The 264,438-nt window shown below is 42.9% G+C and overlaps 13 protein-coding genes across 40 annotated transcripts; 7 read left to right on the top strand and 6 right to left on the bottom strand.

The window, feature by feature from the left end:
- Positions 1-2,191: 2,191 nt before the first annotated feature.
- Positions 2,192-19,149, bottom strand: LOC129824256 (sal-like protein 2). 4 transcript variants are annotated; one of them, XM_055883763.1, is made up of 4 exons: positions 18,979-19,149; positions 12,849-12,996; positions 4,013-7,767; positions 2,192-3,626 (listed from the first exon to the last, which is right to left on the bottom strand). In XM_055883763.1, the coding sequence occupies exons 2-4, from the start codon at positions 12,922-12,924 to the stop codon at positions 3,279-3,281; spliced, it is 4,179 nt and encodes a 1,392-aa protein (XP_055739738.1). In that variant the 5' UTR covers positions 12,925-12,996; positions 18,979-19,149; the 3' UTR covers positions 2,192-3,278. The 4 variants fall into 4 exon arrangements, with proteins under 4 accessions (XP_055739738.1, XP_055739736.1, XP_055739739.1 ...); XM_055883761.1 differs by lacking the exon at positions 18,979-19,149 and adding an exon at positions 18,738-18,969; XM_055883764.1 differs by lacking the exon at positions 12,849-12,996.
- Positions 19,150-38,988: 19,839 nt separating this feature from the next.
- Positions 38,989-49,799, top strand: LOC129824255 (E3 ubiquitin/ISG15 ligase TRIM25-like). 2 transcript variants are annotated; one of them, XM_055883758.1, is made up of 8 exons: positions 38,989-39,077; positions 40,213-40,755; positions 40,835-40,930; positions 41,077-41,310; positions 43,496-43,518; positions 43,653-43,798; positions 43,911-44,182; positions 48,806-49,799. In XM_055883758.1, the coding sequence occupies exons 2-8, from the start codon at positions 40,258-40,260 to the stop codon at positions 49,073-49,075; spliced, it is 1,539 nt and encodes a 512-aa protein (XP_055739733.1). In that variant the 5' UTR covers positions 38,989-39,077; positions 40,213-40,257; the 3' UTR covers positions 49,076-49,799. The 2 variants fall into 2 exon arrangements, with proteins under 2 accessions (XP_055739733.1, XP_055739734.1); XM_055883759.1 differs by lacking the exon at positions 38,989-39,077 and having other exon boundaries at positions 40,106-40,755.
- A 299-nt stretch (positions 49,800-50,098) lies between these two features.
- cbln12 (cerebellin 12) lies at positions 50,099-53,152 on the top strand. Its single transcript, XM_055883757.1, has 4 exons — positions 50,099-50,270; positions 51,123-51,950; positions 52,153-52,272; positions 52,387-53,152. The coding sequence occupies exons 2-4, from the start codon at positions 51,660-51,662 to the stop codon at positions 52,582-52,584; spliced, it is 609 nt and encodes a 202-aa protein (XP_055739732.1). The 5' UTR covers positions 50,099-50,270; positions 51,123-51,659; the 3' UTR covers positions 52,585-53,152.
- Positions 53,153-57,906: 4,754 nt separating this feature from the next.
- On the top strand, positions 57,907-62,329 carry LOC129824252 (uncharacterized). 5 transcript variants are annotated; one of them, XM_055883752.1, is made up of 3 exons: positions 57,907-58,363; positions 59,055-59,074; positions 59,802-62,329. In XM_055883752.1, exons 1-3 carry the CDS (start codon positions 58,294-58,296, stop codon positions 61,497-61,499), a joined length of 1,788 nt encoding a protein of 595 aa, XP_055739727.1. In that variant the 5' UTR covers positions 57,907-58,293; the 3' UTR covers positions 61,500-62,329. The 5 variants fall into 5 exon arrangements, with proteins under 5 accessions (XP_055739727.1, XP_055739730.1, XP_055739731.1 ...); XM_055883755.1 differs by having other exon boundaries at positions 59,055-59,154; XM_055883756.1 differs by having other exon boundaries at positions 59,050-59,074.
- A 1,053-nt stretch (positions 62,330-63,382) lies between these two features.
- Positions 63,383-97,048, top strand: LOC129824251 (chromodomain-helicase-DNA-binding protein 8-like). 5 transcript variants are annotated; one of them, XM_055883749.1, is made up of 39 exons: positions 63,383-63,486; positions 64,182-64,341; positions 64,539-65,571; positions 65,731-66,000; positions 66,122-66,232; positions 66,348-66,847; positions 66,948-67,062; positions 67,326-67,547; positions 67,634-67,702; positions 67,822-67,877; positions 68,034-68,151; positions 68,296-68,379; positions 68,570-68,707; positions 68,798-68,919; positions 72,838-73,081; positions 73,265-73,441; positions 74,144-74,386; positions 74,503-74,662; positions 74,889-75,099; positions 79,820-80,015; positions 80,145-80,315; positions 80,426-80,719; positions 80,807-81,027; positions 81,190-81,392; positions 89,359-89,515; positions 89,594-89,683; positions 89,765-89,868; positions 90,001-90,124; positions 90,260-90,335; positions 90,434-90,765; positions 90,899-91,128; positions 91,274-91,936; positions 92,037-92,149; positions 92,568-92,795; positions 93,002-93,091; positions 93,801-93,944; positions 94,080-94,184; positions 94,292-94,396; positions 95,995-97,048. In XM_055883749.1, exons 3-39 carry the CDS (start codon positions 64,642-64,644, stop codon positions 96,337-96,339), a joined length of 7,761 nt encoding a protein of 2,586 aa, XP_055739724.1. In that variant the 5' UTR covers positions 63,383-63,486; positions 64,182-64,341; positions 64,539-64,641; the 3' UTR covers positions 96,340-97,048. The 5 variants fall into 5 exon arrangements, with proteins under 5 accessions (XP_055739724.1, XP_055739723.1, XP_055739725.1 ...); XM_055883748.1 differs by having other exon boundaries at positions 64,182-64,451; positions 64,542-65,571; XM_055883750.1 differs by having other exon boundaries at positions 64,182-64,451; positions 90,434-90,708.
- A 2,352-nt stretch (positions 97,049-99,400) lies between these two features.
- On the top strand, positions 99,401-109,405 carry tox4a (TOX high mobility group box family member 4 a). 4 transcript variants are annotated; one of them, XM_055883745.1, is made up of 9 exons: positions 99,401-99,477; positions 101,116-101,181; positions 101,322-101,615; positions 101,750-102,004; positions 104,227-104,631; positions 106,492-106,572; positions 106,692-107,444; positions 107,532-107,686; positions 107,862-109,405. In XM_055883745.1, the coding sequence occupies exons 1-9, from the start codon at positions 99,472-99,474 to the stop codon at positions 107,917-107,919; spliced, it is 2,073 nt and encodes a 690-aa protein (XP_055739720.1). In that variant the 5' UTR covers positions 99,401-99,471; the 3' UTR covers positions 107,920-109,405. The 4 variants fall into 4 exon arrangements, with proteins under 4 accessions (XP_055739720.1, XP_055739717.1, XP_055739716.1 ...); XM_055883742.1 differs by lacking the exon at positions 99,401-99,477 and adding an exon at positions 99,506-100,923; XM_055883741.1 differs by lacking the exon at positions 99,401-99,477 and adding an exon at positions 99,506-100,923 and having other exon boundaries at positions 101,319-101,615.
- Positions 109,406-110,535: 1,130 nt separating this feature from the next.
- LOC129824249 (E3 ubiquitin/ISG15 ligase TRIM25-like) lies at positions 110,536-122,230 on the bottom strand. Its single transcript, XM_055883740.1, has 8 exons — positions 122,128-122,230; positions 121,654-121,938; positions 114,870-115,184; positions 113,784-113,876; positions 113,611-113,695; positions 111,659-111,748; positions 111,363-111,422; positions 110,536-111,256 (listed from the first exon to the last, which is right to left on the bottom strand). Exons 2-8 carry the CDS (start codon positions 121,921-121,923, stop codon positions 110,724-110,726), a joined length of 1,446 nt encoding a protein of 481 aa, XP_055739715.1. The 5' UTR covers positions 121,924-121,938; positions 122,128-122,230; the 3' UTR covers positions 110,536-110,723.
- A 202-nt stretch (positions 122,231-122,432) lies between these two features.
- LOC129824247 (zinc finger protein 773-like) lies at positions 122,433-127,556 on the bottom strand. The gene is made up of 4 exons (XM_055883738.1): positions 127,165-127,556; positions 126,697-126,836; positions 126,448-126,532; positions 122,433-124,717 (listed from the first exon to the last, which is right to left on the bottom strand). The coding sequence occupies exons 1-4, from the start codon at positions 127,544-127,546 to the stop codon at positions 123,732-123,734; spliced, it is 1,593 nt and encodes a 530-aa protein (XP_055739713.1). The 5' UTR covers positions 127,547-127,556; the 3' UTR covers positions 122,433-123,731.
- Positions 127,557-127,712: 156 nt separating this feature from the next.
- On the bottom strand, positions 127,713-143,932 carry LOC129824248 (calsequestrin-1-like). The gene is made up of 11 exons (XM_055883739.1): positions 143,542-143,932; positions 132,807-132,900; positions 132,225-132,325; positions 131,952-132,063; positions 131,692-131,765; positions 131,455-131,585; positions 130,147-130,192; positions 129,392-129,446; positions 129,167-129,267; positions 128,978-129,052; positions 127,713-128,856 (listed from the first exon to the last, which is right to left on the bottom strand). The coding sequence occupies exons 1-11, from the start codon at positions 143,776-143,778 to the stop codon at positions 128,584-128,586; spliced, it is 1,299 nt and encodes a 432-aa protein (XP_055739714.1). The 5' UTR covers positions 143,779-143,932; the 3' UTR covers positions 127,713-128,583.
- Positions 143,933-148,162: 4,230 nt separating this feature from the next.
- On the top strand, positions 148,163-172,543 carry LOC129824246 (DDB1- and CUL4-associated factor 8-like). Of its 6 annotated transcripts, none has more exons than XM_055883737.1 (13): positions 148,163-148,406; positions 149,681-149,711; positions 165,207-165,308; positions 165,499-166,136; positions 166,302-166,442; positions 167,257-167,351; positions 167,520-167,630; positions 167,757-167,887; positions 168,014-168,121; positions 168,390-168,520; positions 168,708-168,827; positions 170,206-170,322; positions 170,426-172,543. In XM_055883737.1, exons 2-13 carry the CDS (start codon positions 149,696-149,698, stop codon positions 170,531-170,533), a joined length of 1,818 nt encoding a protein of 605 aa, XP_055739712.1. In that variant the 5' UTR covers positions 148,163-148,406; positions 149,681-149,695; the 3' UTR covers positions 170,534-172,543. The 6 variants fall into 6 exon arrangements, with proteins under 6 accessions (XP_055739712.1, XP_055739707.1, XP_055739710.1 ...); XM_055883732.1 differs by having other exon boundaries at positions 149,681-149,732; XM_055883735.1 differs by having other exon boundaries at positions 148,164-148,406; positions 149,681-149,732; positions 165,219-165,308.
- Positions 172,544-187,179: 14,636 nt separating this feature from the next.
- LOC129824245 (heterogeneous nuclear ribonucleoprotein C-like) lies at positions 187,180-207,568 on the top strand. 6 transcript variants are annotated; one of them, XM_055883727.1, is made up of 9 exons: positions 187,180-187,267; positions 196,980-197,139; positions 198,432-198,697; positions 198,869-198,953; positions 199,082-199,132; positions 203,580-203,746; positions 204,746-204,859; positions 205,197-205,333; positions 206,886-207,568. In XM_055883727.1, the coding sequence occupies exons 2-9, from the start codon at positions 197,135-197,137 to the stop codon at positions 206,991-206,993; spliced, it is 933 nt and encodes a 310-aa protein (XP_055739702.1). In that variant the 5' UTR covers positions 187,180-187,267; positions 196,980-197,134; the 3' UTR covers positions 206,994-207,568. The 6 variants fall into 6 exon arrangements, with proteins under 6 accessions (XP_055739702.1, XP_055739701.1, XP_055739704.1 ...); XM_055883726.1 differs by lacking the exon at positions 187,180-187,267 and adding an exon at positions 187,287-187,578; XM_055883729.1 differs by lacking the exon at positions 187,180-187,267 and adding an exon at positions 187,287-187,764 and having other exon boundaries at positions 198,869-198,941.
- Positions 207,569-213,673: 6,105 nt separating this feature from the next.
- LOC129824243 (uncharacterized) lies at positions 213,674-239,611 on the bottom strand. 2 transcript variants are annotated; one of them, XM_055883720.1, is made up of 34 exons: positions 239,142-239,611; positions 238,267-238,353; positions 238,042-238,101; positions 237,868-237,939; positions 237,632-237,697; positions 237,409-237,504; positions 237,211-237,282; positions 236,697-236,765; positions 236,527-236,601; positions 233,139-233,210; positions 232,935-232,991; positions 232,776-232,847; positions 232,476-232,544; positions 232,281-232,352; positions 232,111-232,179; positions 231,895-231,966; positions 231,741-231,809; positions 231,550-231,624; positions 231,230-231,301; positions 231,070-231,138; positions 230,921-230,989; positions 220,457-220,504; positions 220,277-220,366; positions 220,114-220,182; positions 219,953-220,024; positions 219,792-219,851; positions 219,583-219,657; positions 219,339-219,398; positions 219,149-219,211; positions 218,984-219,061; positions 218,835-218,874; positions 218,649-218,700; positions 218,116-218,530; positions 213,674-217,988 (listed from the first exon to the last, which is right to left on the bottom strand). In XM_055883720.1, the coding sequence occupies exons 1-34, from the start codon at positions 239,325-239,327 to the stop codon at positions 216,243-216,245; spliced, it is 4,488 nt and encodes a 1,495-aa protein (XP_055739695.1). In that variant the 5' UTR covers positions 239,328-239,611; the 3' UTR covers positions 213,674-216,242. The 2 variants fall into 2 exon arrangements, with proteins under 2 accessions (XP_055739695.1, XP_055739696.1); XM_055883721.1 differs by lacking the exon at positions 239,142-239,611 and having other exon boundaries at positions 238,034-238,101; positions 238,267-238,286.
- Positions 239,612-252,115: 12,504 nt separating this feature from the next.
- LOC129824244 (apolipoprotein L5-like) lies at positions 252,116-263,062 on the bottom strand. 2 transcript variants are annotated; one of them, XM_055883722.1, is made up of 12 exons: positions 261,024-263,062; positions 260,829-260,906; positions 260,496-260,573; positions 260,350-260,409; positions 260,141-260,230; positions 258,288-258,362; positions 258,013-258,072; positions 255,983-256,045; positions 255,238-255,312; positions 255,008-255,050; positions 254,745-254,796; positions 252,116-254,604 (listed from the first exon to the last, which is right to left on the bottom strand). In XM_055883722.1, exons 1-12 carry the CDS (start codon positions 261,063-261,065, stop codon positions 253,656-253,658), a joined length of 1,665 nt encoding a protein of 554 aa, XP_055739697.1. In that variant the 5' UTR covers positions 261,066-263,062; the 3' UTR covers positions 252,116-253,655. The 2 variants fall into 2 exon arrangements, with proteins under 2 accessions (XP_055739697.1, XP_055739698.1); XM_055883723.1 differs by having other exon boundaries at positions 255,008-255,047.
- Between the last annotated feature and the right edge of the window lie 1,376 nt (positions 263,063-264,438).

Raw genomic sequence — 264,438 nt, 5'->3', positions numbered from 1 at the left:
TTTCCTCCGTCCCTCCAGCTAATTGGGCAACTTTTGCTAAATGTTTGTTGTCTGAGTGAGGGAAATGCTGTAAAATTAAGAGGACTATGTGTTTTGAAAGATGATATGTTGAGGATTATAATAAATACCGCTTTGATGTCATACGAGCAAGCCAAACACCTGTGAGTCCAAATGTACACTTCACATTTCCACATCATAAAACTCATGTCATATACAGCGTCAACGTTCATGATCACTGTGTTTGATGTACAATTCCAAGATGACATTGCGTCATACCCTGGGTTGTTCTAAACAGAATGAGCCTATGTTTGTTTATTGAAAAGAACATTCGCAGCAGCTGACGCGCCTGACTCCTTTCTATGCGCACAACATTTTTATAACTTAGCTAGTCATGTTGGCAATAGAACAAGCTTTCAAATCATGCCAACCTTTATAACGGGTTGTTTTTGGATTGCGTAAACAACAAGAGTAATTGTTCGATGGCGGGGATGCAGGGTTGTGTTCCAAACAAAACATCTACAAGTGTGTACTTGCTGTAGTTCCTGAAACAGCACAGCTAGGAGATTTTTTTTAAAGTACCTTATAATAAAAAACTCTTGTTTGAGTCATAAAAGTGCATTGAACTTGCTTAGGAACTGTGCACACTTTTGAGAGGTGTGTGGCCACTTAGATACACTAGTTTTTTGTCTTATGTTGCACCTACCCCACTTTTCCAGGAATAGTCTTATCATGTTACTGAATGTATGCAGAGTACTTTCAGATTTCGTTATCAACAAATGCGGCGAAAAGTACAGTAAATGTAAAATGCAAATAAAATCAACAGTGTAGGTTTTTGGATTCAGTCTTGTGTCAGGTGAACTGTTGTGTCCTCACCTTTGGTCTAATAATTGTCCCACTATCTCCCAACTGTTCCCTTTCAATTTCTATAAAGGTTATGCATTTTCCTATTTCATCTGTAAGAAACATTTAAATTTAGCCCTATCCAAATAGGCCAATTCCCATGAGTGTAAAGGGTTAACAAGGCAACACGCCATGTTAACTCCTCCTCCACATTTACTGGATTGGTTCAACAATTCAGAAGAAAACCTTCCCAGACAGTTTTTTTGTCGTCAGGACCAGAAAGAGAGAAAAGCTGTTAGTTAGGTTACCTCAGCCCAAATGGGTCAGTTAGTTCTCATGTTGAAGGCCTAACACTGTCACCTGGTGGCTTTAACCAGTACTATATTATTTAACGTATCTAACTACATTTAAAAAATCCTGAAGGTTGTGTACAGCACTGTATATCAAGTCTTTTTTTTTCTTCGCCCAAACTCTCGAAGTTAAGTGACACATTACAATAATGCCTTGACAGTCATACTTGAGGGTATTCTATGGGCTGTTCTGTCCACCACTTCCACTCCTCCTTTCACCTCTTTGTCTGGAGTCTGGACCTGCATCTGAAACTGTGCACACTGCCACCTGCTGTACAGACATACTAATCTTTCCTACTTAGTATATTTGTAATGCATGTGGTGATAAGTTGTATGTCACATGCACCAATGTTCTTTTGTAAGTGGTTAGATGAATTGGCACTAGCTAAATAGATCCACACAGACACCAAACCCACAGAATACTCAGTAACTGGTGCATCTGTGTGTGTTTAGTTGCACTCACACTCTCGAACTGTAATGCTTACACCTTGGCTATCCTTGCAACCCTCAATAGCCTGTGATCACTGTCTGAGCCGTCAGCCCCCTCCTGACCTTTCACACAGAGATTCAGGTTTCATTCACAATGCACGTGCAGCATACACACACACACACACACACACACACACACACACACACACACACACACACACACACACACACACACACACACACACACACACACACACACACACACACACACACACACACACACACACACACAGGGACTCTGCATGGCTGCTCTGGTTGTCATGGCTGAAGAGATTAGGGGCTGAAGTTGGGACAGCTGGCCTCTTTCCCCTCTCTTCCTTTCGGTTGATGTGACAGACACAGAAGAAGGCAGAGGAGTTGAATTGTGTTGAAAGAGAGCAGGAATTAGTGACGCCTGTGTGTCAGGAAACCTGCCAAGATGAAGGCAGTTAGGGTCTACTACACAGTGCTGTGCCAACACGCACGCACGGTCACACACTTGCACAAAGAAATGCCCACACGCACACACTATGTTCTTGCGTGCATGTAGCCATTTATTTGATGTCACTAACGGCAGTGTGTGCCGCACACATATGTATGTCACAAATCAACAAAACACACAGCTCTACGGCAGAATGTAGAACAGGCATGATAGGCGTCCAAAACACAGGGACATCGTCATCCGTCCCAGTTGTTGTTTCTTTATCTGTTTCTTTTTTTTAATCAATCTTAATTCTCTGGCATACACTGAAAGTACAACTCACAACAATATCAGACGTACACCTCTGATTCTTTTCTTTTTTTGTAGTAAAGACACAACACGAACCGAAGACAACGAGTTACAGAAAACGGACATCACTGTGGGACCAAACAACAATCAGCTTACTCATAAGATCCAAAGGAAAGGGTCACACAGGAAACTGTCTCGTTCTCTACCTGGCAGACCACAACCTCCTCTACTCTGCGCTTCTCTGCCCATCAGTTGGAAGAAGAGTCTGGAGTAATCTAGAGTTATTCACCATGACATAAAAGATTAGGTTTTGTACATTAGTAGGTTGAGGAGGAGAGACTGCATCTCCATAGACTGTCAGGGTTGAAGCTACTGTACAAGTTTAGTTTAGTGACCCCTCCCAATATGTTCCACCTACCTTACCCTTTTATGTTTGAATGAAGGAATTGTTTATGTGTGAACAGTGTTACTTCCTCTCTACCTTGCCTCATTTTCATTAGAGATTCTATCTATCAAATAAACATTGAGTCAGACTCTGTTCAGGAAAATGACCTTTAAAACTTGCTAAAGAAGAGCTCTGTCTAACAGAACTCTCATTCTAGAAACCAGCTCCAACTCTCATCATCTTGACAGTGACTTCTGGCCTCCTCAAGCTCTCAATCCTGGAGTCATGTCATCTGTTTGCATCCTTCAGCTTCCTCCTCGTTTAAAACAAAAGGCCAGGATGGCCAACTTACAGTTTTCACAAACTAACTAAGCAATTTACTCAGGCACTACCAAACCGACAGACTACTCAAATTATTTTGGAAGCAATACAATACAAAAGCCCATGATTTGACCCTAAGGAACAGTGAATGTCCATTGAGAGCACCAGAGCATCACAGAGCCAATCACATTGACTCTAGAGTAGGCCCTTCATCAGACCCCTCCCCTGAGCCCCTCCCAGTGGTCGGCTCTTTTGACAGTTGGGATCTAACAGGAGATTCAGCCAATCGGGGCATCTCCCCATCCTCTCCTTGGCTGCCACTGGTCGGGCCTTGTGCTGGGTCGTCTGCCGGGTCGTTGCTGGTGTTGAGGAAGGCTTGGTACTGGTTCCAGAAGCCCACGTTGCTCCTGGTGGCTGGCGGGGTGGAGGACGTTGTAGGTGTGTTAGCAGGAAGTCGCTCAGACGCTGAGCGCCCGCTCCGTACAGGGGGACGTATTGCCTTGACAACCCCTCCATGATGCTTCATGTGTCCCTGTGGATGAACATGAAAATAACAGATTTAATAAGTGCCACTCCGACCAACCACTGAGTCACCCTGGCTGGATATAGCATTTATATCACAAACATTTAGCTTGACTGATTCACCTCAGTCTGGACGGAGCCTTCTCATCAGTGAATGTTTCAGTTCAATGTAACCTGAAAACCAACTATCGGATCAAACTAGTTTTAGAAGTAATGTCAGGTTCATAGGTTGCAATGTTTTGGACATCGAATGTACAATTCCACAGATGAATAAACCACTTCAAAGCAGCTATAAACATGTAGTCCATTAAACATGTAGTCCATAAGAGAGGGCCAAGTTTTTTACCAACCCCACACCAATCTATACCCACATCATTCTCTCCCCCATTCTCTTACCTTCAGTCCACTGCGGCTGGCATACTCTTTCCCACACTCGACACAGCTGTAGGTCTTCTTCTCAGGGCGAGAAATGGGAGGGGGGAGAGTGGGAGCCAGACTGATCGGAACAGGGCCTTCCAGTCGGTCTCTGACACCACCCATCCCATCCTCCTTCCCATGGGAGCTGAGGTACGCCCCCAGCCTCGTCTCCCTGGTGTAGGCGACAGCTTTCTGGGGAACATCCCCAGCCTCAGTGTTGCCTGTCTCTGTAGTCTCTGACAGTGGTGCCATTCTGTGGTCCATATCAAGCACAGGGGCTTGCTTTGGTGCTGCAGGTGGGGAGGTTTCAACCCTGTCTTCCTCTGTGGGCTCTGGGGTGTTGGGTTTAGTAGGCTGTTCAGGGTCTAGTGTGGGTGCTAGGTAGGTTTTAGGGTACTCTGGGCTAAGGACAGAGGTAAAGGAGGGGGCTGGGCTAGGGTGTGCTACTGGGGCACCAAGTGTTGGAGTGCTCAGTAGATCTTCCAGGTTTGATCTTGGGCCAGGGAAGAAGACATCGAGAGGAAGGGAATTCTCACCCAATAGACAGTCTGACATCATGAGACTGGACAAAGGGGTGGTTTTGAGAACACTGGAGGAAGTGTGAGCAGGGCTTGTCTTACTGGCTGGAGTATCAATGGTTGTATCAAGGAGTTCCGCATGTTTGCCATCACTGACTGGGGAGCTTGAGTCGCCCAGGGCTGGAGGTGGGGAGGGCACGCTGACACACAAGACCGGGGGGTCGGCGCTGCCAGGCGGAGGGGTATGTGAGGTGGGGTTTAGGAAAGGGTCAGGGCTGAGGTCAGAGGGCGGGATCAGGTCGGGGCTGGAGGAGTGAGATCTGCTTGGCTCCCCGACACACGCTGGTGATGCCACACTGACGGATATGGGGGCAGAGCCTCCTACTAGGGTTTGAATGTGGGTGGACGCTGCTGAGCTCTTTGACTGGCTGCCTGAGGCTGCAGTGAAGCTCTCAGTAGAGACATTGAAGGTGTCATTGGGCTGGGGCTGGGGCTGGGACTGGAATATAGCGTCTGGCTCTGCCATTGGCTCTGACAGAGACTCCGGAGCGCCCTCCGGTGGCAGCTGCCCTCCCAGGTGCATGCGGATGTGGTGTTGCAGCACCAGTGCGTTGGTGAACTTGCGCTGGCACAGTGGGCAGGAGTTTTGGGCACGGGAGTTGGGCGGGCGGGCACGGTGGGTGGCCAGGTGGGACCGCAGGCTGCCCTTGGTGGAGAAGGAGCGTCCACACAGTTTACAGGGGAAGGGGCGCTCACCCAGGTGGGTGGCCTGGTGCAGACGCAGTGCCCTGGGGCAGCTCAGCACACGTAGACACACCCCACACTGGTTGGAGGCCAGGGAGCCAGTGTTCATGATGCCCAGGCCGGGGAGAATGGCGCCTGCCAGAGCGCTGCCCCCGTTGGCACTCATGCCCAGAGCGGCCACCATCTCTCTGGTGAAGTTGGAGACAGAGGTGGGGACGTGGGTGGAGGATGATGGTGAGGCCATCACGTAGGTGCTGGAGGTACTAGCACCCATGAGGCCGCTGCTGAACAACCCAGCGGAGGCCATGCTGCTGTGAGAGGTCTCCCCTGAGGAGGAGGCCCAGGAAGCGGAGGTGGGAGGCTCCTTCTCCAGCTTTTCCACCAGTCGCTGCAGCTTGGAGGTGTCTGAGGAAGGAGTGGAGGAGGAGGTGGAGGTGGTGAAGGCCTGGGCTTTGGGGTAGTGGGAGAAGGGGAAGGAGAGCTGAGAGTGGGTGGAGGAGAGGTGGGAAGAGCCTGGAGCAGGGGGTGGAGGGCGGAGTAGGCCCAAGGCAGGGTGATGGTGGGGGGAACCAGAGGGGAAGAGGAGTTTAGGGAGGTGGGCCAGCTGGGAGTAAGCAGAGTGAGACATCATGGGAAGGTGAGGGGGCGTGTTCTCATCAAAGCACTGCTGCTTGGCCCCTTTAAAGAACCCAGCAATGGCGGAGGCGGCCGAGGAGGGAACAGAGAGGTGAGAGGAGGCGAGGGAGGAGGACGCAGAGGAGGAAGAAGAGGATGTGAGTGAGGAAGCAGCAGAGGATATGGAGGCAGCGGCAGCTGCAGCAGCGGCTTGGTTGAGCCGCAGGAGGGAGTGGGCGGTGGAGATGAGGGCCAGGTCCACACTGGGGGGCAGGGGAAGTGAAGAGGGGGGAGCACTGGTGGACACCCCCAGAGAAAAGCCCCCTCCGGCACCATCCACCTCCATACCGTCTCCATACGGGTCATCCTCAGCTCGCCGTTTACGACGCCTCTGAGCCTGCGCTGCGCTTACGCTCAGACCAGTGCTGCTCATTGGCTGACCCTGGGGCTCAGACCCCCCCACTGGTCCCATACCCATTCCAAATAGGGAGGGGGGGAGGAGGGAGAGCGAGAGCTCTGGGTTCTGCTCGCGGTGGCGGAGGAAGTGCACCTTGAGGTTGCCGCGGGTGGTGAAGCGGCTGAGGCAGACAGGGCACTGGTAGGGCCTCTCACCCGTGTGGGAGCGCAGGTGGATCTGCAGGGACGAGTCACTGCTGAACAGCTTCCCACAGAACCGACAGGCATGCTGCAGACGCCCCAGGGAGGAGGACGAGGACCCCGCTGAGGAGACAGACAGGTGGGGCTCCTGAGAGGAGGGGGGTGCCATAGAGGCAGTGGTGGGCAGGGGCGGGGTGAGGAAGGACAGACCACTGTGGCCACTGGTTAAGGTGGTGTTGGGGGATTTCTCATGGAGGAAACGAGTGGGCAAGGCCAGGGAGAGGGCCAGGGGGTAGTTGGAGGAAGCCATGGTGGAGATGGCAGACGAGGCAGAGGAGGAAGAGGAGGAGGAGGAAGGGCGGACACTGGTCCCAGGGTAAAGATAAGACCCAGTAGCCCCTCCTGCACCCTCCATCTGAGGCTTGTGTGGACGCAGGACATGGGACAGGCTGTGGCTGGGCTTGGAGGGCTTGGAGGCCGGCTGGGGAGGGAGCAGGGTGGAGAAGCAGGCCAAGAGAGGGGCTACAGTGTTAGGAGGCTGAGTGGGTGTAGGCTGGGGAGGACTGGAGGTCCTCTCACTGCCCTCTAGACAGAGCTGGGGCAGAGGAGGCAGGAGGATCTGGGGCACCTCCAGGGCACAGGAGGCCCCACCCAGCCGCAGCACCTGCCTGCAGATCTCCTCCGTCATCTGCATCTGGTGGATTTGCCTCTGCTGCAGCACCCGCAGCTCTTCCAGGATCACTGCGATGCTAAGGTGGGCACGGGGTGGAGGGGCAGAGGCAGTGCTCGGGCTTGGGGAGGGCGTCACGGGGCTGGGGGGGCCCTCTGGAACGGGGCTAGGGCTGCCAGGGTGGGGCGGGGGGCAGAGGGAGGCTGATGAAGAGGAGGAGGAGGTGGTAGTGGCTGACACGCCTAGCTTGGGAGAGGCCATGAGAGAGCGGGGAGGGTGGGTCTGACTGGAAGGTGACGTGGAGGTGAGGTCGGGGAGGCTCAGGACTGTCTGGGAGGAGAGGGAGGGATCGGGGAAGTCAGGGGAGAGGGAGGACTGGGGGTCTGCAAAGGAGATGGGGCAGGGAGTGGGCTGGCAGGGGGAGCGGGAGAGGGGGGAGCCCTCGCTTGGTAGAGAGGGGGTGTGAAGCCCCCTGAAGTTGGGACCTTGAGCCAGTGGGGGGTGGTAGCTCTGAGGAGAGAAGGAAGATGAAGAGGAGGAGGAGTCTGTGGTCAAAGGAAAGGAAAATGACTTCACTGCCAACTGGTCATCTGAAAAAAGTAGAGAAAGAAGACAAGAGAGAAAGTTGACTTAGTTATTGGAATATTGAGCAAGACAGAGCTTTGAATCTACTTAACACACTTTTACTACTTTCAGTTCATAAAACTCAGTGAAATCTATTTGAGCACTGCTCAGAACGCTCTCTTGAGAGTGTTTTCCACCAGTCAACCTTATCTGACAGTGAGTGTTGACACGCAAATGATGATCAGTGGGTAGCAAAGAATAGCAACTGACGCAAATCCATCATACAGGTAACAACTACGAGTAAATGAAATGCCTCTGTCCCTCTGAGAATTGTGATTTTGCAAGTAGTAGCAGATAGGACTGAAGCCCTCAGATAACATCTATACATTCGGAGACCATGCTGTCAGGTGAACATCAGATCAAGGCCCAGTTTGCCTCTTTATTCTCTTCTCCACCACCTCATCATCCAAACTCCCCCTCTCTTCCCTCTTTACTTCACTCTTTATTGTCTCTGTCCTTGTCAACTCTGCCCCCCCACACCCAAATTCCCCTGGCTTGCAAGACTACACCAGCCACACTGAGCAGCCTACCTTGTTTCCACGGCAACACAGGACAGAGGACAATGGTCCCTAAAACCTCTTACAACCCTGACCTCTGAAAAAGACACGCATATATAGACATGCACTCTATCACACTCTCTCTCTCTCTCTCTCTCTCTCTCTCCATTTGTTCTGTCTTTCATCTCTTGGTGCACCCTTCCCCCATAACCCAATAGGGTGTCAGGGACAGGCAGTCTGTGGGTACTGGACAGTGGCTGTGTTTGGCAGGCAGACTTGACCTTAAGAACACTGGGGTCACACATTCCTTCTAGTTCTGGGCAGGCAGAGGAAGAGGTGGGGTCAAAAGAAAACAAACAGGCTACCAGACTCGATGACTCACAGACCATCAACGACCACACTTCACTACCAAAACACACACACACAAATACATACACACACCCACATCTACAATAACAAACACAATATTACTACACCATATCACTACAATGTTACTACACTATTAGACCCAACTATACTGGTTGCAGACCTACAAATGCACATAAACACATACAGTGCATTCAGAAAGCATTCAGACCCCTTGACTTTTTCCACATTTTGTTACGTTATAGCCTTATTCTAAAATGGATTAAATATTTTTTTTCTCATCAATCTACACACAATAACCCACAATGACAAAGCAAAAACAGGTTTTTATACATTTCTGCAAATGTATAAAACATCTAAAAGTGAAATATCACATTTAGATAAGTATTCAGACCCTTCACTCAGTATTTTGTTGAAGTACCTTTGGCAGCAATTATAGCCTTGAGTCTTTTTGGGTAGGACACTACAAGCTTGGCACACCTGTATTTGGGGAGTTTCTCCCATTCTTCTCTACAGATCCTTTCAAGCTCTGTCAGGTTGGATAGGGAACAAGTATTTTCAGAGATGTTTGATTGGTTTCATGTCCGGGCTCTGGCTGGGTCACTCAAGGACATTCAGAGTCTTGTCCAGAAGCCACTCCTGCATTGTCTTGGCTGTGTGCTTAGGGTGGTTGTCCTATTGGAAGGTGAACCTTCGCCCCCAGTCTGAGGACGTGAGCGCTAGGGAGCAGATTTTCATCAAGGATCTCGCTGTACATTGCTCCGTTCATCATTCCCTCGATCCTGATTAGTCTCCCAGTCCTTGCCGGTGAAAAACATCCCCACAGCATGATGTTGCCACCACCATGCTTCACCGTATGGATGGTACCAGGTTTCCTCCAGACGTGACGCTTGGCATTCAGTCCAAAGAGTTCAATCTTGGTTTCATCAGACCAGAGAATCTTGTTTTTCATGGTCTGAGAGTCCTTTAGTTGCCTTTTGGCAAACTCAAAGCGAGCTGTCATGAGCCTTTTACTGAGGAGTGGCTTCCGTCTGGTCACTCTACCTAGGCCTGATTGGTGGAGTGTTGCAGAGATGGTTGTCCTTCTGGAAGGTTCTTCCATCTCCACAGAGGAACTCTGGAGCTCTGTCAGAGTGACCATCAGGTTCTTGGTCACCTCCTTGACCAAGGCCCTTGACCCCAATTGCTCAGTTTGGCCAGGCAGCAAGCTCTAGGAAGAGTCTTGGTGATTCCAAACTTCTTCCATTTAAGAATGATGGAGGCCACTGTGTTCTTGGGGACCTTCAATGCTGCAAACATGTTTTGGTACGCTTCCCCAGATCTGTGCCTCGACACAATGCTGTCTTGGAACTCTTCGGACAATTCCTTTGACATCATGGCTTGGTTTTTGCTCTGACATGCACTGTCAACTGTGGAACCTTATAAAGACAGGTGTGTGCCTTTCCACATCATGTCCAATCAATTGAATTTACCACAGGTGGACTCAATCAAGTTGTAGAAAAATCTAAAGGATGATCAATGGAAACAGGATGCACCTGAGCTCAATTTCGAATCTCATAGCAAAGGGTCTGAATATTTATGTAAATAAGGTATTTCTGTTTTTTATTTTTAATACATTTGCAAATATTTCTAAAAACCTGTTTTCACTTTGTCATTATGGGGTATTGTGTGTAGATTGATGATGATTTTTAAAAATTGAATCCATTTTAGAATAAGGCTGTAACGTAACTAAATGTGGAAAAAGTAAAGGGGTCTGAATACTTTCTGAACGCACTGTATAGCAAGGATCATCAACTAGATTCACCAACCAGCCAATTTATTTATTGAGTGGCTGGTCAGAGGGCATAATAAAACAAATATTTTTAGATTGCAAATTGACTGCAAGAAGCCTAAACACATATAATATTTTACTAAAATAGAATATTTTCAAAACTTGATTACATTTGGGGACATTGCCTGGCGTAGTGTGCCGTCTTTCGGATGGGACGATAAAATTAGTGTCCTGACTCTCTGTGGTCATTCAAAATCCAATGGAACATATTGTAAAAGTAGGGGTGTTCACCCCGATGTGATGGCTAAATTCCCAACCTGGCTACATTCCATCATGGCCACCTAATCAACCTCCTCATTCCTAATTGGCATATATCACTCTTCACCTCTCTACCTGATAGCTGATGCGTGGTGAGCTTTCTGGCACAAAAATGGTCGCCGTGCATCACTGAGGTGGGTGCTACACATTGATGGTGAATGAGGTGAGTTTCCCCATACTATGTAAACAGTGGTGTAAAGTACGTAAGTAAAAATACTTGAAAGTAAGTCATTTTTTGCGGTATCTGTACTTTACTTTACTATTTATATTTTTGCCAACTTTGAATTTTACCTCACTACATTCCTAAAGAAAATAATGTACCTTTCACTCCATACATTTTCCATGACACCCAAAAGTACTTGTTGCATTTTGAATGCTTAGTAGGACAGGAAAATTGTCCAATTCACTCACTTATCAAGAGAACATCCCTGGTCATCCCTACTGCCTCTGATCTGGCAGACTCACTAAACACATGCTTCATTTGTAAATTGTGTCAGTGTTGGATTTGAAATATTTTTTGGGGGAAAATGGTGCCGTCTAGTTTGCTTAATATAAGGAATTTGAAATGATTTATACTTTTACTTTTAAAACATAAGTATATTTTAGCAATTACATTTACTTATGATACGTAAGTATATTTAAAACCAAATAGTTTTAGATTTTTACTCAAGTAGTATTTAACTGGGTGACTTGTACTTTTACTTGAGTAATTTTCTATTAAGGTATTTTTACTTTTACTCAAGTTTGACAATTGGGTACTTTTCCCACCACTGTATGTAAAATGCTTTGAGTACCTCAGTTGGTAGAAAAGCGCTATATAAATCCAATCAATTATCATTTATTATTTGTATACGATCATGTCTCTCTATTATTCGTGGCAATACTTGTGAACATATTTCCAAAATTATAATCGCTTGGATCTGATTTCCTGGTGTTTTTACAGTCTCATGTCAAACAATAAAAATTCAACAACAACAAAAAAATATTAATATACACCCTATATATATTATTTTTTTTTTGCTCAGAAAACTTGGTGGCCAAATAAAACCGCCGTGGGCCGGCAGTTGGGGAATCCTGACACACACACACACACACACACACACACACACACACACACACACACACACACACACACACACACACACACACACACACACACACACACACACAATATTACTAAAACCTACCACCACAATGTTACTAGACTATTACACCTAATTAGCCCTCTGTGACTGGTCGTAGACCTGCAAACACATATAAACACATATAGACACACACACACTAGTTCTTAGGTATGTTCATGCCTCACTGCTCAACGACAAAGCCCTAGAGGGACAATGGGATTGCATGTTATTGCAGTTACAACACCTTATAAAGCACCACTTCATCAGTTCCTCTACCATCTCCCTCTCATCTCCTAAATGGCGTTCCAAAATCGAAAAAAACATGCATATTTGGAATGATAGAGTTTTCAGTGTAACACTGTAACATCTTCTCTATACTCTATTGCCTCTACGTTTTCATCTTTCCTCCTCTTTATATGCCCACCAACTGGGTGGTCTGTGTCTTTCAATCTGGCAATACAAGGAGGGTTGGTGAAGGCAGTGAGAAGGAAAAAAACACATACACTAATACCTAGGATCAGAAAGAAGAAAACAAGACTCCTAAGACACAATAATTGCAATAATATCACACCCTTGCTGACATATTAAAAGGAGCATCATAGCATCCCCACAACTTTAGATTCTGAACTGACAGAGATAGGGTCAACGTTTTCAATAAAACTCTCGCCAAAACTTTCCAGGTGACAGGTACTATATACTGTCTCTTTAAGTCTCGTTAAACATGTGCCACTACACAAGCACTGTTCTGTGGAGGAAATCAAGTTATTAACTGCCCAGAAAAATATATTTCCAAAAAACAATATAACAACTTGGCCTATTTATTTGAAAAATCGTGTCAAGCTATATTTAGAAAAACACAAATGGAGAAAAACAAACATTTGACAACACAACATAAAAAGTTGATTATTTCCATACTAATAGCTACTGTATTCAGGTGTTGACTTGCATATCAATAATAGTCCATTTCTCACCATGCTCTAGTATTGGAGAGGCGGCAGGGAGCGGGCTCATGAGCTGCTGGGGTCGTTTCTGTTTCCGACGAGACATGCTTCAGCAGGACGCGACTGATGCAGCGGTACATGGGCCAACAGAATGCTTAGATTTTTTTCTCCCTGCACACTGAAAAAGTGGTTAACTAAATTACGCGAATTAGAAGAGAAGCACAGGTGAATTTTCCGCCACAAATGTCCAACTCCGTTGGTGGCATCGTGGTGCAAAAGTGAAAAACTTGTGAAGACTACAGGCATGTGTTTCAATTTTTTCTCTCAACAAGTCTTCTTTTCTCAAACTCACCGTTAGACCCCCCCCTTCTCTCACAAAACACACACACACACACATAGTCCTCTTGTTCAACCACTACATTTGCATTCAAATGGCGAATGAACACCACTTCTTTTGAGCCATGACTCCCTCCTCACTCCTCTTGCCTCCACCTCACCCACAAAAACCCATCACGTTCTGTCATTCAGACAAACACAATCATGTGGACCCAAAAAAGTGCTGTCCATTGATTTAAATACTAAATCATCCCCATGACGCAAATAAAACTTCAAAACTGCACTACATTTCATCTTAGTCCATATAGCCTACATTTGATGAAGAACAGTAGGTCAATTCATTTACACCTCTCACTTGATTTGATTTGTCTCTTTGTATCAGTGTACACGTTTTACTATACTTGTGAGTACCAAAAGTCCTCAAAAGAATAGTAAACCAACTAAAATTCAGAGAAGTGAGGACATTTTTCCGGTCCTCACTTTTAAAAAGGCTATTTTAGGGGTTAGGTTTAGGGTTGAGGTTAGAATTAGGGGTTAGTGGTTAGGGTTAGGTTTAGGGTTAAGGATTAGGGAAAATAGGATTTTGAATCGGAATCAATTGTTGGTCCCCAAAAAGTCCTCACAAGTATAGTAAGACATAGCTGTGTGTGTGTGTGTGTGTGTGTGGGGGGGGGGGGGGGGGGGGGTAGATCCAGTAAAAAAAAACACATTTAAAAAAATCTCTCACTCTGGCTGCCCCTCATTTTCATTAGCTCTCCACGTGGTAAGCAGTAGAGCCGGATGTTGAAAAGGAAGCATTGTGCTTCGCGTCAGTGGTCCTGTGTATTCGAGAGGCTCACGGAGGGTGATGCTCACTCAGCTGTGTCCTAGCGCCATTGTCGCAAATTCCTGTTCATTCAGTGGCCTGTTAATGGAGCTTTTGCATCGGGAACGCTGGAAGGGAGGTAGATGGAATTCCAAGTTGGGGTTCCACCAATAGATTGGTTGGACACTGCTGCTCACCGTCCGTCAATCATCCATTACAAAGAGTTGACTGGACTCACCTCTTTGAATAGTATATCTATAATCAAGGGAGGATGCTATTTTGTGGGTAGGCCAACCTGTACCCAAACATGCACGCACATGCTCACACAACCACACAGACATACACACACACACACACACACACACAAACACACATGTTTGTTTTACTATCCTTGTGGGGACCAAACAATTGATTCCCACTCAAAATCTTATTTTCCCTAACCCCTAACCCTTAACCCTAAACCTTTAACTGAACCCTAGCCTTAACCCTAACCCCCTAACACTCAACCTAACCTTAACTCCTAACCCTAAACCTAACCCTAAACCTAAACCCTAACCCTAAACCTGACCCCTAAGCCTAAAATAGCCTTTTTCCTTGTGGGGACAGGCGAAATGCCCCCACTCGTCCGAATTGTCCTTGTTTTACTATCCTTGTGAGGACTTCTGGTCCCCACAAGGATAGTAAAACTAAAAACACACACACACAAATACACCTTGTCTTATTTTTCCAATGGGGTTTACAAGCTTCTGAACCTGGCAGGTAAATGGTGCCAGGAGATGGAGATGTTTCAAAGCACTATCACTAGCTATCTAGTCTAGACGGGTTGCCTCCCACAATGTAACAATGTTCCAGCCTTAGAGATGTATAGAGTTCGCAATGTTGTATCTGTCCCATTATGGTGTTTATTTCCTCGTCCCCAGGCCCAAATTGCTGGTGCATAGAGCCTGGTAACAGTGTGGGACTGTTCGGGACTGTTTGGGGTGTGGACTTACTGGGTGACATGATAATCAATTCAAATATTGCTGTTCATGCGAATACATAGCTAGCCAGCGTAACTCTGCTAGCCGTCCTGTAACATGATTGAATCCATTCAGTTGTGCAACTGACTAGGTATCCTCTTTTCCTTCCCTTCAAATAGAAAAGGCGGCGTAGTTGTGCGGAACACTATCCCCAGTAAAAAGTACAAACACGATCTTTTCCGTACCAATGGCAATGATGCATAACGCCAAGACTACTTTAAAGCACTGGAGGAAATTGTTGGACACATCTCTGTGGGAGATGGCTTGCCACAGACAGTTTGCGAAGTGTCAAACTCTTCTTAAAACTCTTCTTAGAGGATACTACAAACGTATCTTTGAATTGGCGAGAATAGGCAGTTTATTTTGAGAAAAAGAATATCCATATTGCGCGAACTAACCAAGTTCTCTTTGTTGCACACAAACACAAAAACAATACTGGCCCCTGGATGCAGCACACTTTAGGGGAGGTTCTAAGGGTTGCACTAGATGATGATGGACTGAGAGATTAAAACCAGTGTTTTTTTTGTCCGCTCCCGCCATAGGCTACAAGGTTACTCCCGATCTGAGGCGCTTGGAAACCAGATGGTTCAACAGAGGCTGGTGGGCGAGATTATGGTGTCTGTGAGCGCATGGGCAGCACCATTGAGGCCATCTCCATTTTGAAGTGGTCTATTTTCTTCTTCTACTACTTCTATAAGTTGGTAAACAAACTGAAACGGTGCATACTACCACCTGGAGTGTGTTGTTTGAACAAGTATAAAGACAAGGTTGGCAATTTACTGCCACCTGCCGTTATGGAATGTTTGCTCACAAGTATAATTCATTGGTTGATCCCTTCAGGGCCCGCCATTGAGGTTATCTCCATTTTAAAGTAGTCCAATTTCTTCTTGTTTTTATGTTTGAAAATAGTGTCAAGCTAATTTTGGTGATTAACCTCCACCTGCAGTGCTGGAGTCTGCGTAATTTATTTATTGTGCCCACTAGATGGCGGTCATGTAGCTTAAAGCCATTTACAAACTAGGCAAACCAATTTGAAGAAGAAGACAATGCTCTGATCACTGGCTGATCAATCCAACCCATAGGAATCCCCACCCAGTTGCCTACTTTAAAATTGTGGAAGAACGTGTTATTTCCATGTAATGGTCTCTATACATCTCTATGGAACAGCGAAGCACGTCACTGGCTTATCTAGTGACATCACAGCCTTATCAACTTGTTGCCCTAGCATCAACATCCCCATCGGACACAAATTAGTAGCTAGCTAGTTAGCGAAATGGAAAAAGATGAGCTTATTTTTAATGAGTGCATTTTGCAAGTGGCTAGTTTGCATCATCGACCATCACTAAAACCACTGCAAAGGTTTTGCCCCTTCCCAGATTTTTCTTCGAAATGTCCAAGAGAATCTGATATCTTCCACATACCTAGAGCTGTTGCTCTAGACCTGGGATTTCCGAGACTACTAGCTATCACTGGCTAACAGGGGAGAAATACAACCTACACCACATAAATGGTTCCTAGCCTCCCATGCATATGCTTCTTTCTGTCCCTAAGTGTTAGGAACTCCACTCTCCATCCCCCACGACCAGACCCTGAGAGTCTAGGAGGTAACCTAAACCTGCCTCTCAAACTGTCTCTGACCTGTGTCGTGATAGGTTGCTAGGGAGTTTACTAGGGGGCCAGACATCTGCCCATCCTCTTGATTATACAGGTCACAAAATACTTGGAAGTCTCCCTCAGGCATTGGCAGAGAGCAACATCTCTGTCTCTGCCCATCAACAACTGCACTCATTTATATCTCTGGACTTGTTGGATGGTGTGTGCCCAAAGTGAGTTGTGTGACATTTGTATATTGTTCTTCATAGTTAGTTACTACTATTGCCTATTGTATGTTGCCCCTCTGAGTTTACTGTGTTGTGTAATACTCTGCAGGTGGCATATGCAATCTATACAGTCCTTACTGCTATATTCTGTAAGATTCAGTATCTGTGCCCTGGTGTATTCATGTTGTATGTGTGTATTCATTACCTTTGTTTCTGTCCATTACAGAACCACTACCTTTCCTACTTTTCATCCCCATTTACATCTCAAGCGTGTGTAAATAAAGTTATTGTGTGTATCAACTCTGGGCATGTCTTATTCCCCTCTAACCAGGGGCAGGATAAGTGGGTCACAAACCAGTAGAATACTCTCTTTTACTAACACTAAAACGGAAACTAAATAATGTAAACACGAAATAGGAGTGTTTTTATCAAACTAAAACCTAATAAAAAATAGTAAATCAAGTCGGGAAACTAAGTGAAACTAAACTGAATTTAAAATAAAATCGAAAAACGAATAGAAATAAAAACGAATATAAAAACTGCAAACTATAATAAACTTTAATCACATACTAATCCACCTAGTCGTGTTTTCAACTATTTTACGATTATAAACCTTGAGTTGCTACTGCTGGGTGGAGAGCCCTTACCTTACCACACACACATTTTACATTAAGGCCACAATTGCATACGCACAGCTACATTGCAGGCCTACCACACAATCGATTTGCATGACAAGTTAACACAAAACAAACAGAGAACGCTACAGAAGGCTTAAAGAAATGAAAGGCCTTATGACGCACGTTTAGCCTCCTATATAGCTGTAGCCGGGCAGCTTGCTCTTCATTTATTTTATAGGATACTTAGTTCCCTGTGTTGCACTTGCATCACATTATGGCCAACATGAAACCCTTTCAGAAATGTACAGTATGCTATAGTGCATCATATCATGTGTGTACATGATTGTGCACAATTGTGTATTTTTTTGCGCAAAATGCACATTTCTTTGCCCTGATTTTGACCGTATCCTCCTGTTCTACATAGGCCCGCACATCTGGTACGCACATCACCACCCCAAACACACACACACACACACACACACATACACTTAACCCTCTGCTGTTTCCCCCAAACCTGTTTTAAAGAACCATTAAAAATCGATTGATATAAACATAAATCTTGTAAATATCAAGCAATTTAAATATAATTTGGTATTGTGGATTGTAGGCCTACAAATATCTGAACATTAAAATAAAAAAGACAGTTATTCACCAAGCCTATTTTGGGTTACCTCTAAAATAGGTTTCCCATTCACAGTTGGCACCATGGGTAGGACTATTCTATTTGGGGGCTATGCTTTGAGTCAATAACAATGTATGCGTCATAATACAGTTGTCATCCTTGCCTCCCATAATTTGGACATTGAATGTATAGCTTAATGTGTTGGGATCAACGTGTCTGCTGCCAGACAGTGATGTATAGGCCTATCCTGATTTGACTGTTTGATGTGGCCTACACGTATACATTTTAGAATTCGCTTTTCAGAGACGTACGATATATTTATACAACCTTTCATCACTAGAAACAGTGTTTTATAGTTGGAAAAAAACGAAGAATAAATCAAAAACGTTGTTCGTGTATCGCAAACTATTTAATTATATTTAAGCATAGCCTATTGTGCCAACAAAGCATTTGTGTTTTTCGTAGCATCGCACAATGACATTTAAATCGACGATCTAACATTTTAAAAACGCTTGAGAACAGCGCTATAACTTCTGCTGTCCCGCTACTGTACCGGCGACCTGTTGCATGCGTGCGCGCGCACTGATCATAACAAGTTATGATTTCATAAATTATTATGACTGCCCTAAAATATCGCTAGAAATTGCTCATGTCCCTCGTTTGCGTCGTCGACATAAATAAAATAACGGAAATTACTCACCATGTTAGAATCGATGATATTTGACAGTGGTTTACAAAATTATAAAATATGTTGGGCAATAGGCTAAGTCTCCCAGTCGGGACATCGACATAGCCTTTTCCGGCATTCAGCCACAAAGATGCGCAGTCGTCCCTTAGACAGACGGGCGGAACACCGCATTGGCAAATTATTTATTTATATCGTCGCAGTGTAGAGGGACTATTTGGTATCTTAAATGTATCAATTCATTGTTTTTACTGACCCAGAGAAAGAGGCGGGGGAGGGTGAAGATAGGCTAGCATACTATGCGGTAATGAAAGGGAATTGGATTAGTATTCCTGTCATCCTCCTCCCCTTCCCCTTTCAATCCTCTTTGTAGGCTATTTGGCGAGGGCGGCCTGTTTCTCGCTCTGTGTCTGTGGTTTCTGCAGCAGTGGCGGCTGTCTGTTCATCGGTCTGTTCGTCCTATCCGGACACTGTCCCACTATAATTAATGACATTCATCGCCACCATGACTTGTCCTATAGGACACAGCCTGACCACGACTAGACTAGTCTACCAATTGATTTTTTTTTTTTACCGACTCGCATATCTTCCCCGTATTAAATCCATGGGGGCATTGTGCAAATCTCGTGTAGGCCTAACACCTAGGAACTATTTGAATAGCTCCTAACCTAGAAGTTCCAATGCAGGACTTATTTTTCCACCTGGCTATCATTTTTGTCAACTACTAGACTATAACATTATAATGTCTCTTAGAACAAACCCCATTCTATTCCTATTCTATTCATAGAGGAAATTCATTAGGGACCATGGAAAGAATGCATAGGCCTTTAGCAAAATATACAGCACATAAATGGCACATGACATGAAGAATGTTTACAACAGTCAGTAAAACATTTTAGCAGTCAAAATGTCACCCCAAATATCACACACAGGTCTATAAAAATGATAATGCTCATCATCACTCTTTTGTCCAGCGTGTAGGCCTACTGAACTCCCCACCAATGCAATTGTTATCAGGCTGTGTATGTGTTCTTATCAGACCCAGCGTATATAGTCTCTCATTGTGTTTTAGACAGTAGTCACACTTCAAGGCACATAAGAGATAGCAAGGGTATGTTTTAGGTGAGTGTATATTGGTCTGACCCAGCCAGCACTGATGACAACCAACGGCCTCGTGCAACAAGTTATAAAATCTGACATACTGTACCTTCGTGAAGATGTAGAGGAATGAGTCCACTAGGGGGCTCACTAATACCAAAAACAAGGTTGTGTGGTAGGCCAGTGAATGCATTTGCTTTAGCTCGCCAGGTTGCCGACTCTAGTTGGGCATATACAATGAGTGTACAAAACATTAAGAACACCTTCCTAATATTGAGTTGCTCTCAGAACAGCCTCAATTCGTCTGGGCATGGCCTCTACAAGGTGTCGAAAGCATTGACTCCAATGCTTCCCACAGTTGTGTCAAGTTGGCTGGATGTCCTTTGGGTGGTGGACCATTCTTGGTACGCATGGGAAACTGTTGAGAGTGAAAAACCCAGCCGCGTTTCAGTTCTTGAAACAAACCGGTGCGCCTGGCAGCTACTACCATACCCTGTTCAAAGGCACCTTGTGAATGCCATGCATACACAATCCATGTCTCAATTGTTTCAAGTCTAAAAAGTCCCTCTTTAACCTGTCTCCTCCTTTCATCTACACTGATTGAAGTGGATTTAACAAGTGAAATCAATAAGGGATCATATTTTTCACCTGGATTCACCTGGTCAGTCTGTGTCATGGAAAGAGCAGATGTTCTTAATGTTTTGTACACTCAGTGTATACATTTTCAAAACATTTGGAAATCAGTTCATCCACCATCACTAACACAATGGAAAAATCGAATGATTTGTTATTGAAATAGCATGGGTGAGTGAGAAAAACAAATTAGTAAAATATAAGGCCATGTGGCTATTTATAATGCAGGCACTAGGGATGGGGGTGTGAGCATGCGGTTCTGGGCAAAGGAGATGTAGTCGTTGTTTGTGTGCATCTGTAAGTTGTTGTTAGTATGTTTATGTTTGTATTTGGTGTGAAGAAAAAGGGAGAAAAAAAATCAGAAAAAAAATACACAATGCAGTGATGGAGAACCATACAGACACTTTGCATTAACAACTTTATCTATCTATAGCCTACTATACAGTACTTGAGTATGCCAATACTTTCTGTTTCAACTCAGTCTATGTTATTAATATCAATATCTCTACAATGCTCAACAAATGATGTGCATCTTCCCACATAAAATTGTTGTAAATTATTCATGGCACCGACCCTGTTATATAGCTCACAATCTCATGTTTCTCTTATTTCTCATGTGTTTATTTACATTATATTATTTTCAAGAAGATTTAAGTCAAAACTGTAATTCGGCTACTTAGGAACATTCACTGTCTTCTTGGTAAGCAACTCCAGTGTATATTTGGCCTTGTGATTTAGGTTATTGTCCTGCTGAAAGGTGAATTAATCTCCCAGTGTCCGTTGGAAAGCCGACTGAACCAGGTTTTCCTCTAGGATTTTGCCTGTGCTTAGCTCCATTCCGTTTATTTTTTATCCTGAAAATCTCCCCAGTCCTTAATGATTACAAGCATACCCATAACATGATGCAGCCACCACTATGCTTAAAAAAAAGTGGTGGTACTCAGTAATGGGCTGTATTGAATTAGCCCCAAACATAACAATTTGTATTCAGGACAAAAAGTGAATTGCTTTGACAAATTTTTTGCAGTATTTCTTTAGTGCCTCGTTGCAAACAGAATGCATGTTTTGGAATATTTGTATTTTGTACAGGCTTCCTTCTTTTCCCTCTGTCAATTAGGTTCCTTTTGTGGAGTAACTACAATGTTGTTGATCCATCCTCAGTTTTCTCTTATCATAGCCATTTTAAAGTCACCATTGGCCTCATGGTGAAATCCCTGAGCGGTTTCCTTCCTCTCTGGCAACTGAGTTAGGAAGGACACCTGTATCTTTGTAGTGACTGGGTGCATTGATACACCATCTAAAGTGTAATTAATAACTTGACCATGCTCAAAATGATATTCAATGTCTGCTTTGTTTTACCCATCTACAAATACCTTATTTGCAAGGCATTAGAAAACCTCCCTTGTCTTTGTTGTTTAATCTGTGTTTGAAATTCACTTCTCGACTGTGGGACCTTACAGAGAATTGTATGTGTGAGGTACAAAGATGAGGTAGTCATTCAAAATTCATGTTAAACACTATTAATATAAGTCCATGCAACTTATTATGTGACCATTTTTGCTCCTGAACTTAAATAGGCTTACCATAACAAAGGGGTTGAATCACTAGCGGTTCTGGGGGGGGGGGGGCAGTGCCGCTGTGACAACAATTTTGGACCCCCTTGTGGGCCCCCTAATTGTGGAGTATGAAATAATTTTTACATGACTAATTTTTGCTATCGTTCTTTTTTACATCTGTTATTAGACAGTGGCAACGCGGAACATTAATTTAACTCACACATTTTCTAGAGGGACGGCTTTAGGCGGAACACAACTGTATCGCACCACATGCATCTGCAAGTTTGCCTGCAATGCAGTGAAGAAAACGATATGACAACAATAACGTCTAATGTAACTAGCCCCTCTAACAGTACAACTGGCCCCAGCTTGGCCCCACCAGTTGAAATGGTCTAATACCGCCACTGGGTTGAATACTTAAGACATTTCAGCATTTCATTTGTAATTCATTTGTGAAAATTTCAATAAGGATAATTCCACTTTGACATTAAGGGGTATTTTGTGTAGGCCAGTGACACAAATCTATATTTAATCCATTTTAAATTCAGGCTGTAACACACAAAAAAGTAGAAAAATGGTCAAAGGGTGTGAATACTTTATAAAGGCACAGTACACTTTCAAACTTGAAACAAGTATAATGGGAATTTTAATGTTTGTGCTTTTCTTATTACTAATTTCTGTGTTCAATTCATGTGCTGTTCTAATAAACCAATTTCTGTGTTGATGCAAGTGGCTGACTGAACGAATCCTCACTATCAGTAGCTGCAATTTGGCAGTCCGCCCAGACCTTGTTTTGAGAACGAAGGATATCTCAGTTTCAAGGTCTCAGCTTAGAGAGAAGAACCCTCATTGGTCTGTCACATATTATAAACGAGTATTGGTCAGTCACATGAATGAAACAAAACGGTAATGATGAATGAATTATGTTAAATCATGCAAATATAACTTGTCTGTGTTTAGCCGTATATAAGACAACTGCTGGGACTGCCTAGGGAGAGCTCCTAATTGACATGTGTACTATAGTGCATTGAGTTGGTTGGAACCTCTCCAGCGGCCTGACAAATAAAGGATGATTCATTAAAGATTGACTTCGAGTGTCCCTGTGTAAGAATTTCCACGACACGACACAAGCAAGCCACGTCATCTCAGTACATGTAGAAACAACATTGGGCAATTTCACACACAAAAATAGGCCTACATTACACACAGTCAGCTTTTGTTTTTTGTCAAACTAGCTAAATAAATGTACATGGTCTGATCATGTGGATACCAAGTTTCACTTTCAAGATTTAAAACGTTTATTTTCCCCTAGTAAAATGTTACTTGTTGTCCTAGTTCTCTTGTTCACTGGACTCGCTGGTCTCATATTCACTGGTCTCATATCCACTGGTCTCATATTCACTGGTCTCATATCCACTGGTCTCATATCCACTGGTCTCATATTCACTGGTCTCATATCCACTGGTCTCATATTCACTGGTCTCATATCCACTGGTCTCATATTCACTGGTCTCATATTCACTGGTCTCATATCCACTGGTCTCATATCCACTGGTCTCATATTCACTGGTCTCATATCCACTGGTCTCATATTCACTGGTCTCATATCCACTGGTCTCATATTCACTGGTCTCATATCCACTGGTCTCATATTCGGAAACATCTTCAGCATTCCTAGACGTCCCCGCTCTCAGCCAGTCAGACACCCTCTCGTGTTCAGCCGAGCTCACTGGTAACACAGCACAAGAGAATTCACTCATTGAGAATTCACACAGAAAATGTTTGCGTTTACATTTGGCCATTCACTCAACATGACACATTCTATAAATGTAATAAGGAATGTATAATTGGACATATATTTTGTTTAGAATTATAATATATGGATACTCACTGTATGACGGTTCAGTTAAGCTGTTTACTTTCTTTGGCTTGAACAGCAACCTCCTGATGTCTTCAAGAAACTTTCTCTCTCTCCCACAGCACACCTCGTCAAACATCTCAACAAGTGAATCCCTAGTCCCTCCGCGAATCCTCCATGGTCTCATCCCCCTCCCATTTCTCTGCTTCACCAGACTGCTCCTCTGTGGTCCTAGCACTCCATTCGCTTTTACCATCAGCTCAATCCTCTCCAAAAGCTCTGTGACCTGAGTGACATCACTCCTGTTTTTGATGTTGAGGATCTGGTATCTGTTGTCACACTTCTTGAGGAGCTACTGGAGGGCTCTCCCCTCTCTCAATTAACTGCCCTATGGTGGTGTCCCCCAGCGAGTAACACCAGCTAAATATCACCAGGGCATGTCTCCACGCATCAGTACCCAGAAGCTTGATGTGCTCCTTTACCAACCTCAGGTGGACTTTTGAAGGCAATAACAGCAGAAATGACCAGGAAGACAGCATGGTGTCCAGGGGGACACAATAACATGGATTTCACTATCCCTTGCTTTACCATCTCTGGGGTGTCACGAAGTGAGGCGTATTGCCACCAGGCTGGTTTGTCCACCACCATGACCTTCCATTCGTCTACCTGGCCACGACTCTTCACACTCAGACTGGTTCTCCTCCTCTCCTCTGTGTCTCCATCGCTACCCATGATGAAGTCTGCCACCTTCGTCTACCAAGTCAGCATCCAACCCAGTAGCACAATTCTCAGTTCTGATAGGTGATGGGCCTCGCCTATCAAACAGATAGTGAGCAACAGATAGTCCTCTAGACAGGCAGACAGACAGACAGATTGACCTGCTGGCACGTAAATTACCGGCACGTAAATTACCTATAAAGCGTTCTCCGACATAAGCAGCAGACACACCCACATCCATTTTTGATATTGCTTTCTGTAGACTAGCACAAGGAACTGAATCCCATGTGGTTATTAGCCATAGTTCAACCTAATAATCTGTTCCAGGACAGGGGGCCCCTCAAGGGGATATTGAGACAGACACAGCTAGCTGTACATTGCTTAATAAAATAAGCAACACCAGCTCAGACCAATTGCAGGATTTACTGAAATCATATTATATATCAAATTATATACACATTTTGCCATGTTTTATAGTCTTAAATAATGTTTTTTCTTTGGTTTTTGGTACATCATCATTGAAAATATATTTTTTTAATCACACTCTATCTCCGCTTTTGCCCTGAGGTGATGCAACCGGTTTGTTCCCATTCCATACTCCCTTAGATGAACATTCCAGCCACTAACGCTCAGAATTCAAAAGTATTACTGCATTACAACTTGGATATTACTGTATCTCAAAATCTAAAAGTGCAGGTAGATACCACTGAATAACTTACCACACACATGTTCATACCTTCCTGTGTCCATCACTTTCTTTCCCAATGCCTGTCTGAAAATGCACAACGTGGAGCTATTCTGAAAAACAAATCCTTTTGTTCACAGTAACCGTACACTTCCAATAAAAAGGTAGCTTGTTTTGTGACTGATTGTAGTCTCCAGTGAATTATTCCAATGATGGTGTCTCAGTGTAAGGTTATGCTTTTCTTTTCTTAGTCAACCTTGTGTTATTTTTCTTTGTTCTTGAACGTAGCCCTGTTTCTTTGTGTTCTGGAACGTAGCCAAGTCTCATTTTTGTTCATTGATTTCACCTGTGTTCATTTCTCACCTGGTCTCATCAGCTCCCTATTTAGTTCTTTCTTTCTGTTTGTATGGTTGTGAGGTATTGTTTGTTTTTGACTGCCTACCTGTGTTTGACCACTGCCTGCCTGTGACCATGATTCCTGGTATAATGCATAATGCATAATGCAGTCTGTTCACAAAAATTTGATCAGCGGGTTTCTTTTCAAATGAAGAGTGTACAGCACAGGGTGAATAACAGACTCCTCCCTCAGATGTTTCTGTGTCAAGACTCAGATGCATGCAGGTACACTGTGTCATTCAAAACAGCGGCTGGCATTTTGTTTCCCAAGCTGTAGTTATTGGATACCACAATGGTATACACTGTAGGTTACATGTGACATAGCCTATTTTATACTAGATTTTCTGTAAAATAATCAGAAGAAAATAGCTGTGTACCCATACTGTATACTACATACTTAATAATTATATACTACATACTATATACTATTAGTTCATTTTAGTATATTGTAAACAAACGGTATCCTTTCAGTTGAGTGTACTAGCTCTTCGCCTGTCTACCGGAAGTTGATGCTGTTATTATGCAACTTCTTGTTAGCATAACAAATGATTAGCTAGACATCTTACGACTTCATTAACAATGTCGATTGAGAATGCATAACGAATTACGTGAATAATCAAGTCAATAAACGTTGGGTAGTTAGAATATAGTTAATATACTGGCAAGTTCAATGTTAGGCAGCTAGCTAACATACCGGTACATAAAAGCAACTGTGGTATGTGGTATGCTATGCAGTTAGTAAGGCTAGCGTAACTAATAAATTGTCAGCCAACATTACGTGTAACGTAACTTATTTGAAAAGTCATGACTTTTTAATTTCTTAACATTTGTCATAATTAGTTAAAGCAATTAATTTTTTGTTTTTGCACTTACATTTGTATCCGCTCTCGTCAGACTTTGACTGCGTATATTTCGCCATTTTCTTCAAATCTGAAAACGTTGTGAAGCCACGCCCATTTCTGTAGAATTGCATTATGGCCCTAAAAAGCACGGAAATAGTGTCCACTGCATGTATACTTTGAATTTTGACGAAAGTAGTTCGACATCCGGGAACTTTTGGCATACTAACTACTAACACCACCGCGACCTGTATGCCCTAGTCGGCTGGCCCTCGCTACATGTTCGTCGTCAGACCCACTGGCTCCAGGTCATCTACAAGGCTATGCTAGGTAAAGTGCCGCCTTATCTCAGTTCACTGGTCACGATGGCTACACCCACCCGTAGCACGCGCTCCAGCAGGTGTATCTCACTGATCATCCCTAAAGCCAAAACCTCATTTGGACGCCTTTCCTTACAGTTCTCTGCTGCCTGCGACTGGAACGAATTGCAAAAATCTCTGAAGTTGGAGACTTTTATCTCCCTCAACAACTTTAAAAATCTGCTATCCGAGCAGCTAACCGATCGCTGCAGCTGTACATAGTCCATCTGTAAACTACCCACCCAACTTACCTACCTCACCCCCATACTGCTTTTATTTATTTACTTTTCTGCTCTTTTGCACACCAGTATCTCTTCTTGCACATGATCATCTGATGATTTATCACTCCAGTGTTAATCTGCTAAATTGTAATTATTCGATTTATTGCCTACCTCATGCCTTTTGCACACATTGTATATAGATTCTCTTTTTTCTACCATGTTATTGACTTGTCTATTGTTTACTCCATGTGTAACTCTGTGTTGTTGTCTGTTCACACTGCTATGCTTTATCTTGGCCAGGTCGCAGTTGCAAATGAGAACTTGTTCTCAACTAGCCTACCTGGTTAAATAAAGGTGAAAATAAAAAATAAAAATATCCATACTATGACCAATAAGCATACTACATACTCAATTCACATCACAAATAGTATGGTTAGTCTGAGTATTCGAACACAGCTACTGTCAATATTGTTGCAAAGTTGCAAATCTATATGAGGTTGAAGATAAACTACTATGTGGTAACGAAAGGGAATTGTATAACTGAAAAGGTCTGGATGACCTCTAATAAACACAATGTACTGATTCAGGGATGTGTGAAGGATCACAGAGATGTATGACAAGAAGAGAGCCAAAGGATGTCAGGCCAAAGAGTTTTTATTGTCACCACACAACGCACTCCAGTTAACTTTGGGTACATATACAACAGGGTGTGTGGTTTATTTTGTATCAACACACACACTACCATAGCAAACACTTATTTGTAGCTAGCTCTGCTCCCATGTGTCAATTTCCCCCTCTTTATCAGATTAGCCACGTCCAGTAGGCGGGAGCCAACAAGGTAATTGGAGGACATACCTTGTAGCGATTGGTTCGTTGGCATGTCAATCGTGGTCTCTAAGGGCCTTTTTAACAGTTCCTGTCATCCCTCTCCCCTTCCCTGTTAAACTCATTGTTGTCTACTTTGCAAGGGTGACCTGCTTCTCGGCCTGTGTCTTATGGGTCTGCGGCAATGACGACTGTCAGTTCTTCACTTTCAGTTAGGCTTTCCAACACATCAGAGACAGCAAGTCTTACAAAAGTGCCTTTGATTTGTCCCTGCCAAACAGCAGAACTGAGATACCTCCAGCAACAAGTTATGAAATCTGAGATCCCTTCATGAACATGTAAAGGAATGAGTCCACAAGGGGGATCACTAACACCGAAAACAAGGTTGTGTTGCAGTAGACTGATAGATCCCCACAGTAGACTAGTCATAATACCCATAAAATCTAGCGGTCAAACATGGTAATGATTCCAACCGTTTTTTCAACATACATTTTTCCCATAGGGGATTTTATAACCACTTCTAACAAGGTATGTCTTTCATGTAGGATTTCCCTGGCATGATGTTTTGATAACTGTGTAAATCTCTCTCGGACAAGGTGACTTACAGTACCAATCAAAAGTTTGGACACACCTACTCATTCAAGGGCTTTTCTTTATTTTAATTATTTTCTACATTGTAGAATAGTAGTGAAGAGATAAAAACTATGCAATAACACATATGGAATCATGTAGTAACCAAAAAAGTGAAACAAATCAAAATATATTTTATATTTGAGATTCTTCAAAGTAGCCACCCTTTGCCTTGACAGCTTTGCACAGTCTTAGCATTCTCTCAACCAGCTTCACCTGGAATGTTTTTCCAATAGTCTTGAAGGAGTTCCCACATGCTGAGCACTTGCTGCTGCTTTTGCTTCAATCTGCGGTCCAACTCATCTCAATTGGGTTGAAGTCGGGTGTCTGTGGAGGCCAGGTCATCTGATGTGGCACTCCATCACTCTCCTTCATGGTCAATTAGCCCTTACACAGCCTGGAGGTGTGTTGTGGTTCATTGTCCTGGTGAAAAACAAATGATAGTCCAACTAAGCGCAAACCAGATGGGATGGCGTGTCGCTGCAGAATGCTGTGGTAGCCATGCTGGTTAAGTGTGTCTTGAATTCTAAATACATCACTGACAGTGTCACCCGCAAAACACCCCCACACTATCACACTTCCTCCTCCATCCTTCACGGTGGGAACCACATATGCAGAGATCATCCGTTCACCTACTCTGTCTCACTAAGACACGGTGGTTGGAACCAAAAATCTCAGATTTTGACAGATTTCCAATGGTCTAATGTCCATTGCTCGTGTTTCTTGGCCCAAGCAAGTCTCTTCTTCTTATTGGTGTCCTTTAGTAGTGGTTTCTTTGCAGAAATTCGACCATGAAGGCCTGGTTCACGCAGGCTCATCTGAACAGATGATGTTGAGATGTGTCGATTACTTGAACTCTGTGAAGCATATATTTGGGCTGTAATCTGAGGTGCAATTAACTCTAATTAACTTATCCTCTGCAGCAGAGGTAACTCTGGGTCTTCTTTTCCTGTGGCGTTCCTCATGAGAGCCAGTTACACAACACAACTGATTGGCTCAAATGCATTAAGAAGGAAAAAAATTCCACAAATTAACTTTTAACAAGGCACACCTGTTAATTGAAATGCATTCCAGGTGACTACCGCATGAAGCTGGTTGAGAGAATGCCAAAAGTGTGCAAAGTTGTCATTGTAAGGACTGATGCCGGGGATGAAAAGCAGGTACGGGGAGTCAAACATTTCATAGGAACAGAGAGGTAACAGGACAGAAACAGCATCAGCACATGGGTATACAAGGACATATGAACATTAATGCAGAAGCAGGGAACAGAGCGGGTAACCAGACAGATATAGGGAAGGTAATGACAGAGGTGATTGAGTTTAGGTGAGTCCAATAATCGCTGATGCGCGTGACGGGGGGGGAGGCAGGTGTGCGTAGTGATGATGGCAGGAGTACGCATTGGGGGGAAGGCAGGAGCAGGCGTGACAGTCATCAAGGCAAAGGATGGCTACTTTGAAGAATCTCAAATATAAAATTAATGTTGATTTGTTTAACACTCTTTTTGTTACTACATGATTCCATATGTGTTATTTCATAGTTTTGATGTCTTCACTATTATTCTACAATGTAAAAATAAAGATAAACCCTTGAATGAGTATGTGTTCTAAACATTTGACTGGTACTGTATATATATGGCTCTATTTAATCTCAGATTCAAACATTCTGATTAGCATCAAAGTAGACATCATGCAAGACTACAAATCCCTGTAAGCTCCTACACGCCATCTCTAGCTGACACATTTCCCACTGGGCACAGACATCAATTCAATGTCTTTTCCACTTTGGTTCAACGTTATTCCGTTGAAATGACGTGAAAACGACGTTGATTCAACCAGTGTGTGCCCAGTGCGTTGATGTCAGCTAGCTAGCTACTAGCTACCTTGATCCAAAACAAAATATATATAGAACATTTTAATTTACTGTTCCATATTTTATTTAACTAATATTTGTTGGCTTATTTATGCATTTGATCTTGTGTCTTGTACTGATTTCTAATAGTGGTCACATATTTACAATGGTCTGTGCTATCCGCGATCCTTGGGACGTCCCAACCCTAAACCCTAACCTTAACCTTAACCCCTACCCTTACCCTAACCATAACCCTTACCTAACTCTAACCCTTAGCTTAACTATTTTACATTTTAACTTCAATGGTGTAAGGACGTCCCAAGGATCCCGGATAGCACAACGCTATTTACAACGTGCCATGAATACTAGGCTAGTTTTTTGTAAAGAAGCTATCTAGCTAGCTCCCTACATACTATAGAAGATATTAGCAACATAGCCTTATTTTGCCAGAACTTCTTCTCCTTCACCCATTGGAGGTCTATATTTAATCCCTTCTCATTTCTGCCAACTATATGAACGAGGTGAAATCTATTTCAATTTGAGGTGTCAGAATGCCCTGCTGTATTAAAGCAATTCTGTTCTGTTGCAGATTCAAAGCCAGATTAACTCATTGCAGAATGTATCCATAATCATTCATGAATAAACATATACACTGAATGTACAAAACATTTCCATGACATAGACTGACCAGGTGAATCCAGGTGAAAGCTATCAATCAATTAAATGTATTTCTAAAGCCCTTTTAACATCAGCCGATGTCACAAAGTGCTATACAGAAACCCAGCCTAAACCCCCAAACAGCAATCAATGCAGATGTAGCACGGTGGCTAGGAAAAACTCCATAGAAAGGCAGGAACCTAGATAGAAACCTAGAGAGGAACCAGGCTCTGAGGGGTGGCCAGTCCTCTTCTGTCTGGGCCGGATGGAGATTATAACAGTACATGGCAAAGATGTTCAAACATTCATAGATGACCAGCAGGGTCAAATAATAATAATCACAGTGGTTGTAGAGGTTGCAACAGGTCAGCACCTCAGGAGTAAATGTCAGTTGGATTTTCATAGCCGAGCATTCAACAATTAGAGACAGCAAGTGCGGTAGAGAGAGAGAGTCGAAAACAGCAGGTCCGGGACAAGAGGGCACGCCCGGTGAACAGGTCAGGGTTCCATAGACGCAGGCAGAACTGTTGAAACTGGAGCAGCAGCACAACCAGGTGGACTGGGGTCAGCAAGGTGTCAGTCATCAGGCCAGGTAGTCCTGAGGCATGGTCCCATGGCTTAGGTCCTCCGGTAGGAGAGGGAGAGGGAGAGGGAGAGAGAATTAGAGGGAGCATACTTAAATTCACACAGGATAAGACAGGAGAAATACTACAGATATAACAGACTGACCCTAGCCCCCCGACACATAAACTACTGCAGCATAAATACTGGAGGCTGAGACAGGAGGGGTCGGGAGACACCGTGACCGACGATACCTCCGGACAGGGCCAACCAGGCAGGATACAACCCCACCCACTTTGCCAAAGCATAGTCCTCACACCACTAGAGGGATAACGTCAAACCACCAACTTGCTACCCTGAGACAAGGCTGAGTATAGCCCACGAAGACGGCACGAACCCGAGGGGTGCGCCAACTTGGACAGGAAGATCACGTTAGTGACTCAACCCACTTAAGTGATGCACCCCTCCTAGTGACTGCACGGAAGACCACCAGTAAGCCAGTGACTCACCCCCGTAATAGGGTTAGAGGCAGAGAATCCCAATCAGTGTAGATGAAGGAGAGGAGACAAGTTAAAGAAGGACTTTTAAGCCTTGAAACAATTGAAACATGGATTGTGTATGTGTGCCATTCAGAGGGTGAATGGGCAAGACAAATGTTTCAAGTGCCTTAAAACAAGGTATGGCAGTAGGTGACAGGCTCACTGGTTTTAGTGTGTCAAGAACTGCAACGCTGCTGGGTTTTTCCACGCTCAACAGTTTCCTGTGTGTATCAAGAATGGTCCACCATCCAAAGGACATTCAGCCAACTTGACACAACTGTGGGAAGCATTGGAGTCAACATGGGCCAGCATCCCTGTGGAACACTTTCAACACCTTGAGTCCATGCCCCCAAAGAACTGAGGCTGTTCTGAGGGCTAAAGGGGGTGCAACTCAATATTAGGAAGGTGTTTCTAATGTTTTGTACACTCTGTATATATTTAAGAATGCACCCAGTCACCCATCAATCAAGTCAAACACCAGAACTACAACAATTGTTTTTTTTTAAAGAAATCTAGTAGTAAACAATGCATAAAGATGCTTTTTATACAATGAACCAAAATATAAACGCAAGATGCAACAATTTCAAAGTTTTTACTAAGTTAAAGTTCATATAAGGAAATCAGTCAATTGAAATAAATAAATTAGACCCAATTCTATGGATTTCACATGACTGGGAATACAGATATGCATCTGTTGGTCACAGATACATTAAAAAAGGTAGGGCCGTGGATCAGAAAACCAGTCAGTATCTGGTGTGACCACCATTTGCCTCATGCAGCTCGACACATCTCCTTCGCATAGAGTTGATCAGGCTGTTGATTGTGGCCTGTGGAATGTTGTCCCACTCCTCTTCAATGGCTGTGCGAAGTTACTGAATATTGGTGGGAACTGGAACAAGCTGACGTACATGTCGATCCAGAGCATCCCAAACTTGCTGAATGGGTGACATGTCTAGTGAGTATGCGGGCCATGGAAGGACTGGGACATTTCAGCTTCCAGGAATTGTGTACAGATCCTTGAGACATGGGGCCGTACATTATCATGCTGAAACATGAGGTGATTGGCATAACAATGGGCTTCAGGATCTCATCATCGCATTCAAATTGCAATTGATAAAATGCAATTGTGTTCGTTGTCCGTAGCTTATGCCTGCCCATACCATAACCCCACAACCACCATGGGTCACTCTGTTCACAACGTTGACATCAGCAAACTGCTCGCCCACACAACGCCATACACATCTGCCATCTTCCCGTTACAGTTGAAATAAGGATTAATTTGTGAAGAGCACACTTCTCCAGTGTACCAGTGGCCATCGAAGGTGAGCATTTGCCCACTGAAGTCAGTTACAACGCCGAACTGAAGTCAGTTCAAGACCCTGGTGAGGACGATGAACAAGCAGATGAGCTTCCCTGAGATGGTTTCTGACAGTTTATGCAGAAATACCTTATACTTTGGTTGTCTCAGACGATCCCACAGTTGAATAAGCCAGATGCGGAGGTCCTGGGCTGGCGTGGTTACACGTGATCTGGGTTTGTGAGGCTGGTTGGATGTACTGCCAAATTCTCTAAAACTATGTTTGAGGCAGCTTATGAACATTCAATTCTCTGGCAACAGCTCTGGTGGACTTTCCTGCAGCCAGCATGCCAATTGCACGCTCTCTCAAAACTTGAGACATCTGTGGCATTGGGTTGTGTGACAAAACTGCACATTTTAAAGTGGCCTTTTATTGTTCCCAGCACAATGTGCACCTGTGTAATGATCATGCTGTTTATTCAGCTTCTTGATATGCCACACCTGTCAGGTGAATGGATTATCTTGGCAAAGGAGAAATGCTCACTAATAAGGATGTAAACAAATGTGTGCAAATAATAGGAGAGAAATAAGCTTTTTGTGCATATCGAACATTTCTGGGATCTTCTATTTCAGCTCATGAAACATGGGACCAAGACTTTACATGTTGCGTTTATATTTTTGTTCAGTGTACATAACATACACTACATGTCCAAAAGTATGCTCGTCAAACACCTCATTCCAAAATCATGGGCATTAATATGGAGTTGGTCCCCCTTTTGCTGCTATTTCAGCCTCCACTCTTCTGGGAAGGCTTTCCACTAGATGTTGGAACATTGCTGCTGGGACTTGCTTCCATTCAGCCACAAGAGCATTAGTGAGAACGGGCACTGATGTTGGGCGATTAGGCCTGGCTCGCAGTCAGCGTTCCAATTCATCCCAAAGGTGTTCGATTGGCTTGAGGTCAGGGCTCTGGGCAGGCCAGTTAAGTTCTTCCACACCAATCTCAACAAACCATTTCTATATGGATCCCGCTTGTGCACGGGGGCATTGTCATGCTGAAACAGGAAAGCACCTTCCCCAAACTGTTGCCAGAAAGTTAGAAGCACAGAATCTTCTAGAACTGTATGTCACTGTATGCTGTAGCTGTCACGTTCTGACCTTAGTTCCTTTTTTATGTCTTTATTTTAGTTTGGTCAGGACGTGAGTTGGGGTGGGCATTCTATGTTGTTTTTCTATGTTTTGTTCTATATGTTATATTTCTATGTGTTTGGCCTAGTATGGTTCTCAATCAGAGGCAGGTGTCGATCGTTGTCTCTGATTGAGAATCATACTTAGGTAGCCTGTTTTCCCACTATGGGTTGTGGGTAGTTGTTTTCCGTTTAAGTGTTTTCACCATTCGGGACTGTTTCGGTTTTCATTTTGATTCTCTTCTTTTTGTATTTTGTATTCATTCTCATTAAAAGTTATTATGGATACGTACCACGCTGCATTTTGGTCCTCCTCTCCTTCCACCAACGAAAGTTGTTACAGTAGCGTTAAGATTTCCCTTCACTGGAACTAAGGGGCCTAGCCCAAACATTGAAAAACAGCCCCAGACCATTATTCCTCCTCCAACAAACTTTACAGTTGGCACTATGCATTCGGGCAGGTTGCATTCTCCAGGCATCCGCCATACTTTTGGTCATGTAGTGTGTGACTGGGGGTCTGACATCACTCTGTCTGCTGCACTTCCTTCCTATTCATCTCTCTCAGCCAATAGGCTACCAGGTTAGATTTAGTTTTTCATATTCAATTTGTGTGTCGTGTAAAACATTGACACCAATTCACATTGTCAGTCTAACAAAATGATAACGTGTATAATGATGCCATAAAGCAGGAGCCATAACACGGATGATGAGCATATGGAAATGAATAAACAAACAAAGCCTAAATAATGACCGCATGCTCACCCCTACTGTTAAACATGTCACACCATGGCCACAAGGCACAGCTAAGCTGAATGGTGAGCTTTGAAAAACAGCAGGGAGTCTCAGGCTGTAATTGTAAAGCGCCACAAATACTGTGACTTAGGGCAGCCGTCACGGACACACCCTCTCAATTTCAATTTCAATTCAATTTAAGGGCTTTATTGGCATGGGAAACATATGTTTACATTGACAAAGCAAGTGAAATAGATAAACACTTAAATTTTAAAAAACATATATTTTAAAAATATTACAGTAAACATTACACTTACAAAATTTCCAAAAGAATAAAGACATTTCAAATGTCATATTATGTTTATATACAGTGTTGTAATGATGTGCAAATAGTTCAAGTACAAAAGGGAAAATAAATAAACAGAAATATAGGTTGTATTTACAATGGTGTTTGTTCTTCACTGGTTGCCCTTTTCTTATGGCAACAGGTCACACATCTTGCTGCTGTGATGGCACACTGTGGTATTTCAACCAATAGATATGGGAGTTTATCAAAATTTGATTGTTTTCAAATTCTTTGTGGGTCTGTGTAATCTGAGGGAAATATGTCTCTCTAATATGGTTATACACTTGGCAGGAGGTTAGGAAGTGCAGCTCAGTTTCCACCTCATTTTGTGGGCAGTGTGCACATAGCCTGTCTTCTCTTGAGAGCCAGGTCTGCTGTCGGCAGCCTTTCTCAATAGCAAGGCTATGCTCACTGAGTCTGTACATAGTCAAAGATTTCCTTAATTTTGGGTCAGTCACAGTGGTCAGGTATTCTGCCACTGTGTACTCTCTGTTTAGGGCCAAATAGTATTCTAGTATGCTACGTTTTTTTGTAAATTCTTTCCAATGTGTCAAGTAATTCTCTTTTTTTTCTCATGATTTGGTTGGGTCTAATTGTGTTGCTGTCCTGGGGCTCTGTTCGTGAACCAGCTTGCTTAGGGGGCTCTTCTCCAGGTTTATTTCTCTGTAGGTGAAATGGCTTTGTCATGGAAGGTTTGGGAATTGCTTTTAGGTGGTTGTAGAATGCAATCTTTCGCTCTCTCTCTGTCTCTGTAACGTTCATCATATTCCTCCTCCTCGGATGAGGAGGAGCATGGATCGGACCAACACGCAGCGAGGTATGCAGACATAAAGAATTTATTTAACAAGACGAACACTGACACGAAATACACTTGAATAGAATACAAAACAACAAAACGACGTAGACAGACCTGAACTTGAGAACTTACATAGACACGAAGAACGCACGAACAGGGAAAGACTAGCCAAACGAACGAACAAACGAAACAGTCCCGTGTGGTAGACATAGACACAGGAACAATCACCCACAAACAAACAGTGTGAACACCCTACCTTAAAACCTCTAACGCCTCACAAACCCAGATCCGGGAGCACCCCCATCACAAAAGCTGACTAGCATAGCCTAGCCTAAAGCCACAGGGATATCATATAATAAAATGTTCATGAAATCACAAGTCCAAGACACCAAATGAAAGATACAGATCTTGTGAATAAAGCCATCATTTCTGATTTTTAAAATGTTTTACAGGGAAGACAAAATATGTAAATCTATTAGCTAACCACGTTAGCAAAAGACACCACTCCCATACTCCACCATTTTGTACTCCATCAGCAGCTCTCACAAATTCGACCAAATAAAGATATAAATAGCCACTAACCAAGAAACAACCTCATCAGATGACAGTCTGATAACATATTTATTGTATAGCATAGGTTTTGTTAGAAAAATGTGCATATTTCAGGTATAAGTCATAGTTTACAATTGCAGCCCCATCACAACTCTCACTAAAATGACTAGAATAACTACAGAGACCATCGTGTATTAGCTAATTACTCATCATAAAACATTTCTTAAAAATACACAGCGTACAGCAATTGAAAGACACAGATCTTGTGAATCAAGACAATATTTCAGATTTTCTAAGTGTTTTACAGCGAAAACACAATATATCGTTATATTAGCTTACCACAATAGCAAATCAGATTGATTCCAGCCAAACATAGCGATAACGTATTCACCACCAAAATAAATTCATTTTTCACTAACCTTCTCAGAATTCTTCAGATGACAGTCCTGTAACATCATATTACACAATCCATATAGGTTTTGTTCGAAAATGTGCATATTTAGCAGCACAAATCGTGGTTATACAATGTGATCAGTGGCAACAGGTCATGCATTCTGGCCGGCCCCATCTTGGAAAGGCACCTAATCTAATCAATAAATAATCGTAAACTTGACTAAAAAATACAGGTTGGACATCAAATGAAAGATGCAGTAGTTATTAATGCAACCGCTGAGTTAGATTTTTTAAATTAACGTTACTAGACATACAGTGTGCGTTACAGCCAGACTAGTGCTGCAATAATGGCGGACAAATCCGTTTACATTTTTCCACATAAATACGGAATAACATCATAAATAGCTCTTACTTTTGGACGAGCTTCCATCAGAATCTTGGCCAAGTGGTCCTTTGTCCAAAAGAATCGTTGCTTGGTTGTAAAACGTCGTCTTCAACTTCGGAATTAGCCGCTAACAATAGCTATGTGGCCACAACATGCCCAAATCCTCAAAACGCAATACAATGGAAATTCCGAAAAAAGCAATATACTCGCATAAACTGATATAACTCGGTTTAAAATAACTTCATTATGATGTTTCTAACACCTATATCGAATTAAATTACAGACGGATATATCTAAGGTCGATAACTGAGCGTTTCAAAATGCCATCCTGAGGTCTTGCTTTGCGTAATGACGAACGTCAAAAAGAGAGCTCCCCTCGTTCCTTGGCCTTTTATAAACTCTGAGAACTACGTAGAAACTCCATTCCACTTCTCATTGGTTACTGACATCCAGGGGAAGGCGGGTGCAGTTCATGTCGACCCATAGGATACATACAGAGCTTTAAACTGATCTGAGAACAGAGCCTCGTTTTCAGACCTTCGCAGTTCCTGTCATGGATTTCGCTGCAGAAAGAGTTCTGTTTCACCCACAGACATAATTCAAACGGTTTTAGAAACTAGAGAGTGTTTTCTATCCAATAGTAATAATAATATGCATATTGTACGAGCAAGAATTGAGTACGAGGCAGTTTAATTTGGATACGAATTTGTGCTATGTCGAAATGGCACCCCCCTAGTGGCAAGAAGTTTTAATATGGTTCTCAATCAGAGGAAACGTCAAACACCTGCCCCTAATTGAGAACCATATCAGGCAACACATTGAACCCAACATAGAAACACATAACATAGAATGCCCACCCCAACTCACGCCCTGACCAACTAAACACATACAAAAACAACAGAAAACAGGTCAGGAACGTGACAGTCTCTCTCTGAGTGTGTGTGTTTCAGCTCTCACCCGAAAACCCAAGATAGGTAATATGATAGTTGCCTACTGGAGAGTTGCTTTCACTCCTACACTTCCTTCATAGCAGCGCAGGTGAAGGAAAGGAGATAAGGAGAGGAATCCTCCTTAGTGTCTTGAGATGCACCCTCGCTCTCTGAGTAGGTCATGTGACTATGTGCTATGAGAGGTCAGTCCCTCTGCTTAAAGCAGACATTTTTATGGGATTAGCCGGTTTCTACACACACTGACAGCACGACACCCAACGATGGCCACACTGTGACAGACCTGGGACACAATCAGGTAAGGGGAATCTATACTATATTGTGTACCTTTGAATAACCTGAAAAAATACACAAGAAAGTCATATCAGAATGTGTATAGGACAGTTGTAAACAAGATAGGAAGAGCACATGTAGACAGGCAGGCGGAAAGGGAGGATGATGTCTTGATCCCGCCATAGCAACAGGCAGGGATTGGGATGCGCTATAGGTACAAAGATCAGGTCAAGCAGTGTTGCAACTCCTCCGTATGCATGAGAAGAAACGCAGTGATGCAGATTATACCAGTTAACTAGAGAAGAAGTAGTCATGTCTGACACTTAGGACAATGGGAAGACCTTGAGGTGTTCTAATAATAATGGACAATGGCCGAAAACCTTATAAACAGGCTTAATGGTTGATAAGTAGGAAGATAAATAGAGGAGTTGGCGTCGGTGAAGTGGACTGACCTAGCCCTGTTCCTAAAACCTTCTTCCTAGTTTTTACATAAGTGACTTTGGCGTGAACTATGAGTAAACAGTGTCACTAACCAGTGTTGGGGAGTAGCGAACTACATGTAGGTCAACTACTAATTTTACTACCTTTTGCAGTAGCTTGGTGGTAGTTGAACTAAATTCAGATTTAGGGAGTGTTTTCATTAGTTAATTACTTTCTTTTGCCATCTAGTGATGTATCTAGCTGCTGGAACTACACGCTATGTTGGCAAAAATAAAATATGGTTAACTAGGCAATAATTACACATTGTGTTAAAATAAGACCCCAAAGTAATATGTTCTTGCAATTTGTCGTCTATGACATTTCAGATTTTTAACGAAGTAGTTTGGATGTAGTGAACTACTTTTTCAAAGTTAACTTTAGTGAAGTAAACTATATTTTTCTATAAAGGGTAGATTTAGTGTAGCTTAACTTCTTACAGTTTGAAGTAATTGGATGCTTGGTAAACTATATCTTCAGAGTAGCTTCCCCAACACTGTCACTAACTCTGTGACCACTGTACTGTAAACCTGACCCCAGGACTCAGCTTATAGCGGTCATGAAGTGGCTAGAAAATAAGACATTGGGCACTAAGACTGGGAATTAAAGATGATTTCAACTGCTCATTATTTGGACAAATTGACAATGATTTTGACATTATTTCCCAAATCAATTGTGCAAAGGTGCCTTTTCCCTTTTTGTGTTCCCTGGTGACAAAATCGGTTGCCATGGCGTCCCTGGAGGAAGAGTTGACCTGTTCGTTGTGCCGCGACGTCTTCAGCCAGGCCCAGTCCCTGCTGTGTGGCCACAGCTTCTGCCCGGCCTGCGTACGGGACACCTGGGGGCACAGGAAGGCTGGGGTCAGGGGTCGCTTCACCTGCGCACAGTGCCAGGAGGAACAAGGGGTGGTGGCATGTGACTGCTGCCCACCTGTGGGGGAAAAGGACCAGGCGGGGACCACCGTGGCGGTGAAGACCTGCCTGCGCTGCGAGGTGTCTCTGTGTGCAGAGCACCTGCAGCCCCACCTGGAGCGGCCCGCCTTCAAGACACACCTGCTGGTGGAACCCCTGGGAGATCTGACTCACCGCAGGTGTCCCGCCCACAAGGAGATATTCCTCTACTACTGTGCAGACGAGCAGGTGTACGTGTGTTCAGAGTGCCTATTGGAAGGTGGCCATGCACAGCACCGCATTAAAGGACTGAGGAAGGTGGAGGAGGACCTCAAGGTCAGTAAACAACCTGTAGTTCCCTACAACTGGTGTTATAGTGTGGCTATAACAGTTCTAGATCCGTGTGTTTCCACAGGTCATCCTCAAGAGCCTTCTCCAGAAAGCAGATGAAAAGCTGAATGAAGGTGAACGGATCCTCCAAGAGCACCAGAACACTGACCTCACTATAACAGTGAGTAACCACACACACATGCTTATAGCGGTCCATCAATTTCCTGTTCATGCTTATAATAATCTATCCAAGCTTCTATTCTGCCTGAAAGCTGAGTCCTGTTATGACCTTAAAAATCGATAGTGATGGTTGTTGTCCCCCTGCAGGACATGTCTGTGGCAAATGACTCCCAGGTGGAACGTATGGGTGTAGACCTGCAGCTGCAGGTGGAGAGGCTAGTGCTGGCCCTGAGGGAGAGCACCTTGAGGGAGAGGCAGAAGGTCATGGAGCGCCTGCAGAACGACTGCAGCAGGGTGAGGGTGGACCTGAGTAAGACCCAGGACATTCACCACTACCTGGCATCCTTGCTGGAGGAGACAGACCCCTTCCTGCTCATCTGGGTGAGATGTTTATTATTACCGGGAACCAAGATGACTAGAGAGAGGAGAGGGTTTGAAGAAGCCAATTGGAATCTGGGGATGATTTGGATACCATGGAAGTAAGAGCAAACAGGTTGGATATTCCGCCAGGGTAGTGGAGTTTACAGCCTACTTTTGGGACAAGTGCCATTGTGTCATTAGTGACCACGCAAGAGTTAGGACCTCAGTATTGCAATAAAACAATAGATATCCAACTTCACAGTAACCATTTCAGGCAGTTAGCCACAACCTTTGAGTATCCTCAAACAAACCAACTTGATCAAAGCCATCCTCTCAAATCATTTGATGGCATAGGTCACTATTCTGGTAATCATTCTGAATCTGAACATTCACTTCTGTACTGTACTGCAATGTTTAAACAACCTATTTATTTACAAGACAGCATATGTTGTACACTGCATAGCAGAGGATTTCAACTAATCTGTTTACCTCCCTGTCCATCTGGGGATCGATTCACAGTGCCATTCATGCAGGATTTGTACTATGGCATTGAAGGCTTTCTGCTTTTATTGATTAGCCGTCAATGAATGTCTCTTTTTTAAAGATAGTACATTTGAATAACTTTATTGACAGTTTTGTATTATTGTCTTATAACCATGTATAATGGTGAATTACAGTGCGTAAAATTGTCAATTTATACACAATACCCATAATGACAAAGCAAAAACAGGTTTTTTGAATTTTTAGCAAATGTATAAAAAGAAATCAATGGAAATATAACAGTTACATAAGTATTCAGACCGTTTCCTCAAAACTTTGTTGAAGCACCTTTGGCAGCGATTACAGTCTTGAGTATTCTTGGGTATGACGCTACAAGTTTGGCACCACAGTATTTTGGGAGTTTCTCCCATTCTTCTCTACAGATCCTCTCAAGCTCTGTCAGGTTGGATTGGGAACGTCGATGCACAGCTATTTTCAGGTCTCTCCAGAGATGTTCGATCAGGTTCAAGTCCGTGCTCTGGCTGGGCCACTCAAGGACATTCTGAGACTTGTCCCAAAGCCACTCCTGCGTTGTCTTGGCTGTGTGCTTAGGGTCGTTGTCCTGTTGGAAGGTAAACCTTCACCCCAGTCGAAAGTCCTGAGTGCTCTGGAGCAGGTTTTCATCAAGGACCTCTCTGTACTTTTCTCCATTCATATTTCCCTCGATCCTGACTATTCTCCCAGTACCTGCTGCTGAAAAACATCCCCGCAGCATGATGCTGCCACCACCATGCTTCACCGTAGGGATGGTGCCAGGTTTCCTCCAGACGTGACACTTGGTATTCAGTCCAAAGAGGTCAATCTTGGTTTCATCAGACCAGAGTATCTTGTTTCTCATGGTCTGAGAGTCTTTAGTTGCCTTTTGGCAAACTCCAAGCGGGCTGTCATGTGCCTTTTACTGAGGAGTGGCTTCCATCTGGCCACTACCATAAGGCCTGATTGGTGGAGTGCTGCAGAGATGGTTGTCCTCCTGGAAGGTTCTCCCATCTCCAGAGAGGAACCATCGTGACCATCGGGTTTTTGGCCGGGTGACCAGCTCTAGGAAGAGTCTTGGTGGTTCCAAACGTCTTCCATTTAAGAATGATGGAGGCCACTGTGTTCTTGGGGACCTTCAATGCTGCAGTAATGTTTTGGTACCCTTCCCCAGATCTGTGCCTCAACACAATCCTTTCTCGGAGCTCTACGGACAATTCCTTCGACCTCATGGCTTGGTTTTTACTCTGACATGCACTGTCAACTATGGGACCTTATATGGACAGATGTTTGCCTTTCCAAATCATGTCCAATCAATTCAATTGACCACAGATGGACTCCAGTCAAGTTGTAGAAACATCTCAAGGATGATCAATGGAAACAGGGTGAACCTGAGCTCAATTTCAAGTCTCATAGCAAAGGGTCTGAATACTTATGCAAATAAGGTATTTCTGTTTTTTCTTTTTTATAAATTGGCAAAAATCTCTAACAACCTGTTTTTGCTTTGTCATTATGAGGTATTGTCTGTAGATTATTATTCTTTTTTTTTTTTTTAAATCAATTTTAAAATAAGGCTGAAACGTAACAAAATGTGGAAAAACTCAAGGGGTCTGAATACTTTCCGAATGCACTGTATAATTATTATTACAGTCTTATAACAGTCCTTGGCTCATTTTCTTTGTTCTGTCCACAGGCATTTCATTCTGATGACTCAAGGTAAATAAGGAATAGGTATTCATCGGTATGATATTGTTTGTGTCTGTTTGTGTGCGTGCGTGCTTGTGTATGTGCATATGTTTGAGTATAACATGATTTGTGTCTAACCTGATACCTGCTGTGCTCTATAACAGGCTGCTTGTGGAACTGAACTGCCCCCTGTTCACCCCTGACCCTGTCAACCTGGACAGGAAGTACATTGTGGAGGACATTGAGAGCAAGCACAGACAGTTCATCACCGAGACTCTGCACTGTCTCACCGTACTCAAGAGAGAGCTCTGTGAGTGTACAGGCTGAACCTTCAACCCTTATATCTGAGATGGGATGAATTCAGGTTTATTCATTCATATTTACTTTGTCTCTGTGCTTTCTGTCTCTCTCTATTTCTATAGCGACAAGTCCGTTGACTCTGGACACTAACTCTGCACATCCTCTCCTGAGCATTTCTGATGGCCTGCGGTCAGCCATGCGGGTCAAACACCGCCTTCCATGTGCCACTCACCCCGACCGCTTCGATCACTGGGCTCAAGTCCTTACCGTCCAGACATTCTCCTCTGGAACCCATTACTGGGAGCTGGAGGCAGAAGGCTTCTGGGACATTGCGGTGTCCTACCGGAGCATCGGGCGGAAGGGGAAGGTGGGCAATGCCTTTGGAATTAACAAGGTACATTGTCATCACTCTTCTTCCCCTTGTTCTTCTTCATGTGGTCTTTAATAATAGCAAGAACTGTGGTAATAAGACTAACATGACATGTTAGTTGTCATCTCTGTAAACTGATCTGGAAGTTGATCAATAGCTAGCTTTCCATCCAATTGGCGACCGATTTTAATTGAAATTGTCACATCCTGATCTGTTTCACTTGTTTTTGTGCTTGTCTCAACCCCCCTCCAGGTGTCGCTCATCTTCCCCATAATCCCCAGTGTATTTATACCTCTGTTCTCTGTTTGTCTGTTGCCAGTTGGTCTTGTTTTCCTAGTCTCTGTTTTCTAGCCCTCCCGGCTCCGACCTGTTCTACCTGCCCTGACACTGAGCCCGCCTGCCTGACCATTCAGCCTGCCTGTCCTCGACCTGCCTATTGCCTGCCCCTTGTATTTTAATAAATATCAGAGACTCGAACCATCTGCCTCCTGTGTCTGCATCTGGGTCTCGCCCTGTGTCGTTATAGTAGGAACTGGCCATGACTGACCCAGCAGACTCGGACCGGCTCTGTAACGCTGTCTCCCTGCAGGGAGGCACCATTGAAAAACATGAGGAGCTACTTCAGAGCCTTATGGAAGGTCTCCATATGCTGTCGGGACTCCATAACCAGGGTTTCAAAATGTTACTAGAGCAATTCCATGGACCATCTATCAGGCAGCATGCCACAATGGAGACCTCCTGGACGCTCAGTAATTCCCCTGCCAGTGATGATTTTGTACAGCCTACCCCGCCTTCCCGAGAACCCAGATTACATCAAGAACCCTGTAGTGTGGCAGACTACGCAGTAGTCTGTCACACGTTAGCCACCGAGAGTGCCTGCAAACCGGAGACTCTGTTTGATACCTTTCTTCATGGACTATCCAAGGACATTAAAGACGACCTCGCAGCTCGGGAGTTACTCCTGGACCTCGACTCCCTCATAGCCTTAACAATAAGGATGATGGACGTCTATGAGAGCGCAGGAGGGAGAGGTCTGTTTTCAGCCCCACTCGTTTGTCCACGGCTGCCGGCTCGCCCCCGAAGAACCCCGGGAGTCCACGACGCCTGCATTTTCGAGAGGATCTGAAGTCAACCGAGTCCCGTCGGGATCATCGAGAACGAGCGACTCGTTTTCTACGCAACGGGGCAGATCTAGATTGTTGCCTCAGAATTGACTACAGATGCTTAACTCCAACAGTTGCCTGTATTGTGGTGCTACAGGGCATGACAGTACCAGTAAAAGACCAGACTCATCAGCTAGGTAAGAGTGCCATGGTGGACCATACTGGGAGTTTTCTATCACATTACTCGTACTCTCTTCTGTGTTATCCTGCTGTGGGGTGACTGGTCTAAATCTCTCCGGGTGCTCATTGACTCTGGAGCTGATGAGAGTTTTATGAACACTACTCTGGTATCGGAGCTGGGTATCTCCACACAACCCCTCGCCGTTCCCATGGACGCCAGAGCACTGGACGGAAACACCATAGGCAGGGTCACTCATAGTACAGTGCCCATTAACCTGCGTGTGTCGGGCAATCACAGTGAGTCCATACAACTTCTTCTCATTGAATCTCCCAATGTTCCTGTTGTTTCTGGATTTTCATGACTCCAGAGGCACAACCCCGTTATTGACTGGACCACTAGTTCTATCCTGGGTTGGAGCCCGTTCTGCCACACATTGCCTGAAGGAGGCGCATCCTACACCGGGACGACCTTCTGCGGGCTCTGGTAAAGCCTCAGATTTCTCAGCTGTTCCTGCGGAATACCAGGACCTCCTGGAGGTGTTCAGCAAGACTCGCGCCACCTCCCTCCCTCTGCATTGTCCCTACAATTGCGCTATTGATCTCCTCCCGGGCACAACACCGCCTCGTGGGCGGCTATATTCCCTGTCTGGCAATGAGACCAAGGCCATGGAGGAGTACATTGAGGACTCTCTGGCTGCTGGGAGCATTTGTCCTTCTGCCTCCCCTGCTGGCGCAGGGTTCTTCTTTGTGGAAAAAAAGGACAAGACCCTGTGTCCATGTATCGACTACCGGGGCCTCAATGACATCAAGGTGAAGAATCGTTACCCTCTACCACTCCTCTCCCTGGCCCGGCTTACCAAATGTTTGTCCCTGATTCGGCCCAAGCTCAGGTCCGTGAATGGGCTCATTCCTCCAAGCCCACCTGCCATCCCGGCTCCCATCGAACCCTGGCCTTCATCCGACAACACTTTTGGTGGCCCACTATGGTTCCTGACGCCTCAGCCTTCGTCGCCGCATGCACGGTGTGTGCTCAGAATAAGACTCCGTGGGAAGCTCCGGCTGGCCTCCTTCAGCCACTCCCTGTTCCTCATCGTCCCTGGTCCCATATATCCTTGGAAATTGTCACTGAGCTTCCTCCATCTGATGGCAACATCACTATCCTGACAGTAATGGATAGGTTCTCTAAAGCTGACAATTTCATCCCTCTCCCTAAGTTACCTCCAGCCAAGGAGAAGGCCCAGCTCATGGTGCAGCACGTCTTCTGAATCCATGGACTCCCTGTTGACATTGTCTCTGATCGTGATCCTCAATTCTCGTCCCGATTCTGGAAGGCGTTCTGCACCCTGATTGGGTTGTCGGCCAGCCTGTCCTGCGGATTTCATCCCCAGTCAAACGGCCAGTAGGAGCATGCCAATCAAGACCTGGAGACTGTGCTTAGGTGCCTCGCCTCAACCAACCCCACCACCTGGAGGCGGCAACTAATATGGGTGGAGTATGCCCAGAACACTCTTCTCTGCTCGGCCACTGGGCTTTCGCCCTTTGGGATATCAGGCCCCGCTCTTCCCAGAGCAAGAAGAAGAGGTCAACATACCCTCGGCCCAGATGTTCGTCCTCCCCGTCTCATCGACGGCCAACCGGCCTCCTGTGTCTGCATCTGGGTCTCGTCATGTGTCGTTATAACAAATATAAAAAATATGCATAAATAAAATATGCATTTTCCCACCAGTGGTGTGTTTCCACCAAACAGACTTGTTGGGGATAAAAATCAGTGCGTGATGATGTAGTGCACAGAAAATGTACTTCTACGCTTAAGGTTTCATGTACAGAATAAAAATCTTAAATCAATCGTATTTTAAACTTGTCACAAAAACTGTTGCTTTAAATGTGCCTACTCTGCCACGTCGGCTCCCGAGTGGCGCAAGGCACTGCATCTCAGTGCTAGAGGTGTCACTACAGACACCTCTAGCATAATATTTATTGGAAAGGAGCATCAAGCTCATCCCCGTGCACTTTCACCACCCTGTGAAGTTCATCATAATGTATTTAACGTGTAGCCTAATAAACTGCATGGTTTCCCGAGTCATAGTGGGAGGACCACCACCATATCATAGTGTGACCTGCTGGAGGTCATTTTGCAGGGCTCTGGCAGTGCCCCTCCTTGCACAAAGGCGGAGGTAGCGGTCCTGCTGCTGGGTTGTTGCCCTCCTACGGCCTCCTCCACGTCTCCTGATGTACTGGCCTGTCTACTGGTAGCGCCTCCATGCTCTGGACACTACGCTGACAGACACAGCAAACCTTGTTGCCACAGCTCGCATTGATGTGCCATCCTGGATGAACTGCACTACCTGAGCCACTTGTGTGGGTTGTAGACTCCGTCTCATGCTACCACTAGAGTGAGAGCACCGCCAGCATTCAAAAGTGACCAAAACATCAGCCAGGAAGCGTAGGAACTGAGGAGTGGTCTGTGGTCACCACCTGCAGAATCACTCCTTTATTGGGGGTGTCTTGCTAATTGCCTATAATTTCCACCTTTTGTCTATTCCATTTGCACAACAGCATGTGACATTTATTGTCAATCAGTGTTGCTTCCTAAGTGGACAGTTTGATTTCACAGAAGTGTGATTGACTTGGAGTTACATTGTGTTGTTTAAGTGTTCCCTTTATTTTTTGGAGCAGTGTATATATTTTTTTATATGATATGACTTTACTCCAGGGGCGTAGGCACCCCCTGGGGAGCCAGGCCCACCCAATCAGATTGAGGAAAATCTGCTCTTTTACTTGTGTTCCAAACGGGACATTATTTGTCGTTTACCTAAACACCATCAGATAGAAATCATAGCAAGCAGTGCACTGGGTTAGCCAGATTTGATGAAATATAACAGAACAGATTACCTGGAAATGACATTCACTCTCACGGGATGGGTTGCCCAAAATATCTAACTGAAAGTCACACCACCCAATAGGTCAGGAATATGACTTCATTGAGGCATATGTCACTGTGCTTCTATGGCTATATGCACCATGCAATTTTAGTTTTAATTAGCTTTTTAAAAAATCTATCTTTTCTCTCTACCCCATGGCAAAATGTGTGGAATAGCATGAGATTAGGTATAAAACTGCACATTTTTCTCCTTGCCCCATGGCAAAGAAAATTCACCCACATTTCTGCAGGCCCACCCACCAACGAATTTCTCGCTATGCCATTTCTTTAGTCGCATAAAAACTGTGGATAGAAACATCGTTATTTTCTTTAATTGGTCTCTTTGAATATAACTTTTATCACGAGAAACAAATGGTGATAAAAAATGAAATGGTTAGTTTTCTATATTGACTGCTAGATGATGGATGATGTTTTGACTTGCAGATGTCTTGGAGCTTGACACAGCAGCATGATAGAAAGCTGGCCGCCTGGCACAACCGCAGGAAGACACGCATCTCCAGTCGAATGTCAGGCAACCGTGTTGGCGTAGCCCTGGACTATGGCGCAGGCACCATCACCTTCTCCGAGGTGGGGCCATCCAACACCCTGACCTACCTGCACAACTTCACCACCTCCTTCAGCCAGCCCGTGTGCCTGGGCTTTGGCCTCTACAAAGCTGAGCTCCATAGCAGAATCTCCATTGTGAGGCTTTGAGAGATCATCAGGAACCAGAGAATTAGAATGGGGTGGGAGCTCAAGGATAGAGACTTTGTGGGAGGTTTCCTTCTGGAACATCTCCCAGGACCTCATGAGGGATTGGACGATGAACAATAGAGCTTGTGTGAGCATGACGAATGGTAAGACTACATTCTTACAGAGCTCAGGACTCAAAGTACTATGAACTATGACTTTGAATCAGTAAGGAATGGATGTGTATGTCCTACTTTTGTCACAGTTTGGGGGAATTTGAAAGACCCAAGCAACTTGGACCCAAGGGAGAGTTTTAATCAAATACATCCAATCTACAGGACAATATTCTAAAGAAAATGTAACATTCAGTGGATAGTTCTAGATTCTTGTGATGCAACATAGATATGGGGTCCCTTTTCCTATTCTGAGTGTGTTTAGACAATTTTTTATGCATATAATAAAATGGGTTCTATGGGGCACTCATGTACCAAGCTAAATAACCCAAATAATGTTGAGAAAAAAGAGATGGAAGGTGTGTGGACTGAACCATATTGTAGTATAGATAACAAAATCATCAGACATTAGAATCTTTCACAAAAGTGAAATTATGTAAGCCATTATATTGAAAGGGATTCGCTTGAAGATGCTCAAGGCAGATTCATATGCTTTAAATCAATGTCATAGTTCGTGTCGGACTAAACGATGTCACAAAATTACCTTCAACATTAAAACATCTCAGATGCAATACTTTCACTGTCACTTTTCATTGTTAGAGAGAAAATGAGTAGGTGGGTGAGTGACAGAGAATTAAAGAATGTGTGTGAGAGAACGAGAGAGAGAGAGAGAGAGAGAGAGAGAGAGAGAGAGAGAGAGAGAGAGAGAGAGAGAGAGAGAGAGAGAGAGAGAGAGAGAGAGAGAGAGAGAGAGAGAGAGAGAGAGAGAGAGAGAGAGAGAGAGAGAGAGAGAGAGAGAGAGAGAGAGAGAGAGAGAGAGAGAGAGAGAGAGAGAGAGAGAGAGAGAGATTATAACACAGTGGGTCCTCTGGCATGGCCATTTAGATGCCTGTTTCAAAGGGAGGTCTCTGTGATCCTGTAGAATGTGAGAGAACAGAGTAGAAAGTGGTTATGAGGAATATGTGACTATCACTCCATCTCCGAGGAGCAAAAATGTACTTCACCCGATATGGAAAATAAGGACGACACCTTTCAAACTGAAACAGGTGATACCCTCAACTATTTATTTATGAACTTAAACTTAGACTTCAGGATTGCCTGACAGTACTCAGTGGATAAATGCCTAGTCCTGCAATTTCCTTGTGTTAACATCTTGAATTGTTCAGGAAAACTGCTAATCTTCTGACTGTTGAATATTGGGGACCAACTCCCTAAAAAAACTATTTTGGGTTGGTGTGAGAAAGTGCATCTGTGTGTGTTCGAAGAAAGAGTGAGTGGTGGTTTTATAAGGTGGTTGATAACAGTGTTAATCACTAATGTCATAGAGAATGTGATCATCAGAGATGTGTCAGAGTGTCTTTTTGCACTTGAATTGACGACATGTAGAGATTATTTTAGAAGGAAAGAGAAAATCACATACAAAAGAGGGGGTACAGTCTAAAATGTTGTTCTATCTATAATATCAATATAGGATGAAGTGCTTTCTTCTCCGTGTGATATACAGTAACCATTTATGTAGTTGTGAAAAGATAAACACCTAAGGAATTTGTATGAAAATACAAGAGGATGATGGAGAAACTAAGTGCGAACATGGTGGGTACGAGGAAGGGGGGGGGGGGCATGTTATGGAACGTCAGGAGGTAGAGAGTGCGAGTGAAAGACAGATGGTCTCTCAGTGGAGTTGTTCCCCCACTCCCTCTTTCTTTCTCACTCCCTCCTGGATTCTACATCCTCCCCTGACACCGGTCCAGAACGTTACCTCATTCCCTCTCCCTCCCCCTAACAATATCCTCCTCTTCATCCTCCTCTTCATCCGCTTCTATGGTAGCCGAGATTCCTCACAAGTGCTCTACCTTTCTTCATCTATCCTACTCACCATTTTTCCTTCCTTCTCTCAGGTCCTGGAACACACTCAAACGTCTATTTGCCCATGCTATCCTGCCACCTACTGCCACTGTTGCAAACCAGCCCAGAATCACAGGAGAGATATCCATGAGAACAGAGTGAGAGAGATAGAGGGCGGGAAGGACAGACAGATAGTGTGGGGTAAATAGGGGGAGAGACTGTATGTTCTGACTTCGTTGACTTCTGCTGAACACTGACAACTCCAAACCCTCCTGGTTGTCAGTCTGAGTCCTACCTGTTGACAAACCTCTATATTTATTACTGGGAGACTTCCTACATAGCGTCTCCACTAGGAGGTGGGATAGGAGACTGCTGTCATAGAACAGGGTGGTAGACCAAGTTCAACCAATTGAGGACACTAATGATCCTGCTGAATATCAGCTACAACATCAATTGTGAGACATTTTAGGACCTGAGTGACATCGATTTAGCCTGGGCATATTTATCTATGTCTGTAATCTTTCAAAGTGACTCTCCTCTATACTAGAATTAATAACAGATATACAATCAAAACAAAGCAAGTTAAAAGCATGTATCCCAGGGTGGTTCGTTCATCCACCTTAGAGCCCACAGTGTTGCTGGGGCTGCTGCTCCTATGGGGGCCTCTAGGGGCCCAGACCCAGAATGACACAGAGCCTATCGTCCTGGAAGGAAAGTGTTTGGTGATCTGTGACTCCACTCCCAACTCTGAGCCAGCGGGAAATGCCCTGGGCATGTCAGTACGCTCAGGCACCGGCCGGGTGGCCTTCTCTGCCACCCGCCAGACAAACCACGAGCCCACAGACATGAGCAACCGCACCATGATCATCTATTTCGACCAGGTGAGCAAATTCAAATAAATATTGACCATATAAAGTAATACATCAACAGGTGAGGTTGACCAATGCCTTATACATTAATTATCTTTGACTGATTAGTTTCTCTTTGATTGATCATTGATGAATGATTGATTTCTATACCCCATCACTCCCTATCTCTCTTATCATCCTGTGTTCATTCTCTCCCTTTCTCTTCTTACCTCAGATCCTGGTGAATGTGGGCAATCACTTTGACCAGGAGAGCAGTGTCTTCCTAGCCCCCAGGAGGGGAGTCTACAGCTTCAACTTCCATGTAGTGAAGGCCTACAACAGACAAACTATCCAGGTGAGAGAGACATACTGTACATGCCATAAACATAGAGCATGTAGCATAGCACCATGCATGTCCCACAAATAGTTAGTTGTTTGACATTGAGACTAACCGTGTGGTTGTTTCTAGGTTAGTCTGATGTTGAATGGGTGGCCAATGATCTCAGCCTTCGCTGGGGACATGGATGTGACGCGAGAGGCAGCCACCAACGCAGGCCTAGTGATCATGGAGAGGGGAGACAAGGCCTACCTCAAACTAGAGAGGGGAAACCTGATGGGTGGCTGGAAGTATTCCACCTTCTCCGGCTTCTTGGTTTTCCCCCTATAGGGAGACAGCCTGCAGGATGGAGAGAGGAGGACAGAGTGAAAAGATGGAGAGATAGAGGAATGGGGAGGGAAAAGGGTGAGACTGAAAAATATACATAATTTAATGTCTGAGAGAAACAATAAAAGATGAGGGGTGGAGGGAAACACAAAGACAGAATTTGCATGGTAGATATGTGAATTGTCTCATGTGTTCAGTTTGTGTGTCCTTTAGGGTAGAGGAGAGACTATTTTTGTTCAGACACCAGAGTTGATGCGCACTATGGCACAAAAATGGCAATGTGCAATCAATTTGTAGTATCTTTTTCATTTACACTTTTAAACATAACAAGAAAAGTAAATCCTATAGCCCCTTAAAATATGGCAAGACCTGATTACAACATTTCAGTGACTTTGAATCTCTGGCATTTTTGCCTAACTTTCTGGCTAGCCACCCTGGCTTACTGCTTTATTTAACCTGCTTGTCCCGTAACTAATTATATTCCCTATTTGCCAGTATGTGTTTTGCAGTGTGCACACCTCTTAGGAAGATTTATATAAACAGGTCATATTAAAGTGAATATATACATTAACCCTTTGTCTCTTTTTGGTGAGTATTTCGAAGTCTATAGTGGTACAATGTGAATTAGATTTGTTTTTTTTATTGTTGGTAGTTTCATACTTCGACAATTACATTAGGCTACAAGGTATCAATATTTTACTCTTACTTTTCATTGAACCAGTGTCATGACAACTGTTTGTAAATATAGCTCTCACCACCAGAGTTGGCATGGTGGCAGGGCATTGGCAAGGGGGGAGAGCATAAGGATAGTGAATAACGGACACTCCTCATAGGGCTACCAGTCGAGCACAAACAGATGGAAGCTTTGGCGAGCACACAAGCACGTCTTTGCCGGACTCCTGTGGATCAAGTGTGGTGTGCTGTCACAACCAGTCATTCACGCTTCCTTAATTCATGACAGACAGACAGACAGTAAGACACAGAGTTAGAAAAGCTAGAGGGCGCACTTGAAAAATACTGATTAGCGTGCATATAAAGTAAATTGGGTGGGACTGACCTTATTCAAGACAATGTGGAAGAGTCTTGCGAAGTAGGCCTATCACCTCCTCTGTAGGTAGCAAACATTTGCATTACAGCTTATGCTTTGCCATTCCCGACAAGAAATTGTTTGTAGAGCAGTGGCGATTTCGGATGAAAATGATCAATGACATTGTACTGATACTAGGCCTACATTATATTTCCCTAAAATCAAATATCATCTTTAAATTATGACATTTGGTCACATTTGGCTACAGAGGGTAGTGCGCACGGCCCAGTACATCCCTCGGGCTGAGCTTCCTGCCATCCAGGACCTCTATACCAGGCGGTGTCAGAGGAAGGCCCTAAAAATTGTTAAAGAGTCCAAACAACCAAGTCATAGACCGTTCTCTCTGCTACTGCATGGTAAGCGATACCGGAGCACCAAGTTTGGGACCAAAAGGCTTCTTAACAGCTTCCACCCCCAAGCCATAAGACTGCTGAAAAGTTAATCAAATGGCTATCAGGACTATTTGTATTGACCCCCTTATTTTTTTGCACTGACTCTCTTGCACAAGCTCGATGTACACTTACTGGACTCTAACCACACATTCTACACTGACGGATACACACACACAAATACACACACACACGCATATTGACGTCACACACACACACAGTACATTCTTGAAAGTATTCAGACCTCTTGACTTTTTCCACATTCTGTTATGTTACAGCCTCATCCTAAAATTGATTAAATTGTTTCCCCCCTCATCAATCTACACAAAATACCCGATAATGACAAAGCAAAAACAGTTTTTTAGACATTTTAGCAAATTTATTAAAAAATAAAAACCTAAAATATCACATTTACATTTAAGTATTCAGACTGTTTCCTCATAACTTTGTTGAAGCACCATTGGCAGTGATTACAGCCTCAAATATTCTTGGGTATAACACTACAAGCTTGGCACAGCTGAATTTGGGGAGTTTCTCCCATTCTTCTCTGCAGATCCTCTCAAGCTCTGTCAGGTTGGAAGGGGAGCGTCGCTGCACAGCTATTTTCAGGTCTCTCCAGAGATGTTCAGTGCTCTGGCTGGGCCACTCAAGGACATTCTGAGACTTGTCCCAAAGCCACTCCTGCGTTGTCTTGGCTGTGTGCTTAGGGTCGTTGTCCTGTTGGAAGGTGAACCTTCGCCCCAGTCTGAGGTCCTGAGCACTCTGGAGCAGGTTGTCATCAAGGATCTCTCTGCACTTTGCTCCGTTCATCTTTCCCTCGATCCTGACTAGTCTCCCAGTCCCTGCCGCTGAAAAACATCCACACAGCATGATGCTGGCACTACCATGCTTCACCGTAGGGATGGTATTGGCCAGGTGATGAGCGGTGCCTGGTTTCTTCCAGACGTGACACTTGGAATTCAAAACAAAGAATTCAATCTTGGTTTCATCAGACCAGAGAATATTGTTTACCATGATCAGAGTCCTTTAGGGGCCTTTTGGCGAACTCCAAGCGGGCTGTCATGTGCCTTTTACTGAGGAGTGGCTTCCGTCTGGCCACTCTACCATAAATGCTTGATTGGTGAATTGCGGCAGAGATGGTTGTCCTTCTGGAAGGTTCTCCCATCTCCACAGAGGAGCTCTGTCAGAGTGACCATTGGGTTCTTGGTCACCTCCCAGACCAAGGCCCTTCTCCCCCGATTGCTCAGTTTGGCTGGGCAGCCAGCTCTAGGAAGAGTCTTGGTGGTTCCAAACTTATTTTATTTAAGAATGATGGAGGCCACTGTGTTCTTGGGGACCTTCAATGCTGCAGTAATGTTTTGGTACCCTTCCCTTTTTTGGTACCCTTCCCCAGGTCAGTATGGAACGCCGTTTGGGTCTTTGCGTGTCAAAAAATACATCAAATAACACTATTAACGGTTAAATAAGCTTTTAATTTGACATGTCAAATAACACAATTCTATTATACAATGTTTTGTGTGCTGAATTTGCACGTGCAAGCCAAGCGCCACCCCTACTATCAGTAGCACTGTCAAAGCTGTAAAACAAAATCTGCAAACAAGCACACACTGGCCACGAACAATGTGTTTACGTTGGTAATAAAGCATAATTTCTTGGACCGCTACTTCTGGGATAGCTAGGTAGCTTTAGCTTGGTACCTAGCTAGCACCAATACAACCTGCCTGAAAACAGTGACCAGTAGAAAATGCAGTCATTTTTATTATTCTTAGCAATGATTTAGGAATCCTTGTAAGTATTAGCTAGGTAGCCACTTGTTGTTTGCCTATTGACATTTAACTCTAGTTCATGAAAATAAATAGCTAGCCAACTACTTAATCCTGTTGGCCAAAACTAACATTATAAACAGCCAGCTAGCTTCATCTGGCTAGTGAGGCTCAACCGGACCGGATTATGTGTTGTGAAGTGTGAGGATCCGTGTTTATTGCGCTATAATTTAATATTAGCAACTGTTGGTCTAGGTTCCTGTGTGTGTGCTGGAAGTAACATTTTGCCCCAGATAAGTGAGCTGAGAAGCTGTGGGCAACCTTGAGCAAGAACAGTATGCTTTCTGTGCAGGTGCAAATAGCTCAAACAATGTAACAGAACTGTCTGAACTCAGTCTCTAGGGTGTGGGAGCGTAATCTACACAGCAACAGCGCCGGACACCAAGGAGCGCCAAGAGGCTGGGACCAGCCTGAGCGCTGGCGATAGGCTGAGCAAGTTTAAACCCCACTCAGCCTCTACTGTGATAGGCCAACAGACGGGTTGGAACTACGTCTATCACAGTATAAGAACAGCTGTTTACTTACATCCTGCCAGTTCTCTGTTCTACCCTGATAGGTGTTACAGTGAACCTGTATATACGAAAATTGAATTTACCATTTATCGCTTGAGTTTAATAAAAATACTTAAAGTATATTCGGTGACTCTGAATCGCATTTTGTCCTGATACCAGATTTGAATTGATGCAAATCCCTTATAGAAGCTAGCCACAATAAGGATTAGGCACAATAGTGGAATTTCTGGTTTGCCTTCAAAATAAACGTACCTCTTTGAAAGTGATGCAGAAGGTTAAAATTGGCGGAGTCATGCCATATTTAGAATAGATAATGTAAAACAATGTTTGAATGTGAAGCAATTAAATGGGGTATCAGTCTACTCGGTGACACCCACAGAACACAACTGTGAACTCTTTACGCAAATATTAGCGTTGTAGCTCTTATCGCGTGTGTGAAATCACCTCCCCAGTCAGCCTATTGTGTGTATTGACATTCATATCGCACTGTACAGCTTTACCTAAGGATTGGGGATCAATTAACTGATTGGTCAACAAGCTTATTTGACACGTCGTATCTTTTTTGACACGGGAAGACCCAAACGGCGTTCCATAGGGCTGTTCCTCAACACAATCCTGTCACGGAGCTCTTTGCTCTGACATGCACTGTCAACTGTAGGACTTTATATAGAGAGGTGTGTGCCTTACCAAATCATGTCCAATCAATTGAATTTACCACAGGTAATCCAATCAAGTTGTAGAAACATCTCAAGGATGATCAATGGAAACAGGATGCACCTGAGCTCAATTTCGAGTCTCATAGCAAAGGGTCTGAATACATATATAAAAAAGGTATTTTTTATACTTTGGCAAAAATATCTAAAAACCTATTTTCTCTGTCTTAGTATGGGGTATTGTGTGTAGATTGAGGATTTTTTATATTTAATGCATTTTAGATTAAGGCTGTAACATAACAAAATGTGGAAAAGGTGAAGGGGGCTGTATACTTTCTGAATGCACTGTATATTCACATTCCTTACTGTATATTCACATTCACACACACTCTTCACATTGCTGCTTTTTTTGTTGTTGCTATTTTACTATTTTCCTTTAGTTTATTTAGCACATTTGTATTACTTTTTATAAACTCTGCATTGTTGGTTAAGGGCTCATAAGTAAGCAGTTCACGGTAAGGTGGGGTAACATGATGTATTTGGCGCAAATCTCTATGATATATGCCACAAGATCAAAATATAATATTTTTATGGTGACAATTTGGTCAAATTATTGCCATTCAGTTCCTTTTAAAATATAATTAGGGACACTCTATTGGGAGAATAATAAAGGAGCCACATCAATATCTCCTGAGATGCGATCATACCGACTGCAATAAAGACAACTTGGAACATGTCCACAAACACACAGGGGGCTAGGTTACTTGGTTAAAAAGCAACCAATCGTAGTAACGCATTACAAGTAATCCAGATTACGTCGTTACGTAATCAGGCCGTTGCAGTGCGCTTTGTCTGGGGTGTATTCATTACGTCTTGCAACGGAAACTGTTTACAGTTTAAAAGAACCAAACAGCACCAGATTAGACTACATCGGGTGCAAACGGAACAAACAGGGGGGGACCTACCTGAATCTGTCAAATAGAAAGTCTCGTTTTCGATAATAAAAACTTCCGTTTGGAGTAAACTGTTTCTGTTTTAACAAACGAAACGTTTTGCAACAGAATTGCCGAAATGAATACACCCCTGTTTGAACGCTTGCAGTCTCGCACTAAATACGACACATTGCGCGGATAATTTCTTAAAAATGGATGCCGGTGCTCTTGCCACATCTTTCCATGTCTGGCAATATAGACAACATTTCATTTTCAAGGAATTAAGAGACAAAAATATGACCGTCCAGTGTGTTCTATGCAAACCCAAAATCCGCATGTTGTCTACCTCCAAGAACTCGACATCAAATCTGAAGAAACATTTGGAGGTGAGTTGAATGCTTTCAATTAACATGTTCTATGGTGGGTAAAAAAAAAGCAGGTCGTTTGTAAAACATGTGGCCCGTACCAACTTTATAAACCACCTCCGGCCTAGCTACTAACGTTCTTTCACAATAAAATAATGACGGATTTACTGTGTTTTGATTGGGTGCTGGTACATTTCATCGAGCCTATACGGACATTTCATTGGTTCCCTCATGGGTCGCCATATTCTTACCACACTAAACCTTACCATAACCATTTTACAGTTCAACGTCAATTGAATCCCAAGGATACTGTATAGCAAGTACCAAAAAAAGTCACTTGGAAATGAAATTCTAACATTTTAATTGAAATTATATTCAAACATTGCAATGCATCGTAATTTTCACCTACTCGAAAACTGCAACAACAAAAAACACAAAAACAGCAACAACAAATACATTTTTTGGGGGGGGAGGGGGCAGTGTCTCAATACAGAGGCATGTATTCATCACGCCAATTATGTTGCAAAATGTTTCTTAAATGTAAGCGAACGAAACGGGGATGGACCTACCTGAATTTGTCCAATAGAAACTCACGTTCCGTTTTGCAATGGTTTTGTCTAATGATTAAACCTCTGTATTTTGTGACTAGAAAAAGTTGAAAGTAAAGGGATCAACCAAGTTTCACCTGACCTGTTGTTTCCTATTAGTAAAGACGAAGGAGATGGAGATGAGGTGAGGAAGCCACATAAGGCGATTGAGATGCACCCATAATGAAATGTATATCATGGACATATGAGGTACTACTACTGCAGGTCAGTGTAACTGCCCTCTCAGCCTTGTAGTTTTTTGAATGGGCTTCGAGCGCCAACAAATTATGAAAATGTTCTTGATAAAAATAATCGCCGTAAAAGGTACAAGTAAATTAATCTACAAATATATCTTAAAGGAGCAGTTGCCACATCAATTTTTTGATTTTTAAATGAATGATATGTACCCATTGATTCTTGAAGAATATAACTTATAAATGCCTCATAAGCCTAGTTCAAATGTTATACTCCATCAGAACCTGAAATATAAGCTTGTTTTACGCCAATGTTTGTAATCAAAGTCAATGTAAACAAACACTACATAGCCTCAACTTGGTTAAAACTATAATGGATGGCCAGTCCTCACATTCATAGCTCTGTCTATGAATTTGAGAGTGGTTACATTTCTCCAGCCCTGTCTCTCAGATTTTTACAGAAACAGGGATGGGGAGTTTGCTTTGCTGTAGTTTCAACTGCTGATTGCCCCTTTAAATGAAATTTGATGATATAATCTTAAAGCACATTCAAAAGATTATGAGACAGTATCTGACTCTGGTACATATGACAATAAATAAATTGGGTGTTCTAGGGATGTTCTGATATACTGTAAATGAAGGTGTATTAATACATTATTTTTTTAAATTGTATTTCAGAGAAAGCATGCAATCGTGTATCTGAAGTCGCCTAAAGGTGAGATGGATGGACCCAATGGATCACCCACAGACTCTCCTAAGGAGCCACGCTACAAGAAATCCAAGCTGGAAAACCTTGTCAATCAAATGGCGTCACAGCCAAAAGTGAACACCCTGGTCTTCAACTTTATGGTGGAAAATGTCCAGTCGCTGTCTGTCTTGGAACAGCCTGCTTTCAGGAAGTTGATTGAGGGCTTAAGTGGAGGGAAGATGTCCATGACCCGAAATACTTTTATCAATGGAATTATGATGGCATACTCCAAAATGAAGGAGGAGCTAAAGGAAAAGCTGAACAGTGTACAATCTGTGTGCACTACAGCTGATATCTGGTCAGCTCACAACAGAAGCTACATTGGGATGACATGTCATTGGATTGAGAAGAATGAGCTGGAGAGGAAGTCTGCTGCACTTGCCTGTGCCAGAATACGGGGCTCGCACACATTTGAAACAATTGCAGCCAAAATACACGAGATTCATTTGGCTTACAATATTGAAAACAAACTTCAGGCTACAGTCACTGATAATGGCAGCAACTTCGTCAAAGTCTTCAAAGAGTTTTCAAAGGGGGACAATGAAAACTATGAAGATGACATTGTTGAATTTCAGGACGTGGGCACCATACTTGACGGAGCAGATGAGGCCATGCACCTCTTTCTGCTGCCGCACCAGAGATGTGCATCGCACGCATTGAATCTGATTGCCTCCCACGATCTAGCGCAAGTTCTATCACAGGGAGAAACTGCCCAAGTGTACTGCAGCGCAATGGCCAAATGTTTTGCCATATGGAACAGCGTCCACCAATCCCCATTGGCTATAGCAGCAGTGGAGGACATAGAGAAAATGAAATTGACTGCTCCTTCTGTGAGTCGCTGGATTTCTGAATACTCTGCAGTGGAAAAGATGGTCTCTCTCCCTGAAACAAAACTAATGGATGTTTGTGACAGCTTTGGGGTCCCAAGACTGCTATCTTATGAGATAGCATTTTTAAAAGAATACATAAATGTCTTCAAGCCACTTGCTTTTGCACTGGAACTCTTCCAAGGAGAGCAAAAATGTTTTCTTGGATTGGTCATACCTACGGTACTCACATTGAAGAAAAAGCTATGTGAGAAGAAAACTCTTGCACTTTATCTCTTGGACGTCATCAACCCTGTTCTAGACGCGATAGATTCCCGTTTCAAACAGCTCTTTGCCAGTCTGGATGCAAAAATGGCGACAGCAACTACACCACAATTCCGTTTGTGGTGGCTACCAGAAGCTGAGAGGGAAGACATGCATTTGATGCTGGTGGCTGAGGCAACCCGTTTGGAGCTGACTGATGGTGCGCCAATCAGCAGCGACAGCGTGCAGTCAGAAGATGAATTCTTTAGTTTCGGACCTGGGACTGGCAACAATGATGCAGAAGAGGAAGTCCGGAAGTACCTCGAGGGAACCAGCAAAAATCTCAGTTGCCTGAAATACTTCCAGAGAGTGAGAAAGCTGTTCCTCAAATTCAATGCCATCCTACCCTCAAGTGCTCTTGTGGAGCGCCTCTTCAGTCATAACGGGAACATTCTCACCCCTAAAAGGAATGGTTTGACTGATGATCAGTTTGAGCAAGTTCTCCTTTTGCGGTACAACAGCAAAATATGCACTCTGGACAAAATATTCCCTGGGTAAAAATTTAAAGGGATTTTTTCACAGATCATTTATCAGACAAAAGAGGGTGGTTGGAGGAGCTATAGGAGGACGGGCTCATTGTAATGGCTTGAATGGATTTAATGGAACCGTATCAAACACATCAAACATGAGCAAACCACGTTTGACTCCGTTCCATTCATTTAATTCCAGCCATTACAAAATCACTCAGTTTATAAATATATTATACCACGGGTATGACAAAAGATTACTTTTTACTCTTCTAGTTACGTTGGTCACCAGTTTATAATAGCAACAAGGCACCTCGGATTTGTGGTATATGGCTGTATCCAGGCACTCTGCGTTGCGTCATGCATGAAAACAGCCCTTAGCTGTGGTATATTGGCCATATACTACACCCCCTCGGGCGTTGCTTAAATATACTTATTCAAAATATTGAGTTATGTACTAGTTAAATGCAAATGTCTACTTTTCTATTTTATTTTTAAAAATTACACAATGCTGCTAGCCTACTTTTTACACGTGATTACATAGAAAATGAGTCTAACGTAAATAAAATGGAACAGGTTAAAATAATTCTAAATATGCTTCTTTGTGATTTTATTAAACATGAGGTTCAAGTTTTTATTTTAAAAGAAGTCAAGTAATGTGTATCCAGTAATGGATTTTGTGTTTTCCTACTGTACAGTACATGACATTGGAGACCTCCAAAACAGAGGAACAGGCTCACACTCACAGTTCACCCACACAATCACCTCTAGGCGGCAATGTTGAGTTGTTAAATCTAGTTTGTGTGATTATATTTACTCTGTTGTCCACCTATCTTTAAATAAAGGTAAAATATATATGTTTATCATGGATGCAGTATGTTTTAATAACATTGTATCCTCTTCATCTCTATAAGGTGCCTCACTGGCAGCATAGGAGTAAATGACCCCTCACAATTACCTTTCAAATGCCACGTTGTCCAGTAACTGCCTCCTGAGGAGATGATGTCCATACCAGAAAGACTCAGGCCTTCATCTCACTTTAGCCCAATTAGAAGAGTTTGTGTATGGCGCTCTCTTTTTAACTTTACACTGGGTATTGTCTTGTGTGTTTATTTTTGGGGTACACACAAACTGAACTGGCACACTACCTACTAAAAGAGGCCTCCTACTTTAAACTAGGCAAGTCAGTTAAGGACAAATTATTATTTTACAATGACGGCCTACCTCGGCCAAACCCTAGCCGGACGATGCTGGGCCAATTGTGCACCGCCCTATGGTACTCCCAATCACGGCCGGTTGTGATACAGCCCGGGATCAAACCAGGGTCTGTAGTGACGCCTCTAGCACTGAGATGCAGTGCCTTAGAACGCTGTGCCACTCGGGAGCCCCATAAGCCATGGTGCATTTCAGTTTTGATTTAGCCTGTAAAAATGTCTATGAAAATAAAATGTTTTTTTAAAATAAGTATCTCTGGTCTGGGTATAGCTACAATTTTAAAGATGGGTTAAACAATGTGTGAGTGAGCAAACATGGTCTCCTTTTTGTAGAGTCTGAAAATGTAAGACTATGAGGTCACATTGTTTGATGGTTTGCAAAAAAAACACCATAGATAGAGAAATGATTTATGGAATATATGACTTATCTTAAAATCGTACTCAAGTTTAACATGCGGCAAACTCAGCTGCTGGTTTGACAGCAACATCCAACGTGTAGGACTGCTGAGCCAAATTGTCCCAACTAGGCCGCATTTATTGTTTTCTCAACCTAACTATGTCCATTACTGTCTTCCGCCCAGGATTTCGTTCATTGGATGATGGACAATCCATTTTAGCCAATGGCTTGTAGGGATGATGCCGGCTAGTGTACATTCAGACCAATGATAGTCAAGTGGGTGGTATCCGAGGGGTACACTTTCAACGTTTTCGCTGGCAAGAACGTTAGTTCCTGCTCTTTCCTGGCCGTTTCCTGTAATCGTACAGTGTTGTGAGACGGAGAAAGCCATGTGTGTCGATGCAAAGGTAAATGTAGCACCCCGAAATGATAACTGTGAGAGTCGAGGCAGTGGATGGTTATTATGCGGTATTTTTTTTAAATGAATAACAGACGTAGTCCATCCCAAATGCCATTGCGGCCTTACCCGTGTCTGATCGTAGACAGGCTAGTATGGTTATTGTGGCACGTTGCTTTGGTTTGGTCCGGTTTGTTGATGAGATTGAAAGAGTGGATGGTATGCAGTAAATTATGAAGATGTTAGCTATTGACTGACATATTGCAGTAGTTATTTATATACCTTTTGAAATAGATGTTAATCCTAACCTCGCTTTATGTGGGTTATGCAATGCCAATAGCCATTCAATGCTAACGTTGTCTCTAACCGTTTTGCCGAGAACAACACAGTCAGAAACGTCTGACCATGTATAGACAGATGGGTTTCTCCCACTGCCATTTAAACTATTAATTTCCATACAAATACTGCTTTTAAAATGGTCTATGCTCATAATGAAGGCATGTTTGATTCAAGAAAAAACAGAAACCACAAGTTTGTTGTTATAGGTAGCTAGATGGCTAACTAGTTAACCAACTAGTTAGCTAACGTTACTAGCTAGCTACCACATGACAATTCAGACCATTTCACCTCACCAAGAGAGCAGTTTTAGCTTAACCACTTTTTCCTGGTTAAGCTAAGTCTTTATCTTCTCCTTTTCTGCTTTAGGAAAGAGACCTCAGCGAATGATCTCGCAGATGGGAATCCATCCCATCATTACACACAGCGCAGAGGACAGAAATAGGCACTGAAAACAAGGAAGAGGAAAGGGGTGAGGAAGAAGTGGAGAAACAGGGGGACTCTCCTCTTCCCCGAGCGTCTTTCTCTGGTATCTAGCTCATTTTCCCCACCATCTACACCACCACTCCAATATTTGTCATTGGAGGATACAATTCAATTCTCTGCACTGGACTGAAACCACAGAATTAGTCAATTTTAGTAAGTGAATTATATGTTATTGATATGCGTTCTCAGAATAATATTGATGAACTTGGATTAATAAAAAATAATTTTTTGTTTTTCCAGTAGTTTTTTTAAGTGCACATTCTGGGCAGATTTACGGATTCCCTGTCTTTCTGACTGAGAGCAAGGCTGTTTTGTTCTCTAAATCTTCTGTGGACTGGGCAACATGGCAGACCCCATCATGGACCTCTTTGATGACACGCCGCTGTTCAACCTGGATGCTCTGCCAGGCGATGCCTTCGCCCAGGGTTCCTCAGACCCTGTGGAGGAAGCTCTGAAGCTGGCTCTGGGGCAGATTGAACCCCCCTATGAACCCACCCCAGCTCTCAGCATACCAGTGGCAGCTCCATCCATCCCAGACCCGGTCCCTGTGCAGCAGCTGGCCCCAGTCCCATTCGCCCTCCCTCAGACTGTTTCAATCGCTTCAACAGTACCTCAGACAACACTCTCTGTAGCCAGTAACACTAGTCGGGCTGCCACAGTCCTGCTGGGCTCACCTCTGACTGTCAATAGCTCTGCTGGCACCACACAACAGATCACAACACAACAATTCACCACACAGCAGCTCACACAGATTGCACAGCAGCTTACTCCTCAGCAGCTAGCTGCCATCACCCAGCAGGCGGGAGGGCAGGGAGGCTCCAAGATCGTTATCCTGAAGGGACCTGGGGGGCATGCACAGGTGCTGCAGACTGTTCCTGGGACAGGCTCCCAAGCGGGGAAGGTCACCTTTGCCAGGGTACTGTCTGGAACCCAACTTAGGCCTGGCATGCAGATATTGTCTGGAGGAACGGTCCTGAACCAAGCGTCTCCTGGGCAGGGACAGGTGAAGGTGGGGACTGGGATACAGAGGCTAGTTCAGTCGCCCAACAGACCCCTGAAGCAGGTGCAGTTGATCTCCATGCCCCAGGGCCAGACGCAAACTGTCCAGATGCAAATACCGCAGGCCCAGCTTGCCCAAGCGCAGCAAATCCAGCTACAGCCCCAGACACAGGTGCAGCTACAGTCTACCATGCAAACACAGGTTACTGCCACTGCTACAGGCACCACTTCAGTCCGACCACAAGGGGTTACCCTCACTACAGTGCCACAGCAGGTAAGACTGCCCTTTGACCTGACCATCAGAATGATCAAATGCTTTGTGTTGAGTAGTCAGGAATACAGTGACCTGGTCTCCACCTCAGGTCTCAAGATTGTACATTTGTAATTTAATCAACATCTTCTCATTTCTAATTGATAATTGCTCTCACCTCAGGGTGAAGCTAAGAGGATCACCCTGGTGCTGCAGCAGCCCCATGGTGGCACGACCCAGGGGGGTGCTGTGACGGTGGGTGGGTCAGGTCAGCTGCAGCAGGGCCAGCAGCAGAGGCTGGTGTTGGGTAACCTCCCAGGGAAGCTGGTCCTCCAAGGGGGTCAGCTGGCTGCTCTCACCCAGGCCAGGGCAGGGCAGACGGGGGCGCAGCCTAAAGTACTTACCATCCAGCTGCAAGTGCAGCAGCAACCCAACCAACAGGGGGTACCCAAGGTAAGGAGGAGTGGCCTGAATTAGTAATTATAAAATGATCCTCAATCATTTAACTAATCAGAAATACTGACCTGCTCTATGAAGACTTTGATCTGTAACTTGAACTGTCTCTGTTTTGCAGTTTCAGCTGGTGTCTGGAGGGCAAGGTAGCAGCCCACAGGTGGTTCAGATCTCCCAGGGGCAAGGTGGACAGAGACTGGCCATGCCCCTCAAACTGCTGCTGCAACCACAGGTATACACACACATGCCTCATGTATGTGTAGTTGTCCTGAATTGCACATCTCACTAGTTAGTGTTTTTTTTTTTTTTTTCTTACTCTTAACTCGTCCATCTCATCTCTTCCCCAGATGAGCTCCACCTCCACAGCAGGCGGTACTGTCTCCGTAGTGAAGGTCATCAACACCTCGGCTGCCGGCTCTGCCCCTTCCACCACCACCACCATGGCATCAACAGGGATACGGCTAGCCAAGGCCCAGGAGCCTGTACGGCGTGTGGAGACCCTGGGCAAGCAGGAGAAGGCCAACCGCATTGTGGCCGAGGCCATCGCCAGAGCAAAGGCCCGGGGAGAGAGGAACATTCCACGAGTCCTCAACCAGGACGAACTGCCTGCTGGACAGAAGGCTGCTGACAAAGGGGCTGCTGCGACGACCACTGGCACACCTGGAGCTAAGAAGAAGGGGGGAGGAGGCGGGAGTAAGAAGAAAAGCCCACCAGGGATAGGGGGGAAGAGCATAGCTTGTGCTGAGAAGAAAGGCAAGTCCAAGGCAGCAGGTGGAGCTGCTGTAGGGACACCTGTAGGGGTGGCTGGAACCAGCGGCTGCAAAAGCAAAAGCAAGGCAAAGATCAAGTAAGTTTGTTAGGAGCAGTTCTGTCATTTAACTTTGAGTGTAATATCTATTTTTCCGAAACTAACCATCTTTCTCGTCCTCCTCTCTCTCTCGCCCCAGTACGATCACTCTAGTGGGGGGTAAGAAGAGGAAGAGGAATGCCTCCTCAGACCACTCTGATGGGGAGTTGAGCCCTGCCTCTCCCTCTAAGGCCCTGGAGGAGGACATGCTAGCGGTGAGACACATCCCTCCTACTGACAAACCTACATACAACACAACCACTTTCCCCCCCCACACACAAGCATGACGCTACATTACACTACTGTATAGTATGATCTCTTTTTCTATCACCACTTTGTAAATGGCACTTCAATAAACGCACATCCCTGATTTGACGTTTATGAACATAATACGTTCAGTGTTGTACTGGCTGTTTGTGTTAGACTTCCTGACTGATGTCTGACTTGTTTGTATGTCCCCCACCACCACCACCACCAGAAGAGGCGCTCTAACCGTCAGGTGAAGAGGAAGAAGTACACGGAGGACTTGGACATCAAAATCACCGACGACGAGGATGAGCCGGAGGAGGACGTGGACGTAACCACGACGGCAGCGGTGGCGTCCATTACCGGAGGGGCAGCGGGGCAGCTGATGGGAGAGCAGCTCAAACAGGAGCTGCAGTTGGACGGGGACGGCCTTTCCAGCATGCAGTTCTTTGTGGTGAGTGGGAGATCTCATCAAGTTTGGGCTGTTCTGTTTTGTTTATCACATACATGTGTGTTATACAGCTGTCATTTGCATCACAGGAAAACCCCAACGAGGAAGATGCAGCAATTGTAGACAAAGTCTTGTCCATGAGGCTAACTAAAAAGGAGGTGAGTGTGCTTACTGTGCTATTTATTTCTTATTTTAATTGTTAGTATTTATCGACTTTGCTGATTTTAAGAAGTTGCAAATCATTATGTATCTTTGTTCCTCTCTCCATATTTTAAAGGTGTCTCCAGGACATTATATAAATGCTGAGGAATTCTTTGTCAAATATAAGAACTAGTAAGTGTCACTCCTTTTGTTCGTTGTTCCTGTCACTCCTTTTGTTCGTTGTTCGTCCCTGATTACGGTCTATTGACTAAAATACTGGTGTGAGATCCATTAAATTGTTTGGGGTATCCATAGCTAACTCCTAAACCCTCCTGTTCTCTCTCTCAGCTCTTACATGCACTGTGAGTGGGCCACTCTGGAGCAGCTGGAGAGAGACAAGAGGATCCATCAGAAGCTGAAGAGATTCAAGATCAAACACGCACAAATGAGACTCCTCTTACAGGAGGTAAGGGAATGCCCATGGCCTCTTTCACAGAAAAGCAGTAGCCCTCCAATTGACAAGTAGATGAGAATGTGTATAGAGATGAACTCCGGGGATCGTAGTCAGTGTCTATTTTGTGTCTTCTCCTTTCTGTGCCCCTGTCCCCAGGAGGAGGAGGCCTTCAACCCAGACTATGTGGAGGTGGACCGTATCTTGGATGAATCCAACAGTGTGGACAAGGACAATGGAGAGGTGAGAGAAGTCCATACCATGCCTCTGATATCTGTGAGGATGCAGCACTCCTGCCTGACTAAATTCTGATTTCTAAAGGACAAATCTTGAAATCTGTTCTTGTAAACCATGAATTTAAACTACGAATTGATCTCATTGTGAAAATTCAGAGTCAGGATTATTTCTCTAAAAGTGTATTGTATCTCCTCAGCCGGTGGTGTATTACTTGGTGAAGTGGTGCTCTCTGCCCTATGAAGACGCCACCTGGGAGCTGAGGGAGGACGTGGATGAGGACAAGGTGGAGGAGTTTAGGAAGATCCAGGACCGCCAACCTCAGCTCAAGAGAACGGTGAGTGTCAGATGCGTTCCATGTGAGTGCCACTGCTCTAGTCTCCTATGTCATCATTCCTCAGTCTAAACCATTCACTCCTCTCATTAGCCCCGACCCCAAGCGGCTGCATGGAAGAAGCTGGAGGAATTCAGAGAGTACAAGAGTGGGAACGTACTTCGAGAATACCAGCTAGAGGGAGTCAACTGGCTGCTCTTCAACTGGTACAACAGGTACTGATTTCTTCGTGCTTTTGAATGCATTTCATATCCCATTATTTACATACATACACACATGCATACATACAGTACCATTCAAAAGTTCAGACACACCAGAGTTTTTTATTTATTTATTTTTTACTATTTTCTACATTGTAGAAAAATAACATGTGGAATCATGTAGTAACATAAAAAGTGTTAAGCAAATCCAAAATATATTTGATATTCTTCAAAATAGCCACCCTTTGCCTTGATGACAGCTTTGCACACTCTTGGCATTCTCTCAACCAGCTTCACGAGGTAGTCACCTGGAATGCATTTCAGTTAACAGGTGTGCCTTGTTAAAAGTTAATTTGTGGAATTTCTTTCTTCTTTAATGTGTTAGAGCCAATCAGTTGTGTTGTGACAAGGTAGGGGTGGTATACAGAAGATAGCCCTATTTGGTATAAGACCAAGTCCATATTATGGCAAGAACAGCTCAAATAAGCAAAGAGAAATGACAGTCAATCATTACGTTAAGACATGTAGGTCAGTCAATGCGGAAAATTTAAAGAACTTCTTTCTTCAAGTGCAGTCGCAAAAGCTATCTAGCGCTATGATGAAACTGGCTTTTATGAGGACCACCACAGGAATGGTACACCCAGAGTTACCTCTGCTGCAGAGGATAAGTTCATTAGTTACAAGCCTCAGAAATTGCAGCCCAAATAAGTGCAAGTAACAGACACATCAACATCAACTGTTCAGAGAAGACTGTGTGAATCAGGCCTTCATGGTCGAATTGCTGCAAAGAAACCACTACTAAAGAACACCAATAAGAAGAAGAGACTTGCTTGGGCCAAGAAACACGAGCAGTGGAAATTTGTCCTTTTTGTCTGAGTCCAAATTTGATATTTTTGGTTCCAACCGCCATGTCTTTGTGAGATGCAGAGTAGGTGAACAGATGATCTCTGCATGTGTGGTTCCCACCGTATTTAGAATTCAAGGCACATTTAACCAGCATGGCTACCACAGCATTCCTCAGCGATACGCCATCCCATCTGGTTTGCGCTTAGTGGGACTATCATTTGTTTTTCAACAGGACAATGACCCAAAACACACCTCCAGGCTGTGTAAGGGCTATTTGACCAAGAAGGAGAGTGATGGAGTGCTGCATCAGATGACCTGGCCTCCACAATCACCCAACCTCAACCCAATTTGGGATGAGTTGGACTGCAGTGAAGGAAAAGCAGCCAACAAGCGCTCAGCATATGTGGGAACTCCTTCAAGACTGTTTGAGAGAATGCCAAGAGTGTGTAAAGCTGTCAAGGCAAAGGGTGACTACTTTGAAGAAGATTATCAAATGATGTAAAACTTTCTTGGTTATTACATGATTCCATATGTGTTATTTCATAGTTTTGATGTCTTCACTAATATTCTACAATGTAAAAATTAAGAAAAGTTCTTGAATGAGTAGTTGTCCAAACTTTGACTGGTCTGTCTACTCAGCAAAAAAAGAAGCGTCCCTTTCTCAGGACCCTGTCTTTCAAAGATAATTAGTAAAAATCCAAATACCTTAACAGATCTTAATTGTAAAGGGTTTAAACACGGTTTCCCACGCTTCTTCAATGAACCATAAACAATTAATGAACATGCATCTGTGGAACAGTTGTTTTAATAAATAGGGCTAGGCCCATTTTTTTCTCAATTTCCGCCTGAATGACTAGCCCAAAGCCTGTTGCTCAGGCCCCGAAGCCAGGATATGCATGTAATTGGTACCATTGGAAAGAAAACACTTTTGAAGTTTGTAGAAATGTTAAAATAATGTAGGAGAATATAACACAATAGATATGGTAGGAGAAAAAACAAACATACTTATTTATTTTGAGGGACCATCCTCTTACAAATGGCAAGTATAAGGTCACACTGAAAATTAGCTCCCTGGATGCAATTCCTATGGCTTCCATAGGTTGTCAGCGGTCTATGTTCAAGGTTTCAGGCTTGTAACGTAAGAAGCGAATAAGAAATAACAGTTTTAGTAGAAGGACACAGTCTTGGAAATTCGTGTTTGCGCGCGCCATAAAGACACGACACACCTGCTAAAATCGGTTTCCTATTGAACATACTTCTTTCCGTAAGAAATATTATAGTTTAATTACATTTAGGGTATCTGAGGAGTGAATAGAAATGTATTTTGACTTGTTGAAACAAAGTTTAGGGGTAGATTTTCGGATTCCTTTCTCTGCATGTTGAACGAGTGGATTACTCAAATCGATGGCGCTAACTAAACTGACTTTTTGGGATATAAAGAAGGATTTTATCTAACAAAACAACACTACATGTTATAGCTGGGACCCTTTGGATGACAAATCAGAGGAAGATTTTCATAAAGTAAGGGAATATTTAATCGCTATTTGTGAATTTATGAAACCTGTGCGGGTGGAAAAATATTTTGTGGTGCACCGTCCTCAAACAATCGCATGGCATGTTTCCGCTGTAATAGCTACTGTAAATCGGACAGTGCAGTTAGATTAACAAGAATTTAAGCTTTCAACTGATATAAGACACTTGTATGTACATAAAAGTTTATGTCTAGCGGGACGCCTAGCCCTAAAAAGTTTTAAGACATTAACAGCTTATAGACGGTAGGCAATTAAGGTCACAGTTATGAAAACATAGGACACTAAAGAGGCCCTTCTACTGACTCTGAAAAACACCAAAAGAAAGATGCCCAGGGTCCCTGCTCATCTGCGTGAATGTGCCTTAGGCGTGCTGCAAGGAGGCATGAGGACTGCAGATGTGGCCAGGGCAATAAATTGCAATGTCCGAACTGTGAGACGCCTAAGACAGCGCTACAGGGAGACAGGACGGACAGCTGATCGTCCTCGCAGTGGCAGACCACATTTAACAACAGCATCGGTACATCTGAACATCACACCTGTGGGACAGGTACAGGCTGGCAACATCAACTGCTCGACTTATACCAGGGAACGCACAATCCCTTTATCAGTGCTCAGACTATCCGCAATAGGCTGAGAGAGGCTGGACTGAGGGCTTGTAGGCCTGTTGTAAGGCAGGTCCTCACCAGACCTCACTGGCAACAACGTCGCCTATGGGCACAAACCCAACGTCGCTGGACCAGACGGGACTGTCTAAAAGTGCTCTTTACCGACGAGTCGCGGTTTTGTCTCACCAGGGGTGATGGTCGGATTCGCGATTATCGTCAAAGGAATGAGCGTTACACCGAGACATGTACTCTGGAGCGGGATCGATTTTGAGGTGGACGTCATGGTCTGAGGCGGTGTGTCACAGCATCATCGGACTGAGCTTGTTGTCATTGCAGGCAATCTTAACGCTGCGCATTACAGGGAAGACATCCTCCTCCCTCATGTGGTACCCTTCCTGCAGGCTCATCCTGACATGACACTCCAGCATGACAATGCCACCAGCCATACTGCTCGTTCTGTGCGTGACTTCCTACAAGACAGGAATGTCAGTGTTGGAATGCCATGGCCAGCGAAGAGCCTGGATCTCAATCCCATTGAGCACGTCTGGGACCTGTTGGATCGCAGGGTGAGGGCCAGAAATGTCCGGGAACTTGCAGGTGCCTTTTTGGAAGAGTGAGGTAACATCTCACAGTAAGAACTGGTGCAGTCCATGAGGAGGAGATGCACTGCAGTACTTAATGCAGCTGGTGGCCACACCAGATACTGACTGTTACTTTTGATTTTGACCCCCCCCCCCACCTTTGTTTAGGAACACATTATTCCATTAATGTTAGTCACATGTCTGTGGAACTTGTTCAGTTTGTCTCAGTTGTTGAATCTTGTTATGTTCATACAAAAATGTACACATGTTAAGTTTGCTGAAAATAAATGCAGTTGACAGAGGATATTTCTTTTTTTTTGCTGAGTGTGTGTGTGTGGCAATGTATTGACAAATCTTCTCACCCTACAGGCAGAACTGTATCCTGGCCGATGAGATGGGTCTAGGGAAGACCATCCAGTCTATCTCTCTGCTGTCTGAGGTGTCTGGTGCCGGGGTCCAGGGCCCCTTCCTGGTCATCGCCCCCCTCTCCACCATCACCAACTGGGAGAGGGAGTTCGCCACCTGGACCGACATGAATGCCATCGTCTACCATGGCAGCCTGGCCAGCAGGCAGATGATCCAGCAGTATGAGATGTACTGCAAGGACGACAAGGTGTGTGTCTGTCTTGAATTCTGTTTGTGGAACAGAAGAATGGATTACAGTGGTTGAGTCCTAGTGTTGTCCTGCTGTAGGACCTGTCGGAAGACATTGATTCTCTCATGTTCAGATTATACGATTCTTGGTACATCGTCATCTAGCTCCTCTAACTAGTGTTGTATTACATTTTCTCTGTAGGACCATCTGATCCCAGGGGCATATAAGTTTGATGCCCTGATCACCACGTTTGAGATGATTCTGTCCGACTGCCCTGAGCTGAGGGAGATCTCCTGGCGCTGTGTGATCATTGACGAAGCCCACCGCCTCAAGAACCGCAACTGCAAGCTGCTGGACAGCCTCAAGATGCTGGACCTGGTGAGTAATCATGGGTTAGAATCTAGCCCATAGTCTATCAAATCCATGCTAGCCGACATCTGCGTATCGGTTGTTTTGGCGTGTCGGAGGTGGAATTGCATTAGATCTGTCAAATCCACAAGCAGCTCCTTGTGTTACCTTATTGCGAACACTGCTATTGGATGCAGCCAAACCACCCTCAACCTTAATATCCAACAAATCCCGTGCAGAAGTTAATGCAGCCGCGTAACAAGTTCAAACACTCAAATGTGTGATGTTCTATTGCCTACTACACCTCGATTAGACTGATAGGCTTTAAATCCCCCCCCATCCAAATTGACAAGAAAACAAGCGTGAGCTTGTTATTTCCGCCATCGATAGAAAGTGTTGACTATCGGCGTATTAAACTTTTAACGCAGTAGGGATAATAAGGAAGGGAGTGGTTGGTGATGCACGAGCAGCCGCTTACCGATTTGTCAGCTCTTACCGCGGTGGCACCACCAAAACGTCCGCTATGCAGATGTCCGCCAATGCGGGTTAACGCTCGATCTGATTTAAATTGAGGCCTAGGGGACAGGGTGACAAATGTATTACTTGTGATGTGACAACATTGATTTTGTGTTAAGGAAGCGACAAAATAACTGCCTCTCCTGTTTTGCCCCTCACCCCTTCTTCATTCTCTCTCCTCCTCCCCACTCTGTTCCTGTCCTCCTTGGTTCTCAGGAGCATAAGGTGCTTCTGACAGGCACTCCCCTCCAGAACACAGTGGAGGAGCTCTTCAGTCTGCTGCACTTTCTTGAGCCAGCTCAGTTCTCCTCAGAGTTCGAGTTCTTACGTGACTTTGGAGACCTCAAAACAGAGGAGCAGGTCCAGAAGCTCCAAGCTATTCTGAAGCCTATGATGCTGCGCAGACTCAAAGAGGATGTGGAGAAGAACTTGGCACCAAAACAGGAGACCATCATTGAGGTAGGGTTTTATGCATAATATTGCACCATATAACCAAAGCGACCTTGTATATGAGCATGATATTATTTTTCGTAATGGAACATAACCATCAAGCTCAATACACTCTATCTACACAGGTGGAGCTGACAGATGTGCAGAAGAAATACTACCGGGCCATCCTAGAAAGGAACTTTAGTTTCCTCAGCATGGGGGCAACCAGCAACAGCAACGTCCCCAATCTGCTCAATACCATGATGGAGCTACGCAAGTGCTGCAACCACCCTTACCTCATCACAGGTACCTCACACCAACACTACACGTCAATACCCTTCCTCCTCCAAAAACACAACCCCAATTAGCATCTCCTCTTAATGCAGCTAGCCTGCTATCACCTGAGACTTACCACAGGTTCTGTTGAACTAACATCAGTACAACCCATCACGGAAAATTCCTGTCTTCATACCTTTCCCAGGATGGTACGGTATGCCATGTTATAATAACCCCCGTCCTCTATTCTGTCCAGGGGCGGAGGAGTCTATTGTGGCTGAGCTGAGGGAGGTGTACGACCCCATGGTCCCAGACTTCCACCTGCAGGCCCTGGTGAGATCTGCAGGCAAGCTGGTCCTGCTGGACAAACTGCTGCCTCGCCTGAAGGCCGGGGGACACAAGGTGCTCATCTTCTCCCAGATGGTGCGCTGCCTGGACATCCTGGAGGACTACCTCATCAACAAGAGGTATGAAGGTCTAGATTGACTGCCTCATCAACAAGAGGTACAGTCGGGTTAGCTGACAATGTCAAGAAAACGATGCCTGCAATTCAATGGGGCAGATATCTTAGTGTTGTGATTCTGGCTAGCCAGATAGCTAGCAACAATGACAAGAAGCTGCCATGTTGTGAATCATAAGTGGCTCGTTTCAGCTAGTTTCTAGGTTGTTCTTGATACCATGTCTTGTTTTGACTGATGTTTATGCTAATAGGGCTAGAATTCACTAGCTAGCTAACCAACTGTAATGATGTGTTTGAGACAAATATGCATCACATGCGCTGAATACAACAGGTGTAGACATTTACATTTGAGTAATTTAGCAGACGCTTTTATCCAGAGTGACTTAGTTAGTGCATTCATCTTAAGATACCTAGGTGGGACATCCTGAGAAATGCTTACTTATTAGGCCTTAAACAACAATGCAGTTTAAAAATAATAATTACGTAAAACGTGCTAAATAAACGAAAGGAAAAATGGTAACACAAATAACGAGGCTATATACAAGGGGTACTGGTGCAGAGTCAATATGCGGGGTACGGAGTATACGATGTAATATGTACATGTAGGTAGAGGTAAAGTGATAATAAACAGAGTAGCAGCGGTGTGTGTGAAGGATTGTGTGGTGTCAATATGCGTGTGTGTGAGTTGGAATGTCAATGTATTGTGTGAGTGTACATCGAGTCAGTGCAAAATAATAAAATACAAGTAGTCCGGGTAGTCATTTAATTAACTGTTCAGGAGTCATGGCTTGGGGGTGGAAGCTGTTTAGGAGCCTTTTGGTTCCAGACTTGGCGCTCCGGATTCACTTGTCATGCGGTAGCAGAGAGAATAGTATGACTTGGGTGGCTGGAGTCTTTGACAATTTTTAGGGTCTTCCTCTGACACCGCCTGGTATAGAGGTCCTGGATGGAAGGAAGCTTGGCCCCAGTGATGTACTGGGCCGTACGCACTACCCTCTAGCGCCTTGAGGTCAGATGCCAAGCAGTTGCCATACCAGGCTGTGACACAACAGTCAGGATGCTCTCGATTGTGCAGCTGTAGAACTTTTTGAGGAAATGAGGTCCCATGCTAAATCTATTCAGCCGCCTGAGGGGGAAGAAGTGTTGTCGTGCCCTCTTCACAACTGCGTTGGTGTGTTTAGACCCTGAAAGGTTATTAGTGATGTGGATTCCAACAAACTTGAAGCTCTCGACCCGCTCCACTGCCACAGCCCCGTTTATGTGAATGGGGGGTGTCCTCAGCCCTCATTTTCCTCTAATCCGCGATCCGTTCCTTTGTCATGCTCACATTGAGGGAGAGGTTATTGTCCTGACACCACACGGCAAGGTCTCTGACCTCTTCCCTGTCTCATCATCGTTGATGATCAGGCCTACCACAGTCTTGTCGACAGCAAACTTAAGGATGGTATTGGAGTCGTGAATAGCCACGCAGTCGTAGGAGTACAGGAGGGGACCCGGTGTTGAGGGTCAGCGTGACTGATGTGGTGTTGTCTACCCTCCACCTTGGGGTGGCCTGTCAGGAAGTCCAGGATCCAGTTGCAGAGGGAGGTGTTCAGTCCCAGGGTCCTTAACTTAGTGATGAGCTTGGAGGGCGCTATGGTGTTGAACGCTGAGCTGTAGTCAATGAACAGCATTCTCACGTAGGTGTTCCTTTTCTCTAGGTGGGAAAAGGCAGTGTGGAGTGCATTTGAGATTGCGTCATCTGTAGATCTGTTGGGGCGGTATGCGATTTGGAGTGGGTCTAGGGTATCTGGGATGATGGTGTTGATGTGAGCCATGACTAGCCTTTCATGGCTACAGATGTGCGTACTACGTGGTGTAGTCATTTAGCCGGTTTACCATGGCGTTCTTGGGAACAGGGTTGAGCGATGTCTGGAATGACACATCGTACCATCGACCTGTCCAAACATTGTTGATATACTATTGTATCGTCTTTATTTATCCGGGGCAGGGGGGAGCGTGTCGTTCCGTTGCCTAGCAACACATTAAACAAGCTGTAATGCAGCCTGTCATACACAAACCACAAAAATAAAATATTTTTTAATTGTTTTAAAGTTTAATCATTAGACAAAGAGGTGGAAATAATTTTACCAATGGTGTATTTTGTGTGCAAATAAATATACTGAACAAAAATATAAATTCAACATGTAAAGTGTTTCCTGAGCTGAAATAAACAACAATTTTTTTCCCCCCCATATGCACAAAAAGCTTATTTCTCCTATGCCAAGATAATCCATCACTCTGCCAGGTGTGGCATATCAAGAATCTGATTAAACGGCATGATCATTACACCTTGTGCTGGGGGCAATGAAAGGCCATTCATGTGCAGATCTGTCACAAAACACAATGCCACAGATGCCTCAAGTTTTGAGAAAGCGTGCAATTGGCCTGCTGACTGCAGGAATGTCCACCAGAGCTGTTTCCAGATAATTTAATGTTAATTTCTATACCATAAGCCGCCTCCAACGTTGTTAGAATTTGGCAGCATGTCCAGTCAGCCTCACAACCGCAGACCAAGTGTAACCACGCCAGCCCAGGACCTCCCCATCCAGCTTCTAAACCTGAGAGATCATCTGAGACCAGCCACCTGGACAGCTGATGAAACTGAGGAGTATTTCTGTCTGTAATAAAGCCCTTTTGTGGAGAAAAACTTATTCTGATAGGCCCAGCCAAACTCCCCAGGGGGTGGGACTGGCTCACAAGTGGGTGGGCTTGTGGCTACGCCCCTGCCTAGTCATGTGAAATCCATAGATTAGGGCTTAACAAATGTATTTTTGTTCAGTATAAATAAATATAAGCCAATTTATATGGTGATATGTGGCACCGATAACTTTGAATGGTGATTTGGAACCAAACGTTGTAGGCCTTCAGATACGAGACCCTTTCAATGGTGATTTCAGACAATTTCACTGGGCAGTCTTCTTGGGAGAGTTTGAGTCTGACCGTTTACCTACGCGCAACACTAGGCCAGTGCAGAGCTCACATCCTACCTACCTTAAGAAGTAATCTGAGGAGATGATGACCAATTGGCATAGTGGAGAGGGAACGAGGGTCGCTTTCCGCTCTTGGCCAACGTCGCCCTCAAATACCTCTGCAGCTGTGCAAAAGACGTTCCGTCTGTACGTGTTTTCAGTAGGCCTACAGCAGGCAATATTGTTACCTTAGGTCGGTTCATATAAAATAAAAATAGTCCAAATTTGTTTTTTCATCGCAATTTCTATTTGTTTAATTTTTCAAAGCCCACAGATGTCTTATTTGAAATAAATGTAGTCTAGGCTAGAATATTCTGTGGTGTTCCTTACATTTATTTGCACTGTAATTTATTTGGTTAATTTCGTCTTGTTTATTTTTGTCTTTTTTAGCCTATCCAAATGTGGGTTCTTTTTTTAATATATATATATATGCAACATTTTTTTTTGCTCCCGCTTATCGAAAGTGCTGCTGTGGGAGCTTATGTTATGCCCGTTGTGCAATTTAAGGATATGAATAAACACTTCCACAATAATATAAATGTCTGTTTAGAAGTTAAACATGTACAAGTAACGTTTACTGAACATTTTATTGACTGTAGCCTAGTGACTATATTATGGTCTGTTTGGTTTACAGGGACTTTGTGGCAGCACACTTTGTTTTTCCTAAAACTTTGGTTAGGTGGAGGCCAGAAACTTAATGTTTGTTTAAAATTCCCATTCAATTATTCTATCTTGCAATTGTTGGTTCCCTTTATTATTATAATATCATTTTATTTAGGCTATTCACAAAAGTTTCTGAGAGAACTCTGTTACTGGCCTCCTGGATTCATTTGAAAGTTGATCATGAAAGATCTGCTTAGGAAAATAGGAATACACCTGGCGTGACACCTGCCTGTGAGCTGCATTGTGAGCTTCCCGACTCCGGCGGTGCAAGTCATGTTCAAATAGGTTATATCGTCTATAAAAAAATAAATGTATACAAACTATCATCTGTCACATCACGACATTGTTGCCATCAACGATGTCTGTCAAACGTTGTTGATTTAATACTATATCGTCCAACCCTTGTGGTCTGCTTGAAACATGTAGGTATTACAGAATGGGTCAGGGAGAGGTTGAAAATGTCAGTGAAGACACTTGCCAGCTGGTCAGCGTATGCTCTGAATAGGCATCCTGTTTATCCATCTGGCCCTGCAGACTTGAATTGTTAACCTGTTTTAAAGGTCATACTCATATTGGCTACGGAGAGCGGGATCACAGTTGTCCGCAACAGCTGGTGCTCTTATGCATGGTTCAGTGTTGCTTCCCTTGAAGTGAGCATAGAAGGCATTTAGCTCATCTGGTAGGCTCACGTCACTGGGCAGCTTGTGGCTGGGCTTCCCTTTGTAATCCGTGATAGTTTGCAAGCCCTGGCACATCCGACGAGCCTCTGAGCCGGTGTAGTAGGATTCGATCTTAGTCCTGTATTTATGTTTTCAATAAACATTGGAGATGTAAACAATTTTTCATGTTGTCAACAATCTAAGCCAACCCTGTCTGTTTTTCCCCATAGTTGTGCATGTCAGTTTTGTTGCTTAACAACCAACCCGTCTATGGAGCTGTAGATAGACTACCTCATCAACAAGAGAGATGGGCATGTTGATTTTAATAACTAGATTTTGTTGCGAAGAGTAATCTAGAGGAGTAAGAAGTTGCCTTTATCATTGTTCTGCCCAGATACCTGTACGAGCGTATTGATGGCAGAGTGAGAGGGAACCTGCGTCAGGCAGCCATTGATCGCTTCAGCAAACCAGACTCGGACCGTTTCGTCTTCCTGTTGTGTACCCGGGCTGGAGGCCTGGGCATCAACCTGACTGCTGCTGACACCTGCGTCATCTTTGACTCAGACTGGAACCCTCAGAATGATCTGCAGGTAATGTCTGACCTTTGACCTCAGGCTCCCTCTTTTGTCTGGGTTCTTCTAATGTTTCATCCTAATTCCCTTACCACGCTGCACAAATTGCATCTGATTGATTGTACTAACCCTGCCTTCTCTCAACAGGCTCAGGCGCGGTGTCACCGTATCGGCCAGTCCAAGGCGGTGAAGGTGTACCGTCTGATCACCAGGAACTCCTATGAGAGGGAGATGTTGGACAAGGCTAGCCTCAAACTGGGTCTGGACCGGGCTGTACTGCAGAGCATGAGTGGCAACAAGGAGAGCAACGTCAACGGAGTAAGAGGGCCAAAAATATTGTTATTTACTTGCGTACTATATTTTTAAGTCTGTGGTTTGTTTGGATGCCAACCATCTGGTTAATATCTCTTCTTCCAACCGCTTCTCAGCAAATCCAGCAGTTCTCTAAGAAGGAGATCGAAGACCTCCTGAGGAAGGGTGCGTACGCTGCCATCATGGACGAGGAGGACGAGGGCTCCAAGTTCTGCGAGGAGGACATTGACCAGATCCTCCAGAGGAGAGCCACCACCATCACCATCGAGAGCGAGGGCAAGGGCTCCACCTTCTCCAAGGCCAGCTTCGTGGCCACCGAGAACAGGACCGACATCGCCCTGGACGACCCCGAGTTCTGGCAGAAGTGGGCCAAGAGGGCAGACATAGACTTTGATTCCATGAATAGGAAGGTAATGTGAACGTGTCCATTCTGTGTGTGCACTACCTTTCTCAATGTGTTTTGTGAAAAGCTCATTTTTCTCCCATCCTCCCTGTAGAACACTCTGGTGATTGACACACCCAGAGTAAGGAAGCAGACCCGTCAGTTCGCTACCCTGAGGGGCGAGGGCGGGGAGATCTCTGACCCCGACAGCGACGAGGAGTACCCACCCGCCAATTCCCGGCAGTCCCGGTCCTCAAGGCGCTCCGAGCGCCACACTGGAAATGGCTACGGCCGCACCGACTGCTTCCGTGTGGAGAAACACCTTCTTGTTTACGGGTAGGTGGACCTGACTAGGGGCCTGGAGGTTTTTTTCTGGACAGGTGTAGTTACAATACACATGTGAGAGTAAAGTTATGACCGGATTTTCTACCAAAGCAAGCTCCACGCTATTGTGCCGAGGTCTCCTTTCTCACTCTGCCGCCTCCTGTGCTTGTCCAGGTGGGGGCGCTGGCGGGACATCCTGTCTCATGCACGCTGTAAGCGGCGCCTCGGGGAGCGTGACGTGGAGACCATCTGCAGGGTCATCCTTGTCTTCTGCCTGCTGCATTACCGTGGCGACGAGAACATCAAGAGTTTCATCTGGGAGCTCATCACCCCCCCAGAGAACGGCCGGGAACCACACACACTCCTCAACCACTCTGGTATGTATGACTGTTATAGGACCACACACTCTCCTCAACCACTCTGGTATGTATGACTGTTATAGAACCACACACACTCCTCAACCACTCTGGTATGTATGACTGTTATAGAACCACACACTCTCCTCAACCACTCTGGTATGTATGACTGTTATAGAACCACACACACTCCTCAACCACTCTGGTATGTATGACTGTTATAGAACCACACACACTCCTCAACCACTCTGGTATGTATGACTGTTATAGAACCACACACACTCCTCAACCACTCTGGTATGTATGACTGTTATAGAACCACACACACTCCTCAACCACTCTGGTATGTATGACTGTTATAGAACCACACACACTCCTCAACCACTCTGGTATGTATGACTGTTATAGAACCACACACACTCCTCAACCACTCTGGTATGTATGACTGTTATAGAACCACACACACTCCTCAACCACTCTGGTATGTATGACTGTTATAGAACCACACACTCTCCTCAACCACTCTGGTATGTATGACTGTTATAGAACCACACACTCTCCTCAACCACTCTGGTATGTATGACTGTTATAGAACCACACACACTCCTCAACCACTCTGGTATGTATGACTGTTATAGAACCACACACACTCCTCAACCACTCTGGTATGTATGACTGTTATAGAACCACACACACTCCTCAACCACTCTGGTATGTATGACTGTTATAGAACCACACACACTCCTCAACCACTCTGGTATGTATGACTGTTATAGAACCACACACTCTCCTCAACCACTCTGGTATGTATGACTGTTATAGAACCACACACTCTCCTCAACCACTCTGGTATGTATGACTGTTATAGAACCACACACACTCCTCAACCACTCTGGTATGTATGACTGTTATAGAACCACACACACTCCTCAACCACTCTGGTATGTATGACTGTTATAGAACCACACACACTCCTCAACCACTCTGGTATGTATGACTGTTATAGAACCACACACACTCCTCAACCACTCTGGTATGTATGACTGTTATAGAACCACACACTCTCCTCAACCACTCTGGTATGTATGACTGTTATAGAACCACACACTCTCCTCAACCACTCTGGTATGTATGACTGTTATAGAACCACACACTCTCCTCAACCACTCTGGTATGTATGACTGTTATAGAACCACACACTCTCCTCAACCACTCTGGTATGTATGACTGTTATAGAACCACACACTCTCCTCAACCACTCTGGTATGTATGACTGTTATAGAACCACACACTCTCCTCAACCACTCTGGTATGTATGACTGTTATAGAACCACACACTCTCCTCAACCACTCTGGTATGTATGACTGTTATAGAACCACACACACTCCTCAACCACTCTGGTATGTATGACTGTTATAGAACCACACACACTCCTCAACCACTCTGGTATGTATGACTGTTATAGAACCACACACACTCCTCAACCACTCTGGTATGTATGACTGTTATAGAACCACACACACTCCTCAACCACTCTGGTATGTATGACTGTTATAGAACCACACACTCTCCTCAACCACTCTGGTATGTATGACTGTTATAGAACCACACACTCTCCTCAACCACTCTGGTATGTATGACTGTTATAGAACCACACACACTCCTCAACCACTCTGGTATGTATGACTGTTATAGAACCACACACACTCCTCAACCACTCTGGTATGTATGACTGTTATAGAACCACACACTCTCCTCAACCACTCTGGTATGTATGACTGTTATAGAACCACACACACTCCTCAACCACTCTGGTATGTATGACTGTTATAGAACCACACACTCTCCTCAACCACTCTGGTATGTATGACTGTTATAGAACCACACACACTCCTCAACCACTCTGGTATGTATGACTGTTATAGAACCACACACACTCCTCAACCACTCTGGTATGTATGACTGTTATAGAACCACACACTCTCCTCAACCACTCTGGTATGTATGACTGTTATAGAACCACACACACTCCTCAACCACTCTGGTATGTATGACTGTTATAGAACCACACACTCTCCTCAACCACTCTGGTATGTATGACTGTTATAGAACCACACACACTCCTCAACCACTCTGGTATGTATGACTGTTATAGAACCACACACACTCCTCAACCACTCTGGTATGTATGACTGTTATAGAACCACACACACTCCTCAACCACTCTGGTATGTATGACTGTTATAGAACCACACACTCTCCTCAACCACTCTGGTATGTATGACTGTTATAGAACCACACACTCTCCTCAACCACTCTGGTATGTATGACTGTTATAGAACCACACACTCTCCTCAACCACTCTGGTATGTATGACTGTTATAGAACCACACACACTCCTCAACCACTCTGGTATGTATGACTGTTATAGAACCACACACACTCCTCAACCACTCTGGTATGTATGACTGTTATAGAACCACACACACTCCTCAACCACTCTGGTATGTATGACTGTTATAGAACCACACACACTCCTCAACCACTCTGGTATGTATGACTGTTATAGAACCACACACTCTCCTCAACCACTCTGGTATGTATGACTGTTATAGAACCACACACACTCCTCAACCACTCTGGTATGTATGACTGTTATAGAACCACACACACTCCTCAACCACTCTGGTATGTATGACTGTTATAGAACCACACACTCTCCTCAACCACTCTGGTATGTATGACTGTTATAGAACCACACACACTCCTCAACCACTCTGGTATGTATGACTGTTATAGAACCACACACTCTCCTCAACCACTCTGGTATGTATGACTGTTATAGAACCACACACACTCCTCAACCACTCTGGTATGTATGACTGTTATAGAACCACACACACTCCTCAACCACTCTGGTATGTATGACTGTTATAGAACCACACACTCTCCTCAACCACTCTGGTATGTATGACTGTTATAGAACCACACACACTCCTCAACCACTCTGGTATGTATGACTGTTATAGAACCACACACTCTCCTCAACCACTCTGGTATGTATGACTGTTATAGAACCACACACACTCCTCAACCACTCTGGTATGTATGACTGTTATAGAACCACACACACTCCTCAACCACTCTGGTATGTATGACTGTTATAGAACCACACACTCTCCTCAACCACTCTGGTATGTATGACTGTTATAGAACCACACACACTCCTCAACCACTCTGGTATGTATGACTGTTATAGAACCACACACTCTCCTCAACCACTCTGGTATGTATGACTGTTATAGAACCACACACACTCCTCAACCACTCTGGTATGTATGACTGTTATAGAACCACACACACTCCTCAACCACTCTGGTATGTATGACTGTTATAGAACCACACACACTCCTCAACCACTCTGGTATGTATGACTGTTATAGAACCACACACTCTCCTCAACCACTCTGGTATGTATGACTGTTATAGAACCACACACTCTCCTCAACCACTCTGGTATGTATGACTGTTATAGAACCACACACTCTCCTCAACCACTCTGGTATGTATGACTGTTATAGAACCACACACTCTCCTCAACCACTCTGGTATGTATGACCGTTATAGAACCACACACTCTCCTCAACCACTCTGGTATGTATGACCGTTATAGAACCACACACACTCCTCAACCACTCTGGTATGTATGACCGTTATAGAACCACACACTCTCCTCAACCACTCTGGTATGTATGACTGTTATAGAACCACACACTCTCCTCAACCACTCTGGTATGTATGACTGTTATAGAACCACACACACTCCTCAACCACTCTGGTATGTATGACTGTTATAGAACCACACACTCTCCTCAACCACTCTGGTATGTATGACTGTTATAGAACCACACACTCTCCTCAACCACTCTGGTATGTATGACTGTTATAGAACCACACACTCTCCTCAACCACTCTGGTATGTATGACTGTTATAGAACCACACACTCTCCTCAACCACTCTGGTATGTATGACTGTTATAGAACCACACACTCTCCTCAACCACTCTGGTATGTATGACTGTTATAGAACCACACACACTCCTCAACCACTCTGGTATGTATGACTGTTATAGAACCACACACACTCCTCAACCACTCTGGTATGTATGACTGTTATAGAACCACACACTCTCCTCAACCACTCTGGTATGTATGACTGTTATAGAACCACACACACTCCTCAACCACTCTGGTATGTATGACTGTTATAGAACCACACACACTCCTCAACCACTCTGGTATGTATGACTGTTATAGAACCACACACACTCCTCAACCACTCTGGTATGTATGACTGTTATAGAACCACACACACTCCTCAACCACTCTGGTATGTATGACTGTTATAGAACCACACACTCTCCTCAACCACTCTGGTATGTATGACTGTTATAGAACCACACACTCTCCTCAACCACTCTGGTATGTATGACTGTTATAGAACCACACACTCTCCTCAACCACTCTGGTATGTATGACTGTTATAGAACCACACACACTCCTCAACCACTCTGGTATGTATGACTGTTATAGAACCACACACACTCCTCAACCACTCTGGTATGTATGACTGTTATAGAACCACACACTCTCCTCAACCACTCTGGTATGTATGACTGTTATAGAACCACACACACTCCTCAACCACTCTGGTATGTATGACTGTTATAGAACCACACACTCTCCTCAACCACTCTGGTATGTATGACTGTTATAGAACCACACACTCTCCTCAACCACTCTGGTATGTATGACTGTTATAGAACCACACACTCTCCTCAACCACTCTGGTATGTATGACTGTTATAGAACCACACACACTCCTCAACCACTCTGGTATGTATGACTGTTATAGAACCACACACTCTCCTCAACCACTCTGGTATGTATGACTGTTATAGAACCACACACACTCCTCAACCACTCTGGTATGTATGACTGTTATAGAACCACACACTCTCCTCAACCACTCTGGTATGTATGACTGTTATAGAACCACACACTCTCCTCAACCACTCTGGTATGTATGACTGTTATAGAACCACACACTCTCCTCAACCACTCTGGTATGTATGACTGTTATAGAACCACACACTCTCCTCAACCACTCTGGTATGTATGACTGTTATAGAACCACACACACTCCTCAACCACTCTGGTATGTATGACTGTTATAGAACCACACACTCTCCTCAACCACTCTGGTATGTATGACTGTTATAGAACCACACACACTCCTCAACCACTCTGGTATGTATGACTGTTATAGAACCACACACTCTCCTCAACCACTCTGGTATGTATGACTGTTATAGAACCACACACACTCCTCAACCACTCTGGTATGTATGACTGTTATAGAACCACACACACTCCTCAACCACTCTGGTATGTATGACTGTTATAGAACCACACACTCTCCTCAACCACTCTGGTATGTATGACTGTTATAGAACCACACACACTCCTCAACCACTCTGGTATGTATGACTGTTATAGAACCACACACTCTCCTCAACCACTCTGGTATGTATGACTGTTATAGAACCACACACACTCCTCAACCACTCTGGTATGTATGACTGTTATAGAACCACACACTCTCCTCAACCACTCTGGTATGTATGACTGTTATAGAACCACACACACTCCTCAACCACTCTGGTATGTATGACTGTTATAGAACCACACACACTCCTCAACCACTCTGGTATGTATGACTGTTATAGAACCACACACTCTCCTCAACCACTCTGGTATGTATGACTGTTATAGAACCACACACACTCCTCAACCACTCTGGTATGTATGACTGTTATAGAACCACACACTCTCCTCAACCACTCTGGTATGTATGACTGTTATAGAACCACACACACTCCTCAACCACTCTGGTATGTATGACTGTTATAGAACCACACACTCTCCTCAACCACTCTGGTATGTATGACTGTTATAGAACCACACACACTCCTCAACCACTCTGGTATGTATGACTGTTATAGAACCACACACACTCCTCAACCACTCTGGTATGTATGACTGTTATAGAACCACACACTCTCCTCAACCACTCTGGTATGTATGACTGTTATAGAACCACACACACTCCTCAACCACTCTGGTATGTATGACTGTTATAGAACCACACACACTCCTCAACCACTCTGGTATGTATGACTGTTATAGAACCACACACTCTCCTCAACCACTCTGGTATGTATGACTGTTATAGAACCACACACACTCCTCAACCACTCTGGTATGTATGACTGTTATAGAACCACACACTCTCCTCAACCACTCTGGTATGTATGACTGTTATAGAACCACACACTCTCCTCAACCACTCTGGTATGTATGACTGTTATAGAACCACACACTCTCCTCAACCACTCTGGTATGTATGACTGTTATAGAACCACACACTCTCCTCAACCACTCTGGTATGTATGACTGTTATAGAACCACACACTCTCCTCAACCACTCTGGTATGTATGACTGTTATAGAACCACACACTCTCCTCAACCACTCTGGTATGTATGACTGTTATAGAACCACACACTCTCCTCAACCACTCTGGTATGTATGACTGTTATAGAACCACACACTCTCCTCAACCACTCTGGTATGTATGACTGTTATAGAACCACACACTCTCCTCAACCACTCTGGTATGTATGACTGTTATAGAACCACACACACTCCTCAACCACTCTGGTATGTATGACTGTTATAGAACCACACACTCTCCTCAACCACTCTGGTATGTATGACTGTTATAGAACCACACACTCTCCTCAACCACTCTGGTATGTATGACTGTTATAGAACCACACACACTCCTCAACCACTCTGGTATGTATGACTGTTATAGAACCACACACACTCCTCAACCACTCTGGTATGTATGACTGTTATAGAACCACACACACTCCTCAACCACTCTGGTATGTATGACTGTTATAGAACCACACACACTCCTCAACCACTCTGGTATGTATGACTGTTATAGAACCACACACTCTCCTCAACCACTCTGGTATGTATGACTGTTATAGAACCACACACACTCCTCAACCACTCTGGTATGTATGACTGTTATAGAACCACACACTCTCCTCAACCACTCTGGTATGTATGACTGTTATAGAACCACACACTCTCCTCAACCACTCTGGTATGTATGACTGTTATAGAACCACACACTCTCCTCAACCACTCTGGTATGTATGACTGTTATAGAACCACACACACTCCTCAACCACTCTGGTATGTATGACTGTTATAGAACCACACACTCTCCTCAACCACTCTGGTATGTATGACTGTTATAGAACCACACACACTCCTCAACCACTCTGGTATGTATGACTGTTATAGAACCACACACTCTCCTCAACCACTCTGGTATGTATGACTGTTATAGAACCACACACTCTCCTCAACCACTCTGGTATGTATGACTGTTATAGAACCACACACTCTCCTCAACCACTCTGGTATGTATGACTGTTATAGAACCACACACTCTCCTCAACCACTCTGGTATGTATGACTGTTATAGAACCACACACTCTCCTCAACCACTCTGGTATGTATGACTGTTATAGAACCACACACACTCCTCAACCACTCTGGTATGTATGACTGTTATAGGACCACACACTCTCCTCAACCACTCTGGTATGTATGACTGTTATAGAACCACACACTCTCCTCAACCACTCTGGTATGTATGACTGTTATAGGACCACACACTCTCCTCAACCACTCTGAATGTGTCTTACAACCTCCATCCACCCATTGTCTAAACGTTTCTTGCTCTGTTTTGGATAACTGTTTACATCTTTGTGTTGATGTATTTTCTGTCTTTAGCATTGCCTTCCAGGGTTGTAAGTTAAATGTGTCAATGTGTTTCTAGGTCTGTCCATCCCTGTTCCTCGGGGCAGGAAGGGGAAGAGGGTGAAGGCCCAGAGCTCATTTGACATTCAGAAGGTGGAGTGGATCCGCAAGTACAACCCCGACTCCCTGCTTCTGGACGACAGCTACCGCAAACATCTCAAGCACCAGTGCAACAAGTCCGTGTGTTTTCACCCTAGAGAGTACTGAAGTGTTTGTGCACAGTATCAGGGCATTAACCCTTTCCTTGTCTTCAGGGTGTTGCTGAGAGTGCGTATGCTGTACTACCTGAGACAGGAAGTCATTGGAGAACATGCCGATTCTGTGCTGAGAGGAGCCTATGCCAGGTATCACCCTATTAAAACTACTAATTACCTTGCTACATGCATATCTACACACACATACTGATTCTGTCTGTGTCCTCGTAGGGATATTGACATCTGGATGCCTGAGATGGAGCAGCAGGAGGTGCCATCAGGCTGGTGGGATACAGAGGCAGACCGCTCCCTCCTCGTCGGTGTCTTCAAACACGGTCTGCGTTTTGAATGTCAACGTCTTTAGGCGTTTTGTTTACTTGTCCAGAATACCTTGTGTTTATCAGTAGGAAGGTGGTGCTGGGTGTTTTAGTGAGTGTGTTTGTAGTAACTCCAGTCTGTGGCTCCAGGTTATGAGATGTACACCACCATGCGTGCCGATGACTGTCTCTGTTTCCTGGAGAGAGCTGGTCGCCCTGACGACCAGGCCATTGATGCGGAGCAGCACTCTGCAGACGCGGAGCTGGGAGACGGGTGAGCTACACTGGCTAACCTTATTAGCGCTTCGCTAAACGACCCGCTGACTTTATATCACTAAACTCTTTAGAGCTGGCCTCTCCCCCATGAACTTGACAAATTGGTGGCTGTAACTTTGTTTTTGCCCCCCAGAGGAGACGATGACAAGTATTCTGAAGACCCAGAGTTCAAGCCTGCGTTAAGGCACACCAAAGACCTGTACGAGGAGGTGTGAATCAGTACTTAATATTCTTCATTGATTGATTTTGGTTAGAGAATATTGTTATTATATTCATGATAATCCCCCCCCCCCACCCCCCACCCCAGGCTGACTCCATGAACATGGGTGACGATATCTGTGTCGATGACAAGCCGGGGCCCGTTAAAACCAAGGGACCGCCTTCTGGCCTGTCAGGAGCCTGTGAGTGGCCGACCAGCTCGTCACTTACCGCGCGGCTCCGGCGTCTGATCACCGCATACCAGCGCAGCTACAAGAGAGAGCAGCTGAAGGTGGAGGCAGCAGAGAAGGGCGACCGCAAGCGCAGGAGGTGTGAGCAGGCCAGTAAGCTGAAGGAGATTGCACGCCAGGAACGCCAACAGAGGTACCAACTACTACCCTCAGCTATTAACTCTGCAAGCATATGTGTCCTGAATCTGAGGTACAGTTGTTGTTGGTTTAATGTGTCTGTATGCTGTAACCTTACACAATTATCTGATATAAGACTCAGAGTGAGTTTTAAGTGTTCCAATATTTTAACCATCTGTCTTGTGTGTCTTCACTTTCTCTCCTAGGTGGACCCGTAGAGAGGAGTGTGATTTCTACCGTGTGGTGTCCACGTTTGGTGTCGAGCGGATAAAGGAGCCAAACGCTCAAGAGGGGGAGGATGCTAAACTGGAATGGGCCCGCTTCCGGACCTTCGCCCGTCTGGACAAGAAGACGGACGAGAGTCTGAGTCGCTACTTCCGCTGCTTCATGGCCATGTGCCGGAGGGTGTGCAACCTGCGGCCCGCCCGCGGAGAAGGTCAGAACCGCGTCAAACAGTATTATTAAATACAGGATATTGAAAAGTGTAATCCCTTGACGCGGTCAAATATAATAGAGCACGGTGTTGGATATGTGGGTTGATTTGGAGAGACACCAATCCCTAACCCTCTCTCCCTCCTCAGACCCGTCAGAGTTGGGGCAGTCTATGGCCCCCATCACCGAGGAGCGGGCCTCTCGCACCCTGTACCGCATCAGCCTGCTGCGCCGTCTTCGTGAGCGTGTCCTGCCCCACCCCTCCATGGAGGAGAGCCTGCTGCTGGCCCCACTCAGCTCCGAGCTTCCCGTCTGGTGGAGCACTCCGGCCCACGACCGGGAACTCATGCTGGGCGCCGCCCTCCACGGCGTCAGCCGCACCGAGCTTTCAGTCTTCTCTGACCCGCAGTTCTCCTTCAGCCAAGCCCACCACGACTACCTCGAGATCCAGCAGAACCAGCCCGCCCCTGCCACTCCCCTCCGCCAACCACAGGCAGAGGAGGGCTCCGCCGTCAAGGAGGAGGAGGGACTGAACGGGGAGTCCGGCCTCCTTGGAGCTTCTGAGGCTCTTGGCCACTCCGATACCCAGACCACACCCCTCTCTCGCCCTGATGGACAGGCCCGGACCGCCTTGGGCTGGAAGAAGAGCAGGGGGAGGGGCCCGAGAAGCGGAGGAAAGAAAGGCGGAAGAAGTGGAGGAGAAGGAGGGACGTCTGATTTGGATTCAGACTCTGATTCAGGCTCGTCTACCTCCTCCCGGCGATCAGAAAGCTCTGACGACAGTGGGGACAGCGACGCAGAGAGGGAGAGAGGTGAGTAACGGCTAAGAGGAATCTAGAAGAGTGTGAGGGTTGAGTTAAGACAACACGGGTAGAACATACTTTTTGTATTATTATTTTTGTCTGTTTTCAGTTGCTCTGAAGATGGAGGAAGATGGAGAGAACAGCTTGCTCTCAATGACTCCATCTCAAGATGGCGCGCCACCGGAGTCCCTCACTGACCCCTTCAGGGTTGACTGGCCCAAGGTATGTAAGGGGACGTGTACTGTCTGCAATTATAGAGCGGTGGTTCCCAACCAGGGGTACTAGGACCCCTTGGGAATACTTGGCCTTTCCACAGGGGGTACGTGAGAAGATTCATAAGACCATAGGCCTACTGGTAAAATGCACATGAAGGGGTACTTCAGGGGTACTCCGGGCAGAGCAGAATTCAGTTGGAGGTACAGTAACCGAAACAGGTTGGAAACCACTGCTATAGAGTATGGATGGGTCCAGATTCAGTATGTGGATGATGTTCTGGTTCAACAAACCGTATTGTGTTTGTGTAAAAGCTTACACATTAGTACTTCAAATACAGTAATAACAGGACGTTGAATAATAAATTGTGCAGTAAAAGGTTTGGTTTGTTGTGTTGGTGGAGTGATTTGACCGGTTGCTCCCTCAGGACCGTGTGTTAATAAACCGGCTGGACAGCCTCTGTACACTGGTGCTGTCTGGGCAGTGGCCGACAGGGCGACGCTACGCCTCTGACGCCCAGCTCAACCCAGGCTCTGACGACCTAGGGGCAGGGGATGAGCTCAGCTTTGCACGGCTCATGCGGAAAAGCCACAGCACACCCGGTGGAGAAGGAGCAGATGGAGAGGAATCTGAGTTCACGGTCAAACTCCTCAAGGTGAGATGAGAGAAACATAGAATAGAGAGGTCGAATCAGTTCTGGTCCTGGGCTTTTGTTCCAGTAATAACAGCTGATTCATATTTTTAAGCCATTGTAGTAAATTGGGATAAAGCATGGGTGACGTGATGCACAGATGGGATGACTAAATTGTTGTCTGTCCTCTTTCTCCATCCCCTTTTTCTTTTACTGTCCAACTCTCTTAGGAGGAGGGGCTGAAGCTGACCTTCTCTAAGCATGCCTTGATGTCCAACGGGTCAGAGGGGAGCGGGCGCAGGAAGCGTAGGGACCAAGAAGTACGCATATAGACTGAGTATACAAAACATTAGGAACACCTTCCTAATATTGAGCCGCTCCCCCCATTCCCCCCTTGCCCTCAGAACAGCCTCAATTCGTCTGGGCATGGCCTCTACAAGGTGGCGAAAGCGTTCCACAGGAATGCAGGCCCATGTTGACTCCAATGCTTCCCACAGTTGTGTCAAGTTGTCTGGATGTCCTTTGGGTGGTGGACCATTCTTGATACACGCAGGAAACTATTGAGCGTGAAAAACTCAACAGCGTTGTAGGTTTTGACCAAAAACTGGTGCGCCTGGCACCTAATACCATACCCCATCTAAAGGCACTTAAATATTTTGTCTTGCCCATTCACCCTCGGAATGTGCATGTGTGCCATTCAATGTCTCAAGGCTTTAAAAATCCTTCTTTAACCGGTCTCCTCCCCTTCCTCTACACTGATTTGAAATGTATTTAACAAGTGACATCAATAAGGGATCATAGCTTTCACCTGATCAATCTGTCATGGAAAGAGCAGGTGTTGCTAATGTTTTGTACACTCAGTGTATACAATACTTGTCCACATTCTCATGCAGTCAGTGGTTAAGACTGCTCATAATACACAGATACTTGTCTGAGAACAGTAGACAACAATAAGTAACAAACTACATACTCAAATGTTCATTCAGTGTCTGCATTCATCAAGCCTCGCTCACTCTCACTTCCCCCTAGTTGTCAGATCCAGACGGAACGGTCACGGTGGTCGATGCCATGACGGGCACAGTGCTGAGTGGGGAGCGGGCCCCTCGACGCAGGGACTTGCCCAACTGGCTGAAGGAGAACCCAGAATATGAGGTGGAGGGAGACATGCTGGAGGTACATTTTTATCTAGAAGACTGTGGCTGGGGCTCAAACGAGACTCTGTACAAGAGTAGTGCACTGTGAGAAATGCAGAATAATTTGAGATTTCCACTGCTGGCTGTAATGACTCTGTCTTCTGCGAACCCCTAGCTCCTTGTGAACAGGAGCAAGAGGAAGAAGAAGAGGACGGAGAAGGCAGTAGCGCTGTCGGGCAGTGAGAAGATTAACATAATTGATATGAGGACAGGAAAGAAGGTGAGAAATGGCAACGGATGAGTGCATTGGGGTTCCTCTCTCAAATAAATATTGATTTGTGGATGCTGATTGCCCGAGGGTTCATTTTTATTTATTTTATTGCTCAGGTTGGGGCTGCGCATGGACCTATGCTGCAGGATCTGAGGGAGTTTCTGGAGGAGAATCCTGACTGTGCAGTTGCACCAGAGTGGGCTGAGACTGTCCGGTGCTCTGTGAGTACCCTTTATTAACTTATTGAAAGGCAGGGGGATAAGTTCTATTTCAGATAGTAAAATATTTTTATACAATTGAAGTCAGAAGTTTACATAGGTTGGAGTCATTAAAACTCGTTTTAAAACCACTCCACAATTTTCTTGTTAACAAACTATAGTTTTGGCAAGTCTACTTTGCATGACAGAAGTAATTTTTCCATTGTTTACAGACAGATTATTTCTCTTAACTCACTATCACAATTCCAGTGGGTCAGAAGTTGACATACACTAAGTTGACTGTGCCTTTAAACAGCTTGGAAAATTGGAGGTGTACATGTGGATGTATTTCAAGGCCTACCTTCAAACTCAGTGCCTCTTTGCTTGACATCATGGGAAAATCAAAAGAAATCAGCCAAGACCTCAGAAAAAAATTGTAGGCCTCCACAAGTCTGGTTCATCCTTGGGAGCAATTTCCAAATGCCTGAAGGTATCACGTTCGTCTGTACAAACAATAGTACGCAAGTATAAACACCATGGGACCACACAGCCGTCATATCGCTCAGGAAGGAAACGCTTTCTGTCTCCTAGAGATGAATGTGCTTTGGTGCGAAAAATGCAAATCAATCCCAGAACAACAGCAAAGGACCTTGTGAAGATGCTGGAGGAAACGGGTACAAGAGTATCTATATCCACAGTAAACTGAGTCCTATATTGACATAACCTGAAAGGCCGCTCAGCAAGGAAGAAGCCACTGCTCCAAAACCGCCATAAAAAAGCCAGACTACGGTTTGCAACTGCACATGGGGACAAAGATCGTACTTTTTGGAGAAATGTCCTCTAGTCTGATGAAACAAAAATAGAACTGTTTGGCCATAATGACCATCATTATGTTTCGAATAAAAGGGGGAGGCTTGCAAGCCGAAGAACACCATCCCAACTGAAGCACGGGGGTGGCAGCATCATGTTGTGGGGGTGCTTTGCTGCAGGAGGGACTGGTGCACTTCACAAAATAGGTGGCATCATGAGGTAGGAAAATATGTAGATATATTGAAGCAACATCTCAAGACATCAGTCAGGAAGTTAAAGTTTGGTCGCAAATGGACAATGACCCCAAGCATACATCCAAAGTTGTGGCAAAATGGCTTAAGGACAACAAAGTCGAGGTATTGTAGTGACCATCACAAAGCCCTGACCTCAATCCTATGGAAAATGTGTGGGCAGAACTGAAAAAGCATGTGCGAGCAAGGAGGCCTACAAACCTGATTCAGTTACACCAGCTCTGTCAGGAGGAATGGGCCAAATTTCACCCAACTTATTGTGGGAAGCTTGTGGAAGGCTACCCGAAATGTTTGACCCAAGTTAAACAATTTAAAGGCAACGCTACCAAATACTAATTGAGTGCATGTTAACTTCTGACCCACGGGGAATGTGATGAAAGAAATAAAACCTGAAATAAATCAATCTCTCTACTATTATTCTGACATTTCACATTCTTAAAATAACCTAAGACAGGGATTTTTTACGAGGATTAAATGTCAGGAATTGTGAAAAACTGAGTTTAAATGCATTTGGCTAAGGTGTATGTAAACTTCCGACTTCAACTGTATATCTTCTTCCAGGGCTTTCTGCCAGACAGCCTCTTCCACCGGCTACTCTCCGCACACTCTGTCATTCCCAAGAGAGACCGTCACCACCGCCACCACCACGCTCCCCAGCCTGACCCGCTGGAGGACCCACTCCTGGGCGGAGGTGAAGAAGAGACCCTGGTCTCAGACGGGGCCTACATGATGGAGGACGAAGACTTGGAAGATTCTTCTTTCCTGACTCAAGCCTTTGATGTTAAGATGGAAGGTGGCGACAGCTTGTCACAAGGCGGATACGAGAGTTCTGACAGGGAGGCCCTTTTGGACGACGTCATTATGGCGCAGAAGGACTCGGACTCTTCCTCCAGCTCAGAGGATTGACCAAGCCTGTCTTGTCTAATATAGTCCCTGAAAAATCATGTTATTTTTTTTTCTATCATGATCTATATTGAATTATGGATTAATTTGTTTTTTTTGTTCTTTTTACTCATTTGTTTTATGTAGATTTTTGGAAAGGAGCAGGTTTGCACCCAACTCTTTCCATTCATGATATTCCTCCTCCCTTCATGACCATCCACTTGGTAGCCTGAACCCCAACAAAGTGACTCCATGCCCAACTCTGTTTCTCATGCCACTGCTCTCCTTCTCCCTCAACCACCCCTCAAACCCATCCCATTCCCAGCCTCATCTTTAAGGGGAGCCCTGATGTATTAGGAGCCCTTTTATCCAAGAACCTCCAAGCTGGTCCTCCAGTTTAACTGGACGAGAGGACACACATGTACTGAGCAGACCAGAACTTTGCTCCCATGATGCCTGAGTCTGATGTCATAGGACCTTTCTGCGCCCTGTTGAGTCAGTGAACTAGAAGGGGTCCAATATGTGGATGTACATTTTTCTGAAAGGATGTAACTTTAAGGGGGGGGGGGGGTTACCGGTATATTAGTTAATGATCCAATGCTAGGAAGATGGGTGTATTGTACAATGTAGAGCTGGTCAGTTGTGTGCTATGGTGCAAAGATGACCGCAATGAGTTATTGTTTTATGACCTGATTGTATCTGTGATATGAATTACAGCAATCTACAGTGAAAACAGCTGAGTCCTCTGGTCCTTGTGTATTTTCTTGACCGCATGTGTTCGAGTTTGTTTTCTGCAGTTTACACTCACAGTAACAGTCAAAAGTTTGGACACACCTACTCATTCCAGGGTTTTTCTTTATATTTACTATTTTCTACATTGTAGAATAATAGTGAAGACATCGAACTATGAAATGACATAAGGAACCGTGTAGTAAACAAATCCAAATATATTTGCGATTCTTCAAAGTAGCCACCCTTTGCCTTGACAGCTTTGCACACGCTTGGCATTCTCTCAACCAGCTTCATGAGGTAGTCACCTGGAATGCATTTCAATTAACAGGTGTGCCTTGTTAAGAAAATGGCCCTATTTGGTAAAAGACCAAGTTCATATCATGGCAAGAACAGCTCAAATAAGCAAAGAGAAATGACAGTTCATCATTACTTTAAGACATGGCAATGTCAGTCAATGTTGAAAATTTCAAGAACTTTCAAAGTTTCATCAAGTGCAGTCGCCAAAAACCATCAAGCGCTATGATGAAACTGACTCTCCTGAGGACCGCCACAGGAAAGGAAGACCCAGAGTTACCTTTGTTGCAGAGGATAAGTTCATTAGAGTTACCAGCCTCAGAAATCAACAATAAACTGCACCTCAGATTGCAGCCCAAATAAATGCTTCACAGAGTTCAAGTAACAGACGCATCTCAACATCAACTGTTCAGAGAAGACCGTGAATCAAGCCTTCATGGTCGAATTGCTGCAAAGAAACCACTGTCTGCTAAATGACTTAAATGTAAATGTATGTACTAAAGGACACCAATAAGAGACTTGCATGGTCTAAGAAACACAAGCAATGGACATTAGACTGGTGGAAATCTGACCTTTGGTCTGATGAATCCACATTTTTGATTTTTGGTTCCAACCACCGTGTCTTTGTGAGACGCAGAGTAGGTGAATGGATTACCTCTGCATGTGTGGTTCCCACCATGATGCATGGAGGTGTGGGGGTGCTTTGCGGGTGACACTGTCAGTGATTTATTTAGGATTTAAGGCCCACTTAACCAGCATGGCTACCACAGCATACTGCAGCGATATGCTTTCCCATCTGGTTTGCGTTTCGTGGGACTATCATTTGTTTTTCAACAGGACATGGCCTCCAAACACCTGACCTCAACCCAATTGAGATAGTTTGGGATGAGTTGGACCGCAGAGTGAAAGAAAAGCAGCCAACAAGTGCTCAGCATATGTGGGAACTCCTTCAAGACTGTTGGAAAAGCATTCCAGGTGACTACCTCATGAAGCTGATTGAGAGAATGCCAAGAGTGTGCAAAGCAGTCAAAGCAAAGGGTGGCTACTTTAAAGAATCGAAATCTAAAAAAATATGGTTACTACATGATTTCATAGTTTTGTTGCCTTCTATTATTCTACAATGTAGATAATAGTTAAAATAAAGAGAACTGTGTTGTAACTATCAATTGAAATGTAGTCACTGGAAACCAGTCTAATGGGAAGGATGGAATCTGGTCTACCATCTTATATGGTACCTTCACATGAGTGTTTTTTTTCCTCACCTTGGAAGCACCCATCAGACTTGTAGAGATCTTTAGCGTGAGCTCGCGACCATGTTCCCTCAAGTTTTACCCTAACGAAAATGGAGAGGGTGTACACGCTGAAGGTAAGCATTTCCTGCGTATCAGTATACTTTTTTTTTCAATATTTCTTTCCCTGGATGTGAACTGTTTAATTGCACTCGAATGGCATTAATTGCGTAATTCTGTCCGCTTTTCATTCCAAATGGCTCTAACAAACCCATTCTGATTGCATAGTACTGTCAGCTTTTCATTACATATGGCTGTAACAAACCCATTATTTCAATCTTAGAAGGTGGACCTTCTGGGCCAGCCCACCAACTCGGCCCATCCGTCTCGGTTTACCCCCGACGACAAGTTCTCTCGGCACCGAGTGACACTGAAGAAACGCTTCGGGCTCCTTCTCATTCAGCAACCAAGACCCGTGCTCTAGTAGTCTAGCAAAAACAGTATTAGCTGACTGTACACACATCAATTTATTTGAGTTATATTGAGTTATGTGATCAAACGTCATCTGATCTGACATCACTTTTTGTATTACTTTGATTTGCACTGTTTAGGCAACACGTTTTCTTCAAATTGAGATTGAGTGAATAAAGCATGTTTTTGTTAAACAACCTTTCACGGTTCTGTTTACTCATTTGATTAAGTATGTGAACTAGGTTGTTAATACCATTCTTATGGCACGATTTGTCATACTTGTTTTAATTAAGTTTATCATCAGTACTAAGAAATCTCTACAGGAGTGACGTCATTTCCCCAGAATAAATCCAAGGAAACCCGGAAGCCAAGTATCGAAAAGAGGAAACACAAAATAGAGTTAGGAAAGCAGCGGACCGATGTAGTGAGGATGGAGGTAAGATATAGTTTACGAATATTTCGTTATTGAAGATAGAGTAGGATTGTTTGCTAAATCTACGGAACTCCATCTTTTGTACCATCTTGCCATTTGAACTAGCTTTTGGATTTATCCCCAAAAAATTGCCTCGGCTGTGTTAACTTCACCCACAGTCATTCTTGACACGACCATCACTGGCTGTCATTTGTTTAAGCTAATAAACACTACATATCACACCACCTTTTTACTATGACAATATTTAACTAACTTGTATAAGTAGCTAGTTTTTCAATGTAAACAAGAGGTTCTCTCGCTGGACTCAACTCCTTTGCTTTGTCATGCAACTCCTACCCGAGCTGATCTCACACAGACACACACACTTAGATCGAAGAACACGTATAACTAGCTATTTTCATGGACAACTTTACAAGTTAGGATAATCAGATCGTCTTGAAACATATTTAGTCCTATGTCCATCACAATAAAGAGTGTTGGATTGGCATTGGGGAAGTTTCCTGTTTTCACACCAATCCATTCCTTAAAATTCCACGAGGGGGAGTGTACACTTCGAGAAGTTGAGGGGCATAATTCAAAATTGACCCATATCCCAATTTCCTATACATTTTGGATAGGTCTGAGCAGAGTTGTATTACTATGTTGTCCAGTAAGGTTAAATAAATGGAGATATTCTAGAGATATTTCCATCGAACTATTACATTAGATAAGCATGTCTGTTCTTTAGTCCTGAGTACGCGATCGATTATGTTTACTCGATTAGACAGACTTGTTCGACTACTATATTAATTGACTAGATCACAGCGTCGAGCCCCGTCGAGTTTGCTGAATATGGACCCGAATTAGCCCGAGCAACGTGATTTTGACAAATTGCCTGATATATAGCTAAATATCTTACGGTCAGATTTCGATTCTTATGGGGAGCAAAGATCTTTACAATAATTAAAAAATATATGTAAAAAAATAACAGCAAACGTGAGCTAAATCCGAATGCTTCATTGGAAGCTAGCGTTAGCATTGTTGGCTAGCCTGCTAGCTAGCTAACGTTAGCGAATTGAGTTTTCTTTGATGAGCTACAAGTATCTATCTGAGAATGCTGAACAAATCAGTTATTTGCAATTTAATTTTGTAAACTGAGGTTACCCAGCTAGCATTAGTTAGGCTAGCTACATATATTTATGTACTGCTAGCAGTTATAGCTAGCACACCAGTTGAAAACCTGTGTCGATTGATTCGTCTTGTCTGGCATGATGGGGATCTCTAGCTAGCTACATTAGCTGCAAAGAGCTCGCCAATCTTGGTTGATCCGTAGTTAAATCGCACAATTTTGATTGGTGTGTCACGATGGATCTTAACTTTTACTCTGAACTTTCTGATGGCACTGGTCAGAATGTCGACCCGGAGTTCTTGGAAGCACAGGCTTATAATGGATACGACCCAATTAACAAGGTATGGGGCCTATTTCTAAACAAGGGGGGAAAGAGTATTCACACGAAATGAAAATAACATATGTTGTGTATGCGTCCGCAGGCGAGTCAAGTGACTGTCCCAATTGAGCCTGATATGTTTGAACTGAATGGAGCTGAGATCCACTGTACTGAGAAAACAACATAAGTACTAAATCCCATTTCTGTTTGGCAGTTTCCAGGGGGCAGTGATAATTACCTTACCATATCTGGGGCAGGTCATCCTTTTCTCTCCTCTGAGGTGGGTATCATGATTCTAGAAGCCTGCACAGTTTCCATACTACATATTATTGACATTGTGCAGTGTATTTACACGTAACATGTTCATGTAATGTATCTGTCCCACTAACAGTTGTCCTTCTCCTTCTCTCTGTTTAGCAGACATTCCATACCCCCAGTCTTGGTGATGAGGTGTTTGAGATCCCTCCAATCTCCCTGGACCCGGACACGGCACTCAGTGTGGGGGACGTGGTTTCCCATTTTGGGGAACTCTCAGGTGGAGCAGGGAGTCTCGCGGGTGCTGGAAGCCTGGCGAGGAATGCTGTGGTGGGGGGCAATGACCCCTCCTTTGCCTCCACCTATGTGAACACAACCTCTCAGGGCCTGGAGCACCTGAGCTTGGGGGTAATGAACCAGCCTGGAGGGGGGGCCCTGCTCAGTTCAACACTAGGGGTGGTAAGTGGTGTACGTTATGAATAGCTTTGTGCATCAAGAATGTGTTTTTCTCAAATGCTAATGCTTTGTTAAGATAGTTTTTGTTAAGCGCTACTGCTAAGTAAACGCTCACGCTCCTGGCCTTGTCACTCTAGGAACTTGGCCACTCCATTGGCTCCCATTTCAGCAGCTCCTCTCCAATGACCATTGATGTCCCACTTGGTGACATGAATCATGGCCTATTGGGACACAATCAGCTAACCACTATTGACCAATCAGATCTGAGCGCCCAGCTCGGGCTTGGCCTTCATGGCGGGAACATTCTGTCTCGTTCCAAATCACCTGACCAGCTGTCTGTCACGCCCTCTCCAGCGGGCTCTCTCCAGGATGATGATATGGATGACTTCAGGGTGAGTGTCTATTTGTATGTTTGTTTATACAGTGCCTTGCAAAAGTATTCAGACCCCTTGGATTTCTACACATTTTGTGTTACAAAGTGGGATTCAAATGGATTTAGTAGTCATGTTTGTCAACAATCTACACAAAATACTCTGTCAAAGTGGGCCCAAAATTCTAACACTAAAAGATGAATACAGGTAAAATATAGTCGTTGCATAAGTATTCAGCTCCCTGGGTCCATAGATGTTAGAAACACCTTTGGCAGCCATTACAGCTGGGAGTCTTCTTGGGTAAATCTCTAAGAGCTTTGCACACCTGGATTGTGCAATATTTGCAGATTTATTATTTTCAAAATTCTTCAAGCTTTGTCAAGATGTTAGGGATCATGGCCATTTTCAAGTCTTGCCATAGGATTCAAGTAGATTTAAGTCAAAATTGTAACTTGGCCACTTAGGAACATCCACTGTTTTCTTGATAAGCAACTCCAGTGTAGACTTGTGTTGTAGGTTATTGTCCTCCTGAAAGGTTAATTCCTCTCCCAGTGTCGGGTGTAAAAGCAGACAGAAGCAGGTTTTCCTCTAGGATTTTGCCTATGCTTAGCCCTATCCTGTTTATTTTTATCCTGAAAAACTCCCCCAGTATTTGCTGATGTCAATCATACCCATACCATGCTGCAGCCACCACCAAGCTTGAAAATAAGGAGGCAGGTAATCAGTGGTGTGTTGCAATTCCCCCAACCTAGAGCTTTGCATTTAGGCCAAAGAGTGTATTCCTTTACCATGTTCTTTTGCAGTATTACTTGTTGCATACAAGATGCGTGTTTTGGAATATTTTGTATATTTGTGTTCTTCTTTTCACTCTGTCATTTAGGTCATTTTTTTTATTTTTTATTTAACCTTTATTTAACTAGGCAAGTCAGTTAAAGAACAAATTCTTATTTACAATGACGGCCAAACCCGGACAACGCTGAGCCAATTATGGGACTCCCAATCACGGCCGGATGTGATGCAGCCTGGATTTGAACCAGGGACTGCAGTGACACCTCTTGTACTGATATGAGTGCCTTAGACCGCAGCGCCACTCGGGAGCCCATTATTGTGGAGTCAACAATGTTGTTGATCCATCCCCAGTTCTCTCCCATTACAGCCATTGAACTCTGTAGCTGTTTTGAAATCACCAATGGTAACACCACTGAGCGGTTTCATTCCTGTCCTGCAGCTCAGTTCAGAAGGACGACTGTATCTTTGAGGTGTCTGGGTGGTTTAATACATAGTGCACAACATAATTATTAACTAGACCATGTTTTAAGATAGATATTCAAGGTCGGATAGGCAACAATAACCAATCTACCAATCAGTTCCCTTTTTTATGAGGCTTTTCGAAAGCTCCCTGGTATTTGTAGTTGAATCTGTGCTTGAGGGACCGTGCAGCTTTTGTATGTATGGGGGACAGAGGGAAGGGTTAGTTATTTAAAAATCATATCAACCCGTATTCATTTCACACAGTCAAATTGGACTCCAGAACTAATTTAGGCTTGCCTAAACAAGGGGCTGAATACTTATGCAATGGCTATCTATTTGAGTTGTAAATCTTTGGTCATTTTTGTAATCGTCACTACATAACACAGTCAAAAATCATTGTATATAAGCCCTACCCATTTCCACAATTTATCTTCTTAAAATTGTATTTTAAACCTAACCCTAACTCATGAAGTTTGATGCGTTGGACCACCAGACCTACGCATTTGGACGGAAGTATCTGCCTGTCTGGGAACGAGATTAGGTGTAATGTGACTAACGTGACTTCACTTTAGAGCGTATGCCATCTTTCAGCACGAAATGTCACTCTGTATGAAGCACATGTTTATATCATATTTGACATAGTGGGTTATTTCACATTTTACATGGGTGATTGTCTCAGTTATGCCACATTTATGAACCCTTTATAAAGCATGACATACGGTAATAGAAGCTTTGTAACACATTTATGTAGCACTTATGAAGGCTTTATGAAGCCTTTATAAGCTAAGTGTAATTTAAAGCGGTACCTAATTGGGTCACTAATTTCTTTTAATAAATTTTTCTTCCACTTTACCATTAGAGTATTTTTTGCATCATTTTTTTTACAATCAATTTTAATCCCAGTTTAACACACGCTTTGGAAGAAATCCAAGGGGTCTGAATAATTTTGGCAAGGTGCGTCTTGCTAAGTCTTACTAAATCTGCTGATCTAGTCTTGTATCTTTCCCCGTCTCTCTCTGTCCACTGGTCCCGCTGTCACCCCGAAGAGTGTGCTGGTTGACTCTCCGATGTCCCTGTCTGTCTCCCCTGCGGTACTCTCCCACCTCTCCACCATGCCAGCCTCTTCCCCCATGCTCGCCTCCTCAGTCTCCAGTGCCTTGGTGAGGCGCGGCGGGGGCAAGCCTGCCATGGTGGCCGCTACGGCAGGGCCTGGAGGAGGGAAGAAGGGGAAGAAGAAGAAAGATCCCAACGAGCCCCAGAAACCAGTCTCTGCCTACGCCCTGTTCTTCAGGGACACTCAGGCTGCCATCAAGGGCCAGAACCCCAACGCCACATTTGGAGAGGTGTCCACGATAGTAGCCTCCATGTGGGACAGTCTTGGGGAAGAGCAGAAACAGGTATACAGTACATACACTTTGACTAATACACATGTAGGTAACAGCCAAAATAAAGGAAACACTTGAGTAAATGAGGAATACAAAATATATAAAAAAGCACGTACTTCAAATTTATTTATCAGCTGATGTAAGAAGGGCTTTATATCTCAAAGTGCTGTACAGAAACCCAACCTAAAGCCCCAAACAGCAAGCAATGCAGGTGTAGAAGCACGGTGGCTTGGAAAAACTCCCTAGAAAGGCCAAAACCTAGGAAGAAACCTAGAGAGGAACCAGGCTATGAGGGGTGGCCAGTCCTCTTCTGGCTGTGCTGGGTGGCGATTATAACAGAACATGGCCAAGATGTTCAAATGTTCATAAATGACCAGCATGGTCAAATAATAAAAATCACAGTAGTTGTCGAGGGTGCAACAGGTCAGCACCTCAGGAGTAAATGTCAGTTGGCTTTTTATAGCCGATCATTGAGAGTATCACTACCGCTCCTGCTGTCTCTAGAGAGTCGAAAACAGCAGGACTGGGACAGGTAGCACGTCCGGTGAACAGGTCAGGGTTCTATAGCCACAGGCAGAACAGTTGAAACTGGAGCAGCAGCACGGCCAGGTGGACTAGGGACAGCAAGGAGTCATCATGCCAGGTAGTCCTGAGGCATGGTCCTAGGGCTCAGGTCCTCCGAGAGAAAGAAAGAGAATTAATGAGAGCATACTTAAATTCACACAGGACACCGGATAAGACAGGAGAAGTACTCCAGATATAACCAACTGACCCTAGCCCCCCGACACATAAGCTACTGCAGCATAAATACTGGAGGCTGAGACAGGAGGGGTCGGGAGACACTGGCCCCATCCAACGATACCTCCAGACAGGGCTAAACAGGCAGTATATAACCCCACCCACTTTTCAAAGCACAGCCCCCACACCACTAGAGGGATATCTTCAACCACCAACTTCCTGAGGCAAGGCAGAGTATAGCCTAACAAAGATCTCCGCCACGGCACAACCTAAGGGGGGGCGCCAACCCAGACAGGAAGATCACGTCAGTGACTCAACCCACTCAAGTGACGCACCCCTCCTAGGGACGGCATGGAAGAGCACCAGTAAGCCAGTGACTCAGCCCCTGTAATAAGGTTAGAGGCAGAGAATCCCAGTGGAGAGAGGGGAAACGGCCAGGCAGAGACGGCAAGGGCGGTTTGTTGCTCCAGGGCCTTTCCGTTCACCTTCACACTCCTGGGCCAGACTACACTCAATCATATGACCTACTGAAGAGATGAGTCTTCAGTAAAGACTTAAAAGTTGAGACCGAGTCTGCGTCTCTCACATGGGTAGGCAGAGCATTCCATAAAAATGGAGCTCTATAGGAGAAAGCCCTGCCTCCAGCTCCAGCTGTACTTCCACACAGGTGTGGTTCCTGAGTTAATTATTAATTTATTTTGATGACCATGGCTAGAAAAAGAGATCTGTGGCTTTGAAAGAGGGGTCTCGAAGAAGCATAGAGGGTTTAAAGGGTGTGTGTCAGTCACCAGATCTCAACCCAATTGAACCACTTGTAGGAGATTCTGGAGCGGTGCCTGACAATGTTTTCCACCAGCGTCAACAAAACAACAAATTCTGGAATTTCTGGTGGAAGAATGGTGTTGCATCCCTCCAATAGAGTTTCAAACACTTGTAGAATCTAAGCCAAGGCGCATTGAAGCTGTTTTGGTGGCTTGTGGTGGCCCGACACTCTATTAAGATACTTTATGTAGGTGTTTCCTTTATTTTGGCAGTTATCTGTACATTTAGAAAATGTCAAGGACATTTATGGTAAAAACATGTAGACTTTACGCACGTCTTTACTTCAGTAAATATACCCTCTGTCACTATTAGGTGTATAAGAGAAAGACGGAAGCGGCGAAAAAGGAGTACCTGAAGGCACTAGCAGCTTACAGAGCCAATCAGCTCTCACAGGTAAGAAACTCTTGGCCTGTCTTCGCTTGGAAATCGTATGACTATAGCTCTGACAATGTTTTACTGTAAATGTCTGGAAGCTATTGTTATCTCTTCAAAAAATGTGCTCATTTCCCCAGCCCTCCATTGAAGTGATGGACACAGCTTCTTCACCATCACCTCCTCCAATACCTGAGCCAGTGCCTTTGGCTCCCCTGGCTCCCGCCCGCACCTCCCGTCTCCCCCAACACATCGCAGACCAGAATACCATCACCAACATCTGTGCCTCCAATATTATTCTGGACGTCCCCCAAGTCACCACGCGTTCTCGCACAGGAGCTTGCAAGCCCCCCACCCTGGGCCCCACAGCCACCCCGACCCTGACCCCCACCATCACCAAGATCATCATCTCCAAACAGATGCTCCAGGCCGGGGCTAAGCTCCATCAGATACCCAACTCCATGGTGACGGTGCTCCCTGGCGGCGTGCGCACCCTGCTGCCCTCAGCCCCACGCCAGCCCCCACCTCTGCTGCAGATGCAGCACGCCCCTCCTCCCCCGCGGCTCCAGCAGATGGTACACTCCCCAGCCCCGCCTCCCCTACAGGCCAAGCCCCGAGGAGGGAATGCCGGGCCAGGGCTTCCTGTGTCCATCACCGCCACACCTCCCCCTCCACTACAGATCAAGATAGTCCCGGCCTCTTTGCAGGCAGACTCATCCTTGCCTATTATTGTTACGACAACAGCAACCGCCCACTCAATTGGTGTCAACACTTCCGCCGTGCCTGCATCAGCATACTCCACCCCTACAGTGGCTCTGCAGTTGGCGAAGTCCACTGACTTGACGGCGAGTGCAGATGAGGATTCGGTTACGGAAGAGTTCACTTCGGGAGAGGTTAGCTGTGGTTTCTGACCCAACGTTCATGTTAAATATACTTGGCGTTTCAATAATTCCTCTCAACTCTCACCTCTTTTTCTTCAGATGGAAATGGAGTTCAATGTGTCTCCACGTGCCACTGACGCTGCTTCTGGCCCCCTGACTCTCTGTGTACGAGTAGGATGCACCAACCCTGCAATAGAGAGCACGGACTGGGACAAAGAGTACTGCAGCAGTGAATGTGTGGCCACTCACTGCAGGTTTGTGGGTTTGGATATAAATGTATTTGTGTTCCTTTCTTTCTGTGAGAAAAGTTTGTCGTTTTTTGGGAGGTTTAAGTAGAAGTTGTGTTGGAATAGAAAAAGGAACGTGATTGATTATGTTGACTGACTTAAAGACTTGTCTTTTTAATTTTTTCCCCTTTCTCTCCTTCAGGGATATCTTCATGGCCTGGTGCTCCATCAGGAATCAGAACACCATGGTTGTCAAGTAAAGACCGGCCATACCCGGACAAGGGGAGAATTGTGATTTGCGTCTTGTTGGGTCAGGGGTGATAACAGGCCTGAGGTAGACTGAGTGGGATGAGAGGAAGAAATGGCGTTTGGAGGAGAGCAACTGGGGAAAAGAAGAGTGCCATGTACCACAAAGCGATCCAGTGGAAGGAAATGAGCACCATAAAAACACATGGGATTCATTTAGAGATGGACAGTGGAGACGGTGGCCGAGATAAAACGTGTGAGGACAGGGAGTGAAGTATATCTCTTTTTTGTGTGTTATATTGTTTGGACTTGCATACCTTTTACTGGATCCATTCACAATGATGGTGTTATGAGAGGATGTATACCATATGAAGGAACCTGAAATCATAGTGGGGATCTAAAGGGTTCTATTCCAGAGGGTATATTGGATCATAGTGCCGTCACATGTTGACAAACACTACATGACCAAAAGTATGTGGACACCTGCTCGTCGAACCTCTCATTCCAAAATCATGGGCATTTATATGGAGTTGGTCCTCCCTTTTGCTGCTGTAACAGCCTTCACTATTCTGGGAATGTTTTCCATTAGATGTTTGAACATTGTTGCAGGGACTAGCTTCCATTCAGCCACAAAAGCATTCGTGAGGTCGGCACTGATGTTGGGCGATTAGGCCTGGCTCGCAGTCGGCGTTCCAATTCAACCCAAAGGTGTTCGATGGGGTTGAGATCAGGGCTCTGTGCACTTCAGCATATGTCTGTCCCATTCTGTGAGCTCGTGTGGCCTACCACTTCACGTCTGAGCCGTTGTTGCTCCTAGACCATTTCCACTTCACAATAACAGCACTTGCATTTGACATGGGCAGCTCTAGGAGGGGTGAAATTTCACGACCTGACTTGTTGGGAAGGTGGCATCTTATGACGGTGCCACTTTGAAAATCACTGAGCTCTTCAGTAAGGCCATCCTACTGCCAATGTTTGTCTATTGGAGATTGCATGGCTGTGTGCTCGATTTTTATACACCGGTCAGCAACGGTGTGGCTGAAATTGCCGAATCCACTCATTTGAAGGGGTGTCCACATACTTTTATTTTTGAAGTCGGTTTTGACAGGAAAAAGTATTTTTTGTGATCCATGGCAGCCAAAAGCTTAATAAAAGTTTTCCATCTTTATTCTTATCTATTTGGATAAATATTTGATACCCATCTTTCTTTTGTTGGTTGCCTTTAGGTTCTCGGGGGGAAAAAATCAGCGTCTCTTTTTTAAGAAACCAAGTCAGGAAATGGTGAAAATATCAGATTGAGGAAAGTGGCGTATCATGCTACGCTCTTGGTTTCTGTTCACATATAGTTTAGTGGGCTCTAGAGACTTTCTTACTTTTCATTATTGTAAAATATTAGTCCACTGTGTCTAGTCCGGTGTGAATAAATGACTGTAGAAATCAAGGTCAATTTGACTTTCATGTTATTCCATTATTTTTAAATAAAAGAGCAATGAAGATAAAGAGCTCAAACTCTGGTGTCTCATTTACTGTGAGTAGCGGTGAATGTTTGTGCTAAAAGGGATGGCTGCGACAGACCAACAGTAATTAATGAGCCTCTCACTCTGAATTTACTTAATACATCCTTTACAATAAAAACAAATATTCTCCACTCAGGAGTAATAAAGGCCTATTTTTTTTTAATTGGGTTGCTACTTCCCATGGGTATGCACACAGGAAACAGCGCAGGTCCTAATCCAGGCACTTGTCATTTCCTGTTTGGACTACTGCAACTCGCTGTTGGCTGGGCTCCACACTTGTGCCATCAAACCCCTGCAATTTTGAAAGAATGCCGCAGCACACCTGGTGTTAAACCTTCCTAAATTCTCCCATGTCAACCCGCTCCTCCGCACACTCCACTGGCTTCCAGTTGATGCATCTACTACAAAGAGCAGCAAGGGGAACTACCCCTCCCTACCTTCAGGCTATGCTCAAACCCTACACCCCTGAGTACTTAGTTTTGACACCTCTGGTCTGCTGGCTCTCCCACCCCTACGGGAGGGCATATCCCGCTTGGCCCAGTCAAAGCCCTTTTCTGTTCTGTCACCCCAATGGTGGAACAAGCTTCCCTCTGACGCTAGGACAGCAGAGTCCCTGCCCATGTTCCGAAAACATCTGAAAACCTACATCTTCAAAGAGTATCTTAAAACACCCCCAAAAAGTACATTAGAAAGAAATTAGATTTTTTTTTTTATATATAAATTTAAACTCTCACTTGACTTCAATCTGTAAAGCTAAAGAGTTACAGATTCTGTGATAGAAATGTAAAGGTCATTTCAGATTGAACTGACATATGGCACGTTTATCTTGAATGGAGTCTCCGCTAAAGCGGAACATTGCCTTTAAATTGCAATTGAGCTGTAAAGCTGAACTTCCGCCATGGCGGATTGAATAGAGCCATTTCTTTTTACTACTAGCACTGACTTCGCTGATAGCTACTTTGAGAAGAAAATGTGCCTACTATGACTGATGTGGTAGTCCCACCTAGCTATCCTAAGATGAATACACTAAGTCGCTGTGGATAAGAGCGTCTGCTAAATGACTATAATGTAAAAAAAAAAAAAAATAAATACAATATTGATGGACACTTTAGGTAAAACAATCATTTCAACTTTTAATCAAGATGCAATAGAATCATGTCAACATTATTTGTATAATAGAAACCTGAGACAACGGGAGTTGTAGTAAAACATTTACATCTTTGTTTCAGCAGAGACAATACTTGGTTATTCTCTACAGTCATTGGTCCAGTGCTTTGTGATGAGTGTGCCGCGTAGGGCCACTACCGGGTCTCTATAATGGCGACTCTACTGGGAGGATCTACGCGGTACAGGCCAAATCCCAGGCACACAGGCTGACTGAGCTGAGCATTGAACTGGTGCAGCTTGGTCAGGTTGATATTTACCTCAGAAAAGGTGATGGTTCCCTTCCCATAGTCTACCACCACTTTCACTCTGTTGCCTTTCAATGATTTGGCGATTTCACTCTTCATCTTGTTGTGGTAGGCAAACAGGTTTCCCTTTGCATTGTGTGTGATGCTCCAGGATTCCTTGTTGAGGCCAAAAACAGGGCCCTCAGTCCCCTTGCGCTTAATGCTCTGGTAGGACACAGCGATGTCCCAGTAGCCCTTGGCCTCCACCTCCCAGTAATGTCTCCCAGAGGAGTAGCACTGGGTGGTGAGAACCTGGGGGGCTTTGTCAAAGCGGGAGGGGTGGCTGGGGAGGGACAGTTTGTCTTCCATTCTCTCCACAGACTGGAGATCAAGGGACACTTTGAGAAAAGGGCTGGCCGAGTCTACATCCAGAGTCAGAGCACCTAAGAAAGACAAATGGGGACACAGATCAGTGACACACATATGCACATCAGATCAGTGATAGACTGACGCACACACACACTATAGACCCATTGTATCACTGCTTACGTTGGGCTTCTCTGGTGTCTGCATTTCTGTAGCCCTTTGGTGGATTGTCAACTATGAATTCTGTAAACAAATACATCACATCTCTTATTACCACACAGCAATAAAGATGTATTGCCATACTTATTTCTACAGTACAGGAATCTTCAAGTTTGATCATCCACAAAGAACAAAAGTTATTTATTTGCTTCTCACCTGCCACGGAAGAGTAGACATCGTGCAGCCATACTTATTTCTACAGTACAGGAATCTTCAAGTTTGATCATCCAAAGAACAAAAGTTATTTATTTGCTTCTCACCTGCCACGGAGGAGTAGACATCGTGCAAGAGAGTCTCCTGTTTCTTCAGTGTGTCTGTGAGGGTTTGATTTTCCAGAGAGGAACTATATGCTGTGATGGAGACAAAATGTTCATCAGACACACACACACACACACACACACACACACACGTGTGCACCCACCCACTCAGGCAAGATGGCCACCATTATGCCTGTACCCAAGAAGGCAAACGTAACTGCTTAATGACTATCGCCCCTCTGTCATCATGAAGTGCTTTGAGAGACCAGTCAAGGATCATATCACCTCTACCTTACCTGACACCCTAGACCCACTTCAGTTTGCTTACCGCCCCAATAGATCCACAGACGATGCAATCGCCATCACTCTGCACAATGCCCTATCCCATCTGGTCAAGAGGAATACCTATGTAAGAATGCTGTTCATTGACTATAGCTCACCATTCAACACCATAGTACCCTCCAAGCTCAACATTAAACTCAAGACCCTGGGTCTGAATCCCGCCCTGTGCAACTGGATCCTGGACTTCCTGACGGGCCGCACTTAGGTGGTGAAGGTAGGAAACATCACCCCCACTCCGCTGATCCTCAACACTGGGGCCCCACAAGGGTGCGTGCTCAGCCCCCTCCTGTACTCCCTGTTCACCCATGACTGCGTGGCCATGCATGCCTCCAACTCAATCATCAAGTTTGCAGACGACAACAGTAGTAGGCTTGATTACCAACGATGACGAGACAACCTACAGGGAGGAGGTGTGAGCTCTGGGAGAGTGGTGCTCAACGTCAACAAAACAAAAGGAGATGATCGTGGACTTCAGGAAACAGCAGAGGGTGCACCCCCCTATCTACATCGATGGGACCGCAGTGGAGAAGGTGGAAAGCTTCAAGTTCCTTGACGCACACATCACTGACAAACTGAAATGGATCACCCACACAGACGGTGTGGTGAAGAAGGTGCAACAAAGCCTCTTCAACCTCAGGAGGCTAAATAAATTTGGCTTGTCACCTAAAACCCTCACAAATTTTTACAGATGCACAATTGAAAGCATCCTGTCGGGCTGTATCACCGCCTGGTACGGCAACTGCACCGCCCGCAACAGCAAGGCTCTCCAGAGGGTGGTGCGGTCTGCCCAACGCATTACCGGGGTCAAACTATCCAACCTCCAGGACACCTACAGCACCCGATGTCACATGAAGGCCAAAAAGATCAACAAGGACATCAACCACCCGAGCCACTGCCTGTTCACCCCGCTATCATCCAGAAGGTGAGGTCAGTACAGGTGCATCAAAGCTGGGACCGAGAGACTGAAAAACAGCTTCTATCTCAAGGCCATCAGACTGTTAAACAGCCATCACTAGCACATTAGAGGCTGCTGTCTATAGGCATAGACTAGGAATTACTGGCCACTTTAAGGTATAGAACACTAGTCACTTTAGTAATGTTTACATATCTGGCATTACTCATCTCATGTCTATATACTGTTTTCTATACTATTATACGGTATCGCATTCACTTAATAATGCTTACATATCTTGCATTACTCATCTCATATGTATATACTGTTTTTTCTATACTATTCTACTGTATCTTTGTCCGTTCCATTCTGACGTCGCTGGTCAATATGTATATAGTCTTAATTCATTCCTACTTAGATTTGGGTGTATTGGGTATATGTTGTGTAATCTGTTAGATATTACTTGTTAGATATTACTGCACTGTCGGAGCTAGAAGCACAAGCATTTCGCTATACCCGCAATAACATCTGCTAAGCACGTGTATGTGACCAATAGAATTTGATTTGATACACCCACACATACACCTTGCTGAAGTCCAAGTGTATGCAGGTCAATGACTGACAATGTTATTTGGGGCAAGTAAGAGAGTAAATGACACATTTCATACTATATAAAGAAATCAAAGACGTGACTGACTGCGTCATTATCAGATCTACTCACCATAATAAAGGACAATGAACCAGAGGCACAGCAACACCACAGTTACACTGTTAATGCGGGAGTCTTTGGAATTAGAGTTCTGCCTCTGTGCACAGAGAAATAAAACTATGAATCTCGCAAGAAATCAAAAACAATCAAAGCATTACAGTAGAGTACACGAACGTAGAACTGACTTGGTTTTTGAAGTCTTCTTTCAACTTGCTGACAGAGTCCTTGCATTCCTGTAGCTTTCCCTCTAGCACCTGGAACTGCTGCTCCAGAAATGCCTGAAACCCATTTACACACATACTCACAGATGGACACTGAGTGTACAAAACGTTAAGAATACCTGCTCTTTCCATGGCAGACTGACCAGGTGAATCCAGGTGAAAGCTATGATCCCTTATTGATATCATTTGTTCAATCCACTTCAATCAAGGGGAGACAGGTTAAAGGTTTTCTAAGCCTTGAGACAATTGAGACATGGATTGTGTATGTGTGCCAGTCAGAGGGTGAATGGGCAAGACAAAGAATTGAAGTGCCTTTGAACGGGGTATGGTAGTGGGTGCCAGGCGCACCGGCTTTTATTAAGAACCGCAACGCTACTGGGTTTTCCACACTCAACTATTTCCTGTGTGTATCAAGAATGGTCCCCCACCCAAAGGACATCCAGCCAACTTGACACAAGTGTGGGAAACATTGGAGTCAACATGGGCCAGCATCCCTGTGGAACGCTTTCGATACCTTTTAGAGTTCATGCACTGACGAATTTAGGCTGTTTTGAGGGTAAATGTTCCTAATGTTTGGTATACTCCGTGTATATGTACTTGTGTTTGAGGAGTGCTATTATTCCTGTGTTTGTTTGTCTGCGATATTATACATTACAATATTGTGCCAATCATTCTGCATGTGCAGAGTGTCTGGGTGGTGTGTGTATCATTCTGTTTTATGGTTTATTTATTTGTGTCTTAAGCACATGAACAAACAAATTTCCCCTTGATGGGATAATAAAGTCGATATAGTTTGTGTTTGTGAGACAAAAAATTTTGGATTAAGACTGGAAGAACCTCACTTCATTCTCAAACCCGGGATTTCTACAGTACATACAGTACCTGCCTGGAAGTGTACTATGTGTATGAGAAAGTCTCTGCCCCCAAATCCTACCCCGCCCCATTTACTCTGGTTGAATGAGGATAACAGAAAATAAATCAAATATGTAAAACTAGCATTGTACATATTTCTCCTATGGCTATCCTTAAGAAGAGAGGTGAAACACTCACAGTCAGTTTTCTCCCCAGAACGTTGGTGGCGTCAACAGTGAGGTTTGTCTGCTTCTTGTCCATGGCACAGATATTACAGATGTAGGTTTTCGACATGGAGCAGTAGTACCTCAGCACCTCATCGTCATGCTCAGGGCACCTCCTCCTGCTCAGGTCCCCCAGGGGTTTGACCAGAGGGTGTCCCATGTAGGCAGGTAGTTGCAGGTGATCATGGACATGCTCCTGACACAGTGACACCTCACACTTCAGACACGTCTTCACTGCCAGGCTCTGTTTCTCTGGACAGCAGTCACAATACGCACTCTCTGTCTTAGCCTTCAATTTAATCAGAAAATCAATCAGTTAATCATGGTTAATTTATAAGTCAACAAAACCAATCTAGTGACAGGTAGCAGGGCCAGAGTTATGGGCCCACCCTACCGTACTTCCTTGCCCTCCCAAATAAGATTTTCAGACAAGATAGAACGGCCAAAGGGGGCGGTGTTGCAATCTACTGCAAGGATTGCCTGCAGAGTTCTGTTTACTATCCAGGTCTGTTCCCAAACAATTTGAACTTCTACTTTTAAAAATCCACCTCTCTAAAAACAAGTCTCTCACTGTTGCCGCCTGCTATAGACCACCCTCTGCCCCCAGCTGTGCTCTGGACACCATATGTGAACTGATTGCCCCCCATCTATCTTCAGAGCTTGTGCTGCTAGGCGACCTAAATTGGAACATGCTTAACACCCCAGCCATCCTACAATCTAAGCTTGATGCCCTCAATCTCACACAAATTATCAATGAACCTACCAGGTCTCACCCCAATTCCGTAAACACGGGTACCCTCATAGACATCATCCTAACCAACTTGCCCTCCAAATACACCTATGCTGTTTTCAACCAAGATCTCAGCGATCACTGCCTCATTGCCTGTATCCGTAATGGGTCAGCGATCAAACGACCTCCACTCATCACTGTCAAACGCTCCCTGAAACACTTCAGCGAGCAGGCCTTTCTAATCGACCTGGCCGAGGTATCCTGGAAGGATATTGATCTCATCCCGTCAGTAGAGGATGCCTGGACATTTTTTTTAAATGCCTTCCTCACCATCTTGAATAAGCATGCCCCATTCAAGAAATTTAGAACCAGGAACAGATATAGCCCTTGGTTCTCTCCTGACCTGACTGCCCTTAACCAACAGAAAAACATCCTATGGCGTTCTGCATTAGCATCGAACAGCCCCCGTGATATGCAACTTTTCAGGGAAGCTAGAAACCAGTATACACAGGCAGTTAGAAAAGCCAAGGCTAGCTTTTTCAAGCAGAAATTTGCTTCCTGCAACACAAACTCAAAAAAGTTCTGGGACACTGTAAAGTCCATGGAGAATAAGAACACCTCCACCCAGCTTCCAACTGCACTGAAGATAGGAAACACTGTCACCACCGACAAATCCACTATAATTGAGAATTTCAACAAGCATTTTTCTACGGCTGGCCATGCTTTCCACCTGGCTACCCCTACCCCGGTCAACAGCACTGGCCTCCCCTCTGCTACTCGCCCACGCCTTCCCCATTTCTCTTTCTCCCAAATACAGTCAGCTGATGTTCTGAAAGAGCTGCAAAATCTGGACCCTTACAAATCAGCCGGGCTAGATAATCTGGACCCTTTCTTTCTAAAACTATCTGCTGAAATTGTTGCCACCCCTATTACCAGCCTTTTCAACCTCTCTTTCGTGTCGTCTGAGATTCCCAAAGATTGGAAAGCAGCTGCGGTTATCCCCCTCTTCAAAGGGGGGGACACTCTTGACCCAAACAGCTACAGACCTATATCTATCCTACCCTGCCTTTCTAAGGTCTTCGAAAGCCAAGTCAACAAACAGATTACCGACCATCTCGAATCCCACCATACCTTCTCCGCTATGCAATCTGGTTTCAGAGCTGGTCATGGGTGCACCTCAGCCACGCTCAAGGTCATAAACGATATCTTAACCGCTATCGATAGGAAACAGTACTGTGCAGCCATATTCATTGACCTGGCCAAGGCTTTTGACTCTGTCAATCACCACATCCTCATCGGCAGACTCGACAGCCTTGGTTTCTCTAATGATTGCCTCGCCTGGTTCACCAACTACTTCTCTGATCGAGTTCAGTGTGTCAAATCGGAGGGTCTGTTGTCCGGACCTCTGGCAGTCTCTATGGGGGTGCCACAGGGTTCAATTCTTGGACCGACTCTCTTCTCTGTATACATCAATGATGTCGCTCTTGCTGCTGGTGAGTCTCTGATCCACCTCTACGCAGACGACACTATTCTGTATACTTCTGGCCCTTCTTTTGACACTGTGTTAACAACCCTCCAGGCGAGCTTCAATGCCATACAACTCTCCTTCCGTGGCCTCCAATTGCTCTTAAATACAAGTAAAACTAAATCCATGCTCTTCAACCGATCGCTGCCTGCACCTGCCCGCCTGTCCAACATCACTACTCTGGACGGCTCTGACTTAGAATATGTGGACAACTACAAATACCTAGGTGTCTGGTTAGACTGTAAACTCTCCTTCCAGACTCACATCAAGCATCTCCAATCCAAAGTTAAATCTAGAATCGGCTTCCTATTCCGCAACAAAGCATCCTTCACTCATGCTGCCAAACATACCCTTGTAAAACTGACCATCCTACCAATCCTCGACTTCGGTGATGTCATTTACAAAATAGCCTCCAAAACCCTACTCAATAAATTGGATGCAGTCTATCACAGTGCCATCCGTTTTGTCACCAAAGCCCCATATACTACCCACCACTGCGACCTGTACGCTCTCGTTGGCTGGCCCTCGCTTCACACTCGTCGCCAAACCCACTGGCTCCAGGTCATCTACAAGACCCTGCTAGGTAAAGTCCCCCCTTATCTCAGCTCGCTGGTCACCATAGCAACGCCCACCCGTAGCACGCGCTCCAGCAGGTATATCTCTCTGGTCACCCCCAAAACCAATTCTTCCTTTGGCCGCCTCTCCTTCCAGTTCTCTGCTGCCAATGACTGGAATGAACTACAAAAATCTCTGAAACTGGAAACACTTATCTCCCTCACTAGCTTTAAGCACCAGCTGTCAGAGCAGCTCATAGATTACTGCACCTGTACATAGCCCATCTATAATTTAGCCCAAACAACTACCTCTTTACCTACTGTATTTATTTATTTTGCTCCTTTGCACCCCATTATTTCTATCTCTACTTTGCACCTTCTTCCACTGCAAACCAACCATTCCAGTGTTTTTTTTACTTGCTATATTGTATTTACTTCGCCACCATGGCCTTTTTATATTTTTATTTATTAATATATTTTATTTGCCTTCACCTCCCTTATCTCACCTCACTTGCTCACACTGTATATAGACTTATTTTTCACTGTATTATTGACTGTATGTTTGTTCTACTCCATGTGTAACTATGTGTTGTTGTATGTGTCGAACTGCTTTGCTTTATCTTGGCCAGGTCGCAATTGTAAATGAGAAAGTGTTCTCAATTTGCCTACCTGGTTAAATAAAGGTGAAATAAAAATAAATACAAATATTGAAATATTTATAATTTATTTGACTAAGAGACCCATCAATCTCAGTTAAAGCATCCAAGCAAGCGAAGCAGTGTCCCTCGGTCTCAGTATGTGTAGACCATGTATTTGATGCTGTCTGGATCAAAAGAGTATGGCATGTCATGCTATTTCTGTCCAGACAGCATCAGATACATGGGCTATATATAGAGGGGCGCTGTTTCGCTCACTCGAATGCTTTCTCCGGTGATATAGTTTCAGCAGAGAGGAAGAGGTGAAGCGAGAGGGCTCACAAAATCTGTCCAGTATAAGCCTAATGTGTTTCTACGGGAATATTATTTAGACCTAAGCTTGTTGCCTGTCTTCCCGCCTTTGGGACAAAGACTCCCATTGTTAGGGCGGAGACATGAGCATCTCGGTTTTAAGTCCCATCTGTTTAGGAAAGGGAATGGGGGGGGATATCTAGTCAGTTGTACAACTGAATGCCTTCAACTGAAACGTGTCTTCCGCATTTAACCCAACCCCTCAATCAGAGAGGTGCGAGGGGCTGACTTAATCGACATCCACGTCTTCGGCGCCCGGGGAACAGTGGGTTAACTGCCTTGCTCAGGGGCAGAACAAGAGATTTTTACCTTGTCAGTTCAGGGATTAGATCTTGCAACCTTTCGGTTTAGCTCAAATAAAAATGTATACAATAATTCCAAAAAAGGTTGTGCCTGTTCTGCATGTTATTTTGGCATTAATATGTGTCATATCAGTTTCTAAACACATTTATTGAGTTAATAAAGCTGCAGGTGTGGCAGCCTAGCTCAGTGCTGTCTGTGGTGGAGGGGCAGCCAGCGGAAAATACAGAGCGTAGGGGTTGGTAATCTTCTCTAATTGCACCGGGATTGGCTCAGTGTTCTTTCACTTATGGGGACACTACGTCACCGCAAAATCTACAGGGAGAGATAGAAAGTTCAAGTCTACTTGGGTGCTGTCATAGATTTACATTAGAAGTGCCCATACAAGAAGGCTCAAGGTCATTGGCCACAGATAAAATGACGTCAAACCACGTTATATCTACAGTAGCTTTGATTTGACTGATCCTGTCAACATCATACTTTCAAAATCTTAGCTAGCAGTATCATCATGAATCACATCGACAATCTACTGGCAAATCCATTTCAATCCTTGTCATATGAAGAGAAATTAGAGATAAAAGGTATCAGTGCTCATCGGCCATTGGACACATTACACAACAAGTTGGAAATCGCAAATTCAACAATGAGTGGTTTGGAAGGAATCAGTGGCTAACTACAAGCGTTGCAAAGCAATCACCATTTTGCTTCCTCTGCCTGCTATTCAGTGGAGAGTGTGTGTGGTCCAAGTCTGGGTTTAAGGGTCTATTTTCCAAGCTTAAAATGATAATTCACATGCAACACCGTGGGCCAGAAAAGGTTGAATACATTGGCCCATGTGCCTCACCCTAATAATTTGGTCACTTTCCCCCTTATAATTTAGCCTACTGTTCTAACTTGGTGGTGCACATGTAGCCTATAGCCTGTTTTAGAGAAATGTCATCATTGAATATTGTAAGATAAGCCCCCTCTATTTATGCTACGGTTCTGATTTATACAGGGAGAATACTGTAAGAAAGGCCCTTGGATTCTGAATTCTGTCGCTATACATTTCAAAAGTGCTGAACAAATAGTTGTATTGACTATGTCTGTTCTAGCTCGCTAATAAATGTCTTAATCAAAATTACAGATTGCCTCATCTACTCTTCGTCCCCTTATGCCATAGTTTTTACATCTCAATTGTCAGTAGAAAACACATTTGTTTAAGCAAGTCAGCCATATCAGCTATGTTTTAAAAAAAGGCAGTAAACGAGGCTGAATAAACTGTTTCCCTGCCAGACAAGGCTCTGCTGATAACCAGGTGTAGCAGTGGTAAGGGTTCACTCCATGGTGCTGAAAAGAAATCTCTGCTGTTGAGACAGCTTTATGTAGGCCCTAACAGTTTGTAGGCACCGTTTGTCACCGTTATAGTGCAATTAATGCATTATTTAGTTTTGTTTATTGGCTTTGCTGGCCTGTATATAAAAAATATATATGTTGAGTTTGCCCCACCAAGAATTACATGCTAAAATTGCCACTGGTCTTAACTCACCATGTACAACACTTCTTTGCCTCACACAAGTCAACAAAATATTTAAAAAATCATTTTTTTTTTTTTACAGCCATTGGGAATGATAGTTCCTCATTATTTGAAAATCTTTCCAACACTCCCGGCCTCAATAATCACCAAGCCAGTGTGTGAAAGAGCAAAATATCATGAACTGATGATCCCATATATCCAGTGGAAATGCCATAAAAACAGCTTTCTGTCCCAAGCTCACCGGAAGGGGATACAGGGAAGTAGTTTAAAGAGAATACGGAGTATAACGTTATTAGATATAGTCTCAAATATGTGGTTATCTTGTTTAAGAGTAATGGGGCTGGCAGATAGGATTTAGTTTCTCCCTGTCGCTGGCCCACACTCCATTGCAGTAGGTGGCGGTAATGCACCATAACGTTGGATGCCAACCCCGATAAACCCCACCGAAGAAGAAGCTCACTGGCGCAGGAAACTTTGAGGTGTTAAACTGTTCCAAGTTCGTTCTTTACAGCTTCCGGTCGGACCACGTGATAAATTGATACAATGTTGAACTTCACTAGTAAAAACCGATAGAAAGGGAGGCAGACAGGCGGAGAAGAGAGATGAATGTGATTGAAACAACCGGAATTTTCATCAGGATACTTTCTACTGTTTTTATTATGCATTTTAATTAGTTGATAATGGAAGTTATAGGCTCTCTTGAGTTCTATGCTCTCACTTATTTAGCCGCCAATGGATCCATGTGGCAGAGGCTAGTGCTCTCACCATAGTTGAGTTTGAACTTTTAGATTTCATTTGTATGATTCACCACGTGACAATGATTTTGAGAAACGAAAACGTTATTATTGAAAGAAAACTGTTCCACGAAAATGTGCATATCAGTAGAAATTGTAGGATAAATTGTAAGCTTCCCCAAACCTGAAACTCATGGTCTTTGCTATTACACCCATTTAAAAAAAAAATCGTTCACAAATAGTTGGCCAGCCTATGGAAATCAAATGTCTGCCTGGCGTAGTGATTCATAATGGCCCCAGGTCTGACAGATAAAGACACAAATTATGATACATGTAACAGAAGTCTTGGCAGAAGTAATAAACCAGATCTGTGAACAAATTGAGAGGAGCACCTTCAGGTTTTCTCTGAAGTCCTCTGCGATGTTAGCCAGGGTATAGCTCTTCTGGACGTCAATCGTGGATCCAAAGTAGGCCCTGCAGTCTGGGCAGCGGAAGGGCATGTTTGAACCGAAGTCTATTATGCCCTCCAGACACACCATACAGTAGCTGTGCCCACAGGACAGCTGGTGCGGGTCTTTAAATATGTCATGGCACACTGGGCATGTCAGCAACACCTCAAGCTGGGTTTTGCTTGACAGAGGAATGGTACAGTCTTCGTCCATCTTGCTCCCTTCCTGCTGTTCAAAGATTGGAGTATAAGGTTAAAAGGAAATGAAGTATCCCCTGACTGCTGTAGGTGGTGCTCCAAAATGTCCGTTTCAAATAGTAGCCATCTGCTGAAGTGCATGGCACGTTAACGCAGTAGGCAATTAGACATGGGAAGGTCTGTGTACTGCCGCTAAATCACACAAAAGGCAATAATTTACCTGTAATGTCAGCTTTCAGTCCTTGCCTGTGTGTACTTCCCTGTGTACAGTTCAGACATTCAAAAGTGAAAGCAAAGCTCCCTGTTTATACTTCCTTTGGAGGCGGGGCTAGACTCAACTGTCATTGGAGCCACTTCACAATAGGGAAGTAGTCTGCAGTTATATCTTTGGAGCTGGAATTTTTCTATACGCTATAAAATAAACTACTGTATCATACATTAACTTTTGTAACAAAAGAGACGGGATTCACACAACCAGACACTTCTGATGTGTCAATTTTTACAAGGCATTAGTGAAACCAATAATACAAGTGGTGTTTTTTTATTGCCAGACAAAAGGGCCAACCACAGTACATACCATACAACAGACCTTTTCACGCAGACGCAGGGAATTACAGTGCATTAGGAAAGTATTCAGACCCCTGGACTTTTCCCACATGTTATGTTACAGCCTTACTCTAAAATGGATTCACGTTTTTTTTCCCCCTCAATCTACACACAATACCACACAAGGACAAGCTCTGTCAGAGTGACTATCAGGTTCTTGGCCAAAATAATATATTTTTAATTGGAACACAGATAAGTGTTAAGGGTTAAAACAATTTTGTATTAAAAATAAAATCCATGTAGTCATATTTGTAACATCTTCAGCAAATCACAAGCCAGAGAAATCAACTTCAATCAAAAATGATATGAAATAACTTCTCTCTACAAATAACATTCAAATGTGTATTTGCAAAATTAAAGGCTGCATCATACTTCCCATTATTTTAATTTTAAACTAAGTCATGTGTCTTTAGATAAACTTCCCTGACATCTACACAGGAAAAAGTAAGGAGGGTGTTCTCCTGACAAAAACAGCACTATGAACAAAGAGGAGAGGCAGTTGCTGCATTACTATAGTATTTGGCATAATGGTTCAAGATAAAAGTATAAAACAAACATGCAAATTTAAGCCTACCTTTACAACTACTTACAAACCAAAATACACAAAGGAACAATCTGTTTGTATTTACTACAAAGTGAAAAGATGTATCATGAAAACAGATTGCTGTCTGAGAAAGACCTCAAACTAATCTCAGCCCTGGCCAATGTACAACACTATGTATTCTTCAAAGAGACATGCAACAGTTCCATGTCCCTTGTGTTTTGGCCAACGAAATACAGTGTAAAGACCTAGGGCCAGTTTCCAGACCCAGATTAAGCCTAGTCCAGCATGCTCAATAGAAAATCTCCATTGAAATAACTTTTTGGTTCAGGACTAGGCATTATCGATGTCTGGAAAAACATTATGGCTATTAATAACATCAGTGTCCACTAAAGCTTTACTCAGATGATCATTCTGGACAATCCAAACTTACGCAGGATGGTTGACTGTCTCATTTCAGATCTTTCCACTGTCCCCATCTTCCGTCATAATGGTTATTTACAATCATAGTATCTTTCAAAAACAACAAATGCTGAACGATAGGTTATAAATGAGGAATGGACATTTAGTAGTTTCAGTTAGAGGTAGATTAGCTTTGTAATGCGGCTTACACAACCAGCCGATAAAGGCTGCTAGGTGCTAATGCGTAGGCACAGCTCTCTTTGTCGGAAAGTGAGCTACTTCGCTGTCACTCCCAAGTGATCAACGCTGTGTTCCTCAAGGTTCCTGAGGATTCTGAAGCTCTTGGAGCAGAAGGAGCAGGTGAAAGGTCTCTCACCTGTGTGAAAGCGCAGGTGAGCCTTCAGATTGTCCCTAAGCCGGAAGCTTTTCCCACACTGGAGGCAGCTGTGAGGCTTGTCCCCCGTGTGGAACCTCTCATGCCTGCGGAGGCTTTTCCGCAGGGCAAACATCTTTGAGCACTGGTAGCATGAATAGGGCTTCTCCCCGTTGTGGAAGCGCTCGTGCCTCCTCAAGATCTTCCTGCGTTTGAACCTCTTCCCGCAGATCTTGCAGCCGTAAGAGCGGATCGGAGAGAGGACGCTTTGAAGCCGCCAGACCCCGTTCCCACACTGAGTGAAGCAGCACAGGCGCCGGCCTGTGTGGAGGCCCTGGTGGGTTTTGAGGTCCTTGGGCATGGGGAACCTCTTGCTGTTGTGACAGTTGCTCCCATTAGCCTTCTTCCCTCCAGAGTTCTTGTCTCCAGGCACCAAAAGCAGGTTCACAAGCAGCACCGAGCAGGCCCTCGTCAATTTGTGCTCCAGGGAGGTCTGGTCCAGCTTGAAATCCACCTTCTTCTTCATCATATGGTCCAGCTTGAAATCCACCTTCTTCTTCATCATCATCTGGTCCAATGCACCCATAGATGTCAACTTTCGCTTAGCCTGTTCAGGAGCCAAAGCCCCATCTGAGGAAGACGAGCTATAGGCGGTCTCCTTTGCGGTGCTGACACTGGCCTGTTGGGGCTCCACCTGGGTAGGCTTTTCTTTACAATTAGGCTGTGGTGTTGAATACTGCTTTTCTGCCTTTGGGACCATTTGGCAGATGACTTTAGTCACCCTTTCTGTGTTCATTCCGTTCTCTGATTCTGTCTTGAGGGGCTGGAGTTTCTGCTTAATTTGGGAACTTTGAACAGTACCAGAGAGGTGGTTTGGATACACAGGGGCTAGAGGATAGAAAATAAAATAGTTGTTAGATGGTAACCTCAACCCTTTATATACAAAGTCTTTATAACAAATATACAGTGGGGAGAACAAGTATTTGATACACTGCCGATTTTGCAGGTTTTCCTACTTACAAAGCATGTAGAGGTCTGTAATTTTTATCATAGGTACACTTCAACTGTGAGAGACGGAATCTCAAACAAAAATCCAGAAAATCACATTGTATGATTTTTAAGTAATTCATTTGCATTTTATTGCATGACGTAAGTATTTGATACATCAGAAAAGCAGAACTTAATATTTGGTACAGAAACCTGTGTTTGCAATTACAGAGATCATACGTTTCCTGTAGTTCTTGACCAGGTTTGCACACACTGCAGCAGGGATTTTGGCCCACTCCTCCATACAGACCTTCTCCAGATCCTTCAGGTTTCGGGGCTGTCGCTGGGCAATACGGACTTTCAGCTCCCTCCAAAGATAATCTATTGGGTTCAGGTCTGGAGACTGGCTAGGCCACTCCAGGACCTTGAGATGCTTCTTACAGAGCCACTCCTTAGTTGCCCTAGCTGTGTTTTTCGGGTCGTTGTCATGCTGGAAGACCCAGCCACGACCCATCTTCAATGCTCTTACTGAGGGAAGGAGGTTGTTGGCCAAGATCTCGCGATACATGGCCCCATCCATCCTCCCCTCAATACGGCGCAGTCGTCCTGTCCCCTTTGCAGAAAAGCATCCCAAAAGAATGATGTTTCCACCTCCATGCTTCACGGTTGGGATGGTGTTCTTGGGGTTGTACTCATCCTTCTTCTTCCTCCAAACACGGCGAGTGGAGTTTAGACCAAAAAGCTCTATTTTTGTCTCATCAGATCACATGACCTTCTCCCATTCCTCCTCTGGATCATCCAGATGGTCATTGGCAAACTTCAGACGGGCCTGGACATGCGCTGGCTTGAGCAGGGGGACCTTGTGTGCGCTGCAGGATTTTAATCCATGACGGCGTAGTGTGTTACTAATGGTTTTCTTTGAGACTGTGGTCCCAGCTCTCTTCAGGTCATTGACCAGGTCCTGCCGTGTAGTTCTGGGCTGATAACTCACCTTCTTCATGATCATTGATGCCCCACGAGGTGAGATCTTGCATGGAGCCCCAGACCGAGGATGATTGACCGTCATCTTGAACTTCTTCCATTTTCTAATAATTGCGCCAACAGTTGTTGCCTTCTCACCAAGCTGCTTGCTTATTGTCCTGTAGCCCATCCCAGCCTTGTGCAGGTCTACAATGTAACCCTGATGTCCTTACACAGCTCTCTGGTCTTGGCCATTGTGGAGAGGTTGGCGTCTGTTTGATTGAGTGTGTGGACAGGTGTCTTTTATACAGGTAACGAGTTCAAACAGGTGCAGTTAATACAGGTACTGAGTGGAGAACAGGGGGGCTTCTTAAAGAAAAACTAACAGGTCTGTGAGAGCAGGAATTCTTACTGGTTGGTAGGTGATCAAATACTTATGTCATGCAATAAAATGCAAATTAATTACTTAAAAATCAAACAATGTGATTTTCTGGATTTTTGTTTTAGATTCCATCTCTCACAGTTGAAGTGTACCTATGATATAAATTACAGACCTCTACATGCTTTGTAAGTAGGAAAACCTGCAAAATCAGCAGTGTATCAAATACTTGTTCTCCCCACTGTATTTATGCATCTATAGCTTCACCGCCACCTAGAATTAATGTGTTTACTGGAATAGATAACTTGTTCTCCTTCTGGCTCAGTGGTTGTTGGGGATTCTGGTTCCAGACTGCTCCCCTTCACCATTTCCACATCCTGACAGATGGATGACAAGCCAAAAATATAACTACTTAGCTCTTGTAATACAGGTGTCAGCAACTCAAATTAGCCAACACTACAGGTCAAAAGGCCATGGGTTATTTTAACAAACACAAAATACATCTTATGGTTCACAAATCACATTAACCCCAAACACTGACCTTGTCTTCTAGAACATAGCACTTTAGGTCAGCAGGCTGATTAGCCTCCAGCAGGGTGATATGAAGTGCAGGACCCTCCTCCTCACTGCTCCTTTTCAAAGGACCACTGCTCACCTTTGAGAAGGAGCACTGTTTTGGGGCTAGAGGGAATGGGGGGGGGGGGGGGGGAGCAAAGCACACAAACATTCCATTGGTTTGATCAGCATGGTTTGATCAGCACTGACATGAATAACAATGTAGAGATTAAATAAATCACTAATTGTGCATAACTTTATTTTTTGCCTCAAATGTTGTTTGTTGACATTTTGTCAGTCATCTATATTTTGCAGTATCCTAATTGCTAGAACATGATTGTTCTACTTGCTAGTATCCTGCAGCAAGATCCGTTTGATGAGATTGTAAACTATGTTTCACTGGGATCTTAACAGCAACAACGTTACAGTGTGATGAAGTAACACTTTCATATACCAGGTAACTCCTCATCCACTTGAACTCCGATACTGCGAAAACATTTCTTGCCTGACTTTTTGACAGAGTCCATCGTTTGCAGGATTTCATTTTGCTCTGTCCGCCCTTCAATGAGAATGGTGGTTCCTGTAGCTGGGAAGTGACACTCGAACAGTTTCGTTATTTCCACGACGGCCACTTTTGTAAGTGAATCCAAAACAGACACAATCTGGGTTTGAAAATTCACGTCGACCGACACAGACATGCTGACAGCTGTTAATGAGCGCACAGTTAAGAAAATGTTACAAATGTTGAAGCCAAAAAGCTTGTCACGAAAGTGAACTGTGTTTATATCAACCACATGGTAGGAGAAGCTAGGGGCGTGTCTCTGACGTTCCATCATCAAGTTCGCTCAGCGGCTCGCGCCAAATTCACCTTATTTCCGGGAAATCGTGGTGCGTAATATGGTAATATGTTATCATGTCATATAAAATAAAATAATTCTAACAGTGAGACATATTTCTTTGATCTTTTATAGTTTTATGGTAGTTTCAAAGCATGACAAATAATAGAAATGACTGTTTATTCTCTGTCTCTCTCGCACACAAGAGCACACATGCGCACAAGAATCCAGAACACTAGTCATTTTTGTATCTTTTTCCAAGCTGTCATTTATTTTAAGACTTTACAGTATGTTTAAGTTTTCTTGTTTAAAAAAATAGAATACTGTTGTTGTTATATTTCTTTATCAGTAGAAAACATCCATGTGATTTACAGCACTTTTCAGTGCACAAGAAGAAAAAAGCTAACCGCCCTTTTCAAGTAAAGTTACAATAATTTAACTGAGTAGGCTGGTATGACCTATGACCTGCAGGAAAAGCCGGCTTGCACCCTTAGATTTTACAAGTTGGGAGAGGGGCGAACGTTTATTCCAGAGAAAATAAAACCCAAATAAAATACATCCAAACAACAAGTTTACAGATGACCTTAGACTTAAAATGCATCAACAGAGTTAACCCTTCTATTTGTTTGAAATATAAAATCAGAAGCATTAGGTGTTTTTAGGTTAAGTGCTAGTGAATATCCAATAATTCAGTTATGAAAATATTATTTTCTAAATCAATGTTTTATGTTTCCCTTTTCATATTGTACGGATGGCAAAGTTACAGGTGTGAATAAAAAAATTACTGGGACTGAGAAGTACTGTTTTTTATGAATTCAAAGCAAAAGGAGTTTAGGATAGCTTGGGAAATGGAACAATCTTTTTGCAAGATGCTCTGAGTGAGGTTGTTGAAAACATGAAGATGTCCATATGAGTTTACAGATTTAACCTAATGACTTATTTCAACTGAGGACAAGTAAGATTTGAGGAAGGTGATGATGTTGATTGGCCAGATTATGTTATATTGGCCAGATTTATACATTGATGACATCAACAATTTACTCATCATCATCATCATCATCATCATCATCATCATCATCATCATCATCGTCGTCGTCGTCGTCCTCATCGTCGTCGTCGTCATCATCATCATCATCATCGTCATCGTCGTCATCATCGTCGTCATCGTCATCATCGTCGTCATCATCGTCATCATCGTCATCATCATCTGGATCAATTTCATCGGACAGAACATCTTCGATCCATTCCTCAAGCTCATCTGCGCTTGGCAGGTCGTCATCATCGTCGATTTCCATCCATACACTGTCAGCCTATAGAGATACACAAAGTAATTTGGTGCCAAAAATAGACAATTGGATTTTTTTTAATGCTAGTGGAACCTCAAGGCTCCTTGTACATGACAATTTGGATCATAACAGGAACGTTACTCACATCTTCAACATCCACAACACCAATCTGGGGAGAGCCGAGGTCAATTCCAAAGATCTTCTCCCAGTATGGGACAAGCTAATGAGGGAGGATAATATTCCAGGAAGAAAGCAACAGCAATCAGAATCTCATATCTTTGGATAGATGGATCTTATTGTATTGATAAGTGGCCAGCCATGACCATGATCTTACCAGGGGGAAATCATCTGGGTCAATCCAGACAATGCTGAGGTTGGGATTATCATTGTGCTCCTCTGCTACTTCCTTCAGGATTTCCAGAAACTCAAAACCATCTGGGAAGTCAAAGGTCAAGGGTTAAATGCAAATTAAGCCTTATGAAACCCCTCTTGCTGAAAATGGTTCCTTCCTCCCCTACCCAGTCCTATTGACTCATTAGTTGCTCCTTTGGTTCTGTACCTGGGTCGTCCTCCTCTGCGAACGCAATGATGTGCTCGCCATTGATGTCGTCCTCCTAAGAAAAGTATGCAAAATGAGATGGGGAATATAGAATGCATCGAGCTGTCTGTTTAAACTACTAGCACACAGCTCGGACACCCATGCATACCCCACAAGACATGCCACCAGAGGTCTCTTCATAATCCCCAAGTCCAGAAAAAGACTATGGGAGGCGCACAGTACTGCATACAGCCATGACTACATAGCACTCTATTCCACATCAGATAACTGATGCAAGCAGTATAATCAGATTTAAAAATCAAGATTAAAAATATACCTTATGGAACAGCGGGAACTGTGAAGAGACAAACAGGAAGGTACAGACACACGCATACGCACACAAGCGCTAGAACACGCACTTTACACACACATACAGTACATGTAGATATGTAGTGGTGGAATAATGTTATATGATGTACTGTTTAATATGTAATGTAAGTGCCTTAATATGTTTGGACACAGGAAGAATTGCTGTTGTCTTGGCAGCAGCTAATGGGGATCCATTATAAATACATATAGACTACCCACTGGCCACAGATGGAAACAACACTGATTCAACCTGTTTGTGCCCAGTGAGTACCTACAAGTATATTTCCATCAGTATCTGCACATTTAGGCCACAGAAATACTTAGCTTGATATCAATTACAATTGGGGAGGTGTGCTTCCATTTTGTTTTGTAGGGTGATTTTTATGGGAATAGTTTGTATAGCTTACCCAGATCTCATACATGTTATCTGGTTCCATCTTCCTCATGGTTGGTCTGCAAAGAAATAGGACGCAAGATATTGTTTATTGTTCATTGAGGAAGTTTACACTTTTAAAATGTGGGATTCTACTGCTTAGCATATTTTCTGTGTTTTCCCTTTCTGTAATGTACATGATTTCCAGTGCTCTATTTGTGACACACAATTTGTGTATGGGTTGGTGGTCGCTAGACTTGTTGCTGAATGTTATGGATTATTCTCCTATCATTTGATAATGATTGACGCCAGAGCTACTGAAGGTACAAGGACCGAGGACACACTGTGATTCTGTAGCAGCTGGCAAAGTCACTGTCTTTTGTTTTGACTTCGTACAAACCTCTCGGGTTGATGTTTAGAGAACATTTAGTACTGTCTCCAAGAGGCCCGTTAGACATTATCTCTGGAGGTGTCTCTCAGTTGCAACTGTTGATTTTGATCACCTGAAAATTCCCTTTACACCTAGTTATAGGGCCTGGGGTTTTTACAGGTCAAATCACACAGCCAGGACAAAATGCTTGGCTCTCCTCATCATACACTATATATTCAAAATAAAGTGGACACCCCTTCAAATGAGTGGATTCGGCAATTTCAGCCACACCCGTTGCTGACAGGTGAATAAAATCGAGCAATCTCTGACGGACTAATCTGGGTTTGGTGGATGCCAGGAAAAAGCAACCTGCCCCAATGCATAGTTCCAACTGTAAAATTTGGTGGAGGAATAAGGATCTGGGGCTGTTTTTTATTGTTCGGGCTAGGCCCCTTAGTTGCAGTGAAGGGAAATCTTAATGATACAGCATACAATGACATTCTAGATGATTCTGTGCTTCCAACTTTGTGGCAACCGTTTGGGGAAGGCTCTTTCCTGTTTCAGAATGACAATGCCCCAATGCACAAAGCGAGGTACATACAGAAATGGTTTGTCGAGATCAGTGTGGAAGAACTTGACTGGCCTGCACAGGGCCCTGACCGCAACTCCTTCCAACACCTTTGGGATGTATCGGAAAGCCGACTACGAGCCAGGCCTAATCGACCAACATCAGTGCTCAACCTCACTAATGCTCTTGTGGCAGAATGGAAGCAAGTCCCTGCAGCAATGTTCCAACATCTAGTGGAAAGCCTTCCCAGAAGAGTGGAGGCTGTTATAGCATCAAGAGGGGGGACCAACTCCATATGAATGCCCATGATTCTGGAATGAGATGTTTGACGAGCAGGTGTCCACATACTTCTGGTCAAGTAGTGTATATTGTGCCATTCTGGCCACTGTGTTCATTAATCTCACCTGTCGTGATCCTCAATGTACGCAACAAGTTCCTCCTCTGTGTAGGGTTTTCCAGGGATGACTATGGGTTCATCTATGAAGGGCTCATAGAAGTCCACTTCATTCACCTTCAGGCCCAGATCTTTGGCAACCTGGAACACAGAGGATTGGTCAGAAAGAGCAATGGGCTACTTTTTGAGTAGAGTACAGCTCCGGTGTAATTTGTAGGATGTAGTTGTTAGTGGGTAGGTTGTTCACCTTGGGAGTGAATGTAGCAAAGAACTTGATGTGTGGATGGAACTCCTCAGCCGCGTCCACATAGGCCAAATAATCTGAAATGTTACAGGCATCTGTTAAGACCTTATTAAATATCTTAATAATTCCAATATTTACTTGACAAATACACTATAAATACATTGTTTTATCCATAAAATATTGTACACATGAGCAGACTTATACCATACAGTAAAAACATGTGCGAAATTATAATGTTAAAGGAATAGATTATAGATTCTTACGTTCAGACTTTTCACTCTTAAAGTAGCCCACCAGTTTGATGTCCTCCTCATTGTTGTGGAAACCTTTAACTTCCCCATCTTTCTCAATGATCTCAACTGGGTCTTCAAGAACCTAGAACAGAGTAAAAGAGAGATGCATGGTGGAGGGAGATAATGGTGAGGGGAAAGAGAAATAAACAGTACAGGATATGTCAGTAGTGGACAAATAGTCTGTTTCTACAAATTGCAGCTAGGTAAAAGAGGGCATAACTGGGTGACATTATTCTCACGTACATCAAAGATGAACTCCACAATTGTGTCTGCAGCAAGCTCCCCATCGTACTCAATGATCTCGTCCTCGGTGAAGATATAGATGCTGTCGACCTCCTCCAGTCCTGAGGAGAAAACAGAAGTTCTACTCAGGGGTTACATATACCCTTAAATCCACTAGAGGTCAGGCTTTCTTATGGGCTGCCTTAGCACAGTGACACAAGGGGTGCATCTCAATAGTTTTGTGTCTTAAATTCGTTGTTTCCTTTCCTTCATCATCACGGAGATGAAATAATTAAAAAGGTGATGTCTCAGTGGGTGACGGGCGTCAACCATATTGCTTTCCCTTATAGTATGTTTCCTGATCGGTGCAGATGAAGGAGGCAAGACGCAGAGAGGAATCCACTTATGACTATTGAGATGCATCCTGTGAGACAGGTCAGGTAGTTTTAGTTTATTAGGTAGTTTTGTCCATCTGGTCAGTGGTGACGCTTTGATGGATCATGTTGAAAGATGGTAACATTTCATCATAACTGACATCAGAACTTTAAATAATCAAACCAATCTTGAATTAAGGTAATAGTGTCCATTTCAGTGTGTATTTACCTAGTTTCTTAGCAACAATACTGCCCTTCTTTTCATCAACAAGGCAGAATCCAATTTCCTCATCGTCAAGGTCGTCAAGGACCTGAGCTGCAAGCTGTGAAATAAGATAATATGACATATAACTGAAGACATACAGTGGCACCCTTAAGCCTGAGCAGGAATATCTTCTGTGCCATGTATGGACAACTTATAAGGACTTATGGGGAGTTTGTTTTCCAGGTTTATTTATCAGTGTTCTGTAAGGACATAAACTTGATATATGCGTTCACTTCCACACCCTCAGTTTTGTGGGTTTGCTGGAGGGATAGGTGTTATACTCAGTTTACTGTGTACACACTAAAGTAAACAAAAATGTTGTTGTCTTCTCTTATGTCTTGTCTTATTTCACACATATTACCCTCCAGTTCCAACACCATAAAAGCCTGGGACTCAGAGCGCTGTCCGTGCACTTTCTAAATCTGTGTGAAACTTGACCGTTATGTCTGACAACCAGTTCAACCAATGATGTTGCCACATCTGTGGCATGCACACAGAGGGGGCGGGATAACAGTTCTGCAGACTGTGTTGGGGTAACTTGGTGTTTGGATAGCAACAGGTGCAACCCTGCTTTCACAGATCTCTCCTCACACTTCATAAAGGAGGTGCAGGCACCCAAACATACATACACACACACACACACACACACACACACACACACACACACACACACACACACACACACACACACACACACACACACACACACACACACACACACACACACACACACACACACACACACACACGCACACACACAGACTGGCGTGAAGGACCATTTATCAGTGCTTCTGTGCAGTTACTTTTATTGCATATCAAAGTTCCATAACCAGGGATGTTCCTGTCATGTTCCACAGCATGGCAATGATAATAGCTGGCCTGGCACTGACTGTATGCCTATAGATCCTAGCCAGTAACCGCAGGATGCAAGCAATAGTGTCTTTTTATGCAGTTTGATATTATGTACCTGTTTAGGGAATCTTTAGTTCTGAGTAAATAGAAAAGAGTGGCCCAAATATCAGAGCTGAATTATTATAAAGTGTTATAATAGTATAATAGCAGACTGTCCCAGGAAAGTTGATTTTCAGTATCTACACCATTTACTTCTCAGATTAATAGGTTTTACCCTGTAGACAAGTCCCATTGGGCACAAACTGGTTGAATCAACGTTATTCCTATGTCATTTCAACAACATAAACATATCTAATGACGTTGAATCAACGTGGAAAAGGCATCAACCTTTCACCCATCCTTTGACCTGAATCCAATGACATGGTTCGATTTTTGTTGTTGATTTCACATTAGTTGACCACTCAATCAAATATAAATCAAAACTAGACATTGAACTGACGTCTTTGCCCAGTGGGTTATCTGTCCATATTTGTCATGGGGAGGTGTATTCAAATGAAGAGGACCTAAGGGGGTCAGGGCCTAGATATGCCTGATAAACAGATTGAGGGCTAAACTCAGCTGAAGGCTTTTAGCCAAACAGATTACTACAGCTATATAAGGTTGCTGTTTGGGGCCATGAGTTGACAAGAGGACAGATTTCTTGCCTGACTGCAAGGGGAGAGTTCGCTTTATGACAAATCAGGGAAGGGATCTAAAAGAGCTGACATGCTCTCCTCTTCTATTCCCGTTGACTGACCTAGAGTACACTCTCTCTCTCAGCAATAGACCAAAACAGAGTGCACAGCACATTAGTTTCACATAATGTCATGACACTACTATCTAGCCTACTACACTATTCCCCATAGAGGGGAATCAGGGCAAAAGATCCCAGGCCCAGCTAACAATGTTCTATCTACCCTATACATATAAAAAAAGATACACAGCATACTAGTGATCAAACCAACAGCAATCCGAGTTGAATCTAGATGCTCCAGATTGAGTATATACTCTGTAAGAAGCAACACAGCAGTATACAGTGCATTTGGAAAATATTCAGACCCCTTGACATTTTCCACATTTTGTTACGTAAACAACCTTATTCTAAAATTGATTCAATTGTTTTTTCCCCTCATCAATCTACACACAATACCCCATAATGACAAAGAAAAAACAGGTTTAGAAATGTTTGCAAATGTATAAAATAAAATAAACTGAAATATCACATTCACATAAGTATGCAGACCCTTTACTCAGTACTTTGTTGGCAGCGATTACAGCTTCGAGTCTTCTTGGGTATGACGCTACAAGCTTGGCACACCTGTATTTGGGGAGTTTCTCCCATTCATCTGCAGATCTCCTCAAGCTCTGTCAGGTTGGATGGGGTGCGCCGCTGCACAGCTATTTTCAGGTTTCTCCAGAGATGTTCAATCGGGTTCAAGTCCGGGCTCTGGCTGGGCCACTCAAGGACATTCAGAGACTTGTCCCGAAGCAACTCCTGCGTTGTCTTGGCTGTGTGCTTAGTGTAGTTGTCCTGTTGGAAGGGGAACCTTTGCCACAGTTTGAGGTCATTAGCGCTCTGGAGCAGGTTTTCATCAAGGAGCTCTTTGTACTTTGCTCCGTGCATCTTTCTCTCAATCCTGAATAGTCTCCCAGTTCCTGCGGCTGAAAAACATCCCCACAGCATGATGCTGACACCACCATGCTTCACTGTAGGGATGGTGCCAGGTTTCCTCCAGACGTGACACTTGGCATTCAGGCCAAAGAGATCAATCTTGGTTACATCAGACCAGAGAATCTTGTTTCTCATGGTCTGAGAGTCCTTTAGGTACCTTTTGGCAAACTCAAAGTGGGCTGTCATGTGCCTTTTACTGAGGAGTGGCTTCCGTCTGGCCACTCTACCATAAAGGTCTGATTGGTGGAGTGCTGCCGAGATGGTTGTGCTTTTGGAAGGTTCTCCCATCTCTACAGAGGAACTCTGGAGCTCTGTCAGAGTGACCATCGGGTTCTTGGTCACCTCCCTGACCAAGGCCCTTCGCCCCTGAATGCTCAGTTTGGCCGGGTGGCCAGCTCTAGGAAGAGTCTTGGTGGTTCCAAACTTCTTGCATTTAAGAATGATGGAGGCCATTGTGTTCTTGAGGACCTTCAATGCTGCAGAAATTTTTTGGCACACTTCCCCAGATCTATGCCTCGACACAATCCGGTCTCGGGGCTCTATGGATAATTCCTTCGACCTCATGGCTTGGTTTTTGCTCTGACATGCACTGTCAACTGTGGGACCTTATAGAGAGAGATGTGTGCCTTTCCAAATCATGTCCAAGCAATTGAATTTACCACAGGTGGACTCCAATCAAGTTGTAGAAACATCTCAAGGATGATCAATGGAAACAGGATGCACCTGAGCTCAATTTTGAGTCTCATAGCAAAGGGTCTGAATACTTATGTAAAAACCTGTTTTCACTTTGTCAATTTGCGGTATTGTTTGTCAATTGATGTGGAAATTCAATGATTTACTCCATTTTAGAATAAGGCTGTAACGTAAGAAAATGTGCAAAAAGGGAAGGGGTCTGAATACTCAGAACGCACTGTAGGATGCACAAACAGCCACAACAGCAGCACTAGATAAATATAGACCCAAAGCCACACCGACCCAGGACTATTTTGGCAAGGTGCTGGTGACGCTCAAGTCTCTAGGATCTGCTGACAGTTACAGTAATGCAGCTGTCAGTCAGCCAGCCCAGTTAGCCGACACCGCAGTACTGGGGCCAAAACCTGCTGTACTGCCCCCAACCCTGGGCTAGGCCTCAATGTCTATAACATAAAGAGGAAACTGTGGGGGGGTGAACACGCATTCTCAGATGATGATTAACATATCATTAATCAAAACCCCCTGATGAGTAGACATATGTCTCACACGCACACGCACCTGCGTACATGCAAATACGCACGCAAATACACACACCCACACATGCACGTGTTCGTTTCCTGGAGTGTTTGTTTCCAACTGTGGCACCTTGTCATGGCACCAATTCCAAAAGGTGTTTTATATCTCCATCAGACTTTGCTCTATTTGTTGATTATTCCATCTCCTGTTGATTAAATGAGTCCAAGGAAAACAAAACCATACAACTCCTTAAGAGGCAACAGTCTCAAAATAGATTCTCCACCATCAGAGCTGTGTTGTGTTTCTCTTTCAGGGAGTTGTAGTCCAAAGTAGTCAAGTTGCAGTCCTATAAAGTTGGTCCATTTATTTAACTAGGCAGAGCTGGATTTGAGAGCTCATGACAAAAGAAACCGGCAGGCTCTACGGTAGGCCCTGTATATCAGAAGTCCTTGTCAGCGCTGAGAGATACACTTCTTTAAAAAATTTACTGATTGCTTTATCACCAGTCAATATTTTATTTATATTTTTTTATTTAACCTTTATTTAACTAGGCAAGTCAGTTAAGAACAAATTATTATTTACAATGGCGGCCTACCCCGGCCAAACTCTAACCCGGACGACGCTGGGCCAATTGTACACCGCCCTATGGGACTCTCAATCACAGCCGGGTGTGATACAGCCTGGAATCAAACCAGGGTCTGTCCAGGGTCTGTAGTGACACCTCTAGCATTGAGATGCAGTGCCTTAGACCGCTGCGCCACACGGGAGTCCCATAACAGCCTTTTCTTCTCAGTTTCACACCATCCAGGGGGCCTATGGGTCTCACTGCTGAATGAGATAATGTTTCATGCCTCCTAACATGGTTATTTGAAATAAAGGTTGACATTTACTGTGGTGACAAAAATAATTAACAATGCACACATGCACACATTCTTGACATCCATATTGCTCAGATTAAGATTACTCCAACTGAAATTTGACTTCTGCTTTTAACCCAACCCCTCTGAAAGTGGACAGAACATTAGGAACACCTTCCTAATGTTGAGTTTCACCCCCTTTTGCCCTCAGAACAGCCTCAATTTGTCATGGCGTGTACTCAACAAGGTGCCGAATGCATTCCACAGTAATGATGGCCCATGTTGACTCCAATGCTTCCCACAGTTGTGTCAAGTTGGCTGGATGTCCTTTGGGTGGTGGATCATTCTTGATACACACAGAAAACTGTTGAGTGTGAAAAACCCAGCAGCGTTGGTTCTTGACACACTCAAACCGGTGCGCCTGGCACCTACTACCATACCCCGTTCAAAGGCACTTAAATATTTTGGTTTGCCCATTCACCCTGTAAATGGCAAGCATATTACAATCAATGTTTCAATTGTCTAAAGGCTTAAAATTCCTTCTTTAACCGGTCTCCTCCCCTTCAACTACACTTGATTTCTTTCACCTGGATTCACCTGGTCAGTCTATGTCATGGAAAATGCCGGTGTTCCTAATGTTTTGTACACACAGTGTACATATACATACATACATACATACATACATACATACATACATACATACATACATACATACATACATACATACATAGACACTGTACATATACAGGTTTTGGAGAGGTGTGGGGGGGTTCCACACTGGGCTTCCAGGGAGCTGTTGTTGTGGGCAGTTAAGTGCCTTGCTCAAGGGCACTGCAGCAGGCAATGGCATCAAGGTTTTGATACCAGCAACCCTCTGGTTGCCAACTCACTTCGTGACAGATTTTTCCCGTCAGACCCGGGATTTGAAATGGCAACCCTTCAGTTGCTAGACTACACGCCGCCAACAGATGTGAGTGAATAAGGAATAGCTCCAAATATCTCACTGTACGTATAGACATTTTGGAGTTCTCTAACTGATTTACAATGGAGTGGTGAAGCCATAGAAATATAATTACTGATTGTATTTATTTGGGGGAAAGTCTATTTCTTTTTATGGAGGAACTGGACTCTGAAGCAGACCTACTGTGTAACTATCAGAGACTGTTGAAATGAGATGATGACATGGCAGGCCAGTTGTAAATCAAGGAGAGAAACAGGGCAGGTGTGATATATGTAGTGAGGGGCGTACTTCAAAGAACAGGGTCACATAAAGAGACACACACTTACACTCACTCACACACACATGCACACACACATGCACACACACATATCAACATAGAAATATGCCCATGTACACACATCTGGATCAACTCAACATGCCAATATGTACAGAATATTCAGTAATGTACATTTCTGATAGATGTTAGGAAGAAGGAGATTATTTTTTGATGGATTGTAAATCAGATCAGCTGATGACTTGAGGTCCTGCTACTTCTGTCCATGTCATGTTTGAGACATAGACAGTTTGACCATTCCTCAAAGACATGCCCATCCTTACCATTATCCCATTTAATCTAAGACCACAAAACCATGAGTCAGTCTTAAAACAATACATCTCAGGGACATATCCAGCAACCAAGAGATTCCTGGATCAGCAGGTGGGTCAATATGCTACCCCCTACATTTCCCATCAGGCAGTAGCGCTCAATTGAAAATGTATAGTATCAGCTGATTATTCATTCCTGTTGCTATTAGTCCATGGGCCAGAGGGCCACATGTAACAAATTTGTCCATATTTTGGTATGATAGCCATGTGTCGGAGGTAGCTAAATGTGGCTATCACTGCATTATGTGTTATGACCCCTATGCGGTTAGTTGGGCCAACAGGATTGAGGGTATGAAATGTCATTTTGTATTATCAGGGAACAATCTTCTCAATCCAAGGCAATTGACATGTTATTACCTTCATAAGGTATGAAACAATTGGAATGGTAATGACATATCTATGGGCCCACCTGGGGCGGGGGTGGGGTCAAATGTCATACATGTATTCCTTTTGGGGAATATCGAGCCAGAATGGACAGTATTGAGATTTGCTCTATTATCACATGGTACCCTAGATGATAACTACACCAAATTACACACAGAACAAGGAGAGCCATTGTTGTTGTGTTTTAGGTTTATAGAGCCATCATAGATTTTGTCAATGATTAGTCCCAGGAGCCTATTTTCAAGATGGCCGCCATTCATTTCAATGGAAAGGAACTGCATTTTGGGGTGGCAGGTAGCCTAGTGGTTGCTGAATCGAATCCCCGAACTGACAAGGTAAAAATCTGTTGCTCTGCCCCTGAACAAGGCAGTTAACCCACTGTTCCCCGGTAGGCCGTCATCGTAAAATAAGAGTTTGTTCTTAACTGACTTGCCTAGTTAATAAAAGGTAACATTTTGCATGGCCATAACTTAATGATTGATGTAATAAGACCAATAATGGCTTAAAATGTGTTACAATGAGGATGTCCCAAGTATGTCAGTTAAATGTATTTAGCAAATTATTACCAGAATAGTGGTAAAAACATGCCAAAAAACCTGTCAGAATTTAAAATACATTAGATTAAAACACTTAGAAAATGTTCTAGAAGCATTCACTGATGTCTAATAATTAAAACAATACACTATATGATTCTATAAATTGTGCTAACATCAAGGAATATGAGGTGAAACCTGCCCCGTACATTGCACCCTATATTAAATCCCATTGGAATGCATCACGTCCAGCAAAGACATACAGCTAAACCATTTTTGCAAAATGTGTACCAAACAATACATAAAGCTAGGAAAAGTCTAAACAATGATGCCTAGCTATTGCTAATTTAACCATAGGGTACACATTTTCCAATATGGCCGCCAACTAGCTCCATTGGTTTTAATTGGATTGGTCTGTCATTGCCACAATTCTTTCAATAATAGGTGGAATATGCCTAATGATAATAAAACATATATTATAGATATGCAGATAACACAACCAATTTAGCCAGGTTTGCTAAATATGTAATATTTGTAAAATATTAGCAAAGGTTTTCTCAAAATTTTCCAAAAACACTATTCATGAGACCGTTTTGGTCAGTATTTGGTTTCCTAATTTATCTATATTTTATTTTCAAACAAAAAAAATGTGTCTATATTACTCATAACAGGATCGTTCACTGGTTTGTAGTAATGATTATATATATAGGGTATGAAACACACATATACAGTACCAGTCAAAAGTTTGGACACACCTACTCATTCAAGGGTTTTTCTTTATTTTTACATTGTAGAATAATAGTGAAGGCACCAATACTATAAAATAACACACATGGAATCATGTAGTAACCAAAAGTGTTAAACAAATCAAAATATATTTTATGTTTGATATTCTTCAAAGTAGCCATCCATATGGACTTGGTCTTTTACCAAATAGAGCTATCTTCTGTTTACCATGCCTACCTTGTCACAAGACAACTAATTGGCTCAAAGAAGGAAAGAAATTCCACAAATTAACTTTTAACAAGGCACACCTATTAATTCAAATGCATTCCAGGTGACTACCTCATGTGGGAACTCCTTCAATACTTTTGGAAAAGCATTACAGGTGAAGCTGGTTGAGAGAATGCCAAGAGTGTGCAAAGCTGTCATCAAGGCAAAGGGTGGCTACTTTGAATAATAATAAAATGTAAAATGTAAAATAAAATGTAAAATATATTTTGATTTGTTTAACACTTTTTGGATACTACATGATTCCATGTGTTATTTCATAGTTGTCTTCACTATTATTCTACAATGTAGAAAATAGAAAAAATAAAGAACCCTTGAATGAGTAGGTGTGTCCAAACTTTTGACTGGTGCTGTATATAATTAAATATAGAATCTATGTCTTGAAACCTGTCATGTACACTGTATTCCGACATAACATTCTAACAAACTGCCTGATGAGGGCATCAACTTACATAGCTGGTGAAGTATTAAAGCCTTAGGTTTACAGCCTTTTATAGATGGTGTCTTGTTACACTATTTATGTAAAACATGTATATTGTAGTATAGGGTCTACTGAAATATGCATTATTAGTGGCTGCTGAGGGTTGTCGAGGGTATCAGCAATGGCCCAATTGCTAAAAAAGCTGGATTTTCTAATAATTTCAATTAAATTAGTCAACCAGCCACTGAACTAATGGCTCTAAAGTGATTAGCTAACATAAAGTAAGCTCCAAAAAGTATTATTTTGTGCCCAATAAAAATGAATGGTAAATAAAATATTGTGTCATTTTGGAATCACTTTAATTGTAAATAAGAATAGAATGTGTTTGTAAACACTTCTACATTAATGTGGATGCTAACCTGATTACGGATAATCTTAAATCAATTGTGAATAATGATGAGTGAGAAAGTGCACAAATACAGATGCACAAATATCATACATTATTTACCATTCATTTCTCTTGGGCACAAGATAATCTGAAACACAACTAAAACAAACAGCAAATGCACCCTACAAAGGTGTAGAGTCACAAGCTTCATTTAGTGATTGTGTGTTATGAATATGGGACCAAATACTTAATTTTTTACTACTTTAAAACATATATAAGGGAATTTGTCCCAATACTTTTGGTCCGCTAAAATGTGGGGACTACTTACAGAAAGTTTGATTCCCGTGACATGGATGAAAATACCCTCAAAATAAAGCTGAGTCTGCACTTCAACCCCATAGTCATTGTGTCATTTCAAATCTAACCTGAAGGTCAGAGAGCATAATTTTAAAATCTTGATGGTCAGGGACAGAAGAGATTAGAGATGATTGTGTTTACCTAAATATTTGTGTTAACTTGCTGGGACAACTCAACAAATGACAGTGCACACCTTTTATTTTAGCTGAGTACTGCTGAGTACTATTACAGGTGGCAACTATAAAACCAATACGCTACCAGATTTTGATCTGTCGGGCTTTGTAACATTGTTTCAATGATGTGCCAGTCTAGGTAAATCATTAGATCTGGTAGCAAAAATCTACCAAATTCCATGGTTTTTAAGATGAGATCCACCCAATAGAATGTCATTGGTGTTTGACACAGTCGTTTTCAATAAGCATGTGAACATTCCTTTATCAGCAACAATATATATATATATATGTGTGTGTGACAAACGAAAAAATATACTATTTTGGAGTGGCTATCATGTATATATTTGATCAGGGGCTTGTGAGGAACAATTTAATACCATCAAACATTTGCCACCCCAGAGTGGACGAATGTTTCTGCAGGCCCATGGACTATATCTCATCTGCCTCTACCCATCTACCTTGATGACCAATTCAGCCTCTAAAAAGCCTTTAAAATGTAATAAACTTTGTCCAAATCAATGTAATAGTCTGACCCTTGCAACTGTTGCTTCTGATCTCTTGCCTTGAACATCTTAATTTCAATCATCATCATCTTTGCTGTGAAAATTGTCGCAAAGGTCACATTTGAGTTGTTATGCCCTTAACAATAACACTAGTTACCTGTCAATGGTGTCTGTATCCACCTAGCCCTTATTACACACTTCTTTCACAGTCCATAATGCTTCAACGCATTGATCAATTATAGCAGAGATGGTGCATCCCTACCCAGGCACTGTGTCCCACTTCTACCTCCCAGTTACCCCTTCCCTTCCCTCTCCTCACCATCCCCTACCCAGTTGCTCGAGTCCTCCCAAATGCCTGACCCAGTCTTCCCAGCCCTCTGACCAAGTCTTCCCAGTCCCCTGACCCTGTTTTCCCAGTCCCCTGACCAAGTCCTCCCAGTCCCCTGACCAAGTCCTCCCAGCCCTCTGACCCAGTCCTCCAAGCCCCCTCACCAAGTCCTCCCAGCCCCCTGATCCAGTCCTCCCAGTCCCCTGACCAAGTCCTCCCAGCCCCCTGACCAAGTTCTTCCAGCCCCCTGACCAAGTCCTTCCAGCCCTCTGACCAAGTCCTCCCAGCCCTCTGACCCAGTCCTCCCAGCCCCCTGATCCAGTCCTCCCAGTCCCCTGAACAGGTTCTTCCAGTCCCCTGACCCACCTCTAGGGCCAGTTCCTCGATCTCAAACTGTTTCTGGGAAACGGTGTCTGTTCCAGGATGCTCATGGTAGTACAGAACCATCACATCATACTTCTTCATCACAGACTTGTAGTTCTTGGCAGTCAGCTCGATGACCCGGTCCGTGCCATCGTACTCAGGGAAGTCCAAACCCTCCTCACCCCATGACGGTCCCCCGCAAGACAGAAGGACTGCCACAACCACCCAGCTCCAATTCATGTTTCTTTACTTATTTGGGAATTAATATAGTTTCAATGAGTTAAAAAAAAGAATAAATAAATAATTTGATAAAAACGAGGAAGGACTTCCGATCCCCACCACCCAGAACAGAGCAAGACCAACTCCTGAGCCCCCTTATTAAAAACCTCTCACATGGGGAGCTGGAAACAGGGCAGAGTGAGCGAGAGGGGGTGGGCTTAATTCTGGATGTAGGTGTGTGTGTGTGTGTGTGTGTGTGTGTGTGTGTGTGTGTGTGTGTGTGTGTGTGTGTGTGTGTGTGTAATAAGGTGGGAGGGGATTAGAGCGGCTGTTGAGGTGACAGGGCTGACGAGAGTAAGGGACCGATCCTGTATGCGTGCATGAGTGTGTGTGTGCGTGCGTGTGCCTGCATCTGCGTGTTTGTGTGGCAGGTTAAAAGTAGGTGGCATAAAAGAGGAGGACCAGACTCCCCCCCCCCCCCCCCCCCCACCTCTTCTTCAGTAAAGAAGAGGATTGTGAAAGATGGAGAGTTTGAAAAAGAAAGAAGTGATTGAATGACAGTCCACTACCTAGAGGAAGACAAATGAAGAGAGACTAGGAATGATGGGCAGGGGGATGGTCAGAGATAGTCCTGGAGATCAGAGACACTTTTCCCATATTTAGTTAAGATGGGCTCCGATCCTGGCTAAAAATAATAGATGTAGGACGATGAGGGTCATGTTGGCAGGGGTGCTGGTGTCCAGTTTGCTTCTCTTGGCACTGGCCCGGCACTACAATGTGGCACTAGGATACACAGGGACAGGGGTGAGGTAAGGGTGACGGTTTGGTGTCACTAGACATAAAGTACATAGGTCACTTAGCCTGCCCTGGGGGCTATTAGTCTTGACTCAGTGATAACCAACAGATAGTTTTACTATGGTAAAAGCATTTTTATTTGTCTGTGCTCTGTGAATTTGTCGACTTGCAAGTGTCTGTGTGTGTGTGTGTGTGTGTTGCCTGTGAGATAAGTTTACAAATTGAAAGGGGAGAGGTGAGTTATAAATAAAAGTCTGCTACATGATCTCATACTAACTCCCCCCTCCCTACGTATTCAGTGGCAAGCAGTGCTAATTCCTATTTAGTCACCTCCGGCTCTTGTGGAGAGGAATATGAGGGGGAACGGAATGTAGAGATGGGGAATGTGTACTGTAAGGGGACAGGACGACAAGAAGAGTGTTGACTGGGATGCCAAGCATATCTGGTTGACTGTAGAAAATGAAGGCCGTTTGCTTAACCCATGGCCTGTTACGCTTCATTTGTCTCTGTGTTACTGTATCTGAGCGAAATAAAGGGAAAGGAGAATTTTCTTTTTTGGGGGAGGGGGTCCTTTTAAAACTCACACAAAATTGCTTTTGTAAGTATTGTGTATTTCAAGCAACTGTTTAACCTAATGTGTCCTCATTGGTGTAAGTTGTAGAGGAGAAAAACACAGCATTTCAGCAGCTACATGGTCATTCTGTGATAGATGTAAACTCATGCTACTGAAATGCATTGCCCACGTCTACGCAACAGCAGCCTCTAGTGGCATGATATGACATGGCAGAAAATATGTGCAGTAATTTGGAGCCAAGCACAGTCTCCCATAGTCTGGCAGACACCAAACTCGAAGTCTTCCTGATTTGATGTTGTAGGCACAAAGCGTTGATAATGAACGGGGCTGTGCTTTTTTTTTTACTGATTGGTTCTCCTCTGTGTCTTTCTCTCTCAAACACCCAAACGGACAAGCACACTCTGAGCTCCTCACGCTTTCAATACAACTGTTGTTTTTTCAAATCCAAACAACGAGAGTTCACAACCCCCCTGAAAAAAAATTACGTTTGAGATAACCAATCAAAGTTGAGTAAATGGGGGCCTCCCGGGTGGCGCAGTGGTCTAGGGCACTGCATCGCAGTGCTAACTGCGCCACCAGAGTCTCTGGGTTCGCGCCCAGGCTCTGTCGCAGCCGGCCGCGACCGGGAGGTCCGTGGGGCGACGCACAATTGGGCTAGCGTCGTCCGGGTTAGGGTGGGTTTGGCCGGTAGGGATATCCTTGTCTCATCGCGCTCCAGCGACTCCTGTGGCGGGCCGGGCGCAGTGCGCGCTAACCAAGGGGGACAGGTACACGGTGTTTCCTCCGACACATTGGTGCGGCTGGCTTCCGGGTTGGAGGCGCGCTGTGTTAAAGAAGCAGTGCGGCTAGGTTGGGTTGTGCTTCGGAGGACGCATGGCTTTCGACCTTCGTCTCTCCCGAGCCCGTACGGGAGTTGTAGCGATGAGACAAGATAGTAATTACTAGCGATTGGATACCACGAAAAATTGGGGAGAAAAGGGGCTAAAATTAAAAAAAATAAAAAATAAATAAAAATAAAAATAAAAAATAAAAATAAAAAATAAAAAAAATAAAAAAAATAAAAAAAAGTTGAGTAAATGTTTACGCGAATATTGCACCAACAGTTTTTATTTTATTTTTTATTAACAAATATCAACTAACAAAAGAGGAATAGTTAGACGCAAACAAGCATACAAACAAACTATTTACATTGTCAGGAATCCTAAACAAACAAATCATAATCATTAATAATACAACAAGTTTTAATTGCTTTTTTGTTTTTCATTTTAGTTAAAGTAGTACCATATTGTTTAGACTAATTTATAAAGTGAAAAAAGTTAGGTTTTGAATTAGACCATTTGCATTTGTGAATAGAAATTTACTTAGTATTATTAGCAGTTGAATTAAATATACTACATCTTTATCTATGTCAGAATTTCTGAAAATATTGCACCAACAAACTGACTCTTGACCAGACCATTGTGTCATGGCTCTCCTTCGCTCTGTACCACGAGAGTCGCGTCAACCAGGCAGTCTCCCGGGGTTGCTTATCTTCTTCAGCCAGTGAACTGTTGTCTCTAAATGAATTTACAATTCAATCAGATACAATTTTATTGCGTTGATATCTTGACTTGATATAATGTGTGAGACCTACGCCGTTTAAATGTAACCAATAGAACATCAAGACTTGAATTAATTTTAATAACTTTTTATTTTGGTCAGCAACTAATATAGAACACGATTGGTCAATGTAAATGGATTTTGGAACAAAAAATCCATATTAAAACAACTACCATAAATTACACTTGACTCTCAAGAAAAGTGAGTTCAATGATAAAGCAGTAAATAATACTGAATTGTGAAAAAGCAGTAAAAACTTAAGTCATGTGCATTATTCAATCGCCCTCCATTTAACCCTAATCTTTAACCAGCATCTCAGTATGGGAAACTGAATCACTATTATTTGGTCATGATGATAAACCTGAAATGTAATTCCTATCATTTAATCCTGACCCTCTCATTCCCTTTCAGTCTTTCTGTTTTTCATTAACATACCATTTTCTCCTGCATAATGATTTCTCTACTACTTTTTCCTTTGGAAATGTCTGAACTTGTTCTATATGGCCAGGGAAGCTTCCTTAGTTTCAGAGGCCTCCAGATCGATGTCAATCTCCTCCTGAGTTAAATAAAATGGAAAAATGAATTAAGCTTTATGCCACATCTTTTTAAGAACCGACGCATCATACCTTTTTGCTTATCTGAATTTACGGGTTTTACGCACCAACCAAACTTCTGGGAGAGCGCGAAGTCACGTATCACTTGTACATTACTATATACAAAATGTAGGGATTCGTAACATTTGTACGTGTAAAACCTATCAGTACTACTTATTTATCTGAGAGCGAGACGGATATATATACACACTGAACAAAAATATAAATGCAACAATTTCAAAAAATGTGCTAAAATAAAAGAATACATGTTTTCACTTTTTGGGGTAATGTGTCTAGATGGGTGAGAGAAAAAAAATCGATTTAATACATTTTGAATTCAGGCTGTAACACAATAAAATGTGGAATAAATTAAAGGGTAATAATACTTTCTGAAGGCACTGTAACTATAGATTTTCTGATTAATTAAGAAAGCTTAACTTAGATATGCGTTTTTGGTTGTTGAGTCAATTAGACCATGCACATTTCAAGCGTATCCTTGTAAAACATAAAAAGTTATTTCAGAATATTTAGGCAAGTTAGCTGGCCAACTCATTGATTATGCTTTGTAGTAAACCCCTCTGCCCGACCTCCCCATCGCTAAAGGTTATTCAATTGTAATAAATAAAAATAATAACATAAGCTATTATGCGCATCATGATGCCATGTTAATGGACGAAACCATGTTCACCTAACTTCACTTATTGTTATGTGTAGGACAAATATGATCGATTACAGAAAGTACATTGTATAAATATTTAAAATATTTAGATTAGATGACACGGTGCATTGCACTGTATAATAAGAACGGTGCATTGTTGTACACACAAACTTCCGGTGAAAAAAAGTCCTTCGCCGGAAAAGGAATTATAAAAAAACAAAACAAGCTGAACGTCAAAACATAAACAGAGCAAACACGCGTCGTCTTTAATTTGACCGCCTCTTTAATACACACATTCCTCATGTCGTGTGTTTTTCCAAGATTTTCTATCCAATATGCTATAGCTAGCTAAGTAATAGCTTGAAGACAATACATCTGCACCGAAGATTAGGACTAAACGACGTACACCTCGGTGGGCCTACGACTAGAGGTAACATTAGCTAGCTAGCATGTTTACATGTAACGTTAACTACCGTGAAATTGGTCAAAGTCCTGAACAATATTTAACTAAATGTAACAATGTGTAGATTAGCGTTTCAAATCAACCAACAGAATACTTCGTGCACGATAGCTAGCTATCTCTGGTTAATTTTAAGTAACATGGTGGCCTGTCAGCTGTTTTGTTAAATGTCAGTGTTGCTGCAGCAAGTAGCTAAGATTAGTTTGACAGTTACTGTTAGTTAGCTTACTCCGTCTGATTAATCAGGTTGCAATACATAATTAATTGGTATGTATGCACAGCCTGAAACTAATGACTGCAACATCGTGTAAATAAATGTTCCTTACAAGCCAGAATGTTTTATAAAATTGCATTTTAACGTACTCTACCGGTTGTCCGTGGTGTTAGTCCTTCAGATGGGAGACATTTTTTTAACAAAATATTGACAGGAAAGTAATGATTACCCGACTTTTTAGAGCGCCAGTACTGAAGTTGACATTTCTATCACCTGGCACATGCGCAAAACCATCTAAACGACTGTTGACTTAAAGGCAGAGTTCAGTACATTTAAAACGTAATAGAACGTTCAATGAATGGAAACGATGCAGTTGAAAAACGGGGTTGGGTTGTAGATTCAAAATGCACCGCTGGCTGCAAAGTTAGATACACATTAAACTAACTGCCAGTCTATAGGTGCACACTTGATTTCATTAAAGGAAAACTCCACCCTAAATCTATCTTTTTGTGTTTGTTTGAGTAGTCCATTGTTGATATAGTCCCAAAATGTTTTGCATGTCAGCAATCAAGTCTTCAAGATAAATAACTTTCAAAGTACGGAAATACAGCCGGTATAATGCATTTTGCTGTCTGTATTTTGAAACGCAAATATATCTTAACCTGATTGCTGACATGCAAAACATTTTCGGACTATATCAACAATGGACTAATGAAACAAATACCAAAATAGTTTTGGGGTGGAATTTTCCTTTAAGGCCTAGTTGCTGATGTGTTTAGCTAGCTAGTTTGCAAGATTTCAATCATACAACTTAATTTGTTCATTAGTCACCTTAGCTAGCTGACTAAACTGGCTAGCTGTCTTGAGTGATGTCTTGCTACATTGCTATAACTTAGAAGGTCAAGTCAGTTGTTTGGACATATTGCAATTATTGACCATCAACATAATTAGGTGTCTTCAAAAGCAGCCAGCAATGTAATTCACTTGACCCTGTCTCTCTGTTCATTCCAGGCTCTCCTTCTGTCCACAGGAAGAAAGAAACAGGATGGCAGAGGCAGATGGTAAATCCAGTGTGCTTAACGGTGAGGGATCACACAGGCCTCACTGTTGCATAGTTTTCCATAAGCGCTGGCTGTCGGCTGAACAGACGATAACAGAATCATTGTCAGTCGGCTACTTTTTCCACTTTATTATTTAACTAGGCCTCATTTCATAAAATTGTTTCAATTTTCCAGTCAGAAAAGTCTTTATATCCTTCTTCCGCTAGAATAAACTATATAGATATTTTACCGATCTATCGATAGAACAGGCGCCTGTCGGTCACAAAGCGAGCGACGACAGGGAAACACTGCTGGTTTGTCAGTCTGCTGTCTGTCCCGCCTCTCGGTACCCGTGTTATTTTTGTACGCTGTGGTTGGCTGTAGTCAAATGTATTTTCACACAGGGAGAGCATAAGTCTCCTGTGAGTGAATTTACACGTCCCATGTAATGTAAGTGGTAACGATGAGTTGAAATCCACTTAATTATTGTTTTGTTGCAGATTCATATAGCCTTCTACTGAGTCGGGGCGCATAGGCTATTTACTGTGCTTTGATTGATGACCAAACAGCTTGTGTTGACTCGTTTATAAAATGTGTCGAACTGACTGAATAAAGTCAATCTCTTAAATCCCTTTGCTATTCATAAATCATACAATGTATTCATGACCATGGTATCACATCAGGACAAGTAAACAAAATATCTTGTTTGTATTTTCCTAGGACTCGAAGCCCGTGTCGAGACTTGCCAGTGACCTTTAAAGTGACTCGTCAGTGTAGCCTAGTAATGGGTTGTTCGCAAACGAATGGCTCTTTAAAAAAAATATATATAAATGTTTAGGTCAACAGAACAAACCCGAATTGCATCAGTGAGAAGGCTGTTCATTTGGCTCCTTAATTTGCATACTGTTAGGCTACTACTGCTTTTTGGCAATTATCTGCAGATAAGTTATGAAAAAATGTGATGAAGATGTTGAATCCTCACTGCAGGAACAATAGGTAGTGGAGAGACAGCCTCATTCAGTGTTTTTCATTAGCGCCGGCCGTCGGTTAATCAGCCACTTACAGACTCATTTTCAGCCGGCTACTTTTTCTACTTGATATTAACAAAGGCCACTTTTCATATAAACGTTTCAGTTTGCTAGTCCGTCGAGCCCTCTCCTCCTAGATAAGCATCTTCTAGCGATATATTGATAGGTTAGGCACGTCAGTCACAAAGCGAGCAATCACACGGAAGAGCAGTCTGCCATGTGTCCCGCCTCCGGGTACAATTTGTGTATACGGTGGGAGAGAGGAGAGCATGATGCGAGTGAATTTGAACGTCCCTTGTAATGTCAGTGGTAACAATGAGTCGAAATCCACTTAGACTAATTATTGTTCTCTGTCGCATTCATTTATTTTCTTTTGCTTGTTTCACATAGCCAGCCACGCGGAGTTGTGATGCACAGCCTATTTACTGTGCTTTGATTGACAACTGAAGAGCAAGTGTTGACTAGTTTATAAAAAGTGTTCAACTGACTAAAAGTCGATCTCCTATATCCCTTTGCCATTCATAAATCATGCAACGTGGTTATATGTCCATGCTAACCCATCGGGACACACAAACCAAAATATTAACTTTCCTAAGATTTCGGTGCTTGCCAGACAGTGACGCTAAAGTGAGGCCAAGGCTTTTGGTGATTTATCTGTAGATAAATTATGAAAACATTCAATGAAGATGGCTAATCCTCACTGCAGGATCAATAGGTAGTGGAGAGCCTCATTCAGTTTCAAATATAATAATTAGGATGCTCACGGAATCCAACAATATTCAAAAATACATTGACCTTAGTAGTGCACCAACTAAATATTTTGAAAAATAATTACTTTGCCCAAGTTCATCATAAGACTTGAAAAGAATGCATCAGTAATTCGTATTTCCTGCAACTTCCTGAAGAGGCAAAGAGAATGCCCCTGTCTGTGTGTGCAGTGTCTACCACTTTTTGTAGTCGTTAGCGTTGATGCTAATGAAAACAGTCTTCTGGTAGATGAAAAGGCTTTCCCAAAATCCCTCTGTTAAATGTTAACTACAAAGTAGCCTTTGCTTACCTGGCAGAATGATATCATGATTATTTTAATAAACCCAGTGTAGCAAACTCGACTATCACATGTGCTCTACAAAAACACAGCTAAACAACAGCCTCTTGCTAGATGTGCACTTGAATTAAAGGGTAACTACACCCAAAAATCTAAATTCCCAAGATTTTTCTAAGACCTCAAAGTCTCCTGATGTGTTTTAGTTGTACTATTTTCTACATTGTAGAATAATAGTAAAGACATCAAAACTATGAAATGACACATGGAATCATGTAGTAACCAAAAAAGTGTTAAACAAAATATATTTTAGATTCTTCAAAGTAGCCACCATTTGCCTTGACAGCTTTGTACACATGGCATTTTCTCAACCAGCTTCATGAGGTAGTCACCTGGAATGCTTTTACAACAGTCTTGAAGAAGCTCCCACATTATGCTGAGCACTTGTTGGCTGCTTCTCCTTCACTCATTGGTCCAACTCATCCCAAACCATCTCAATTGGGTTGAGGTCGGGTGATTGTGGAGGCCAGGTCATCTGATGCAGCACTCTATCACTCTCCTTCTTGGTCAAATAGCCCTTACACAGAACCCAAACCGGCTGCGCGCCTGCGCCATCGTGCATACATTTATTTTGTCCTCCTACACCAAATGCGATCACGACACGCAGGTTAAAACATCAAAACAAACTCTGAAACAATTACATTAATTTGGGGACAGGTCGAAAAGCATTAAACATGTATGGCAATTTAGCTAGCTAATTTGTCCTGGGATATAAACATTGAGTTGTTATTTTACCTGAAATGCACTAGGTCCTCTACTCCGACAATTAATCCACACATAAAACGGTCAACCGAATCATTTCTAGTCAACTCCTCCCTCCAGGCTTTTTCATCTTTAAACTTATATGGTGATTAGCATCTAAATTTTCATAGTATTACTCTCGACGACCGGCAAAACAGTTCGTCTTTCAATCACCCACGTGGGTATAACCAATGAGGAGATGGCATGTGGGTACCTGCTTCTATAAACCAATGAGGAGATGGGAGAGGCAGGACTTGCAGCGTGATCTGCGTCAGAAATAGGAATGACTTCTATTTTAGCCCATGGCAACGCAGATGCTCGTTGGCACGCACGAGCAGTGTGGGTGCAATAATTGAATAACATGGATTTCAAAATTTATTTTGCAACGCTCGCACACGCGACGTGTCCGATCTGGTCAGCATGTTACACAGCCTGGAGGTTTGTTTTGGGTCATTGTCCTGTTGAAAAACAAATGATAGTCCCACTAAACGCAAACCAGATGGGATGGTGTATCACTGCAGAATGCTCTGGTAGCCATGCTGGTTAATTCTAAATAAATCACTGACAGTGTCACCAGCAAAGCACCCCCACACCATCACACCTCCTCCATGCTTTACGGTGGGAACCACACGTGGAGATCAATCGTTCACCTATTCTGCGTCTCACAAAGACATGGCGGTTGGAACCAAAAATCTCAAATTTGGACTCATCAGACCAAAGGACAGATTTCAACCAGTCTAATGTCCATTGCTCGTGTTTCTTGGCCCAAGGAAGTCTCTTCTTATTGGTGTCCTTTTAGTAGTGGTTTCTTTGCAGCAATTTAACCATGAAGGCCTGATTCACGCAGTCTCCTCTGATGTTGAGATGTGTCTGTTACTTGAACTCTGTGAAGCATTTATTTGGGTTGCAATCTGAGGTGCAGTTTCATCATAGCGCTTGATGGTTTTTGCGACTGCACATGAAGAAACTTTCAAAGTTCCTGATTGTCTGACTTTCATGTCTTAAAGTAATGATTGACTGTTGTTTCTCTTTGCTTATTTGAGCTGTTCTTGCCATAATATGGACTTGGTCTTTTACCAAGTAGGGATGGCCCTAGCCCTCACCCTCTGATCCAACAGGTCCCAGACGTGTTCAATGGGATTGAGATCCGGGCTCTTTGTTGGCCATGGCAGAACACTGACATTCCTGTCTTGCAGGAAATCACGCACAGAAAGAGCAGTATGGCTGGTGGCATTGTCATGCTGGATGGTCATGTCAGGATGAGCCTGCAGGAAGGGTACCACATGAGGGAGGAGGATGTCTTCCCTGTAATGCACAGCGTTGAGATTGCCTGCAATGACAACAAGCTCAGTCCGATGAAGCTGTGACACACCGCCCCAGACCATGACAGACCCTCCACCTCCAAATCGATCCCGCTCTAGAGTACAGGCCTCAGTGTTGGGCTCATTCCGTCGACGATAAACTCGAATCCGACCATCACCCCTGGTGAGACAAAACCGCGACTCGTCGGTGTAGAGCACTTTTTACCAGTCCTGTCTGGTCCAGCGGCGGTGGGTTTGTGCCCATAGATGACGTTGTTTCCGGTGATGTCTGGTGAGGACCTGCCTTACAACAGGCCTACAAGCCCTCAGTCTAGCCTCTCTGAGCCTATTGCGGACAGTCTGAGCACTGATGGAGAGAGTTCCTGGTGTAACTCGGGCAGTTGTTGTTGCCATCCTGTACCTGTCCCACAGGTGTGATGTTTGGATGTACCGATCCTGTGCAGGTGTTGTTAAACGTGGTCTCCCACTGCGAGGATGATCAGCTGTCCGTCCTGTCTCCCTTTAGCGCTGTCTTAGGCGTCTCACAGTACGGAAATTCTAATTTATTGCCCTGGCCACATCTGCAGACCTCATGCCTCATGCCTCCATGCCTAAGGCATGTTCACTCAGATGAGCAGGGACCTTGGGCATGTTTCTTTTGGTGTTTTTCCAGAGTCAGTAGAAAGGCCTCTTTAGTGTCCTAAGTTTTCATAACTGTGACCTTAATTGCCTACCGTCTGTAAGCTGTTAGTGTCTTAACGACGGTTCCACAGGTGCATGTTCATTAATTGTTTATGGTTCATTGAACAAGCATGGGAAACGTGTTTTAAACCCTTTAGAGTGAAGGTCTGTGAAGTTATTTGGATTTTTACGAATTATCTTTGAAAGATAGGGTCCTGAAAAAGGGAGGTTTCTTTTTTCCCCGCGTTTATGAATGCCCTGAATTCTATTGAGGCCATATCACCGTAAATGCTGCATGGCCAATGCAGACGTCGGATTGACCATGCACCCAGATGCACAAAGCCCTTCTCTCTCCAGAATGTGCTCTCCCGCCAATTTGTGCACTTTCATTGTTTCATAACTTCATTGTGTGAATTGTTTATGTTTGATTGCGTTTGATTGTTAGTGTATGTCAATTCCCCATTACGTAGATCACCTGTAGTACATTTACCGTTAATTCCTATAATTTCTAACCTACAATGTTTTTCCTTTGGTTATGGTAATTATTTTAATGCATTCAATATTATTATTTTAGTTTTCTCATTGTCTGAGTGAACATATTGTTTGCAGAGTGCACAACCTATGCTATACTTGTGAAACACCAAGTTTTGTTTTGTTTAATTTCATTCCATTCATGAGTTTTGGCAATTTAGTCATTGTCTTTTGTTTGGAGCGCTCCTGTCAATGATGAGTAAGAACGCACACACATAGAAGTAGGCCTATAGGCTACCTGAAAAATCTTTCCAGCTCTCTCCCTTTCGATAGCCAGTCGGCGTGAAAGCGAAAAATGTCATGCACTGATCCAGTGGAAACTTCGTAAAATAGGCCTACCTGATTACTGCTTATCAGTGCTTGACTTGGACTGAAATAGGTTCCGGTACTCATTTTGGGTGCTGGTACTGTTTATATTTAGGTGCAGGAGCTCCACAATACCTTTGAGCTAATATTCTATTAGAGGAACAGGAGCACAGTAGAACATTTGAGGTGCCAGTGTTGTGCCAAAAATGTCCCCCCCCCTCTCAAATTTCCTTAATTTTGTCAAATACTTTCTGTGGCACACATCACAGAGTCAAGTACTTTCTATAGAACATACTTCACGTCAGGGTAGGCAACCACAATGAATAATTAATGTATGTGTGTTATATTAAACATAGAGGTAGTAAAATGTTGGCAAGTAATAAACATTTCAGAACAGCTATGGCTGAATTATTATTGTCCTTACACTTTCAAAAATACTAGTCGAATAAGACATGGGAGAGATGATGAATTTTGGCAAAGAGATTTATTTATAGACTAATACAAATCAGTAGTGGATTTAGGTACATGGGCAGTCGCCCAGGGCGGCATCTTGCCGGGGGCGGGCGCTGCAGGGTGGGTTCGCCCAGGGCGCCATACAAGCTAGAACCGCCATATACACTTCCAACAAATAGCCAAACCGAAAACTGCAGACAAAAATGCTTTCTGGTAAATGAAATCAGTGAAATGTATGCTAAACTGACAACGGGGTGAAGAGCAGAAATCTCAACTAGCAAGCAAGTCGCAGCAATGAAGAATTCGAAGGGGGGGAGAATTCTGGCAGGGGGGAGATTTTCTGTACTGACACCTGTACTCCGCTCCGGTGAGCACCTGCCCAAGTCAAGCGCTGCTTCTTATCCCTTGCGCAAATAGCCTATAGCTGTGTCTGTCCCGAGCTCACTGGCAGGGAAATAACTGAGGGCCCAGCATGTTTTATAAGATGTTGCAAGTTCGCTAGCAAGTTCGCTAGCGCAAACTTCGGGGCTGGACACAATTGTTGATACAATGTTTCAAGTTCGTTGCAGACAGGTCATGTGTTGCCAATGTCATTAATAGGATATTTATTTTCATCAGGATATTTTCTACCTACAGGCTGCAATGTTTTTATTTATGTAGTCTATTTTTACATCGTTGGCAATGGTAATAGAAGTTACTTTTTACGTTTTCATTTAGATTTGGATGTAATTTTTATTAACCACATGACAATGATTGAGATATGAAGATGTTATAAGTTAAATGAAACTTTCACGAAAATGTGCATATGAAAACCATAAATGGCACGCAGATCAGTAGAAATGGTAGGATAAATTGGCTTTCAACATGAGAAAGGTTGCCGACTACCTTACTCGTGTAGCGTATTACCGGCTACTTCAGCAGAGTAATGGCAGAACCGGCGAAAGCCAGCAGAAGCGAGAGGAGAATGGTTGGGTCTGGTTAATAAAGTTTTTTTCTTCTGGTTATCTAGATCTCTAGCGCCCTTGTGAGGCTTTTGTCTTATTGATTTCATCAAACCGTAAGCTTTAAGCATCAGACAAGCTCAATGTCTATAGTTGATTTTATTAAAACACATAGGGTGTGTCTATATGGAAAAATATACTTTTAAAAATGTCGACCAATTGAACAGAGGACTTATGTTTGACCAAGATTTTTTTTTTGTTGTCAAGACAGCCTTAAGACTTTTCAATTTGACCTATTAATTTATTTTTCAAGATAATGTGGGCTATTTATTTAATTTCTGTTTTTTAATTAAATGCATAATTTGAAGAACAAATATTGTAGCAATAAAACGGTAAATGACATAAGGTCCAATGCATCTGTTTATATCAAATCATGATGGTGATGCCACCAGGCAGGCCAAAACTCCATCCCACCAAAACAGGCTAACATTTCAGGCAGCCTTTTCAAACAGCTCTTACACTAAAAGGGCATTATCATTATTTTCACAGTATTATTCCAACCTCAGTGTGGAAATGTATATAAACACAGGAAATCTAGTTTTTGATTGCACTGGGCCTTTAATCTCAAGAGAAGACCGGTTTAATGTTCTCTTAATTAGAAAATTGTCCTGATCATATAGACCTAGACCATATCCAAAACAACTAACAAAACACTGAATTCATACATTGTTCAGTAATTTAAATTGTAAAGTGATGTCTTTCTACACAATACCACATCTACATTTTCCAATATGGGAGGTAAACTCTATAAAGTATTGTCGTGACTTTACTTTCATTAATCTGATGACTGTTATTTATCTAATCAACTATGTTTAATTTTTACCCAATTTTAAATTAATCATGTAACAATGAACTCATTAGGAATTTGGGGCACCACGAGAGCAGTTCTTTAGAGTTAAATTCGGGAGCTGGTAACTCTTTAAAGGTCTTTGCCTATCACATCCATAAAACAGTCAACATATTAACCATAACCTCTTATCATATCATCATTTTGAACAGTCATAACCTCCTGCATCTGCAAAAACCCCAGCCTTACTTATGATTCAGTACGACACAAAGTGGTTTAATTATTTATTTACTAGCAAACTAAATGATAACATACACACTTAATGCATTAGGAAAAGGTCCCTAGGTGACTGACACAATATGGTGGCTTTTTACAAAAGGATATGGAGAGAGAGAGAGAGAAAGAGACACTTATTGTTGATACATTTTAGAAACTACCCTCACAGTAATCATATACTTTGCACACACATCCGCAGCAAGCTTGTAAGGCTCTGATTGTCCAAAGGGGTTCCCCCTTTCCCGTCTTCTACTGTTGTTCACCCTGGAAGATGCTCCTTGGAAGATAGGCTAGCCTGCCGTGTTTATGGTTCCCATTGGTGATAAGAGTAGTAGAATGCAGTGATTTGAGAAGAGTAGTAGGTTAGGATGGTTTGAAGAGTAGTAGAATGGTCCCACTTAAATGTGCTTTTCTAGATATTTTACTTAGGACAGCTAATCAGCTGTACCAGTGATTGTCTGGGAGGTGAGCTACTCGCCTCCACCTCGTGTTGATATTCAGAGTTGGAACCACTTTGGATGTGAGCTGCAGCTACACGCCTCTCTGGTCTAAATGTTAATTTCTTGAACAATCCTTTTATGCAATCTGGTCGAAAGGGACAGTTTTGTCAGGCTAACACGCTCTCTGACCTTACTCGGGGCGTGGCTACTTACTGTGCAAAGTTTATAGCCCGAAGTCCAGAAGACTTTGACGCAATTATTTTCTTTTCTTTTTTTTTCTCCCCAATTTCGTGGTATCCAATTGGTAGTAGTTACAGTCTCGTCTCTTCGCTGCAACTCCTGTACGGACTCGGGAGAGGCGAAAGTCGAGAGCCATGCGTCCTCCAAAACACAACCCAACCTAGCCGCACTGCTTCTTGACACAACACACATCCAACCCGGAAGCCAGCTGTACCAATGTGTCGGAGGAAACACCGTACACCTGGCGACCTGGTCAACATGCCCGGCCCGCCACAGGAGTCGCTAGTGCGCGATGAAACAAGGATATCCCTGCCGGCCAAACCCTCCCTAACCCGGACAACGCTGGGCCAATGGACCTCCCGGTCGTGGCCAGCTACGGCAGAGCCTGGGCTCGAACCAAGAATCTCTGGTGGCACAGCTAGCACTGCGATGCAGTGCCTTAGACCACTGCGCCACCCGGGAGGCCCGACTTCGCCCAAATGTATTAATTGGTGTTGGGGCCGATCGTAGCTAAAAACACTTTATCAATTGGAATCTTTAACTTCTTATGGCTGCATGGGCAGTATTGAGTAGCTTGGATGAAAGGTGCCCAGAGGTGCCCAGAGTAAACTGCCTGCTCCTCAGTCCCAGTTGCTAATATATGCATATTATTATTAGTATTGGATAGAAAACACTCTGAAGTTTCTAAAACTGTTTGAATGATGTCTGAGTATAACAGAACACATATGGCAGGCAAAAACCTGAGAAGAAATCCAAACAGGAAGTGGGAAATCTGAGGTTGGTCGATTTTTAACTCATCGCCTATCGAATACAGTGGGATATGGATCAGTTTGCACTTCCTACGGCTTCCACTAGATGTCAACAGTCTGTAGAACCTTGTCTGATGCCTCTACTGTGAAGTGGGGCCGAAGGAGACGGGAATGAGTCAGGTCTGCCATGAGCTGACCATGCTCTGACCATGCGCGTTCACATGAGGGAGCTCTGTTCCATTGCACATCTGAAGTCAATGTAATTCTCCGGTTGGAACGTTATTGAAGATTTATGTTAAAAACATCCTGAAGATTGATTCAATACATCGTTTGACATGTTTCTACTGACTGTTACGGAACTTTTTGACATTTCATCTGCTTTTAGTGAACGCGCTTCCTAACTTTGGATTTATTTACCAAACACGCTAACAAAAATAGATATTTGGACATAAATGATGGGCATTACCGAACAAAACAAACATTTCTTGTGGGAGTCCTGGGAGTGCATTCCGACGAAGATCAGCAAAGGTAAGTGTAGATTTATAATGCTATTTATGAGTTTTGTTGACTGCACAATTTGGCGGTTAACTATATGGCTTCCTTTTGCTTCTTAACGCTGTTCTCAGATTATTGAATATTGCGCTTTTGCCGTAAACCTTTTTGAAATCTGACACAGTGGTTGCATTAAGAACAAGTGTATCTTTAATTCTATGTAAAACATGTATCTTTCATCAAAGTTTATGATGAGTATTTATGTTATTTGACGTGGCTCTCTGCAATTTCTCCGGATATTTTGGAGGCATTTCTTTTTTTTCAATCAACCAACAAAACACATTCCACATTCACAGATGTGACAGACTTAAAGAAAAATAATAATAATTTCAAAAAAAGTATATATATATATATATATACACACAAAGAATAATTATTACAACATTTAAAATATAGGACTTGCAGCAGCACTATCAAGGTTCTTATTAGCTATTTCCAGCTTTAGCTGAGACAACGAGCAAATAATTAGTTTTTAGATTTTACAGCACCTTACACAACATGCATCTGCTCATCTCCCTAATCACCCCATTCACTCTGTCCAATTTGAAATATAGTTGAGTAGTGGAGGCCAGAGTCTATCAAACTTGGGCTGTCTCTTGCGGAGGTCATAAGTAAGCTTTTCAAGAGGGAGAAAGTCAACAATCTGGTCAATCCACATTTTAAATGTAGGAGAGGTATTAGAGGCCCACAATAGAATAATACATTTCTTAGCAAAGTATGTAATGGTCATAAGCACATTTTCTCTGTCAGGATCAAGAAAAAGTCCTGCTGGGCATACACGGGGTCATATCAAACTGTACATCTAGTATTTTCTGTGCAGCAGTATGCCAGATTTTTGCAATCTATACAATCTCTCTACAGCTCCAAAATACATGCATATAGGTTCCACTTTCAGAGGTACATCTTTTACAGTTAGGAGAAATGTCTCTTTTCATTATATGGAGTCTCAAGGGAGTATAATAAAATTTGTACAAAAATTCGTAATTAGATTCTTTCATTTTTACATTAGTAGAGGAGCAGTATACACCGTCGCAAACCTCCGCACATAACTCATCACTGATAGTCAGACCAAGGTCCCTTTCCCAGATTATTTTAAAAGGAGTAAAGGAGGAGCCTCCCTTTCTCAGAAAGGAGTTTATAGATATAAGATATTTAGCCTTTAATGGATTGTGCTGTGACAAGAAGGGTTTCAACTTCATCCAACTGAGTTCTAAACCTCCTCTTGGAAGTAAATGAGAAAATGACATGTCTAATTTGAAGATATATTTTTTTAAATGGGATCTTGGCACATTGAATTCACTGCAGAGCTCTTGAAAGGATTTCAGTGTAGTGGTCTTCTGATGAAATAGGTCTGAAAAGGTCCTGATTCCTAGAGTATGCCAAAGATTAAAGTTGGCATCCCTCAGGGCTTTTGGCAAGTCTGGGTTGCCTACTATAGGCGAGTGAGAACATATTTGGGAGGAAATACCCAGGTATTTCTTACAGTCCCTCCACGCTAGTAGGGTGCTGTAAATCACAAAGGTTTTGGCTATGTTGTCCACTTCACTATTAATGAATATAATTGAGCTCAGTGGCAATGAACCACAGGATTGGGCTTCTATCTGAATCCACATTGACTCTTGTCTGTTTGTGATCCATGTTAGCATGTTGCGGATTTGGGCAGACCAGTAGTACAATTGAAGGGAGGGAAGGGCAAGACCGCCCTTAGATTCAGGTTTTGATAGAGTGGAGAACTTGATCCTAGGTTTTTTTATTGCCCCATATAAATTTGGTGATGCGTTGGTTAGTTGTTTTGAAAAAGGAAGCTGGGAGATAGCATGGGAGCATCTGAAATAAATAGTTCAGTCTAGGGAGGATGTTCATACGGATGACATTAATTCTTCCTACTAAGCTAACTGGGAGGGAGATCCAGGTTTGGAGATCGTTCTTGATTCGATCCAGGAGTGGAAGATAATTCTCCTTGAAAAGGCTATTCAGATCTGGTGTTATGAATATCCCAAGGTATTGAAACCCCTGTGTCTTCCATTGGAATGGACATAGAGCCTTTCTGGGAGGGCATTATGACCTTTATAAATATTCATTTGGCCTTTATTCAGATTACAATTGCTCACTTTTTTAGAATGAAATAATCTCCAAAATATCTTTTTTTAAATATATATATTCCTTCCAGCTGTGGATGTCTATTTCAGCACCGTTTCGCACTGCTCTGAGACAAGCATGTTTACTATGATTACTTGTCAGACTGCACAGTAGCCTAATAAACAAATGCAGGTGGCTTATATCTTCAAAATGCTTTCAATGCTTTATTATCCAAATATAAAGCATATACTGTACAGTACTGTATTTCTTCATCAACATCTTTATGCTTTCAATCAAATAATGATAAAAATACTCTTTCAATATGCAGATGTTGATTTTAGTTATGGATCCATAACAAATTACTATGTGAATAAATATCACTGATTTACAGAAATATTGTAACAAAGTTGTCTAATGAAGGCAAACAATTTAGAATCCTCCAATCCTCTTATGCTGTAGCCTACTCCCGACCATCGTGTTGTACAGTGCCATATTTTCCATTCCATCCTAACAGAAACCTTGAGGGTTTCGTTTTTCTCTAAATAGAAACACCATAATATTAATCAAATTTATTAATCCAAATTTATTAAAATCAATCCCATGTACTATGTTATTACAAAAAGGTTTTAAATTCTCTAGTAATGCCAATATGGGAGACTATCAAATGCTTCTCAAAGATGCCCTCTGGTGGTCAAACTAGCACTAACTTGCATTAACATAAAAAATGTCTGACAATTAAATAACGTGCCATAGAATGCTGCAGCAGCCTGCAAGGTGTGCTGCAGTATGACACAACTTTTAAAGGAGGAACCACTGTATAGCTCACTACTGACCATTCCCCACGTTCTCTGTTAGGAATATTTTTGCAGTATTCGTGTTATAGTTTCGGCGGGAAACCTCTGTGTAGACCAAGCACATTCCTCTGTGAAATTTGGAGAGGGATGTTCTCTCTCCTTGATTTACAACAGGGCGTGAGGTGTCGACCCCCCCCCCCCCCCCCCCCCCCCAGCTCCCTCCACTTTTCTGTGGGTGAGAGGGGGTCTGGTTACTGTCTGATCTGACCCTTTCAGATCCTCACAGGACAACCATGACAATATTTAGTAATTTCGCTGTTTACTAGAGGCCACCAAAATAGAGCTCCTTCAGCACAGATATGTAGAACCCTGTAGTTTTTATTTGGCTGGCTACTCTAGGCCTACTGATTTTGAGTAAAATGTTGACAATGGAGTAGTCAACTGCTTCTTTCGGTGTAGCAAAGCCCATGTTTAACAACTGCCTCATTCTTCAATCCTACCTGTAGGTCTATTCATGGGTGCCTGACTTTGTGTAAAAGTGGGGGTGCACAAACCATCTTCCTGCAATTCAATATTGTTTCTCAACAGGGAATCCACATTTAGTTGACAGAACACAGCCTTTTTTCTTAGGTTTATGCCACAATAAACTAAATTGAAAGAGTAATCTAGATTTGTTTTTCTGACTAGATTACTAATCTACCACCTTCCACCCACAGTGATTGATTGACCGGTCTAAAACCCTACCAACTGTAAATATGACTTGAATCACATTTTTTTAACATTACATCTGTCTTACTTAGAAAATAGTCCTGATCATATATACTGAACAAAAATATAAACGCAACATGTAAAGTGTTGGCCCCATCGTTCATGACCTGAAATAGAAGATAGCAGAAATGTTCCATATGCACACATTTGTTTACATCCCTGTAAGTGAGCATTTCTCCTTTGCCAAGATATGCCACACCTGTCAGGTGGATGGATTATCCAGAAGCTGATTAAACAGCTTGATCATTACACAGGTGCACCTTGTGCTGGGGACAATAAAAGGCCACTCATATGTGCAGATTTGTCACACAACACAATGCCACAGGTGTCTCAAGTTGAAGGAGTGCGCAATTGGCATGCTGACTACAGGAACATCAACCAGAGCTGTTGTTAGAGAATTGAATGTTCCTTTCTCTACCATAAGCCGCCTCCAATGTAATTTTAGAGAATTTGGCACTATGTCCAACCAGCCTCACAACCGCAGACCACGTGTAAGCACGCCAGCCCAGGACCTCCACATCCGGCTTCTTCACCTGCGGGATCGTCTGAGACCAGCCACCAGGACAGCTGGTGATGTCCTAGCTCCCCAGCGGGTGGGCCTGGCTCCCAAGTGGGTGGGCCCATCCATGGATGCGTCCCTGTGCAGCCATGTGAAATCCATAGATTAGGTTCTAATGAATTTATTTCAATTGACTGATTTCCTTATATGAACTGTAACTCAGTAAAATCGTTGAAATTGTTGCATGTTGCGTTTATATTTTAGTTCAGTATAGGCCTAGATGTTATCCAAAACAACTAACACACTGAATTCATAAATGTTCAGTCATTTTAATTGCAGTCATCTCTTTCTACTCAATACCACGACTCATTTTACTAATTTGGGAGGTAAAGTTAAAGTATTCAATAGCTGTGTGTTTCAGATGGAATCAAGGCATTATAATGTACCAGAGGCTACCAAAATAAAGTTCAATCTGCAGTTTATTGTGGGGGCATGCCCCCCGGACACCTGAGCCAGAATATGAGAGCAGAGGAATTGTTGGAAATCCTGGAGTGGTTTTTGCTCACCTCTCCGGCCCTCAACGTCCTTTCCCGCTTCCCAAAAAATAGCTCAGCAGGAAAGAAAAATGCAGCTCCAAATTAACTCCATTCATTTTTTTGCTTGAAAAGATAATTTAACAAACGCCCCATCTACTTTTGTGACTATCGTAAGTAGCTTCAACATTTCAACATCATGTCGTAGGCTATTAAACAAGGACCTACCTGGTGAGATGCGGCCGCTGTGTTAAAAAACAAATAGCTTTTTCTCTACTCTATTGATTATCAGATACTTCAGTTGTAACTGGCTCTGTGGCGATGTCCATCTTAAAGTTGATAAACAACTTTGAAACTGCTAAACTATTTTTTTAAATAAATACAACAGAATAGGCCTAATATAAAAGATCAATGATGAAGGAAATGAAAAATGCTGTGCAGAGCATGCCCAGAGCTCGTGGCTGAGCAGTACCGGAGCGAAAGAGACGGCAGACAGCCGCTCCACTCCATTCACATCCTCTGGCCCAAGCCCAGAATTCCCTTGCTGGCTACTTTTTCTATTTGGCTGGCTACTCCATGTTCTGCTTTTGGCCGACTGGAAATACAAACTCCACCAGAACCTGCTATGTAAAACTAATGTGGGCATCTCTGTAAGTTTGTTTTTCAGATGGGTCCGAGGAGCCAGATCCAGGAGAAGACCAGCGAGGGGAGGGAGATGCTTCTGCAGCCACAGAGGGCCACTCTGGCTCTCAAGCAGGTAGTATAAGAGGACTATAGCAAATAGCTGTCATAGTTCAACATCTAGCCACGACACAGGACACCATGACTTTGACATTATACATGTAATATTTGTTTTACAATGGATGAGTTTCCTCAACACTTCTTGACAGTAACTCTTTTTACTCAACGTGTGACAACTTGCTCTCTTGTCCAAATGCTTCCCTTAGCTCCCAGAGAGGCAGGAGAGGAGGCTAAGGACAAGCTAATGCCAGATGCTAAGGTTGCAAGGGTGCCTGGACAGGAGGAGGAGGAGGACACAGACAGCATGGACGGCAGTGGCCTCTACTCCCTGACCGAGGAAGGGGAGCGAGAGAGCGAGGGAGGTAGAAGAGAGAGAGTGAATGAGAGGGATGCAGGAAAGCGGGCCGCCAGAAAGAGGAACCGCCCAAGTGGTGGCACCACCCACCACTCCTCCAGCTCTGACGAGGATGACGATGATGAGGAAGAGGAGGAAGATCAAGAGGAGGAAGAGGATGAGCAGGCCATGGACGCGTGGTTGGGGGCGGAGCTGCGTGACCTCAGCGGGCCGTCATGGCGGGCGGTGCCCTCCCTGAAGTCGAGGGAGATTGGCCGGGGCTCGCACCAGTTTGTGAGGCGTGTGTGTGGTGCACGAGGCTTGGTCCAGAGGCTGGAGCTCCAGGGGCGCCTGGAGAGACACACTGGCTGTGTGAACACCCTGCACTTCAACCCCTCAGGCACACGCCTGGCCTCCGGCAGTGATGACCTGCGGGTGGTAGTGTGGGACTGGGCACGTCGCCGTGCTGAGCTCGAGTTTGACAGCGGGCATAAGAGTAACGTCTTTCAGGTTAGGGGAGAGGACAATCAGGCTAGGGTAGGATGGGATTGTAGAAAAGGGCAACATTTCTGGTGTTGACAGACAACCATTTAACAAGCCATTGTAAAATGAGAAAGGTAAGCTATAAATGTGGTCTTTTGAGAGATGTTGAAATGTACCTTTCTTCCTCCCCAGGCAAAGTTCCTGCCACACAGTGGAGACTCCACCCTGGCCATGTGTGCCCGGGATGGTCAGATCAGAGTGGCTGAGCTCTCTGCCACTCAGCGCTGCAAGAACACCAAGAGAGTGGCTCAGCATAAAGGGGCAGCACACAAGGTATGGAGACCATGTGTATACCTCAGGAGTGTGGTTGTATTCGTGATAATGAGTTTAAACATTTGTCCAAGAAGCCAGACTTCGGTCTGCGGCTCAAATGAAACTCTATTCTCCATATATTACATAACTTTCGACCAGAACCCTACAAGGAGTATATTAAACATTACTAAGAACACCTTTCTAATATAGTGTTGCGCCCCCCCTTGCCCTCAGAACAGCCTCAATTCGTCAGGACATGGACTCTAAAGATATCAAAAGCATTCCACAGTGATGCTGGCCCATGTTGACTCCAATGTTTTCCACAGTTGTGTCAAGTTGGCTGGATGTCCTTTGGGTGGTGGAACATTCTTGATACACATGGGAAACTGTTGAGCGCGAAAACCCCAGCAGCGTTGCAGTTCTTGACACAAACCTGGTGCGCCTGGCACCTACTACCATACCTTGTTCAAAGGCACATCTTTTGTCTTGCCCATTCACCCTCTGAATGGCACGCATACACAATCAATTTCTCAATTGTTTCAAGGCTTAAAAATCCTTCTTTAATAACCTGTCTCCTCCCTTCGACTATACTGATTGATTTAACAAGTGACACCAATAAGGGATCATAGCTTTCACCTGGATTCACCTGGTCAATCTGTCATGGAAAGAGCAGGTATTCTTAATGTTTTGTACACTCAGTGTTTGTCAGCATTGGTCTAAAGTAGGGCACAATGTGGGGAACTGGTTGTCATTTGAGATGCAGTAGTTCTAAGCCTTTTTAAGCTGAGACCTGAGATGATTTAAGTGTGTTGTCTTTGTTCTGTCTGTGTGTCAGCTGGCCCTGGAGCCAGACTCTCCCTGCTCCTTCCTGTCGGCTGGGGAGGACGCCATAGTGTTTGCCATCGACCTGCGCCTCGACCGGCCTGCCAAGTGAGTGAGATATGCCTTACTGCAAGATCACCTGGACATTACTATACTAAGGTCATTTGTTTTCCCTGACCATGTGACCAGACCAGGAATAACTCCAGGCCCAATGTATAACATAACAGCCGTTTAACCCTTTACCCACTTTGTTTTACTCTTTTCCTTTTCTCTCAGTAAACTGGTGGTGGTGAAGGAGGGGGATAAGAAAGTGGGGTTGTACACCATATTTGTGAACCCTGTCAACACACACCACTTTGCTGTGGGTGGGAGAGATCAGTATGTTAGGTGAGACTCAAATCCCTTTTTATAGGTGTATCGTAAAGCAGAGGAAGTGCAAAGTGCATTCTCTTGGATTCTGCACATTCTTACTATGTTCTCTCTCTTACCTCGCCTCAACTTCAACCTTTTTAGGATCTATGACCAGAGGAAGATTAATGAGAATGAAAATAATGGCGTACTGAAGAAGTTCTGTCCATCTCACCTGGTATCCAGCGAGTCCAAAACTAACATTACCTGCTTAGTGTACAGTCATGATGGCACAGGTACAGCACATGACTCAAACACATTTTTATTCACAAGTCTGAGGTCCTCTGGCTCTTGCTGTTATGACTGTCCTCATGTCTGTTCTCCCCATCAGTGACCATGTCTCTCTCGGTCTGTCTGTTCAGAGCTCCTCACTAGTTACAACGATGAGGATATCTACTTGTTTGACTCCAGCCACGGTGACGGTGCAGACTACCGCAGGAGATACAAGGGCCATCGCAACAACGCTACAGGTACTGGGGGGGAATAAGGGGAAGGAATGATTATGAACTAGTCAAATATAAGTAAAGAAAACAGCACATACACCGGATAGGTGCAGTTAAATTTGTTATTTTTACAGGTCAGCCATTGTAGTACGGTGCCCCTAGAGCAAATTTTATCTAAATGCCTTGCTCTAGGGAACATTGATGGATCTTTCACCTTGTCGGCTCGGGTATTCGCACCAGCGACCTTTTGCTTACTGGCCCAATGCTCTAACCGCTGGACCTCTCTATTTCACAGTGAAAGGGGTGAACTTCTATGGCCCTAGCAGTGAGTTTGTGATCAGTGGCAGTGACTGTGGACACATCTACCTGTGGGACAAGGTCTCCGCTCGCATTGTCCAGTTCATGGAGGGAGACCGAGGAGGAGTGGTGAGAGAGGGAAGGAGGGATGGTGGGTGGGTGGGAAGCTGTCTGATGATAAAAAGGGCCTCGGTGCTTGAAGAAGCTGGCGAGCGCAAGCAATACTCTCAAACAAAATTGTACAGTATCAGTTTCAAAGTTTCACTCATTCATCTCAATCTGTCACTTCACGCTTTGTCTCCTCCTCTGTTCCCAGGTCAACTGCCTGGAGCCCCACCCTCACCTCCCAGGTCTGGCCACCAGTGGTCTGGATCATGACGTTAAACTGTGGTCCCCCACTGCCGAGAATCTCACAGGGCTCAAGGGCCTCAAAGATGTACGGTTCATACCATTCTATTCACACAAACCACAACATATCACCAATATCCCAAACGTTCCCACGACATATAGGGTTAATGGCGCCGAAGAACATGGCTGACGTTTTACATTCTCCCAACCTATTTTGTTATTTTTGTTTTGTTTTGTGTAACTTATTTTTTAACTTATTGTGTACATAATGTTGCTGCTACCGTCTCTTATGACCGAAAAAGAACTTCTGGACATCAGAAAAGCGATTACTCACTGCGGACTGGAAGAAACTTTTTCCTTTAACGAGTCCGACGAGAAGGATATCCTGCTTTCAGTGGAATAGGCCCAGATCCACGCCTTTTGCGTGAAGAAAAGATGATGCTGGAAAAGGGGACACAGATTGGGGATCCTGCTGAGAATCCGGAGGCGAGCGAGTAAACTCCCAATGCCTTCCATTCATCTTGCTAACGTGCAATCATTGGAAAATACAATTGATGACCTACGATTAAGATTATCCTACCAACGGGACATTAAAAACTGTAACATCTTACGTTTCACCAAGATGTGGCTGAACGACGATACGGACAATATAGAGCAAGCAGGATTTTCCATACACCGGCAGAACAGAGACGCTACCTCTGGTAAGACGAGGGGTGGTGGTGTGTCCCTCAGGAGACTGAAAAGATTTGGCATTGGTCCCCAGATCCTCAAAAGGTTCTACAGCTGCACCATCTTGAGCATCCTGAATGGTTGCGTCACCGCCTGGTATGGCAACTGCTCAGCATCTGACCATAAGGCGCTACAGAGGGTAGTACGGCCCAGTACATCACTAGGGCCAAGCTTCCTGCCATTCAAGACCTATATAATAGGCGGTGTCAGAGGAAAACCCATAAAACTGTCATACTCCAGTCACCCAAGTCATTGACTGTTTTCTCAGCTACCGCACAGCAAGCGGTACCGTAGTGCCAAGTCTAGGACCAAAAGGCTCAACAGCTTCTACCCCCTGAACAATTAATAAAACCGCAACCGTACAATTTACATTGACCCCCCTCCCTTTTGTACACTGCTGCTACTCGCTGTTTGTTATCTATGCGTAGTCACTTCGCCCCCACCTACATGTACAGATTACCTCAACTAGTCTGTACCCCCCGCACACTGACTCAGTACAGGTGCCCCCTGTATATAGCCTTGTTATTCTTATTGTGTTACTTTTTTATTACTTTTTACTTTATTTGGTAAATAATTTCTTAACCAACAGTGCAGTTCAAAAGGAGTTAAGGGCTTTTAAGTAAGTATTTCACGGTAAAGTCTACACTTGTTGTATTCGACGCATGTGACAACGTTTCATTTGAATCCTGCATACCAAAGCTGTTAGTTTTGATGTGACTGTTGTTGTGGTTGTTCAGGTGATGAGGAAGAACAAGCGTGAGCGTGATGAGGACAGTGTTCGCCATGGAGACCAGTACGACACACAGCTCCTATGGTTCCTCATGAGGCACATGAGAAACAGACGGCCCCAGAGGGTAAGTCGAACACACCACAACCCACCCACCATGTGTAATTTCTATTCCAGTAATCAAATCAGTACACCCCCCGCTCTCTCCCTCCCTCCCTTTTCTTTTCCAGACACGTCGCGAGGGTGCAGAGGGAGACACTGATGAATCGTGGAGCTCTCCAGATTCCTCTGATGAAGAGGACGGAGGGCCAGACCACGTCCAGTGCATGTCCTCTTGAGCCAAAGAGACATGCGAGAGTACACACACACACACACTCTTTATTGTCCTAGAATTTATCCACATAGGCAGGCACTATCGACACACATGAACACTGAGAGACCATAAGTAACAGTAAAGGTATTCACATACACGCGCACACACACACACACACAGGCAGACATAAGTACATACACACAGCTGATGGGTAGGGAGGGTGACTAGTATAAACCAAGACACAAAATCGAATTTCTTATCCGACAGGGAGTGAATTGTAGACAGTTTTGTTCATACAGTCTGCTGATGCAAATAGTCTCAACTCTGATTTTGTTCTGATCTGTATTAGAGGTTGGCTGATGAATGCTCACATCCCTAGACAACCACTTGGACTCGTACACCCATACATGTGCTCTGCCAAGCCCCTAAGAACATAACCACTTCAACAACACACACATTTCACAATCTGCTGAATGTCAGAGCACACATTTACCCCACTCTCCTTAACAACCTCTCTCCCTCATACTTTTCTGTTGGTGATGGCAGAAATGGAGGGATGGGAAATACACCTTCTAACCTCTGATCATCCCCCAAATGTGATTCACTCCATAGATTTGAAACCCGAGCCCCTTACACTTTCTACACCCTCTTCTCGAAGTTAGCTTCAGAACATCAGCACGGGGCCAATCAGTTTAGCCTCCAGATGGCCTATACCAGGTGACTTCTTCCCTTCCACTCTGCTGTGTTCCTTTTCGTCTCCCTCAGCCCAACCCCCACCCCCCTCCCACGCTACTGAGTGCACTTTAATCAGGGATATATGGTGTGAGTTTCTTAGACAAAGTGTGCGTTTGGCGGCCAACCATGCAATGTTATGAAACATTGGCTACATTGGCCCCCGGAACAACCTCGGTAACGTCAAGGTGTATTCTCTTCCTCTGAGTACATTTGGCTCTAGTTGTTTAGTTTGGGATTTGCACTTAGCAGGAATGTCTGAAACAGAGCTCCGGCTGGAGCAAGGAGAAAGAAAGATTCCCTCTGCTTCCACCAACTTAACCTCCCCCATCCTTCTCCTCCTTTACACTCCTGGATGAGCACCCTGACCTCAGCCCCTCCCTCCCTAAGCCATCCTCTCTTCCATTGAGAGTACATTTCGCTGAGGCGGTGAGCTGGAGGGCTACTGAGGACCACCTGGATGGTCTCATTGCATAATGCATACAGTATATACATCCAAAAGGTTTCTCACTTTTCTGTTTGAGTAACCCTGATGATGAGGCCCTAAGCCTCGGGTCCTGCTACCTACATCCACGGCTCATGCCAGCCGTCAGCCTCTGCCAGAAATCAGACTCCATAAAGAAGGAACGAGGTTTGATCAGGCTCTGGAGATCAGATGTAGAGACTGCTGTTTGGCTCTCTTTTTGACCTGTGTGGGCTTTCAGAAGCCATTCTCTATATCTGGGCCCATCTGCCCATTCAGGCCTCTGGGTCTGTGTTATAGCATTCAGGTCAGGGGGACAGAAGAAGGGAGGATTGATCTGCTTGCCATTTTTTTATTTTTTTTGTGGCAGCAATAAAGTCCAGCTTTTTTCTCATTTTGTATGAGAATTATAGAAGTTAGATCAATTGATATGTACATATATTAAAACTGTAAAGAAATCATCTTTAGCAAATTGTTTGACTTTAGAAATAATTTGTCAAAATATTTGATTGGTATTGATGCAGAGGTTTATATTATATATGAGGACAAAGTACTTTTAAAATGAAGAGACAAAGATGACGTAATTTGTTTTTTCTTTTGTAAATTACCTCCCCAATTGTTACATTAGCCTATATCGGCAGGATTCAGTTGAACAGTGAATTGAGTTTGGTTCCTTTTCATTTTCAATTTTCTCCCTTCAAGATCTTGACCTATTTTTCTTTGTTCTTGAATGCATCTTTTAGGCTTTTGATCAATGATTTATTCCACTGCTGCCTAATATTGTGTTCTACTGGTGCAGTTGGAAACATGTACGATTTGTGCAATAAACAGAAGACCGTGTCCCTTGTGTTATTTTGACATTGGTTGTTTCAGGCTTCAGAGGGGTATTCCAGAAAGCCATATTAGTGAGTTAGCGAGATCTGTCAAACCAGAATTTGAGCAAACTCAGAATTTCCTGTTTCCAGAAAGAGAGCTTGACGTATAGCCTGATTAGAAACCATAGCAACAAATGCTCTGTAGCAAACCTGCTGCCTACTAGGTTAACTTGATCTTAGCATGGCCTGGTAAATAAAGATGGGGCTCTCGGCCAATCAGATTCTTGTTCGTCACTATGGACTGTCCATTTGCGGAAAATCCAAATTACATCGGACCCCGCATTGTCCCCAATGCATTACAAAGGGAATGAGTTATTGGACCTTGAGTAGATCCTTTTGAGAAGAGATGTTTCAATGTCTTTGTTGCATTCCCTGGGCATCAGAATTGCAGGTACAGTAGGCTCCGGTCAGTTGACTGCCAGTGATGCTTTGCTAATCTCAAATTGATAAGACTAGACAACATGATAAATAGCCTAACTTATCTCGCAGATTCCAAGCGTCATTGGTTCTATAGATGGGACACATCCTCATTCAAAGACCCTCTGGACCAGATGAGAGAGACTACGTGAATAGAACATATTTTCACAGCATTAACAGGTAGCTATTGAATACTGTAGCCTACATCTTCACCAAACCAAGTCATTTTCAGAAAGTCATTCAACTCAATGATCTTCCTTACTTTTTTTTGTCAGATCTGTGACTCCCATGGGGTTACAACTGAACATAGTACACATAGTTTCCCGTGTTGTCATGAAAAGTATTATTCATCCTACATAGGCTATGGAATGGGCATACCATTGCAACTGTGGCAGGCTACTACAATTTACACACAGTATTTATCCAGAGCCTTGACATGTAATATCACCAGTGTTGAACTAAAACTTCTCTAAATTGAAAGCTTTATTACTAATCAGCCATGTGTGTAAACTAGGCCTATTAAATATTAAGTTTGTGATACTTCACTTACACATTTACTCTGTAATTTTCTGCCAGGCTCCCTCTTGCTTTTGCGGCAGGGAATTAATAACTTTTTTTGGTAAATATGTGAACATATTTGTTGTATGTTACAATTGTTTCTTGTTCTGGGCTATGCCTTTTGACTACATATCTATCATCTACCTTTTTGAATGTTGCATGCAATTTGAGATTCGCTTAGCCTAGCTACTTAAACGAGAAGCAGACGTTCTGTAACCAAGAATTTCCGGACTCCCTTATCTGGTTAAGAAAAGCCGGATATGTTCAGAGAATCCTGCATTTGTTAAACCATCTTTCTGGAATACCCCCCAGGTTAAGCTTACTCTTTAAAAGCAAGGTCAACACAGAAGTTCTCATTTGACCCACACATTGGTCAAGTTTTGTCTAAAATGTACTAGAATAGAAGTCTTCACCCACCAGAGAGGCAAAACATTTTTATATTACAAGTAATTTAAAAACAAGAGAGATTCACCAACAAATTACATTTCACGTGGTTGTACAGTGGCTTTTGTATAAACTTGTCTGGGGACAGAACAAAAATGTATATCCCAGGTGGTCTGTGTGTCCTTTAACCATCTTCTGTTATTTATTGAGCGGACGAGGAGTTTGCTAATGCACAAAATGATCTAGCTACTAGGCTAGAGACTACCCACATAATAGCTCAAACATACAACTCCACACACACTATTGAAAATCACTTGCTCTTTTTTTCCCGGCAAGATGACGACAAGAATTCAACAATCAAATGTATTTTATAAAGCCCTTTTTACATCAGCAGTCAGTGGTTGCAGGTTCACCTGCCTCATGCCTCTTATTTTAGGGTGCTGCTATAGGCCACCAAGAGGAATGTATTTTCTTGGTGACCTAAACATTGACTGGTTATCATCTAGATGTCCTCTCAAGAGGAAGCTTCTTACTGTGACTAATACCTGTAACATAACCCAGGTTATCACTCAACCAACTAGAGTTTATACCATAGTGTCGGATCTGTGACATCCACTTGTATTGATCGTATCTTCACCAATGATGCAGAGCTTTGCTCCAAAGCAATATCAGCTCCCATTGGCTGTAGCAGTGACCCTAACATTGTGGCAATAACAAGGAAAGCCAAAGTTACAAAGGCAGGGCCTAAAGTTATCTGTAAGAGATCATACAAAATATTTTCTCAGGACTCTTTTGTTGAAGATGTAAAAACATTTATGTTGGTCTGATGTGTATAAGGAGGAGAATCCAGTTGCAGCACTTTGAGTATTTGTACAATTATTCTTGCCAATTGTTGACAAACATGCACCTGTTAAGAAAGTAACTGTGAGAACTGTTAGAGCTCCCTGGATCGATGAGGAATTGAAAATGTGTATGGTTCAAAGAAGTGATGCAAAGGAGGTGGCTAACAAGTCAGGTTGCTCAGCTGATTGGTTGACACATTGTAAATTGAGAAATTTTGTGACTTAACTTAACAAAAAGAGAATAAATGATATTACCAAAACAAGATAAATGGCATAAAAAACAAGGGGAAAGACTAGAATATCTTAAATTATATTATGGGCAGAAAACCCAATTCATCTCCATCGTTCATTGAAGTCGATGGGTAATTTTTAACAAAACCTTTTGATATGGCCAACCATTTCAATGACTATTTCACCTGTAAAGTAGACAAACTGAGAGGTGAAATGACAACATTGAACAGTGAACTATCATATTTGTGTATTGATGATCTAATAATGAAAGAGAAGGATTGACGATTTGAATTTGGTCAAGATTGTGTGGAAGAGGTGGAAAAACAGTTGTTATTCATCAATAATGATAAGCCACCAGGAATATACACCCTAGACAGGAAACAATTGAGAATGGTAGCAGACTGTATTGCCACCCCTATTTGCTGTGTCTTTAACCAAAGCCTAAAGAAGTGTGTGTCCACAGGTGTGGAAGGAAGCTGAACTAATTCCACTACCTAAAATAAATTAATAATACGATGATAGTTGGAGCTGTATTGTTAGATTTCAGTGTAGCCTTTGATGTTATTGATCATTTGTCATTGAAAAACTCACTTGTAATGGCATTATATCACCTCACATGGTTGCGGTGTTAACCAATACAACTCAAGAGTATTCTTCAATGCAAGCTTCTCTAACATCAGATATGTGCAGTGCGGTATCCCTCAGTGCAGTTACTCTATTTTTAGAAATTATTTGCCACTTGTCTTACGAGAAGCTAAGATGACTATGCATGCTGCTGATTGCACACTCTACACATCAGTACCTACAACCAGTGATCTCACAGACTCTTCGCAAGGAGTTACAGTAAGTGTCAGAATGGGTAATTAACAATAAACTGGTCTTAAATACATATAAAACCACTTTGGATGGACAGTATCATGGTGGTCATATTGACCAAGTTGTTGAGAAGATATTCTGTGTTTTTGACACAAAGATCAAATGTACTAGTTCAAGCTTTGATCTTGTCGAGTATTGATTACTGTCCGGTAACATGGTCAGGTGCAGCAAAGAAAGACCTAGCAAAGCTGCAGCTGGATCAATGCAAAGCAGCACACCTTGCCCTTAACTACACAAACAGAACTGACATCAACAAAATGCATGATAGTCTTTCATGGTTGAAGGTTTAGGAGAAATTGACTACTTCTCTTCTAGTCTTATTAAAATCCATTCCTAACCACTTGTATAATATTTTCAGGTCTCCAGAGATGTTCGATCTGGTTCAAATCCGGACTCTGGCTGGGCCACTCAAGGCCATTCAGAGACTTGTCCCAAAGCCACTCCTGCATTGGTAGACTGGGACAAATCCATTGACGACACCACTGTCTCTCCCTCCATGCATGCAACATTGGCATCATCATGGACTCCACCCTCTCATTTGACCACCACATAAGACACATTGTCAAATCCTCATTCTTCCACCTCTGCAACATTGCCAAAGTCAGGTCCTCCCTCTTCCATCCTGCTGCTTAAACCCTCATACATGCATTCATCTCCTCCCGTCTTGACTACTGTAACTCAATACTCTCCGACATCAACTCAAGCTTCCTCCATAAGCTCCAAATGGTTAAAAACTCTGCATCCCACACCAAGTCCTGGCAGCACATCCCCCCTGTCCTTCGTTCGTCTCCCAACGCATTGATTACAAGATCCTCCTGACCTACAAAGCCCTTCACCACCTTGCCCCCCCCCCCCCCCCTTACCTCTCAGACCTCCTCCCCCACCAATCCACATGCACACTCCATTCCGCCACAGCAGGCCACCTTATTATCCACAGGTCGAAGCTCCAGGGCTTCGCAGACAGGGCCTTCTCCAGGGTTGCTCCTAGGCTCTGGAACTCCCTCCAGCCATCCGTGACTCTGAGTCCATCACATCTTTCAGTCCCTCCTAAAACCCCATCTCTTTGACAAGGCCTACTCTTAAGCCCCCCCACATCACACACAAACGGATTACAAAAAGAAAACCAGCCCCGTCGCGGACATCAACCATCAACGTCTTGCTCCTAGGCAAATTAAACAACTTCTTTGTTCGCTTTGAGGACAATACAGGGCCACTGACACGGCCCGCTACCAAAGCCTGTGTGCTTTCCTTCACTGCAGCCAACGTGAGTAAAACATTTAAACGTGTTAACCCTCGAAAGGCTGCCGGTGCAGACGGCATCCCTAGTCGTGTCCTCAGAGCATGTGCAGACCAGCTGGCTGGTGTGTTTACAGACATATTCAATCAATCCCTATCCCAGTCTGCTGTTCCCACATGCTTCAAGATGGCCACCATTGTTCCTGTTCCCAAGAAAGCGAAGGTAACTGAACTAAATGACTATCACCCCAACCCCATAGCATTCACTTCTGTCATCATGAAGTGCTTTGAGAGACTAGTCAAGGATCATATCACCTCCACCCTACCTGATACCCTAGACCCACTCCAATTTGCTTACCGCCACAATAGATCCACAGACGACGCAATCACCATCAAACTGCACACTGCCCTATCCCATCTGGACAAGAGGAATATGTAAGAATGCTGTTCATTGACTACAGCTCAGCATTTAACACCATAGTACCCTCCAAACTCGATACCCTTGGTCTCGACCCCGCCCTGTGCAACTGGGTCCTGGACTTTCTGACAGGCCGCCACCAGGTGGTGATGGTAGGAAACAACATCTCCACCCCGCTGACCCTCAACACTGTGGCCCCACAAAGGTGCGTTCTCAGCCCTCTCCTGTACTCCCTGTTCACCCATGACTGCGTGGGCATGCACGCCTCCAACTCAATCATCAAGATTGTAGACGACACTAGAGTGGTAGGCTTGATTACCAACAACGATGAGACGGCCTACACGGAGGAGATGAGGGCCCTCGGAGTGTGGTGTCAGGAAAATAACCTCTCACTCAACATCAACAAAACAAAGGAGATGATCGTGGACTTCAGGAAACAGCAGAGGGATCATCCCCCCATCCACATCGACGGGACAGTAGTGGAAAAGGTAAAAAGTTTTAAGTTCCTCGGCGTACACATCATGGACAAACTGAAATGGTCCACCCACACAGACAATGTGGTGAAGAAGGCGCAACAGCGCCTCGTCAACCTTTGTCTTGTCACCTAAAACACTCCCAAACTTTTACAGATGCACAATCGAGAGCATCCTGTCGGGCTGTATCACCGCCTGGTACGGCAACTGTTCCGCCCACATCCACAAGGCTCTCCAGAGGGTAGTGCGGTCTGCCCAACGCATCACTGGGGGCAAACTACACGCCCTCCAGGACACCTACTACACCTGATGTCACAGGAAGGCCAAAAAGATCATCAAGGACAACAACCACCCGAGTCACTGCCTGTTCACCCCACTATCATCCAGAAGGCGAGGTCAGTATAGGTGCATCAAAGCTGGGACCGAGAGACTGAAAAACAGCTTCTATCTCAAGGCCATCAGACTGTTAAACAGCAATCACTAACATAGAGTGGCTGCTGCCAACATACAGACTCTTGCCAATTTAATAAATTGAATACATGGATTTAATAAAGGTATCACTAGTCACTTTAAATAACACTACTTTAATAATGTCTACATATCCAACATTACTCATCTCATATGTATATACTGTATTCTATACCATCTACTGCATCTTGCCTATGCCGCACGGCCATCGCTCATCCATATATGTACATATTCTTATTCATCCCTTTACATTGTGTGTATAAAGTAGTCGTTGTGAATTTGTTTGGTTACTTGTTAGATACTACTGCACTGTCGGAACTAGAAGCACAAGCATTTCGCTACACTCGCATTAACTTCTGCTAACCATGTGTATGTGACCAATAAAAAGTGATTTAATTTGACACACACAAGCAAGCAAAGAAATACACTACTAAGACACTCCTCTGCATCATACTGAGCAGCACCTAACACTTACCCTACCCCCTACACTAAACTGGGTTCGTATCCAAATCCCAACCCTCACCTCCCCGGACACTGATACATCACACTCTTTCTCTTCGTTGAGCCCACCCCTGTTTTTACTCATGTCTCGTCTAGTCTGGTGTTTTGTTTTGAGTCCTGTTTTGTTCTTTTTCTTTTTAATTTCTTTAATTGTAAAAAGACTTTGGGTCCTTGAAAAGCACTATATAAGTCCCATGTACTATTATTATTATTATTATTATTAGATAAACTGGGACACCATTATTATAGTCTTAATTTTACTGCAATGACAATTACATTTTGTGTGATTAGGAAACATCTGAGGATTTCAGAAATGTGTTGGGCTAATATGTTGGATAGATGTCTGAAGAGGGTTTACAGAAGACAGAAATGCAAACTGTGTCCCACTTTTTTCTGAATTCACTGAAATGACAGTACTAATAACAGTAATAAGAACATTTTTAAAGGATATAGTACAACAAGAACCAGAGCCCTGCCTACCCTGAGGGAGTGAATGTTATTTATAATAAGGGTTACATGGAGAAAATCTGATCTCTGAAATGAAAATGGATGGCCCTCCCTTCAGGAAATATATTTTCCCTAAACCGCCCCCGAATGCTTGAAAAAAAACAAGTGACTTTATAGTAAAAGCATTTCATGAATCTATCATTGTATTTGCAGGTCTGAGAGAAAAAAATTGCCTTTTAGAAACATTTCATGCAATTGCATTTGATTGTACATATCAGAATCTTTTTTTTTATACCATACACATTACAGAAATTACAGGCTAAGAATGGACAGAGGTAGGTCTGTGTTCATCTTATCATTTTTCTCCAACGCCAAATCAGTGTGTCTTGTTTGCAACGAAACTGTCCCTGTTTGCAAATGATTAAATCTGAGATGTCATTAGGAATCTGAGCATGGTACTGTCAAAGTTAGGCCTACCGATGGGAAAAAAAAAAAAAGAAAAAAAAAAGCTTGAAAGGATCCGCCCCTTTTTTAAATTTTCGCCTAAAATGACATACCCAAATCTAACTGCCTGTAGCTCAGGCCCTGAAGCAAGGATATGCATATTATTGATACCATTTGAAAGGAAAAACTTTTGAAGTTTGTCTAAATGTGAAAGGAATGTAGGAGAATATAACATATTAGATCTGGTAAAAGATAATAAAAAGAAAAAAACAACTGTTTGAAAAATAAAAATTGTACCATCTTTGAAATGCAAGAGAAAAGGCATAATGAATTATTCTAGCGCAGATGCAATTTAGACTTTGGCCACTAGATGGCAGCACTGTATGTGCAAAGTTTTAGAGTGATCCAGTGAAATCTTGCATATCTATTCAAAATGTTGTATCAAGACCAAATGTGCCTAATTGGTTTATTCATACATTTTCAAGTTCATAATTGTGCACTCTCCTCAAACAATAGCATGGTATTCTTTCACTCTAATAGCTACTGTAAATTGGACAGTGCAGTTAGATTAACAAGAATTTAAGCTTTCTGCCCATATCAGATATATCTATGTCCTGCGAAAAAATATATATATATTCTTACAACCTCATGCTAATCACATTAGCCTACGTTAGCTCAACCATCCCGCAGACGGGACACCAATCCTGAAGAAGTTCTGCTGGCTACTTCTGTGGCTTAACCCAACGAGAGAAGGTCACAACTGTTTTCCTAAAAGCTGTCTGGGTTTAAACATCTTCCATTGTACAGAAAGTGAATATCTTAATCAATTGATAGTGACAGAATTAGATTACTTCCCATGCAAGTCAATGTTTTGTCTCCTCAGCTGTAGAAAGTTGTAGCTCAGCCTCTGAATGTAAAAGAAACTAACAATGATATCCTCATATGCATCGGAGTCATGTCTTTCCCAGGTATTTTACAGCTTGTTTCTAACATAAAGCATTGTAGACCAAAGTGCTGTTATATAATTGGATCAGTTTTATTGTAAGCTAACAAAGGGTAGATCTGTGCTTTTTGCCATTTTCTAAAGTAAACCTATGGCATACCCTCTCATACTCCCTCAATTTGAGTCTTGGTTTTAACTTTAACAGCCCTTCACTGACACGGAGATAGGCTATTTTATGGTGGGTGGAGTGCATGGTGGGTGGAGGAATGCAGGCTGCTATATAAAATCTATGGATATAGCAGTCTATAGCCTAATTTTATCTGTCGAACAGGTAGGCCTACCTCTTATTTCTTAAATAGGAAGAAACAAGCTCCAACACAAAGCCCTTTTGTTGTTAGTAAGTCTAAAATAAGAGGGTTTAAATGAATTATGCCTACTACAATTTGCCTACTTTCAGCACCATGAGTTGTCCATTTCTGATTGATTGTGCCGCGGCTGCTGCTTCAAGTTTCAGCACCACAATGTAAGTTACTCGAATCTGGCTTATTGTGAGGTCAATAACTCTGATAAATAGGCCTACATCATGAGCAAGAAACATATTCCTCATCTTCACACTCTCCTCAAATTGAACAGAACATAGGCTATAGGCTAGTCCGCATAAATGTTTTGGACTAGGCTTAATCAAAAACAATTTTTGGAAGAAGCCTTTGACTCCTCTTGAACTGCCACCGTAGGCCTACACAGCACAGCCATTGGCTAGGCAGCGCACAAAAACGTTTTTGATCAGCAAGAGCAGAACAGGCCGGGACTCAGGGTTGGAATATCCATCCCTTACTGTGGCATGCATAGTTCAGTACATTGCGCAAGTAGGCCTATGGCAAGTATTTATTCTAGTCAAATATGCTGCAAAATACTAAACCCTCCCCCTGACTGAAATTGAAAAAGCATGACCCTCCCCCATTTTCCTCTGGGTAAATATTGCAGGGGAACAACTTTCACTGGGGACGGTGGGGACATGTCCCCCCACATTCTAAAATTGCATTTTTGTCCCCCCCCAGTTTTAGAATTGGAATGTGATGCAAAACGAGGCAACGGTGTGTTTTAGGACCATGCTGACGCCTCCGAGCGGTCGGGTAGGCTGTTGAGTGTTTAGCTGACCAGATAAAAAATATATATTAAAAAAACAATTATGTCCCCCCCACTTCTAAAACCAAAGTTGCACCCCTGAACTATTGTGTAAATTTCATCTCTCCCTCAGGAAGTAGATTCCACTCAAGATATAGTATATTTATTAGAATTGATTTCCCAATTAATTTGATTATGAGAATGTTGGGTTGCCCAAGTTGTTTGGTGCTTACTGCTCAAACCGGCTAGCTAGCTAAATAGACGGCTCTGCAGTGGAATCGCAAACAGAAGGCCCGTAATAGCCAATCACAACACCGGACTGGCCAATGGCAGGAATTTGTACGTTCGTCCATCACTCCACTGAAAGTGACCCTTAGGTGTCAAGACTTGAGAGAAAGCGATTTGAGAAATTTTTACACATTTGAATCACAGATCTTTGCTTACTGTTCTATATGTACTATTTAATACATTTTTATTTTTGATCTGTGACATTGATGTTCTGCTCGCTTAAAGTTACACAAGATCTCAAGTTTAATTATAGCGCTCTCGACTGGCCTGTGCACTCGCGGGACCCGTCCTCTGCTCGCTTGACCACATTTCTTCTCTCTCGACTCAGTTTGCTCGTGCAATGGTGTTTCATCTTGCTCATGTGCACCATCTCGTGCATGTTAGACTTTTGAATCGGATTTGCACCCATACTGGGCCGCCAGAAACGTGTGGTGAGGTGGCATTTGCCACAGCATTGGTGATTTAGTTTAATAAAATATATTGATGCAATGCGTTAAAAAGAGGGACTCAACGTCGACAGTGAAGAGGTGACTCCGGGATGATGGTATTCTATTTGGATTGGACCAAGGTACAGCGTGGTAGGCGTACATCATCAATTTATTAAATGAACACCAAAAACAAGAAAGCATAAATGACACGTAAAGTTTTGTAGCACTAACACAGCAACTAACCAAAAACAAGATCCCACAAACTAAAGGTGGCAAAAAGGCTGCCTAAGTATGATCCCCAATCAGAGACAACGATAGACAGCTGCCTCTGATTGGGAACCATACCCAGCCAACAAAGAAATAGAAAAACTAGAATTCCTACCCAAATCACACCCTGACCTAACCAAATAGAGAAATAAAAAAGGCTCTCTAAGGTCAGAGCGTGATACTGTAATTGAACCCACAAGTGCTGATGCTCCAGATACTCAGCTGGTCTAAAGAAGGCCAGTTTAATTGCTTCTTTAATCAGAACAACAGTTTTCAGCTGTGCTAACATAATTGCAAAATGGTTTTCTAATGATCAATTAGCCTATTAAAATGAGAAACTTGGAATAGTTAGCACAACGTGCCAAACTACTCTAGCCTTCATTTCGGTGGCTAGTTAGCAGGTTGTCTGTATTGCTAGCTGGTGAAAGTGACAGCTGAAGTTGACACTTAGTGAGCATTGCCCAAATTTACCGAAACCCACAACTTTTCTTGCCTGACAGACTAACTAGTTAGCTAGCTAGCTATAGCAAGCAGCTTGAGCCGTTCCCATATGAATTACAGTACCAGTCAAAAGTTTGGACACACCTACTCATTCAATGTTTTTTCTTAATAGTAATAGTAAATACATCAAAATTATGAAATAACACATATGGAATAATGTATTAACCAAAAAAGGGTTAAACAAATCAAAATATATATTGAGATATTTCAAAGTAGCCACCCTTTGTCTTGAAAATAGCTTTGCACACTCTTGGCATTTTCTCAACCAGCTTCATGAGGTAGTCACCTGGAATGCTTTTCCAACAGTCTTGAAGGAGTTCCCACATATGCTGAGCACTTGTTGGCTGCTTTTCCTTCACTCATTGGTCCAACTCATCCCAAACCATCTCAATTGGGTTGAGGTCGGTTGATTGTGGAGGCCAGGTTATCTGATGCAGCACTCCATCACTCTCCTTCAGCCTGGAAATCTGTTTTTGGTCAATGTCCTGTTGGAAAAACAAATGATAGTCCCACTAAGTGAAAACCAGATGGGATGGTGTATCGCTGCAGAATGCTGTGGTAGCCATGCTGGTTAAGTGTGCCTTGAATTCTAAATAAATCACTGACAGTGTCACCAGCAAAGCACCCCCACACCATAACACCACCTCCTCCATGCTTCACGGTGGGAACCACACATGTGGAGATCATCCGTTCACCTATTCTGTGTCTCACAAAGACATGGCGGTTGGAACCAAAAGTCTCAAATTTGGACTCATCAATCAGACCAAAGGACAGTTTTCCACCGGTCTAATGTCCATTGCTCGTGGTTCTTGGCCCAAGCAAGTCTCTTCTTATTATTAGTGTCCTTTAGTAGTGGTTTCTTTGCAGCATTTAGACCATGAAGGCCTGATTCACGCAGTCTCCTCTGAACAGTTGATGATGAAAATGCGTCTGTTACTTGAACTTAGTGAAGCATTTATTTGGGCAGCAATCTGAGGTGCAGTTAACTCTAATGAACTTATCCTCTGCAGCAGAAGAAACTCTGGGTCTTCCTTTCCTGTGGCGGTTCTCATGAGAGCCAGTTTAATCATAGCACTTGGTGTTTTTTGCGAATGCACTTAAAGAAACTTTAAAAGTTTTAGAAATTTTCTGGATTGACCGACTTTCATGTCTTAAAGTAATGATGGACTGTCGTTTCTCTTTGTTTAGTTGAGCTGTTCTTGCCATAATATGGACTTGGTCATTTACCAAATATCTTCTGTATACTACCCCTACCTTGTCAAACACAACTGATTGGTTCTAACGCATTCAGAAGGAAAGAAATTACACAAATTAACTTTTAACAAGGCACACCCGTTAATTGAAATGCATTCCAGGGGACTACCTCATGAAGCTGATTGAGAGAATGCCAAGAGTGTGCAAAGCTGTCATCAAGGCAATGGGTGGCTACTTTGAAGAATCTCAAATATAACATATATTTTGATTTGTTTAAGCCTTTTAGAATCTGAAATATAAAATACATTTTGATTTGTTTAAGCCTTTTTTGGTTAGTATATGATTCCACGTGTTATTTCATAGTTTTGATGTCTTCACTAATATTCTACAATGTAGAATATTGTAAAAAATAAAGAAAAGCCCTTGAATGAGTAGGTGTGTCAACTTTTGACTGGTACTGTATATAGGGTGCATTTGGAAAGTATTCAGACCCCTTCCCCTTTTCCACATTTTCTTACGTTACAGCCTTATTCTAAAATGAAATAAATACATTTTCTTCCTCATCAATCTACACACATACCTCATAATGACAAAGCAAAAACAGTTTTTTTTAAATGTTTGCAAATTTATTACAAATAATAAACTGATATCATATTTACATAAGTATTCAGACCCTTTACTCAGTACTTTGTTGAAGGAAATGTCCACCAGTGCTGTTGCCAGAGAATTGAATGTTAATTTCTCTATCATAAGCCGCATCCACTGTCATTTTAGAGATTTTGGCAGACCACGTGTAAGCACACCAGCCCAAGATCTCCACACCCAGCTTCTTCACATGTGGGATTGTCTGAGACCAGCCACCCAGACAGCTGATGAAACTGTGGGTTTGCACAACCAAAGAATTTCTGCACAAACTGTCAGAAACTGTCTCAGGGAAGCTCATCTACAGGGCCTTCCCCTGACTGCAGTTCGGCATCGTAACTGACTACAGTGGGCAAATGCTCACCTTTGATTGCCACTGGCATGCTGGAGAAGTGTGCTCTTCACAGATGAATCCCAGTTTCAACTGTACCAGGCATATGGCAAACAGCCTGTATGGCATTGTTTGTTGATGTAAACTTTGTGAACAGAGTGCCCCATGGTGGCGGTGGTGTTATGATATGGGCAGGCATAAGCTACGGACAACAAACACAATTGCATTTTATCAATGGCAATTTGAATGTACAGAGATACTGTGACAAGATCACCTCATTTTTCAGCCCTATGTCGCAAGGATCTGTACACAATTCCTGGGAGCTGAAAATGTCCTTGTCCTTCCATGGGCTGCATACTCACCAGACATGTCACCCACTGAGCATGTTTGGGATGCTCTGGATCGACGTGTATGACAGCGTGTTCCAGTTCCCACCAATATCCAGTAACTTTGCACAGCCATTGAAGTGTGGGACAACATTCCACAGGCCACAATCAACCGCTTGATCAACTCTATGTGAGGAGATATGTTTTTTTATTTTATTTTAATTTCATCTTTATTTAACCAGGTAGACTAGTTGCAACTGCGACCTGGCCAAGATAAAGCAAAGCAGTTTGGCACATACAACAACACAGAGTTACACATGGAATAAACACACATACAATCAATAATACAGTAGAAACATCTATATACGGTATGTGCAAATGAGGTAGGATAAGAGAGGTAAGGCAATAAATAGACCATGGTGGCGAAGTAATTACAATATAGCAATTGAACACTGCAATGGTAGAATGTGCAAGTAGAGATACTGGGGGAGCAAGATAAATAAATAAATACAGTATGGGGATGAGGTAGATTGGATGGGCTATTTACAGATGAGCTATGTACAGCTATGTTGCACTGCATGAGGCAAATGGTGGTCGAACCAGATACTGACTAGTTTTCTGATCAACACCGCTACTTTTTTTTAAGGTATCTGTGACCAATAGATGCAGATCTGTATTCCTAGTCTTGTAAAATCCACGAATTAGGGCCTAATGAATTTATTTCAATTGACTGATTTCCTTAAATAAACCTTAACGCAGTAAAATCTTGATATTTTTGCATGTTGCGTTTATAGTTCAGTGTATTATTATTATTAGTTAATGTAATCTTTATGTAACTAGGCAAGTAAATTCTTATTTACAATAACGGCTACACCAGACGACGCTGGGCCAATTGTGCGCCGCCCTGTTGCACTCCCAATCACAGCCGGTTGTGACACAGTCTGGAATCAAACCAGGGTGTCTGTAGTGACGCCTCAAGCACTGAGATGCAGAGCCTTAGACCGCTGCGCCACTCAGGAACCCTATTATAAACAAATGTTTTGTGTGTGTGCGTCGTGAGAAATTCTTTGGAAAGAAATTGCGTCCCCCAAGTTGGAATACCACTGCTGTATGGAGAGGTCTTGCGTTTTGAACACAAGCTTGACACTGATCAACACGACCTATCAGCTGCAAGGTTATAACAAAAAAAGCAGGTGACAGACATTGTAATCAACCACTGACAGGAACGGCTTGGGCTTTACAACGAGTAGCCAATCAGATTTGATAGATGTCTACTAAAGCGGATTTAGTCAGATAGGAAGAGGCGAAGCGAGAAGCTTAAATCCGCCCCATATCTATCCGCGTGATAAGTAAACAAAGTTTTTTTTCTTCTTCTTCTTTCTCTGGAGGTCTATGAGAAGAGTGTCGAATTTGGTCAACTAAAAATGGAATTCGCTACGTGAGGCTTATTTGATCGATTATTCGTTTCGTAATGTTTATGTTGTTACACATTCTGATATAGGTGGGTGCACGTGGCATTCCAGTAACTTTGAGAAAAACGATTTTATATCAGTTGTGTCCGTCGTTCACACGCGAATCTGCCCTCTCATTGGCTAGAATGTTCCCACCTGATCGCGCCTCCCTTCTACCTTTGCGGACATGTAATTCCATTGTTAGAGCGGTCAGTCGACTATCTTGTCAATATAGATAATATTTGATTTAATACATGTCTTGACTCCCTCCTCTTTATGTGCTGCGCCATTTCGTGCAGGGTGTAACCAGTTTCTTATAGCTACAAGAAGTCTACATCAGCACTATATTGACAGATTTTGCTGAAATATAAGTCATTTTAACCTTTAAGCTCCTGGTGAGTATTTTGATTCAAGACTGTTTTGATTTTTTTTTCTCTGACTCCAATATCTTTGGATTTTTTTTATTTTTAACGCCATTTATTTTTCTATTTGAGCGAGCGGTTAGCTAGCTAACTATTAGTTAGCTCATCATGGTTCCATCACAGAGTTTTTAAACATACTGATGTAACGTTACTTACTGAATTTGGTTCCATTAGCGTTTTAGCAAGCTAGCTAGCTAGTTGGCCCGGCAACATGCTGGCTAGAAGGATCCTTAACATTTTTGCTAGCTTTTTTGCCATATATTTTGTTGTTTTGCAAATTAAGTTCATGATTGTGTAAGTTGAGCTAGTTAGTTTGGCTGGTTGGCTATGCTGCAAGCTAAAGTTAACCTTGTGGAATCTGTTTTTAACGTTAACATTTTTTTACTAGCAATCTTCCTTGTTGCACTTTGATTTTGGCCGGTGGTGGTTTTTACATTTTTGTGATTGATTAGCTGGTTTTGGAGTCCTTGGATATCCACAGAAAGACTGATACAGGAACGCTATTTTTGCGGGAATTGTTTTTTTTCTGCAAGAAATGCTGGTTGGCCATTTTTTTTCCTGGACTCGTTTTTCACATAGATACGTCATTGATATTTTACTTAGATAATATTAATGTGGCAGAACACAAGGACATTTGTACTTTTTGTTACCACTAATTAAACGTTACTTTATGAATAATGCAGTTATGTACTCTGTCCTTACTCAGTCTCACTTTGCTAGACCCTAAACCAAGGTATAGCTAGCTAGATCACAGCTTTGTATATTAATGTTGTATTACAGTGTGCCGATTGTGAGTTTATTTAGGCCTTCCTGGCTAGGGGTGTGTTTTTTCAAATCGGTCCAGATGGAATAGTAATTATTTTAATATACCTGATTTGATCAAGTTTCTTCGTAGACTAAACAATAGCGGTAGGTGCAGCTCAAACGACATTGACAGTCCACTCTCCGTTTTGATAATAGCTAGTACAGTAGTTACATTTACTTTGGAAGTGGTGCTTTGCCTCAGGTCCCCTCCCTGCCAGAGACCTCGGCGTTGATTGATCAGGTTGTTTGTGTGTCTAATTACTGGGACAAGTGACAAAGTCTCTAAATCTATGTCATACTAATTGTTATTATTTGGAACGGTAACATGCTGGTTAGAGGGATCCATAAGCTAGAAATGTCATTCAAACTTTAAAATGTGCATAGAGGTCAGGACCATTGTGCTTTGTAGACAACTTTTTGATATATTTTATACTTTTTATGATTACTTGTGTGCTCTGGGCAGGATTGAAATGAACCCAACTTTCATTTACCATGTGAAATACTCTGGTACAAAACTCTGTTTTGAATGAGACTTTACTTTATGACCAATTATCCTATTTACACGTAGTCAATTTGTAGTGTTTCTGACTCATATCTGTTCCTCGTATGCTGTTTTCTAAATGAGAGGTTTTAGGAGCAATTGCTCTAAGCTTTTTGTCCAATTTTTAAAGGGATTTATTTCTTCAACATTCTAACATGATGACTAAACCGTCTCAGCGTGTGCATGTTGATTTGTATATCCCCCTAGACACATTCATGGACATTTAGTTAGCTTGCTGTTGCTTTCTAATTTGTCCTGGGAGATAAACATTGGGTTGTTTTACCTGCATATTAGGGATGCACCGATATTATTTTTTTGACCGATATCCAATATTTTCCTTGCCAGAAAAACAATACCGATTTTATTTAAAATTTAGTTGGTTGAAACATTCTGATCAAAAAGTTTGTTGGCATTTACTTATGTCCCAATTACCAGTAAACAATCAGCCTATTTATTTCAATTACTTGTTGTTCACTTGTTCAGTCGCAACCAGGATTTCATCATGTAAAGCAGTTAAGTTTCAGCTTTGTCCGTGGCCTCTTCCTCGGTGTCACTGTGTCCGTTTCCATCTTGTCCAGCTGTGTAACATTTCACGTAAACGCTGTTTCTTGCATTGAAGAAGCGGTCCTTGTACCTAGCATCAAGCTTGGTGGCGACACAGTAAAGAGGCTGAGAGAATGCCACGGAATCGCTTGTCCACAGCCTCTGGTAGAGTACTTTTGCAATTTGTGGAAACTAGCAGTTTTGAGCAGGCAATTCAATACCATGACAGAGGATATCACATCTGCTGCAGACGCAGTTGTTCGAACGGAGCTAGCGTGTTCATGTTCTCAAATGCCATTGAAATGGCAGCAGCGGTATGAGAACCAGCACATTCTTGAGCATGCAATACGGCTTTCCTCAGTACGAAATCCTCGTCGACCTACTGTGCTGTCAGGCTGACATCGCTGGTCCAAATGTCAGTCGTGAAGCTAATAGCGGTGACACCCATAGCACGTAGCTCATGGATGTGCTTTCCAACAATACTGTGAAACTCCGGTTGAGCAACATCTGAAAAGTTGCGCCTACTTGGTAGTGTCCGGGGCTTGAGGTGCTTGACCAGTCGGCGAAAGCCAACATCATCCACGACAGAGAACGGTTGATTGTCAAGGGGAATGAATTCCATTATCTTGGCACTAATGCATTTCGCCTTTGAGTTGTCTCGCTGAAATGTTCTTACTCTTTCAAATGATTGCTCGACTTGAACTTGTTTAGTTGTTGGATGTGTGCGCTTAGTATTTTTATGCTTTTGTTCTGTGTAGGGCTGTATTTTTCGTGGCGTCGTTACATCTACTTACATTACATAGGTATGAACATCAGCTTTGACATCGTTTATGCACATTGGCGTTAAACTATACAGGGCCGATGTTGGCATTTTTGGCTAATATCGGCCGATTCCGATATGCTTACCGATATATCGTGCATCCCTACTGCATATGGTCTTTTTTGCTGAGTCTTAGTAGAATTTGACTTATTTTCAGTCGCACCATGTGTTCTCTACTCCAACAATTAATCCACAGATAAGATGGGAAACCTAGTTAGTTTTTAGTTTCCTTGATTAATCTCTCGTTCATTCTTCTGTAGATTTTATATGGCTGTTGGCAATGAACTTTAAGGTATATTACCGCCAGCCACCGACTGGTATGTGGATCTCGTTAATCTTTCTATCACTCATGTGGGTAGCCTATATGCTCATAAAAACCAATGAGAAGAAGCGGAACTTGCAGCGCATTAGCGCCTGGCTACACAGACGCCTGCAAGCAGTTTGGGTTAAATTATTGAATAACGTGAATTTATTTTGCAAGCTATCACACAATGCAGGTGGTCTGGTAAGCATGTAAAGCTCCCCATTGTTAGTCACATGATTTCCAACATTCCATTCAGGTTTGGAAATTAACAACTGCCGAATGCTGGTAGATTGTCACTGGCGGGTCACAGAGCATTTGGGAACAGTTTTAATCCAAAACCCACATGTAGAAGTTGGTCGAAATTGACAAAGGCTAATAAAGTGTGACTTTCTCCTCGTTTCATGACCAGTTACGTAGTTTAGTTCGCGTTCTTGGTTGTTTTTCAATGTTAGTTTGAGTTTGCCGCAACTGTCTACATCTAGGAAGACGTCAGAGATTTACCATGGTAACGGCCTGTCCCTTAAAGGGCCAGCTGAAAATGTTTCTCAACTAATGTTTGTGCTTGATTGAGCATGCATCACTCCTAAACTTGTATTCATTGTTGTGTCTACATTTCAACTTAGGAGCACCTCATGTACTCCTTGTAAAAAATGTTAGCGTAGAGCCCCGAACTATAATAATGATAAGCTGTATCACTCAGCTTTTTGGCAGGGCAGGCTTGATGTTCAGTTCGAGCCGTTTCTGTTTTTATTATTGGCTCTGAATTGTTTCTTAACATGCATTGGTTAAAAGACGCAGGTCACAAAAAAGAAATGAAATTAAGCAATGTACCCCATTACTTATTACTAGTAGTACATTTCTTGTTTTTGAAACATTAGAAAGCGTGCTCATTTTTGAAACATTAGAAAGCGTGCTCATTTCTTTTGTGTGCAAATAATGAGAAAATAATTTTTTAATTATACAAAATATTTTTAAAAATCTACCTGCCACAGTGGCTGGTGGACCTAATAGTTAATTTCCCACCCTGGTTCCTTTCACTGTGAACAATGCAACTTTTGACACATCTACTTTGACAACTTTCCCAACAAGTTCAACAAAGTTAGTGTGTGGGATCTTCCTCCACTGCCATTAAAATCTGGAATCCAAACATCTTTTACAGATCTAGAGGTACACATGTTTTCAGTGTTCGTAAGGTCATGGATTTTTTAAATGGTGTTTTCCAGGTCCGAAAAGTTTGGGAAAATCCTAACAGTTTTGGAGAAGTTATGGATTTTAATTTCTGTTAATGTAATTTAGAGATAGTTTAAAATATTGTATCAATTAAATAAAAATCTACATATCAGCCAGGATCAGAATGACACTTTAGCGCATCTGTTTATGCACATCACCTGCATGTGTGCGAGACGAGTAGACCGTTGCTCAAGGAGAGCGAGACAATCGGACATAACAGGACCGGGTAGGCCTATATAGCCTATATGATAGAGAACAGACCAACTAGGTAGCCAATTCAAACATATCTTGTACCCTGTAGTTAACTGTTTAGCTATTATTAGCATGTATTGATGTTTTCGTCATGGCCCAAAACTTTCCACTGACACTCCTGAATAAGGCCATACAAAATTGAATCATTTAAACGATAAATACAATGTTGATTAATTTGAACCAGTGTTTCCCAACCCTGGTCTTCGAATACCCCCAACAGTACACGTTTTTTTTTTTGTAGCCCAGGACAGACACACCTCATTCAACTCATTGAAGGCTTGATGATTAGATGACAAGTTGAATCAGGTGTGCTTGTCCAGGGTTACAATGAAATGTGTACTGTTAGGGGTACTCCAGGGTTGGGGAAACACTGATTAAAAAATGTATATTTTTGACAAAAACAAATGATTCACTTCGCCATTGTATTAGTTGGGATTTGGTTCAATTGTGATTAATCGAAATGTGAAACAAAATAATAATTTGACAATTGCGACCAGTAATTTTAGGAAAAAATATTAAATGTAGCCTTTTGGACTATGTGTCTTCAACTTGTTATATATACTTCCAGTTGATTTGGGCATCCAATGTATTGGACATTGCAACTCAATAGATGCTTCTCAGTCTGCAAAGTAAACACTTCTAAAGTAGCTAAAATTGACTTAACTAGAAAATATAAATTTCCTGTAAATTCGTGGGCTTGCTTCAGCTGAATAAAAATATTTGTAGCCTACCACAGCCATTTGATCTTTGATATGAAATTAGTGAATTACTTCAAGGCATAACTTATTTGGTTGTAATTAGTGAAGCACAGAGATGGAATTTGTCCGATTACGATATTTTCCTTGTCATTTTTTAAAACAGATATTTTAAGATTTTAGCGGCATTCTAGTACAGTTAAATAGTTAGACTACTGCATCCATGTGTGTTAAGGCACTGCATCCCGGGGCCAGACGCATCCACTACAGTCCCTAGTTCGAATCCAGCTGTGTCACATCCGGCTGTGTCACATCCGGCCGTGATTGGGAGTCCCATAGGGAGGTGCACAATTGGCCCAATGTTGGCCAGGGTAGGCTGTCACTATAAATAAGAATTTGTTCTTCACTGACTTGCCAAGGTTACACACACCACACTGACCCAAAAGTTATTTAGTTGGTATTTACGTATGTCCTTATTTTACCAGTAAAACATAATCAAAACCCATTTTTTTTGCTTGCTGTTTCATTACGTCGTTTCATTCTCAACCAGGATTTCATCATACAGTACATGTCAAGCAGTGAAGTTTCAGCTCTGTCTGTCCGTCTCCTCTCTTCCTCTGTGCGTACTGTCACTGTGTCCATTTCCATCTTGTCCAGCTGTGTATGTAACATTTCACGTAAACCCTGTTGCTTGTCTGCATCAATGTAGCGGTCCTTGTACATAGCATCGAGCATGGTGGCGACACAGTAAAGCGATAATGCCACCGACTCGCTTGTTCACAGCCTGTGTAGACAGTTTTGTTGAGCAGGCGTTTCAATGCCTTGACAGAGGGTATCTCTTCTGCTGCAAGCGCAGTTGATGATCTTATTTCTCGAGTCAATTGTTCGAATGGAGCTAGTGTGTTCATGTTCTCAAATGCCATTTGAAATGGCAGCAGCGGTATGTCAACCAGCACATTCATGAGCATGCAATATGACTTTCCACAGTACGAAATCTGATGACCCACTGTGCTGTCAGACTCAGCATGCTCATGGGGCTGATGTCGCTGGTCCAAATGCCAGTCGTGTAGCTAATAGCAGTGGCGCTATTACTGTGTAACTCCGGCAGGGCAACATCTGAAAAATGGCGCACTTGGTAACGTTAGTCTGTTTAGGTGCTCGACCAGTCGGCGAAAGCCAACATCACCCACGACAGAGAACGATTGATTGTCAAGGGCAATAAATTCCATTATCTTGGCATTAATGGATTTCGCCTTTGAGTTGGCTCGCTGAAAGGTTCTTACTCTTTCAAATGACTGCTTGACTTGACTGCTCGATCCACACAGCAGACATTGTGGGCTAGGTTAGGAATGCTGTGTTGCACGTGTAGGGCTAAATTTTAAGTGGTGTCATTACGTCATCTACCTACGTTATATAGGTATGCATGTCAGCTTTGACATCGGTTTTGCACATTGGCGTTAAACTAGACACCGGGCCGATACCGACGTTGCCGTTTTTAGCTAATATCGGGTGATTCCAATATGTTCATCGACTATATCGTGCATCCCTAATTAAAACCCTTGAATGAGTAGGTCTGATCCCATGTACCATCTTCTGTCATTGTACAAGGCACTTAACCCCACAAAGTAGAATACCTGTTAGGCAGCTGTGTAAAACACGTGGTCAACTGGGGAGCTACTGGGTGTGCAGGTTTTTGATCAAGCCCTGCTCAAACAGCCAATTTCTCAAGGTCTGGTTGATCAACTCATTTCTCAAATGTGGTTTGTTAGAGGGGGACTGGAATAAAAGCTTGCACACCCATTAGCTGTCCTGGAGGATGGTTGGCCACCCTTGATATAGAACATTGAAACTAGGGATGCACAATATTCAAATATTTATAAAAATTGGTGACGATATCGGAATCGGCTGATATTAGCTATAAAAAAATGTCAACATCTGTATCGGCCCGATGTCTAGTTTAACGCCGATGTGCAAAACCAATGTCAAAGCTGACGTGCATACCTATATAACTTTAGCCCTACACGTGCAACACAGCATTCCTTAACTAGCCCACGATGGCTGCTGTGTGGATTGAGCAGTCAACAAGTCAAGCAGTCATTTTAAAGAGAATTCAGCAAGACAACTCAAAGGCAAAATTTATTAAAGCCAAGATAATGTAATTCATTGCCCTTCACAATCAACCTTTCTCTGTCGTGGGTGATGTTGACTGTCGCCGACTGGTCGAGCACCAGTACACACTAACGTTACCAAGTGCGCTATTTTTCAGATGTTGCCCTACCGGAGTTACACAGTAATAGCGACGCTGCTATTAGCTACACGACTGACATTTGGACCAGCTATATCAGCCCCGTGAGCATGCTGAGTCTGACAGCACAGTGGGTCATCAAGGATTTCGTACTGAGGAATGCTATATTGCATGCTCAAGAATGTGCTGGTTCTCATAACGCTGCTACCATTTCAATGGCATTTGAGGAAATGTTTGAAACATGAACACGCTAGCTCCATTAGAATAACTGACTCGAGAAAGATCACCTGCGCTTGCAGCAGATGTGATACCCTCTCATGGCATTGAAATGCCTGCTCTAAACTTTCCACACAGGCTGTGAACAAGCGATTTGGTGGCATTATCGCTTTACTGTGTCGCCACCATTCTCAATGCTATGTACAAAGACCGCTACGTCGATGCAGACAAGCAACAGGGTTTACGTGAAATGTTACATGCATACACAGCTGGACAAGATGGAAACGGACACAGTGAGAGTGTGCACCGAGTAAGAGGCCACGGACCAACAGCTGAAGCTTCACTGCTTGACATGTACTGTATGATGAAATCCTGGTTGAGAATGAAACGACTGAACAAATGAACGGCACAGCAAGTAAGTGAAATAGGTTTTGATTGTTTTTACTAGTATTGGGGATATATGTAAATGCCAACAACTTTTTGGTGTGTAACCTTTATTTAAGTAGGCAAGAATAAATTATGAAGAATAAATTCTTATTTATTATGACGGCCTACCCTGGCTAAACCCGGACGACGCTGTGCCAATTGTGCGCAACCCTATCCTATGGGACTCCCTATCACGGCCGGATGTGATACAGCCTGGATTCGAACCAGGGACTGTAGTGATGCCTCTTGCACTGAGATGCAGTGCCTTAGGCCGCTGTGTGTGTGTACTATTTAACGGTTCTAGAATGCTTATAATGCTGCTAAAATTTGTTATCGGTATCTTTATTTTTTTTGGCAAGGAAGACATCGGCCAAAAATGTAATATCGGTGCATCACTAGTCTATGCTACATCAAAACTATGAAATAACATATATAGAATCATGTAGTAACCAAAAAAGTGTATCAAATCAAAATATACACTGCTCAAAAAAATAAAGGGAACACTTAAACAACACAATGTAAATCCAAGTCAATCACACTTCTGTGAAATCAAACTGTCCACTTAGGAAGCAACACTGATTGACAATAAATTTCACATGCTGTTGTGCAAATGGAATAGACAAAAGGTGGAAATTATAGGCAATTAGCAAGACACCCCCAATAAAGGAGTGGTTCTGCAGGTGGTGACCACAGACCACTTCTCAGTTCCTATGCTTCCTGGCTGATGTTTTGGTCACTTTTGAATGCTGGCGGTGCTTTCACTCTAGTGGTAGCATGAGACGGAGTCTACAACCGACACAAGTGGCTATGGATGCCTGACCCATAATTTAAAAAAAATCTATGAACATATTGATGCTGTTGCATAATCTGTCATTAAAAGTACCTGAAGTATATTGCATCTCTCTCTCCGAAACAAGTTGATAGGCTAGGCAATTACACATCAATAGCAGAAAGAGTGTCCCCTGAATTTGCTCCTCTATAGGATTGCCCTGAACCCTGTTTTCTCTGTATTTGGCTCATAATTGAATTATGTACAAAACCCAACCAGGTAAGACTGTAATAACCATGTACATACAATGTCACTGAGGTGTGTTCTCTGTCGCCCGCCTTAGTATAAGTCGTGGGGCGAAGTTCTGCGTTCTGAGAGGGTGCTGATGAAGTTGTAGTTTTTGCTGAGAGCACCCAAGACACCTGGCCGCACACACTGGCCCTGCGCTCAGTGTCAGAACTGACTGACTGACAGACGATCGCCCTGCACACAGACACTATGGAGTGAGTGATTGGTTATTTAACCCCCAACGGTTGTTAACGTCTCCTTTTTTGACACTCAGGTTGTATGCAGTGCCAGTGAGATCTCAGTCCCTAACGTCCGATTTGTGCCCAAACTCCTTTGCCCAGCTTTCCTTAAATTACCACATATTCCACTAATATTATAAGCATCTAATTTGTACACACTCAAGCCCTTTCCCGACCATATGCTTACAGTGCTAAATAGTAGCCCATAGTGTGACATTCTCAATGTTCAAGCACTTATCCATTTACTACTTTGAGACAATTGTTAACTATGGCCCCAGATGTGAAATTCAGGCAATATGAAACAAACCCTGCAACAACCTGCTACAGGTGGATTGGAACACACACATTGCCCCATCCACACTGTGCTAATATAATACCCTGTTTTCTGAAGTCATGGACACCCGTGTGCATCTGTTTCTGCCTGGAAATGTGAATTGTATTAAGCTATTGAATGAGTTTTGGTTTGTGTATGAAATGGGGTGTGCAGCTTCTGTAGGTCAGCATAAATACGACGTTATGGTAACAGAAGTTGTCTGATTATTTGTGCTTATCCTGGATCCTTTTTTACAGCAGGACCTCCTGGATTTGTGTCATGTGCACCACACTAGACATACATACCGTATATGTACTACTGATATTAAAGGGATACTTCCAGGCCCTTTATCTACTTCCCCAGAATCAGATTAACTTGTGGATACCATTGTTATGTCTGTGTCCAGTATGAAGGAAGTTCAAGGTAGTTTTCCGTACCAATGCTAACTAGTGTTAGCATAATGACTGGAAGTTTGTGGGTATCTACTATACATGCTAGCAGAATGCGCAATGACAAAGTCTATGGGTAACGTTAGTTAGCATTGGCTCGCAAAACTACCTCGAACTTCCTTCATACTGGACACTGAGACAGCAATGTTATCCACAAATTAATCTGACTCTGGGGAAGTAGATATAGGGTCTCATTGCCAAAATCCAAAGTATCCCTTTAAGGCTAATGGTTGTTACACTACCAACACATGGGACATCGGAGACTGATTTTAAGATACGGCACAAACAAATTTGTGCAAGCTACATGGCTGGAGCATGAGATGCTTAAACTATTTTACATATTTTGGTGATACTATTGATATAATATTACACTGAACAAGGTCAACAGTGTTCATTCTGAACATTCCCTGCCACTCGTTTTGATTGTATATAAAGATGGTTGAGTAGTTTTATCTTGTATTGACACAGTTAATAATTGGTTTCGCCCGTCTCCCCTCCTCCACCAGTCTGTCCCCCACCACCAGCAGCCTGATGGCCAGCAACGTGACCAACAAGACGGACCCGCGCTCGCTCAACTCGCGGGTCTTTATCGGGAACCTCAACACACTCCTGGTCACCAAGGCAGACGTGGAGGAAATCTTCAGCAAGTATGGCAAGATCGTGGGCTGTTCTGTGCACAAGGGCTTTGCCTTTGTCCAGTTCGCCAACGAGAGATGTGCCCGGGCCGCTGTAGGGGCTGAGGATGGACGCATGATCGTGGGACAGGTGCTGGGTAAGGACTAAAGCCAGCCTGGGGCTGGTGAGCAATGCCTCAAACTCACGGTTCTATGGGTATTGTGCAAAAATAAGAGTAAAAAAAAAAATGCCTCTGTAATAGACTGAATATGAATAAAGATTGTATTTCCAACTGCCAACCAAGACTGACTGTCTCTCTCTTCCTCAGACATTAACTTGGCTGGAGAACCCAAACCCCACAGGTCAAAGACCGCAAAGCGCTCGGCGGGAGACATGTACAGGTCTGATTCAATGTAAAGAATCCCGTTTTTAAATATATCATATTTTGAACCTCTGGGTCTCCAAATGTTACTCTGATAATTCCTCTTCTCCACTGCATACGTGTATCTTATTTTGACAACTCTTTTTCTTCTCCCCACAGTAGTCCCACATTTGATCTGGACTATGACTTCCAGAGAGATTACTATGACCGGTGAGTCCAGGGCTTTGTCTGTTCCCACATCCTATGTTTTAGCTCTATTTGACTTATACTGAACAAAAATATAAATGCAACAATTTTACTGAGTCAGTTAGGGCTGTTTTCGGTGCGTATTACCGCTACACATGAGTCATGAAGGCAGTCAGATACCATGTGACCGTTTAGTCACGGTAATTATGCTTCTCCAAGCTCTGATGCTGGTCATTAGTAGCCTACCGAACTTGCTAACTGCCGGGTACTCGGCACTCTGTCCCTCTAATCACTGACATCAATACAAATGTATTCAAAAATCTAATCAAACACTTTGAGAGCCCATGAGCTCATATTGCGCAACATTTCAATAGGCTATGCAATTGTGTGAAAACGGAGTGATGGCCTCTACTAAAAATAGGATCAGCTTTAGGCCTACTTCTATTTATTTCTCAACTTTCCTAATATTAAGCACATTGCTTATATTTACAAAAGGAGTATAGCCTGGCTGGCATGAAAATAAACCACGGGGAAGCATCCTCCATTTGCTATTTAAGTGCATAGATTACATGTATTTTTTTTACCGCTGCCCCTGTTTCGATACAGGTGCATGATAATGGTTCATTCTAAATCAAAAACAAATTTCACACGTATATTATTTAGTATGTGTAAAGACCAGATTCAATCAAGAATAGTCTGATAGATGACAATATATGATTCCTTTTTTTGCGACTTTTTCTAATCATAGTCCCACACCTCATGTAACCTAGCCCATAGCCCTATGTTTTAATAAGGTTTGTATCACAACTAAAGTGGCCAAATAAATTAAGCACATTAATCCGCTTTACAAGGGATGTAGAGCGTAACTGGCATACATATGCAGCTTGTGAATTTCAAATTTGGGGAAGATAATTTTCACCATATAAATACACCTTATAAAGCATTACATGTATAATTGCATTTGCGGTCACTTTTGATAATGGTGTTTTCCGCTAATGGAACATTCGTGCATATAGCCTACTACCATGTGTGCGCATTGCTGTGCTTTTAATGTGAAGAAATAGTCTAATAGTTTATCAACATTTTAAGCTAAACGTTCTGATTTGTTGCATCAGCCATATTGTGTAAAAGTTTTTTTGATGGTCATGGTTGTATTAATTTGGGATCTATCGCATCCCACAACTGTCCCAGACTTTTTTTTTTATATATTTATTTCTCGCACAGAATAGAATAGGTCAACCTTTGTACTGTCAACCTTTGTACTTTGTATAGTAGATTGACATAGGCTAGTGCTTTTTCTGTTCGTTAGGCCTACTCATCTTGTTGGCTGACGAAAAGTAAATGTGGACAGTTCTTCCAATATCTTCAATATGCACTTCGGAATTGGATAAGGACTCGCGCAGTTGTGTCGGTCTTCACTTGTAGCCTGTGAGAAAGACCTGATCACGTACGTAATGGAGAGCGCAGCACTCATGGAGAAGGGCACAATGGCTACTCGCCGCAAAAGGCATGGATTTCGTTTTTAGGGTGCATTAAGGCCACACGGGATGCTGTCTTGAAATTCTAGGCATTATCAAGTGCTTGTCAAATTGGGAATGACTGATGTAATGTGTACAGCCTGTGCAAAAAAACTAAGCATCATTAGTCTCATCATGCAGCCTTACAATGTATTAACCCTTGTGTTGTCTTCAGCGTCAAAAATGACCCACCACTATGTTTAACAGCAGAGAGAACCCCCTAAATTATATATTTTTTTACTTGAAATTTGATGACTTTTTCTAGAGTGGCCAACATTAGAAAATGTGTAACATCGCCTTTGTTCATATTTCCATGAAGGCTGTACACCAGCAGGGTACAAAGATTGTCTTCGGGTCAATTTTGACCCGGCAGTTATAAAATAATTTATACACCACACACCCACAGAAAATGAGATTGTGTGCTACTGATTGAACTCAGCCAGCAGCTCCTGACGAGGAAGATCACCATGGTTGGCACAGTTAGAAAGAACAAGCCTGAGCTCCCTCCTGCAATCCTCGCAACAAGGGGGAGAGAGGCCTTCTCATCAGTTTGCCTTCACCCCCACCACCACTCTAGTTTCTTAACTCCCAAAGAGGAACAAGAATGTGGTCCTCCTGAGCACACTGCACAAAACGGCTGAGATCAGTGATCGTGAGGACAGGAAGCCAGCCATCATCCTGGACTACAACCACAACAAAGGAGGCGTGGACAACATGATTGGAATTTACAGCTGCATGAGGATGGCTGGCCCCTGGTCATCTTCCATAACATCATTGATGTGTCCTCATACAATGCCTTCGTGATATTGAACAAGATCAACCCTAACTGGATGCGGATCAAGAGGGAGTTTCTGGAGCAGCTGGGAAAGGCACTTGTAACCCCACACATTCAAAGAAGAGAAAGCCTCCCCCGCACAGCAGCCTCTGCAGCGCTTGTGAAAGCTGTTCAGGGGGCTAAATCTTGTCCTGATCCACCTGAGGCTGCAGCTGGGGCAGACAAGAGGAGGAGATGCAAATTCTGTCCCCCAAAGAAGGACTGTAAAACAAATACTATGTGCTGCACATGTGAGAAATACATTTGCAAAGTCCATGCACACACACACACACACACACTTGCATACTGTCCTACATGTGCTAATTAGAGTTTATTGATTTATGTTCAAGTTTTTGTTTTGTATCTTATTTTATTCATATTTATTGTTTATACACCTTGTGGGTGGGGGCAATGGTTAAAAAATGGGAGAAGACTAGTATTTTGTAGTTGAATTCCTCATTGTACAGTGTATATAAGAATATATCACTATGTTGCCAAAAAATATTATACTTTTTTCCCTTCAATAAAATGCATTCAAAACTACCTTCTGCACATTTGTGCTACTTTCTTAGGCTATACAAGTGCTATCTCTTGCTAAAATATAAATGTTTACACCAATGCATTAATAATAATAATTGCCAGGTGTGTTGTAATAAACGAGTGGTTCCACTGATTAAATGCACTCTCTCTGCATTGTGAAGAGGGAAAACCCAGATATTCACAAAGTTTGTGACGAATGACATGTTTCTTGATGCAAAATAGACTTGGGGTTTAAGATTCAATGAAGCTGCTTTTATTTTAGGGGTTGAGTGAATTATACAGATTGTTAAGACTACACAAGGGTTAAAAATTGAAACATATAGCCCAGCATTTGTAGAACAACTAAAGTTACAATAACTCTAAATTAAGCATAAAGGAATACCTATTTCTTAACCTCAACACAGAGACGTATGTGCGCACTCCCTCAAATCGTTTGAAGAAAATATCCTTTCTATTTTATTCAGCTTTGCTCAACTGTATTCTTCATACTATACAATAATGCCACGGAATTCTAAGCAAATTTTGCCTGCTAAATGAACTAGTGTAGCCCACAACCATTTGGCAAAGCCAGATCAGGACCTAACATACTCTGAGTTGTCATTATGTTCTTCTGAAATAGACTACAATTTCTTCATATCTTGCTTCTTTAGACCGGTCTAAAATAAATAATGGATTTATTGTTAAGGTGTAGGCTATAAATGTAGATGTTCCAAAGGTCTGCATCAGTGGCTGTGTGTGGAAGCCAGGAGATGCTAAATGTGTCTGTTAATTAACGGTCAATTACCGTGAGACCGACCAGTTATTTGCTTGACAATCACCGGCTGACAATGTTGTGACCGCCGCAGTCCTAGTTACAGTTCATATATTGAAATAAATTCATTAGGCCCTAATCTATGGACTTCACTTGACTGGGAATACAGATATGCACATTGTACATTGAAATTGTCGCCAATAAAATGCAATTGTTTTCATTGTCAGTAGCTTATGCCTGCCCATACCATATCTCGACTGCCACCATGGGGCACTCTGTTTACAACATTGACATCAGCAAACCGCTTGCCCACACGACGCCATGCACAAGGCTGGTTGGACACACTGCCCAAATTCTCTAAAACGACGTTGGACATGACTTATGGTAGAGAAAATAACATTAAATTCTAGCAACAGCTCTGGTGGACATTCCTGCAGTCAACATGCCAATTGCATGCTCCCTCAACTTGAGACATCTGTGGCGTTGTGTGACACAACTGCACATTTTTGTGGATTTTTATTGTCCCCAGCACCTCTGGTGCACCTCTGTAATGATAATGCTGTGTAATCAGCTTTTTGATATGCCACAGCTTTCAGGTGGATGGATTATATTGGCAAAGGAGAAATTCTCACCAACAGTGATGTTAACAAATTTGTGCACAAAATGAGAGAATGAAGCATTTTGTGCATATGGAACATGTCTGGGATCTATTTCAGCTCATGAAATATGGGTCCAACACTTGTTGCGTTTTTATATTTTTGTTCAGTGTAGATAACTCAATATCCAAGAGGAATTAGTATAAAGGCAATAGTCTGTTCATTCATTCATTACTCACTCTTCTATTCTCAGAGTGTACTCGTACCCATCCCGTGTGCCCCCTCCTCCTCCACCCTTGTCCCGAGCAGTGATCCCATCCAAGCGCCCGCGGGTCAGCATGACTGGAGGGGGTAGCCGCTGCACCAAGGCCAGTTTCTCCTCTTCCTCCAAGAGCAGCCAGAGGGCATCCTCAAGAACAAGTCAGTGCCCAGCCCCCTCTGCTCTAGCCACTCGACTAGCACAGTAAACTTGCACATTGCCCAGTGGACTATTTGTAGCACCCTCATGCAGTACCTGCTGTCAATGCTCACCAGGGCCTAAAATTAACACCTGCCAAATGCGGGTAGATTTTGGCATTGGCGGGTAAGATGTCTATTTCACCTGGCGGGTGGTCAGAGCTCCACAGTGCGAGCATTTCACTTTCATTTGCGAATAGAATGATCCCATTTATAGTAAAAATAAATGCTGCAGTAACTTTTAAAGTATTTCTGCCATTTTTGTTTCATAGCTGGTAAATTAATCGCACAAAGTCAAAGCTCTACATAGCCTATTCCACCTCGCGCTGCAACACTGCCTGGCTGGAGGCTGTGTGCATTTTGAAGAGCTGAGTGACAGATTCATTTTTAGAAGCGCTGCGCATAGGCATAAAAGTTGGTCTAATTTACTTGAAACCAGAGTCTACTGAGGTGAGACCTTGTTTCTTGGCTAGTTACATTGTTTTGTTCACAAGATAGAATAACAACCTATGTTTGCGTTTCAACTGCTAGGGAAGAGAAGACTACCCTTAATCTATTCACACTCAATCGCACAGGCACAAACATAACAAGTCGTGTTACCACGGTAACCTCCCGTCCTTAAAAGGGGCAGCTAAAATGTTTTGTCTCATCTGTGATATTTTGGTTAAAAGACCCAGGTCATGAAATGAAACAATAACCCATTACTTCTTACTAGTAATACATGTATTGTTTTAGGAACAATACAAAGCACATGTTTTCTTTTTTGTATTTTAGAGGGGGAAAAGTTGTGGGTGGTGGACCAAAAAAAAAAATTTTTATGCCCTGATGCTCGGTGCAGGGCTTGAGGGTAATCGCATGTTGCTAATAAAAGTTACTCTCACAGCACCCCATACAGAGCTTCATAAGGTATTGGGGTCAATCTCTTAAACCTTTATCCGTCTCTATTTTCTCTCTTTCTCTCAGTGAAAACAGATGACCTGCAGACCATCAAGAAGGAGCTGACAATGATTAAACACAAAGTAGACTACCTGCTGGAGAGCCTAGACCGCATGGAGAAGGACCACAGCAAGAAGTCAGGTAGGAGTGTCACCGTAACCATGTGATCAATGCTTTTATAAAAAGAAAGTCGCACACTGCTCCCAAACATTTACTGGGTATAGCAACCAATTTTTCGGGCATGCAGTGCCTCCTTCAGGGTTACATGGTAAATGTTTGAACCAGGTTACGTGGACAGTCAACTTTTATAACATAAAAAAAATAAAAATGAATGAGCTGGTTTGTACTCTGTATGTATACTGGAAATCTCAGCATTTCTATGACTTGTATGTACAGATAAGGGATTTCATTGTTCAACTTTTGATGACGCCTTTTTCTCTGGCTTGTTTGACCCGGATCGCACTCTTTCTGCGAGAAGATGAGAAGGGTGCAAAGCCTGAGCCTGGAGAGGTTTCCTCACAGCAGCACTGCAGCAACAAGGAGGAGAGCATCAAGAGGGAGAGGGAGGATCTCAACGACTCTGAGGAGGAGGGGGATCTGCTAGAAGAGGAGGAGGTGAGATGGAAGAAACGAGGGAGGGGAAGAGGAGAAAACATATTGATGAATGGTAGTATGTTGAAGTGTGTTTAACACTGATCAAAAATGTAAAAACAACATGCAACAACTTTAAAGATTTTACTGCGCTACAGTTCATATAAGGAAATCAGTAAATTGCAATAAATTAATTAGGCCCTAATCTATGGTTTTCACATGACTGGGAATACAGATATTCATCTGTTGGTCAGAGATACATTTAAAAAAGGTAGGGGCGTGGATCAGACAACCAGTCAGTATCTGGTATGACCAATATTAGCCTCATGCACTGTGACATCTCATTTGCATAGTTGATCAGGCTGTTGATTTTGGCCGGTGGAATGTTGTCCCACTCCTCTTCAATGGTTGTGCGAAGTCACTGGATATTGGCGGGAACTGGAACACAGTCATACACATCGATCGCAAACATGCTCAATGGGTGACATGTCTGAGTATGCAGGCCATGGAAGAACTGAGACATTTTCAGCTTCCAGGAATTGTGTACAGATCCTTGCGACATGGGGCTGTGCATTATCATGCTGAAACATAAGGTGATGGGGGCGGATGAATGGCACGACAATGGCCCTCAGGATCTCGTCACTATCTCTGTGCATTCAAATTGCCATTGATAAAATGCAGTTGTGTTCATTGTCAGTATCTTATGCCTCCCCACACCATAACACCACCGCCACCATGGGGCACTCTGTTCACAACGTTGACATCAGCAAACCGCTTGCCCACATGATGCCATCTGCCCCGGTACAGTTGAAACTGGGATTCATCTGTGAAGAGCACACTTGTCCAGTGGCCATCGAAGGTGAGCATTTGCCCACTGAAGTTGTTTATGACCCCCGATCTGCAGTCAGGTAAAGACCCTGGTGAGGACAACGAGCACGCAGATGAGCTTCCCTTAGATGGTTTCTGACAGTTTGTGCAGAAATATTTTGGTTGTGCAAACCCAGTGTCATCAGCTGTCCGGGTAGCTGGTCTCAGACTATCCCACATGCGAAGAAGCTGGATGTGGAGGTCCTGGGCTGGCTTGGTTACACATGGTCTGTGTTTGTGAGGCCGGTTGGACGTACTGCCAAATTCTCTTGAAGTTGAGAGGCAGCTTATGGTAGAGAAATTAACATTCAGTTCTCTGACAACAGCTCTGATGGACATTCCTGCAGTCAGCATGCCAATTGCATGCTCCCTCAATTTGAGACATCGGTGGCATTGTGTTGTGACAAAACGGCACGTTTTAGTGATGTTTTATTGTTCCCAGGACAAGGTGCACCTTTGTAATAATCATGCAGTTTTAATCAGCTTACCTGTCAGGTGGATGGATTATCTTGGCAAAGGAGAAATGCTCACTAACAGGGACGTAAACCAATTTGCACTAAATCGTAGAGAAAACACGTATGGGAAAATTTCTGGTATGTTTTATTTCAGCTCATGAAACATGGGACCAACACTTTACATGTTGCATTTTATATTTGTTCAGTGTATTTGAGTAATTTTTATACTCACACCACCTAATATGCTCTCGCAGGTGAAGAGTCAACAAAGAGAGGAGGAGGATGATGATGAAGAGGAGGAAGGAGAGCATGTGGATGGAGACGACGATGGTGACAGTGTCAACGGAGATGAGGACTCTTAGACCACACGCAGACTGATGCACACTTGTACAGACAACACATCCACATGGCTTCCAGTGGCTCCTCCGACTCCTATTTTAATACCCGCACTACTACGAAACGTGAGAAAACGTCAATGCACACACTCAGAGAACACCTGCCCCCACTACCACCCTTCCGTTGTCCCACAGGTCTTTTATTTTTCTTGATGCAATTTAGTTTATCCCTGTTTCATCCCACTCCTATCATTGTGTTATTCATTTAGAATTGTCTTGCAGCCAGGTACATTGAAACTAGATGTAGAGAGAGAGCGGTATGAAGTGATTTGCTGTGCTACTGTTCCTCTTTTGACCAGCAGAGAGCAGAAATGGCTGTTCTCTGACCTGAGCCACAAGTCAAACCACCACATTGGCTTTACTAGCATTGGTAATCAAGCGATGACGACAACTTTTAAAGATTTAGTGAATGTTTAAAGAAAAATCTTCTTTTTTTAAATTGCCCACTTGAGTTTGTATGTTCCTGATTTTCATGTCATTATTCTTTTATACTACTTGGTCTAAGTTGTACTGTAATAATAAATTGCAATTAAATACTCAAATTAATTAGTAGTGCTTTATTTAATTGAAACAGGTTTTCAGATGCACACCTAATTTATCAGGTATTATTGTGTTTGGGTGAAGATAGCCCAACAATACGAAACTGGTGTGTTCTGTGGATCACCAGAGGGCACCGTTTGGATATCAGATCACTGCAATGTCCCTTCTCATATCCTTTATCATGGTTCTAGTTCAAGAACCTCCCAACCAGGCATGCAAACAGATGATGCGTTGGTGTTCATATAGGGAGTAGGTACACTAGGGCTGTCCCCATTGCGGAAGCCTAGACTAAAAGCCAATTTATGCTTGATCCGAAAATGTGGTTGGAGTCTCCATATGAAGTGGCAATTTTAGCATGTAAATCTTGGTGGGGCAAGCACCCCCATATATAATTTTTTTAAATCCATATTTTTAGATGCATGCCAGCAAAACCAATAAACAATGCATTACTTGCACTATAATGAATTGCACTATATGACAAACGGTGCCCACAACCTGTTAGGGCCTACATAAAACTGTCCCAACAGCAGAGCTTTATTTTCAGCACCATGGAGTGAATCCTTACCACTGCTACACCTGGCTACCAGCAGAGCCTTGTCTGGCAGGGAAACAGTTCATTCAGCCTCATTTACTGCCTTTTAAAAAAACATGGCTGACTTGGTTAAACAAATTTTGTTTCTACTGACAATTGAGATGTACAAACTGCATACGGGAATGATGAGCGGATAAGAGGCAATCTGTAATTTTGATTAAGACCTTAATGAGTGAGCTAGGACGGACGTAGTCAATATAACTACACTGCTCAAAAAAATAAAGGGAACACTTAAACAACACAATGTAACTCCAAGTCAATCACACTTCTGTGAAATCAAACTGTCCACTAAGGAAGCAACACTGACTGACAATAAATTTCACATGCTGTTGTGCAAATGGAATAGACAAAAGGTGGAAATTATAAGCAATTAGCAAGACACCCCCAATAAAGGAATGGTTCTGCAGGTGGTGACCACAGACCACTTCTCAGTTCCTATGCTTCCTGGCTGATGTTTTGGTCACTTTTGAATGCTGGCGGTGCTCTCACTCTAGTGGTAGCATGAGACGGAGTTTACAACCCACACAAGTGGCTCAGGTAGTGCAGTTCATCCAGGATGGCACATCAATGCGAGCTGTGGCAAAAAGGTTTGCTGTGTCTGTCAGCATAGTGTCCAGAGCATGGAGGCGCTACCAGGAGACGTGGAGGAGGCTGTAGGAGGGCAACAACCCAGCAGCAGGACCGCTACCTCCGCCTTTGTGCAAGGAGGTGCACTGCCAGAGCCCTGCAAAATGACCTCCAGCAGGCCATAAAGTGTTCCCTTTTATTTTTTTGAGCAGTGTATTTGTTCAGGACTTTTTTGGGGGAGGGGGACAAGCCTGAATCCTGAAGTCAGCAATCTTCAGGTCGGAGCTCTAGAAAGAGGCCCGAGTTCCTGACTTATATGCTCATCTTATTTTCTCAGACGGAGCTTTGTTTTTTTTCCGTAGTTCCCAGTTGTCTTGAACTCACTAAAGTCTGAGATTTCAGAGTTTCCAGGTGTTTTGGACGTGGCCGAAGTCATACTGGATTGACAGCATGGCCAATGTATTCAACCTTTTCTGGTCCATGGCATGTCAATGTTAATCCTTTTAAGCTTGGAAAAGAGACCCTTAAACACAGACTTGGACCACACACACTCTCCACTGAATAGCGGGCTAGTGATTGCTTTGCAATGCTTGCAGTTAGCCACTGATTCCTTCCAAACCACTCATTGTTGAATTTGCGATTTCCAACTTGTGTAATGTTTGTCCAATGGTCGATGAACACCGATACGTTTTATCTATAACTTCTCTTCATATGAAAAGGATTTGCCAGTAGATTGTCGACTTGATTCATGATGATGACTCCTTGAGTGAGTGACAGACCACCGAGGCAATCACGGCGCAACTAGAGAAGTACCACCCCCCACGCTCCGTATTTTCCAGCGGCTGCCCCACCAGCACAGAAAGCACTGTGCTCGGCTGAAACACTGGGGCTGCCTTACTCAAGGAAACAAAGTGTTTTATTAACTCAACAATTGTTTTATACATTGTTTGCAAACTGATATGTCACATGTATTAATGCCAAAATAACATGTAAAACAGACTTCTTTTTTTTTGCTAAACAGGTGGGGCTCACCTGCCCTGAATGACGGTCGCCATTGTCCATATGGAAGGTGTGACGTAATTGCGGAGGCATACAAAGGCCAAATCGAGCTCTGTACCACATCGCTGTGCGAACTCCCAAATGTTATAACAATGAGAGCTCTGAATAGGTGGGGGGCGGTACATCCTGTATAATCAAACTCACTTCCTTCACAACAGCTCTGTGCTGCTCCGCAAATCGCAATTAGTAAGGTCTGAATACCTTGACTTCTGCAGAGGCCATATCACGGTAAATGTTGCATGTCCATGCAGCACACAATGCACTTCTCTCTACAGAATTATCTCTCCCGCTAATTTGTGCACATTCATTGTTTCATAACTTCACTGTGAATTGTTTGCATTTTGATTGTTGGGGTCTATTCCCTACTACCAGTAGTAGCCTACATTTACCGTTAATTCCTAGAATTTCGAATCTACAATGTTTGGTTATGAACATTTCTGTTAATACATTCAATATATTATTATTCCAGTCTTATCATTCTCAATGTCGAAGTGGACACATTGTTTGCAGAGGGCACAACCTATGCTTCACTTGTGAGAAACACGTTTTGGTTTATTTCATTCCATTTATGAGTTTTGTCAATTTAGTCATTGTCTTTTGTTTGGAGCGCTCCTGTCAATGTTGAGTAAGGACGCAAACCTGATTACGCATAGAAGTAGGCCTATAGGCTATCCAGGCCTGCATGCAAATGTAGGCATATACAGTGTCTTCCTGAAGTATTCAGACCTCTTCACTTTTTCCACATTTTAAGTTACAGCATTATTCTAAAATGTATTAAATGTTTTTTCCCCCTCAATCTACACACATTACCCCATAATGACAAAGCAAAAAAAAAAAAAAAAGAATTTGTTGCTAATTTATTACAAATTCAACTATAACATTTACATAAGTATTAAGACCCCTTGACTCAGTACTTTGTTGAACCAGATTCGGCAGCAAATACAGCCGCGAATCTTCTTGGGTATGACACTACAAGTTTATCCGATTCTTCTCTGCAGATCCTCTCAAGCTCTGTCAGGTTGGATGGGGAGCGTTACTGCACAGCTATTTTCAGGCCTGTCCAGAGATGTTCGATCGGTTTCAAGTCCGGGCTCTGGCTGGGCCACTCCAAGGACATTCAGACTTGTCCCGAAGCCACTCCTGCGTTGTCTTGGCTGTGTGCTTAGGGTCGTTGACATATTGGAAGATGAATCTTCGCCCCCAGTCTGAGGTACTGAGCACTCTGGAGTAGATTTTCATCAAGGATCTCTGTACGTTGCTCTGTTCGTCTTTGCCTTGATCCTGAATAGTCTCCCAGTCCCTGCCACTGAAAAACATCCCCCACAGCATGATGCTGCCACCACCATGCTTCACCCTAGGGATGCTGCCGGGTTTCCGCCAGACGTGACGCTTGGCATTCAGGCCAAAGAGTTCAATCTTGGTTTCATCAGAGCAGAGAATCTTGTTTCTAATGTTCCGAGAATCTTTTGGTGCCTTTTGGCAAACTCCAAGTGGGCTGTCATGTGCCTTTTACTGAGGAGTGGCTTCCGTTTGGCCACTCTACCATAAAGGCCTGATTGGTGGAATGCTGCAGAGATGGTTGTCATTCTGGAAGGTTCTCCCATCTCCACAGAGGAACTCTGGAGCTCTGTCAGTGACCATCGGGTTCTTGGTCACCTTCCTGACCAAGGCCCTTCTCCCCTGATTGCTCAGTTTGGCTGGGCAGCTAACCTTAGGAAGAGTATGATTGAAAAACCTGTTTTCGCATTATGGGGTATTGGGTGTAGATTGCTGAGGACATTTTGTTTTATTTAATCCATTTTAGAATGAGACTGTAACATAACAAAATGTGTAAAAAGTAAATGGGTCTGAATACTTTAAGGCACTGTAAATGTGCCCATCTGGGGATCTGATAGTAGTTCTGATTGGCTTAAGGCACCAACACTAATGAGCTGTGGAGCTTCTCAAAGTAATGTTTTCTTCACCTCAAACAGCAAGCAGTCTGTTTTTACAACAATTGAGAATGATAATATTTCTAGCTCTCTCCCTTTCGATAAAGGGAAAAATGTCATGCTCTGATCCAGTGGAAATGTCATAAAATAGGCCTACCTGATTACTTCTTATCAGTGCTCGACTTGGACTAAAATAGGTTCCGGTACTCATTTTGGGTGCTGATACTGTTTATATTTAGGTGCAGGTGCTTCACAATTATTTTGAGATAATATTCTATAAGAGGAACAGGAGCTCAAGCAGTAGAACATTTGAGGTGCAGGTACTCCGCTCTTGTGAGCTCCTGCCCATGTCAAGCACTGCTTCTTATCCCTTGTGCAAATAGCCTACAGTTGTGTCTGACATGAATTCACTGGCGCAGGAAACAGAGGCCCAGAATATTTTATACGTTTGTTGAGCTTCGGGTAGACCCAAGTTAATAGTTTGATACAATGTTTCAAGTTTGTTGCAACCAATATGATTTATATGATATTTATTTTCACCAGGATATTTTCTACCTGCACAGGATGCAATGTTTTTATTTGTTGGCCTTATGTAGGCTATTTTTACATCGTTGACAATGGCAATAGAAGTTACTTTTTAGGTTTAGAATTTTCATTTAGATTTGGATAGAATTTTGATTGTATCTCAATCAGTGTGATGTGATTAAACAGCATTAGGCTGTTATAAATTAAATGAAACTATTCCATGAAAATGTGCATATGAAAACCATAACTGGCACACAGATTGGTAGAAATGGTAAGATAAATTTGCATTCCACGTGAGAAAAGTTGCAGACTCTTCTTGTAGCCTATTACCGACAACTTCAGGAGAGTAATGGCAGAATCTGCGAAAGCCAGCAGGAGCGGGAGGAGAATGGTTGGTTAAGGTTAAGTTTTTCTTCTTCTGGTTATCTTGAGCTCTGGCTCCCTCTTGAGTCATTTGTGTCTTATTTCATCAAACCGTAACTTTAAAGCATCAGACAAGCTCAATGCATATAGTTGATTTTACAAACATTTGGTCAAAAGAACAGACGATTTTTGGTCGACCAAGATTAGTCCAGGACAGCCCTAGAAACAACAATGTCCCAGTGATGTGTATACCTGTCCGTTTAGGCTGGCTGAGTCCAGAGGATGATGGTCACTAGATTGGGCTGGTGAAAACACAAATTTATGATAGAGACGTGTTGTATATTTGTATATGTAAACTTGTGTGTGACCTGGCAAAAGCTAAAGATGGGTTCCCCTTGAAGGCTGATAGAATAATGTCCTGTCCAGCTGTTCTGGAATCAGCTCAAGTGTCTGCCTCTATAAAGATATAACACAGAGATAGACACACAACTGATAACTTAACTTAGCTATACCTCATAAGAATGTGTCATGACATCATGTGTTGCCATGCATACAGTATTGTGATTTTCACATTCCATGTTAGGCTAAATTTTCACCAGATTCATTCTTTCGCTCTCTCTCATACTAGATAGCTACTCTCTCTCTCTCTCTCTGACACACACACACACACACACACACAAGGATGGCTTCAACTTAACATGTTTAGGAAATATCATTCAGTGGGTTAACATTAGCCCTTTTGTTAGCTCTATAGCTAGCTGGTTAGCTAGAAAAGCGAATTTTAGCAGCATCCAACCTCTTAACTGTTACTTTACATTCCATTTCCTGGACTACACTAGCTAGTCATTCCACATAAACTTCCACTCAACATTCCATAGCAGTATGCGCTGTAGCTACACATTGTGTCCCCCTACCCTCTCCCTCCCTCCAAAAGTCTTCAAAATAATTTTGAACTTAAGTTTCCAATGAAGCACTGAAATGTCCACTTACAGTTTTCCACTCTCCTCCTCTAGCATTCAGCGCTTCCGGTTCGTTGCATGAGCGGTAAGATTATTTCAATAATCACTCTATTGCAGCATTACCTTATCAATTTTTAGTTGAATATTACATGTTACAATCGATATATAGGCATGTATAACCGCACTGTATCTGCCAGCTGTACATTTGCTATTTAACACAACAGTTGAACATGCAATGGAAACACATTGAACTGTAGATTTTTATTCAGTACATGAAAACTTAAGCAAAAAAAGTACATTTCGTCTGCACTACGTCATCACGCACTGATTTATATCCACAAATCCATTTTGGTAGAAACACCACTGGTGGGTAAATGCGCATATTTTCTTTATACTTATTTTTGAATGAAAATCTGTTGCCAATTGGTTGGAAACCAAGCTACTGAGTGCATTCTGACATCACGTGCATAAAAAAAACTCACTCTGGGGATCGTTAAAGATATATGGAACTCACCCTTGAAAAGGTTAATTCAACTGCTGAAATCCCTCTCACTTCTTGGTCAACAGATTTTCTCGTGGAGTTTTCGTTCAACAGGATTTTCAGTAGGCTACGTTCATTTTAAACCATCCCTTTAAATATTGTGTACCTTTTTAAATTTAAATCCTATCAACAGACTGACCAGAATACATTGAGAATGGGTTCAGAATGTAGAGATCAATAAAAGAAAGCCATCTAAATACAGTATATGCATATTCGTCTCCGTTTCAGCACCAACTGGTAGATTTAAAAATACTCCGATTATTTAGACACATTTTAGGGTTAAGAAAGTATGTATGAATCATTAAAAAAACAAGTTTGGAGAACATTTACGCACAGAATTTATGAATAAAAAATACACCCTGAAAGTTGTCATATTCAATCCATGAAATATTGGAAGGTGGGGATAAGTGCATAATAAGGAATGAACAATAATTATATCTATCCTATTCCTCACTAATCATGGAACTGTATGACTGGTCCAGTCGTCGTGAACCGTGTGCCAGGCTCCAGGTTTAACCTGCTACGTGTGGTCTGTGTTCCATAAGGATTCAAATAGGCTACATGTCCCAAATTAGTGCACATTAGCCTAATATGAACCACTAATGCTTAGCGACCCTCAGGAACAACTCCACAGACGTGACCGGGGAAAGACACGTAAACGGAATGGAATGATACAAAATGTAAACTACAAATATAAGAAAACGAACATTAAAGTGACAGTTATAAATGTATGTGGGTATTACTGATGGTGGCTCCCAATAGTGGATCATATTTAACATGATACAAATTGTAAAATAAAACGTAGAAAAACCCGGGCAGACAATTAAAACATTCGAAAGCGCATGCATCAAATCGTCAGGTTCAGCTCTACAGAAGCCTTTAGCTTGGATCTCCAAATTTCATCTACGCAAATTATAAGGGCGCACAATAAAAATTCAGAGTAACGGTACAGCTATTTATAGCCTAATTCACGTTGGAAAAGGTGCCGCAATACATGTCATGTTGATATGATTTTCAGTTTTCTTCCATATGACTGGTTTCACGTTCTTCTCCAGGGATCATACCGATGGATGATCTAAAACAATTGCTATGTGTATTTGCAATCCCTTTCTCCAAACGGATTACTCACTTACATAGCTCTTATCAATGTATGTATTACAGTGCATGGAGAATGCTGTCATTTATATATTTAAAAAAAATAAAGTAGATGCTTTTTCACTTGAAACCGGCAGGGTCGTTCCAACCTTATGCATGATTTCCTTTGCATAAAGGTGGTGGAATTAAGGCAAGGTCAGAATATGGAGGATCTATACACACCTCCATTTTATTAGATCTCCACCCCGAACAAATAGCGGGTGAATAGCATGCTTTTCTCTTGCTTAAGTTAAGGTCAGAATACGCATAGAGAGAAAAGTGCATAAAAAAGGAATTACGTTCAATTTATGTGCGCTTAATTCGTGTCAGAATCGGCCCAATGAGCAGCAGCCATTGCTCTATAAAGTGCTTTGAGTCAGTGTGACTCTTCCTATGGAGTTAATTGACATCTGTATGAATTGCTACCAGCTTTTGGACAGCGATTTGTTCATATAATGTTGGTTAACCGAGAACTAAAGTCCCCAGCATTTGGTCAGGTGCTCGATTAAATTCTAGGTCCATACATGTTAAGTGAAGAGATGGAAGAGATGCTAGAATGGGGAGTGGAACAAGGAGCTCCACCCTCTTTGAAAGTTATGGCCGAATGTCCACTCCTTTCGAAATTCTAAACATGCTAACACCTGCGAAATCGTGACTTGTCCAAATAACCAGTGACAAAAAACTCAAACACCGGAACTTCTGCTGCTTGTTATTCCATACATCCCATTCCTTCCAGACAATTGTTTATGTATACCTGTCCACGAGAAATTCATTTTCATTCAACAATCTTTACAGTGACCTTGTTTAAAAAAAAAAAATGTTTAAAAAATCCCTTTGTCATGAAAAATGTGTATAAAAAGGCACATTTGAGTTCCATTGCTTTTTCAAATATTAAAAACACAATGACTGTCTTTGTCTCAATATGTCTCCAAGTAAATAATATAAAACCAAACACTAGGTTAATCCCTTTTAGAATACTTCTTTAAGTAGTCAGTTAATAATGCATCAGATGTAAAATTGGCAGATGGCTTTGGAGCGTGGACGAGAGCCTTGGCGTAGAGGCTTCTGCTCAGCATCACCATCTCTCCTGTTCCTTTCAACATCACCCTCCTTCCTGTCCCTTTCACTCTGATGAACCTCCTCATCTTCTTTTCTGATGCCCCCCTCCCTACCACTTTCAAATTTTCTTTGCATTTTCTCAATCTTACTCCCACGCTTTTCCTCAGCTCTTTCCCTCTTACACCCCAACTCCCTTTCTTTGTTTTCCCTCCTGGACATTCTCTCCATCACTCCTTCCTCCTTAGAGTTCCCTTTAGCTGTCCCTCTCTCAACCCCACTCGTTCTTTTCACCTCAGATTCCTCTTGTGTCTTCCCCCTCTCTGAGTCTCCCTTTAAGTCAACACTGTACATATCTTTACTTCCTCTATCCATCTCTGCTCTCAAGTTCCTAACCCCCCTCTCTACCCCACCCCTTTCAGTCTTACTCGTTCTCTCCATGTCACCTGTTTCAGTTATGCTACCACACTTCAGATCTTTACTGCGTCTTCTCCCTGGAGCAATCTCTGATATTTCATCTCTACTGCCTCTCTCCCTCTGACTCCTCTTCTGGATTTGCTCTTTGTCAGTCTTGCTGCTATGTTTGCTTGCGTTTCCTCTTTCTGAAGTTTCCCTCACCCTCATCTTAGTCTCCAATCCAGCTACGTTTTGTTCCTTCAATCTTTCACTCTTCCCCCTTTCAGACTCTACATTTTCATTTGAAATCCCTTTCTTTGTATCAGCTGGCTCATTTTTATTCCCTCTACCTTTTTGTTTTTCAGTCTCTCTTGCCTTTACTTCACCCTCCTCATTCGTACTGCTTCTATCATTTCCTTTCTCTTTTTTGCTCTCAACATTTCCTTTTTCATTGGTGTTTCTACTCTCCATTCCTTTATCTTTCTTTTTCCCGTTCTCAGACGCTTTTTTATTCTGAACGCTGCTAGTATCACCTTTCCCTCTACCACTAGTGTCTCCCCTCTCACTCGTCCACTCTTTCTCCATCTCCACTTTCTCAGTCTCACACAACTTCCCCAACTCGATTGTTTTACTTTTAGGTCTCGCCTTCTTTCCCTCCTCTTTCTTACTATCCTTCTTTTTACTATTCTTCTCCTCCTTAATTTCCCTTTCCTCACTCTTATCTGCCTCCTCCTTGCTTTTATTCCATTTCTGTTCCTCCTCGACCTTCTTGTCCAACTTCTCCTCTAACTGGTCCAGCTCTTGCTCCAGCTGAGCTAGTTTAACTGGGTCTGACTCCAGGTCATCATCCACTTCCACCTCCACTTCCTCCTCCTCCTCCTCGTACTCTTCCAGCTCGATCCCATCCATGGTTTTCTGCAGCTGGGTTTTCACCTTGTTCAGCTCCAGTAGCCCGTCCTGCAGGTCCTTGCACATCTCTCGGATCTTGGAGGCAAACTTTGTCTTGGCGCCCTTGCGCAGCTCATGGGAATCCTTGGCGAGGAAGAAGACGTCAAGTGCGAGAAAGAGAGCGGACATGACGCCCGTGGTAACGCTGATGGCCTTAACAGCTTTGGCGGCCCCCCCTGCCACGCCTAGAACCTGCACGGTGCTGATGAGCTTGTCTGTGTTGATCATCAGTTTCTTTCCGGCCCGCCCCCCCTCCTTCATCACATGCTTAATGTTGTGGTTCAGAGCCTTCTTGGTTGCACTCTCAGTGTACTTTTCAAAGTTCCCCTCCTGCAGAGCTTCCATACCTTCCTGCAGACACAGAGAGAAAGGACACGTGAGGGATAGAGGGGGAGGAGTGTGTATGTGTATACAGGATGTGAATATGCATGCGTGTGCCAGTTGGTGAGTAAGTGAGAGAGAAAGAACAGTAACCCACCTGTACAAACTCCATACACTCCCTGATATCCTTGATCTCCTCCTGGTAGCCCTGAATCATCTTCTCCACTTTCTTGCAGTCCATGTTGGAGTGCACTGTATCAGTGATGTTGGCCGTTGCCGAGGCAATGCTTCCAGCGGTCGCCACGGAGATGCCTACAGCGGTGACGATGATGGAGGCTCCGAAGGTGAAGGGGGCAAGGACGAGGCCGGTGATGGTGGCCACACTGCCACACACGCTGGCCACGCCTCCCCCCACAGCGGCCGTCACCGTCCTCTTGTGGAACTGGTCGGCTGCGTCGGCCTGGGCCAGCAGCTCCAGGATACGGCCCTGCAGTGATGCTCCCCGCTGGTTGAAGAGACGCACAAACAGCCGAGCCGCCATGAACACACGGTCAGCCACCTGCTCCACCGCCCTGAGGGAGGGAAAGAGGGAGAGACAGAGGCGTTTTAAAATGAACTTTCCATGTCAACAGAAGATGGACAATAACATGTTGAACTTGAACGTAAGGCACAGAGAGGTGAATGACTCACATATCTGCTTCATCCTCTTGGAAATGGGATGTTTCATTCCATTGCTCCCAACCTGGTAACCCACAACACAAGAGTTATACTTTTATCACACTTCTCCAACACAAAAATTCACCAGCACATAAATATTCCCTCGGCCACCTAAACGCACGCACAGACATACAGAAATAGTTGGAGGTGGAAACACACCTTCGACTGATCTCCACCAGTCCAACAGGCCGTCACTCTCCTGGAAAAGAAACAGCAATGAGAAAACATGTCAGAGTCATCTCCAAATCAGAGAGTGTGAATGAGTGACAGATACCGAGAGACACACAGGCAGACAGACACACAGATACCTCTTCAGACTCCAGAAGGTTGACTCCGTCAGTGGGGTATGCTGCCATCTCCACAGGCTGGATCTCCACTGTGCTCTCCTGGAACAGACAGACACACATCAGACCACTGGACACAGGCAACATGTAAAGCACCAGTATGCATGATACACATGTTCTATAGCTGACCTGCAGTGGGGCCAGCCCTTGCAGCTCCACAGCCTCCTCAATGATAGGCTCCTTATCAGAGTCCTGAGGGAGAAATCAGAAAACCACAGCATCTATTTTACTACTACTGTATTACAAACTATTTTACATAGAGGGGCATTAAGTGATGGACTGAGTTGGAGTGGTTGAGGAACGTAAGAAATAGCAATACCCGAGCAGCAGTACGTTTTGGAATCCTCGGGAGAGTTCTTTTCACTTGGAATGACACAACCTGAGAAGCAACTTTGATTTAATATTCAACATGAAAATAACAAAATCATTCATGGTACAACAAAAATATGGCCTTAAAACCAACTGGGACCAGACAAGTAACTGTATTGAGTAGCGACATGAGTGAAATCTCTGAAATCATAGGTCAATCATGGGTCGATTTACCTAAATAACTGATCACTCACCCGTCTCTTCTTCTTGATTGTCCTCCGGCGCCTCAGCTGACTACCTCCTACAGGTGGCTCTGTGTCCGTACTGTCCTAATAGAGAGAAATATAGGACGTGTAAACATGACATGTTGTGTACATTGGTTTCTGTTCTGGGTGTAAACTGCATAGTAACATGTATCAGTTGGCTACAGTTGCTAATGCTCATGTTACATGACTGTAATTACCTGCTGCTCGAAAGGTTTTGGAGTTCTCCTGAAGATTCCTGCAAACCCTCCTTTTTTCTCCTGTGTCAAAAATACATACACAGTAAACACACAAGGCAAATTGGTGGGTTAGCAAAGTGATGATAAAGGTAGGTCTAGGTAAAATAAGGTGCAAGACTCACTTTGCTGGTGGTTGTAGTGTCGGAAAGACTATCATTGCTGGCTGAGAGTTCTCTTTGTGCAGAGAGATTTTCCTACAAAAAAAATTGTCATTTTCTAAAACATACTTAATTATATGAAATCAAATGTATTTATACATAAATGTAAGTATACAAAATCTTACCTTAATTGTGGGGAAGTCTGAGAGGCTGTCATTGCTGGCAGAGAGTTCCTTGTACTCAGTAAGAGGGTCCTGACATATTTAGAGCACAGGGTTACTATAAACATTCATTTGATTTTACATTGATACTGTTACAAAGAACACCAGAGAGTGACAACTTTACTACCTTATCAACAGTGGAGCGTGGGGATGGCTTTGGCGATGGTCTTGGAGACCTTTTGAAAATTCCAGTGAGTCCCAAAATCCCTGTTTTTTCCTACATCAGATACAGAGGGAGTTAATACACTAACACTAACAGTCACTAGAAGTTCCAGAAAACAGAGACGACCCTTTCAGGGTAGATTACCTTGCTTTCTGAGAGGTTGTCATTACAGTCCGTTCCCAAATCTGAATCCTGAATTCAAAACAAAAGTACAGTAAGCCTTCAATGTGAATGAAGCAGAGATATCTTGAAGCAGAGACCTCTTTCTCCCCTCTCTCTTCAGGTGACATCCTGGGACTAGTGAGGTCTGGCCACCCAACAACCTGCCGGCTCGACCCCAACCCCTCTCCAGTCCATCTCTGGAGACCTTCTCACTTCCCTCATCAACTCATCCCTGACGACTGGCTGTGTCCCCTCTGACTTCAAAATAGCCAGAGCTTCTCCCTCCTAAAGAAACCAACACTCCCGACTCATCTGACGTCAAAAACTATAGACCTGTATTTTCTTTCCAAAAACACTTGTGTGCTGTCTCTGATTAACTTTCTCGTTATCTCTCTCAGAATGATCTTCTTGACCCTAACCAGTCAGGCTTCAAGACAGGTCACTTAACCGAGACTGCTCTTCTCTGTGTCAAAGAGGCTCTCCGCACTGCCATAGCTGACTCTCTCTCCTCTGTTCTCATCCTCCTAGATCTATCCGCTGCCTTCGACATCGTGACCATCAGATCCTCCTCTCCGCCCTCTCAGGGCTGGGCGTCTCAGGCTCTGCACACTCTTGGATTGCATCCTACATGGCAGGTCACTCCTACCTGGCAGGCTGCTCCTACCAACCAGGTGACATGGAGAGGATCTGTGTCTGCACCATTGACTCTCACTATCGGTGTCCCCCAGGGCTCGGTTCTAGGCCCTCTCCTCTTCTCTCTATACACCAAGTCACTCGGCTCCATCATATCCTCACATGGTCTCCCCTATCATTGCTATGCGGATGACACTCAACTACTCCCCCCCCCCCCCCCCCCCCCCCCTTCTGACACCTAGGTGGTGACATGCATCTCTGCGTGCCTGGCAGATATCTCAACTTGGATGTCGGCCCACCAACTCAAGCTCAACAAGACGGAAATGCTCTTCCTCCCGGGGAAGGTCTTCCCCCTCAGAGACCTCTCCATCACGGTTGACAACTCCCCAGTGTCGCCCTCACAGAGTTCAAAGAACCTTGGCATTACCCTGGACAACACCCTGTTGTTCTCTGCAAACATCAAAGCAGTGACCGGCTCTTGCAGGGTCATGCTCTACAACCTCCGTAGAGTACGACCCTACCTCACACAGGAAGCGGTGCAGGTCCTAACCCAGGCACTTGTCCTCTCCCGCTTGTCCCATCAAACCCCTGCAACTTATCCAGAACACTGCAGCCCATTTGGTTTCCAACCTTCCCAAGTTCTCTCATGTCACCCCGTTCCTCTGCACACTCCACAGGCTTCTAGTCGAAGCTCGCATCCACTACAAGACCATGGTGCTTACCTACAGAACAGCAAGAGGAACTGCCCCTGCCTACCTTCAGGCTATGCTCAAACCCTACACCCCAACCCAAGCACTCCGTTCTGCCACCTCAGGTTCTTGGCCCTCCCACCGCTACGGGAGGGCAGCTCCCGCTCAGCCCAGTCCAAGCTCTTCTCTCTCCTGGAAGCCCGATGGTGGAACCAGATTCCCCCTGAAGCTAGGACAGTAGAGCCCCTGCCCATCTTCCGAAAACATCTTCAAACAGTGTCTTAAATAATCCTCCTCCTCACCTTTACCCCCACCCCCCCAAATATTTTAAAATGTAATTAAATTAACCAGCACTTGCACTTTGAACTCAAAGCAAGGCTTCAATCGCAGAGGGACATTAGGGAATGCCGTCTTTGTTTTTTATGCCCCTGAACAAGGCAGTTAACCCACTGTTTATAGACCGTCATTGAAAATAAGAATTTGTTCTTAACTGACTTGCCTAGTTAAATAAAGGTAAAATAGAAACACTAATAAAAACTGACAATTCATTCGACTTTGCTATTCAATCAGGCGGCTTTTCCATTTCCCATATGGATTGAATGGCGGCTTCTGGTAAGAGTAGGGGGAGAGGTCTATGCTTCCTCATCAACAATTCCTGGTGTGCCGAAGTTGAAAACATCTATATACATGCAATGACTTGTTCAACTACAAATCTTTGTATATTTATTGAGGCTACCAGCCAGCCCATGACACTATTTTGTCTACAACACATTTTGGGGACCTTGTAGCTGTCCTGTCATAAGGTCATGAAATCAGTAGGCAGGTTGACATGCCCAGTAGATTTATTTACAGGTCTTGGTGATCCAATGGTTAAACCGCTATATCATACAAAACATACAAGTAGATTTACCAAATATACACGGGCAATAAATCAGAAAAATAAATCAGGTTTAACCTGTCCTAGCTGAACAGACACAAGTAGAGGGCAAGACTGCACAGCCTCCTCTTGAGAAGCCAAATCGAATTTGTCTAAATCCTTGTTCACACTGCAGGCCTCAATGGTCAAATTAGTTTGGTTTTTGAAATCAGTTTTGGAATACTGACTGTCCAAACAGTAAGTTACAAGTGACTAAATAGGATTTGTGTAACAACAATGCCTGCCATGGACGTTTCCCAGTTGCTTTAAATGTAAAAAAATATATAGTTTAAGAAAACATTTAAAGCCTCAATGGATTTGATGATCCAACTTTCAAAACCAGTCCTTTTTGGTTAGCCATAGCAGTGCAACTTTGTTTTACATATATTTTTTTTGGGGGGGGGGTCAGTGGGTTCCAGGGTCAACACCCTGTATGAGAATACATTTTACTCATCAAGAAACGGTATATACAAACAACAGTATCTGGTTTCCCTTCCACATTGAAATCAAGAATGAATCAAATAATAAAGAACTAAACCAGCTTTCTGCTGTGCAGTGTCACATGCATCCCTATCAATGACGACTAGGGTGGGCTGATTTCTTTTGTAGATTTTCTCAATTGAAAAAAATATATAAAGGTTGTTCTGGAAGTATTTTTAGGGGTTGATTATTAGGTTGCATAAACATTGAGTGCTTTCACCCCTCAATTTTGGCTTTCAAATTTGTTTTCTAAAACAAAGTATATTCGGAAAGTATTCAGACCCCTTCACTTTTTCTACATTTTGTTATGTTAACAGCCTTATTCTAAAATGTATTAGTTTTTTCCCCTCATCAATCGACACACAATACCCCATAATGACAAAGCAGAAACACGTTTTTAGATTTTTTTTATCAAATGTGTGTATATATATATATACACACATTTGCTAAAAAAAAAACTAAAAACCTGTGATACGTTTATATTTATATATAAATATAAACGTATCACATTTACTTAAGTATTCAGACCCTTTACTCAGTAGTTTGAAGCACTTTTGGCAGCGATTACAGCCTCGAGTCTTCTTCAATATGACACTACAAGCTTGGCACACCTGTATTTGGGGAGTTTCTCCCATTCTTCTCTGCAGATACTCTCAAGCTCTGTCAGGTTGGATGGGGAGCGTCGCTGCACAGCTATTTTCAGGTCTCTCCAGAGAAGTTTGATCGGGTTCAAGTCCGGCTCTGGCTGGGCCACTCAAGGACATTCAGAGACTTGTCCTGAAGCCACTCCTGCATTGTCTTGGCTGGGTGCTTAGGGTCGTTGTCCTGTTTTTTTGGGGGGGGGGGGGCTTGGTTTTTGCTCTGACAGGCACTGTGAATTGTGGGACCTTATATAGACAGGCGTGTGCCTTTCCAAATCATGTCCAATCATTTGCATTTACCACAGGTGGACTCCAATCAACTTGTAGAAACATCAAGGATGATCAATGGACACTGATGCACCTGAGCTCAATTTCAAGTCTCATAGCAAAGTGTCTGAATACTTATGTAAATAAGGTATTTCTGTTTTTTTATTTGCAAATATTTCTAAAAACCTCTTTTCACTTTGTCATTATGCGGTATTGTGTGTAGATTGAGGATCTTTTTTTTCTTCATCCATTTTAGAATATTGCTGTAATGTAACAAAATGTGGAAAAAGTGAAGGGGTCTGAATACTTTTCCGAATGCACTGTAAATAAGGATAGGTTGCTGCTGGTCAGAGTCTGAGAGAGGCACGCTGCCTTTGACTGGTGAGGGAAAAGTGTTCTTGAGCCTACTGCCTGAGGTTCAGAGAAACAGGCCTTTTCTAATTATGTAACCTACTAGAAACCAGCTGTTTCAAAGTTTGTAATACTACCAAAGTTGTCTTTGCACTCACCAAATTGAGCCCAATATAACCATTACCAATTATCACTAGTTTTGAGAAACTGTTCACACTTGAGATACACATCTCATCACCTTGCAATAGAAACTTTCTCCATTTGAAAAATATAATTTTCTATATACTTTTTGTGAATTTACCATGTTAAATATGACTGTACTTCTTAATTTGTTACAAGTTAGCTCACATAATTAAGGGTTTGTTAAGAAGAGAGAGAGAGAGAGAAAGAGAGGAGCTATTGCTCCATTTCCCTTACAAGCATTACGCAACTTTTTTCCCCTTCACAAACCATGGCCTCTGAGGATCGGGCCAAACCAAAAGCATAATAAAATGAGGAATTGAGTAGTACTGTGTAGTGTAAAGCCACAGAAAGTCAGTAGCTTTTGTGGGAAACTTATTTCCAATCCATCAAATTCATCGTGCTATATTATTGAGGGGGTCAAATTGGCCTATCTGGCTATATCTATTCAGGCGAGTGTATTTATCTCCTGTATAGCATATTCATTATCTCTCAGTTTTTGTCCATTACAGCACCATCCCCATGTTCATCTTCCTCTGTGTGTTTGAATAAAGTTCCTGTATGTATTAACTCTTGAGCAACTTAATTACCCTCTAACCGGGGGCGGTGTCATAAATAAACCAGTAAAATAGAGACGGGTCGCTCTCTTTCAGCTCTCCCTACATTTTTTATGTTTGCGCCGCACCCGATCGTATAGCTGTACAAAAAATAAGCAATCTGTTCGCTAGCTCACCCAACCTATGTTGATTGACCGTTTGCTGGTCCAGTCATTGGGCAGAGTGTGCGTTTCACTATCCTTGTGCATGTTTTTTTGCAAGGCCGATGGTGCGGCTACTGTCTTTGGCTTCGTGGAGAGTAATCCACAGAGACTCTGTGCCGTAGAATGAATGACAAAACATGACAAAACCTGGCAAGATAATTTCAAGTCATCAGTCTCAAGTCAAAGTCGAGTCCCAAGTCCAAGTGAAGTCTCAAATGAATTTATTTTCAATCAAGTCGAGCCTCAATTCATCAAATTTGTGACTCGAGTCAGACTCCACAACTCTGCCTACATGTATCCTGCCCCATTAGGGTTAATAACCAGGAAAATAACCTCTCACTCAACGTCAACAAAACACAGGAGCTGATCGTAGACTTCAGGACACAGCAGAGGGAGCACTCCCCTATCCACATCTACGGGACCGCAGTGGAGCAGGTGGAAAGCTTTATGTTCCTCGGCGTACACATCACAATGATCCAAAATGGTCCACCCACACAGACCGTGTGGTGAAGAAGGTGCAACAGCACCTCTTCAATCTCAGGAAGCTGAGATCCAAAATGGCCCCTAAAACCCTCAAACTTTTACAGATGCACAATTAAGAGCATCCTGTCGGGCTGTATCACCGCCTGGTACGGCAACTGCACCACCCACAACTTAAGGGCTCTCCAGAGGATGGTGTGGTCTGCCCAACGCATCACCGGGGGCAAACTACGTGCCCTCCAGGACATCTACAGCACCCGATGTCACAGGAAGGCCAAGAAGATCATCAAGAACATCAACCACCCAAGCCACGGCCTGTTTACCCCGCTGCCATCCAGAGGGCGAGGTCAGTAAAGGTGCCTCTCTGACATTGCTCAATCTAATATTTATATATTTCTTAATTCCAATCTTTTACTTTTAGATTTATGTGTATTGTTGTGAATTGTTAGATACTACTGCACTGTTGGAGCTAGGAACACAAGCATTTCGCTACACCCGCAATAACATTTGCTAAATATGTGTATGTGACCAATACAATTTGTTTGATGAGAGGAAACAATGTGCTGGACCATGTGTACACAAACATCCGTACCATCCCTCAGCCCCACTTTGGCCAATCAGATCAAGTCTCTCTGTTCCTACTCCCTGCCTACATGCAGAAACTCAAGGGGGAGCCACTAACACAGAGAATAGTGAGGGCCTGGACAGAGGAGGCAGACTCAATGCTGCAGGAGTGTTTTGAGAATACTGATTGGAATATGTTCAAAGATTCATCTAACCAGAACTCATCCATCATCCATCAACACTGACAAATATACATAGTCAGTCACAGGCTTCATTAGGTAATCTGTTGATGATGTTGTACCCACAATAACAATCCGGACATACCCCAACAAAAATTCCTGGCCATGTCCTCAGAAGCCCCATTTATACCTGGTTCTAACATACGTCCTTTCTTCTGATCTTCTCCATATTTAGATTGTGCCCACATTTTTGGACAAGTGTAGACGATAAAAAGACTCATTGTGATCTGATTGTGATCAGATCTTTCTACCCACCTCCAGAGGTAGTCAGACACGCATTGTATTTGGATATCTTAGAAGTTTAGACAGATCTGGACAGTGAAACTATTTAAATCACCATTATCAATGTCTTAAAATAAATAGAATTTTGAAAGAATATCTGTCAAACAATTGGCATACAGGCAGGGACCAGGATATTTGGTCACAATAATGACACAGTGGACAGATAAAAGACATATGTTACTGACGTGTAGATGCGATGTGCACGATCAGAATGTGGATAAGATGAGGACAAAGGCAGGATGTTAGCACCAGGTATAAATGAGGCTAGAGTGTTCGCTGATCAGACATCTTCAACCTGTCCTTGTCCCAGGCTGTAGTCCCCACTTGCTTCAAGGATACCATCATCATTCCAGCGACCAAGAAAACCAAGGACACATTGTAGGGCAGCATCCAAAGTGACTCTTCTTATCAACTGTACGCAATCATTTCCTGTGTTGTCTTAGGAATTCACCATTCTCTGTATTCTCTCCCAACCCTCCATTGTGTCACCTCTGAGATACAGAGGTTACATCATGTAGGTCTGATATGTGATTGGAGGTGAACTTTACAGTAATACCATTGGTCAACAACTCCGTTTTTGAATCTAAATAACTTAGATGCTTATAAAATGTTATTTTTTTTAAATCCTGAACTGCTGTGGTGAGACTCACTATTTTTTCTCTTTCCACCCCATGGACTTTTGGGGCATGGCCGTTCAGGTTATGATTTCTCTCTCTCTCTCTGACCATGCTTAGAATAATGCCTTGTAATGCTTGTTAATGCCTTGTAACTTAAGCTACAATACACTTGTATTTAGAATTCTGTTCTCAGACGTTTCTTCATTGCGTATTGCTGTAACTCAACCATTATCTCTTGCATATTGCTAATCTTTATGCAGTCAGATAAACATTTGAATAGGCCAATTGCTTAGTATTATTACGAGTCGCATGTGATGTATATATCATATTACTGTATATTCATATATCAAATATTACCGCCCACTACAGTAAATGGTGGCCCATTTATCTTATGGAGTCAGATAAACATTTTAATAGTATAATTGCTTAGTCATATTACGAGTCGATTGTGAGGTATTTATAATATTATATATACACATGTCAAATATTACTGCCCACTACAAAATGCCCAAATGACTGTCGCCCCGTCGCACTCACCCCTGTCATCATGAAGTGCTTCGAGACGCTGGTCATTGCCCACATCAATGCCAGCCACACTGGATCCACTCCAATTTCCCTACCGCTCCAACAGAGCCACGGAAGATGACATTTCCATCGCCATTCACACAACCCTAACACATCTGGACAAGAGGAACACCTATGTGAGAATGCTGTTCATTGACCACAGTTCAGCATTCAACACTATTGTTCCCTCCAAGCTCATCACCAAGCTCAGAGGCCTGTGTCTGGACACCACCCTCTGCAACTGGATCCTGGACTTCCTTACAGGCAGACCGCAGGCTGTGAGGATCGGCAACAACACCTTCTTCACACTGGCTCTTAACACAGGGGCCCTCCAGTGGTGTGTCCTCAGCCCTTGTTTTTACACTACACCAACTCCATCATCAAGTTTTCTGACGACACCACCGTTGTAGACCTGATAACCAAAAACGATGAGTCAGTCTATAGGGAGGAGGTAGGTGAACTGGCATTGTGGTGCCAGGACAACAACCTCTCCCTCAATGTCAGCAAAACAAAGGAATTGATGGTTGACTTCCAGAAGCAGAGGAGGGAACACGCCCCAATCCACATCAACTGGACTGCAGTAGAGAGTCAGCAGTTTTAAGATCCTCTGCGTCCACATCACGAAGGACTTGACATGGATCAACAATATCCCCACACTTGTCAAGAGGGCGCGACAACGTGTCTACTTCCTAAGGCGGCTGAATAAATTTGGCATGCCACCCCGGGTCCTCCCAAATAGTACCGCTGCACCATCGAGAGCGTCCTGGCCGGTTGCATCACGGCCTGGTACTCCATCCACGACCGCAAGGCCCTTAAGCGGGTGTTGAAGACGGCCCAGTACATCACTGGGACTGTGCTCCCACCCATCCAGGACATCTACTTGAAATGGTGCCTGAGGAAGTCCCGCAGCCATGAGCTGTTCACTCCCTTACCGTCGAGCAGACCGTATCGGAGCATGAGGTCTGGTACCAACAGGCTCAGAAACTGTTTCTATCTACAAGCCATCAGACTGTTGAATACTTCAAAATGACTGATCACCTGTATTGACTCTCCGCACACATGCACTCACTCACGCACACATATACATTCATGCTACACACACATCACAACTGCTGCTACCAGACTCTTATTTACTTTCTAATTTTGCACAATTTAAACACTTGCCCCCCAATCCCCCCTTCCCTGATACATGTGTAAATAGTGTACTATAAATTGTGCATCCCTGTATTATACATATGCTAAAATGGTTATTATGATCTACTGAGCCATTTACTTCATGTTCATAATCGTATCTTTTATTATTTCTTATTGTTGTAGCATTGTCGAGAAGGAACCTGCAAGTACCATGTGTATCCTATTTTGGGGAGTTTCTCCCATTCTTCTCTGCAGAGCTCCCAAGTGGCGCAGCTGTCTAAGGCACTGCATCTCAGTGCTACAGGCGTCACTACAGACCTGATTCAATTCCAGGCTGTATCACAACCAGCCGTGATTGGGAGTCCCATAGAGCGGCACACAATTGGCCCAGCGTCGTCCGGGTTAGGCCTTCTCCGGGGTGGGCCGTTCTTAACTGGCTTGCTTAGTTAAATAAAGCTTAAATAAAATATCTCTCTAGCTCTGTCAGGTTGGATGGGGAGTGTTGCTGCACAGCTATTTTCAGGTCTCTCCAGAGATGTTCAATCGGGTTCAAGTCCGGGCTCTGGCTGGGCCACTCAAGGGCATTCAGAGACTTGTCCCGAAGCCACTCCTGCTTTGTCTTGGCTGTGTGCTTAAGGTCATTGTCCTGTTGGAAGGTGAACCTTCGCCCCCAGTCTGAGGTCATGAGCGCGCTGGAGCAGGTTTTCATCAAGGATCTCTCTGTACTTTGCTCCGTTCACCTTTCCTTCAACCCTGACTAGTCTCCTAATGCCTGCAACTGAAAAACATCCCCACAGGATAATGCTGCCACCACCTTTCTTAACCGTGCCAGGTTTCCTCCAGACGTGACGCTTGGCATTCAGACCAAAGATTTCAATCTTGGTTTCATCAGACCAGAGAATCTTGTTTTTCATGGTTTGAGAGACCTTTATGTGTATTTTTGGTACACTTGAAGCGGGCTGTCATGTGCCTTTTTACTGAGGAGTGGCTTTCGTCTGTATACTCTACCGTAAATGCGTGATTGGTAGAGTGCTGCAGGTTCTGGAGTGCTGGTTGACCTTCTGGAAGGTTCTCCCATCTCCACATAGGAACTCTGTATTCTTGGGGACCTTCAATGCTGCAGAAATGTTTTGGTAACCTTCCCCAGATCTGTGCCTCGACACAATCCTGTCTCGGAGCTATACGGATAATTCCTTCGACCTCATGGCTTGGTTTTTGCTCTGACATGCACTGTCAACTGTGGGACCTTATATAGAGAGTTGTGTGCCTTTCCAAATCATGTCCAATCAATTGAATGTACCACAGGTGGACTCCAATCTAGCTGTAGAAACATCTCAAGGATGATCAATGGAAACAGGATACACCTGAGCTCAATTTCGAGTCTCATAGCAAAAGGTCTGAATATTTATGTAAATAAAGTATTTGTGTTTTTTATTTTAAATACATTTGCCCACATTTCTAAAAACCTGTTTTCGCTTCTTCATTATGTGTAGATTGTGTGTAGATTGATGAGGATAAAAAAAAAAGTTTAGAATAAGGCTGTAACATAACAAAATGTGGAAAAAGGGAAGGGGTCTGAATACTTTCTGAATGCACTGTATATACCATAGAGATTGAATATAAATTATTTTTAGGACTAACATGTTTACCTCTTCTGGTTGCGAGGCTTCAGCTGTTTTAGGGGCCTTTTTGAACATTCCACTGAATATACCTTTACCCTGAAACACACAGATGCAGTTTAGAAAGAGCAACTGAAATCATGTCACCTGGAGATCAAGTTAGCTGAGTTCCGTCTTACCTTAGTGTTGTTGTTGTCAGAGAGACTGTCATTACTGGCTGAGCGCTCACTGTGTAATGACCGCTTGTCCTATGGGACAATCGAGTGTTACTATAACACTCACCAAAAGTTATAAATATGACCGACTAGTCATGGTCAAATTAAGTACTAATGTAGTTACCTCTTCTGGTTGACAGCCTTCATCGGCAGGTTTAGGTGATTTTTGGAACATTCCACTGAATTTACTTCTCTCCTGAAACACACAGCGATAAATGATAGTAGTAATATCCTGCTACAGGGATCTGGACATCTATTCACCTTAATAGTGTTGTTGTCAGAGAGACTGTCGTTACTGGCTGAGAGCTCACTTGGTAATGACCGCTTGTCCTATGAGGTAATTAAGTGTTACTGTAACAATTAACAACAGTTAATAATAGCCTTATAAATATCATTAGTCAATGTCAAATGAAGAGCCAATATAGTCATCTCTAGATAACTTACGTCTTCTTGTTGAGAGCCTTCATCGGCAGGAATAAGCGATTTCCTCAACATTCCACTTAATAAACTTCCTTTCTCCTGAAATACAAAAAGACAGTTTAGATTAGAATATTTTTTTTTTTACTGTGTTGACATATAATGTTATCTGGATACATAGTGTTGTCTGAAGACAATACTCCACCAAACCTCCTCACCTTGGTGTTGTTGGTATCAGAAAGGCTATTGTTGCTGACTGAGAACTCACTGCATGTTGCAAGATTGTCCTGGAACAGAACACAGTCCCGTAGTTAGAAAATTAACAAACTCTTACAGTAAGTATCTAAAGCAAACAGACATGTTAGATCTCACCTGTGCAGGTGTTTCATCCCCAGATGCTTTGGGGGTCTTTTTGAGGATTCCACTGAATATACCCTTTTTTTCCTGATAGAAGAAGACAGTGTCATTTGAATTGCCATTTAAATAAGTATACAAATGTGGTTACTTATGTCATGTTCATAATGGTTATAATCTTTCCAGTGACCCAAGTGGTTTTCTCGAATTCTAAATGCAGTAAGTCTGACTCACCCTACTTTTGTTGTTTTCAGACAGACTGTCATTGCTGTCTGAGAGCTCGTAACGTGTAGAGAGGTCTTCCTGGAACAGAAAACAGTAGAGCACTTAGCAAATGATGAGACTCTTACTGTAAGTAACTGAAGCAAACAGACACGTTGGTCACCAGATGAACTTAGACTCACTTGTGCAGGTGTTCCATCTGCAGAAGCTTTCGTTTTTCTCCTGAGGATTCCACTAAACATCCCTTCTGTCTCCTGACAGAAGAAGACTGTCATTTCAATTGATCGTAAATCACTTGTTTTCTCATGTTCATAATGATCTTTCTGTACAGGTAACCCAAGTGGTTTCAAAGTCTAAATGCAGTAACTCTGCCTCACCTTAGGGTTGCTGTTGTCAGCCAGACTGTCATTGCTGGCTGAGAGCTCACCCTGTAATGACCGCTTGTTCTGAGACATAACAGGGAAGAGTTACTCACAACAGTGCTCCAATTTAAGATACCCCTTCTAGTTTAGTTAATTTGTTTTGTACACACGTTGTTTTGGACTCACAAGTGTGTTGTAATGTGAGCAGACTCAGCTTACGTAACTAGCTACCAGTAGTGTGTCCGCATAGCATAGGCTGAACAAATAGAAAATGTAAGACTGGTCCAAGCCAAACACTTGACTTCGCTATATTACCTCAGGTTGAGAAGCATCAGCAGCAGGCTTTGGAGATTTGATGAACATTCCACTGAATATGCCTCCTTTCTCCTGAAACCCAATCGTTTCCAATGAACAATGGAAGCTATTTGTGAAGAACACTTCAGCAGATGTAAAAAACTGTCAAACCTTACTCACTTTACTGTTGTTTTTAGAAAGACTGTCATTGCTGTCTGAATATTCACCGTGTAATTCCTAGTTGAGAAACAGATCAAGATACCTGTTCAGCCAGTGAGAATGCATAACATTTTCAATGGGGTACATTTTCTATACAAGTCAGCATATTTACAAGTAGGTCGGAAATAATATTTTGAGTCACGTGTTGATCTCCAGAACGCTCACCTCTGCAAGTGTGCCCTCTCGAGGAGCTTTGGGGGATTTTCTGAGGATTCCACTGAAAAGTCCTCCTTTTGCCTAATGGCATCAGAACATAATCAGGTTGTCAACTATTTCTATAATAATATCCATAATACTTTAGTCATAACCCTCTGACTGAGCACATGAATAGTATTCAACTCTGCCTCACCTTAGGATTGTTGTTGTCAGAGAGACTGTCATTGCTGGCTGAGAGCTCACTGTGTAGTGCAGGGGTGTCAAAGTCAAATGGACGGAGGGCCAAATAAAAAATTTAGCTACAAGCCGAGGGCCGGACTGTTCGAATGTTCATTGAAAAATTTTTAAATGACGCATATAGTCTAGTGAACCTAATTGAACCTAGTGAAAACCTAACAAGTATATTCCAATATGATCAGATAAATAAAGCAATATTTTCTTATGGCTCTGTCAGTAATCTTTAATTTTCAACAGACACAAAAGACAAATTTCCTTTATATAAAAATCCCCATAACATGAACATTAAATGAAAGAAACCGGTATTCAAGGCACCATCAGTAGCCTATATTTTCTATTTTAGCAAAAGTGGGCTAAATTTACTTCAAAGAAAAAAACAATAATAGCAATTTTCTATCATCCACTCAACTGAAATATTTTTAAAATATAATTGGATTGAAATACAATAAAATAAAGTGCAAAAATCTATTAATCAAAAACAACACTTTGTTTAAGGAGAAGTAACATGCAGTGAAAACAAATATTAAACTTTAACTTTTAAACTTGAACTGAGTAAAAACTCTAAATATGTGATTGCACAGTAATGTTCACTTGTTTGAGGTTGAGGGTGATACTTGGTGGTGTCCCATCTTTTCCACAAGTTCATCAATGTTCGGGGTAAGGCTCTGAGCTGAGGAAATCCTCAGAATTGAGTGGAGTTGTTCAGCAGTAAGTCGACTTCTGTGTGATGTTTTGTTCAGGTTCATCAAAGAAAACAGTTGTTCACACAGGTATGTGCTGCCAAACATAGACAACGTTTGAGCAGCCTGGATGCGCAGCTGGGGCATTGTGTCGGGGAGGAAACGGGCGAACTCCGCAGCACCCACTGCCGCATATTTTGCCCTCAGTGCATCATTGCATTGGAGGTCAATCAACTCCATTTGGAGGTTTGGTGGTGAGCTTTCCACGTCAACAGCAAATGGGTTACCGAGCAGTTCCAACCTGCTTTTTTGTGCTTCAAAGTCAGCAAATCGGCGTCGAAAGTCAGCGGCAAGCATACCTATTTTATCAGCCAACTGTGCGCTCGGGAACGCACTGGTAGAGAGCTTCTCTTTCATGGTCTGGCAGCTGGGAAAGTGGCTCAAATTTTCTTTCCGCATCTGCGTCTCCCACAGAGTCAGTTTGGTTTTAAATGCCTTCACTGTACTGTACATATCAGAGATGACATGATCCCGACCCTGCAGCTGCAAGTTCATTGCATTCAGATGACTCGTAATGTCACACAGAAAAGCCATTTCACACAGAAACATTTCGTCTCGGAGTTGTGTTGTGTCTTTCCCTTTGCTGTCCAAGAACAGACAAATCTCCTCACGAAGCTCGAAACATCTTTGAAGCACCTTTCCCTGGCTTAGCCATCGCACCTCTGTGTGATAAGGCAAATCACCATGCTCCGTTTCTAACTCCGTCAGAAATGCCTTGAACTGGCGGTGATTCAAACCTTTGGCTCTGATAAAGTTAACTGTGCGCGTGATGATGCTCATTACATGCTCCATTTTCAAGGCTTTACCGCACAACGCTTCCTGGTGTATGATACAATGATAAGCTGTCAGCTCACCTGTCGCGTTTTCCTCTTGCATCTTTTCCCGTATCTTCGCCACCAGTCCGCTCCTGTGTCCACACATCGCAGGTGCTCCGTCGGTTGTCAAACCCACGAGTTTTTCCCAAGGCAGCTCCATCTCATTTACACATCTTGACACCTCTTCATACAAATCATGCCCCGTAGTTGTGCCATGCATAGGACGTAAAGCCAAAAACTCCTGTCACGCTTAGGCTGGAGTCCACTCCGCGGATGAAAATTGACAACTGGGCAATGTCAGAAATGTCGGTGCTCTCATCCACAGCCAAGGAATATGCAATGAAATCTTTTCCCTTTTTCACAAGCTGCTCTTTTAGATTGATGGACAACTGGTCTACTCTCTCGGCAATGGTGTTTCTGCTCAGACTCACATTTAAAAAGAGTTGCCTTTTTTCTGGGCAAACTTCGTCACAAACTTTAATCATGCAGTTTTTGATGAAATCCCCCTCCGTAAATGGCCGGGCTGATTTAGCGATCTCTTCTGCCAAAATAAAACTGGCCTTGACAGCAGCCTGGCCTTGTGATTTGGCTTTTTTGAACAGAGCCTGTCGAGATTTGAGGCCTCGTTTTAATTCCTCTGCCTTTTGTAGCCTTTGTTCCATGTCCATATTCTTGTTTTTGTCCGCGTGTTTCGTTTCATAATGTCGTCTCAGATTATACTCTTTCAGTACCGCCACACTTTCTCCACACAGAAGACACACAGGTTTTCCAGCTACCTCCGTGAACATATACTCCGACTCCCACCTTGTTTGAAACCCCCGGTTCTCAGTGTCCACCTTCCGTTTTGCCATTTTTGATGGGTATCTGAAAGTTAATTTTACTGTGATGCTGACGACTGCTGTGCCAATAAATATTGAAATGAAGCAGCCTACTGCTCGGTGCGTCACCGTTGCATTGTGGGAAATGTAGTATTGGTGCGTGTAAAAGATCTGCGGGCTGCCGGCTTGCTGCGGTCTGCGGGCCGGTTCTAATAATAAATCAAGATCATCCCAGGGGCCGTAAAAAACCTTCTCGCGGGCCGGATGTGGCCCGCGGGCCTTGACTCTGACATATGTGGTGTAGTGACTGCTGGTCCTGTATGACAATGACAGGCAACACAAAGAGGAAATTATGTTCTGCTCTGACGAAGGCGATCCATGCAGAAACGTAAGCCTATTGTTTGTTTGTCCTGTCAATAAATCTATCAGATTTATGCAAAAACTGAGTGATCTTTTTTTTTTTATTCTCCTGGATAGTCACCAGTTGAAGTGTCCTGGGGTAAGGAATGTTTTTTGGATTTTCAAGTCCCTCAATTGAGCACCTGATTCCCTTTTTTGTTTAAAGCTGGGCTGAAGACAGTTTGGGTATACTTTCTTTCATCAAATTATGTTACCTGCACAGTGACAATACGTGAATAATTGAATTATTAATCTGTTTGCTTTACAGTTCATTGATATTAAATCAAGTTTAATGGCAGCATAAAATTGCCATTACGAGTTTTAGTGTTGTTTTAGTGTTGTGATTGCAGATTTGTCAAGAGAACAGAAATCTTATACTTTACTTTACCTCTTCTGCTTGAGGTGGTTCTTCCACAGGTTTGGAAGACTTCTTGAACATTCCACTGAAGATGCCTCCCTTCTCCTGAAACACACAGAGGGACCGTTTACATAGAACACCACCATGAAGTTATCAGCGGGATCAAATTAGCAGAGTTTAAATTCCTTAAACCAGCTTACTTTGATGTTGTTGGTGTCAGATAGACTGTTGTTGCTGGCTAAAAGCTCACTGTGAACTGAGAGATTGTCCTGGAACAGAAAATGTGTATTCCAGTACTAAAAAGATTAGTGCACAATTGGGCATCTACATATGCTACACACGTGTGCAGGTGTCCCTTCTCCAGCAGTTTTTTTCTTTTTCTGAGGATTCCACTGAACAACCCCCCCCCCCCCCCCCCCCTTCTCCAGAACAATAGAGGAGATACATGAATACAGTTAGACTTATTTGCATATTTCAGGATGAGAAAATAACCAGGCTTAAAGTTTTTTTTTGTATCATCCTATCATGATACATGCATGAGTGCTTTCAGCTGTCTGCTCTTGTTTGTCATTGAGATCACTACTTACTGTACTGACCTAGGACCAATGAAAACAATGATACCTTGTAAGCGCTTCAAAATCATAGTTGTAGTAGAGCACCTAAACAGCGAAGTTAACAACAGATAAACAAGAGTAGAAAATAAGAAAATGTTACCGTCAGTAAAGGAGAAGAGAGTTTGTCTTTAGTTGCTTTACCGAACATTCCTCCCATCAGTCCTCCTTTGTCCTGAAAGAGTCATATATGTTGAAAAACTTCCACTATTAAATAACAAACTTTGTCTCTCATTGTTTCTCTAATACAATCGCATATGTTTAGTAGTCTATAGATATCGCTCTCCTCTCTCTCACACACTTGTTTTGCCTGACTCAGCCTCTTCTTGGTGTTCTCAGAGGACTGCTCCTTTTCTGGGGTGGGCTCTTCCGGCTTCTCGTTATCTGACATGTAGCTCTGAGAGAGAAGAGAAACTATAAGATCAATCATAAGGAAAACATAGGTGATTGGTGCGCAAACTAACTGACAGGTGTTGCTGCATACACCACTACAAAGATAGTCAGACACAGCTCTGTCCACTCACTGTAAAGGTAGGGGTTGGCTCTCTTTGTAATTTCTGAAACATTCCACCAAGACCCCCAAATTTGTCCTAAAAAAGATATCCATGATAAAGAGAGTGAAGCATTTGTATTGAACCTTTATTTATACAGGATATTCTAATTGAGATCAAATATATTTGACAAGAGAGACCTGTAGAAAACATGGTTTTATACTATGACACATTTATCTTCAATGAAACCAGAACCACCGAACACATACCTGCTTCAAGTCGGTCTCATTTTCTCGGGGATCAGAGGCCTTAACTGGTGAAATGTCCATTTCTGCTGAGCCCTGATGAAGAGACAGTGATTTGAGACTAAAGGCCTGAGAAGGTTCAAACTAAGGCAGAGGAACATGACATGTCATTGTCAAAATCTGTGCGTACCTGTGTACCTTTATGTGCTCTGCCTGTGTCCTCTTGCGACTGCTGTTTCTGGCCATAACATTTGGTTCCTGATATTACCCATGAGGAAAAAGATACAATTTCAATGAGATATGAAACATTGAGATTTACTGGCTATGTCTCTCTATGGAACCTCTTTGCCAGTACAAGTTTATGCCAGCAGTGTGTAAGGCATGCAGTAGTGTGGTGGTTATGGTGGGAGCAGATAGGCCTACCTTTGCAGTGGGTCTAACTCTGGATGGAACCACTGGAGTTCTGGCTTGATTCCCTCTAGTCTCTGTCTGGATCAAGTTCCTGTTGGCCTGACAGACAAAAATAGTCCCTCTTTAATTTTCAGCTGAATTTTATACCCGATCCAACTGATTTGAACACTCACAGACAAATTATTTTTCTCATCATTCCTGATGAGAAAAATCTTTGTCAGGTCAAAAACGTTATATCTTTGCTAAATGAAATATAATATATATGAAATATAACCAGGAGGTAGATACATCCCACATAAATCAATGTCTGAATTCAAGCAGTGGCGGTCGGTGCCTTAAGATGAGGGAGGATGATTATTTTTTATATTACAGTATATTCGAAGACTGTCATTCATATTCCATTCACCCAGCTCAATGTAACATGGATATGTTTAGGCTACTTACTAGTGATGCACCGTTATGACATGTTTGGCTGATACCGATATCCAATATTTTCCTTGCCAAAAAAAACGATACCGATAACTGATTTTTTTTTATTATTGTGCATTCTAGTACAGTTAAATAGTTAACACACACACACATGGACGCAGCGGTCTAATGCACTGCATCTCAGTGCAAGAGGCGTCACTACAGTCTCTGGTTCGAATCTAGGCTGTATCACATCCAGCCGTGATTGGGAGTCACATAGGGCTGCGCACAATTGGCCCAGCGTCGTCCGGGTTTGGCCGGGGTAGGCCGTAATTGTAAATAAGAATTTGTTCTTAATCAACTGACTTGCCTACTTAAATAAACGTTACACACACACTGACCAAAAACGTATTTTGTAGGCATTTACGTATGTTCCCCTTACCAGTAAAACATAATCAAAACCTACTTCTTTCACTTACTTGCTGTGCTGTTTCGATGTTCATTTGTTCAGTTTCATTCTCAACCACGATTTCTATGGTATGCCGTTTGGGTCTTTGCGTGTCAAAAAATATACTATTTAACACTATTTGACTTGTCAAATAAGTTTGTTGACCAATCAGGACCTGAATATGAACGCACGTCACATAATAATGTAACGCGTTCATATATATTTAAGTAGTTATTACACATTGATTACACTATCACTCGTATTTCATATGTCACGATTCATCTATACTTATGCTATGATGCTGGTAAAGTTGTCTCGCGCACTTACAGTGCTGGTCATAAAAAAAGTTAGCTAGCTCATGGATGCAAACAATGTTCTTCCCCAAAAACATAGCAAAACGACATAATCTGTTTCAGTAGCTATAGCTAGGTGTCATCATCTAAAATAACCCTAAATTTATACGACAGTTCTTATTTGATTAATGGTGGTCGGACCCATCTATGTGAGACTAGCCACAAAAAGGATTGGCCACAAGAGTGGGCTTTGCGATTAGCCTTGAAAATAAAAGTATAATTACATAATTCGACTATTTGTATTAATTTGCATCACTGTCAATGACAAACTTTTATTTTGAATGTAAACCGCAAATTTCATTAGTGTGCCTGATCGTTATTGTGGCTTGCTTCACAACACCTAATCCTGTCACTAGCCAGATGAAGCTAGTTTGTAACGTTAGCTTTGGGCAACAGGGTTAAGTAGCTGGCTAGTTATTTTCGTGAACTGAAGTTCAATTTCAATGGGCGAACAACACGTGGCAACCTAGCTAATACGTACTCACACGGATTCCTAAATCATTGCTAAGAATAATGAAAATGACTGCAGTTTCTGGTCATTCTCTTAACGCTGGTTATATTGGTGCTAGCTAGGTACCAAGCTAAAGCTAGCTACCCCAGAAGTTGCGGTTGAACGAATGATCGTTACCAACGCGGTATTGTAAACACATCGTTCGTGGCCGGTGTTTGCTTGTTTTCTGACTTTTTTGTACAGCTTTGACATTGCTTCTGTATCTTTTTTGTCACACAAAGACCCAAACTGCGTTCCAAAGTGTGTATGTCGTGACGTTAATAGCAGTGATGCTATTACTGTAACTCCGGTTGGGCAACATCGGAAAAATAGCGCACTTGGTAATGTTAACCAGTGCTCAACCAGTCGGCGAAGCCAACATCACCCACAGAGAAAGGTTGATTGTCAAGGGCAATGAATTCCATTATCTTGGCTTTAATGGATTTCACCTTTTGAGTTGTCTCGCTCAAATTTTCTTAACCTTTCAAATGACTGTCTAAATGACTTGTTGAATGTTCGATCCACAGAGCAGACATTGTGTGGGCTAGGTTAGGAATGCTGTGTTGCACATACAGCAACATTTTACGTGGTGTCATTAGGTATGTACTTATATTATATAGGTATGTATGTCAGCTTTGACATGGTTTTCACATCGGGCATTTAACTAGACATTGGCCAATACCGATGTTGCCGTTTTTAGCTAATATCGGCCCATTCTGATGTGTTCACCGATATATCGTACATCCCTATTACTTACTATATGATACTCGAACTTGACCTATACCCATCATGAGGTTGCTACAACCTAGCCTATGAATGAAAGTTTACAACATCGGTGCGTGCACAGGTCAAGAGAAATTTGAGAAGCAACCCCACAAAAAGTAATCTAAAGCATTTAAATATTATAGTATACCTCTTTTGCAGGCTTCGGTGGAGGTAAAGGCTGTGAAGAGAGGGACGTAACGAGAGAGGAGATAAGAGTTAGTGTATTCAACTATGCGGTATTGACAGTAGGCCTATGTTCAGCTTAATGTTCTTTCTTGGTTTATTCATCTGAAAATGGTGTTTATAGAATGATGTCTTCAGTGTTCATTTTGTTTTGTAACGAGTCTCGTAATGTATTCAAGTAGAATTTTGATGTGGTGGTTTGTGTTATAGGGTCAGATAGTTTATTATAATCTTATTTAGCCTACAGTCGGTATAAAAAACAACACAATGTTGTTGTTTTTTAAAGAAGTGTTTTAGAAGTGTAGTATAAGAGATATGATGTTTTCCTGTAGCAGTATGCTCTCACCTGTTTCTGTTGATTTCTTTTCACATCTGGCTTCACCATGCACTGCTCCATCCTGCCTTTGGGAAACCACAGTGATATGCTTGTAAAATTGTACAGGGCAAGCAGCAAGAATGTCAGTCCAAAAAGGAAAGGGAGGGGAATAGGGTCCGCTTAAGACGCTCAGATCTCACAACAGACAACTGAACCAAGATCATTATCTTGTCGGTCAATCCGATAACAGTGTCTACAAATGCCAATTTAGTTCAGAGGAAACCCACAGAGACCACTTCTTCCCTAACAGTGGCCAAAGTTTTAAAATTACAGTGACTGTTGACTATACAACATACAGACTGTGGCTGCACAAAGTGGTATAACGTCTCGATATGGAGACAATTCAAAGAGAGGTCATGCTGTGAACCCCAATTCCTGTCTCCTACTGTATAATGTTTCATGATCTAAAATAAAAGATCCCTTACATTTTTCATACGCACAAAAAGCTTAATTCTCTCAAATTTTTGGCACATGTTTGTTTACATACCTATTAGTGAGTATTTCTCCTTTGCCAAGATAATTCAGCTACCTGACAGGTGTGGCATATCAAGAAGCTGATTAAACATACTTATCATTACAAGGGTGCACCTTGTGCTGGGGACAATAAAAGGTAACTAAAATGTGAAGTTTTGCGCCACAGATGTCTCAAGTTTTGAGAGAGAGTGCAATTGGCATGCTGACTGCAGGAATGTCCACCAGAGCTGTTGCCATATAATGTAATGTTCATTTCTCTACGATAAGCCACCTCCAACGTAATTTTAGAGAATTTGGCAGTACATCCAACTGGCCTCACAAGCTCAGACCATGTGTAACCATGCCAGCCCAGGACCTCCACATCCGGCTTCTTCACCTGCGGGATTGTCTGAAGAAAAACTAGTTTTGATTGGCTGGGTCTGGCTCCCTAGTGGGTGTGGGTGGGCCTGGCTCCTGAGTTGGTGGGCCTATGCCCCCCCCCCCCCCCCCCCCATGGCTGTGCCCCTGCCCAGTCATGTGAAATCCATAAATTAGGGCCTAATGAATTGTTTTTCATTGACTGATTTCCATCTATGAATTGTAACTCAGTAAAATCTTTGAAATTGTTGCATGTTGCATTTATATTTTTGTTCAGTGTGTCTATATATACAGTACCAGCCATCTGTTAATTGAAATGCATTCCAGGTGACTACCTCATGAAGCTGGTTGAGAGAATACCAAGAGTGTGCAAAGCTGTCAAAGGCAAAGGGTGGCTACTTTGAAGAATATATAGAAAATATATATCAAAATAATATATTTAGATTTGTTTTAACACTTTTTTGATTACTACATGATTCCATATGTGTTATTTCAAAGTTTTGATGTCTTCGCTATTATTCTACAATGTAGAAAATAGTAAAAAAATAAAGAAAAACCCTTGAATGATTAGGTGTGTCCAAACTTTTGACTGGTACTGTGTAATATATATATATATATATATACACACACTACCGTTCAAAAGTTTGGGGCACTTAGAAATGTCCTTGTTTTCCATGAAAAGATGCATGAAATTAGTTGCCAAATGAATAGGAAATATAGTCAAGACGTTGACAAGGTTTTAAATAATGATTTTTAATTGAAATAATAATTGTGTCCTTCAAACTTTGCTTTCGTCAAAGACTCCTCAATTTGCAGCAATTACAAGGCCCTTTGGCATTCTAGTTGTCAATTTGTTGAGGTAATCTGAAGAGATTTCACCCCATGCTTCCTGAAGCACCTCCCACAAATTGGATTGGCTTGATGGGCACTTCTTACGTACCATACGGTCAAGCTGCTCCCACAACAGCTCAATAGGGTTGAGATCCGGTGACTGTGCTGGCCACTCCATTATAGACAGAATACCAGCTGACTGCTTCTTCCCTAAATAGTTATTGCATAGTTTGGAGCTGTGCTTTGGGTCATTGTCCTGCTGTAGGAGAAAATTGGCTCCAATTAAGTACCATCCACTGTATGGCATTGCAAAATGGAGTGATAGCCTTCCTTCTTCAAGATACCTTTTACCCTGTACAAATCTCCCACTTTACCACCACCAAAGCACCCCCAGATCATCACATTGTCTCCACCATGCTCGACAAATGGCATCAAGCACTTCTCCAGCATCTTTCATTTTTTCTGCGTCTCACGAATGTTCTTCGTGATCCGAACACCTCAAACTTAGATTTGTCTGTCAATAACATTTTTTTCCAATCTTCCTCTGTCCAGTGTCTGTTCTTTTGCCAATCTTAATCTTTTATTTTTATTGTCCAGTCTGAGATATGGCTTTTTCTTTGCAACACTGTCTAGAAGGACAACATCTCGGAGTAGCCTCTTCACTGTTAATGTTGAGACTGGTGTTTTGCGGGTACTATTTAATGAAGCTGTCAGTTGAGGACTTGTGAGGCATCTGTTTCTCAAACTAGACACTCTAATGCACTTGTCCTCTTGCTCAGCTATGCACCGGGATCCCCCACTCCACTTTCTATTCTGGTTAGGGCCAGTTTGTGCTGTTCTGGGAAGGGAGTAGTACACAGCGTTGTTATGTTCGTTGAAAGGATCGGACCAAGGCGCAGCGTGCGTAGAGTTCCACATTCTTTAATAGTGAAACTTACAACAAAAACAACATAGAATATAACAAATGTGCAGTATTGCAGTGCACAAGGCAACTATACAAAAACAACATCCCACACCAGAAAGTGGGAAAAGTATGATCCCCAATCATAGACAACGAGAGACAGCTGCCTCTGATTGGGAACCATACTCGGCCAAAAACAAAGAAATAGACAACATAGAATGCCCACCCCAAATCACACCCTGACCTAACCAAATAGAGAAATAAACGGCTCGCTAAGGTCAGGGTGTGACAAGCGTTGTACGAACTGTTCAGTTTCTTGGCAATTTCTTGCATTGAATAGCCTTCATTTCTCAGAACAAGAATAGACTGACAAGTTTCAGAAGAAAGTTCTTTGTTTCTGGCCATTTTGAGCCTGTAATCAAATCCACAAACGCTGATGCTCCAGATACTCAACTAGTCTAAAGAAGGCCGGTTTTATTGCTTGTTTAATCAGAACAACAGTTTTCAGCTGTGCTAACATAATTGCAAAAGGGATTTCTAATGATCAATTAGCCGTTTAAAATGATAAACTTGGATTAGCTAACACAACGTGCCATTGGAACACAGGTGGTTGCTGATAATGGGCTTCTGTACTTCTATGTAGATATTCCATTTTTTTAAATCAGCCGTTTCAATAGTAATTTACAACATTAATGTCTACACTCTATTTCTGATCAATTTGATGTTATTTTAATGGACAAAAAATTAGCTTTTCTTTCAAAAACAAGGACATTTCTAAGTGACCCCAAACGTTTGAACAGTAGTGTGTATATATATATATATATATATCAGTGGGAGGCAACTCCCAGAATTTCAGCATCACTCATCTTTTTCAAGAGCTCATACCAACAGCACCTGCCTGCCAGTCAGGCACATCTGTATTGTGTTAAGTCATTCCAACCCACGGCAACAAGCAACACATTCTTATAATAAAACACTGTGTCAAATAGCCTAATCTAGCTTTGAAAAACAAGCCAGTCCTTTGCTTAATACTATAGCGTATTTGCAGTGGTTGAAAAAATACTAAATTGTCATACTTAAAAGTAAAGATATCGTAATAGAAAATGACTCAAGTAGAAAGGAGTCACCCAGTAAAATACCAGCCTACTTGAGTAAAAGTATCTGGTTTTAAATGTACTTAAGTACAGTGGTCGAAAAAGTACTCAATTCTCACACTTGAGTAAAAGTTCCAAGTGAAAGTAAATGCTATACATCACATTACTTATATTAATTAAGCAAACCAGCCAGCATGATTTCATTTTTCTTTTTTTTACAGACAGACAGAGGGGCAAACTCTAACACTCAGCCATAATTTACAAACTCAGTATTTGTGTTTAATGATTACGCCATATCAGTCAGTGGGGATGACAACACGGTATCTTGGTAGGTGTGTGAATTAGACCGTATTGCTGTCCTGCCTGAGCATTCGAAATGTAACATGTAGGTTTGGGTGTCAGGGAAACGGTATTGGAGTAAAATGTACATATTTAGGAATGCAGTGGAGTAAATGTAAATAGTAAAGTACAGTTACTCCAAAAAACGACTTAAGTAGTACTTTAAGGTATTTATACTTAAGTACTTTACACCACTGCACATTTGATTATTTTAGAAGTGACTTACAGACAGGAAAGGGTCCCTATCCAGTGAAGAGGGATCCCAGTTCAAAACTTGTCAAAACGCTTTCTTTGTTGTTCCTCTCTGGTGATGAGGGTGTGAGACACGAAACTGACCTTTTTGTCTTTCTTACCTCAGTGCCTTGCGGTCCCAATTCACCTGGGACTGGGTTGGGCTGGCTGCTGCAACATGAAGTCAGGGGTAGACGTAACGTAGTAAACGTAAATCTGTAACCCTCCATTTAGTATTATACATTGCGTTTCATATGGTGGCTATTAATTTTTGAAAGTCCATCAACCATGTCATATGAGATATTACCAATTACAATTCATATAATATGTTACGAATTGAAATTCATTCAATATGTTACGAATTTGCATTTTGAGACACGGGAGGCTGGTGGCACTTTCATTTGGCAGGACGGGCTTGTGGTTGTGGAATAAGTGGAATGGTATCAAATACATCAAACACATGGGTTCCATGTGTTTGATGCCATTCCATTTGCTCCGTTTCAGACATTATTATGATCAAATCAAATTTTATTTGTCACACACATGGTTAGCAGATGTTAATGCGAGTGTAGCGAAATGCTTGTGCTTCTAGTTCCGACAATGCAGTAATAACCAACGAGTAATCTAACCTAACAATTCCACAACTACTACCTTATACACACAAGTGTATAGGGATAAAGAATATGTACATAAAGATATATGAATGAGTGATGGTACAGAACGGCATAGGCAAAATGCAGTAGATGGTATAGAGTACAGTATATACATATGAGATGAGTAATGTAGGGTATATAAACATAAAGTGGCATAGTTTAAAGTGGCTAGTGATACATGTATTACATAAAGATGGCAAGATGCAGTAGATGATATAGAGTACAGTATTAACATATACATATGAGTTGAGTAATGTAGGGTATGTAAACATTATATTAAGTGGCATTGTTTAAAGTGGCTAGTGATACATTTTTACATACATTTCCATCAATTCCCATTATTAAAGTGGCTGGAGTTGAGTCAGTATGTTAGCAGCGGCCACTAAATGTCAGTGGTGTCTGTTTAACAGTCTGATGGCCTTGAGGAAGAAGCTGTTTTTCAGTCTCTCGGTCCCTGCTTTGATGCACCTGTACTGACCTCGCCTTCTGGATGATAGCGGGGTGAACAGGCAGTGGCTCGGGTGGTTGTTGTCCTTGATGATCTTTATGGCCTTCCTGTGACATTAGCCATCCTCATATTCTATTCCATTCCTTTGCACTGTTTATATCCATGTTATTACATGTATAGTTATCCTGTTGTATTTATTGCATCCATATATATTCATTATCTCCCATTCTCTGTACCTTTCAGACCATTTCCATGTTCATACCCCTGTTAGGCAATAGCGTGTGAGGTTGCCTTATTCCTCTGACCGGTAAAGGTTTTCAGTGGGTCACAGACAAGTAAAATAGGAGAGTATTCCTTCACTGTAACCATACCAAACGTAACATATCATACTAATTAGTGTCAGATTTACTATGTTACGTGTAGTCTATGAGACCAGGCTGGGGAATGGGGCGTGGTTACCTGGTCACCTGTGGACCAGTGTAACAGAGGAGCTAGGTTTCCTATGTGAGTCTGACTCATAACTGCAGTTTCACTGTCTGCCATCTACACAATGCGTTATGCCTCAAAAATACATTGGCAATAAGAAAGGTCTTATCAGGAATAAATAGATGAGATTTTAATAGACAAGATTAAAAGCACAAGTGTAAATTGACAGCAGTTGAAACATCCTGCTCACTTTTTTTGGCTAGATTCAAAGGCTGGGAATAGTTGGTACCAAGATGAGAGACCATCTGGGAAAATGGAAATCAAATGCTAGTATTGTTGGCAAACCAGTGAGCCCATACATTACCTTCGGAAAGTATTCAGACCCCTTGACTTTTTCCACATTTTGTTATCTTACATCCTTATTCTAAAATGGATAAAAAATAAAAGTCCTCAGCAATCTACAGACTATACCACATAATGACGAAGCGAAAACAGGTTTTTAGAAATTGTTGCAAATTTATAAAAGATAAAAAACTTAAATACCTTATTTACATATGTATTCAGACCCTTTGCTATGAGACTTGAAATTCAGCTCAGGTGCATCCTGTTTCCATTGATCATCCTTGAGATGTTTCTGCAACTTGATTGGAGTACACCTGTGGTAAATTCACTTGATTGGACATGATTTGGAAAGGCACACACCTGTCTTCATAAGGTCCCACAGGAATTGTCTGTAGAGCTGCGAGACAGGATTATGTCGAGGCACAGATCTGGAGAAGGGTACCAAAACATTTCTGCAGCATTGAAGGTCCTCAAGAACACAGTGGCCTCCATCATTCTTAAATGGAAGAAGTTTGGAACCACCAAGACTCTTCCTAGAGCTGGCCGAAACAAGATTCTCTGGTCTGATTAAACCAACATTAACCTCTTTGGCCTGAATGTCAAGCGTCACGTCTGGAGGAAACCTGGTACCATACCTACTGTGAAGCATGGTGGTGGCAGCATCATGCTGTGTGGGAAGTTTTTCAGCGGCAGTCACGGGGAAGACTAGTCATGATCGAGGGAAAGATGAATGAAGCAAAGTACAGAGAGATCCTTGATAGAAACCTGCTCCAGTGCGCTCAGGACCTCAGACTGGGGCGAAGGTTCACCTTCCAACAAGACAACAACCCTAAGCCCCCAGCCAAGACAACGCAGCAGTGGCTTCGGGACAAGTCTCTGAATGTCCTTGAATAGCCCAGCCAGAGCCCGGACTTGAACCCGATCTAACATCTCTGGAGAGACCTGAAAATAGCTGTGCAGCAATGCTCCCCATCCAACCTGACAGACCTTGAGAGGATCTGAGAGAAGAATGGGAGAAACTCGCCAAATACAGGTGTGCCAAGCGTCATAGCCAAGAAGACTCTAGGCTGTAATCGCTGCCAAAGGTGCTTTAACACAGTACAGAGTAAAGGGTCTGAATACTTATTTAAATGTGATATTTCAACAAACAAAAATATTTCTAAAAACCTGTTTTTGCTTTGTCATTATGGGGTATTGTGTGTGTATTAATGAAGAAAAACGATTTTATCAATTTTAGAATAAGACTGTAATCTAACAAAATGTGGAAATAGTCAAGGCATCTGAATATTTTCCCGAAGGCACTGTAGTCCAGCAGTGTCCAGGTCAGTGGTGATGAGGATGCTGCCATAGAAACTTTGCTGTACATATGACCCAATGTTCTGTAAAACATAGGTCTGTGGACTAGAGGTCAACCGATTATGATTTTAATGCCGATACCGATAATTGGAGGACCAAAAATAGCTGATACCGAATAATCTGTCGATTTAAATATATATATATTTGTAATAATGAAAATTACAACAGTACTGAATGAACAATGAACACTTTTATTTTAACTTAATATAATACATGAATAAAATCTATTTAGTCTCAAATAAATAATGAAACATGCTCAATTTGGTTTAAATAGTGCAAAAGCACAGTGTTGGAGAAGAAAGTAAAAGTGCAATATGTGCCATGTAAAAAAGCTAACGTTTAAGTTCCTTGCTCAGAACATTTGAAAGCTGGTGGTTCAATATTCCCAGTTATTAAGACGTTTAAGGTTGTAGTTATAATAGGAATTATAACTTGTCGACTATTTCTCGCTATACCATTTGTATTTCATATACCTTTGACTATTGGATGTTCTAATAGGCAGCCAGCCTAATCTCAGGAGTTGATAGACTTGAAGTCATAAACAGCGCTGTGACTCAAGCATTGCCAAGAGCTGCTTGCAAACGCAGTAAAGTTTGAATGAATGCTTACGAGCATGCTGCTGCCTATCACCGCTCAGACAGACTGCTCTATCAAATATCAAATCATAGACTTAATTATAATATATTAAACACAGAAATACGAGCCTTTGGTCAATAATATGGTCAAATCCGGAAACTATCATTTCGAAAAACAAAACGTTTATTCTTTCAGTGAAATACGGAACCTTTCTGTATTTTATCGAACGGGTGGCAACCCTAAGTCTAAATATAGCTGTTATATTGCACAACCTTCAATGTTACAGTTGAAGTCGGAAGTTTACATACACCATAGCCAAATACATTTAAACTCCGTTTTCACAATTCCTGACATGTAATCCTAGTAAAAATTCCCTGTTTTAGGTCAGTTAGGATCACCACTTTATTTTAAGAATGTGAAATGTCAGAATAATAGTTGAGAATTATTTATTTCAGCTTTTATTTCTTTCATTACATTTCCACTGGGTCAGATGTCTACATACACTCAATTCATATTTGGTAGCATTGCCTTTAAATAGTTTAACTTGAGTCAAATGTTTCGAGTAGCCTTCCACAAGCTTCCCACAAGAAGTTGGGTGAATTTTGGCCCATTCCTCCTGACAGAGCTGGTGTAACTGAGTCAGGTTTGTAGGCCTTGCTCGCACATGCTTTTTCAGTTCTGCCCACACATTTTCTATTGAGGTCAGGGCTTTGTGATGGCCAATCCATTACCTTGACTTTGTTGTCCATAAGCCATTTTCCCACAACTCTGGATGTATGCTTGGGGTCATTGTCCATTTGGAAGACCCATTTGCGACCAAGCTATAACTTCCTGACTGATGACTTGAAATGTTGCTTCAATATATCCACATAATTTTCCTACCTCATGATGCCATCTACTTTGTGAAGTGCACCAGTCCCTCCTGCAGCAAAGCACCCCAACAACATGATACTGCCACCCCCGTGCTTCATGGTTGGGATGGTGTTCTTCACTTGCAAGCCGCCCCCTTTTTCCTCCAAACATAACCATGGTCATTATGGCCAAACAGTTATATATTTCATCAGACCAGTGGACATTTCTCCAAAAAGTACGATCTTTGTCCCCATGTACAGTTGCAAACCATAGTCTGGCTTTTTTATGACGGTTTTGGAGCAGTGGCTTCTTCCTTGCTGAGGGGCCTTTCAGGTTATGTTGATATAGGACTCTTTTTACTGTGGATATAGATACTCTTGTACCCGTTTCCTCCAGCATCTTCATAAGGTCCTTTGCTGTTGTTCTGGGATTGATTTGCACTTTAAGCACCGAAGTCTAGGAGACAGAATGCATCTCCTTCCTGAGCAGTATGACGGCTGCGTGGTCCCATGGTGTTTATACTTACGTACTATTGTTTGTACAGATGAACGTGGTACCTTCAGGTGTTTGGAAATTGCTCCCAAGGATGAACTAGACTTGTATACCATTTTTTTCTGAGGTCTTGGCTGATTTCTTTTGATTTTCCCATGATGTCAAGCAAAGAGGCACTGAGTTGGAAGATAGGCCTTGAAATACATCCAGTGGTACAATTGACCTAAATTATGTAAATTAGCCTATCTAATGCTTCTAAAGCCATGACATCATTTTCTGGAATTTTCCAAGCTGTTTATAGCCACAGTCAACTTAGTGTATGTAAACCTACTGGAATTGTGATACAGTGAATTATAATTGAAATAATCTGCCTGTAAACAATTGTTGGAAAAATGACTTGTGTCATGCACAAAGCAGATGTCCTAACCGACTTGTTTGTTAACAAGAAATGTGTGGAGTGGTTGAAAAACGAGTTTTAATGACTCCAATTTAAGTGTATGTAAACTTCCGACTTCAACTGTATGTCATAATAATGTCAAATTCTGGCAAATTAGTTCGCAACGAGCCAGGCAGCCCAAACTTTTGCATATACTCTAAGTCTGCATGCAATGAACGCAAGAGAAGTGACACAATTTCCCTAGTTAATATTGCCTGCTAACAATTTATTTTAACTAAATATCCAGGTTAAAAAAATGTATACTTCTGTGTATTGATTTTAAGAAAAGCACTGATGTTTACGGGTAGGAACGTTTGTGCAATGATTGTGCTTTTTTCACAAATGCGCTTTTGTTAAATCTTCACCCGTTTGGCGAAGTAGGCTGTGATTTTGTGATAAATTTACAGGCACCGCATTGATTCTATGCAACACAGGACAAGCTAGTTAACCTAGTAATACCAACCATGTGTAGTTAACTAGTGATTATGTGATGATTGATTGTTTTTTTATAAGATAAGTTTAATGCTAGCTAGCAATTTACCTTGGCTCCTTACTGCACTCACGTAACAGGTGGTCAGCCTGTCACGCAGTTTCCTCGTGGAATGCAATGTAATCTGCCATAATCGGCATCCAAAAATGCAGATTACCGATTGTTATGAAAACTTGAAATCGGCCATAAGTAATCGGTCATGCCGATTAATCTGTCGACCTCTACTGTGGACTGTGGCCTTATTTTAGATTTTCAGAAGCAGAAAGAAAACAACACACTTGCCTTTGCCCCTTCCCTGCAGCCACTAAATCAACCGCTTACCTTTGCCTTTCAAGTGCAGCACATACACACGGCCTACCACCTTGCCACAGCAAACATTACTATGGAGGTCAATTTGACAAAGGAGCTCAGCTATTTGTCGAACAAATACAATATCAAAGGCCTATTGACACAGCAGCACTGGCAGAAAGAAGGAAATGTCTGCAAACCTGTTCATGGAATTCAAAGAACTGTATGTTAATATTCATTTCAAAGTTTATTGGCAACTTATTACATTTCATATATCTTTAAATAAATACAAAAAAACTACTTAAGTTGACCAATGAAAAAGTACCCAAAAAATTCATAGAATTAAAGCTAGAATCCTTATATGAAACAATAACAAATTGGCCACCCTGCCTCTGTTTTGGTTAAAGCTGAGAGAGGAGCCTGGACATATGTAACCACTCTCAAATCCATAGACGGAGCTAAAGATGCAAGGACTGACCATCCATGATATCAAAATTATAGTTTTAACCCGAGACAGGGAAATAGAATAATCCTAAAGTGCTTGAAAGGCATCATATAAATGAGGAAGGCACTCAACAGTAATAGAACATACATTCCTAATCTAAAATACAAATTAGACTTAATAAAAACCTGAATGTTTCAATATGAACTAATATTCCCCTACCAACCTAAAAATAAAACAAAGCAATGTAACAAGCAATACTCATAGGATTTGTCACGTTCCTGACCTGTTTTCTGTTATTTTTGTATGTGTTTAGTTGGTCAGGACGTGAGTTGGGGTGGGCATTCTATGTTTTGTGTTTCTATGTTTAGGTCATTTGTAATTAGCCTTATATGGTTCTCAATCAGAGACAGGTGTTTGACTTTTCCTCTGATTGAGAACCATATAAAGGTAGGCTGTTCACACTGTTTGTTTGTGGGTGGTTGTCTTCCGTGTCTGTGTATGTGCACCACACGGGACTGTTTCGTTTGTTCGTTCATTTCTGTAGTCTGTACCTGTTTGTGCGTTCTTCGTGTATATGTAAGTTCTCTAGTTCAGGTCTGTCTACTTTAATTTTGTAAGTTATTCAAGTGTTCTTCGTGGTTCGTCTTTAATTTAATAAATTCATTATGTCGTATCACAATGCTGCGTTTTGGTACAATCCATACTCCTCCTCTTCAGACGAAGAGGAGGAGGACAATCGTTACAGGATTCAAATAGTGACTAAACCCCTACCCTTCATACTGTAAATACATAGCCTATGAATAATCTAAACCATCAAAATACGTATTTGACTGAATTTGAAAATATTATGTTTGGCTTTTACATTTGGCTCTGAGGAAAAGATGTTCGCATGATTCCTTCAATAATGTCGTTGAGAATGTATTTTTAACATTTTTGTAACCTCATCTCTGAACAGTTTCCTGCCTCCACGAACAAATTGCTTTAGCTCACAACCCTTACTTTTCATAACGTACTGTAGATAATGTTGTCAAGGCAGGCTCAATGCACACATCTACAATTACAAAATGTGGAGATGGGCTTGTCGTACAACATATAATTTCCCCAGATATTACAGTTTTAATAATAATTCTTCACCCTAGCCAGTGGTGACTGGTGATGTCATCTTTTCACCTGCCTATGCACCGTCTATGTAAAACAAAAGTTTCAGGCATTGGTGCTTGTGCCATCAAAGAGAGACATATGAATCATATCCTCAGAGTTCCGGCTTCTAGTCGTTTTAATGCTGACAGGATAGTTTGTGTAGTTGTAGATGGGTTGGAATGAAGTATAGTTTAGGCTTTGCTGGTCTTATGACTTATCTGCAGTATTGCTGTTATTAACAATGCTTTTGCTGTCAGAAGTTTTATAATTGTCTGTATCGTCATCACTGTCCAGCTTTTTCCGATTATTGGTACTGTCTGGGGTGTTGGTGCCATTGGTGTTGTCTGGATCTGTGGACTGCAGCTCAACCCGTATGCCATTAAGCTCCACCAGTCCATCATGCAGCTGGGTCGCCACCTCCCTGATCTTGGCAGCAAACTCAGACTTGGCTCCCTTCTTCAGCTCCTTGGAGTCCTTGGCCACAAAGTAGATGTCCATGCCCACAAAGAGGCCGGTGAGCACTCCGGTGGCCATGCTGGCAATCTGGACAGCTCTGGCCGCAGTGCTGCCAGCCACGTTGGCTATCTGCACCACACGCATGATCTCGTTGGCGTTGATGAGGATGGCCTTCCCAGCCATGGCACCGTCCTCATAGATGTTGTTGAGGCCCGGGAAGTCACGGTTGTACGCGTGCTTTTTCATCTTCAGCAGATCGAACCTGCGCAGGCTCTCAATCCCTTGCTTGATGAACAGCATGCACTTGTTGATGTCGGTCATCTTCTTCTGGTAGTCCGTCACGATGGCCTCCACCTTCTTACGGTCCATGGAGTTGTTGACCGTGTTGGAGAGTCCAGCTCCGGCTGAGGTTAGGCCACCCGCTGTGGCCACGCTCAGTCCCACCGCTGTGACGATTAGAGAGGTTCCCATGGTGACAGGGGCCAGGGCGAGGCCTACAATGGTACACACGCCTCCTACAGCGCTGGTGGAGCCGCCAGTGATTTGGGCGATCTTGGTCTTCTTGTTGAAGCAGTCGAGGGCATCTGCGATGCTGTTCAGGTCAATGACGTGCTGCCACAGGCTCTCTGCACGCTCTGAGAACAGCTTGTTGAACACACGGATACCTTTCTGCACCTTCTCAGCTGTCACTGCAAACGCCCTGGAAAACGAGTTCATATAACCATCATCAATGCTTACTATAGTGTGAATTACCTGTTTACCCAGGGGCTTTATAACAAGGCTCTTCTGTACGTGTGTGTGCCTGTACACAAAGTGAGACCCAACTATAGCATCACTTACTTGGCCTCCTCTTTTTCAGTCAAGTCATCATCTTGAGGCATGTCTTCCCACTCTGTAGCAAAATAAAAATGGCATCATTTGGATGAAGTGTGTGTGTGTGTGTGTGTGTGTGTGTGTGTGTGTGTGTGTGTGTGTGTGTGTGTGTGTGTGTGTGTGTGTGTGTGTGTGTGTGTGTGTGTGTGTGTAATAAGGTGGGAGGGGATTAGAGCGGCTGTTGAGGTGACAGGGCTGACGAGAGTAAGGGACGTGTGTGTGGGACTCACGCTCCACTGTGCCCCACCAGTCCATCAGGCCATCCATATCCTGCTGAGAGACATTTCTCTAAGTCAGCTTTGAATCACCACTTTAGAAACTCCTACTTTTCAATCAAAAATCTATTTGAATCAAATGCAAAACTCGATGGCAGTTAGCAGTTAGTGAGAGGAAACCAAGTTTGAAAAGTAATCTTAAGAGTACAGATTGACATTATTTAGCATTGTTTACAGCAACCAACCTGCTCCTCTGGCTCTGCCGGATTAACACGGAATTCCTCCAATTGGTCGAATAAAGATTTATTTCCACCGTCATTCTGAGATAGGAAGGGGGGTGATGAATACATGCTGTTATGTCCTGTAGGTCTGTCTATACATTTAACACAGTAGAGAAACAGAATATGTCGTGGCAAAACAATGTTTGTCATGCCAGAGTAGCAACATTGTAACGAGGGATACAGGAGTACGATACAGAGATCATAATCACAGGCCAAAAATGAAAATAGAAAATGTTTGGACAATTTCAGATTACAGACAGAAAGAGAGAAATGGCACATATTAGCTCTGCTGTTTTGCAGAAGTGGGACATTCAAATCTTCCTGGGTTCAAAGAACAAGGAAGCAAGGGAACAAGTTTGGGCACATAGCAATCTAATCTAATCCGCAGTGGAAAGGAATGGGCACAACAATCTGGGAGTGGTGGTGTGGGTGGCAGTTTGGTAGGTAGAGAAAGAAAGAAAAAGAACAGGAAAGAAAAAAAACACTTGAACATAATGTTCTTAGATAGGAGTCAAAGGGCTAGAAAAAGAACCTAGTCATCTAATGGATCAGCCAATGTGACGGCCATTTTGCAATCCTGGACCACTTTTCAGTCTGCCAGCCGTGACAGTCAAGCCTTCAGATACAAAAACAAAACCTAGGTATCCATTATAACGGTACCGGTATGTGGAAGAACAGTGTTAGAAGGAGGATCATGGAGTAGAGTTACCTCTTTTGAGTCACTGCCTGTAGCTCCCGGCTGGGTTTCAACCTGCTTCGGCATGGCTTTACCCTGAAACAGACACTCTGTTAAAAGGTGGAATCCATAGCAGTGAAACTGCCACGTACGTTTGCTATATTACAACAACAAAGACGTTACCTCAAACAACAAACTTTAATTTTTTCCTCGGACATCATTGCACGCGCGATAGAACAGCAAAGAATGTAGTAGATGTTTTACAATGATGCTGGATGCTCATTTCCTCAAAACAAAAACTATAAGAAATGCACTTAGGGGGGCAAGTGGCGCTGTTTCAAATGTAATCAAATATAAAAACTTTTACTCTACAGTATTATACAGTTTTCCCACAACGCAACCAAACATACCCCTTCACTTTTCTCACATTTTGTTACGTTACAGCCTTATTCTAAAATGGATTTAGTTATTTTCCCCCCTCATCAATCCACACACAATACCCTATAATGACAAAGCAAAAACAGGTTTTTAGACATTTTTGCTAATTTATAAAAAATGTACATAAGTATTCAGACCCTTAACTCAGTACTTTGATGAAGCACCTTAGGCAGCGATTACAGCCTCGAGTCCTTTTGGGTATGACACTACGAACTTGGCACACCTGTATTTGGGGAGTTTCTCCCATTTCTCTCTGCAGATCCTCTCAAGCTCTGTCAGGTTGGATGGGGAGCGTCGCTGCACAGCTATTTTCAGGTCTCTCTAGCGATGTTCGATCAGGTTTAAGTCCAGGCTCTGGCTGGGCCAATCAATGACATTCAGAGACTTGTCCCAAAGCCCCTCCTGCATTGTCTTGGCTGTGTGCTTAAGGTCGTTGTCCTGTTGGAAGGTGAACCTTCGCCCCAGTCTGAGGTCCTGAGAGCTCTGGAGCAGGTTTCTATCAAGGATCTCTCTGTACTTTGCTCCATTCATCTTTGCCTTGATACTGACTAGTCTTCCAGTCCCTGCCACTGAAAAACATCCCCCACAGCATGATGCTGCCACCGCCATGCTTCACCGTAGGGATGCTGCCAGATTTCCTCCAGACGTGACGCTTGGCATTCAGGCCAAAAAGTTAAATCTTGTTTCATCAGACCAGAGAATCTTGTTCCTCGTGGTCTGAGAGTCTTTAGGTGCCTTTTGGTAAGCTCCAAGCGGGCTGTCATGTGCCTTTTACCGAGGAGTGGCTTCCGTCTGGCCACTCCACCATAAAGACCTGATTGGTGGAGTGCCCCAGAGATGGTTGTCCTTCTGGAAGGTTCTCTAATCTCCACAGAGGAACTCTGGAGCTCTGTCAGAGTGACCATCAGGTTCTTGGTCACCTCCCTGACCAAGTCCCTTCTCCCCAGATTGCTCAGTTTGGCCGGGCTGCCAGCTCTAGGAAGAGTCCTGGTGGTTCAAAACTTCTTCCATTTAAGAATGATAAGGCCACTGTGTTCTTGGGGACATTCAATGCTGCAGAAACGTTTTGCTACCCTTCTCCAGATCTGTGCCTCGACACAATCCTGTCTTGCAGCTCTACGGACAATTCCTTCGACCTCATGGCTTGGTTTTTGCACTGACATGCACTGTCAACTGTGGGACCTTATATAGACAGGTGTGTTTCTTTCCAAATCATGTCCAATCAATATAATTTACCACAGGTGGACTCCAATCAAGTGGTAGAAACATCTCAAGGATGATCAATGTAAACAGGATGCACCTGAGCTCAATTTCGAGTCTCAAAGGAAAGGGTCTGAATACTTATGTAAATAAGGTTTTTATGTTTTTAATTTCTAATACATTTGCAAACATTTCTAAAAACCTGTTTTCACTTTGTCATTATGTGGTATTGTGTGTAGATTGCTGAGGATTTTTATTTATTTAATCCATTTTAGAATAAGGCTGTAACGTAAAAAAAAGGTAAAGGGGTTTGAATACTTTCTGAAGGCACTGTACATATTGTAAACCCAGACACAAACTATGGTTAACACCTGGAGGAAGTGAAACGTAGTGTACACAATATGTAAACATAATTTACATGTTACCTTGCCTCCTGCACCGCGTGGCATGAACGGATTGTGTCGCCTAGGTTTTTTCATCTTGGCCTAAGAACAATAGAATAAAAAATTATACATTAATTCAAAGGGAAAGTAAAGGGAAGTGAGAAACATTATGAGAAAATCTAGAAAATACCAGCATTTTGTAATGGAATAATAACGAACTAAATTCAAGCGAAACCCTGATATTTGCATGATTGCATGGCCACAGTAAGGAACACTGGTCTAGTGGAAGCTGTGCTATCCGTAGGCTTAACCACCACCTCTCCGTCCTTGTCTTCTCTCTCTTTTTCCCCAGTGAGGAGAGATTCACCCTCTTTAGGACCATCAGATTGGTCCTGAAATAACCAACAAACAAATGTCATTCCGATAGATTGTCAGGCAAAATCATATTACAGAAAATATGACAGAGTAAGAGTGTGTGTGTGTGTGTGACGTGTGTGTGACGTGTGTGTCTCTGTGTGTGCTTCACTTGTGGGCTTGTATTAATATCTTCGTGGGTACCGGAAATCCCCACAAAGATAGTAAAACAAGAATTTCTCCCTTGTGGGGACATTTCCCAGGTTTCCACGAGGACAAAGTCTATTTTAGGCTTAGGGGTTAGGTTCAGGTTTACAATTAGGGTGAGGGTTAGTGTAGAATAGTGGACACAGAGTAGCCAAGGGAGGTGATAGGTGGGAATGAGGAGGAGCCATGGTGGTAGAAAAAGAGTACTTTATTTAATGCAGATGAAGGATTTTAGGAAACGTGGTTTGACTTGACAAACAGTTGTCCATAGCAGCAACATTCAGGATACGAAAACTCACAAAAATGACAGATGACGGCGAGTCTAAAGCTCAGCCCCTCAATAGGGTTCCTACTGCAGCAAAAACAAGGCCTAAATGCTAAGCAGCATAACTAGGGCTTGACCCCTTTTCTAGCTCTAAGCAGAGCCTTACTCTCCCCCTTACTGGGACTAAAGAGAGTCTACCAGAACAGCTCAACTCAACTGACTGTACATACAGGACGCAACAAACAAACTGCTATGGAGCATATTGTAAAATGGTGTTCAACTCCAAGTTGATAAGAAAAGGACAGCATTTACACATTAGCACAAACGTTGCCCTTAATGATTAACCAACCCGAATGTACTGTACATTTAATTAGTTGAATGTTACTTGGTTAATTAGACCGGGAAATACTATGGAAAACATGATTTAAGTTAATTGCATTCATTCGTTTAAATTACCATATTTTGTCAACTACATTTTAGTTTCAAAGACAGAGCTACATTAAATAGAATATGATTAAAACTACTATATTCAGGGAGACTGAAAGCATGGGTGAACTAAGCACTCAACTGGAGCAATCAACTCGTTAAAAAACAATTAAGGTCAGGCACACCTAAACTAGTGGATAAGTACGGTATGCATGGCAATGGACTAGTGCACTTTATCCAAACCACACATGTATATACTTAAGCATTTGAGATAATATGAACTTCATCACCATTTTAAAATGGTGATGAGGCCATTGAAAGGCAGCCTCATCACAGTTAGAGTTAGGAGTTAGGGTTAGGATGAGGAGTTAGGGTTAGCGGTTAAGGTTAGGTTTAGGGGTTAAGGAAAATAGGATTTTGAATGGAAATAAATTGTAGGTTCCCACAAGGGTACTTGTGTGTGTGTGTGTGTGTGTGTGTGTGTGTGTGTGTGTGTGTGTGTGTGTGTGTGTGTGTGTGTGTGTGTGTGTGTGTGTGTGTGTGTGTGTGTGTGTGTGTGTGTGTGTGTGTGTGTGTGTGTGTGTGTGCCTGATTGTCTTTTTGAATTTTTTGCTGACCAAGTCTGGCTGGTATGTTAATCTCCTGGAATCAGAAAACAAAATCCTCCTGTACTGCTGCATTTAGACAGGCAACCCAATTCTGATCTACTTTTGACCAATCAAATCAGATCTTTTCACATCAGACCTACCCTCAGAACTGAATGGTCAAAAGACCAATGGCAATTAGTGAAAAAAATATCAGAATTGGGCTGCCTGTCTAAACGCAGCCTATGAGCCACCATTACACAGGACAACTGATAGATACAGATAATTTAGATATGAATATCAATCTTGATCAGTCAGAATTCTCCAAGCCTACCTCTTCTGTGAGTCTGGGAGGAACCTCTGGAGTTCCAGCAGTTTTCCCTGTCCTCTCTCTCGGGATCATATTCCTGTTAGCCTGAATTAGCTAGAAGGACAAATATAGTCACTCTAACCTGTGCATTAATTTACAGAAATACGGGTACGCTACATATAGATGTTATTACACATACATCAACAAATTAACATGACTGGTGTAAACTGCACCTGATTGTCGCCCATCTCTCTCTTCTTCAGTCGGTCGTGTAAGGCTGTACCCTTCAGCTCCTGTTGAGGAGAAGTGACAGACAACCTTAGCAGAGATATAAAAATAGACATAAGGTGAGGAGGAGCAGTTTGATCTGTCTGCCTACCTCTTCAGTGGGTCTAGGTGCAACTGCTGGCATTTCAGTTCCTTCCTTCCTATCTCTCTGGATAAGATTGCTTTTGACCTGACAAAGACACACACAGTCACTCACTGTTCTGGTCCTGTCTTTTTGTGGGAGTTGGAGAGAAGCAAAGACTGGTGGGAATGTGCGTGTCGTATAAATTATGTAACAACCTCCGTTTTTTAAATGTTTTTTTATGTTTATGTTGCCATATTAAAAATATACTCTATCAAAGGTAAGTAATAGTATATATTCAGCATTGAGATTCCATTTTGTAGAGTTGAAGAGTGCTGAAAGACATTCTACTAAAATGCTTACATCTTTGGCATTGGAATGTTTATCAGATGACGTTAGTTTGTCCCTTGATCTTGATGTGTCTTCAGTCCTCTCCTTATCCTGCGATTGAAGAAGGAATGTTATCAATCATCATCAATACCATTACTTGAAGCATAAAGAAGAGTGAAAGCCTACTTGGTCATACAGTCTAGTAATTTTGATACAGTAATGGATTACCTGAGTTGAGGAGTTAAATGGATTCCTGAACAACTTCCCCATTATGCCACCCTAAAACAAAAGAAGATTGAATAGCCATAAAACAGGCAAAGATCGAATCGTACTACACCGGCTCCGACGCTCGTCGGATGTGGCAGGGCTTGCAAACCATTACAGACTACAAAGGGAAGCACAGCTGCCCTTTCCCACCTGGACAAAAGGAACACCTATGTGAGAATGATATTCATTGACTACAGCTCAGTGTTCAACACCATAGTGCCCCCAAAGCTCATCACTAAGCTAAGGACCCTGGGACTAAACACCTCCCTCTGCAACTGGATCCTGGACATCCTGAAAGACAGCCCCCAGGTGGTAAGGGTCGGTAACAACACATCCGCCACGCTGATCCTCAACACAGGGGCCCCTCAGGGGTGCGTGCTCAGTCCCCTCCTGTACTCCCTGTTCACTCATGACTGAATGCCCAGGCACGACTCCAACACCATTAAGTTTGCCGATGACGCAACAGTGGCAGGCCAGATCACCGACAACGACGCAACAGCCTATAGGGAGGAGGTCAGAGACGTGGGCGTATGGTGCCAGTGGACCGAGCATGCCCCCATTCTCATCGACAGGGCTGTCGTGGAGCAGGTTGAGAGCTTCAAGTTCCTTGGTGTCCACATCACCAACAAACTAACATGTTCCAAGCACACCAAGACAGTCGTGAAGAGGGCACGACAAAACTTATTCCCCCTCAGGAGACTGAAAAGATTTGGCATGGGTACTCAGATCCTCAAAAGGTTCTACAGCTACACCATCGAGGGCATCCTGACTGGTTGCATCACTGCCTAGTACGGAAATTGCTCGGTCTCTGACCGTAAGGCACTACAGAGGGTAGTGTGTACGGCTCAGTACATCACTGGGGCCAAGCTTCCTGCCTTCCAGGACCTCTATAACAGGTGGTGTCAGAGGAAGGCCCTAAAAATTGTCAAGACTCCAGCCACCCTAGTCATAGACTGTTCTCTCTGCTTCCGCACTGCAAGCGGTACCGGAGCGCCAAGTCTAGGTCCAAGAGGCTTCTAAACAGCTTCTACCCCCAAGACATAAGACTCCTGAACATCTAATCAAATGGCTACCCAGACTATTTGCATTGACCCCCTCTCCCCCTCTTTTACACCGCTGCTACTCTCTGTTGTTATCATCTATGCATAGTCACTTTAATAACTCTACCGACATGTACATATTACCTCAACTAACCTGTGCCCCCGCACATTGACTCTGTACCGGTATCCCCCTGTATATAGTCTTGCTATTGTTATTTTACTGCTGCTCTTTAATTACTTGTTACTTTTATTTCTCCTTCTTATCCGTATTTTTTTAAACTGCATTGTTGAGGGATCATTGTTTGTAGAAAGTTCGTCCTGACACACGCAGAGAGAGAACAAGTACCTTAGACTTGACCTGAACACCAAGGTTGTTATATGAAAAATAAATACTAAGTACGTTTTGAGGACTGAAGTTCCCAATTGAAGAATAAAGGGTACCAAAAATAGTACAAAAATAAACCCCACCAAAATCCTCAACTGCTTGTCTTCAAAGTGTTTGTCAGAAAAGGTGAGTTTCTCCCTAGAGTCTGAAAGGTCTTCATCCCTTTCCTTATCCTGCAATAAAGTATAAAATGTCATCACTCATCAACATCAAAAGCATCTGGAGGAGTTAAAGCCTACTGGGTGATATTGTTTAGTTGTCCTTTTCATATAGTAGGGTGTCCAATCAAAAATGTATATTTTGACCAATGTGTAGATAATCCTCTAAGAAAACCAATGGTCCAAACCTCATGTCGTTATCATAATTCATTGAAAAGTTATTGGAGTTTTTACCCTTGTAGGATGGCCAAAATTAGGGTGACTAACTCAATGGAGGACAGAAAAAAACAGGTCAAAAATAATGAACATTTCACAGCTTTATGTCAGCTAAAGTTAAAACCACAAAGCAGTTTTTGTAATTTTCTTTTTAAATAAAAAGTATTCGGAAAGTATTCAGACCCCTTAACTTTTTCCCATAACGACAAAGCAAAAACAGGTTTTTAGAAATATTTGTAACATTTATTAAAAATTTTAAACAGAAATATGTGATAGTTCAGTTAAATTATTTTTCATAAATTTGCTAAAATTGATAAAAAAACTGTTTTTGCTTCGTCATTATGGGGTATTGTCTGAAGATTGATGAAAATAATATATTATCAAGGCTGTAATGAAACAAAATGTGGAAAAATTGAAGGGGTCTGAATACTTTCAGAATGCACTATGTCTAATAAATAACTGTATGTGTTTATTTAATGAAAATAATTCCAAAATATATTTGCAATATTTTATTTCCCTGAGCCTCCTTTGGCCCTAGAAATGCTCAGTTTTGATCGTGTGGGCGTCAGGAAACAAATTTGAAGATATTTACATACACAGCCCTGATAGGATGGTCTAGAGCCACCCCCTTACCCAGATGAACAGTCATTGGTTTATTATAATCCGATCACATTACTTTCCAGTTAAACTCGTAATCTGTCTTCTTGAATCCGCAGGGCATAAAACAATATAGAGATAAAATAGATATCAATTTTGAGAGATGACATGTGGTATTTTCATATTTTAGTATACGCTTTTCATAGTAATGCAAAATTAATATGAAAAGCTTCTCACAAAAACAAGTGTATCTCAGTGAAATGTCAACGGAGCACTGAGCATATTTGTCTTGGTAAAATGTATTTTATAATATAAGGAAGTAAAATTTCATCAAAGCTCGTTTTCACCGACTCTGGATAGAGTGGGTGGACACCCTACATATAGTAATGGACTAACTGAGTCAAATAATTATACAGAGAATTAGTACAGGTACAAGCAAATAGTATAAATCAACGTTAAGCAGAAATCATAAAAGTAAAATGAGGACTATGCTAAGTTTATGGGTAAGACTCGCCTTCGAGGTCTTTTCCGAGAGACTGTCAGTGCTGGCTGAGAGATCACTGTGAGTAGATAGGTCATCCAGATTACCCTAAAAGACACAAAGATGACAATATGCATTTTAGATTTATCTGTGACTATCAATGTTGCCATGTGAAAAACGACTGTTCCGTTACAAGGTTGTTTACTGTTTCTGTTAGGTAAACTATACCTCTGAAGAGACATCACACTCACCTGAGAATGTGTCCTATCCCCCAGGGGCTTGGGGGATTTTCTAAACATTCCACTGAACACTCCTCCCTTCTCCTGCAAAATAAAGGCAGGTTTGTGGTGATCCTACTGTATGCCATTGGAAATAGTCAAATGAGGAATCTGTTAACTGAAGACTAACCTTAGTGTTGATGTTGACAACGAGACTGTCATTGCTGCCTCGCCTGGATGAAAGCTCACTGTCTGTTGACAAATGATCCTGAGACACAGTA

Source organism: Salvelinus fontinalis, chromosome 26, assembly GCF_029448725.1.
Source record: "Salvelinus fontinalis isolate EN_2023a chromosome 26, ASM2944872v1, whole genome shotgun sequence".
NCBI lineage: Eukaryota > Metazoa > Chordata > Actinopteri > Salmoniformes > Salmonidae > Salvelinus > Salvelinus fontinalis.
This window is presented reverse-complemented; position numbering and strand designations above follow the sequence as displayed.

Bases quoted from the DNA above. Each gene is read 5' to 3' on its own strand.
- LOC129824256 (XM_055883763.1), bottom strand. From the start codon at position 12,924: ATGTCTCGTCGGAAACAGAAACGACCCCAGCAGCTCATGAGCCCGCTC. The intron at 7,768-12,848 runs GTGAGAAATGGA...TACTTTTTTCAG, and splicing joins CTCTCCAATACTAGAGCATG to ATGACCAGTTGGCAGTGAAG. The intron at 3,627-4,012 runs GTAAGAGAATGG...GTTCATCCACAG, and splicing joins CCAGCCGCAGTGGACTGAAG to GGACACATGAAGCATCATGG.
- LOC129824255 (XM_055883758.1), top strand. From the start codon at position 40,258: ATGGCGTCCCTGGAGGAAGAGTTGACCTGTTCGTTGTGCCGCGACGTC. The intron at 41,311-43,495 runs GTGAGATGTTTA...TTCTGTCCACAG, and splicing joins ACCCCTTCCTGCTCATCTGG to GCATTTCATTCTGATGACTC. The intron at 43,519-43,652 runs GTAAATAAGGAA...GCTCTATAACAG, and splicing joins TTTCATTCTGATGACTCAAG to GCTGCTTGTGGAACTGAACT.
- cbln12 (XM_055883757.1), top strand. From the start codon at position 51,660: ATGTATCCCAGGGTGGTTCGTTCATCCACCTTAGAGCCCACAGTGTTG. The intron at 51,951-52,152 runs GTGAGCAAATTC...TTCTTACCTCAG, and splicing joins TGATCATCTATTTCGACCAG to ATCCTGGTGAATGTGGGCAA. The intron at 52,273-52,386 runs GTGAGAGAGACA...GGTTGTTTCTAG, and splicing joins ACAACAGACAAACTATCCAG to GTTAGTCTGATGTTGAATGG.
- LOC129824252 (XM_055883751.1), top strand. From the start codon at position 58,190: ATGGATGCCGGTGCTCTTGCCACATCTTTCCATGTCTGGCAATATAGA. The intron at 58,364-59,801 runs GTGAGTTGAATG...ATTGTATTTCAG, and splicing joins ATCTGAAGAAACATTTGGAG to AGAAAGCATGCAATCGTGTA.
- LOC129824251 (XM_055883749.1), top strand. From the start codon at position 64,642: ATGGCAGACCCCATCATGGACCTCTTTGATGACACGCCGCTGTTCAAC. The intron at 74,387-74,502 runs GTAGGGTTTTAT...CTATCTACACAG, and splicing joins AACAGGAGACCATCATTGAG to GTGGAGCTGACAGATGTGCA. The intron at 90,125-90,259 runs GTGAGCTACACT...TTTGCCCCCCAG, and splicing joins GACGCGGAGCTGGGAGACGG to AGGAGACGATGACAAGTATT.
- tox4a (XM_055883741.1), top strand. From the start codon at position 100,819: ATGGATCTTAACTTTTACTCTGAACTTTCTGATGGCACTGGTCAGAAT. The intron at 104,632-106,491 runs GTATACAGTACA...TGTCACTATTAG, and splicing joins TTGGGGAAGAGCAGAAACAG to GTGTATAAGAGAAAGACGGA. The intron at 106,573-106,691 runs GTAAGAAACTCT...TCATTTCCCCAG, and splicing joins GAGCCAATCAGCTCTCACAG to CCCTCCATTGAAGTGATGGA.
- LOC129824249 (XM_055883740.1), bottom strand. From the start codon at position 121,923: ATGGACGAAGACTGTACCATTCCTCTGTCAAGCAAAACCCAGCTTGAG. The intron at 111,749-113,610 runs GTGAGTAGATCT...TCTCCATCACAG, and splicing joins GTTCATTGTCCTTTATTATG to CATATAGTTCCTCTCTGGAA. The intron at 111,257-111,362 runs GTAAGCAGTGAT...TGTCTTTCTTAG, and splicing joins AGACACCAGAGAAGCCCAAC to GTGCTCTGACTCTGGATGTA.
- LOC129824247 (XM_055883738.1), bottom strand. From the start codon at position 127,546: ATGATGGAACGTCAGAGACACGCCCCTAGCTTCTCCTACCATGTGGTT. The intron at 126,533-126,696 runs GTCAGTGTTTGG...TCCATCTGTCAG, and splicing joins GCTATGTTCTAGAAGACAAG to GATGTGGAAATGGTGAAGGG. The intron at 124,718-126,447 runs GTAAACACATTA...TCTATCCTCTAG, and splicing joins AGAACAAGTTATCTATTCCA to CCCCTGTGTATCCAAACCAC.
- LOC129824248 (XM_055883739.1), bottom strand. From the start codon at position 143,778: ATGAATTGGAGCTGGGTGGTTGTGGCAGTCCTTCTGTCTTGCGGGGGA. The intron at 132,326-132,806 runs GTAAATACACAC...TTTTCTCCTCAG, and splicing joins TATTGTTGCTAAGAAACTAG to GACTGGAGGAGGTCGACAGC. The intron at 130,193-131,454 runs GTGAGATTAATG...ATTTCTTTGCAG, and splicing joins TACATTGAGGATCACGACAG to ACCAACCATGAGGAAGATGG.
- LOC129824246 (XM_055883732.1), top strand. From the start codon at position 149,696: ATGGCAGAGGCAGATGGTAAATCCAGTGTGCTTAACG. The intron at 149,733-165,206 runs GTGAGGGATCAC...CATCTCTGTAAG, and splicing joins TAAATCCAGTGTGCTTAACG to TTTGTTTTTCAGATGGGTCC. The intron at 170,323-170,425 runs GTAAGTCGAACA...TTTCTTTTCCAG, and splicing joins GAAACAGACGGCCCCAGAGG to ACACGTCGCGAGGGTGCAGA.
- LOC129824245 (XM_055883727.1), top strand. The intron at 203,747-204,745 runs GTCAGTGCCCAG...TCTTTCTCTCAG, and splicing joins GAGGGCATCCTCAAGAACAA to TGAAAACAGATGACCTGCAG. The intron at 204,860-205,196 runs GTAGGAGTGTCA...TTCTGCGAGAAG, and splicing joins GGACCACAGCAAGAAGTCAG to ATGAGAAGGGTGCAAAGCCT.
- LOC129824243 (XM_055883720.1), bottom strand. From the start codon at position 239,327: ATGAACGCGTTACATTATTATGTGACGTGCGTTCATATTCAGGTCCTG. The intron at 220,025-220,113 runs GTAAGATTTTGT...TTTTTTTTGTAG, and splicing joins CAGACTTCCCCACAATTAAG to GAAAATCTCTCTGCACAAAG. The intron at 219,212-219,338 runs GTATTGCTATTT...TTTCTCCCTCAG, and splicing joins CAAAACGTACTGCTGCTCGG to GACTCTGATAAGGAGCCTAT.
- LOC129824244 (XM_055883722.1), bottom strand. From the start codon at position 261,065: ATGGGGAAGTTGTTCAGGAATCCATTTAACTCCTCAACTCAG. The intron at 260,574-260,828 runs GTAAGCATTTTA...TGTCTTTGTCAG, and splicing joins AACATTCCAATGCCAAAGAT to GTCAAAAGCAATCTTATCCA. The intron at 255,313-255,982 runs GTAACTCTACTC...TTCCTATCTCAG, and splicing joins CAGGCAGTGACTCAAAAGAG to AATGACGGTGGAAATAAATC.